Source organism: Anastrepha obliqua, chromosome 5 (assembly GCF_027943255.1).
Source record: "Anastrepha obliqua isolate idAnaObli1 chromosome 5, idAnaObli1_1.0, whole genome shotgun sequence".
NCBI lineage: Eukaryota > Metazoa > Arthropoda > Insecta > Diptera > Tephritidae > Anastrepha > Anastrepha obliqua.
Genome location: NC_072896.1, coordinates 124363259 through 124651616, shown reverse-complemented (window position 1 = coordinate 124651616; position 288358 = coordinate 124363259). Strand labels below are relative to the sequence as shown.

The 288358-nt window shown below is 38.1% G+C and overlaps 6 protein-coding genes and 1 long non-coding RNA gene across 12 annotated transcripts; 4 read left to right on the top strand and 3 right to left on the bottom strand.

Annotated features, from left to right (window-relative positions):
* Positions 1–139441: 139441 nt before the first annotated feature.
* On the bottom strand, positions 139442–221080 carry LOC129249002 (serine/threonine-protein phosphatase 6 regulatory ankyrin repeat subunit A). Of its 5 annotated transcripts, none has more exons than XM_054888608.1 (17): positions 220691–221080; positions 214271–214372; positions 182041–182142; positions 167988–168104; positions 155612–155704; positions 154250–154463; positions 153871–154166; positions 153493–153795; positions 151999–153426; positions 151403–151939; positions 151094–151300; positions 150344–151037; positions 149857–149955; positions 144660–144871; positions 142120–142248; positions 140578–140686; positions 139442–140154 (listed from the first exon to the last, which is right to left on the bottom strand). In XM_054888608.1, exons 1-17 carry the CDS (start codon positions 221078–221080, stop codon positions 139871–139873), a joined length of 5316 nt encoding a protein of 1771 aa, XP_054744583.1. In that variant the 3' UTR covers positions 139442–139870. The 5 variants fall into 5 exon arrangements, with proteins under 5 accessions (XP_054744583.1, XP_054744582.1, XP_054744586.1 ...); XM_054888607.1 differs by lacking the exon at positions 144660–144871 and adding an exon at positions 143752–143981; XM_054888611.1 differs by lacking the exon at positions 149857–149955.
* A 5040-nt stretch (positions 221081–226120) lies between these two features.
* LOC129248146 (medium-chain acyl-CoA ligase ACSF2, mitochondrial-like) lies at positions 226121–234730 on the bottom strand. The gene is made up of 4 exons (XM_054887592.1): positions 234504–234730; positions 228460–229761; positions 228246–228387; positions 226121–226599 (listed from the first exon to the last, which is right to left on the bottom strand). Exons 1-4 carry the CDS (start codon positions 234614–234616, stop codon positions 226345–226347), a joined length of 1812 nt encoding a protein of 603 aa, XP_054743567.1. The 5' UTR covers positions 234617–234730; the 3' UTR covers positions 226121–226344.
* Positions 234731–241420: 6690 nt separating this feature from the next.
* Positions 241421–244626, top strand: LOC129249279 (uncharacterized). 2 transcript variants are annotated; one of them, XM_054888991.1, is made up of 3 exons: positions 241421–241595; positions 241704–242325; positions 242397–244626. In XM_054888991.1, the coding sequence occupies exons 2-3, from the start codon at positions 242309–242311 to the stop codon at positions 242719–242721; spliced, it is 342 nt and encodes a 113-aa protein (XP_054744966.1). In that variant the 5' UTR covers positions 241421–241595; positions 241704–242308; the 3' UTR covers positions 242722–244626. The 2 variants fall into 2 exon arrangements, with proteins under 2 accessions (XP_054744966.1, XP_054744965.1); XM_054888990.1 differs by having other exon boundaries at positions 241421–242325.
* Positions 244627–255840: 11214 nt separating this feature from the next.
* LOC129247613 (medium-chain acyl-CoA ligase ACSF2, mitochondrial-like) lies at positions 255841–259069 on the top strand. The gene is made up of 5 exons (XM_054886799.1): positions 255841–256380; positions 256921–257248; positions 257309–258315; positions 258478–258619; positions 258714–259069. The coding sequence occupies exons 1-5, from the start codon at positions 256286–256288 to the stop codon at positions 258942–258944; spliced, it is 1803 nt and encodes a 600-aa protein (XP_054742774.1). The 5' UTR covers positions 255841–256285; the 3' UTR covers positions 258945–259069.
* A 3673-nt stretch (positions 259070–262742) lies between these two features.
* Positions 262743–277757, top strand: LOC129247612 (medium-chain acyl-CoA ligase ACSF2, mitochondrial-like). The gene is made up of 5 exons (XM_054886798.1): positions 262743–263087; positions 275675–276002; positions 276059–277065; positions 277144–277285; positions 277355–277757. The coding sequence occupies exons 1-5, from the start codon at positions 262996–262998 to the stop codon at positions 277589–277591; spliced, it is 1806 nt and encodes a 601-aa protein (XP_054742773.1). The 5' UTR covers positions 262743–262995; the 3' UTR covers positions 277592–277757.
* Positions 277758–283693: 5936 nt separating this feature from the next.
* LOC129247205 (uncharacterized) lies at positions 283694–283970 on the top strand. Its single transcript, XR_008582542.1, has 3 exons — positions 283694–283773; positions 283826–283863; positions 283953–283970. It is a non-coding gene; the product is annotated as an uncharacterized LOC129247205 (long non-coding RNA).
* Positions 283971–287329: 3359 nt separating this feature from the next.
* On the bottom strand, positions 287330–288142 carry LOC129247942 (uncharacterized). Its single transcript, XM_054887325.1, has 2 exons — positions 288039–288142; positions 287330–287948 (listed from the first exon to the last, which is right to left on the bottom strand). Exons 1-2 carry the CDS (start codon positions 288067–288069, stop codon positions 287428–287430), a joined length of 552 nt encoding a protein of 183 aa, XP_054743300.1. The 5' UTR covers positions 288070–288142; the 3' UTR covers positions 287330–287427.
* Between the last annotated feature and the right edge of the window lie 216 nt (positions 288143–288358).

The following is a 288358-nucleotide window of genomic DNA, read 5'->3' as shown; positions in this document are numbered from 1 at the left end:
TTTCCCATTGTGATGGGAAGTGTGTTTTATTAGTTAGCACTTGTTGGCAAGATAGATTTCCTGTTGGATTTTAAGGCTGACGTTGTTATCGCTGTTCATGCTGGTTGCCAAGTAGACGAAGTCCTCTAGTGTTCCAAATACATAACTGCCAAGAGTGACAGAGATGCTAAAGAACAAATGAGTTGCCTTTTTGTGAGATGAATGATGACATCATCATTTCGCCCTCGTTTACGCCCAGACCACTCAACGTGAGAGAATAGAGCTTGTCATTCTTCAGTTTTAAAATTCTTACAAATAAATGTGTGTGGAAACTATTTTTGAAAGGAATTTAATTAAAATGTAAATTTCAAATGTGTATCGGATGTGCACTTTTGCGCAGATGCAAAAACAAAAATGGTGCGTTGATTAGTCGTTGTAAAATTCTTACGCTACATTAAGCTAATTTAAGTTGAGTTAAGCCACGTTCAGTTAAGTTAAGTTCGGTTAATTTAAGTTAAGTTATGTTGAGCTAAGTTGTGTTCTCTTCTCCTTCTTAATTGGCGCGATAACCGCTTACGCGATTTTGGCCGAGCTTAACAAAGCGCGCCAGTCGTTTCTTTCTTGTGCTAACCGGCGCCAATTGGACACACCAAGTGAAGCCAAGTCCTTCTCCACCTGATCTTTCCAACGCAGAGGAGGCCTTCCTCTTCCTCTGCTACCACCAGCTGGTACCGCAGCTTCCCATGGCAGCCGGTTCTACGTTACCGGAATGACTCAGGTTTTTATTCCCGGCCAAGGGCTGCCGCCCCAGTACACTAGCCCTGTCTAGTGCACCGTATTTTACCCTATTTTTTTACCGCATCGAATACTTTCAAAGCCGGAGCGTTTGTATCCATTCGGACGACATGACCCAGCCAACGTAGCCGCTGGATCTTTATTCGCTGCGCTATGTCTATGCTAAGTTGTGTTACGTTAAGTTAATTTGAGTTAAAGTAATTTAAGTTAAGTTACGTTAAGCTAATTTATGTTAAGTTAAGTTAAGGTATTTTAAGTTAAGTTACATTAGGTTAATTTAAGTTAAAGTAAGTAGTCAATTAAGTCAATTTAAGTTAATAGAAGTTAGGTATATTTAAGTTAAGTTATGTAAAGTTACGTTAAGTTAATTTAAGTTAATTTAAGTTAAGTCAAGTTAATTTAAGTTAAGGTGAATAAAGTTAAGTTAATTTTAGATACGTTAATTTAAGTAGCTGTTACATAGTTTAAGTTAATTTAAGTTAAGTTACATGAAATTAAGTTAAGTTAGCTTAAGCTAAGTTACGTTTAGTTAATTTAAGTTAAGTTTCGTTGAGTTAATTTGCGCTAAGTTACCAAATTCTTATTTATTTATTACTGACGAGTTGGGCTTTTATAAACAAACTCGCTTATGTTCGGTTTAAGAGACCAAAGGTAAAAAAAATTCCTGCAATTATGGAACGTGGATATTTGCATTATTAAATGAAAAAAAAATAACCTAGGCTTGTTCGCCTAAATTACGACCAGAGTCGCCTTTTATTGTTTATGAGAATAAATTTGAGAAAATTTCAAGTAGAAAATGTTTCCTGGCAAATAATTATTAAAGGCAGAGGCGGGTCAAACTTTAGTACTATTAGCGGAAAGGGGTTCCTGTCATCAAATCGCTCTTAAATTGGAAGCAGTAAGCGAGCAACATGAAATTAGCCTAAACTACTAAGATCGGTCTAGAAAAAATCAGAAGTGAGGCCGAAATTAAATTTACGTCTTAAGAAAAACATTATAAAATCAGCAGGAAATTTTATAAAACATTTTAGCGATATTTGAGATTTATTTGATATAAATCTATCGTTGTGTACAATGCACCGGCCGTTCCACGGATCTGCTAACTTTTAATTCGATGACACCAAGCCTCAAACTGAAGCGCGTACGCTTTGCAGAGCAAATTTGCTCATGTCACTGTTTTTACTCCGATTTTTCAGACTTAACTTTAGAGCAGCCAGCCTTCTCGATATCCCAGCTTCGCAGCCGTTAAGTAGCGCACTGACATGCATTTCTCGAAAAGGGTTTAAATGGTAATCGTACGCACCGCGTGGCAGCCAGCTGACAGACAACGCAACTCCCGGCACGCATCATCACAGATGATTATTGAATTAAAAATATTAATCTTGCTCATTTACGAAACATGTCCATAACTTGGCAAAGTCGAACATCAGCCAGAGCGCATTCATCAACTCAGCATGCAGTACGCCTCCTTTCATGCCATTTCAATGCATTTAGTGCGGACACAACAACTAATGTGTGTATGATACACACACACGCATATGCATACATGAACGCAGATTAATTGAAAAATTTCTGAAAAACAATGAATGCAATGCAAAACAGTTGGCATTTGGCTACGTTGCCACCAACTCAGTGATCTGGTGTTGCAGCTACCGCACAAGTCTGCGGCTGTTGTTGCACGAAATCTTTCACTTTAATCGCGTATTAGTCAACAGCATCAACTTCATCCGCGCCAAGCAGCCAACCAGTTAACGCGCTTCGACCGCTAGGCTGCTGTTGGCTGGGGCACTGCTTGTCAGCCACATTCACCACACTGCATACCACACATTGTACAATACATTTATATTCACACACGCGCGCACTCAAGACTGACTGCCATTTAATTTCCGCTTAATCACTGTCCCAAGCATACGCAGTGTGCGCTGCCTCGATATCCTTTTAATATGACAGCCAAAAAGGCTTTAGAATTAATTCTCACGTAAGCGCGTTTACAAATATACACACGCACACTCACACACAGCACACATGAGCACGCCTGTCAAATGAAAATTTCATTAAAAATTCCAACGCTTTTCACATTTTTTCGAACGCCTCGCCAGCGACGGTCATCCATCCTTTAAGCGGTGACCAAAGGAATTAAATACTCATACGGCTGCACAAAATGAACAAAAACAAAGTAAAATAACAACATAAAGCGAATTGTACAAAACGCTGCTTGCAACTAAGCGATTATGAAACACCTTTTGCTCTTTCAAATTGTTAAATACAGTTTCTGTTTCTGTTTCAGTTTTTTTCCAGCAAGTCACATTCCGCGCAAACGTCAATTGACAAATTGGCCTCATTTGTCTGCAAGTCAAAACAACATCAAAACGATAAGTATCGCGAGGTGTGTGCAGCGTGAGTGAACGCACAGTTCCTGCGTGTTGGTAAGCAGCAGGAGCGGAAAGTGTACTTGGCAGGTACACAGGGATGTGTGGGTAAACGTGCGTGCGAGTGAAGGTTAGAGTGCGTGGGTGCTCTGGTAGGCGGGCAGATGTCTATGCGCGGGTGCATACTGGGGCAAGAGGGTAGCAGTGCTACTGTTTACATCTGCCTTAATTTATATAATTTTTTACTTAACAAAATAGAGAAATTATAACATTTGTTTCAATATAATTCCAATAATTGTGGCAATGGAGTTTGCGGCTTAAGTCTTTTGTTTGCTTTGCAGTGCTCCCGATGCGTTTATAAGTTTTAGCAGCGAAAATGTAATGCTTTATTATGGTATTTACCTAAGCTAAGCAAAAGCTGAGATCAAAATTATTTCTAAATATTAGGCAAGCAAAACCCATTCACAGGAACAAATTTCAAATCCAAGCGAGGTATTATGTAGTGAGTGCATCCTTAGTTAGAGGTGGCCGACCAAAGTTCAGTTAGGTAAGGTACAGTGGCTAGGCCAAATAGAGGCTACTTGCGATATCATCGGAACTATCACATCTTTACTCCACTTGGTCCTCTTTAAACCATCCTGTGGACTTTATAAATCTAGTTAGTTAAGCTAATTTTTATGTATGCAACATCGACGAAGCTGTCCAGAAAGACGATTCCGAGGAAATTCAACCTTCTTCTATACAGAGCCAAGCACCTACATAGAAGGTCTTCCTCTTCTGCATCCTGACAGCTTCTGCAAATGCCAAAATATGCTACCCCAATTTAATTGCCGTGCCTTCTTATAAGAGTATTGAATTTAAGTAGACTCTTAGTGCGACCCAAATTCCATTCTCGCCATGTCTGCCTACTAACGCTACAAGTATGTGATTGTCTCCAGCAATTGCTGGCAATATTGAAGGTGCACCCATCTATTTGCAACTTTATCTTTAGTAATTTGGAGTATAGTGCCCAGTCTAATTAACTCATCCGTAACTGTAACCCTCAATGTTACTGTGGCCCGGTACCCAGAGTTCAGTTAAAAACTGTGCAAGTATTTTTATTTGTTCATAAGACTTTACCACTGTTTTCGAAGAGTGTGTTAGCAATTTCACAGCTGCCTGACTATCGGAATAATTGTAGATATTTCTGACTATAATTGCGCCTTTATTTAGCGCGAAAATGCCTTCTTTAATCGCCAAAACTTCAGCTTGGAATACGCTGCTATATGCCTATAGTATCTGAGTAGATACCGTCTCTGCCTTGATAGTTGCGTTCAGAGCAGTCGGTATACTCGTATCTACGGACTCCATTTTCATAAAATACTAAACCATTTTCCCCGGTCCTCTCTAGATCGAAATGCGATCGTAGAAGGCCTGTCAAGGAGTAAATCTAGCAAGTCATTAAAGTCAATGGTAACCGGAATGCAAGAAAAAAGCCTGAGAATACGCGAGTGCCCCTTGTTATTCGTTTAAAGCATTGATGCTTATCTCAATCTTAGAGCCGCATTAACCGCTGATTGTTTACAAAACAGGTCAATCGGTGCTGGATCTGAGAGCCTAATACAAAAACTAGCTGCTAATCGAAGGCTGTTCAAGGTTCTCCTCCGTTTTGAGCAAAGCGCCTTGCTGTCGTACCACAACTGGTTGGACCTGCAACTCTACGACGCATCCGAATGGAGAGAGGTTTTTATCAGAAGCTTTTTCCTGACAGAACCTCCCATGTTTGTCATTGTCTGGATAGCGGTGTCTCCTAAAGGTCTTCCAATAACAGGTGTTATTTCGAATAGGATTGCACCATCGAAAAATGATTAACGATTTTTTACGGCTGGAACTGGATGGTTTTGATCTGGGCAACGTTTATTATCAACAAGACGGCGTTAGGTGCCACACAAGCAACGAAACCATTGATCTTTTACGGGAAAAGTTTCCGGACCGTGTTATCTCTCGAAAAGGTGATCACAAATTACCACCGAGATCTTGTGATTAAACACCTTGTAAAATGTAAAAGAGAGGGCCACGCCAACAGCCAACCCCAAAAATGAAGTTCGTGAGGCTATCGAGGACATAGAGCAACCACTGTGCAATTCGGTTATGGAAAGGATATTGCCCTGTAAGCGTGGTCGTGGTGGTCATTTGCCTGATGTTATTTTCCACTTTAACGGCATACTTTCCTCTTTATAATGAAATAAACATCCGATCATTTATGTTAAAAAATAGCATTTTTCGTTTAATATCAAATCTTATTGAAAAACCCTTTATTAGAAAGCCCCTCGTTTCTGATTTTTTGTACCGAAATTGTAGACACAGCAGTTCCAGTGTCTTGTTGAAGAGACATTAATAGAAAAAAGTAAAAAAAAACTCGGCAGATATTTTATATGCAGAAAAACTTAGTTTTTATTGACAATTCACCAAGAACAAATAAATAAATTCATAATAGTCTTGTATCAATACGAAAAAGCTACAACATTTTTATCTCCCACATTGGGGATTATTCCACAAATTTCGTTTATAACTCCAAGAAAAAACCATTTTTGACCGATTTTAACAATTTTTTTCATAAAATGCTCATAAATGATTTTGGAAAAGATTATCTAGTAATTATTTTTTTTTCTTTTTTATTAAATCAAAACACATCCTTGAATAAATGTATTTTTATTAAAAGTTCAGAAAAATTTTAAAAATCAAAAACTGGATGTATTAAACTTGGTTTGTCATTTTGTTTTTGTATTTCTAATCAACGGCAATACATCCCAGCAAGTACGGAAATTTCCAAAACCCTTAAAGGTGAAATCATCCTCTAACTACCTAAAAACTTAAGAACTATTTTTTTTACAAGGACAAACCTAGAATATTCAAAGGAAAAATTAAAAACAAAAAAATATATATACGCTTCTAGAATTGCAGTTTGTCCTTGTGGGTCAGTTTAAGGTCAAACACAGAATATTGACCAAAAAAATTATTTATGTTTTTGAGGTTGTTGAATCAGAATTCGCTGTGCGCTTGTACTTGCGAGGTCAATTCTAGTTCCATATCCATCTGGCTTTATTCCAAAGTAATTAATAGCCTTGGCATCGGCGAAAACACTCCCCCTCTAAGCGACGCCTAGATCTTTCGACTGAAAAACTGGGGTATGTCTTCAAAAGATCAAGATTCTTGGTAGAATCTATTGAAGGAGGCTAAGGTTCAACACGCCAACAATCATGATGATGATAGTGCCACTTGCAAGATAAAAATACTAATAAGTTGGTATTAAATAACTAATTCTAAAAATATTTTTTTTTTTTTTGCAAAACTAGTACACTTATGTAAGCGAAATTAATGTAAAATTTATTTAGCTTCCTTGCCTTTTTAATGGAAATCCTTTCTTTTTAAGAAGGTCATCGCTTTTTTATTACTTGGTTCGGCCTTAAAAATCAATCATTGATGGTGCTCTATATTATACTCTTGACTTTTTAAAAATCTGTTGCAAGTGAATGCAAATTAGCAAATTAATGGTAAATCGATCGAAAGTAATTTCTCTTTAGAAATTCCCTACATTTTTTTAACGGACTCTCGTGCAACGTTAAAATATTCCCGCATGACGATCCGTTCAAAGGACAATACAGCTGATGATAAAACACGGAGTGTAGCCTGAGGCAACTCCACAGAAACCAATCAACAGAGGAATGAACAAAGCAAGCCGATCAATTAACAGCAATTCAGCCCAAATTAAAAAGCGTAACCTGCGAATAAAACGCGAAGCGCCAAACAGCACACCAAATTAAGTTGTAAAATTTTATGCCACAACGCTAATGGCGGCCAAGAGAAATGGCTAACCAAGCGCACCACTTCATTTGGTGGCAGCAGCAACACCAGCAACAGCAGCGGTTCTTTACATAAATTAACGCCAAGGTGGCCAAGCAAAGAGCTCACCCAGAAACCTCGCAAGCATACACACGGGTAAGAAAAGTATGAAAAAACAGGAAAGAAATTATAAAAATTAAATGCAACAAAAAAGCTGCGCAAAGTGACCAGCTTATCGCTGAAATAGATCCTCTACACATTTGTTGTGAGCGCGCGAGCTTTGTTAGCTGGCGACAAATTGTTGAAACACAACCCAACCGACACTAAGGCATTTGGCGATGCCCGCGGAATATACACACACTCTTGCCACGCCACTCTGCTCACTCCACCGCAGCCGCCTTGAAGGCTAACAAATGAGGCTGTTGCGGTTGTTAGGTGTTTCAAATGGGCAAAGACAAACATGTCCGATTACATACGCATATCGGCTGTGTTGTTGTTTATGAGTGCGCTGGCCTAGGAGTTTGACTGATTACCTTTTAACATGCGTAGCTCAACAAACTAACACCGCCAGCCAACGCTAACATATTTCTTGGGCAATTAATTAAACTTTCAGGGCAGCAGCGACGCGGCTATGAGACGCTTTTACATAAAAATTTGTTATTGATACGGCTGTTAGTGTTAATCTAGTGGTTGCTTGTGGTGTTCTTTGTGATTGCGGCCAGCTATTCCTGTTGGCTATTAAACAAATAAAGGCCAAACATGTTATGTGGCCTGCAATGCGTAAGGGTGTGTAAATGTGTGAGAGGTTACATTTTTGGGCTGGTTTGTAAAAATAAATGTTGGTCAATTAATTTGCCTTTTAACCGTTTCTAATTCTCATCAAACTTCATGAGCATCGATGTTAAAAAGCTTTGTATTTGTTAGTCTTGTCGGTTTCTTATTGAGACTTATGCGTCGAGCTTATAGGTGGTCCTCATTGGAAAAGTTAAAGCCACTTAGTTCAAATTGTAAATAACTGGAAATTTGTTGTTATGCATAATTGAAGTTATTAATTTGAAACGTAAGAGATTGAAAGGAAAAGAAAAGATGAGGAAAGGAAGCAAGCCGCCAAATGCTGAGCACACGGAACAAATTACAAGATCAATGAATTAATTGGAAGTCGACAAAGAGATAGAACAAGAGGAAGAAGAGGTAGCGGGCATGACAGTGATCGAAGGAAAGATGCGGAAGAGCCTAAAAGTCAAGGTGAGTCTAAAAAAGTGGGCGCACTAGAGCAATAACAACATTTACATGCATTTATTTGTTTGCTATTTTGTGTGCTGATTGTTAAAATTTTCGTAAGAATGTAAACAAACAAATATGACAATCCGATCCAAAGAGTAACGCGATTTAAGTACCTAGGATGCTGGTTTATCGAAACATGGACAACTGACAGAGAGGTTTGATGTCGGATTTTTTATTTTCTCCAAAACATAGAGCCTCGACAAGACTCAGTCTTGCGTTGGTTTCGTTAATCTGTTTCGATTTCTGGCAGGGTAGGTGATTAGCCTGCCGCTACTAGTCCTAAGTAGTGGGAATGCCCACCTGTCGTTGCTTAGGAACAACGCTTTTTACTGCTTGGAGCGCCATCTGTGTCTCACATTTTTCTGGCAAAAGGCATCTGTGCGATTGAGGACTTCGCTAAATGTCGTGTATCTGCGCTATTACCGCGGTCCCCCGCTTCAACTTACTGGCGCCACTGATACAAGGTGTGTGTTTTTCTTTGTTTTTGCTTTTTTTAGCAGCCACAATGCAAATTATAATGCTTTTTTTAGCAGCCACAATGCAATATATAAACGCTCTTCAAATAAAAGCTTAAACATAAAATGAAGTCTTCGGCACCTTAAATGTAACGGTTGGTCTGTTTTGTTGTGCTGTGTGGAGGCATGGAAACTAAAGATTTTTTTTATATATTTGTAGATTCCGCTCGGGAGCATAGACTCTTCTATCGGTTTGGTTCTAGGCTATTGTTTTTGCCCCCTCCCATGTAATGTCGGCATCTGCTAGCTCGTGCAATATCGACCTTGACACTAAAGATCACAAGTATGAATAAATTAGAGGCGTTTGAGTTGTGCGCTATCGGTGAATGATGAAAACATCGTAGGCAGACAAAAGTTGGTAATAAAGAAGTCTTAACAAAACCTAAAAAGAATAGAGAGCTGTTACTAATGATAAAGTGGCGCAGAACCGCGTATTTAGGTCATATTATGCTTGGTCCTAAATATAAGTTGCTGCAACTGATTTTGCAAGCTAAAACCCAGAGCAAACGAGGAATCGGTAACATTTTGGTACTAAAATTCATGAAACTTTTTTAGGATCGCTTAAAGTCTGTATTAGGAATTTGCAAATAAGGAAGAAGTAAACAAACAAAATTGAGGAATAAAACACAGCAGCTCACTTTGAGAATCACAACACTAAATCGCATAATTAGTGCCTGAATGTCCACACCCAGTTAACTTCTGCGTTTTATATGAGCAAATATTTCCAATAAAGAGGGCACCTAGTAGCATCTACAATGTAAATCATGCTGTTTTAAGAGCTTGAGAACTTAAAATGATAATACAAAACAGAAATATTGTTGGAACGATTGTTTTTTTAATGTGGTGTATAATTTCATGGCACATATTTTTTGGAAATGATATCCGAAATATGTCGGCTGCGGCTGCGAGTTACATGGCCTATTTTTGACTACTTTTTCCAATAAATCTGTATAATAAATGAATAAATAAATACGATTTTTTCCGTATAAATAAATCTAAATGAGACCAATCACCCAAAATGCGACACAAACGATGGTCATCTGATGTTCTCGGACCAAGGCAAGGACTGTCACTTCAGCAACATTCTTCGTATATGTATGGAGAATGTTTATGCTGCTACAGCAATAACAACAACATGGTAGTTTGGCTTCAATTCTTACACGACCTGTATTTTATAGGCCCGTAAGCCAAGATCCTGACGTAAAAATGTCCACGTAGTCGAAGGATAAACGACGACGAATCGACATTTTGGCGTCTTCTTCAACACTTCACTCTATGAACTTCGCAAACAGATTCTAAATTTTCACAATTTGAAAGCCTTGTTCTGACGTTAAACGATTCATGATGACTTACTAAACCTTTTTGAAAAAAGCCTTTGAAACAGAATACCAACACAGTTTGCCATTCTCAGCTGTCAAACCATAGTTACGATTTCGATCATTTTCATATAGCTAAAACAACACATGGAATAGTTTGGGTTAAAAGCATTACTATCTATTAAGATGTTGACAGCTAAACTGCATTAAAGCCACTACGAGTAAGATGCAAAGTGGCACTAAATTACCTTAATATCACTCTCGTAGAATTTTCCGGATGGCGCAAAATTAATCACCCTATAATAGACTAACAATTTTTGCCAATTGCTTCGTACGTAAATCATATTGGACCCTTTTGAACTGAACAGCTGCCTTATACAAACAGCCGAGAGAATAGAGCACGTAAAGGTCAAAATAAAGATTTCCATCACTCAAGGCCTCTTCGATTCGCCAAGCGTTAGCGAGTGGTGAATGGATGAGGCAACTGATATAAATGAATGTGAATTTTGGTAGCACCAAAAATTATATTCGTTTGGAAGCACTTAGTGAGAATTATAGGATGGGCCATATAAAATTTGCTTTTTGAATCGGCTATAAAAAAAAACGAATCAATATTTTTTCAAACTTTTTTTTTATCTTGAAGATTGAACGTTGTCATTTATGAATGAAAAATAATATCGTTCAAGTGACTGCCACGACTGGCTTTACAGTAGGCCATTCGATCAACCCAATTTTTAAGCACATTTTCGATTGTTTGGGCTCTAATTTCATGAATGGCAACTTCGATTTCGTGTTTTAAAGCATCAATCGTCTCTTGATGGTTCGCATAGCAAGCCGTTAAGGCTCCCCAAAAAAATAGTCCAACGGGCTTAAATCACAGCTCCGAGGCGGCCAATTGATATTGGAATTCAAAAACGATTCGAGTGGAACTTTGGCAGTGTGACAAGTTGAACCGTCCTGTTGAAACCAAATGTCGTTCATGTCATCCTCTTCAATTTTTGGAAACAAAAACTCATTGAGCATGGCACGGTAACGCTCACCATTTACTGTAACCGCGGAAGAAGAAGAGGACTCACCACTTTGGAAATAGGTTTTCAATATTTCCCAATTTTGTTCAAACCTATAGCGTCCCATTTCGTAAATGTCAAACCTTTAAGTAAATTATGAACACATTTGACAAGTCATTTGTGTTACCATTCTCAAAAATATAGGTGGTTCAAAAAGCAAACGCTATTGGCCCAGCCTGTAGAAACACCGCGTTTATACAGAACAAACATTTCTTGCTTGAACTTATTACTTGTGAATCTCGTACTCTGTCAATACCCAAGAATGATAGAAACAATATTGCGCCCATCAGAGAGTGCGCGACGTCACGTTTGCCGAGTTGTGCAGTGTTGCTAACCTTTGCTCTTCGCAATAAATTTAGTGTTTGTTTCTTTTTTTTAATTCAAAGCTACCGAAACTGTAAGTTAAAAAAAACGGTATTATTAAACAAAAGAACGGTAAAAAGGTCACTCTGAGAAGATTTTAGTGCTAATGAAAATTTGCTGATTATTAAAAAAACCATAGAGGTGTAATCGTTTCTTCCGGTCCTAAATCCTTAGTGGAACATACGGCATAAGAGGTGTATTCATAGTTAAAATAAGCAAGAAAATACTAGAAAATACTAAAGAAACCATAACGACATTTTTACAAAAAGAGTACCTTATCTCGTTACGTAACCTCCAATATAGCAAAAAAGTCGTTCTCTTAACAAAAAACATATAAATTGTATTGTACATGACTATAACACATTTATTTAAAAAAACGCACATTTTAAAGACAATTTGTCAGGCAAACAAAGTTCTTTAAATAATTCAATAAAAATTTGGTATTTTATTTTCTTTAAATGGGCATTTTGGTGCGTTTTTAAAAAGCTAGGCAACACTGCAATAGCGAGAGAGAGATTTGACTGCTGAAAGCAGAAGAACAGCAACAACACCTGCAATCGCGGGCAATGCCACCAGATGTTAAAAAAAATAAAACTAAATAAAACTGAGTGAATTATTGAACTTATTTTAAAAAAATTTATATTTTACAAAAGTATAAACATTACTTTTAATTAGAGCAGGCTAGAAAAATGTCATTAAGAAAGAACTAAAACTCCGAGACTAAATAACAAAAAAAAAAGCTAAATCAAGTTACGAAAATGGTAATCTGGCCATACTGGTGCTAAAACGTAACTCATTGTCAAATTCGCTGAGCGCAAAGTAACGATACCACGATAGGCGCCATCTCATTATTCTTTCCATCATGGTCAATACCCTTATTGCTCTCTTTCTTCCCAATGCTGTTGTTGACTATAGACTAAAATTTAACAATGGCTAGCAGTGTGAACATGATGGGCAACATAAAAAGAGAATTCGCAAAGTTGAAGCAACAAACGTCTCCTTGTATGAATCCGGTCTAATGAAACTCGCTTGAAAGAGAGTAGGCAGCATTGAAAATAGTGATTTATACCAGTTTTATGATGTATAACCATACTCGCTTGTAGGGAATCTTGCTCGACCGCAACACCTTGTAACTCACAGCTGAATGGAAATGACAGTTGAATGGAAATGTCACCTTTTTGCCCAAACTAAACTTAATCTCAACAATATTTCTCGCACCTCAAATTTTGCGAGCACCTTAAATGAGGAAAAGAGAGAATTTCATAGCCCTACTTTTACTTAAGGATTCTTAATAAGTTATTGTAAAAAGATTTTTTAAATGCTCACATCGCATTCTGATTTCTGCTGTAGCCAATTTGATAGATGTCAAATGATGCTGTATGGCTTAGTCAGAATTTTTCAATTTTTCAATTTAATTTTTCATTTTTTTTTTAATTATTATCTAAACACAGAACTTTGCCGATTTTCATTTCTTAAGCCTTTTCTCTGTATAAATCACGCCTAGCTTTGCCCCATTGCTCGTCCAGCTTTCTTACGCATTTCATATAAAACACACCTTGCAACAATTTACGGAGCAGCTGCCAGTCGCCCTTGTGCGACGCGAGACAACACAAGACACTACAAGGACTGCCCACTGCGAAAGGATGTAAGCTGCTCCGCATTACTTTAAACTACTCTCCTTAAATCACAAACAAAAAGACAAACAAACCCGATCCACAAGATATTCGTTTGCTTTTGATTTATTTTCATATTCGTTTATGATTTCCGAAGGCGAGTATTTTTCTATAGCCAAATCAAATGCACTAATTAACTTGACAATTTCAGCATTCTTACCTTGGGTATGAAGGAAAAGTGTAACGAAGCGTAGCCGTGTAATTACGGCGTCTTCTTTCATAGACTAAGAGAGAAGATGAGGAGACGAACGGCGGCGCTAAGATGAGCCTTTGAGACATTAAATCAAAATGAAATGTTTGTGGTATTTATTCAAGGGCGCAACATATAAATTGTATAAAAAATCATAATTTATGTGCAACTGGATATTCCACGAGTTGATGCTGCAGCGCCCTTTGTCACTCCCCTTTTGGTTAGCGTGCGATCGCACCATTAGGTACGAGTACTTGCACTAGGCGCATGCGCATCCCTTCCATTTGTGGCCTGTGCCTCTGCCTGTGACTGTGTGTGTGTGTGTAGTCAGTTTATCCGTCTGTCCGCCCTTAATGTGGAATGATGTATGCTTTGTGGCATGTTGCTTGTCATTTTTTGTTATTCCGCACGCCTCATTGTCATTCGCTCGGCCTTTCATTACGCAGATTGTCACATTCACAGCTTGCGATCACATGGGCGATCACAAATGCAAACATACAAACACTAAATTACGCAAATGTATTTGTGTGTGTAATAACATCAAAATAATAGTTAAAAAGGTGTTGGACATTGGTTGTGTCTGGTTTATGCAACTATGTTAGTTTCAGCTTGCCACTTAGAACTGGGTTTGCTATTTTCACTGCAGTACTCACACGGCTCCTCGCCTTATTGACTTTGTGGATAACTGTCAATTGCATTTTTTTCATATTTTATTCATTCATTTATGTAGTTCATTAGTGTTAATGCAACGCCCTTCTTTTGCTGCCCTACGCCGCAATAAACCATTTTGTTGCTGTATTTGTGTTTTATGTCCACTGTTGTCTGCTTTGGTTTGTGGCCTGCTTTGTTGATATTATTTCACAGAAATACACCTATTTTTTGGAATAGTTTTTGTTGAAAATCTCAGCTGGCAGGCATTGGACACAAAAGGTGTTAAATTGGCAAAAATATTTGGTGAAAAGTCAAATGGTTTTTCGTCTTGCGAAAAGTTCGTTTTTCTTTGTGGCAAAGTGCCCTTTAGTTTTGGCGAATGTTTTGGCTCGAGCTGATTTATTTTGATCGTTAAGTAAATAAGCGGAGAAATTTCACAGCTGTCGCACAGTTGGAATGTTCATTAATAATTCATTTAAATGTTTGTGTCAAAATATTTTCCAAGCAAACATTTTGAGTTAAAGTGAATAATAAATAACGGGATGTGAGGCATATTTCCTGATCACGAATGTGTAGTTGTTGAATTAGCATGAAAACTCGTGTCAAAATGACAAAAGGTCGCCGAAATCCATGTTTCGTTGCTGAAGGAAAAGTTATTTCAACATTCATTAGTTCCTGGATTATGAAACCTGCACACTCAAGAAGACCACCGGAGAGTGGTAAGGTTATGTAAAATTATGGTTATGTAAAATTACAAATAATTGTATGCAAAATACCTGCTTGTTGGCTTAAACTTTAAAGCAATTAAGGCAATTGAGCCGCTTTTTTAAGTATGAATTCTTCCCTTGTATTAATTCATTGTAGCTGAGTAAGGGAATCTAACCAAAATACACGATGTATGAAATTTCTGATTGGGCTAATATAATATAAAAACCTCTACAGAAGTTGTTCTACAATTCATATTTTGATGATTGAATTTTACGTTTAGAAGACCAAAAAGAATGATTTATTTCCATCATCCTGTAGAGTAGTGGTAGTCGAAAAGTGCTTACTACCTTACATTCCTCCAGATAAATTAGCCAGGAAAGGTGCGGTCTCCTCATATATAGGCCCAGAGCCATTTTGTGGCCTAGGGAAGGGTAACTACTCCTCTCTTATTCAGGAAGTAGAGGAAAATAAGGAAGATCATATTGGGACAGTTTGCCTGATATAGCGCAATCTAAATCATTAATAGGGATCTTCAACTTAAATCCATTTAAAAATTGTATGGAATTAAATGAGAACAATTTTAGCATCATCACTGGAACTCTAACAAATCCTTATAGACTGAACCCTCATCTTATTAACCTGGACATATATTCTCATGAAACTTACATGTTCTGTGGAGAGGAAGATGAAGCCACCAAACAAGTGCTGACATCGTGCCCAGTACTGCTGCGTAAGCTGGACAAACATATTTTACTCAATAAAATAGGACAAATACTACAATACATTTTTTAAGGAAGCTGGACTCTGACTTCATGTAGAAGGCAAAAAAGATATTTCAGGTCGGAGGGCTAAATTCCCTGATAATAATAATATGTTAATTTTAGGAACATTTTTAAATATTTGAGAATTACAATTTGAACTAAAACACCTTGAACCAGGCTAACAAATTTTCAAGGGAATATTAACAGATCTTTAAATATACAAATTGGACCGAGATTTTAGTAAGGGCTTGAGACTGAAATGTGATTGCCGACATAATAAAGTTGCCAGTAAAGTTAGCTGTTTATTGAAAAAATGCCCATGAAAGTCAGTAAACATTTAAAGTTTATAATCCGTTTTGAACGAATTATTTTATTGAATTTGTACTTGCAATAAAGCTCATATTTTATAGCTTCGAATATTTGTGCATTGATTATTTAGTTGATTTTAATTATTTACAGCTATAAACACCAAACTTAGCACTCAAAAAAAAAAATAGTTCATTATTAAAGTTTTCAAGAAAAAAGTTCATTAAAAAACCGCAAAAACCTATTTTTAATTTATTTCTTATCGAAAAATATATGACTTAAGGGGGCAGATACCTGTAAACGGCCATATTTTCACTGATTTTCATTAAAATTATTTAAAATGCAGAAGTCAATATATTTTTTTCAAAATTGGCATACAGTTTATTTATACATTAAAATAATATAATTACAATTTTTTTTTCAGTCATTTAAAATGGCGGATGTGCACTCAATTCTTCCAAGAAGGTCGCAGCGGGGCTTCTCAATCGGCGAGCATTGTAGCATCGGCGTCAGTGACCTGAATACAAAAAAACAAAAATTTGTTTGTTTATTAATGTCATAATTTCTATATCAATTAAACAAAAATGAAAAAAACAAAAATGCGGAATAAAATGGTTAAAAAAAATTAATTTTGGGGCGAATTTTTCTACTATTTTTCCTTCGAAAAAATTATTTTTTTACATAGAAAGTAATATCATAAAAAATATGTGTGCAACATTTCAGCGAGATCGGTCAATAACTTTTTGAACTTTCACCCAGCGCTTGAACGCAAAGCATAGAGTCGTCACGGTTGACGATCTATAATATAAGAAATACTTAAATTTGCGTTCTAAAATTTTTTTGACATATTCTTAAAGGATTATATTAACATTTTACTGTAAGCAGCAAAATACGCTCTCTTTAGTGATTTTCGGAAAAAAATTATAAAGGGGAAAAATTAATATAAAATTAAGGATAAGAATATGTTTCAAGCTATGCAAAGCTAGTTTTCCGGCCCTAAGAGGCAATTCGAAACTCTGAGTATTAAGTTTTCTACCTGACACTTACAAACCTGGAAAAAAGTATGTTGGAAGAAATTTTTCGTTGTCTCAAAAGAAACTGTACAGCACATATTGACATGTTTATTTATTACTATACTATATACTATACTACTCCACAATTTTTTATATAGAAGAGCACACCCAACACCGTGAACAGAAAGTTTTTTTTAACCAATTAAAACTTTAACTTTAAATTTAATGAGTTATAAAACTGCATTTCCAAAATTTTTATTAAAATTCAGAGTAAAAAGTTTGAAACTTTGATGAAAACTTGGTGAATTTTTACAAAGTTTATTTAAATTCCGAAACGTTGCTTTATATGGATTTTGTTGTGGTATTAACTTGTTTTATAGTAGAAATTACAAAATTCAATAAATAAATGGTCAAAATCAATATGTGCTATACACTTTCTTCTGTCGCTGACAGTAATACTTACATTTAAAAGACGCGCTGAGATGCTGTTTTAAAATTAAACATGTAAAATTTAAATGCCTTCGGCTTTCAATATCTTTATTCAAAATGCCAATATTTATTTATTGCTGTTCACCAACACTTACGCTACAGCAGCCAGTAGCAATATTTTCAACAGAACTTCCAGTTTTTTATCTATCCTCGACAGAACCAGTTTCTTGTATTTTTTCACCAACTTTTGAGGTGTCAACTCATTCTGATGATCATTTTCACTAGAAAGAATCACGAATTTTGTGGCATATTGTTCCTAAATATCGACCAGGGGGTTAAGTATGTTTTGGTTCTATTATAGAGGTAGGGCACACAGAGGCGACTGGCCTAAAGCCTAAAGACCGACCATTGTGGTAATATTCCACTCCTGCACGAGGTGCCCCTGCTTTCGACCGAAAATGGCGGATCTAGAGAGGTAAACTCGAAAAAACCCGTAATCACAGGTGTTATTCGTACCGTGCCTAAGTGATGAATGGCACTACGTCTGTGTGTCTTTTAACGGTGACCTCCAGATACCGGGCGCCCTCTGGTTGTAATTAGCCTTACCGCAACACCGGGGCACTGTTGCGGCTCGACCTCCATTCCCCTTTACTCGTGGGATTCACTTATGTCTGAAACTAACGATAAAAACGAAAACAAAGAAAAGGCAACAATGCCTTCTACAAACCAGGTCAGCAGTGACCTTTCGGCAGCCACTGTCGAACAACAACAATTGCCGCAGGCAACAAAAGGCAGCGAATGCCCGACCTCTGCCATAGCGCAATTAGAGATTTAAGTAGACGAAATGGACCTAGGGCCCATCGGGAAAACTTCCGCTTTATCACCAGAGGAAGAGGAGAAACTCTTAACTTCTCCCTCAAAAAACACAAGTTCGGCTAAGAATGGAGCGGAAATGGAAGTGAAGCTGCGGCTCAGCGGTGCCGCCAGAAAGCGACTCAGGTACCACCTGGGTAAAGGTCACTCCATTGAAGAAGCGCGACAACTAGCACAGCAGCCAATGAACTTAAAGCGTCAGCGCTCCAGCAGCACCACCCCTAAGCAAAGATCTCCCAAAAGAGCTAACTTAGTCGAAAGGACAACTGACCCATCAGAAGCCGAAAGGGCAAAGGCAGCAGTGCCTAACCTGGAGGTGAAAGAAGGGACGGCTAAAATGTCCTACAAAGATGCTCCATGTAGCACCAAGCTGGGTATCATACCACCTGATTATCCGGCAACGATATGGCCTACGGATAAACTAAAGGCCATTCAACACGCTATCCTGGACAGCATAAGGAAAAAGCAGACTGGTGGTGCCAAGCCAATCTTTAACAGCTGCACCTTCCGCGCAGGATACATAGTTGTCTCATGTGGCAACGATGAAACAACCGACTGGTTAAAGGCAGCAATGCCTAAACTTGAACCATGGAAAGATGCGCAAATTAAGATCGGTTTAGAAAAGGACGTACCAAGGCCTTTGATCTTCACATGCCACTTTCCAGAACTGGACAGCACATCCACAGAGGACATCCTCAACCTCCTGGATGGGCAAAACTCTGGCCTGAACGTTCAGGAATGGCGGGTACTACGTAGAGTACAAAAGGGTAAGGTGACGGAGCTAACCATCGCAATCGACCCCATCTCCGCCATTGTGATCAAAAAACATCACTACTGGTTGAACTATGGGTTTAGCACAATTCAATTTAGAACTAAGGCCAAAACCCCGGAGAAGGATGCTGAACCAGAAGCGCCCAAGCCACCCGCATTGCAGCGGACCGAGGAACAACCCTGCACTTCGGCATCGGCGATCGCAGCAACCGCAGTGAGCGTAACGCAAACTGATGAGCAGCCATGTTGCTCTAAAGATGCGCCACACGCCACCAAGCCTGCACCAATGTCAAGTGCTCAAAGGGTAGAGGAAGGCATAAGAATGCGACCCCCGCTTCGTGCCGACAAGAAAAATAATGGTCCAAAGAGGACCAAAAAAGGCGAGCGTCACTCTGCTGAGGAAGCGGCCTTGCTGGGTAGCAACAGAGGCAAGAAAAAGGCAGCCAGTGCCAGAGGCGATAATGCCACACGCTATCCTAAGCAACAATAGAAGGCAACTCGGATGCCTTCAATTAAACCTCCACCATGCAAAGGCTGCCTCGGCTGAACTAGCAAGGAGGTTTAACAAACTAAACTTGGATATAGCTCTAATCCAAGAACCGTGGGTACGTGACAGAGTCATTGAGGGACTCCAAGATGTTAATGGTAAGTTAATCTATGCCAACAATGATCACCCTAGAGCGGCAATCTTTATTAGCAATAATTTAACTTTCATTCCCATTTCGCAGTTCACTACCACCGATCTCGTTGCGATCTGGACCAAGGTGCCAACAGACAAAGGCGAGCACGAGGTAATCATTGCCTCTGCCTACCTTCCAGGAGATGAGGAAACTGCTCCAACAAGGGAACTTGTAGCCCTAGTCAACTACTGCAAGGAGAACCACCTACGCTGGATAATAGGATGCGATGCGAATGCCCATCATACGATATGGGGCAGCACAAACATCAATGCGAGAGGTGAGTGCCTTCTTGAATTCTTACTTAGATATAATGTATCAATAGTAAACCGAGGCAATGAACCAACATTTAGGAATGCAATAAGGGAGGAAGTACTTGATCTTACCCTATGCAGTCCAAATGTACTATCAGAAGTCTCAAATTGGCATGTGTCCGGGGAAGCATCAATGTCGGACCACAGTCTTATCAGGTTTGACTTAGGTGCTACCTTACCGCACATAACAATTTACAGAAATCCAAGGAATATAAATTGGAATGTCTTTCACTTTAACTTAGAACAAAGTGCTAACTACTCTAAGCATCACCTGGTGCTTAAATCTGAGCTTGAGATGGAGGCAAATGAACTCCACTCAAACATTACGTCTGCATTTCATGAGAGCTGTCAGGAAAAAGTGAAAAAACCACGAAGGGATGTCCCCTGGTGGAATAGTACGCTTTCAAGACTACGCCATGAAACCAGAGTATTATGGAATAGAGCTAAACAAACAGGGGACTGGGTCTCCTACTCAAGAGCTCTAACCAACTTCAACAAAGAATTGAGGAAATCTAAGAGAGCTTCCTGGAGGGATCACTGTGATAAGATTTCAAATCTTCCTAATGCTATCCGCCTCCAGAAAGCCTTATCAAAGGATCACTCAAACGGCATATGTACCCTGAAAAAGCCAGATGGTAGCTACACTAAAAACCCAGAAGAAACTAGCCAACTTCTACTGGACACCCATTTCCCGGGATGCCATGCTTTACATGAGTCCACAATGTTGGTAGAACCTACCACTTATGCTGACAGGGAGGACCTAAAGCTGGCAAATAAGCTATTCCATGAAAATCGGGTACAATGGGCTATATCTACATTTAGCCCATACAAATCTCCTGGACCTGATGGGATATTCCCTTGCCTTCTGCAAAAGGGAAGCCAATACATTGTCCCTACTTTGTCCAGACTATATAAAGCAAGCCTATTGCTAGGTTATATTCCTACGAAATGGGCTGAGGTAAAGGTCGTATTCATTCCAAAGGTAGGGAAAAAACCCGAACAATTGCCTAAGTCATACAGACCGATTAGCCTTAGCTCATTTTTCCTAAAAACAATGGAAAAAAATATTGGATCAGCACATACGGGAGAATAACTTGGTTAATTTCCCACTGCACCAACTTCAATTTGCCTACCAACAAGGTAAATCTACTGAGACTGCAATACACAGTCTGGTAACCATTATTGAAAAAGCTATTGAGTCAAAACAAATCGCACTTTGCGCTTTTATTGACATAACAGGAGCTTTCGATAATACGTCCTATGAGGCAATCAACAATGCCCTATCTCAAAAGGACGTACCTAAACCCATCAGACGAATGACTATATCGATGCTGAAATCCAGAACGATCAGTACAGAATTAGGAGGAAGAATAAAGTCTATCAAGGCCACAAGAGGTTGCCCGCAAGGGGGAGTACTCTCTCCTCTTCTGTGGACACTAGTAATAGATGAACTTCTCCACAAACTGAACAACCTAGGATTCCACACCCAGGGCTATGCTGATGACCTGGTAGTATATATAGTGGGCTGGCATGAAGAGACCATTTCTAACCGCATGCAACAAGCCCTCAACATAATAAACAAATGGTGCACTGACAAAGGGCTCTCTATCAACCCATCTAAAACTGCGCTAGTGCCGTTCACCAGGAAAAGGAATATCAACATCAAATGTCCTGTCCTGAATGAATCGACTCTACAACTCTCCACAGAGGCGAACTAATTACCTTGGTATCAACCTTGACAAAGCGCTTACCTGGAACTCGCATCTTGAGAAAGTTACTATAAAAGCCACAAGGGCATTCTATGCCTGCACAAGGCTTTTTGGTAAAACATGGGGGCTCAGCCCCAGAATGGCCTACTGGACATTCACTACAGTTGTTAAGCCTATAGTCACTTATGCTTCCATAGCATGGTGGCCCAAAGTTAAGCAACGAAAGGCGGCAAGCGATCTTAACAAATTGTACCGCCTCATCTGCATCGGTATAACAGGAGCAATGAAAACATGCCCAACTGACGCTTTGGGCGTGCTCCTAGGTATACCACCGCTTCCCATCTTAATTGAAAAAGAAGCAAGATTGAGTGCCTTAAGACTAAAAGGCAACGCCGATCTTAAAAGTGGAGATATGAGAGGACATCTAAAGATCTTAGAAGACTTTCGACACACTCCTATACTACACAGGGTGGATACAATATCTCCCAAACCCATTCTCTACAGAAACTTCCGAATTATTATTAATGAACGAACAACTTGGAGAACTAATTCTATCAATTTCAAGCCTGGATCTCAATTATGGTTCACTGATGGGTCCAAGCTGGAAGATGGTAGAGCAGGGGCAGGAATCAATGGGCCTAAATTTAAAAAATCGATTCCGATGGGACTCTACCCAACAATATTCCAGGCAGAAATACATGCCATTGAAATATGTGTGAGAGAATGCCTTCGCAGGAAAATGAGAGGTACTCACATCTACATACTCTCAGATAGTCAAGCGGCTCTAAAAGCCCTTCTATCAACAACTATCACCTCTAAATTGGTAAATGATTGCCTAAACCTTCTCAACATGTTAGGAAACCTCAACACAGTAACTCTAGTCTGGATTCCGGGACATGAAGGGCATGAGGGGAATGAAATGGCTGATGACCTCGCAAAACAAGGAGCAAATATGCAACTTACTGGTCCTGAGCCTTTCTGTGGACTCACGAAAAGCCACATTAATGAATTCCTCAGGAAATGGGAAGAAAGGAAATTTGCTGCACACTGGCTAAATTGTGCCGGTCAGCGTCAAGCCAAACAATTTCTTAGTCCCAACAAAGGAATATCAGACAAGCTACTCTCACTAAACAGAGTAGATCTGCGTCTTTTAACAGGATACCTCACAGGTCACTGCAGCCTGAGGTATCATTTAAATAACATTGCTCTATCAGAGACCAATGTCTGCCGCTTTTGCGAAATGGATATAGAAAGCTCAGAACATGTGCTTTGTGAATGTCCTGCGCTGGGCAGACAAAGACTTCACCACCTTGGTGGTATCGTAGTATCTCCATGTAATCTTTGGAACAACAAACCCACAATAGTGCTAAAATTTATAAAAAGCCTTAAACTCTAGGGTTACAAAAATAGGTCTTGCACAATAGATCAACTCTGGTCGCAGTGCGTAATGGCCTTCTAATAATAATAATAATATCGACCATTTTCATAATAAGCTTCAATAAATTTAACGCGTTGTTCTATCGTGTCAAATTGTACATCTGTCTACTTGACAAATGCCACAGTGGCCATGAAGAAAAATGCCGTCTAGGAATTATTCACTACTGACTTCAAGGCGTCACTTTTGAAAGATACTTTATTATTTGACTACAAATTTACTGTTAAGATCTCTTTTCAGTTCTTCAAAATATACATAAATATGCGTTATATTTTCTTAAATTACTGTCAATTTATTTATGTACTTATCACATGTTGAAGCAATGAAAATAATACAATTGGATCTTATCTAGGTTTCATGAGCGTTTTTCATTGTTTGAAACTCCACCAAACTTAAGTAACGGTTCAGTGGATTAAAATTGCACTCCTACTCATTGCAAATTTCATGTCGTCGCTATGTTATTGTCCACAACCAATATTTTTTTAGCAAATGATTCACTCATTGCAATTATTTTTGCCCCTGCTACCCTCCAACCACCGCCAGCTAAGCGCACTGCCATTATCGCCAATCAATTGGATGAAAATAAAAATCAAGAAAAATTTATGAAGAAATACACACACACATACATATTTAGTAAATATATAGGAAACAACATGCCACATGCCGTTTACAGTTACAAAAAAAGCACACTAACTACCAACTTGTAGACATACCATAATTTGCGGGCCAAATGAATTGCCAATTGTGCTAACAACTGTTCGAACGGTTGGGCGGTCGCCTGGCAGTGAGGAAGCAAGCACAAAAAAGAAAACAAATTATATCTATGCATGCGTGTATAAGTACAAATATGAGTCAAAAACCAATTGGATTGAATTTGAAATAAAACTACATATTTCTGCATGAAGTCTTCGCATTCAAATGCATAGCCACTGTCCCGTGACTGCGACGAGTGTTTCTACTGTTTTGACTGCAATGACTGGGAATGGTGGTGGATAAATGTGATTATAGGTTATGACTGCAAAAACAAAGAACTGCTTATACTCGTAGACGTTATGAGACGCCAAAGAAACGTGCCACTTCTTGCGCTAATTTCGAAATGGGCTCGAAAACGGTTTGGTTGGTTGTTTGGCCATATTTACATAGAGAAAACTGCAAACGTTGGGAATGATGGCGGTTCAGCACCAATAATTATACACTTCTCATTTCAATTTAGTGCAAATATCCACAGAGTGGCACGTTGAAATGGGCAATTGATAAGTTGCTCATCCCAACTAGTGGTCGTAGTAAATAAACACTCACGTATGTATGTATGTATGTACTTTTACACAGCTGGGTACTCCTGCATGTGTGCACGCGTGTTCATTTAATGGAAAATAAATTTAGCAAGAAATGTAACAATGGCCGTCAACGTTGCAATCGCCAATGTAATTACCCATGCGGCACAATATTGAACGCAACAAATGCATTTATGTTGATTTACAAGTATACTCGTATGTATGAGTGAGCAACCGGGATATAGCTAAGTTGGGTTTGCGTGGGTCTACCATTCGGTTGGCCCCAGGTTCGATGTAAATATATGAGGCCAGTAAGCAAAGAATCGATATCCTTTCTTTCTTTATTCGCGCGATAACCGCTTACGCGATTTTGGCCAAGCTGAACAAAGTGCGCCATTCGTTACTTTCTCGAGTTAACCGGCGCCAGTTGGACACACCAAGTAAAGGCAAGTCCTTCTCCACCTAATATTTCCCACGTAGAGGAGGCCTTCCTTTTCCTCGAATACTTTCAGAACCGGAGCGTTTGTATCCATTCAGACGACATCACCCAGCCAACGGAGCCGCTGGATCTTTGCTCGCTGCACTATGTCTATGTCGTCGTAAAGCTAATACAGCTCATCGCCTGAGATAATCGCCGTTTTTTCTCTCAAACACTTCAAGCGACACCTTATCGGATGTTGTCATCGTTCAAGCTTCCGTGCCATATATAGGCTATATTTAAAAGACTAATGCCGTGGTAATTGGCACTGATTGGATCACACTTGTTGTAGATTAGGCAGAGCACACTTAAATTCCTATCGGCAAGCATGCTTTCATCCGACCCTATTTTGCATAGGAGCTGGTGCCTGAACCTTACCATCTCCTTTGAATAGCTCAGCCGGCAGTCCATTGGCTACCGCGGCTTTGTTGTCCTTTAGCCGCGTTATCGCTATTCTCACCTCGTCATGCCCGGCTAGCGGGACGACAGTTCCGTTTTCAACGATTGGAATATCGGATCTTCACATTTTCTGTGACATGCGCGGTTGTCACTATTTAACAAGTTCGAGTACTCGCTCCATAATTTAAGTTCTTTCCGTATGTCAGTCACCATATCGCCGTCTTTGTTCTTACAGGAAGACGCCCCGGTCTTAAAACCTTCTATAAGTCGCCGAGCTTTCCGGGAGAATTTTCGGGCGTTGTTCATATTGGCCAGCATCTCAAGCTCCTCGCACTCACGTTTTTCGTCTTCTCGTTTTTTCTTTCTGATAAAACGTCTCTCTTCCTTTCTTAACTCTCGGTAGCGATCCCACATGGCTCGCGTTGCGCCCGATTGCAGCGTGGGAGCATCTTTTCTTTCTGTGGCACCTTGACATTCCTCGTCTAAATTGCTTTTTCAGACTCGCCGGAACCCGATTTCTTCTTCGGCGGCGGTACGTAGGGAACGAAAAATGTTGCACCATTGCTTGAACATACCGGATTTTTGGGCAGTACTCTCTGGGAGTTGGAGTGAGAGCCAAGTGATACATCTTCTGGCTGTCTGTTGCGATTGAAGCTTTCCGATGTTTTTTGTGTAGGTAGATGTACGTTTTTTACTGTACAGAGGTGTGTTACGCACAAGGTAATCGATGTTGGCCCATCGGATTCTGCGTGCATCTAAAACACCAGAAGCGTGTCTTCCATCTATCACAACATGAACGATCTGGTTTTGCGTTTTTCGATCAGGAGACAGCCGCATTGCTTGTGTATTTTTTATGCTGGAGTTAGGTGCTGCAGGCTACCGTGTTTCGGGCCCGACGAAGTCGATCAGCCTCTGTACGTTACCGGACGCTTCGATGTTCAGGCTGAATTTTTCGACTGTGGGACCGAAAATTCCCTCCTTGCCCACGCTGGCGCTGAAGTCGCCAAGCACGATTTTTATGTCGTAGCGGGGGCAGCGTTCATACGAATGTTCCAGGCGCTCATAGGAGGAATCTTTGGTCGTGTCGTCCTTCCCTTCCGGGCATAGCTCTGTATCGCATCAAATATAATAACGAGCTGGAGGAATTCCTAAAAGGCGAAAATGTCGTGGGGTTTGTTAAGCTGCAGCGCATCCGATGGCTGGGACTCGTTTCCAGAATGCCAGATGAAAGAATACCTCGCAAAGTTTTGGATGCACGTATGCATGGTGAAAAGCGAAGTATGCGACTGACGATCTAAGAAGCATAGGAGCGATCAACTGCCATAGTATGGCTATGGGTCGAGATGTATGGTGAAAAATGGTGGAAGAAGCTCAAGCTCCCACCAAGCTGTGGTGGTATGCATGATGATGATGATATGGTGACAGGCAATCTTACTAGTCAATATCTTGTACCGAATTCAAAGTTATACTTGTGGTTCCTGGTTTTCTAAACCCTTTGTAATTAAGTACACTTTTCACGTTAGGATATGTCTTTTTTCCTAATGCATAGTGGCCGCACCCCATTCAGCAGTGAAATTTCTCCGAATATATTTGCCCCACGAAAAGCTTCTTATAAAAGCAGCTTCTGTCATTCGGGGGTTGCAAATCAAGACATATTCCACAAATTCAAGGAAAAGTTCGGCCTAAGCCCCTGTAAGTGGTTGTTAGCGCCATATTCTCGCCACTATTCAACGTATTCGCCTATTTCCGCTTTTTTCTTGAGGTTAACTGAGGCTAAGTGCAACTAATTATAAGTTTACAAATTCTAATTGCAAATAATTAAACGTCTTCGAGTTCAGCTGTCATTACCATAATGGAGTGTTTACCTTTTCGAGTGCATGCGAATAAAAATGGCAGAAGCATACAAGCACACATGCTCACATAAAAAAGTATGTGATTATACGTAAATGTGCGGCGCATGTGGACATAACTCTCACATTTTAGCTGCTTGAAAAACTTTTACTGACGTCATACAAATGCAAGCGAACTGCAGCAAGAAAGAATTCAATAAATTTGCAAAGTAATTCAACTCCACTTAGTATCGCATATTGTATTATATGTAGAAGAAATGAACCCCATTTCCCCTTTCTGCCGCCATTTTGTGCGTATGTGCATGTAGTCATGTAGGTATTGTTTTTCATTCGTCCGTGTGAGCAAAGTGAAAATGAAACAAAAGCGCCAAATTGAACGTAATTTTTATTAACAACTCTGCGAGCCGTGCAACACCTGAGATCAGCCACCTTCAAAGCCATTGCTGCTACTGCAACAACCAGCACCACTCAACCGCTAGCGAATTGTGCTGCGCGTAGCGGTAATCCAGTTGAAGCGCTTCCTGCATCGCACCTAAGTAAAAAATAAAAAAAAAGTTCGTTTGTCAGTTTAGCAGCCATTTTGCGGTTCACATTGCCAGCGACATTTGTGGCTCTGCCATCCATACCTCCACTTCTGTTCGCTCGCTTGCTGCTCTGCGCTAATAAATGGCTTTTTTTGCGACTTTTTCTGCGCTTATCCGCAATTTTTTCCAAGACATAAAAAGTTTTTATGACACTCCGAAGTATATCCTTGTGATAAATCTCCTTCAATTTGTTTACTCACTGCTGCCGTCGCTTTTATTTCGTTGATATTGTTGTTGCATGCCATACAGGCTTGCTGATGTGCATAAACGTGGGGTAAGCGCTGATCACGGGGTCGTTGCGTGGGTGTGCGTGTGTGTGCTTTATACATGGAATTATTTTGTGGCTATTTGTGGTTATTTAGTGATTTTCTTGTTATCTTTTCTTTTTTGATTTTCCTTTTTTTTAATTTACCCCCTCAATTTATCTACTTTCCCTGCACTTCACTTTGTTTCCCTTAAGTTTCTGCTGCTAACACGTCACAAGGACCTAACCTGATATTGTGAGTGGTTTAAACGCTTTAGCGATGCTGCAGCTCATTAAACTCCCTCATCAAGTTATGTAGTGGACACAACAGCCACAGTGCGCACAGTGTTCAAAAAGAGTTTGAAGCTGAGGAGATGGATAAATTATCTAACGAAAGTAGGAAATATAATATTATATAGGGTTTTTTAAATAGAGATGTTATTTTGATATTCAAAGAAAAATGTTATTTTTCAATATAAATGATCGGATGTTTATTTCATTATAAAGAGGAAGATATGCGTTAATGGTGGAAAATAACTTCAGGCAAATGACCACCACGACCACGCTTACAGGTTAATATCCTTTTCATGAAATTTTCCATAATGGAATTGCAAAGTGGCTGCCCTATGTCCTCGATATATATATATATTAGGGCGGGTAGATTTGTGGGGAGGCAAAAAATCGCCCATTGCTCTGTGAAAATCATATTCTAGGTATCAAAATAAGAAACTTTGCCGAAGGAACCATACCTCTAAAACGAATTCTGATGTCCCCCAATTTGGGTTGAACTTTTTAGTTTCTTTTCTCATGTAAAGGCCAAAAATGGTGATATTTTGAAATGATTGTATGGGGAACCCCCCAGGGGAGTTCCAGGGGGTGTGCCACTGGCATGGGTGGATCGGCCGTCCAAAGTTAGTGGGGTCGGTCATACATTTGCACTCGATTGGAGCATTCTAAATGGGGCAAAGTGAGATTTTTCGTTCGACCCGAATTGGGGGACATCAGAATTCGTTTTAGAGGTATGGTTCCTTCGGCAAAGTTTCTTATTTTGATCCCTAGAATACGATTTTCACAGAGCAATGAGCGATTTTTAAATCGACCCGCCCTAATATATATACATATATATATATATATATATATATATATATATATATATATATATAATTGGCGTGTACACCCTTTTTGGGAGTTTGGACGAGCTCCTCCTCCTTTTTGTGGTGTGCGTCTTGATGTTGTTCCACAAATGGAGGGACCTACAGTTTCAAGCCGACTCCGAACGGCAGATATTTTTATGAGGAGCTTTTTCATGGCAGAAATACACTCGGTGGTTTGCCATTGCCTGCCGAGGGGCGACCGCTATTAGAAAAATGTTTTTCTTAATTTTGGTGTTTCACCGAGATTCGAACCAACGTTTTATCTGTGAATTTCGAATGCTAATCATGCACCAACACATTCGGCTTCGGCGACCACCAATAGCCTCGATAGCCTCACGAATTCCATCTTTGAGGTCTTGAATCGACCCTAGGCCGTTGGCGTAAACCTTCTCTTTCACGTGGCCCCAAAGAAAAAAGTCACAAGGTGTTAAATCACAAGACCTCGGTGGTCAATTGTGATCACCTCTTCAAGAGATAACACGGTCGGAACCTTTTCCCGTAAAATATCAATGGTTTCGTTGCTTGTGTGGCACGTAGCGCCGTCTTATTGAAAATAAACGTTGTTCAGATAAATAGCATCCAATTCCGGCCATAAAAAAATCGTTAATCATCTCTCGATAGCGCAATCCATTCACACCTGAAAATGTTTAAAATTATTTTATGGTATTTTGCTCCTGTGGATGCTACGACTACTAACATGTCGGTCAACTGTGACTATTTCTGTTATTTTATAGACTTTTTCGCCATTATCGACATTTTCCTTAGCATCAAAACTGCCTCAACGGAATCTATAAAACCAAAATTGGATAAATGAACTGTTACAGTATCGGCTCCACCAAACATCATTCACAATTTCAGCGGTCTGGCTTGCATTTTCGCCTTTATCCTTTGTTGACTTCCATCCTAAACACGCTGCAACTCACAACTGAATGGAACAAACAAAAACCAAAAAAAAATTCATTTAGTGTGAAATGTCACCTTGAAAACGAACATAAACTTTAAATTCTTTGATGGATACTTCACGAGTCATCGATTACTACAGCCATCTACCGCGAAAATAATGGTACGGCAAGCAGCATGAAGAGTAGCCATTATTAGCTGTTGTAATTTTAGATCGATAAAAGATATAAAATTTTACTCCTTTTTCTTTCATCATCATCAATGTTTCCTTGATAGGACACCAACAACACCTATGCGCTATCTCGTCCGATTACTGCGTAACGCTTTCAACTGCTTCCAGTCTAACCAGAGTTGAGCCGTCTCGCGACCCACATTTCTTTTCCAGGCCTGCTTCCCCCCGCTGTGAATGAGTTTCCTTCCGTTGCCTTCTCTGCTATGTTACCGTCTTCTTTGAGTAAGTCGCACTAATCCACTTCTATTTCTGTCTTCTACTCCAAATGTCTAGCAGCTCCATGTTTGCTTTTTCGAGCAATCCCTTGTTTGGCATTATTTTTGGCTAGAAAGTTTGGAATATAATACTTAGACAGCGGTTGACAAAAACTTGTAAGCGGCTGGTTATAGAGGTGGAGATTTTCCAGGTAGAGTTACTAAACCGATAGCACATTTGACTTGAAAGGCCTAACCTTTAAACTGGAACTCAGGTTGTTATTTCATCACACAGAGTACAACGTCCCGAATGCCCCTCTGACTTTTTTAACTGGGAGCATATGTCTACATCCATGCCACCGCCCCAGACAACTTTGATGCCGAGATAAGTAAATTCCTTCACTGTTTGGATAAGGTTACCTACAAACTCCACACACCCATCCACCCTTATTTGCCAAACTCATCACCTTCCTGTTGTCAAAATTGATTTTAATGGCGGCAGACCTAGCTTTCCTATGAAGCGCGGAACCCATTTCCTTAAATTCGGATAGACTATGTGCCAGGATGCATAGGCCGTCAGCATAATCGAAGGGCTTAAATCACAGCTCCGAGGCGGCCAATTGATATCGGAATTCAAAAACGGTAGCCAAAAGTTCGGGTGTAACTGTGGCAGTATGACAAGTTGCACCGTCCTGTTGAAACCAAATGTCGTCTATGTCATCCTCTTCAATTTTTGGAAACAAAAACTCATTGAGCATGGCACGGTAACGCTCACCATTTACTGTAACCGCGGAAGAAGAAGAAGACTCACCACTTTGGAAATAGGTTTTCAATATTTCCCAATTTGGTTCAAGCGTATAGCGTCCCAAAAAGCAAACGCTATACGGCCCACCCTGTACTTCGTAAAAATAAACTGATTGCCAAAATAATTAATTCAGACGCCACTACTGCGTTCAACGGTGAAATCATGGGAAAGTTTGAAAATTAAAGCGCGGTTCGGCGTTTAGATGGAAGATGGCGGTCTAGAGTTAAATAGGCCAGTTTCCAGCGTATTTCGTACCTTAATTTCATTTGATTCTTAAACATGGAATTATCCAAAAGTGACAGCTTTACCGAAGAAACAGTTCGGTTCAAATGAGTACTCACATTTTCAGATTGGAACACTGTTTCCAATTCCGCTGTAAGCCCCACACAGCTGTATTTGTGTGTACGTGCGTGTACTCGCATCATTTAAGGATTCTGCTTTATTACAGTTTAATTAATTTTTTTCCACAACTCGTGCGGCATACCGTCACGCGGCGGAGCCACTCCAAGCGTTCTCACCCTCACGGTAATCTCTCCAGCGCCCTTTGCATAGCCGCCACATGCGCTGCATTAAACCAATTACGTTGAGTTAATCGTAAAAAAATCCTTGCACTGATTTGTTGCAGATGAAGCCGAAGCGTAGCAAAATGTTAAGAAAGCAGACGATATGCTACCGGCTTGCTTGGCTCATAAAAATTGCTACCTTCCCCCGTTCTCCACTCCTGGTATTGGCTATACGCGTACGAGCGATTGTTTATTAACCGAATGCAATTGTGTTTCCTGCGCGCTACGCATACCTGTGGGGTTGTCCGTGAATACGAGTCTATGTGAGCACGCGTGGGTGCGGTTGTGCGTGAACATCCTTCATTCATTCACTTGTTAGCTTAATTTGCTTGGCTGGGATTGTCTCAGGTGTGCGCGTTGGCGAGTTGATCCATTTATGGCTTTCGTTTCATTTTTATATACTTTTTTCGCCTTATAGCCTTTCATCCTGCGCTGCCTTTGTCAGCAGTGGTTGTTGCATTTGCCCGCCATTTATAGCCATATATGTACGTGTGTGTGTGTGTGTAGGAAACGTTCAAGCGCTGCTGGAACATGACCACAAATGGGCGAGAGTGTATTAATTTGCCCGAGTTGTGCACAAAATGAACAACAGCTATTGCAACAATAACAGCGGGAAGTGTATAAATAATAACAAGAAGTGCTGGCGCATAAAGCACTTTAATTACCGACGGATTTATGACCCAAATGGTATCATCCGCTTTGGCTAAATCACCACTCGATGTGTCTATTTTTATTATCGACGTATCCTTTTTGAAATCTGTTGCGCGCGTGAAAATGTTTGCAGTTTCTTAGAATTTTTTCATAGCCGAAAGGAGAAAATTCACAAAACAACAAAAAAAACCTTTCAATTAATTTCTTTTCTAGTTGTTATCTTGCGCTCAGCTGCATTAGTTACACATTTTTCAGCCTTTGCTATTTACTGGCAATTTGATGGAGTTGGCGGAAAAAGCAATCAGCTACTTAATTCATTATACAACAACGGCGCGATTGTAAAAGTAGCAAAAACATAATTGAAAGGCTCAACCAGAGCGTACAAAATCGCACCAAATATTTGACAATGAATTCAATTCGCCTTTTAATAATAATAATAATGAAATAGCAAACCGACTCTTATTTGTGAATGCTCTACTGAGAATTGAGCAATCAGAGAATTGATGTAGGCGAAATAAGCAAAGTGATGATGAATTTCCCAGGTGTCATATTGCAAATCTTCCGATAATAAGTCACGTAGTAGGTCTCAGTGTAGCTATAAAATGTGCTGCTTAAAAAACTAAGCGGCGGTAGCTATCAGATACGTCTATTGGCCGATCTAGCGAATTTGAATTATTTTAGCTGTTTTCATACTTTAGGGAAATATTGTAATTTTATGCAAGAATTTGTCAAAAAAGTGAAAAAAGTGACCTCTTTAAGTAGCTGTCTGAGCATAATATTTTGTATGTCATCATGTCCTGCAGATTCCCTCAGTGATGGGACATGCCGAATATCTTGAACATAAAGAAGATCCTGAATCCACATCAATTTATGCTGCATCAACTAAATTTGAGACGAGTGTAGTTTCTAGTTGATTGGACACGTTGTGATTTTCTAAAAAGCCATATGCAAACAAATTTGCTTTTTCGTTATTTAGAATTAAAGTCTTATTTGACTCACGTAGAGGTAGGCTTTCCGTATGTTTTCTTCGCATTATTTCACATATGTTCGAGAATGGCTTGCCCCCCTTTTCAATTGAACTAAGTTTCTTATTCCAGTTGGCATTTCTATACTGAAAGATCTGTTTGTGGATTTGCTAGACTTTTTCTCCCATATGAAATAATTCGAGCTTATGCCTCCTATGGAAGAAAATAACAACTCGGCGAAAAAAATGCCAAAAATCAACAGTATTTTGTAGTCAGTTGAAGCTTACTCTTTGTTATACTAAAATTCAATGGGTCATTAAACTGCATACCTAGAAAAGTTCTACATATTTTTTATTTTGAAAAATTTGAAATTTGAAAATCTGAAAAGTTTGAAACTTTGCGTTATAAAAATTTTTTGTTGAAGTATAACCTATATTTTTGAAAAAAAAAATAATACAATTTTTCCACGGCGGGTATGTGAGAAGAAAACTAATTAATAGAAGTGACAGCAAGTGGAGTTGTTCGTAATTAAAGCAAAGTAAATCATGGAACTCGGAGTTCGATAGCTTTTGTTTTTCCATTGTAAGACCGCAGATTAATTTTTTTATTGGGTATGCGTTGGGAATAAGTTTCTGCCCTTTTTAGCCAAAGTTATGAATTATTTAAACAATTAAATAATACATAATATTATGTGAAGTATTTGCCATTGGAAGCTACCACTTTACTCCATCTTTCAGGCAGCAGAAGGATTACCCTGACGAAAAATTCCAGTGACTTATTTTAACTTGATCCATTCATTGCGCCAGTTTGCGATGCTCTCGTAAGAAGTGAAACGTTCTCCAATAAGGGCTGACTGCATTGATCGGAAAAGATGATAATCCGAAGGTGCCATGCCTGGGGAATACGGTGGGTTGGGCCAGATTTAACAATTCAGTAGTTCTAAATATTTCTGGACCGATTTAGTAACGTGTGGGCTGGCGTTGTCATGCAGCAAAATCCGTTTTTCATATCTACCGTCCCATTTCGATTGCTTTTCTTTGAGAGCTCGTTTCAAACGCATTAGCTGCAGTCGGTAACGATCTTCAGTGATGGTGTCAGATGGCTTAAGGAGTTCATAATATTATATATGAAACTCTTCTGATCCCACCAAATGCACAATATCACCTTTGAAACATGAATATTTTTTTCGCTGTCGATAGACCTGGTTCATCAGGCAGGCTCCAATATATTCGACGCTTAGAAACATTTTTTTTCTGCCGTTCAAGAAGCATCTCACACGTCACCAAACGTCTCTCGATATCCCTCTCCTTCAATTAATGTGGCACCCAGTTATCTGCTTTCTGGACCATTAGGATCTTTACGCTTCAAATGAATGTCAACTACTGCGATTTAGGCCTCACAAAAATAGTATCAGCAGCGACACCTCTTCTACGAGGGCGGAAACTTATTCCTATATATAATAAATAAAACTCAACAAAGCTTGTCGAAATGATTTTTTTTTTAATTTATCATACTTTTTAATCTATGACATTTGATATGAATCAAACACAATATCCGTGAAGTGCCCATCACGGCTTCTCTGCCAACACACGATGAGTATATCAAAATTTAACATAACTTTTTGCATTGTTCGGGTTGTATATCTGTTATAATGCGCATGACTTCACTGTTCCGCTCTCGAACTGAGTCCCGCTGACCATGGCATGGACCACACTTTTCTGGGGATTAAAGAGAAAGAAGTCCATTGTGTTAACTCGCAAGACTTCGGCGGCAAAATACGTCAGTTTGTTAGCTAAATTTTTCTGTAAAGAAGGCTCGAAGACGGCAGAAGGCACAGGCGCCGAAATATGTGTCCCCAGAACAAAGTGATGGGTAGTTTTCCAAGCATCTTCCCAGCGGAAGAGTCTGCTATCTGTGCAGAGATAAACTTAGACAAAAACCTCCATTCTGAGCGACAGTCAGGCGGAATTTAAGGTACAGTTTTCATGTGAGGTTAAGTCTTCACTGTAACTTGAGTATATCGAGAAACTGATTTTGTTAGGAGCGCACAATCGCATCAGGCTCATTTGGGTCACAGGACACATGGGGTATAACTGGGAACGAAGTAGCGGTGAGACTGCAGCCTCTTTACCAAAAACAGCCGCGTCCTTCCTTGCTATGGGACAATACACCATCGGCCAATTGCAGCCAGAAAAAAGGCATATACGCTCAGTCCAACCTAGCTCTATCTTAAGAGAACTAAGTTTGGATGAGGTCCTATGATGAGTAGAGGGCACAAAAGGCCATGAACTTGAAGTGCAAACTTCAAAGCAAATATATTTATCTATATCGTGAAGTCTTCTACGTCGGTGTTTCACTGACCAAATTATTTACTAGCTCGAAAAAGTTAATTTTTAACGTCTGCTTTGTCTGTTCCGTCTTATTTCCAGTCGCAGCTTTATTCACCTGAATCGTAACAAATGCGTCTAACAAACAAATAAACAAAAGTAGCGAAAAAATCTCCACCAGGCTAGAGTAATCCGTGACATTCATAACACAATCGCACGTACCCACAAATTTATGTGTGAGAGCAGCAAAACGCAAAGTTCTCGGCACGTGAAACCGGAAATTGGAATTTTGTGGTGTGTGATTTGAGCCTCATGGATAATTGAGGGATTATGACATGAAATGATATTACGTTAAATGGGACTAAATGGGCTAAGCGTTTCTAATTTATTTTCGTATTTACTCGCAATCGTACACTGATGAAAGAGGCGTATTCACACGCAAGCCACAGCCACACAAACTGTGTAAGCCACAATTGCATGATAGTTCTCAAATTGATTTCATTATTGTATTAGAGCGTCTCTCCCCGAGGATGATAACTCACCTTTCCGAAAGAGGGTACATTTGGAAACAATTCTTAATTCATTTATGCAAATTTCGTCAATGTTTACTTTTCGGCATATGCGAGTTTACGAGTGAAGCCATCCTTTTGCTTTGTAAGCGTTCGAATGTATGTGTGTGAGTGTCTGTGTTGTGAGTGTCTGTTTGTTTATGTAAATGAGCTGTGAAAGTCATTTCTGACTGCTGCGCTCACAACTTCCAGAGTTTGTCTGTTAATCCTTTTGTTTATACTTGACATTTGTTCAAAGTCCTTACGATACCTTCGCTTCAACTCAACTGCTGCTAAATGAAGTTTTGCCAATGTGTCGCATTTTAAATGAAATTTTGTGCAGCAAACCAGTGGTTATTGACAGACTGACGCGTGCAAGTGCGGGCAGTTATAGTTTGGAATTAATCTAAGTATTTCGAAAGTAATTTACATAGTTCACAGCTCCTTCTATACTTCGTCACTTTTAGTGCATCTTTCAGCTGTACGACTACGGCATCAGCTGGCAGACGGTAATGATTTTTTCTAGAATAAAATTACTGCGTTAGACAATATTTGATTTTTCTTACTATTTTTTGCTATTATTTAGCCAACCAACTTGTTCATATTTGTTGTTATAGTGAATTCTGGTACGAGGCTACGGATTCTCAAAAAAGTATCTACATTGCTTACCAGTAAAGTGTAGCCACCTCTTAAAGGTCTTTTGGTTGTCTATGCCCTTTTGAGACATGCGTTCACATCCAGACTGGATGCAAAGACGGGAGTCATCTCTACTGCACCTACACCACCAATCCAAGGCCGACGAGTTTAGAACATACTCCGAGGTCTGCCAGGATTTTAACGCGACGGAGGCAGTCACGGCACTAGCCCACCAGCCGTTTCTGCTATTTTTCACATCAGCATACTCCTAACCTCCTTGGCGGCCGCCGTAGCAGAATGGGTTGGTGCGTGATTACCATTCGGAATTCACAGAGAGAACGTAGGTTCGAATCTCAGTGAAACACCAAAATTAAGAAAAACATTTTTCTAATATCGGTCGCCCCTCGGCAGGCAATGGCAAACCTCCGAGTGTATTTCTGCATTGAAAAAGCTCCTCATAAAAATATCTGCCGTTCGGAGTCGGCTTGAAACTGTAGGTCCCTCCATTTGTGGAACAACATCAAGACGCACACCACAAAAAGGAGGAGGAGCTCGGCCAAGCACCCAAAAAGGGTGTACGCCCCAATTATATACAGCGCCGTCGAGGTAAATCCGGAAAACATTTCGAAAGCTCTGGAGCAGTAGCGTTAAGTCTAAAACCGCTGATAAAGGGACATATTTTTAGTGTATTGTTTCCTTATTGACATTGGAGTACCGGAGTAAGTGCTAGTGAAACGATGAGACGGGAGCAGGACAGAAGAGCTGCTATACTAGAGTCATTTCGCGTCGGAAAAAGCTCTAAAGAGATAATAGAGTGGTTTGGCTACAAAAAAACGCAACCCTGGATGGACCGCGTGGCTGCTTGAAGAGAATATGTGTTTCAGCAGGACTCCGCACCTGCTCACAAGGCAAAGAAGACTCAGGCTTGGCTCCAGAACAACCTACCCTACCACTGGTCACCAGATTTTTGGCCACCTTCAGGCCCAGACTGCAATCCTCTTGATTATTACGTGTGGGGCACAGTTGAAGCAAAAGTTAACGCGAAGCCTCATAACACTGAAGACAACCATCGAGGAAGTGATGACCACAATGAACAAAGAGGAGGTAACTCGCGCATGTGGGCGCTTCAGGTCCCGGCTGGAGCAGGTAATTGCACGAGATGGAGGTAACATTGAATAGTTTTCAACTATGATATGCGTACTCACATTATACAAAGTTAAGTGCAAATAAAATTATTTTTGAGTAAATATTCAATAGTTTTGTTTTTAAGTTCGACATTCCAGATTTACCTCGACCGCCCTAACCTACTCCTAACCTAACCTAAACACTTTGTGATTTCACCTAGCTCAAACAGCAGAGGTTGTGAGGTTGCGCCAGTGATTCCAAGTGAATAAATGCGTTACTGAACTTACTGTGTTCACGCAATGCATAGATGTCCGTTTATAGAGACACATCAAGCAACTGTGCAGTAGATAAGTTGACAAAACCAAGTACCAGAATAAGGTAAAGACAACAACATCTCGCATACATATATCGGCGTACCGACGACACGAGTTTAATCTTGGCTTAAAAAACTTCACGGAAAAGGTATACAAAAGACGGGTTTCAGACTCCAAATATGGGATAGTATGCCACATCTTTAAGTGGTTACTTTACAGTCTACCGTAGCCTGAAATATAACTTACACAAAATTGGTCTCTCTGAGACTATCAGCTGTCGATTCTGTCAGATGGACACTGAAAATTCAGAGCACATTCTTAGTGAATGTCCTGCACCCTGCAAAAAAAGCTACACCGCCTTTATGGTACTGCCGTGCATTCATATAAATTATGGAACAATAAACTATAGAATGTGTAACAATTTTTAAGCAGATTTAAAATATAGAATACTAAAGCAGGCTTTGCACAACATCTCTCTATTAGTCGCAGTGGCAGTAGTCTAATAATAATAAAAATAATAAGAAACGGAGGTTACTGACAAGTTTTGACTATCTTTTTTTTCATTTAATTTTAATAATTTTTTTAGGAAAATATAGTTCATTCTTCTACAAAATTCAATAAATAAAAGTTTTGAAACAGAAAAGTTGGAAAATTTTAAATTTTTCAGCAGAGTTTTTAGAAAAATTTCAAATATCCCCATTGAATCTTGAAAAGTGTAAATATGAAGTGGAGTAAACATCGCGTTGATTTTTAACAATTTTTGAAGTAAAACTTCTTAGGCGTCGATGGACGAGCGAGAATGGAGAGTAAAATTTCAAGACCATGCAACGTTTTGGGCATTTTCGTTCCGCGAGAGAGAAAGAAGATGTAACGTAGAGGAAAAGGAGAGAGAGAGCTATACCTTATATATATCTTAGATTCACTTTAAGTTATTTTTCCTGAGTTTTTCCTTGTGGTTGCTAATTTCTAGTGAGAAATGACACTGAATACTTTTTGGAGCTTGTTTGTTGGTGCAAACTTGTAGAAAATATATTTTGGCGTTGGTGCCTACTGTTTCGGGGCGTTTATTTTTATCCTACTTTTTGGCTAGTGCTTGTGCGTACTATAAAGTGCTATCCATTCCGGCGTCGGATTTATTGGTATTGCCTTGCGGTAATTTGTGCCGTTGCTACGTCCTGGAATCGCTGCATTTGTGCGGGTGATAAACGCTCGGAGTAGTGCGCGGTGTTGCCACGTTTACCTACACCGGTCGACCCGGTTCTCCGTTTTTTGTAAATTTTCTCTATTTGTATTCTCTGCAAATGTTTACTGACGATGCTGGGTGTTTTCGCCCATATAAAAAAATTTCGAGTATTCATTAAAAAAAGATAAAAAATAATACAAAATTGTTAACTGAAATAAATAAATAATTGATAAAAAATAGCAATAATTAGAATAACTCAAATTAAATTCAAAGAAATTATTTATCAAAAGTTGTTAATAAGTCCTTGTGTTGTAGTAATTTAACGCAGTATATGTGAAATGGAATTAAACATGAAGTGCCCAAAAAACGTCTAAACAATTATCTATTCTTATCTGTTGTAAGGCCAATGTACGCGTGACTTCTATAAAGATAAATACCCGTCTTATGGCATCATTTTTGTGCAATCCACAGCAGACCCAATTTCACCCCCTTTGATGTGACAAATTAGCGGGAAAGGGCACTACCACTCGCCTCCCTCTTAGTATGGAAATTGTCACTTCAGCCGGTTGTCACGAGATCGGTTGATAGTCTGACAAGCAAAACGAAAAACGTCTCTATGTTATTTGTTTTGATCAGAGGCCACTGTCTCCTAGGTCGATATACTCAAAGATTGAATGTATCCTATCTCGACTGTTGCAGAAACTGCAAAAATGAGGAGGAGGAAGAGTCAGGCAGACATCTACTCTGTTACTGTCTTGTTGGCATGCCACTAGGTTTAGACACTTTGGCTCATAGTTCTTGAATGATACTGGTAGCCTTAGAGATATAAGTGTCAGCCTGATCAATGGGTTTGCACTTAAAACATGTAACAGGCTAATAGTAAACCACGCTGGAAGGCTGGAAGTTCCATACTACGATTATTGTTGAAGCCGTTATAATACGGAAGAGGAGGAAACTGTTAGACACCCCCCTGTGAGTGTAAGGAGGGCGTTCCAGTGGTATAACAACGGACTTATTACAGGTCTTAGTGTGACAAATTGACAGCTACTAGATCTGCCTACCTACCTTGGCTTTCTATACTTTTACTTATATTCCTTGGAATTTTATCTATACTTACGAGGAGAGAGACTGCTACTGTGGTATCACAATGGATCGGCAACGGTCTAAATCAGTTGGGTTAGAGACCGATTGCCACTTCTCTCTGCCTACCTACCTGATAACGCATATCCTCAATTCTTAACTAAGATTTTCTATTTGGATCTACACCAATTCCATAATTGCTGTGGCCAAAAGGTCAAATTGTTCGCCGTACACTTAGTTATTTATTTTTTCTTCGGTTCAAACTCACTCAGCCGTAACAAAACTGACTTGCCAGTACTTCATACTTAGTTTTGTTTCCAATTTTTCTTCCCTCTGGAATCATAGACACTTGCAAACACCAATTCCGAAGTGCGATATCTCGCATAAAAGTTAAACTAAAACTGCTTTTCGATTCTTCTGCCATTTAAATCATCACACCGCCATTGCCACGCCTACTGCGCTCATACACGCTCGACTGCTTGTCCTCTGCGCTCAGTATATTGTCAGAATCCTGCCAGCCAATATGAGCACTTCACACCTTATTTATTGAGTACTTTTCGCGCTTTCGGCGTTTGATATGACAAGCCTGATAAAGCCCAGCATTGGACTGCACTGGCCCAGAGTCGTTCTATTAGCCACAACCGACAGAAGAGTTACAAAGTATTCGTAAATAAAGTCTGGAGCGTTTACAGTGTCGATGCTGTTTTGGCGCATTGAGATTTTCACCAGTTGATAAGCTCTGTGGAGAACACAGCTCGCCTGCTCAGCTAAAGGCAGTTTGTGAGGCGATCAGCAGCGGAGTAGCTGCTGTACTCGTAGCAACTGTTGCAATCCACTTTTGCGCGCTTTATGCTGCATGCTGCACGCTGGAGGCCCTCAGGATTTGAAAGCGTTAATGTGAATTATTAATAAGACAAAAGGATGCGCCGCTTTGAAGCTGTCCGCCGGTGGTGGTGGTGGTGGTGCAGACATTGGTGTGCATTCAAGTGCCGCTGCTGCAACTGCCTGCGATATAATTGCTTGGTGCGCTATTAGCGCTTTTGTTGTTGCTGCAATTGTATTAACGCCAATCGCGATCGTCTGGACGGCGTTTTGGTTGCTTTTCAGCTTTTGAAACTAATCAGGCGGTGAGATTTAAAAATGTTTTTCACTACGGCGGCTGTTGCATGTTGGCGTTGTTGCGAGCCACAAACGAGCTTTGTGTTGCACGGCATTTGCGTTGATTTAGGCGCTTCAAAGATAAGCAACACATTAAAAATACATAAATCAAGGCGATAAACATGATTTGCCACAATGTTTTATTGACTATTGTTTCTGTGGCCAATTGGGAATGGCGATGGCGATGGCGATGTATGTAGCTGCATACATACATACATACATAGTGAAGGCATATTCCACATGTAACTGCATTTGCCACAGACTCTGAAAATGTGCCAGAGTGCCATAATGCGGATGAAAGCGGGGAATGCCTGTAAAGGAACATTTGAAACACGTAAGCGACTTTCGCAAAACAAATTTTAGTTTTCTATTACAATTCACAAAAAAAACTTGCTATTTTAATTGTTCAAACTTAATTGATACATAAATTTGACGAGCGCTACTAAAAAATTCACATTCCCCTTTGCAGAGACATAGCTCGAAATTGTGAAAGTAAGTGCATTGAAAACTATTAATGAATTTCGTTTATCATAACAAATTAAAAGCTAAAACAGCACGCAAATAAAAATTTAATAATGTTTTTGTTTTTCTTCTCAATTTTTTTTTTTTCCTGATAAATGTGCGCGTATTTTCCGCGCCGAGCCGCTTATGGTGGCGTCGATTTGTTTGAAAGTCACAGCAAAAGATAGATCTGATCAACCGCGCGCACATCGGGGGAGGGGTGGGTAACGGTAAGGCCGCAAATAGATCAAAGCAAAAATGCGCATTTTCAATTTGTAAGATTTTCATATTTCTGCTTTGCCACATAGCGCAAAGTTGGCTGACCAATCACCAATCTCCTCCAACCGCCCAGATATGTATCGGGCCCCTCGCTTGGGCTAGAAAAGTGCGGATAAAATTAATTAAAAGTTAAGTCACTATTCGCGCACATCAAGGCGAACGAAATGAGTTTCCAGATAAATCGGTGAGATACGCGCTTCTCAAAGGCGATCGCTGATGGCCGTTGGTGCTGTTGATGGAGCTGATGACTGTGCTGCAGGTGGCCTGCTTAAGCAGTCGAGAGCTAAATGAGTTGCTATGAGTTGTTGGGGGTGGAAGTTGGGAAAAGCTAATTGTGCTTTTGCATTGTTGTACAAACGCTTTGGTTTCATTCAAATTTTCACGATTAAAACGCCATAAAATAGTAATTTAAAAAGTATACGAAAAACGATTTCATTATCGCGTGGAGTCATCTACCGACTCAAACGCTGGGGCCTCCATGAATCAGGTATGCGGAATGGCGTTGATTTTCGACATGGCTAGAAACCAGAACACCCTTTTAAGTGTTGCATGCAATGGCGCATTGGCGGTGGATTGGTGATTTTTGTTTGTCGGCTACCGCATTCCAATCAGCTCGCAGCGCGGCCAGTAGCTTGCCGCACACTTAGTGAGTCATTAAGATACGCATTTGCTGGTTGATATACGCAGGCCAGACGTGGCGGGAAAGATGGTGGGCAACATCGATTGGTAGCTGTGTGCTTCAAGTGCCACATGTTTTGATGTGCTTGCGGATTATGGATTTTTAACGAGTTTTCAATTTATTTTCAACTCAATGTGCACTTGAAGCTTCTGCCGCTACTTGAAGACTTCGCATGATCACACTGGGATGTAAATATGTGTGTGTATATGTGCAGTACTCATTTATACTTATGGTGGTATTCGTAGCAAATAAGTCAAGTGCCCATATGCGTCATGTGGCAGCATCGTAAAAGCGCTCGAACGCGTTGAGTGGCGTCTGCTGGTCGCAAGTCATCGTTATTCTACGGATTTGTATTTTTAAATAAAAAGAGCTCCATCCCCACAGCACGGCAGCCAAATCGGTCATTTTCAATGGGATCAATGCGCCGCGAAGGGGTTGTGGCGGAAGTGAGTTTAAATCCAAATTGATTTTTCTATGGCATGCAACAGCCAGTGCATGAGCCTTATCGTTGGCCGGAAGTTTTGCCACTCAAGTATTCGATGAAGTAAAACATGCGCTTCATGCGGCTCGTGATAAGGAATGCCAAAAATCGAACTGAGAGCTGAAGGGGGAAAAATCTTTTTTAAAGTTACATATCCAAATTAAGAATTAGGCTACACATTAAAGCCAACGGATAGCAGCAACGCCTTAAATTTCTATGCAGCTCCTAAATGTTGCTGCATTGATGCAGATGGGAGCATCTACAGTCAGCGTCAAAAGAAATCGAACGTCACATATTGACAACTTTTTATTATTTATTTGTTTATTTCGTAATTTCAATAATTAAAAAAAACACAGTTCATACTACAACAAAAACTATATAATGAAAAGACTCGAGCTTTGCATAAAATTAAAAAAAATCGGCAAATTTTAACAACACTTCAAACTTTTTGCTCATAAATTTTTAATAAATATTTTTTTAGAAAACTTTCCGGCATACAGTTATATAGGCCATTGAATTTTGGTCTAATAAAGTGCAAGTTTTAAGTCGCGCGTTGATTTTTTGAGAATTTTTTCTGCTGACGGTGTTGTGTGTTTAATTTCGTATAAGAAAAATTGGAGTAGGCGTTAAATGGAGAAAATGCACAAGACCCCGACCGAAAGAATCTCAAAAATCAGAGTGATTTTGAAACTTGCACTGCACCAAACTTTATTTATCTATAAAACTGCATGCCCAGAAATTTTCTAAAAACACTATGTAACTTTTGATGACAATTTGCCGAATTTTTATAAATTTTGCACAAAGCTTGGAACTTTTCATTATATTGTTTTTGTAGTAGTGTGGACTATATTCGCGTATAAGAGTAATGAAAATTAAAATTATGGATCATTTCTACTTGTGCAACTCTTCATTGGGGAGGAACAAAACCAATTAATATTCAGGCATTGACGCGTGAGGAAAGATATTCCTTCTGCTGGAAGTTGCTTGAGTACTTCTCCAGCCATGGGATCATATCCGGGGCTTTCTGGGTTTTGAGCTTCATTATCGCTTCTTTCACTTCGTTTTTTGAAATGTTTTTATCAATGAGTCCATCTGGTGGATGAGCTGCAGGGTGTCTTTCACTTTATGAGCAGTACTTAGCGAGCAATATAAGTTGGTAAAGGTAATTGCTGCTAAAATTCCACTAGATCTATTCGGAGAGCACTTAGACTTAGTATCCTCTAGTCTACTAAACACTATGTTTTGTGACCTTCCTGCTTGGTTCGGTGCCTGGCTTCATTATTCCTCCTCCATTATCCTTCCAAGGGAACTTTGAGCATAAAATCGTGGAACGCAACCTCATCATCGAAGCTATGAAAGTATTTACTTAACTGTATCTTATTATCCAGCAAATATGCCAAATGGAACTTTACCTCAGCAATACGTACAAGCAACAACTCGCCTATGTTTATTCCCAAACACCGATATTTTCTTTCAATTTGCTCTTTGCAATGCAATTACGATTCTTTATTCTTATTAACTACCTTTGGCTGCCGCTTCAACCAAGAAAATTCAGTAGCCACAGAAATATGCCCTAGAGAGCATTTCGAGCACAGCAGGCGATTATAATAAAAATGCTTCCGTCTTACCATAATTTCTTTAACCTAAGTACTTGGCCTTAAACGAAACCGTTAGTTCCGATAATTTAGCGGCAGCATCAAAACCGCAACAAACAATACTCTGCGCGTTAAGGAAGGATAGAACTACTGGTGCGCGTACACACAAACGAACGAAGCCGCCACATTCTCTAGGCAACACTCTCCTGAGATTTATGAAAAACATAGATTTACATTGTGGCGCGCAGCAAACGAGAAGTCCGTGAGCGGCAAGAAAAAATGTGAATGTGTAGAGGTGGCGATAGTGGCAGAAGAAAAGAAATCTGTGGGTGCAGTAAAAATCATTAATAATTGCAATGGTCAACAAACGAAACACCACAAATAACAGTTAAGAGAAGAATGGAACGCACAGCCACACGTGCACACTCACATACACACATACACACATACATAGGCCATGGAAGCGAAGCTGAAGTCAAGTCCCTTAAGTGCGAAAACGCAGACGCAGCGGCAACAATTCGGCTCTTAAATATTGCCTCGGCATTCGAACGCACATACACACGCACACACATACGTGGAAGACAATAAATTGGAAATTTTTATGGTAAACGGAAAACACAAAAATATTTGTAAATATTTCCAATAATAATATTGTGTCGAAGAGACAAAACGGCGACTGTGCGCAACAAAAATTCCAGCCATTCAGCGCAGCGCAATGATAATGCGACATTTCATAAAGTCCAACTCAATCCGTTAGTGTGTGCCTGTGTGCGTGCTGTTGTTGCAGTTATGTTGCACGGCAGGGGGCCACATGTGTTGCAGGACCTCATGTTGACAATTATCGGTCGCTTACAGACCGGCCGCCTGGGTGTGCGGATGCACAATAGCAGGGCCGGGGCTCAAAAAATAAGTTTATTAATAATTTCTGACCACTTTCCAGCCGTGTGTAGGCGTGTGTAGCTGCAGTAAGCGTCGGAGCCGAGGGCATGCATAGGTTTATATATATGTGTGTGCGTACTCATACATTCGCACGTGTATGTGGGCATGTGCATGGAGACCAACAGGTGTGAAATATGCAAAAAATGGATTTGAATTCCTTTTCAATGGTTTTATGGCTGTTTAAAAAAATAATAATTCGTAAAAATTTGTATGCCGATCTGCGGTCATTTCTCACCTTAAAGATTTCAACGAATCATAATGTGCAGTGTCATTTCTGAGCTATTAATTAAGCACGGGACAGAAAGAGTACTGAAAAGTGGTTAAAATTGATTTTTTTTATTTATAAAAAAAAACAAAACTAAAAAATATATAGAAGTGCTTGACTTCAAATTGCAGTTTGCTTAAAAATGTATCGCATTGAAAGGAAGCGTTAATTTCTGCATCGGATTATTTATAAATATTTCCCGATTCATTAACTTCCACTTCAACTTCTTTTCACTAAACCTTTTCTTAATTCAACTTCCTTCTAGCCACTGAAAGGTCCTACCGTTTAAAGGTATGGAATTTTCGTATTTTCTGAGGCAAGTCGTTTACCACTGACGTTCAAAAGAGGCAATTATTGAGCCCTAAAAAATTCGCTAAGTTGCGACGGCGATTATCGCAGGCGATGGAACGAAGAGCTGTATGAGCTTTGCGACGACATAGACATAGCGCAGCAAATAAAGATGCAGCGGCTCCGTTGGCTGGGTCATGTCGTGTGAATGGATACAAACGCTCAAACTATGAAAGTTTCGATTTGTCGTTACAAAGTGACGCCATTACACCTTGCTATTACAAAAATAACTGCTTTCAAATTGAAACTAGTTTAATGAATAATCAATCTGGGTTTAATGACCTCCGGCTTAACTGCATTTCTCGATCACCTTAAACAAAAAGTTTCCGGAACATATTAGAAAATTTTTAAATACAAGTTTATTCCTCAAAGATGCTATTATCGGCTTCAAACTACGACCCATCGACTGTAACGCCCTTATGGTAGCGTTTGATCCAGCTCACGAAACATTTATGCAACTCTTTTTTCAGCATAGCCATCAGAGCCGTCTTTGATTTTTATATTTCTTCCTTTCGGCTGTTTCTGCTTTCGCGTTCCCCGTAGTAGTTTTTTGACTCAATCAAACAAAAAAATCGGAATGAGACATATCAGGAAAATTTGAATTAGATGATTCTTGTTTCGTTCTTGGTCAAAAATTCACGGATATTAATGGCGCTGTGCGACGTTGCGTTATATTGGTGCAAAATCCGCGAGTTGATTTCCCACAAATACTTTCTTTTTTAGATAATTGCTTCATGTAAATGCCTCATAACGCCCAAATAGTAGTCCTTAATAACTGTTGCTTCTGGCAAAAACTCATGGTGTAGAGTACCACTGTAATCCATAAAATTCATAAAAACCGTAAGCATTGCTTTTTTTTACTGAAAATGACGTGGTTTTTTTGGTCTTGTTTCTTTCGGAGCCCTCCACTCACTCGCCTGATGTCTCGATTCCGTGTCGTATGCATAAACTTACGCCTCGTCTCCAGTAGTGCGTTTGATGATCGTTCGATCGGGTTCAGCCTTGGAAATCATGTCTTTGGCGATATCAACGCGGTTCCTTTATTGCATGAAATTCAACTTTGTAGCAACATCGACAAATGTCCTGAATGGACCCATAAGCAACGTTCAAGTCTTCTGCCAGCTCTCTGATGGTTAATTTGCTGTTATTGATCAACTTTTTCTTCATTTTGTTCATGTTTCCATCAGTTTCCGATTTGTATGACTTACCGCTACGTTCTTCATCCTCGATGGACTGACGATCTCTTCTGAAGCGTTCTTGACACACGTAAACTACTGTTTTCTTTAGAATATCATTGCCGAAACACCGAAACAGTTACCCATCATTTCTAAGATTTTCGCACCATTGAATCTGTTTTTAGCGCAAAATTTAATACAAACTCGTTGGTGTAAATTCAGATCTCCTTTCAAAACTTGGGTCCAGCATTAGATTTACTTAAGACGGCGTAACTTTTACAAATGACAAGCAATGTCGATACAATTTGATAAAAATATTAGTCACACATGTGGCAACCTAAAAGAAAAACAGAACGTTGACTTAAAGCGTCACCTAGCGGTTATTCTGAAAACTTTGCTACGGTGCTGAGACTTGGACAATAAATCAATAATCCATTCGAGTAAAAAATTTAGAGACTATTCTTTGGTGCAGTCAAAGACAACGGCGAGTCGCGTATAAGATGGAACCATGAACTGGACCTACTTATAAGAGTTCCCTCTTCTTTTGCGATTCATCAAAGCTCAAAGACTACAATGACGAGGTCATACCTTAAGAATGGATCCCATGAGTGCTCAACGAACAATAATTGAAGCAGAAACACCAACATAACGAAAGCAAGAGGCAGACCAAGATCAAGATGGATTGACGAACTAGAAGACGACATGAGGAAACTTAAGATCAGCAACTGGAAGGAATCAACCAAGGAGCAAGGCAAATGGAAACATTTTGTGCAACAGGCCAAAGCTCACACAGAGCTGTAGCGCCAAATGTTAATGACGATTGCCTCTTCTGAAAAGTTCTTAACACGTCAGCTGTAGGCGGTATTCATTTTAAGGCCTAAGGACGTAATATCAAGCTTTCTCAGAATTCTGATGGAATGGAAATGTCTAATTGTTTCTTATAATTTTTTTCTCATTTTATGAAAAAGTCAAAAAATAAAGCAGCCACGAGAAATAGCACTCTTTGTGATTTGATACAGAAAACTATGACTTATTAAACACCAAAAAACTACCAAAACGCTCCGTGACTGTGGTGAAAGACTTTCGCCAGCCGACACATTCTTTTCAGCACAACTTAGAATAGCCTCGGGATACTTTTAAAATACCGCTAATTGTTAATTTGTTCCAAGTGACAAATGGACCACCCACACCCACACTAATTCCTCAGCATGAAGTAGTGATCGCGCGGATACGATAAGATTTCTCTTTGAAGTAATGCGTGGAGGCATAAAAGTCAAAACGATCAATTAATGTGCGAACAATAAAATCACATTTGCTTGAAAATGCTAATCAAAGTGCCAAAACTGATGGTGGCCATAGACAGCAATAAACAAAGTGACCTCCAGCATTTTCGCCATTCTCGCTTGCCGGCAAACAATAGAGAATTCCCAAATATATTTTCTACAAACCATATTTAATCTGGAATTTATATGAATTTGCGCCGATATTGACAAACTCACACATGGACATGTCCGCTTGTCAATCACTTGCGATTAATGCGCCGGCTGGGCGCTCAATTAATGCGTAAGCAACATGGAAAGTGCCGATAATTGTAAAAAATCGTTTGATTCCTTGAATGGTGAGTGTGTTCGTGGCGAATAGGAGTGAGGTGAAATAATTGCAAATGACCCGTTCGGTGGTCAGTGGCTAAATTAATTGAGTTATATGCGATTTGGGTCAAACTAAATGCCCATTTCGACAGAATTTTATGGGCGCGTGTAGACATTTAGAAAATTGTGTGTGCAACTACGCGTATAATGGAATAATCGATGCAAAATTTGTATTAAAAGTATTGAGAGTTTTATATTTATACGAATGGTTGATATTCGCTAAAAGGCTGAATTTACTCTCGGCAAATTGGTCAATTTTTTGGTAAACTGTGACATTTTTATACTTTATTGCTCATATTTTTTACACAATATTCAAATTAACTACGCGGTGGGCAATTTTTGTTCATTTAGCATTTGTTTTTGTTTTTAGTCATGTTTTTTTTTCGTTCACCTCTGCTAAGGCTCACATGAAATGTCAAAATAATTAAAGCATTTTGCTGACACAGGTGAAGCGCGGGTTTCACTAACTTTAAACGAACATAATTCGTGTTTTTGTAATTGTTGTTATGTAAATTAACATAATTATTGAAGTTAAATGCCGCGAAAGCATGATTACGGTGAAATTGTGAACTGAAGCGGTCGTCAACCAACCAAACCCTAATGACAGCCAACGAGGTGTGTGATTCAAAAATGGCGGCTGTGGTGAAACGTTGACATTGCAACGCTGACTTGTCATAATGACAAATACCATGTTGGTTATTTCTTGGTTTTTTATTTAATCATTTTTTTTCTCGATTTTTTTTTATTTGAGCGCAACGCCATTGCCCAAATGTTGCTATTCCTCACAAGGCAGAATTATGTAAAAATGTTTATATACAAAAAAATACCTGCTAAATGTATATAAGGCGCATGAGAGCAGAAAAATACAATAAAAAAAGTCTCATCAGATAAATTTTGACAGGTTTCAGCTGAAAAATTTCATCAAGATTAACAACAGTGACACCAAAAATTACATACAACGGCCGAAAAAAACAATTGTATTTTTGAATGCTGATGAGGGTGGCTTTAGTGTCTACCAATAGCAGTCGCTTTGTGCTACATGTAAGCGTAATAAATATTTATTTGTTACATCTAAATATTTACTACCTCTTAGCAGCGGTGTTAGTCTACTTTCCTGTTACCAACAAATCCATCGAAAACTACCAAATTACTTTAATGATTGTTTCCCCTTTTGTGGGCACTTGCACGTATCTGCTGCTCTTTTACGTTTTGTTTTAGCTGATTTTAATCTTTTCATTTAATATCTTTTAAGTGGTGGTTAGACGTCAGCGCCACGTAAATTTGAACAATTTTGTACACTGTTTGAATTTTAATATTTTCATCATTAAGCCAGTTTTACCCATGAAAATCGCAACTAAATTCCTTCTTAAATACCATAATGGTGTTGTCGGCGAAGGGGGTAAATGGTAATGTAAAATAATTAGTTTTGGCACCTTTACGATAATACATACTTACCTTTTTCAATTGAAAAATATAAATGTATACGTACTATAAGTTAGGTTAGGTTGAAGCGGTTGTCCACTATGGGACACACTCAGGCTCATATCCCATTTAGATTCCGCAATTCCTAATTTCCAAAAAATGTAGGAGATCCCTGATTTCCTCAGTACTGGGGTCTCCTATATATATATAATTGGCGCGTACACCCTTTTTGGGTGTTTGGACGAGCTCCTCCTCCTATTTGTGATGTGCGTCTTGATGTTGTTCCACAAATGGAGGGACCTACAGTTTCAAGCCGACTCCGAACGGCAGATATTTTTTACGAGGAGCTTTTTCATGGCAGAAATACACTCGGAGGTTTGTTATTTCCTTGCCGAGGGGAAAATGTTTTTCTTAATGTTATTGTTTCACCGAGATTCGAACCTACGATCTCTCTGTGAATTCCGAATGGTAGTCACGCATCAACCCATTCGGGTACGACGGGGTCTCCTACTTCATTAAAAAAATGTCCACCTAAAATGGTTAATCTTCTTCTTCTTGATTGGGGCGTTAACCACTACGCGATTTTGCCCGAGTTTGTGAAATCGCGCCAGTCGTTTCTTTCTCGAGTTAATCGGCGCCATTTGAAAATAGTAAGTGAAACCAAGTCCTTCTCCACCTGAATACTTTCAGGGCCGGATTATTTGTATCCATTCAGACGACACGATCTAGCCAACGTAACCCCTTGATCTTTATTCTCTCGCGTTATTGCTATTCTCACCTCGTCATAGTCGGGTACCGGAACGACAGTCCGTCAACGATTGAGGTATCGGGATCTTCACATTCTCTATGTATGACATGCGCAGGTTTGAGAAATGTTCCCTCCATAATTCAAGCACACTCTGCAGTACCAACCAGATCGCCGTCTTTGTACTTAACGAACTTTCTAGTAGAATTTTCGAGCGTCTTTCCTGTTGGCCAACATCCCAAGCTCCTCCCTCTCACGTAGTTCGGGCTCTTGTTTCCGCATTCTGATAATACGTCTCTCTTCCTTTCTTAACTCTCGGTAGCGATTCCATATGGCTCAGAATACCAGAATACCGAGAAAGGTCTCTAGAAGGAGCATAAGGTCTCTACAAGGCCCCTCGAGCCTACGTGATTAAATGCTATCATCTTAGCATTGTTCTGGTGTTTATGGTAATTATGAAAGGTAAGTCATGCAGGATGGATCTTTTCCGGGTGTTCTTCGGCCGGACGCAGCTTCTATTCCCCTGAGGATTCCAATCTCGGGACATTCTTGTGATGCTGTGGGGCGGTTTTTTAATAACGTTGCCTATCCCATTCCATTACCCGCATGTTAGCTGGCGTAAGATGGGCTCCTCACTCGTTTGCCTCATGAGATCTCCATTAATGAAAGATATTAATTTGTTGTTATTGCCTTCGTCATAGTAATGAAGAATCATATTTTGATAGGTTGTTTAGTAAGGGATCATCTTGTCAGCAATTCTTTTAGCTGGTGTCCATTTGTGCGGAAGAAAATACTAACTATTTAAATATATAGGGGGTTCAACTAGAATGCGAAAGTTGAACTATTGATTTATTTTTACTTTTACAGCTAAACTAACAAAGAATATGGACTGTACAACGCTTGATGGAAGATAATAATTCTTACCTAAAAATCATGTTTTCAGATGAAGCACATTTTCATCTCATCGGCAACGTTAATAAACAGAATTGTCGCATTTGACTGTCGTAAAACCCACACTTTGTCATATAGAACCCGATGCTTTGGAGATATGTAAACAATATTGGAATCGGGGATCTCGTTTTTTTTAAGTTTCAAACACCCCGGGATTTTCGAGATTTCTAATTCGTTAAGAAGTTTATGAATTGACGACAGAATAGGGCTTTGCTCATTAAACTCTTTTACCGTAGAAATCAGCAGGGTTTTTTGTGTTTAATGCTCAAATACTATTCAAATTACTGAAATATTAGCATTCGCATTACATCAATTAATATTAAAATAATATGAGTGAATGGCTATCCACTTCATTCCTATAAATAATACAACTGAGTTCAGACTTTATTATTTCAACCTCAAACCATGGGTCTGTTCGAGTAGCAATCGCAGCTGCTATCTTACATGATATTTAAATTGTCACTTTTGAGGTGAATTTTTGGCAACTTTAGCAAGAGTATAGCATTCTACCTATCAAAAATTTATTCACTGTTGCACGCAAAAGTCTTTTACATCGGTATGTACTATACAAATTTTGCTTACACGATGTCTTCATTTTTTCTTTGCTCCTTACAATTACAAGCAGATTTGATTTTCTTTCCGAAAATGTTAACCAATTTTTTCCCTAGACATTGTAGAGGATTATATAATGGCTCAAAATTATGACGCTATTTGCCACACGTTCAAGCATATATTTGATCTTGGCGCACATATATAAAAAACTGCTTAATTGTTTGGAGTAGATTTTTGTATATTTTTATATAGCCTCCTTTAAGACTTATGCCCTTCTTCTGATGCTGTTCTAGATTGTTTATCCCTTCCGAATAATTGATTTGTCCAAGTCTGAAAAATATCCATTCGTTTCTAGGAAAAATTTTTTCCCGCCAGCCATTTCTTCAAATTGAGTAACAAGTAGTAGTCCGAATGATCCGAGGAAGCCTAGTCTGGAGAATATGGGGGATGTGAGCCAAATTGGTACACTATTTCCATTAAACTTCCGATCACAACTGCTGAAGCTGGTCCGTTGTCGTGATGAAAAAGGAAAATCACTCGACTTTCTCGATTCAAACGAATGCCAAAGAAATATATCGATCTGACTGAAACAACGTGGGTGTTTTTCAAAGAGAAGCTACTAACTACACATAATTTCAATAAGCGCTGATAGTGCCATCTCTCTGACTTAGCACGGACTTTTCAAATGATCCTCGTAATTAGTTGAAATGGTGCTGTCTATTAGCCAGCTGGGAACTGCGCTTTTGCCTTATTACAAAATGTGTCTTAGGGGGCAATTAAGGATAAATGTTACACCAACCATCTAGAGACAATCCAAGAGCTGAAACATTAAGTCGAAGTTGCCTATGGTGAGCTAAGTGGCGAAACTGAGAATTTGGTTGACAGCCAGCGGGGAAGTCACTTGCATAAAATTGTGTTTCAAGCAAGGTTTACACTTTCTAATAAAAAATGTATTCAAAAATATGCTTGCACCTTTTATTTACAGAAATTTGATACACTAGGTGGGCAACCCTGTAGTAAAGATAGTAGTGCTGTCAATGTGGCAGCACTGGCGAAGTTTAATAAAGCAAATAACTGACAGCATCAAGACAGATGACAGCTGGTGCCTTTGCCGCAGCATCAAAACAAAACAGAAGCAAAACCAACGTAACTCTGCCCCTTTAACAAAATGAAAGGGCCAAGAGTGCTGATGAACTGTACGGATATGTGAGCGATATGTTGCAAGCCACCGAAGAGTTTAAACAAAAACTATATCACACATTTTTGTATGTAAATTTACTATATATTTATGTACATATAAGGGTAAAAACATTTATGTGTGTGTATGGGTGCGTGCAGCATTAGTGGGTGGGTGGGTGCAGTTTCCTTGGGTGTGTTGCCACTTACAGGCAACAGGCAGAATGCCAGTGAGCGCCCCAAACAGCGGTTGAGTGGCAGACTGATGAATTTATATGATTTCCGCAAGCAACAACAACTTTTACAACAACAAAATGTGTATATATGTACGAATCACAATGCAAGCAAATAACAAATTTGTGACAGCAGCCAATGGTTTATAGAAAAAGTATTCATAAGAGTAAGAGTAAACAACAAAATTTCAATTAAAACACGCAGGCATGTAACAGCCGTCGAAACAACAACAGCAAGAACAGAAATGCAAAAAAAAATAAATAAATTCAAGACGCTTTATCAGCAGCCGAAGGCGCGGGTATTTCAGTAGTTCAGTTGATTTGTCGAAACATCGACGGCAGCAACATGAAATTCTATGCCTTAACAAAAGTTTCGATAAAATTCACTAAAGCCTTGTAAAAACAACAACAAACTGTCAAACAGTTTTTATCAGCAATTAATCGTGTTAATCAAATGTCTTGTCAGCGTCACTTAACGGCGGAAGAGCAAAAAAAAACCAAAAAAACAAACCGATTAAATGTTAAAAAATAAATAAATAGAAATTTTGAAACATGCCAAAAAACAATAACAAAAACAACAAGGAATCTTAAAATGAAATCTGTGTGCTTGATTTTGTTGTTTTTTTTTTATTTCGCTTCACTTTACTTAAAAAACGTGAACACGATTTTTTGAGTCTTGTTGCGCCACTGATACAAAAGCTAACGGCGCAACAGCAAAAGTCGCATCAACAACATCTTCAAGATGTTGACTTATCGATAAACCCGCAATTCGACTGCTTTGCCACCTACTACTTGTGGCAATGCGGCTTACAAAGCAAATCGAATAAAAAACAAAATACCAAAATATTTTATATAGTAAAATAAATTCATTTACAAAACAACAACAACAAGCGCAAAGCCAATACAATATTTCCTCCATGTGTTGGCATTACGCGCTTGAAAGGCCCATCAATCAATGACACCGTCGACGACGATCGTCGTCGCAGCAGCGCCGCAGCGCAGCTTCCAACGAAATAACAGCAATAAAAACAATAAAAACAACAAGCATAACCTCTTACAAAAGCGCTTTTAACGCGTGAGCTCATGAAGCTTGCATAGCTACACACATACATACACATCCGTACTTCAGCGATCGTAGTTTTCATTGCATGCAGGCGGCCACTTTGGGTCAAAGTTGACGCTTGAACCCTTTTACAGCTCGAATTTGAACAAATCATAGGAAAAGTGTTGTTGCTTTCTATAATATGTTGGCTTTGTTGCATCACTGTCGGTTGTCAAATAATGAAAATTTGTTAAAAAGGCTAATGGCGTAAAAACAGCAATTTCGTTGTTTTCGAAATCGGAATTTTTACATTGATTGGCTTGCAGCGCAAGGTTCGATTGATTGGTGGCACTTTCAAGTACTCGTGGCACAAGCGATGTTGCTGTCAAATGGTGGTGTCATTGTTTTCAAAGACTTTCTTTAAAGTGATGAGGAAAACGTGATTAGACCACTTTAAAATTCTTAGAAAAAACACACTTTTTTCAACTCAGAAAACGTCTGACACCCACGATTGCGGGCGTGTCAGTCGATGTTGCCACTTCTTGTGTTTTTTTTTTGTATTTAAAACTTGCCCATGTTTTGTTTTACTTGAGAACCTAATCAATACTACACGAATGGCTATCAAAATGCGTGAAATGCAGTTGGCATGTCAACGCTTTTGATTTTATCTCACATAAAAGCGGTAAGCCAAAATATGGTAAGTACCTGAAAAAATCGTGAGCCGCAGCGTTTGAAAAGGTTTGAGTGAGTGAGTCATATCGCAAGGAATATATGAGAAGGCGGAATACATGCAGACAAGCACTTAGGTTTTGCGGGTTATGATTAACATTTAAGAGAGTTGGTGCAGTGACTAATAAATAAATAATAACAACAATAATAATACACACAAAAACTGAAAAACATTATACAAATATTTCGCACATTCTTTATATGGAAAAAATGCAATACACCATCAGCAAACAAAAAATAAGTTAAAAATCAGCGTGAATTAGCAATGTTCTACCAAAAATCAATGAGCTACGAAATTGCATACTCAGAATTTTTGTAAGACCTCTGACTAAAAAATTTGAAATCTGAATGAAAATTAAAAATTATTTAAAATTTGGTACAAAATTTAAAACTTTGAGTTATGTGGTTTTTGTAGTAGTATGAACTATGCATATTTTTATAAAAAGATAAAAGCTTAAATAAAAAATAAATAAATAGTCAAAACTTTACAATATGTCCCGTATCCAATCCGCGTGGCAAGCATGTTCAGGGCTAACGAGAGGGGAAGCTTACCGAGAACTACTTTGACATATACAATTTAAAGGCCTCCCGAAGTTCGCAGCGTCTTTCTCGAACCGAGCAGGCGTCTGTTCTTTAGGTTAGAAGTGGCCTTTCGCTATTGAGTAACTGGTCATCTTACTCGCGAGGAACACAGCCTCCAAGTGGTACCCACAGAAATGTGGAAAATCCACCTGCTACGGCAGCATATATGTACGTCGGATTTGAAAGTGCTGCATTTGCGTGTATACAAAAAAAGTTCTATACAAAAGTATTCCATTCGGGACGAATGCTGACATATTCTTTTATAGGTGCTTGGCTGAGCATTTTTATATTATTATACATATAGAGGCTTGGCCTTTAGAAAATCGATTCTCATAAAACAAATCTACCCGAAGATTTGCCATTATCTGCTGAGATTAATTAAGACTATGGTAAAAATATAGTAACTATGTTAGAGGAGCAAACATCAAATCAATTTTTCCAATCCTGATTTAATAAGAAATTCTGACATTTTTGATATATTTTCTGAGGAAGTAGTTCTTAACAGTGTAGAAGGTCCTTGATTTCGGAAGATACTTTTCCTGATTTGTTCAAAATGTGGGCAGTCGTCGAGTAGGTGGCAGACCGTTAAAGATCGTGAGTGACAGTATTGGCAGCATGGGTGCGTGCGGAAGGTGTTCCTAAAATTTGCCTTACGTTTATTGGGTTTCTCGGATCCTTTGTAAAGTGCACGTTTAGTACTGCTCAATTTGAAATCGCTAGAAATAGCTTGGTCAATATTATCTGCAACTTTTGCATTATCAAAGGAGTTTATGACTGTCAGTCACTTTTGGGAAAGAATAAATTTTAATGTTCCGCGGATGTCTCTGCATGCTTCGTTGCTCTTCTATGCAGATAATGCCAGAACGAAATATGCCCGTAATACACCTTTCGGAAGAGCCATTTGCGAATTGAACCAAATCTCAACACCTGTCTATCTTGATTTTTCCTTGTTTAAATCAATTTTTTCTAATATTCTTACTTCGTTGCCCTAAGTTAGGTATAATTGTTAATTAGTCTTTAAGAAATTATTTTTTCATAGACTAAATATAATATTTCGGACTTATTATTTGTAGCTAATATCAATGGTTAGTAAGGTTATGTTTCTCTGCTAGTACAATGCCACGAGTGTATCAAGGAAATAAGATCTGAGTAAGCAAACGCACGTTTTGAAGTTCAGTTGCGAATATTTCATATAATTTTTAATTAGAATTCATATTTTTCTTATTGGTAAAATTTTATATTTTTTCACAATACAAGGTGGCCCAAAACTAATCAACCAATTTTGTTTTTAAATCAATTTTTTTACTAAATATGTAACAAAAAAATATTTTGAGTGACGGAAATATTTATTTGCACCTTTACGCGCTTCATTGCTTGTATATGTATGTATATTATATACTGCAATTTTCAAATATGATTTGTCTATGACGCCATTAACAAAAATTATAAAACTTCCCTGTTTATTAATTTTATTAGTTGTGTGAAAAAATACTAAATTTTGGCGATTTAAATTTTTTATTTTTGACTGTTTTCAATTAGAAATTAATGAAGCTTCAAACAAATTAATAAAATGATGCCAGAGCCAGTAAGAAAAAGTTGCTGATACAGCATAATTTGAAGCAACTATGGTACTATAGGGCAGGTTCAAGTATACGCTGGACTATCGCTTTTACAATATATTTTCATAAAGGGAAACATCTTAATGGAAATTCTTCAGTATTGATATTGTTTTGAGGACTAGAATAAGTTTGTTAACTTTAATTTTTAGCATCTTTTCCACCTGGTTATTTGGGATCTGTTGCTCAACAACATTTCACTTATCACTTTGAAATTTTTGAAAAGTTAAGTTGAGAAATATTAAGTGTAACTGATCAAAAAAACGTATCATCTTATAAAAAATTACTAATTTCATGTAGTAAATTACTAGTAAATGCTTCTGAACACAATAAATGTATGGGCTCAAGAGTTTGGTCCAGCTTCTGGGTTATTCTCTAATTCTAACTTGATTAACTCTGATTAAAACATGGAAATATTGTAACATTCATACGTTGTACGAGTATCCACTTCATGCTGATTGATGTGCAATGCACAGAGGGATGCTGTCAACTATTTATCTGACACATTTGTACATAGAAATGTAAATTTGGCTCTCCTCTTAAGCACCAACGAACAAACATAAGTAAAACTACTTCGGTGGTGACTCCCCCGCCACCTCTACGACAAGTATCTCACACCAGAGTAATCTCTTCAGCTACCTTCTTCCTTAGCGCTTGATTAATTCACAGGGTTTATGAAATTTTTTCTTCACACATGCCTACATACATACATACACAAATACATACACACATACATACACACATACATATCCATACATCACTTTGGTTCAAACCTAATGTACGCTGTGTATTTGTGGCATTGTGCCTTCGTTTAATAAGTCTGTGTTAAGCGCAGATTAAGCTAATGACCGCAGTCTCAACATAGGGGGGGAAATATTTGTTTATTTACAAGTTGAATTTTTTCCATTGTTTCTTTTTTTCTTGTTATTTGTTGAAAAATATCGGTTGAAATATTTAGCTTGAAAAAATGTTTTGGTATTTTGATTTAATGCTTGTCTTGCTAATACGACATGATTTAAGATGCTATTAGTGGTGTTGCAGTGCATGAAAGGATAAAACGGCGGTTACTCGCTTATTGCCACCAAACCACGACAGCTCATCAGCCACAATAGTCAAGACAACAGCTGATCATGAAAGACAGCTAATCTTATTTCGAAGCGATTTTACAAGAGATTTAAATTTAAATTTTAATTTATTTTACCTTCCTAAAAAATCAAGGCCTAAGACATTGAACTAAATAGCTTCCTCATTATAACTGGAGTACAACCTCGAAAGTGGTGAGAAGTGTAATTTGTGATTAAATATATTTGGCTTAGTAAGATCAAATCTCGAAAACTGTTCAAAGTGATAGGATTAACTCGTTTGCACATGGCATTCATTAGAACCCTGTGGGCGTTTTAAGTTGGTATATATTGCGGTAGTCGAAGCAAATTGCACAATATTTTTGCGCATTGATCGGAAAACAGTTAAGGTCCAGTAGGATACTTCGCGGCTTCGATAGTCTAGCGTAAGTGCACTAGCCTGCCATCCCAGAAGTTGTGGGTTCGAATCCCACGTAAAGCACGGTCCACGCACTTTTCCAAAATTTACCTACTTTCCCTGTTTCTAAAAAAACAAAAAAAAACTCATTCCTCAACCCCAAAAACTTATCCTTTCCATCCTTACTCCCACACAATAGTCAGCGCATTATTTGCATTGTGGCTGCTAAAACAAGCAAAAACAAAGAAAAACACACAATTAAACATTGCATCAGTGGCGCCAGCAAGAGGAAGCGGTCAGCCGCGGTAATAGCGCAGACACACCAAATTTAGCGAAGTCCTCAAACATCTGTGCGATCCTTATGGTAGAAAAATGTGAAACACAGATGGCGCTTCAAGCAGTAAGAAGACGTTGTTCCAAAGCAACGACAGGTGGGCATTCCCACTACTTAGGACTGGTAGCGGCAGGCTAATCCCCTACCCTGTCAGAAATCAGAGTCTTGTCGAGGTCCTATGCTCCCGAGAGGAGTGAATAAAGGAAGCAAACAAACAAACAAAAACGGATGCTTCGCCCAAGTTTGTTCTGCTCATGAATCGATTATCAAGAAGATTATCAAGCTGGAAAAGTCGATACTGTAGGCAAGGGGTAGGGATGCGTGAGAAACCATGAAATATGAGTCATTGTTTGGAATTTCCAATTACTCGTACATAGTTCTAAGTGGCCCTCTAATTATTCTTTTAAAGCATTACCGTTCCTTTTGGCGGTGGTGGCTGAGGTGTTGTCTGAGTAATACAGCCCAGACCCAATTAGCACAAAAGGCTCCATTTTGAAATATAATACAACTTGTAGAACCACTACTTTTTATTAGTCCAACCATCTTGATTTGGCTATGAATCTGCTGTGTCGTCTATTTTCTTTTCTGTAATTTTTTTCAAGTTGCCCATCGAGAATTCCCCCAGTATTCTATGTTGTAGAGCAACGATACTTGGGCACTCACTAAGATAGTGAAAGACTGTTTTCTTAGATTCATCTTAGTTCCTTTCCCGTTATCCCGTTTTTATCGTCACTCTTTTATCCAATATATTAGTTCGTACTGTAGTTCTTCATAAGCCTAAATGTGACCCTAAGTCACCAGCCACCAGGGTAATATTATCGGCAGCTCTCGAAACATTTCTGGAACTGTAATAGCCAATATCGCAGGGAGCCATATCTGGTGAATTCGATGGCTGTAGGATGGTATTCGTTTCGTTAATTTCGATAATAATGACACTCGGCGCCAATAGTGATGGGTTTGATAAATGTTGGGTGGGATTTAGCCTTAGAAATCATGTCTTTGGCGATATAAATAGGGTCCATTTTTGAATGAAATTCTGGTCGTTCAGGACAATTGACCAACTTTGCACCAAGACGGCGCTTTTCAGTTTTCGGTATTGACGTGCTGCCCGTACTTTCGTCAACCTCAATGGGCTTACGATCTCTTCTGAAGCGCTCATGTCACTCGCAAACGGCTATTTTCTTCAGAGCATCATTACCAAAACAGTTTCTCAACATTTCGAAAGTTTTCCCACCATTAAATCCATTTTTAACGCAAAATTTATTTAAAAAACGCTGTTGCAAATTCAAGTCCACCTGGCGATTGTTCCGAGAAGTTTTTGATCAAGGAGGATGGGCCATGTAAAATTTGCTTTTTGAATCGGCTATAAAAAAACTAATCAATATTTTTTCAAACTTTTTTTTTTATTTTGAAGATTGAACATTATCATTTACGAATAAAAAATAATATTGTTCAAATGACTGCCATGACTGGCTTTACAGTAGGCCATTCGATCAACCCAATTTTTAAGCACATTTTCGATTGTTTGGGCTCCAATTTCATGAATGGCAACTTCGATTTCGTGTTTTAAAGCATCAATCGTCTCTGGATGGTTCGAATAGCAATTGTCCTTAACGGCTCTTCACAAAAAATAGTCCAATGGGCTTAAATCACAGCTCCGAGGCGGCCAGTTGATATCGGAATTTCGGCTGATTATTCGGTTTTCAAAAACGGTAGCCAAAAGTTCGAGTGTAACTTTGGCAGTGTGACAAGTTGCACCGTCCTGTTGAAACCAAATGTCGTCCATGTCATTCTCTTCAATTTTTGGAAACAACTCGTTGAGCATGTCACGGTAACGCTCGCCATTTGCTGTAACCGCGGCTCCTCGCTCATTTTCGAAAAAAAATGGCCCGATGAAGCGGCCAGACCAAAAACCGCACCAAACAGTGACTCGTTGTGGATGCATTTGCTTCTCTACAGTAACGTGTGGATTTTCTGAGCCCCAAATCCGACAAGTTTGCTTATTGACGTAGCCTCCGATGTGAAAATCAGAAAAGAAAAAGAAGACTCACCACTTTGGAAATAGGTTTTCAATATTTCCCAATTTTGTTTGACGCGTATAGCGTCCCATTTCGTAAATGTCAAACCCTTAAGTAAATCATGAACACATTTGACATGTCATTTGTGTTACCATTCTCAAAAAAATAGGTGGTTCAAAAAGCAAACGCTATATGGCCCACCCTATATATGCAAGTATTTCGCATATTTCATCCTTTCCATTAAGGTTTTTAGCAGATATGTATTGTACTTGCAATTTCACTTTTCTTCGCGCCAATATTAAATAAATATTAAATCTATACAATTGTTTTTGTAATAATTGCAAACACCGAAAACAATGCACCGCACAATACCCCAAAACGAGGGATGAGAAATCATTTAAAAATTAAGTGAAAACCGTGTAAAACATAAAGTAAACCGAGAAGAAGAAAATGAAAATTTTTGAAAAGCAAGGAAAATCGTAGAAATGACAAGTTGTGTCGAAAGTCGCCACAAACCAAGGCGCAGATTACACAACACGCCTACAAAAGGGCAGCGGGCACACACACATAAGTGTGCATGTCAATGCTTATGTATTCTAACGCGCATATGCACAGATTTGTGTAACCAAATTCAGAAAAAATGCTGCTTTGTAATTTGAGCAACAAAGGCACTAATAAAAAATGAAAGAAAATCTCAACACAAACTCATGCGCCGAATTGCTCACGCAGGAAATAGTAGTAAAATTAATTACAACCTAAAAGGCGTGAAGTTTTCCAGGCAAGTGTGTAATATTTAAGCCTGCTAATCCACATCGTTTACAAGATAAAAAATCATCACCGACACACACCGACACCGTAACAGATCATTCCGTCTTGAGCATAAATCCGTTTGCAACCAAAATAATATGAATAACTAAACAAATTCTGAACGTATGGACGACTCGGCACAGGCAAATGTATGCTGAAATGCTATTTGAGTTCCATTTTGATGATAGCATATGGGAAGATCAAAAAGGAAGACACAAGCAGCGCTAGGGTAAAAGGATATGCGGAATTATGAAGACTGCGAACATCCAACTCAAGCGGCACTTGTGCGCTCAGGATGCAGCTAATGGCGCATCTGTGCGAAGAACTCACAAGCCATCTCAAAGCAACCATGCAAACGGGATTAACTTTATTTAAAGTTTCTTCCATGCAACGCTCGCAGAGATCAGCGGTTTTGTTTACGCCATTAAAGACCGATCAATTTCACAGGTTAGAGTTACAATTTTTTTTTTCTTTCAACCAAATGTCCTGTTCGTTGACGCCTTTGCGCAGAAAAGAATTTACAAACTAAAAAGCAGCAGCCATTTTTTCAACAACTCTTCAAGCCACACCAAATGCGAGCGAAGAGAAGCCTTTGAAGTAAAGACAGAGGAAAGCTTCAAGCACTTAAATGGGCGTTACCCGTATAAATAAATCGTGTCGCTCCACCAACAAGAAAAGAGCAGATAACAAAAACTGAACTGATTCGTCTGCACACACTTCTTTGCATCCACATCCAACATCCAACATCCAACACCTTGACAACTACACACATGAAACTGCAAATGTGTGTGTATGTACATACGGGCGCTTGTAGAGCCAAATCAGACATCTCACACCGAGTTGTGGCAAAGATGCGCAAAGTTGTTAACTTCTACAACTTGAGCAAACTGGTTTAACCACTGACGAACTGACGATCGCCTTGCGCAACCAGTTAACTACATCTTCAGCACCTCGCCACCATTCCACGCCCCAGCCTAAGCAGCGCCCCACGTTCGTTTCAACGCACACCTCGACATGTACGAGTACATATCGGGGTTTGTTGTTGTAATGCTGGTGATGCTACTTCGATTTGAGTGCACATGAATACTTCGATGGGTGTACATAACTGATACTACAAATATCTATATACATATATAAATAGTTGTTTGCCCTTTTTTTGTGTTTTTTGCTCTACTCTTTTAATTTGGCAGCCGAGGCGGCTTGACAGGTTTTTGACTCAAGTTGGAGTGAAAATGTGAGATCCACTGCTGGTAAATGTCTACGCATGAAAGCGAGTAAAGCGCTGATAAACTGCCGTCGGCAAATTAGAAAGGTTTCAAGTAGTTGTTAAGCACTAACATTTGATTTTTTAAATATTTGATATTTTCCTAAGTAGTTTCTGCTTTTTCTTCTTCTTGATTGGCGCGATAGGTTAGGTTAGGTTAGGTTGACCTGGCTGGCTGAAAGCCATAACATAGACATACTGGTCCTTAGTTGGACCATATGGAGCTTGACCCTTACGTTTCTTCGTAGTAGACTTCTTGTAGCAAGTCTGCATCCTTTGCGAATCTAAGTAAGAACTGAAGCTCAAACCCTAAGATACATTCCAACCCCTCATATTGTGAAGCATTATATTCGGGTTCTAGCTAATACAGGGCAAGAACATAAAAGGTGGTCTAGAATTTTCCTCTGTTCCAGTTCATAGAAAAATCTGCAGTTAACTTATTTGCGATTCCTATTTTGTATGCGTGTGCCACTAGCAAATTGTGGCCTGTCAGTTTACCTACGATAGTTCTGCTTTCCTTTCTAGACAGAGCTAGTGCGAATCTGACGTATTTCTCTGCATTCTGTGTACATGTGATTTCCGCGGTTTTACAAGTGGTTACACTCCCTGTTTATCCGTATGTTCATGCCCGCCACGATCGCATTGCATGTCGTATTTAAAGGCGTCAGTTTGTCATTTTCTTGTCCAAATAGCATGCAAACAGCGCTTTTGGCAATCTCATCTACAATTTCGTTTCCTGCAATGCCTTTATGTCCGAGTACCCAATAGATGTGCAGCCGTCTGTCTGCGGCTAGTCCCTCTGTGGCTTCATTACTCTTAAGAACGTTTTGAGATGAAACTTCATATGAGTTCATTGACTTTATCGATGCTATTTCTGCAGCCTTTCTACAGCAAAGACTTCTGTTTGAAAGATACTTCGGAGGTCAGAGAGCTTAAATGGCCGCTTGATGCTTAGCTCTGTGCAATAAATCCGTGCATCTACTCCATCCAACATTTTCGAGCCGTCGGTAAATATATGAAGCGGGTTGAAGCTAAATTTCATGCCTCTTTTCCTACCTTATTCTTCTATTGTTGTTCGGAACACCCAGTTGCATTTCGCAGGCAAATTCACCCGTTGCATTAAGTTTTAAGGCAGATTCATCTGCTAGAGTTACGTTTAATAAAGTTTTCGAGCATCTCAAAATAATCGCAATTCTGTTACTCTATTACTTTAAGCTATGCTCTTTGTTTGTAAATTTTTACATTCTAGGTAACAAAAGCAAAAACAAAAAATTGTTTTCACTCTGTCGCTACTATCTTGAGCCTTGGATACATTTACAGTAGAACCTCCATTCTTGCACGTAATAAAAACCGGGCTCGGTGCAAGTTTCGAGGTTGTCGCAAGTACTGAGGTTTTTTTCCATATCCAATTCAAATATATTTGCTTTTTAATTTATTAATTAAATACACTTTTAGGCGATAGGTTTTATTTGAAATTGAAGACATTTTCGATCTTGGTTTGTTTTTTACACACTCGCTTGTTCAGTACCACACTGTGTCTGAGCCTCTGAAGCGTCATAACATCGTTTTGCTATGCCCATCCAGGCTTATATTGCCTCCCCCGATGTAATTTTATTCGTATTTAGCATCACGTCGTCAGTTCCTTCACAGACTATTTCGACGTCTTAATTACAGTATTCTTCATTTAAAGCTGTGGGTTCCGAATGAGGTTCGATTTCAGATTAGCAGGCTTGCTGCAATGGTTCTACTTCCCGAAGAAAAGTTGCAGTGAAAGGAATATTGGATGTATCATCAGCTATTACTAATCGTTAGTCCGAAAGAGGAATGATATCGTCGCAATCCCAGTCAGACTATTTTTCAAACAGTTTTTGAAACGATGACTGAATTGAAGTTGCAGTAAAAGCATCCCAAGCACTAGCTAAAAGCATATTGCATTTTTCGGGTCGATATTTCGCAGTGACTCATCGATAGTTACTCCACGAGCAACAATGTGCCTTAAGGGGAATTTTTTGTAGTTCAATTTAGTGAGTCTTATTACGTTTTGATCCCTAAGCTGTATTAGAGCCGTACAGTTTGGAGGAAAGCACATTAACGATATTTTGCCGTCGTAGCTCTTTAACTCACCTTCTTTGGGATGGCATGGAGCTTTATCAATAGGTTAGGTAAGGTTATGGTGGTAGTCGGTCTGTACGATCAACTCACTTAGACGTTACAGGTCCGTTGTGATATCACTGTGGGGCTCTTACGTAGCGCAGGTTTGGTCCAATCCTCACGCCGACCAGTTCTGTAAGAGAAGCAGGTCTTTCCCCGCAAGATTTTGTGCGCAAAGGAACTATTTTACCTGTTTATTAAAGCAATTTTTGATTACGACAGAATTCCTGGAACAACTGTTCTGTGAAACCATTCTCCACATAAGTCTAAAGGCGTCCAAGCACTTTTATTTCCTTTGTAGACAACAGACATATCAGTTAAATTTTTGTATGAACGCAGATTCGGAGATTTCTCAATAAAAATTGTTGTTGTTGTTTTTGAAGTGGATACCATTACTGAAATAATCCTAATTAGCGACCAGCATGGCTTTACTTTCACTGTCCTCGTGAGATGATGTCTTGCTTTTTTGTTTTTTTCTTTTTGTTTGCTTCTAAGTCAGATCCATTTAGTGAGGTCCAAGTATAGCAGCAAATTCTTTATCTCGATGTGTGAGATCTCATAAATTTGCTGTAAGAAAGGCTTACCGAAAGAGCGAAGTCGTGCCCTAACTAACCCTGGACATTCCACTCAATAACCATTACTTTTACTTTAGGATAACTAGCAGCATTTGTACAAGCATTTAACGGTCTTCTCTTCTTACTGATCCTTTGCCCCCGAGCCGAGGTTTCTTTTGAGAGTACAAGGGTTTTGTCGGGTAAGAGCTTCCAAAATAAGCCATTGTACTTTTATATTTGCTGTTTGGTCTATATTTGTTTTGTTAAATGTGTGTAAAAATGGGTTGATGGACGGGTTGGTGGTCGCTCTTATTTATTAATTTTTCTGCTTTGCTTCCACTTTTAGCTTTTCGCTTGTAATTTGTAAGTTTTTGACACTTTGATCCGCAAAACAAATGAATAACGCCCTTTACATTTTTGGAAACTCAGAAATCTTAAGAGTGTTCCTTTTACTTGGACCTCATTCACTTCAGCTTTTTCTTTTATCGTAAGCAGCGTAAATTTTCTCTTTGCCATTATGAGACCACACCACGCAAAAGTTAATGCGAAACTGTCATTTCGTCAGCAAATTATTGTATTAGATGGCAGCCGCCGTAGCCGAATGGGTTAGAGCGTGACTGCCATTCGAAATTCACAGAGAGAACCTACGGTGAAACACCAAAATTAAGAAAAACATTTTTCTAATAGCGGTCGCCCCTCGGCAGGCAATGGCAAATCTCCGAGTGTATTTCTGCCATGAAAAAGCTCCACACAAAAATATCTGCCATTCGGAGTCGGCTTGAAACTGTAGGTCCGTCCATGCCAAACACCCAAAAACGGTGTACGCGCCAATTATATATATATATATATAAATATATATATATTTATACACATTGTATTTCCCCTAAATTCATTCAGATGATTCAATTCAAAAAATGTCATTCTCAGAATGCCTTGGACGGTGCTTTCCCGAGCTTTATTATCAAAAATATAACGTAAAAAGAGCAAAAGAGAAAGACAAAACGCAAAATGTTGCAAAAATCGAGGCAAACATTTTCTAATGTCGTAAGTACTAAGTGCGCAATGAAAAAAAATGTGTTGCAAGTATCGAAGTGTGCAAGAATCGAGCTTCTACTGTACTTCCACTTGACATCCGCATATTGTTGAGAGATGATTAACGATTTTTTATGGCCGGAATCGGATAGTATTGATCTGGACAACGTTCATTTTCAACAAGACGCTACGTGCCATACAAGCAACGAAACCATTGACGGGAAAAGTTTCCGGACCGTGTTATCTCTCGAAGAGGTGATCAGAATTGGCCACCGAGATCTTGTGATTTAACACCTTGTGACTTTTTTCTTTGGGGCCACGTGAAAGAGAAGGTCTACGCCAACAGCCCAGGGTCGATTTAAGACCTCAAAGATGGAATTCGTGAGGCTATCGAGGACATAGGGCAGCCACTTTGCAATTCGGTTATGGAAAATTTCAAGAAAAGGATATTGTCCCGTAAGCGTGGTCGTGGTGGCCATTTGCCTGATGTTATTTTCCACTATTAACGGCATACCTTCCTCTTTATAATGAAATAAACATCCGATCATTTATACTAAAAAGTAGTATTTTTCTTTGAATATCAAAATAACACCTCTTATTGGAAAACCCTATATTTTCGTAGTTCCTGGCTTTATAGCACAAAAAAGGAACTCAGCCTGCACGCTAGTTGAAAAAATGTGAAGGTAAATAACTAAATATATATATATATAAATAAATAACTAAGTACATAGGTAAAAACATATAAGTGGTTACATATATATTAAAAATGTGAAGTTGGTGCTTTGTGGTCGCAAACCACCATTTCCAACAATCCATCAAATTTAATATTTAGTGCCAATCGAGCGCCCACCCACAACGTATGACCACATCCCCACCTCCAATAAGCCACTTCAGCCCCGCACGACACGAATTCAATGAATTTGCGCCGCCATAACGGCACTACGCAATCACAACTATGCAGAGGAGGAAGAGTTCGAGGAAGTGCTCAATTACTTGCATTATATTGAAAGTGGATAAATCACCTATTTATGCCGCCACACCAGGTAATTGCATTTGTGGCAGAAAATTTTTGACTTTATCGTTTCACGCCACAGCAACGTTGCTCGCCAAATACTTATTGCAGGGTGTTGTCAACATTCATTATTGTGATTATTATGTGGTGCAGTGAATTACGAGGCAAGCAAATACGCCAGCTGGCAGACGGCCAACGAGGTCTCTTTGTCAGAGTTGGGAAAAAAGGAGGCAGGAGAGCCCATTTAGTGGCACATGCTGGAGTAACTTTAAACGCCAAACGTCTACTTTCCACGGCAATGAAAATGTCAATGAATTGCTCCTACGCAACCGTCAAAGTACGGCTAGCAGCCAACAAGCAGGCGAGGCATCGCATGCCGCAGAAATCGGGCGTACAAAATATACACTTACACATACCCACATTATTGTTGTACCATATGTGTATGTATATACTCGCAAAGCCGTCATAATACTAATGTACATTCACCAAAACTTACGACAAAGGTGAAAATCATTAACGGTGATGGGTACCCACCAAAATTGGGAAATTGACGAAAATCCAAAAATGTTTAATAAACTCAAACCAATATTACTTTTCCACAAACTTACATACATACAAACATATGTGCATGTATATGTGAACATTCTTGTTTTTGCATTAAGTAAGTTTGTGTAAGTTTATAGCTGTGTCAGCGATTTGCTGGCAATGCTTGATGGTGTTGGTGATGGCGATGGCGATCGCTTTGGCTTAGCTGCCGCCGACGTCAATTGGCAACGTTAATGGCAATGGTGATGGCATCGATGATGGCATTGCAGCTGTAGTGGTTTGGCGTTGGTCGTTGGGACGACGACGATGATGATGACGACAATTGAAGCCTACGAGCGGTGCCTAATAATAACAGATAATTTACGAGTTTTCAACAAAGTTCCTAAATATCAAAATAATGACAGTTCGCTGGAGCGCGACAATAATGAGTTGTGGTGTGAGGAAGTATGGGAAGAGTGGAGCATTTAAAGGTGTGTGCGCACACAATTTAGGGAAAATCGAACACGACAAGCGATTACTGAAACTTTTTACTTAACGATTCAGTACGAATTTGGGAAACTCGATTCTGGCAGAAAGTGTAGAATGTGCCAGAACGATTTACTTACTATGGTCATTAGGAAAAAACTTCTTCTGGTTAAAAGAATCGCACTATTTAGAATAAAGGTATATAGGTACGCTTTTTTTCTTATATCCAATATTTTCCTAATTATGGACTTAAATGGATCTAATGAGTTTCTAACATTTTATTTTATTTATTTATTTTATTTTATTTTTTAATTATTATTATTTTTTTTTTTTTAGGTTTAAGTTTTAATTCATTTTTTTTTTTTTTCATTTTTAATACTAATAATAATACACAGTGCTGTTCAGGTTGCACAGACTGCATGACTCCGTACTTTAATTGGAAGAGAAGGTTTCGTACTACAATTGAAGAGGACGGATGGCACAAAAGGCATGAAGCCTGGCCATAGGACTATTCACAACTACACAGACGGCTCTAAAACTTTAGACGGAGTGTTGGCGCGCATTTACTGCTCAAAACTAAGGATAAGGCAGCCTATCAAGCTGCCAGACCACAGCAGTATTTTCCAAGCGGAAGTTTTTGCTGTGGGGAAAGCCGCGGAGCTAGCCTACACAAGAACAAGAAAGAAAACAATAATTAATATATACGTGGACAGTCAAGCAGCAATAAGCTCATATAGTATTAAGTCCAAAAATGTTCAACGGAGCAGGGAGGCCATAGAAGGGCTAGCCCCAACAGTGGGCTGCATATCTACTGGGCACCTGGTCACAAAGGCATTGTGGGGAACGAAATAGTATATGAGATAGCAAAAAGTGCTGTTAACTACCATTTGAACAAGAGACATACCAAAATCGCTAAATACAATATACAATGAAATGGACAACTTCATGAAAAGGCGAGTGGAAGCTAGGTGGACTAATCTGACCACATGCAAAACAGCAAAAGTTATGTGTAGAACTAACGACAAAAAACTGACTCAATTCGTGATTACGCTCTCGCGAAAGGACTGCAGAGCTATCATAGATATGCTTACAGGTCATAATCTACTGGCTACACATGCGTAAAAGATAGGAATTGCTAACACGGACAAATGCAGCAAATGCAGAGAAGATGTTGAAGAAACTTTAGAACACCTTCTGTGCGTCTGTCCGGCATTATTAGGTAAAAACGCGTTTAACATGCCTGGGCGCCACATTGTTTGAGGGTCTGGAGGAAGTCTCAAAAGCGGATCTTCCAGCTCTACTTAGATTCGCCAAAAGCGCTGACATCCTACATGATGTCTACTTTCAGTATTCATAGAGGTCTGTCTCCATCTGGTATCGCTGGAGACCAAAAGGTCTATGCGTGGCTTATTCCTAACCAGACTAACCTAACCTAACCTAATTTTTTTTTTATATTATTGTTTATATATTTATTTATTTTTAAATGTTTTATTGATTTTTTTATTTATTTATTTCTGTTTTTTATTTTTTTATATATTTTTTAATTTTTATTTTATTTTTTATTTATTTATTAGAAAAATAATTATGAATAATTATATTACATTATGAATGGCACTACATTTTGTCCCAAAATTATGCTAAGGACTTGGGATACGAAAACTACAAACTTTATTTTGTCACTCTTTAGAAGAAACTGCAAAATATTTGTTGGATTATTGACGGAACACTGCCTCACCGCATGTCACGCAGCCAAAATGGGATTAGTCCAAAGCAACGAAACGAATCCTAGGAGTACTTTGGAGCAACTACTTTGCCAGGTGCCCGCTATTTGTAGGGCTCGACAAATGTGCCTACGATCAATATATTTTTCATCATTGCAGGATATTGCTGACACAAAGCTGACCGACTTGCTAAAACTCGCTAGAAGGTGCATCACAAATTACATAATAAATTACGGTAATATCTTCAACTCCAAATACAGTAGATTCTGTTTTTATGCGGTTTTCTTCTTATGCGGGTTTGAAATAGTGCGGTTTTTAAAAAAATTAAAGAATGCATGTCGACCTATCGAAAATTGTATAAACAAGATTCTAAACCAGCTAAGCAAAAACTCATCACAGATTACATCAAAAATGCTAACCCTACAAGTATGGAACCGCCTGCATAACCATCCAGATCAGGCGTGTACATTTCCTCAAGTGACGGAAGTGATTTTACGCCAAATCCTAAACGAATGCGCAACATGCGGGTATTGTCTGATTCTATTTCTGACGATGTAAATTTATTTTTGGTTTCTGACGTTTCTTAAATAAAGATATAATTTTCAAAAATACAATTTTTTGTTTATGCGATTTTATTTAATTATTTCAGATTCATGCGGTCTATGGAACGTATCTATAGTTATAATATGGGCTAGTACCCCTTTTTTATGCGATTTTATTACATTATTTCAGATTAATGCGGTTCTTAGCACTTTTGAAACGTATCTATAGTTTTACTATAGAACTGGTAGCTTTTTTTATGCTGTTTCTTTTATGCTGTTTCTTGCGGAACGTACATATCTTCTTCTTCTTAATTGGCGCTATAACCGCTTACGCGATTTTGGCCGAGTTTAACAAAGCGCGCCAGTCGTTTCTTTCTCGTGCTAACCGGCGCCAGTTGGACACACCAAGTGAAGCCAAGTCCTTCTCCACCTGATCTTTCCAACGCAGTGGAGGCCGCCCTCTTCCTCTGCTACCACCAGCTGGTACCGCATCGAATACTTTCAAAGCCGGAGCGTTTGTATCCATTCGGACGACATGACCCAGCCAACGTAGCCGCTGGATCTTTATTCGCTACGCTATGTCTATGTCGTCGTAAAGCTCATACAGCTCATCGTTCCATCGTCAGCGATATTCGCCGTTGCCAACGTGCAAAGGTCCAAAAATCTTACGCAGAATCTTTCTCTCGAACACTCCAAGCGTCGCTTCATCGGATGTTGTCATCGTCCAAGCTTCTGCGCCATACGTTAGGACGGGCATGATGAGAGTCTTGTAGAGTGTTAGTTTTGTTCGTCGAGAGAGGACTTTACTACTCAATTGCCTACTTAGTCCAAAGTAGCACTTGTTGGCAAGAGAGATTCTACGTTGGATTTCAAGGCTGACATTGTTATCGGTGTTAGTGCTGGTCCCTAAATAGACGAAGTCTTTTACAACCTCGAAATTATAACTGTCTACAGTGACGTGGGTGCCGATACGCGAGTGCGCTGGCTGTTTGTTTGAAGACAGGAGGTACTTCGTTTTGTCCTCGTTCACCACCAGACCCATTCACTTTGCCTCTTTATCCAGTTTGGAGAAGGCAGAACTAACAGTGCGGTTGTTAAGGCTGATGATGTCAATATCATCGGCATACGCCAGCAATTGTACGCTCTTATAAAAAATTGTGCCTGAGCGATTAAGTTCTGCGGCTCGTACGATCCTCTCCAACATCAGGTTAAAGAAGTCACACGACAGCGAGTCACCCTGTCTGAAACCTCGTTTGGTATCAAACGGCTCGGAGAGGTCCTTCCCAATTCTGACGGCGCTGCTGGTGTTGGGCAACATCATCTTGCATAGCCAGCCGTATTAGTTTTGCGGGGATACCAAATTCAGACATCGCGGCATACAGGTAACTCCTTTCCGTACTGTCGAATGCAGCTTTGAAGTCGACGAAAAGATGGTGTGTGTCGATTCTCCTTTCATGGGTCTTTTCCAAGATTTGGCGTATTGAGAATATTTGGTCGATGGTAGACTTTCCAGGTCTGAAACCACACTGATAAGGTCCAATCAGTTGGTTGACGGTGGGCTTCAGCCTTTCACACAATACGCTCGCTAGAACCTTATAGGCGATATTTAGAAGACTAATGCCGCGGTAATTGGCACAAATTGCAGGATCGCCCTTCTTATGGATTGGGCAGAGCACACTTAAATTCCAATCGGCAGGCATGCTTTCATCCGACCATATTTTGCATAGAAGCTGATGCATGCACCTTACCAGCTCCTCACCGCCATGTTTGAATAGCTCACCCGGCAGTCCGTCGGCGCCCGCGGCTTTGTTGTTCTTTAGCCGTGATATTGCTATTCTCACCTCGTCATGATCGGGTAGCGGAACGACAATTCCGTCGTCAACGATTGGGGTATCGGGATCTTCACTTTCTCGGTGACATGCGCAGCTGTCACTATTTAATAGGTTCGAGAAGTGTTCCCTCCATAATTTAAGATTTCTGTACGTCAGTCACCAGTTCGCCGTCTTTGTTCTTACAGGAAAACGCCCCGGTCTTGAAACCTTCTCTAAGCCGCCGAACTTTCTGGTAGAATTTTCGGGCGTTGTTCCTGTTGGCCAGCATCTCAAGCTCTTCGCACTCACGTATTTCGGTCTCTCGTTTCTTCTTTCGGATAATACGTCTCTCTTCCTTTTTCAGCTCTCTGTAGCGATCCCACATGGCTCGCGTTGCGCCCGATCGCAGCGTGGTTCTATAGGCGGCTTCCTTTCTTTCTGCGGCAGCATGACATTCCTCGTCGTACCAATTGTTTTTTCGGGCTCGCCGGATTCCGATTTCTTCTTCGGCGGCGGTACGTAGAGAACGAGAAATGTTGCTCCATTGTTCGTGGATGCCGGTTTGTTGGGCAGAACTCTCTGAGAGCATTAGTGAGAGTCGAGTGGCGAATCTTCTGGCTGTCTGTTGTGATTGCAGCTTTTCGATGTCGAACATTCTTTGCGTAGGTAGATGCACGTTTTTCGCTGCACAGAGAGGTGTGCGCAGTTTGGCTGCAACAAGGAACGTACATATATACCGCATAAAAACAGAATCTACTGTACATAGCACTGGTAACACAGTGGGCCCTAAGTGAGATCTTTTTATAGATCAGCCAGCACTTTCTAACATAAGTGGATAGGGGTAGTCAGAATTAAAAAAAAAAAATTGGATTTTTTTTTGCAGTTTCTTAAAGTATAATATCTTACACCCTAGCCCCATAACCTAACCTACGAATGGCACTAGTAGATAAACAAACAAAATTAAGAAACATAAACCAGTCTAATTTTATAAATAAAATCGTAAATGTTGTCATATTTTTTAGAGAAATCTCCTTTATCTCAAGGTTTCCTGTCTTCAAATATGTTGCTTCTAGTGTTATTGTACATGGAGCAGTAGTCTATTATGTGAATAATGGACAGTGGATAGTAGGCGCTGAGTGAATTGGGGCGCATATTCCTTTTAGAAGGTCTGGTGAGTGATATTTGCGTAGCTTGAATTCTCCATGCATGAAACATCAAAATTAATAAAAAGTGGCCGGGGGGGACAAGCAATGGCAAACTGTATTTCTGCCATTAAAAAGGACCTCATAAAAAATAGCTGCCGTTCGGAGTCGTCTTAATACTGCAGGTCCCTCCATTTGTGGCACAACATCTAGACGCACACCACAAATATAAGGAGGAGCTCAGCCAAACACCAAAAAAGGATGTAAGCGTCAATTTTAAGTTTCTTTTATGCTTTTAGTCGGAGCCGGTTTTTTAGTCTGCTGCAGTGCGGCTCCTATTGGAATAATTAGTTGGTATGTAATCCCTTTCTTTCTTACAGTAATACTATAGATAACAGATACCATCTTCTCAGCTGCCCTACTCTCGTCGCGCAAAGATTTAGACCTCTGGGCTCTCACTATTTTGCCACATCTGCGGCTATTGCGGATTTAAATATAATATTACACACCTGGTGAAATTCATAAGTAGATTGAAGCGATTAATACGCACTTAATTAGCCACTGTCGATCGTCAACCTCTAATCCAAAGCCACTTCTTCCTTTTCCTTCTGTTTACCCGTTGTTCGGTTACAATGTCAAATTTACTGCCCGTGCAGATTATATAATATATTTTCCCTTAGTAGAGGAGGTGTAGTCAATAGCAATCGTCTAGCTGGTAACAATCGATTTGTATGGGAATAGAAGATCAGTGCCAAGTAATGTTTCCTTATCAGATACCAGAACAAATGTAGTTGAATCGTTTTGCTTAAAGCCGTCAGCGTAAATAAAATTCCAGTCTTTGGAATACTTGATGTCTGAGCATAGCATTTGGTAAACAGGCTTAGAGGTGTTTTGTTTTGGGATACATGAGGAGGCTGGTGATGAAATTGGATGGAGGAAATTCCCAGGGTGGGAATCTCGAAGGTAAAGTTAACAAAGGTATTATGGAAAAGTTGAATCTCGCGGTTTTTCTCACCGCTCTTTACATAGCTGATGCACGCTTCAATCTTGTGGTTCTTCTGACGACAATTTTTAAGTCATTGGGTTAATAATTAGGTTACTGGAATTTATTTATTATCCACTTTATAATTTCTATATCATTAACCTCTTTTTCTGAGCGATTTTAAGTGCTTTCGGCTAAGTTTTAGTAGAGCACGCCAGTTGCTTTTGATTTCTCGTGTGAGCTGACGCTAATTAGAAGTCAAACTCTTCTCCGTTTTGAATGTAAATCTTCCAATTCACGCCATCGCGGTTGCTCATTGTCCGTGCTCATGCGCCATGCAAAACGATTGGCATAATGAGAGGCGTATGGAATGTGGTTGCGTTCCGATGCTTATCCTGTCTGCTTAGTCCAGAGAAGCATTTATATTACCTTGGAATATTGTTTACTACTTTTAATAGTAGGTTTTTTAGATATGATAAAAAGCATGATCCAGAGAATCTCTAAAAAAGTTGTTCCAATTAAAAAAGTTAGTCTTAAGATATCATTTGTTGGACTTATTTCATCCGTCACTCTCTATTAAGTTTAACATATTTTTTACTTTGGCGTATCAGATGTGCCATGTGGCTTTTACGTTCACTTCTACTGGAGGTGTACGCAAATGAGTTGGTGTCTGTTGTATGAAAATATGGAGCGCCCTTTTTTGGCATTTCTAACGGAACAATAGACAAATTGTCACTTAATTGCCGACCACCTATCGAGCGCTTTTATTGAACATTTTACGAGTATACACATTTTTTTATGAAAGCTACGACAAATTTAGACGCTCGATTTGCTTGACGCTTCAACGGTTGAGCGGTTAGAATGTTGGCTGATAGCTGATGGCTGTTGGCTGTTGGCGATTTGCCTGCGTTCGAGCAACTGCCAATGGGGCGCCCAAGCGTGACATTTTGATTATTGCATATTTGTTGATTATTTATTTATTGAAAAACGTAAATGGTATTTTGTAGTTATAAAGAAGTCCATTAAATTTGTCTGTGGCATGCAAAAAACGTATAGGAGGGGCACTGTGGTGCTGTGTTAGTTAAAACTATTCGTGCAGTTCGATCTACATACATAATTACATACTTTTACAGTAAAGCTTTATAAAAATTTAACGCTTCAAAATAGCGACCGTAAAAAACTTGAGCTTGCCTTTTTATGAGCAGCGAAAACGAGTTTCAGCCAGTCGAGCGCAAAAATGCTAATTATGCGCAAATTGTTTCGTAAATTTGCATGTAAATCAGTTTAACTTGCAACAGCAGCAGCAGCAGCAGTTGCATGCAATTACAGGCCGCATCCACAGCACCACACGGCACTTGGCTCTCAGACATTTTTCTGGCTGTTGGCGGCGTTTCAACACTGCCAATCAATAATTTGCCCAACCCTACGGCCCCCTTCGACCACCACACAGGCATACACACATATTTCATTTGCAGCAAACATTAGCGAATTCACATTATCAATTATCTACTCAAAAAAAATAAAGCAACAATAAAACAAAGATAATTTCAACTTCATTATTGAGTACAACAAAGGCCACGCATAACATAATAAGAAAATAATAAACCATAAAAAATATACGAAATGTTGTTGGAAATGTGCAAGTACGCAGTGTGTTTGTGTGTGTGTGTGTGTGTGTGTGAGGCTATTCGCAGCAATTGGCCAATAACGCTTTGCCACATAAGTTCAACACATTGTCTGCGAAGTGTTTGCCGCATGCAACATCAAAGTTAAATTAAATGCGCTATAATTTGGCGGAGTGGCCACAGGATAATAGAGCGATGAACAGACGTTCAACGCATTGAAAAATGCCGGTTAAGTGGTCAAGCGCCATGTTGCAGTCGGAGTTGATTGCTTTGAGCCGTGAGGCGTCGACTACAGTAAGCGATTGAGTCGACTACAAATAAATATATGTATGTAAGTACGTATGTATGTATGCATAAGTGCATGTTCACATATATGATTACATGCAAGTTCGATTTGCATTGACTGCTGCCGAAATAATTAAGTCACGCATTTCGAGGGCAGCTGCGGTGAGGCGAGATGCCACTCTCGAATGTGAAGCTCACTAGCATTTAATTTAAACTGCTTGCGAGCTTTCATTTACAGCCCTTTGATTTGTAAAAGATTTTAAGATACAGGCCCATGCATTTGAAATCACTTTTGAACACATAAAATTAAAGGGAGGCTCTTAATACACTGACACAGGTTATTCCGATTAAATTAGTTGCTAATAGAACAAAATGGTAGCCAAATTCTTCTTAAATAGTTGAACAAAAATTTGCGAAAAAAGCGTATACAATTTTTTTTTCTAGGATGTCGCCCGTGAAGAGGAAACTCTCATGAGTACTGCTATACTGTCATGGCAGTATGTACCGCTCCACTATCTACCACTCTCGCCGCGGCACTGCCAAAAAGGTATTACCTCACGGAGTTGGTTTACTCAAAGGCTCCTAATTACTGCTGACGCCTGTGAAATTCTGCGCGTCTTAAATTGTGTTGCATGCGCGCAGATTCTCTTCCAGTTATTAGCATAAATCCATTTTCCATTTTCTCCGTTTCAAAATTTGGAGGTTTTGGAAGCATAGCGTGGGCATTGGAACAAGACGTGGTCAACATCTTCTTCCCTCTCCGTACAGAATGGGCAGTTGGGTGAGCCATCATGGCCGAATCTGTGGAAGTATAAGTTATCGATGTTTTTTTATTTTTTTTTATTTTATTTTTTTATTATTTTACATTGCGACTAGTTACAAAGAAAAATCTTATTAACAAAAGAGCAATTTGTTTAGAATTTAGAAAATAAGGTATATACAACAATTAACGCTAAGATGTGGTTAGTACATTAAGTCTTTGGGCTTTCTGCGTTTCAGTCTTCTTCTCCAATTAGCTGGATTAGCGAGAATAGTGGCCTCCCTCTCCTGCCACCGAATCAATATTTAGGTCGCGTTCAAGATTGGAGCTACGGATATACCACGGAGCACCGACTGCACATTTAATAATTTTATTTTGGGGCCTTTGTATAGATTGAATGTTACTTTGGCTGGAGCAGCCCCATAACTGTGCGCCGTAGGACCATACAGGCTTCAGAATTTGTTTGTATGCAATCATTTTATTATTGGTGGATAGTGCTGATTCCTTTCCTATAAGCCAATACATATTTCTGTATTTTAATTCCTTTTCTTCTTTCTTTTTCTTTACATTGGCTTTCCATCTTAGCTTGCGTCTAGAGTCATGCCCAGATACTTTGCAGTATTTGAGTATGGAACCTGTCTACCATTTAAGTATATTGGAACATATTTGATTTTGTTTTGGGTGAAATTTATATGCACAGACTTGCTTTCATTTATTTTAATATGCCATTTATTGGTCTAGTCATATATTTCATTTATGGCTAATTGTAATTGTGATGTCGATGTGTTTTCCGTGTTTCCTATCGAAAGAATAGCTGTATCGTCGGCAAAAGTAGCTGTTACGCAGTTTGAATTGCATGGTAGATCGCATGTAAAGAGCAAATACAATAAAGGGCCAAGTACGTTTCCCTGGGGAACCCCTGCTTCGATTGGTTTGAGACATGAATATGAATCTTCTTGTTTTACTCTGAAGTAACGGTCGGATAAATACGAATGTAGGATGGTGGAGTACTGCTTGGGTAGCAGCGCATTTATTTTCTTCTGTAGCCCATAATGGCATACTTTGTCGAACGCCTTGGATATATCAAGGAATACCGCAGAGCAGGTTTTTCTTTCTTCAAAAGCAGTTTCTATTATTCGCACTATCCTATGTACTTGATCGATAGTCGAATGCTTCGTGCGGAATCCAAATTGGTGCGTGGGTATAATTTTTTTGTTTTCTATTATTATTTTGATCTTTTTGATTAACAATTTTTCCACCATTTTCGATAGTATTGGAAGAATCGAGATAGGCCTGTATGATGTTACATCGTGAGTATCTTTACCTGGCTTATTGAACATAACGACTTCCGCTGTTTTCCAATATATTGGAAAATATTTTTGCTTAAATGTGGTGTTGACGATATTCATCAATACAGCAATAATATCGGGAGCTGTTTCAATATTTCAGCATGGCGATTTTTTTTATCTTTAGATATGAAATTTCTTCCATTATTTCGTCTTGTGAAGCCGGAGGGATCTCATTTATAGCAATGCTATCGCCGTCGTGATCCATATCATCAGCCATTACCGATCCATATGGTGTGAATGTCTCCTCCAGGTAGTTTGTTTTTTTTGATAAAAATACAACTTTATTCTGAAAAAATGGTTACAAGTGAATCATTGAAAGTATTTCCCATCGCTGGCTCGCTGGGAAAAAGTCCATCTTTCTGATAGATCTCGTAAACCGTCGTAGTAAAACTGTTCATCTTTTGAGGCTATCCACGGATCAATCCATTTTTTGTCTTCATATGAATGGAACTGCTGGTTAGCTAGATCATCGGAACAGGTGATAATCGGACGGCGCAATATCTGGAGAACATGGCGGGTGGGGGAGGATTTCCCATTTCAGTGTTTCCAGGTAGGTTTTAACGGGTTTGGCAACGTGAGGTCGAGTGTTGCCATGCTGTAGAATCACATTTTCATGCCTCTCCGCATATTGCAGCCGCTTCTAGCGCAGTGCTCGGCTCAATCGCATCAATTGAAGTCGATACCGATCCCCAGTGATGGTTTCGATTGGTTTTAACAGTTCATAATAAATAAAACCAACTTGGTCCCACCAAATACCTTCGCAGCGTGAATACTCGGCCGAGGCGACGACGTAGAAGCATGACCGGGCAGTCCCCATGACTTTCTTTTCTTTGGATTGCTGTAATGAATCTATTTTTTATCACCCGTCAAGATGCAATGAAGAAAACCATTCCTTTTTTGCCGCTGGAGCAGTTGTGCACAGGCGAAAAAACGACGTTCAACATCCCTTGGTTTCTTCTCATAAGGAACCCAAGTCCCCTGTTTCTGAATCATTCCCAAAGCATGCAATCGCTTGGAAATGGATTGGCGGGTAACTCCTAACACTGAAGCAAGGTCTTCTTACTTTTGACGCGGATGCTCATTGAGCAATCGCTCCAATTCAGCGTCTTCGAAGGTTTTTGGTCTTCCTTCACGCGGACGGTCGTCAACATTAAAATCACCGTCTTTGAAGCGACAGAACCAATCTCGGCACGTTGTCTCACTTAAAGCAGCATCTCCATAAACTAGCTTTCGATGCGCTTCAGCCGCCGTGTTTTTCGCATGAAAGAGGAAAATCAACACTTCCCACAAATGACGATTATTCGGCACAAAATCAGACATTTTCACAAAATCAAAAGTATATGATACCAAAACCAAATCACTAATGTGTCGGGCAGTTTGCTTACCATATGTCTAAGCTTTGTTTATGACGTTTAGGTTATGTTAGAATCGACTAGCACACACTGCTGGCGGCATCTATTGACAAACAGCGGGAACTTAGTCTGTGATAGTCTGTTCCCCCGTGGTTCAGGCTCATGCGTCCATCTACCCTTGGATGACCTGACCCACCGGTCCTGCCTGTGGGCGATGGAGCGACGCCTTTCTTTTTCAGCGATTTCTTTACGCATTGCTCTTTCGTCGAGTTCCGATAGCCTTATAAATATTCTCTGCATTTCTTTAGCCAGAATGCCCACTGTCCTGCAATAACGAACGATGTGTCGTCAGACATTGTGCGGACACAAAGCGCTTAACCGATAGACTGGTATTAGTTTTTTTGAGAAGCTGTTGATGCTCATTGCTTCAGCCCAGATCGGTGCCGCATACAAAAGCATTGTACTATTGCTATTGTACTATACAGTATTCTTTTGCTATGACGTGTCAGACTGGACTGCACACTCGAAGCCTTATCCACGGCGTTTTCTAGGTGCGTTTTAAAATTAACGACTATTAACTTTAAATAACTATCAATCATCACCCCTAGGCATTTAATAGCGGGCTTTCAATTGAGAGTTGCAGTCGCAATTTTTACCTTCTCTTATTCTACTGCCTTCCTGCTGCTCATCAGAACCATATCAGTATTGTGCTCAGCTAATTCCAGATTCAGGGACGTCAACTAAGACTTGATGCCACTTACGGATTCGCTGGATTACGTTCCGAAAAACAGCCCCGAATTATTTTAGTAATATAACTAGTGTTAAAACCATTTCTAAGTCGCAGTACTTTTTTCCCCGCCGCGCCATCTCTTGCCCTGAGTGGCTTCTGTTGCTAAAGCCGAACTGGTACGTGGACACAATACTTTATTTTCTGCGAAAGATGATAGCCTGTCGCAGATAATTCTATCCAGATTTTTTCCCAGGTATATACCTATGAAATGAGACTTTCAGCTATTAGTCCATATATGTTGCTAGGATTATTTTTAAACCTTCCCAAATGTCTTGTTTTTTTCGTCTGTCATCTGTCAACAATATTCCATTTGTAACCATTTTTTGTTAATAAACGTTTGAAATTGAAAAAAGTCTCATTTCATACACATATGTATACACCTGATAGTAAGGGTTGCCCTAATTCCGTTAGAGGTGGGCTCGCCAGAATTTTTGTTTCCCTTAGGTAAAAGCACACCTTCCGCCGCCTTGGCAGTGTGGCAATATGTTTTCGCATATTTCAGGAAAAAGAATCGTAAAAATTTTGCGCAACCTTTCTGGGCGAGTTATTTGGGGGTTTGTGTGCTTTTGTTTTGGATAAAACCACCTGATACGCAGCGCCTCAGCGATTGATATCAGCTTCTTCGCAAAGTTTCTTGAAACTTTCTTGTTTGCTAATGTTAATAGCTGTTTTTAATGACTGCCTTGCTGGTCTGAAATCACGAACATTGTCAGCGAAATCGGGTCTCCCTCTACTGCGCTGCATCTTGCGTGTAGTGCGCAGGCAATTTGATCTCAGGAGCTTGGGAGATATGTGTTTACACATTACTCACCTGTGCGTAGAAGCGTCGCAAGATTCTCGTAGTTCTGCCAATAGGAGCTGAGTTCTATTCTCGGCGGAACTAACTATGGGTTGAAATTGCGCGATCATATATTGAAATACTTCGCTATGCAGCTCTATTAGTTTGAGCGCGACTTTGGGCCTCCTTACGCTAGCCTCCACTATAATAGCCTGATGATCGCTGTGGGTGTAGCTCTGACTCACCCTCTAATCGATCTTTCTAGCAAGCGAATCATTTGCCAAGGTAATGTCTATGACTGACCCCAATCTTCTCTTCCTATATGTATGCGTTGGCCCGATACTTAAAACAGTAATGTGGAGTTGCGTGAATGCTTCAAGAAGAAATTTTGCGCTTTTATAAATATTTGGCGTCTATGAAAAGGCATTTGCTTCATTGTTTTTTACTTACATACATATGTATGTATGTACATACATACTAACATTGGATGGCTCTAGAATTTCAGTGTGATAATATTTTTGTTTCTTTTGAATTTCTTATTCCGTTTGCCTGGGAAGTTAGCAGCTGAGTTCAATTAATTGCAAACAATAGCGTGCAATCAATTTACAAATATGCTATTAATAATAATTTAAAAAAAAATATTTAGATAAAATTGTGTCAATAAGAAAGAGAGGCTTAAAGCAAAAGTCGCCATGCCAAATGGAAATTTTCTTCACGGCATCTCATCTCCACCTACCATAATTACAAGCATATGCGCTTTCACACACACACACACACACACGCGTGCATTGTTTTCATGCTGCGCTTTAATTAAATTATTTCAAAATTGCATTTGACTAATTAACACTCGTTTTAGCTGATGTGTTCAGTGTTCCGGTATTGTTGGTATTTGCTAATTGTTATTACCCAGTAACAACACTCCGTGCCTGAGTTGTTGCCAAAGCTTTAGTATTGTTACTGTTGTTGTTGCTGTTTACTTTTTGTAAATGTAACAGTTTATCAGTCAAATCTGTGTAAAAATATAATTTCATCATGCAATTTTCACATTTTCCACAAATCATTTTCCATCTTCGTAGGCCAGCCAGCGAATGCACCCAAGTGGCGATCATAAAGCGAAAACCAAGCTGCATATGCGGGCTGTGGGCGAGGGTGGGCGGTGGTGCTTAGGCGATAGTGCAATGCGTTGAACAATGAGGGCATGAAAGTGAGAAAATATGCCCGCTGAGCGGTTAAGTTGTGGAAGTCATTGCACTGATGGGCGCATCGTGGCAACTCTGCTGTTAATAATTGCATAAACATGTCAGTGTACATAGATGTTGTTGTTGTTGGGTGTTGTTTAGTTCAGCAATGTTGTCAAAATGTTAACAAAATAGATTTGTCTTTTTGAGTTGTGAAAAATAATTCTATTTTACGCGCTTAAAGTGCAAAGATGGCATGAATGCGAAGAAACTATCAGAGCGAAATGAATAATCTACCACGTACACACATGCTTACAAACATACTTACACACACATATGCATTATCAGGAGTATTTATACCTAAAACATGTGGATGCGCATGCGCAAATCTTGCTTTGCTAATTATGTGGCTCCAGCACGCAATGCTGATTACGAATTAGGTTTTTGCTCGATAAATTTATTTTCAATTTTAATTTTATTTATTTTCTTGTAAAAATATGAATGTAGCAAAATTCCATAGACATACTACAAAGTTCGCCTTTTACGTGAAGTGGCTGTCAAAATCCATACAAATTGCATAGCCGGGAAATATGCGAGACATTTCATATGTATCTCATTGCAAATTAGTACTGAGAAACACCGCGCAACATGCTAGCAATATGTTGCCAGCAACATTTCTTCACACTTTTTTAAAATGCACAAGCCCTTTAAAATTGAGCAAAAACGGTCAATTCGTTTTCGAGTGAAATGTCTTAATTTGAGTACCCCGGATATGGCATTTTTAAGCGAAACGGCTTGCAAAGCGATTAAATCTTCTTTATATATTTTGTGCCAATATACATATGTAAGTAAAGAGTCATCAATTTAGAGGTACCGGATTTTAAATTGAAACAAAACAATGAAAATTCAAAATGATTAGGCAATCTTTATTATTTTTGACATTTATTTTTTATATCTTTAATCCCTTTCAAATCATGACCGCAACTGCACCGTAATTCGGCCACCCGTAAAGACCAATTTTGAATGACTCGCATCGCGTTGGACTTCGGTCGCGAGGACTTCGGTCGGTATCTCGTGAATAACTTTAGTAACGTTAGCTTCCAATGCCTCAATCGAAGCTGATTTATCCACAAAGCATTTAGACTTTACATAGCCCCACAAATGAAATTCCAAAGGTGTGATATCACACGATCTTGATGGGAATTCACTGGTCGAAGACGAGAGTCAAATTTCTCACCGAAACGACGACGCAGTAAATCCATTGCACCATTGTTTCACGGGCTGTATGGCAACTAGCGCCAGTTGCGTCTTGTTGAAACCAAATGTTGTGGAGATCACGGGCTTCAATTTCCGGTATCAAAAAGGCGTTTATCATGTCGCAATGAAGTTCGCCATTTAAAGTCACATTTGCGCAGCCTCGTCTTTGAAAAAATATGGCCCGATGATTCCTCCAGCCAGCAGCAAACAGTAGTTTTAAATGGATGTAATGGCTGTTCTTGAATGGCAATTTTGCTTAATACCTTAGCCATTAAGCCAAAAATGGGCCCCCCTAAACACCATAAGTTGCCCTGAGCGCCCGATAAACACTTTTCACAGAGCGTCGATATTCGCAACAAAATTTTACGATTTGCAAACGTTGATGAGGCGTAAGTCTTTTCATGATGAAATATCAATGAATACTGAAAAAAATTATGTATTTAGTTTGACAGTAGTCACGCGTGATCTGTCAAAAAACTGCCTTGGAAAAAGTACCTCCAATCTGATCACCCTTTATATGTGTATTAATTTCATTAATAACACTTTTCTTATCAAAATTTGCCAATAGCTTCGAGGACGATGCTCATAAATTTGACGATTCTTCTCATTCAGTGCTGCTGGCGAAATTTCACGGCTGTGAAGTAAGTGCTAGCCTTAAAAAATAAAAAAACATATTGTATAATTGTTGCAAGGAACCGAAGGTATTTAATCTAAAAGAAACCTTACGCCCACATTTTCAATATTCAATAAGTCTCACAATTTCTAAATTTTTTTGAAACTTTTTTAGTCTATTTATTATTCAAACATACAAATAAACTAATATAATTATCATAAAAATGTAAGGCATGTCCACAATATTTGTATCATTTCACATAGAATCGCTCATTTGCTAAACCTAATTATGGCTGGTGCAAAATTAATCGTTCTATTAGAATTCGCATGTAAGACAGGGCGAGTCTATCCATGAATACACAGATGGCTCGAAGCTCGAGGGCAGGGTGGCCGGAGGTGTATACTCTGGGGATCTCCTTCAGTTTTCAGCTTTCTGACTACTGTAGTGTCTTTCAGGCTGAACTGATGGCAATAATGAAAGCTGCGACACTGCTAAAGTGTGATGCAATATCTGGAAGTTACATCTACATTTTCGCTGACAGCCAGGTGGCGATAAAATCCCTCACAAAACAGTCGACAACCTCCAAGGTATCCATGAAATGCCGCACATCTCTTAACGAGATGGCCGAGTCATTTCGCCTAAGGCTAATATGGGTTCCTGGCCATCGCGACATTGAGGGGAACTGCAGAGCCGATGAACTAGCGACTTGGCACCAAATTGACCGATGAATACATAAACAACGGCATAGGCATAACCTTACAAATATATAAGCTACTTATCCTTGAAGAAATCGTAAGGAAAGCAAACGAAAGATGGCATAATGAAGTCACCTGCAAAATTGCCCGTCAACTGTGGCCGACTCTCAATGCTAAACGCACAGAATCTTTGCTAAGCCAAAATAAGCACAGCCTTAGCACACTGGTTTCAGTCATAACGGAACATTGTCTAATAGGTAGGCACGCCTAAGGATGGGTGTGTAGGCACATGCCTTCTGTAGCAGTTGTCTTGCTGAGGAAGGGGAAAAGACAATCTTGCACCTTCTGTGCCATTGTCCTGCTCTATCCAGACGGAGATTTGCTATTCTAGGCAGACAATTTTTTAAGAATTGGAAGATCTCAGTTCTGCAGAAATCAGAGGTATTCTAAAATTTTTGAAAAGCACACACTGGTTTTAGGAGAAATAGGGAAAGCTCCCCACGCGGCATCCCAATGGGCTATGAGTCTGAGTGTGTCCCACAGGACAGCCGCTTCAACCTAACCTAACCTAACCTATTAGAATTCGCCGTAGCCGAATGGATTGATGCGTAACTACCATTCGGTAGTGACAAGGTTAAAAACTCGCTGTGGGCATGAAACACCAAAATGACAGAACAGGATTTTTCTAATAGCGATAGCCCCTCGGCAGGCGATGCAAACATCCAAGTGTTTTAGAGTAGATTTAGCAGGATTGAATTCATGTTTTTGTGATGTAAGGAATTTTTTTCTTTCATAAAAAACTATTGGCGCCAGTTTTCTTGTGATAAAAGAATCTTGTAATTTATAAATTTGCCTGTTGGTTGCACTTACCCACCAAATATCTACTTTGCAGTATTTTCTGCTAAATTATTTATGACGTTTTGCCATGTTACACGACTGTGAGTGTGACAGCTTACGACTCCCCGAGGTGTGAAACTGTCATGTCAAACATGAACCAGCAAATGCTTTGCCCCTTTTGGCGCAACTTAAAGTGAAGAAGAAGCAGCTAAAGAACAACCCAACAGCCTCGAGCGTTAGTCAGTAGGTGAGCTGCGGAGCATAAAATGAGTATAAACAAATGCAACAAGAACTTTCGTCCAACTATTTGACTAAACTTAAAGTTTATTTGGCACACATTTTTTTTTTATAAATTTCATGCGTTTATGCGCCAAATGTACTTGGTATTTATGTCTAAGTCAGGGCATTAGCAGTAGCGCAAGTAGTGAGAGGGGCACAAACGAGGTGTGAGCCAGATTTTTTGTCAATGTTGGCTGTGAAAGTCCTACTTGTCCCTTTTGGACCCTTTCAAATTAAGTAATTCCAATGCTGCGTGCACAAATAAAATCACGTGACATATCCGCTATCATTCATGCCAACCACTTGGCGCAGGTACGCCCTCAAGGCGTGTTAGCTCATCTTTGAGTAGCCGTAGCGTATGCACAGAACTGCATATTTACATATGTGTATGTATACATATGTGTGTATGTAGGTGGACCTTTCTTTCCTTCAGTCAATTTTGCCAATTGACAACGCTTGCGGTTGAACATTCAATGTCGTAGATATTTTATGACAAAAACAAAAGTGTGGCTGAAGCTAAAAGAATTAAATAAATTGAAGTTGTTGGGCTTCACACTTAACGGCACCGCCTGCTGCGTCCTCAATTCACGACAAGTTGCTGGTGCGCTGGATTTGCGTGCCTTCGCCAGGGGTTTAGTTGGCGGTGTGACATATTCCGCTGAAAAAAGTGTCAGTGCTATTAATTTGACACGCTTTGTGCGAGGATGAGACAATTTGCGTGTCATTCAGAAATCGGCGGGTGGTGCAGATACATATTTTATAGGGGCATACGGATGGTGCATGGGTTTGTAAAATGTATGTATGTAAGTGCGGCTTGCAGTCAACTTAGGAGAGCCACCTACTATTTGTTTTACATATTTTAAATAGGTATATATGTATGCATGTATGTACGCAGATATATATAAGTACCCCAAACGCACTTATACAAATCCAAAGTAAATAAATCACTGCTGTTACATGGCAAAATTAATTTTTTTTAATTTTCAATTAAAAATAATTAAATCGAGATTTCATCATTCTAAACCTCCTAAACTGCAAAACGAGCCACAAAAAAATATACAAAAATACAACAAATTCAATATAGCAGTGAACCAACCAACTGCCCGCGATAAAAATCTCGACTTTAGGCAATTCTAGTAAATGGCAGCTGGACAATCGTTGCCAGTTTATGCGAACGCGAAAACAATTAAAAACCCCCATTTCGGAAGTTTTTCGACAATTTTGTTAATTTCAACAATTGTTGACAAATTTCGAAAATGAGTTTATATGCAGCAGTTTTATGGTCAATTGTCTCATAAATTATAGCAGGAAATCGCGATAAAAATACAATTATTTGCTCCAAAATAGCAAAAACAATTGAAACCTGTATTCGACTGAAATGCGAGCAGTGTAGTTGTGCTTGTGAGTGTAAAAAAATGGGCGCAAATTAAAAAACTACTAAACATTTATTTTAATAATGAAAGGGAAAATCAACTTTTTTCAAAACTGGCTTCTTATGAACCTTACAATTAAAATTTAAGAATTTTTTTAAAATGAGGGCCAGTCTTTAATGAAAATGCTAGGTTATGTGGCTATGTTGTTAAAGAGTAATTGAATGTAAGTATGGATATCGGGCATACATTTTAGTAGCTGAATTATATTCAACTCACAATTAAAAGCTGAAATATAGTTAAAGAACTCCTGCAATGTTCTAAGGCAACTTTCTGGTCTAGAGACGTGAAAATTGAAGGCGTTGAAAATTGAAGAAAAACAATCGGTATCAATTGAAAATCATTTTTATTCATTAGATCAATTCTTTATTTACAAAAAAAAAATATTTTTTTAAATGACAATAATAAAAAAGTTCCTTCCCCTGACGTGACACATGCCACTGGCGTAACTGATTGCGCTGCTGAGGTAGATCTGAAAAAAAAAATTCGGTCGATTATTCATCAGGAGATATGCCGCTATGGTGGGTAGCAGATTTACAAAAAAAATTGTTTCTTACTATTTTATCTGTTCATTGGAAAAACAAAAAAAAGGATTTCTTTTCACGTTCTCCTTCTTAAAAAAATAGAAAAAGAGCAAGAGCCACAAGTTTACTCAATAACATATTAAAAATTTAAATCAATCGGTTAAGCACTTTTTCAGAAATTATCAACGCCAACTCGGAAAAAATAGTTTCGAAAAAAAATACGGTTAACGCGCTTATACCTGGGTATGGTACTCCAAACCGGTCACGTTTTAAAGGAGTGTAACGTCTAAACTACAACGAATTTCAATATAAAAATTTGCAAGTATATTTTTGAAAGTATAAACTATCATAACATGAAAAAAAAATCGATTTTTTCGAAATTCTAGACCAGAAAGGTACCCTAAATAAAGGTGCTTTCGAGGCGTAAAAAATTCTAATAAATCATTACTCCTAAGATTTTTGAGAGGTATGTGAAAAGAATACGCTCTAGGAGTGAAAGCGAGTCAACTGTCCCATAGCGCTCCTTGCATTTTATGAACACATCGGATCAGTGAAGTTAGAAGATCTGAGTGCAAAACGAAGAAATTTCTTTTGGATGCATCCAAGTCTGCTAATGTGGCACTGATGATATGGCCGTCAAATAAAGACGGCGTACTCCAGCTTGGATTGTACGAGTGAACTATATAGTGACTTCAAAGTGTAAGGATCCGTAAAATCGGAAGCAAACCGCCGAATGAAGGCAAGTGTAGAATACTATTTGGCGATGACAAAATTCAAATGACTAACAAACTTGGAGGAGGAGTTCGGCCAAACACCCAAACAGGGTGTACGCGCCAAATATATATATATATGTAGGTATATATAACAAACTGAAAAGTGGAGTCAAGGATTACTCATAAATCAGTAATTTTATTAAGACGCGAGTGCTTTATAAAATATGAGATAAAGATTAAATGCTTTGACTTAGAAAATAACACATGAGAACATTTCTTAATATTTAACTCAAGTGGATTTCTATCACTCTATGTCACGAGGTTGTTGAGGTCTGATTAAAAATTGTATGGTTCAGACGAACTTAGCACAGTTTTAAAAAAATATAAGTCATCTGTATATTGTATAAAAGAAACTCAGAGATATGGAAACATTCAGATATGTCATTTAAAAAAAATTACAAAGAACAAAGGGCCCAGAGGCTTGCCCTGAGGCACACCGGAAGAGGCAGTGGAAGAATAAGGAGATACATCATCGACAATAACTACTCATTCACTATTGAAGTGGTACCGCTTTATTCATTTAAGGAAAATCAGCCAAAACATATTAGTTTTGAGATTAATGCTGAGTGGCAAACTTTAACGAAAACCTTGGAAAAATCCATATAAACAGCATCAACTTGAAGGCGTACAAAAATCTGAAAAAAAACAGCAAGATTAGTGACGGTTAACCTACCACCCATAAATCCATTGCGAAACCTGATTTTACAGCGTTAATTTTTTTTATAATATACGCAATGAGCTCTAAAACCGTTGAATGTTTGGAAATAGGCCTGTAGTTCGTCTAGGTCTAGGTCAGTATTTGAGGTCTCGAAATTATTATTTTTCTTTTAGCCCTTTTTCAGATAAGACATGGAGAACTACAACTTAACTCAAGAAATGAAGAGACATGCAGCTATCGTCATTTTGTCGTTAAATGTGCAATTTAGAAATCTCTAAGCTTTTGAAGAGCGCCTGTTCGTTCGTTCATAAAGTACGCCGCGAATTGGAAGCATCAAGTGGCTCCCGCAGAATCTGTTTTAAAACCCAAAAAGGACGCGAAACGTTGTAACGCTCTCCGATCTGAAAAATTTATTCAAAAATTGTTAGCGATCATTGGCGAAGAACTTCAAAACCAATGAGAGCCCTTGCGAGGGAGCTTAATGTTTCTGAGGCTTATACGTCGAGTTGTCCATGAAGATTTTTGGTATAAATCCAGAAGGCAATTTATGTCGGAGCAAACACGAGAATAGCGAGTTATCTGACCAAAACGTCTTCTAAGCCAAACTAAACACTCTGAAACGCCCAAGATGTTTTAGTTTTTTTCTGACGAATAAAATTTTAACTAAGACCAAAAAACCAGTCTTGGCCCCTTTGTTCGTCCATGGAAACATAGGAAATAATAATGAGAAAAGATCAACCCCAGAGATGTCAGAGAGCTATGTTCCGATCCCACAGAGGTTCCTGTTGCCATGCACACGATGCACAGTTTCCATCGACTGTTACGGTTTTAGGTGTTGTGAGTAACAAAGAACATGTCATGCATCTACACTTCTTTAGTCAAGGATTTCGAGTAAATTCTGCTGCACATATCAAGGTTCGAGAGGCAGTAGTAAAACCCTGGATTTATGGTGTACGCGGTGGCAGCCCATACATCTCTCAGCAAGACTCTGCTCCTTCACACAAAGCGACGGCGACAAAATTTGGAAAATTTCCATTATCACATAACACGGAACTTACGGCCCCTAACAAACCGGACCTTCATCCCCGATATTACTTTCTATGAGATGTAGTTGAGCATGGAACCAATAAGCATCCACATAATATAATTTCTTCTCTGAAGGCCGCAATTACTCGTAATACCGAGTCATTTTTATCAGTACGACGTAAAATTTTGTTATAAATTATTTATAAATATACGAAGTTCGTTTGAAAAGCTCGTGCAAAATCAGAGAGATGGTAATGTTGGGGCATATCGAGGTTATCTTTGATTAGTAGCAACTCTTTCGAAAGATCACACGCAAAGAGTTAATTTCTATGTGTTTGGCACTGGTTTGAATCGAGGAAGTCGAATGAGTTTCGTTTTCCATCTTTTTCCATCACGACAACGCGCCAGCTCACGCCTCAGCAGTTGTGGTCGCAAAATTAATGGAAATAGGGTTCCAAATCGTTTCACATCCCGCCTATTCTATAGACTCGTCTCCCACGGATCCCTTGGACTACTACTTGCTCCACAATTTGAAGAATTTGCTGGCGTGAAAAAGATTTTATTCAATCGAGGAGTTGGTTGCAGAAACGAATAGTTATTTTTCAGACTTGGTAAAATTCTGTTATTCGGAAGGCATCAACAACCAGAACAGCGTTGGGTGAAGTGTATAAGGCTAAAAATGAACTACAAAGCTATGTCGAAAAATAAAAATAATTTATCAGAAACAATAAAGTAATTTTTAATTGTGCAGACTTTTCGAACTAGCCTCGAATTATAAGTTATTTAGAATATTAGTTTCCGGTTTTTGTCAGTGTGTCCCTGTGTCTGAATTATTTATTAACTCTGTCATATAATACCTATAATCATTTGTTTCTTCTAATGCAAATTTCTAATGAAAAATATATATTATTAACCTATAATTGCGAATATGCAGCGATTTTTATACATACAAACGCACGTAGAAAATTGAGTCTGGTTAAAGCTCACCTTTACGCAAAAATTCCACTGTATAATCTATCGATATTCTGTTTTATTTCCCAATAAGAAAAAGTGAGACAAACCATGATTTCTGATAAACAATTTACTTTGCAGCTGCCACGCAATTCAGTCACCGGTGCAGGTGTTTAAACCTGCGGCCAGCAAATTACAACCTGACACTTCTATCTCAAATATTAATCTAAAAGAAGTATTAAACAATCAAAATGTTGAGGCACTAATTCAATCAAATAGAGGAAAGATACACCCAATCTGCAGTTGAAAACATCTTTAATAGAGAAACACTTAAGGGGGGCATAATTAGCCTCGTTCCATTGTGAAGCCAAGCAAGAAGTATACAATCATTCAAAAAAGAGAACACCAAAAAACAAATATTATAATATTTTCATTTTCAAACTACTTCCCCAACTTCCTGCTAGGTCGCTAATCAACCACTTTAGCGCGCAGGCGGTAAACCAGCGCCGATGAACGTCGCTGCTGGCTTCGCTAACCACAACGGCAGCATCAGCGACCTCAATCGCAGCCAGTGCAGGGAAATCCTTTTGTTCTTTGCCGTCAACACTAAATACTCACGTCAGCTAATAAATCCACTTCAACTGTATGGCTGAGCAGTTGATCGCGCGCCATGCTGATCCCTTAACTCATTCATCCACTACTAAGAGTCCAGTCAAGCAGTCAGTCAGCCAGCCAGCCAACAGGCAGAAAGCAAGTATGGAATGTTGCAGACGTTACCAGGCAGACTAGTTGGCTTTGTGGTTGACTGGCTGGCTGGCTTATAATATCACGGAGGCTGCCCAATCTGAACTTCTGATCTGCCCCATTCGCTCACCGCATCGTGCGGCACACAACCCCTCGCTCAAATGAACTAGAAGCCGAGCAGCGCCAGCCAGATCCATTGCAGATCCATGACAGACCAATTGTCGATTGCCAACCACAATAGCCGCCAAGCAACAGCAGCAAAGAGGCTGGTACACAATCTCACTTAAGTGTTGGAGTTGACGATGGCGTACCGGCTGCGGATTGCGGGTTGCGGGATGTGTCGCGCTCTAGACCCTTTAGGTGTCAAGCGCAATAAAGTGCCGACCTGTAATCAACGCAATCCTAAATAGGTGTACAAATTACACCCAGGTCCTTAATTATAGCAAAACCGCCGACACAGCAGCAGCCAAAGTCATCACAGCCCGTGTGTACCGCCTTTGTGGCAGCGACGTCTGCAGGGAGCCTGCAACACGAAGGATTAATGAAAAAGGGAATAAATACAAAAATACTGGGTGCATGAATAAACGAGTAGAGCGAGAAGTGTAAACGCGTTGAGCGATGGGCCACGAACGTCACGTGTTCAGTCGGCGTTGTGGTACACAGATGAACTGTCTATGTGTGTGTAGGTAAATGGCAAAGTGGCAAACGAGAGCGGAGGAACCATTCTGCCCATTCTGCAACTATTAAGAATTTGCCATGCAGCCGGCAATGAGAAAATTAAACAACTACGATAACAACAACAATGGCAAAGACACTTTGCAACGCCTGTCAGTGTACGTTGAATATTTGTTTGGTGATGCTGGTTGGTGTTGTCGATTCGATCACTCGATTGATCGGCGCAATTGGTGTAAATGTACGCGTATTTGCCAACATTCAAACTTGTGTGTGTGTGTGTGTGCGTATTCCTGCTTTGCCACACTTGAGCACTCGAATGCCGCTTGTTGCAGAAGAGGCCACAGAAATTGCTTTTGATCGATTTGATCGAACGCGCTGCAAGATCAAAGGAATTATGTTTGGCAAACGCCAGCACGATCATGCGAATATGCTGACGGCTTTTCCTGTTCTTTGTTTTTATTTTACTTTTTTTGTATGTTTTCTCAAAGGCAATAAACGTTGCGGTGTCGGGGTGCGAGGGACGAGCTAAGAAACTGTTGTAAGTGGTTTCATTAGCAATTTACTCTGTTTTTTACATTTTTGCTATTAATCTGTGGTACTAGGAGCTAAAGTGTGACGGTGTTCGGTGTGTCGGTGTTCTAAGGTCTCAAGTGCAAAACATTCCTGGCTATGAGCAAAGATCAAAGAAAGCAAGTAAATGCTTTATCGCAATGAATTATTTTCTAGATGTAATTAAATAATTCTGCATTACTAGGAATGTTGACTAATCCAAATACTTATCCAAATAGTGTTGTTGGTATTCCGTGTCACAGAAGTGTCATATGGTCGCGCGAGGGCACAAAGGGTCACAACAAGCTTCCTCCATTCGACATCATATCTGACCTTGTCTCCTACATAGCGATCATCTGCTCTACCGGCCAATTCATTCTTAGCTATTTGAGCAGCGACTCAGAGGATTTTTTTTTCTTTTTGCACCCCTAGAGGTCGCCGGAGAAGAGGATTTCGTTCGTTGAGTTATTGGGTGTAAATAGCTGGGTTCCAGCAGGAGAGTGCTATGGTAAGGTCAGACAGTTAATAAGGGCTATTGTTTGGGCGTTGTGAGACGTTTACATGAAGCAATTCGCCAAAACGAAAGGATTTGTAGGGAAACAACTCGAGGATTTCCCATCAGAATAACCACCGTCTCGCTGTGTCATTATTGTCCATGAATTTTTGACCAAGAACGAAACGAATACCATCTACCAGCGATTTGTTTCTGTTTGAGCGAGTCAAAAGCCAATACAAGGAACCACTTCGGCGTTTTAATAGCCGAGAGGAAGTAATGGAAAAATTGAGGACGACTCTGATGGCTGTACAAACAATGGCTGCGAATGAATTTTGTGTTAAACGTGGTGAATCTTTTACGGATCGATGCTGATATGCTTAAGACTGATTAATACGGGACCACATTCACAAGTGGCAGAAGCGATCTCAGTCAAGTAGAAAGACGCCTAGTGACGATGACATACCAGGCCATCCACAGAGTGGGTTATATCCAGAAAAGATCGAAAGAGTGCTTAATTTTATTAATGAATTGAAAGTGAATGAATTTCTTACAAACAGGCAAATTATTTCGTTCCACAATTCGTCGTATTTACTCTACGACTATTATCTATTCCAGAAACCGCATTTGGCGATGAAAGAAAGCATCTTAGATCGATTGGAGAGATTCAAGTTGAAGTGACCACCATTCTAAACTACTTTCCCGAAGAGGGTATAGATAACATTTGATGACTTGGAGAAGCGTGCAAAATTGTATGACGAAACAGAAGACAAATTCATTGTTCAATTAAAGATTATTTTCACAAACTACACATCGGATTCTATTGCTAATAGTTGTTTTTTTTTAATGCAGAGCCTATTTATAAAGATGTTTGTATATTTGTGTTGCACTGTGGGACTAATAAATCAATTTGATGTACGATAAACTTAAATTACATTTCTCTCATAAATTTCGCAGCATTTCAACAAAAACCGGCGTAAGCCAGTAACTTAAAATCGGAAAACAAAAATAGCAACAAAACCAGAAAATGCACGCATGCTCAAGTTCCCACCTACTTCTCTAAGTTGTCGGTGGTTATCATTGGTGATCATTAGGCGGCGAAATGCCAAGAATACCGACTTTATAATTAAATTGAATGCCGCTGACCAGTTCAGGCGTTGCGGTGTGTGGCAAATTCACATGAGAACCTGTGAAGCGCAAGGACAGACAAACTGTTGCCACAACGGCTGTTGCAAATAATACCGCACAACTTCCAACGCCCGTAGCTAAGCGCACATTCACACATACATATGAACATATACGACTCGTCGATTGCCGGTGTGAAATCATTTTGTTCTTTCGCAAGGCGACGATTATTACTAAAATTAGATAAATTTTAGTGCATCTTCAACTCGTCATAAAATTCTTCATCAAAATAAAAGCGAGTTTAGTGGCAGGCCACCAAACGGCATGGCATTGCATTGGCTTGCCCCGTCTCTTAGTAAAAATGCTTTGGAAGCACGCATTCACAGGCAAGCTCTTGGCGTTTACTTTATGTTATGCAACATGTGATTTGTGCATTTGGAGACAGTTAGGCAGCAAAGGTGCTGGCGGCAATATTCACAGGGTTATTAGACACTCTCCATGACAAGGGCTTGAATTAGCTAAGTGCGACACCTGCGAATATCTTCATACACATATACAATTTAGGGATATTTCCCGTAACGAGAAAAATTACTTTTGAGATAATGGAAAATTCAAGAAAGTTTAATTATGTTAAATTGCAAATATCTACAAATCAAACGTTTCATAAAGCTATGGAGAGTTAACATTTTAAGGCCTCCCTGCCATATTTGCTCTATAGCCGGCTGCCCTCGATGCCATTGAGCTAACGCACCAGTGGATAAGCTCGAAACGCAAATTCATCCCTCCGTATTTTGTATCTACGAAGGAGTTTTAGAAATTCGTTTAGTGCAGAAGTGGGATAATATTATCAGGTTGTATTTTGTAATGCCCGGAAACAGAACTACCAATCATAAATGTAAGGTCACGGAGGGGCCCTAATTATGACTCAGATAACTACTCGTCGCTTGTGTTTTGTGATAACGAATATCGAATGTTATATCGCGTAACAATCACAAGACAAATAAATGAATTTAGACGGCTTCGACAACCGACAGTTGGTTGAGAGATACCAGAACATGGTCGCGGAAGAACTACAGCGGAATAACACCAACGTTCAATTGGCATTGATGACACGTCGTCCACAATTAAAGATTCTGTTAAAGAAAGTGCTGCTGCTGCCGTGGCCACAGAGCGTAGCCGCATAAATGACGAATGATTCGATGAGGAAAAAACCGAATGGAGTACCACCAGAAAAGAAAAATAGCAAAACAACTTATTAGAAAGAAGAAACGAAAGACGCTTAAAAAACAAATACAGCAAATGGAGATAAGTGGCCTAGATAGGTTAAGTTAGGTTGAAGCGGTTGTCTTATGGGACACACTCAGGCTCATAGCCCATTGTGATGCCGCGTGGGGGAGCTTTCCCTATTTCTCCTAAAACCATTGTGCGCTTTTCAAAAATTTTAGAAGATCTCCTATTTCTGTGGAACTGAGATCTTCCAATTCGTTAAAAAATTGTTTGCCTAAAATAGCAAATCTCCGTCTGGATAGAGCAGGACAATGGCACAGAAGGTGCAAGATTGTCTCCTCCTCTTCCTCATCGAGACAACTTCTACAGAAGTCGTGTGTTTGCACACCCATCCTTTGGGCGTGCCTACCTATTAGGCAATGTCCCGTTATGACTGAAATCAGTGTGCTAAGATTGTGTTTGTTTTGGCTTAGCAAAGATTCTGTGCGTTTAGCACTAAGAGTCGGCCACAGTTGACGGGCGATTTTGCAGGTGGCTTCATTGCGCCATCTCACGTTTGCTTTCCTTACGATTCCTTCGAGGATAAGTAGCTTACAAGTTTGTAAGGGAATGCCTATGTCGTTGTCTATGCACTCATCGGTCAACTTGGTGCCGAGTCTCGCTAGTTCATCGGCTCTACAGTTACCCTCAATGTCGCGATGGCCAGGAACCCATATTATCCTTAGGCGAAATGACTCAGCCATCTCGTTAAGAGATGTGCGGCATTTCATGGCTACCTTGGAGGTTGTCGACTGTTTTGTGAGGGATTTTATCGCCGCCTGGCTGTCAGTGAAAATGTGGATGTCCTTTCCAGATATCGCATCACACTGTACCAGTGTCGCGGCTTTCGTTATTGCCATCAGTTCGGCCTGAAAGACACTACAGTAGTCGGGGAGCCGAAAACTGAAGGAGATCCCCAGATGCTCGGAGTATACACCTCCGCCCACCTTTCCCTCGAGCTTTGAGCCATCTGTGTATACATGGATAGACTCGCCCTGTCTTACATCGTCCCGTTCCCACTCTTCCCTTGAGGGTAGGAGGGTCGTGAACGATGTAATGGCAAGTGTGGGCGGGAGTGCATAGTCCACCAACCCGGGAATCTCCGAAGTGCCAGCCAGGATTTTGCCGTGACCGTAGCTCTTATTTGACCACTTGCTTAGAGTGTTCAGCCTTATTGCCGTGCTGCGCGCGATATATTTTGCCTGCAAATCTACTGGCAGGAAGTTTAATGTCGCATATAATGCTTTCGATGGTGTGGTTGACATCGCGCCAGTTATGAGAACAGATGCTAGTCTTTGAACCTTGTCAAGTTTTTTGATGTTCACCCCCTTCTCAAGGGCATTCCACCATATTACAATGCCATAGTAGAGAATAGGCCTAACCACTGCTGTGTACAGCCAATGTACCATTCTGGGTTCCAATCCCCATCTCTTCCCAATTAGCCTTCCGCAGGAGTACAACGCCATCATGGATTTGCGTACTCTATCTGCGACTGTGAGCCCAAAATTTAGCTTTCTATCCAGTATAAGTCCTAGATATTTCGCCTTTTGAGATTATGAGATTATTTTCCCTCCCATTTTTTCAAGTTCTTGAAGAAGATTATTGACAGTTAAGTTCCACAGAAGTGGAGATATTACCCCACCTTGGGGTGTACCCCTGATCGGGAATTTCTTGGCGGATGTGTCACCCAACTTTGCGATTATTGTTCGCCCAGTTAGCATTCGTTCTATAAACGAGACTAGTGCCCTGTTTACACCCATTTCCGTTAGCGAAGTTGTAATAGCCTCCGGATGAATGTTATTGAAGGCACCCTCGATGTCCAGAAAGGCAGCGAGGGTGTATTCCTTATAGTGAAGTGAGTTCTCAATCGTGTCGACTAGCGCGTGGAGCGCTGTTTCCACTGATTTGCCTTTGCTGTATGCGTGTTGGGACGGTGATAGCTTATTGCCAATTTCTCCTTTGATATGCATATCTAGTAAACGCTCTAGGGCTTTTAACAGAAAGGATGATAAGCTAATCGGCCTGGAGTCCTTCGGTTTCGTGTGTGTGGTTTTCCCTCCCTTGGGAATGAATACCACTTTTACTTCCGCCCATTTTTTGGGGATATAATTGAGTTGTATCGCCGCCTTGAAGATTAAGGCGAGTATAGGTGCGATCATATCTCTTGTATGTTGCAGATCAGCGGGGATGATTCCGTCTGGACCTGGCGATTTGTAAGGTCTGAAGCTGCCAATGGCAAAGTTTATGTTATCCTCCGTTATGAAATCTGTTGGGGGATTCCCGTTGTGAACTGTGGTTTGAGTTCTACTGTCTTTGTTGCAGAGACAACCCGGAAAGTGTGTCTGCATTAGTAATTCTAGTGTTTCTGCACTGCTAGTTGTCCAGTTGCCGTTCTCTTTTATGAGGTAGCTAGGGTCGCTTGGGCTCGTTGATAGGACTTTCCGGAGCCTGCTGGTCTCCGAAACACTTTCTATCTTTTGACAGAAATCTCTCCAAGACGCTGTTTTTGCTGCCCTTATGGCATACTTAAATCTACGTTGACATTCTTTGTATCTATCCCACGAGTTAGTTCTCTTCGCTTCGTTATACATAGTTCTACACTCCCTTCTAAGGTCTGCTATGTCAGTGGACCACCAAGGGGGTTTCGGTTTGCCTCTTCTTGTTCTCTGAGGACATGCTGCTTTCGCAGCTTGTTGAAATGCTGAGGTTATCTCGTCAACCGCTGTGTCGAGCTGTAGCTCGGAGTCAATTTGGTATGTCGCGCCAGAAAGTTTGCTGGCCAGTGTGGTTTCAAACACGCCCCAGTTTGTGCGTCTGCGGTTTATGACCGGCTTGCACTTCTTAGTTGGTAATGAAATATTGTACATTAGGTACCTATGATCTGAGAAGGAGTTGTCTTTAGACACTCTCCATTCTTGTAAGATTTGCGCCCCTTGTTCATTGACACAAGTGATGTCTAGAACTTCCCTTCTTGTAGTAGTTACAAAGGTAGGGGTATTGCCTATATTGCTGATATAGAGATTGTTGCACATAATGAATTCAAAAATGTACTCACCGCGTGCATTTGTGTCTGAACTACCCCAGACATGATGATGTGCGTTTGCATCTGCTCCCAGTATGAATGGGGTACCGCATCTTGATGCTTGCTCAGTTGCACTTCTTATGAGCGGTGATGGAGGTGGTTGTTCCGCGTCATGTGCCATGTATGAGGAGGCAAGCCATATCGTCCTTCCGCAGGACTCCACCGATATGATGACGTTATCCGCATCGCTAAGTTGTATTAGTAAATAAACATTAATACATTTCTTTGCTAGTATACACGACCTGGGTTTACCTTTGTCAGTGACATAGATCAATTTGTATTCTTTATTGCTCAAACCGCAAACCTGATCTTTTATGACCCATGGTTCTTAGATGAGCACTATATCCTCTTCTCTTTCTGCGAGACGGAGGATGAGTGCGGCCGAGGCCGCCTTACTGTGGTGAAGATTGATTTGAACAACCTTCACCATCGCTTGTATGCGTTATTGAAGGGCAGCCAACCACGGTTTGGTCGGCGTTCTCTTCATCGGATGTAGGGGGGAGAGACTCCTCATCCTCCATAGCGGAGAAGTCAGAGTACTCCCCCATATCCTCTAAGGTAACCCTTTCAAAGAGTTCACCAACCATGCCGGAGTTGGATGCCACCTCATCGTTGTCTGTGACTTCGTTCGCCTCTGCAGATGTGGTCGTATTTCCTGTGGAGGTGTTCTTATTAGCTACATCCTGTCTGTAGACATGGAGAGTTAGTGATTGGAAGCCATAGTTTATCTTCCAGTTTTTTTTTTGTGAGTGGGTCTAGTGATTCCTCGTTTAGGATTATCACTGCTAGTCTTCTTTTGCCGTCCACTTCGCCAATCTTTGCTACCTTCCAGTCGCTGGTAGGTAGCTCAGGGTTGTCTAGTTTAATGTGTTCCAGTACTTCCTCTGTGTCAGTATGGAAGTCTGGTATCCAGGCTCTCGATCTTGGCCGGTTGGGAATGTCTTCTCGAGGAACGACATCAAGACGAGCCCCCGGCCAAGGTACCCCTATGCGATTTATCGCCAGGGTGTAGAGGTCTACGGATCGCTGATCAGCGCACCTTATTAGTTTGACGCGGGATTGAAACCATCCCGCATCCGAGCAGCTGGGTGGAGGTCCTGGATTCTCTTTCAGGATGTCCCTGTACACCTTCCAAAGACTCCTGTTTATCAGGTCCCAGTTTTCTTGAGAGATCGCACCATCATGGGAACTGCGATCAATCACCGCCCGTATGTAGCTTTCTTTCGCTATATCCGCGAAGGACTTCTTTGCCGTAACATTTATCGTCTGAGTGGCGAGCATCTTGGTTCTTTTGGCTACAGCCGATGCCCCTTCACTCGATCGTTTGCGTTTGCCTTGCGCAGAGTCTATTTTGGCCTTCTCCCGGTGTTCGGTGATGAAAGCTTCAGCCCACGCCTTGGAGTTTGACTGTTCCTCAGTCAGGTCCTCTAGTTTGATGTCCTTCAGTCTCTCCAGGATTCTGAAGGCTGATCGCCTGGTACGATAGTACCTTTCTGAGGCACTTATTTGCTTCCGGGGGTGGGTACTACCCGGGGCAGTGATAGTGTCAGAAGGGCCGGCACCAGGAGCCATTGGCTGAGCCATGTGGTCCGGTGCTGCCGACGTTGCTGTGGGTGTTACTCCTCCCGGAGCTCCCGTGTCACCTGGAGTGACAGGGACAGCAAGATCCGCTTGTCTTTTGACAGGGCAGATTTTGGATGGAGTGTTATCCCCAACTTGTCTTATGACAGGATTGGGGTTGTTGGTATGGAGGCCAGCAGGAGTCCCAGGTAACGCGGGAATATTTTACTCTAAAATGAAACACCAAAAATCAGAGCACATACCTAGATTAAACACTTATCAGGATGCGCAGGATAATCTGATTTCAGATGAAGAAAAAGTTCTCACAAGATGGAAAAGCTACTTACAATACCTACGAAATAATAAAAACGATGGCATTGAGAGCAGTAGCATTCCGTCTAACGCAATTCAATCAGCAAAAATTTTGATTGAACCACCCACAATTGATGAAATCAGCTTTGCGATAAAAAAGCAAAAATTGGCAAAGCAAGTGGGAAGATGGCATAATTGCCGAGCTCATCAAAAAAGGATCAGCGGGACTACAAAATGCCTTGTAATGTCTTACAAAAGATTATTACAATAGATGGGAATCTGAGATTATACCAAAAGAATGCTAGACTAGCATAATTCTGACAATCTATAAAAAAGGTGACAGACGCGACTGCAACAATTGGCACGGAGTTTTGTTGTTGAACACAGCGCGTAAAGTCTTCCCGACACAGATTGACGACGAACAAATATTAGGCGAGTGCCAGAGTGTTTTATATAGGAGTGGAAGGTCGACGAGCGACCAAAGCTTTGTAGTTTGCCAAATATTTAAAAAGCTTCTTGAGTATAAAACCAACATCAATGCCCTCTTTATAGATTTTCTGAAGGCGGTCGGTAGTATTGAAAGAGGCAGAAGTGAATACGTGCCACGCATGCTAGAAATACCGCAAAAATTGCCTGTACTAGTAAGTTTAATCCTCGCTGAGACCTATTCCAAAGTGCTCTTACAAGTCAAAGCTTCTGATTTATTCAAAGTTGAATCAGAAGTAAAGCAGGGAGATGCGCTGTATACGCTTATGTTCACTCTGATTCTAGACTATATATATTAATTAAAGAGGTTGATCCATCAGAAACTATATTCAACAAAGCTTCGCAAATATGTGGCTTTCCTGAAGACCTGATCATCTTGGCGAGAAATTTAAATGTTCTCAGAGAAGTATTGCAAGCACTCCGATTAAAAGCAAAATTCCTTGGATTAAAAATCAATGGAAACAAAACGAAGTATCTCGCAAGACTTAACATAAGACTTAACATAAATTTGAAAGCATGGATGAAATTAAATACCTTGGACTACTTCTCAGTAGAACAGATGATGCAATTATTGCTATCCAATGCTATCCAAAAAAATAGTTTACCCACATTAAACTGCTAAAAAGCAAACTCTTGAGTAGCAAAACGAAAATCAAAATATATAAAACACTGGTTCGACCAGGGACAACGCATGAATGTAAAACGTGGACATTGAAAGCGGATACAATTAAACATATTGGAAAGGGGAATTCTGGGTCCAGTGCGAGAAGAAAATGGTCTAGAGAATACGCCAAAGGGTGATTTTTTTGCTATTATCTTTTTAAACAGTTGGTTTAAACAGCTGACGCACGTTTCGAGTTTTGTTTCACTGTCAAACATCTTCAGTTTGGACTATAAATTAACCATAAATCGTCTTACAAACGAACAACGCTTGCAAATCATTGAATTTTATTATAAAAATTCGTGTTCTGTTAAGAAAGTTTATCGCGCGCTTCTTCCATTTTATGGTCTGTTTAATCGACCCACTGAAGCGGCTATTCGAGCTATTGTGACTAAATTTAGAACCAAATTTACATTATTGGACATCAAACCCCCAACACGCTTACGTAGAGTGCGAACTGAAGAAAATATCGCAGCTGTATCGGCCAGTGTTAATGATGACCACCAATTAGCGATTCGTCGCCGTTCGCAGCAATTGGGCCTCAGTTACTTAACAACGTGGAAAATTTTGCGAAAGGATTTAGCCTTTCAAAATACAGCTGATGCAAGAATTGAAGCCGAACACCCTACCGCAACACAGAATTTTTGGTGAATGGGCTCTTGGAAAGTTAGCCGTTAGTTTAACGGAAAACTGTGCTCAGCGACGAAGCTCATTTTTAGATCAACGGGTACGTAAATAAGCAGAATTGTCGATTTTGGAGTGAAGATCAGCCAGAAGAATTGCAGGAGCTACCAATGTATCCAGAAAAGGTCACAGTTTGGTGCGGTTTATGGGCTAGAGGTATCATTGGACTGTACTTCTTCAAAGATGCTGCGAATCGTAACGTAACTGTGAGTGGTGAGCGCTACCGTGAAATGATATCCAACTTTTTTTTGCCCAAAATGCAAGAGCTTGACTTGCATGACATGTGGTTTCAGCAAGACGGTGCCACATGCCACACAGCACGCGTAACAATGGACTTGTTGAGAGGCGAGTTCGGTGAACATTTTATTTCACGTTCCGGACCTGTCAATTGGCCGTCTGTGTGGATTAGATTATTTTTCGTGGGGCTATGTTAAAGCTCTTAAACTTAATGAATGCTAGAAAATAATAAATGTGCAAAGGGGTTAAATTGTTGTTATATTGTTGTACAATTGTAATTGTGTAGAGTAAAACTTGTATTGAATATTATTTAATTGTATATTATTTCGTTTATTTTAATTTCTATCGCTTTGGCACTGGTCATTAAGCGATGTATATAAATCCTGCCCAAATTGTTAAACAACGTACTTAATGTCAATGGACCGATGTATAAAATAAAGGGGAACAAAACAAAAAAGGTTAAAGCTCATGTCTATTCAGACAAGCCTGATTCAATTAACGCATTGGAAAACAACATTAAAGCATTTATATGTGAGATACCAGCCGGAACATTGGAAAGAGTATGCCAAAATTGGACTAAGCTGATGGACCATTTGAACGCAGTCGCGGTCAACATTTGCATGGAATAATCTTCAAACATTAAATTATATGGGCTGTACTATCGATTTAAATAAAAATTTCATGCATTTTTCTGAATTTTACGTGTGTGTTTTTTTTGAAAAACTTTCCTATAGCTCTTAAAAAGTCACCTTTTAGAGGAATTCCTACTAGAGGAAAACGTCGTGCGGTTTATTAAACTGCAACGCATCCGATGGCTGAGACACGTTTGCAGGATACCGCAAAGTGTTTGATGCATGCATGCTTGGGGAAAAGCGAAGAGGCCGGCCGCGGAAGCGAGGAAGTTGTTTAGTGAATAATTCATTAAACTGATTAATTTGTATTCCTTACATTTTTTGGCGTTTGATTTCTTTGAAAGAGTTATGAAAATTGATTTAATACAATCTAATAGATTTTAAGTAATACAATTTTTGACAAATGTTTTCTTTTTCACAATTAACGTAGGATAAGAGAATTTATATATATATATATATATATAAGAGCTCCTGACTAGGGAAGGCTGTAAATTTCAAACAATAAACATTCTGCCTTCTTAAGTTAAGCCACTTATTTAATGATTTTCTGATTTCAAAACGGCTCCTGTACTTGTCTGCTTTCAGATATTCCTAATTTAGCCACACACAAAGCACTCCGGCTATTTTGACACAGAAACTCAATTATTATTGCATTAGTAACGCAGCAAAAAAGAAGAAACAGGCTAATAAATATTTCCAAGCAAACATAATTGAGTGCAACAACAAACGGAATAAGCGTAAGGCATTTCTAACGGTAAGGAGAAAATGCGCAAGCAACATTAAAGAAATTTTATTGTCTGCAACTTCGTTAATCAGCTCTGGAGTTCGGTCTTCACCGAAAAAGCGCGTCTGCGCGTTGCAAATTTCTGGCTGAAGCCAAAGCAAATATTTAATTCGGCTAGTCAATAAAATCACGTGCATAAATTCCCAGCTAGCCAGCCGGTCAGCCCCACCGATTACGAAGGTAGCAATTGCAGTGGTGGTGGCAGTGGCGTTGGTGGCAAATGGTCATTTGATACGCAAGACAAACAATCCAATGAGCAGCTAACGATCGCGCGCAAGCAGGTGATGGGTGATGGGTGATGGTAGCGCAATTGTGACCGTGTCGTATGCGAAAATTACTGGGAAATTTATATTGCCGACTACGGCCCACACCAACACCACTCACTGCAGAAGCTGTGAAAGTAGCAACTGGTTGCCACTGCAGCGCCGACGACAGCTACCAGCAACAGTAGTGGACATTATGACCGGCCAGGTGCGAACAATTTCGTCAATTTGTTTTGCTGAGCACTTTTGTGGGTGCAACTCGGTGTGGAAAGCCGATGAAGCCGCTGTGCGGTAACAAGAAAGTCTTGGAAATGCTGGGAAAAATAACTTCGCAGTCAAGTGATATTTGCAGTTGAAGAGGTGCTATTGACAAGGGGTTGTGGGAAGCGTGTGGACATGGATTGGTCGCTTCTGCAACAAAGTAACTAAATAATTGCCAAATCACATTGAATCTTAATTGATTTTCTCATGCCCCACTTACATCGCCCATATGTATGTGTTATGTACATACATACATATATACATATATGTATATCTACATGAAATATTCCCGACTGTGCAGCGCTTAGAACACTTGTGGCGATCACCTAATGATGCCACGCAATGTAGCAATGATCGTAAATTTTGAAATTTTTGTGCAACTTGTTGCTTTACTTCGGCGTTGCACTTACAAATGACAGCGCAACATGCACATGTTGCACAATCGCATGCCACATTGTGCAGTTCACCAAGCGGTGGCAAATGGGTGCATAGACGATGGTGGAGATCTGCTTGTGGCGAGAGCTCATGAGTCATTTGGGAATGCGTGAAATTCACAATCACTGAAAATGCGTTGTCGTTATGAATTATTTAATACTTCGATTAATATTTGCTGCATTCCTTTGAGTTGGCCAAACATTTCAAGAAACGAAATTTTTTAGAGAAAATTAAGAAAAGGGTTCCGGGTATGAATTGAAGTGATAGGAAATGAAACTTCAAATGCAAAAATAAGAAAATTCCGATTAAATAAACTCGATGAATTTCTTTCATTTTACATAGTGATATATGTAGATTTTCTTTGAAGCCAAATTCGAAAGAGAAACAGAATAAAGGTCAATGAAACCGCCAGTATTGAACACTATTTAATTTAGAATTTTATTATAATCAAAGCGGCGAAAGCTTCTATGGTGCTAACCGATCTACTTTGTAAGCATAGAAAAGATCAAACGCATATGACTTTTCCGGCTCATTTCCTTAGAAGGTTCATTCCCAAATAGCTTAAGATACTGAACGATCCTTCATGAATTTACCTGAGTAAATGTTTAGACAAGACTAAAAACTAAAAGATACAACAAAATTTTAAATGTGTAAGTTACCACGTTTCAAAACGCATAACTAAATGAATTTGTAACGCAAACCACCAATCTCATTCCTTGCAACTTTTTGGAAAACTTGGCATACTGCCTGTACTTGTCTCCTTTGGAATATTTCTGATTTAGCCAGTTCGTCATGCTTCCTTTCCGGAATTTATACTGTTTTAAAGTTCTAAAACCCTTTTTCATTAAATCTGCCTACCTGCAAAGGTTTCTGTGAGAAATCTACTACTTGCGCAAATATTTACTTCGATCTGTATATGTTTTGCCTGCTTTTACATCTCACCTTAGACGTTTTTTTATATACTTATGTTTTGTGCAATTTGTTCAATTCTTTTCCTGCTCCTGTCCAAGCCATTAGAAATCTTAGCTTATTACATAAAAATGCTAAAATAAATCTCCTTACTTTAAGCCACTGTGAATTAGAAGCCTTGCTAACGTTGATATTGCTAAACGAAATATTTTTTCTTAATTTTTCATTTATTTTTTTCTTATATTTACTTTTAATTTTTTCTTTGTTTATTATTTTATTTATTTATTTTTTTTTTTTTTTAGTTTATTTATTTATTCTCTGTCAGGTAGGGAGGAGACTTGAATAATGTAAGTTTGCACATAAATATGCAATTTCTAGCAGACAAATAACAGTTAAGGCAACAGCCCAGTAACCTTGATCGGAAGGCAGAGATATGGTCATATCTGTCAATCCCATATACATACCGCGTGGCATTATTAAATGCCACATTAAGTTTATGGCAGGATGTGGAGTCAAGTTTGCTGTATACCACCGCAGAGTAGGTAATGAGGGCCATAATTAGCTGGAGAACTAATTTGCGCCTAGTTTCCTCTGGCAGAATGATGCAGAGACTCTCAGCTTACGCAATGTAGCATAAATATTCCCCACAACCCTATTTATATGGTCATCACAGATACGTTTTGTGTTAAGAATAAAGCCCAAATCTTTTACCTTGGCCAGAAAGGTAAGGGACTAGCTCTCACAGTTTAGGGATATTGTCAACATGCACCACACTATTACATATAGGTAAGACATATGACTTTGACGCGTTCAAACATAAAGCGTTTTCGTTAACCCAAACAGAAATAGCAGACAAATCACTGTTCATTTTGAAACATAGATCTTCAACGAGACCAATACGACTGGAAAATTACAATTGTATATCATCAACATACGCGTGGACATTCACATACTGACTGAATAAAAGTGGGCCAAGGATAGACCCTTGCGGAACACCAGTGTGTACGTATCTAGACTGAGATGTTAATTTCCTGGTCTTGACCTTCTGCGTTCTGCCACCAAGGTAGCTGGCCATGAGCTTCACTGCACTGTCTTTGAAATAGTGCTTAAGCTTCAAACATAACAATTTGTGATTCAGTGATCAAATGCTTTAGAAAAGTCAAGTAAACAAAGTAGAGTCAAGTCTCTGTTATCAAAAGTAATTCTAATATCGTCCATTATTTTAACCATTGCTGTCGAGCAACTGTGACTTAGTTTGAAGCCAGATTGTAGTGAAGAGAGTAGACGTCCTGTACAAATGATCAGATTTGCGTGGACATCAAGTTTTCGCCAACTTTGGAGAAAGTGGGCACTATGCTGATGAGTCTACAGTCACCAGCATAAATAGCATTTGTCTTTTTAGCGACTGGGAAAACTATAGCCTTTTTCCATACTGCTGGGAAACATGAACTAGTCAAGCAATAGTTTATTATGTGGATGAGGGGTCCTATTATATATTGGATAACTATACGGACGAGTTTTAGCGAGATGCCATCATCGCCTACAGCATTATACTTTATTTTGGATAAAGCTTTCAGGACATCTACCTCACTAACTGTCATAAATTGAAACTGTTCTTTTAGATTAGCACAAGATGAGGACTCTTTTAAGATAGGAGCACAATTTGTTTTCTTACCAACACTAATAAAGTAGTCATTAAGTTCATCAAAGCCAATCTCACATTCGGGACTTTCCTTGCCATGAATTTTACTTTAATTTTTTTCTTATTTTTTATTTTGCTTACCTTTTTCCATTAATTTTTTTAAATTCTTTTTTCTTATAATACATTACTAGCGTACCCTCGCCCGCTTCGCTAGACGATAAATTCAATGATTTGCTGAAAGAGAATAAAATTCATACGAAACAAAGCAAATTCTTTGATACAATTTCATTCGAACTTTATTGTAACACTTTTTGGTAGACAACGTTTTTGGTTTTTTCAGCTTTCGCGGGAATAATGACGATGGTTTGCCAACTCGTGAGCAAGCTACATACAATTGTCCATGAGAAAAAATTGGGTATTCTAAATTAATACCGCACATTTGTAGAGACTGTCCTTGCGCCTTATTAATTCTCATAGCGAAGGCAAGGCGAAGAAGGAACTGCAAACGTTTGAAATCGAATGGTAAATCCGCCGGAATCAGTGGAATTCAGGGTATCAAAATGTCTTCTCCTTTGTACTTCCCTTTCAAAATTGTTGCTTCGATAACGTTACCCATTAGCTTCTTCACAGCGAGTCTGGTACCGTTGCAAAGTCGGGGCACATTACTATTGCGCAGCATAATAATCGGCGCTCCAATTTTTAATCGTAAATTATGAGGTGGTAAGCCTGGCAAATCGAGTGAGTTTAAGAATTCAGTTGGATAACTTACGACCTCATCTTGATCAGTAATAGTGTCCATTGACTTATACGCGACATAGTTGAGGTATTTGATCTAAAATAGCTGAATTTATATCATTGACGTCCTTAATTTTCCCAGCTAAAATTGCTCTTTCACTGAGTCAATCATGGTTTTTGTAATGTTGAACTATGTTTGGAAATACACTCTGTATCAATACCTCTTTAGACTGTGCAAAAGTGCAGAAATTGTTAGGCAATGTTATCATTCCTGTTGTTTTTGAAAAAAGGTTTATTTTTTTTTGGTTAAAAAGTATTTTTTGAAGTTTTGAAAAACACTTCGCCCTAACTAATTTCTTCTCAGTTAATTGCTGAAAATTAAATATTTTGAAAAAACTATTTTTTTTTTAATTTAACGTTTTTGAGAAAATTTTGTTCTTGAAAAAATTTCATACTTTTGTAAAAGTTTAAATTGATTTGTTAAAAAAGATTTGAAAAACACCCGCTTTGAAAAACACCCCCTCGAAAAAATGTATTCTCTATTAATAGTGGAATATGAAATGCTTTGAAAACACCATTTTTTTTTTTAATTTTGTTTGGTTTTCAGAAAATTTTGTTTTGAAAAAATTTCATACCCTTGAAAAAGCTTTATTTTATTTTATTTGTTTAAAATTTTTGAAATTTTTTTTTGTAATTTTAGAAAAACACCTCTTCGAAGAAATTTCTTTTATCTTTTTGAGGAAAATTTGGTTTTGAAAAAATTTCATGCTTTCGAAATTTTTTTATTTTACTTTATTTCTTCAAAATTTTTGAAAACAATTTTTTTTATAATTTTCGAAAAACACCCCTTTGAAAAAATGTTTTCTATGTGTCATAGTGGTATTCCATTAACTTTTAGGATTATAGTCAAATACTTACAAATATCTACGCTTTCACAAATAGCAACAATAAACAAATTTCCTCAAAACCAAAAAATTTACTTTTTTTCTAAAAAAATTCTAAACAAACAACGTAATAAATTTAGAATTTTGTGTTCACGAAAAAACAGTATTGTTTTTATTGTATTAACTGAAAACCAAAATGTTGCAAAAAATCAAAACAAAACTAAATTATTTTTTTGTGTTCATTTGGTCCATATGTTCTATAAAAAGTTGATATGGTAAATAATATGCAGGGTCTGATACACGCAAATTTCCATTGACCATTATAGTGACAAAATTATCGATCACCAATTCCAATAGGATTTCAAAATCAGAGTTGGAATGAGTTGTTGTGTGGTGTACTTCTGAAAAAATGAGAAATAAACAAAATAAATCTAAAAATTCGAATTCTAACTTTATCTTGTGTATGTTCTTATTACCTTTGAATTTTTCCAATGAAGCACCATTCATTTTAAATTTTTCAAGAATTTTTTTTATTATTTCGCGTTTCTTTCCTTTTTCATTCGATTCCAACATTTGTTCATAGCCGAAAACATCGTTTGCAAACGCATTCATTTCCATATAGAATTGGTCAAAGAAAGCATTGCTCAATTGAATTGAAACATTATTTTCATAAATACTTAGGACCTTAACTAATGCACCTTGGTACATACCTAACGCATATATTCATCGCGACCTTGACATCGATACTATTGATGAAACAATACAAAGCGCTAGCAGAAGACACATAAATAGACTATTAACGCATACAAATCCTATGATGAGAAGACTACCAAATAAAGAAAAATCTACCCAAAGTCGGCTTAACCGTCAAACACCAACAGATCTTGCAAAATCCATGTAATCAATTGTCAACTAATCGTATATGTCATTGTTTGTTAACCACTTGTTTTTAAATAATATGTATTGTATATATTTCTTTTAAATGAGCTTGGGGGCATTGGCCCTTCAATATCACTCTCATTCCATCTTTTTGTAAATCAAATTACTTATTTTCTAACGACATATGTAATATTTTATGGAAGAAATAAAAAAAAAAAAATTTTTCATTCGAATCATTTGAAATTTCTGTATACAATAACGAAAAATTCAAAAAAAGTTGTACACATAAAATGAATGTCGATTCGAAACTTACTTTAATCTAAGAATCGAGCAAGTTTTGTTTTGTACAATATTTTGATTTTTTCTTTTTTTTATATGAAGAAAATATTTAAAAGAAATTTTTTTTTGCTAAAAACCTTCCCCTAGTGGATCCCTATAATATGAAAAAAGAACGAATAAAATTGGCCTCGTATCGGCCCAAAAAAATGCGTACATCATCATTTCATTTTTATATATATAGATTATTTTATTTTATTTTCTTCTTATATTTATCTTTTGTATTTTTATTTTTTTTTTCATTTTTCTTATTTTGTTTATTTTTATTTTCTCTTATTTCTTTAAATTTTTTTCATATATTTTTCATTTATCTTTCTATATTTTTTTATTTCTTAGTATTTTTTCATATATTTTTCTGTTATATTTTTTTCTCATATATTTCCTTTACCTTATCTTATTTTTTATTTTTTTCCTGTATTATTCTTTCATTTTGTATTATATTTTGGTTTTTTTTATATTTTCCTTTACTCATTTATTTTTTTTTCGTACATCTTTCTTTTTTTTCATATTTTTTGTGTGTTTTCATTCTTTTATATATATATATATTGTATTTTTCTCCATTATTTGTTTCGCATTCTTTTTTTTTCTTATATTCTTCTTTTATATTTTATCTCACATTTTTTCTTAAACTTTTTGTTTATTTTTTATTAATTTTTATTTTTATTGTTTCTTTCTTTTATTTTTTACTATCATATTCTTATATTTTCCTTTTATATTTTTTCCTTATACTTCATATTTTTATTATTATTTATTTTTATTTTATCTTCTTCTTTTTTCTTCTTTTTTTCTTATATTTGATATTTTTTCTTTAGTATTTTTAATTTTATTTTTGTTTATGTATTTTTCTTTCATCTTTTTTTCTTATTTTTCTTACTTTTTTCGTATATTTCCATCTCTTATAAATTTTTTTCTTATATTTTTCCTTAATTTTTTTGCTATTTTTTTATATGTTTCTTTTTTCACGTATGTTTTTCTTGTTTTTTTTTTTAATTTTTTGATTCTTGTGTTACATTTTTCTTTCACCTTTTTTCTTACATTTTTCTTTTATTTTTCTTTTATTTTGTTACTATTTTTCTTGTATTACGCTTTTATTTTTGGTCTTAATTTTTTCTTATACTGTTTTTAATTTTTTATTACGATTTTTTTTTCTTTTCTTTTATTTTTTTTTTTTTTTTTGTTTTCTTATTGTTTCCTTTTTTTCGAGAACTTGGCTTTGTACTTTAAATCAATATTTTTATATTACTCAAATTTATCAATCTCTAATGCTTTTCGTAATGTCCTTAGTGCAATTCTTAATTTTGAATATGAAACTTTTCATGTGCAATATTTTGGATGAATTAAACGCAATCATATGTTTTAATTAAAAAAAATCAATATAACGTAAAAAATAATCTTTATTAGATTCGTTTTGATTTCACATCAGCCGTTCAGAGTCGGCTTAAAACTGTTGGTCCCTATATTTGTGGAACCACATCCAGAGGCATACCAAAAAGCTGTAAACGCCAATTATATATAAGTATTCTTTTTAATCCATTTATAACAACCTCTGTTTAAATTTGATTTGTGTTTGGTATTATCCTTCGATAGAAGAGTTCGGGCTAGCAAAGTTATAACTCGAAATGAGAAACACAACACCACAAATCTATAAATACCAGTATTGGAATAAAATATAGAAATAAAAAATGCATTACCATTTACTGTCCGAAAAGAAATGCGAAGTAATAAAATACAGATAACCACATAAATAAATTCACCCTCAAAGAAGAAGCGAGCGAAGTTATCAGCGGAATTTCAATTTAAATTAAGCGTCAACAACTGAAATTGTGTCGACTGAAAAATGTTATCGCTTTGAATTAAGCACGCAATTATCATGAAGGTTTCGCCGCGTTCGCTGTTGACTGCGAAATGAAAGGACACTCGTTAACATATCGGAAAAGCATAACAGAGAGAAGGCGGAGAGCACGCAGCGCAGGCGATTATGACAAGTTCAAGTGTGAGTTGCGTGAATGCATGTAAATGCGCGTGCATCTGTATATGTGTGTGTGTGTGTGTATGTATGTGTGCGTGGTACGTATTAATCGATGTAAATTTGTGACGCTGTTGGCGTTAAAAAATTATGCGCAGCTGCTGAAAGGAGTTCTGTGGATTAACCAAACCGCTGAGCAGGCAGAAATATCCTCGTAATAAGGACACAAGCAAAAGGATACGCATTGTCAACTCGTTGAGCCAATTTAAATGAGTTCGCACATTTCGCGAAACACACCAAGAAAGCAAGCAATTGCGCATGATAAAAGTGGAAGGCGCGGGGAGGGTGCCGGTGGAAGATGAGAGTTAAAAAGCAAGAATAAGTAAGTATTAATATTGTGGCTTTATTTGTAGCTTATCCACGCCGTTGATCTATTTCAGGGGTGAGTGTAAAGGAATATTCCAAGGAAATGCCAGGATGCAAGTGTTTTGGAGTCGCATTTGCGTTGCTCGATAAGCGAAATGAAGCCAAATTACAAGCAGAATTTCCTGCATAATAAGGTGACGCGATATGCACCCGGCGTGTACTAATGCAATTGCAACAACAACAGCAATAACCACGTCACCACCCTTCCTCATTTTTCGTAATTACTTTTGACACTTGACACTGACAAATATCAACAAGTTTAAGTGTTAAATTTCAAATAGTGGTTTCTTATAAGCGCTGGCTCTTGGCTGGTCCAACAGTTGAGTGGCTCGTTAATTTTACCGCTTGGGGCAGGTGTAGCTTTGTGAAAAATTCCAACATAATCAAAACAAAAAAAAAAAAAAAACAAAAACAAGAAAAAATTAAAAATAACAAATGAAGCATTAAAAATATGAATTCCATCAAAGGCATCTGCGCTGTTGCAAGTTCCCAGGCCAAAGGCCGCAAACCACAACTGCAGAAAGCGAATATTTTCAATTTGGGTTAATTTCGACATTAAAAATCAATTTGAGATTTACTTTTGTGTGCCGCTTGCCGCATGTTGTCCGTTCACTATTTAGCCGGCCACACAGTCAGCGCGATGAATGTTTGGCCCGCTTGGCACCGCCCACTTGCCGCCGCACTGACGTTTGCAGATTTGCGAATGTCAAATTTGTGTGAAAAATCGTAGGCACATTTACGCCATAATTGGCAGCGATAAATGATACACACACATAACGAACATGCACACACACACACACATTCGTCGCGGCTCGTCGCCGTAGTGGCTGCTGAAGTCAGCACTAGGCTTGAAGCGCTCAACGCCTGCAAAAGCGCTTAGCACTCAGTAAAGCTGCGAGGCATGTTGTCCGGCCTAAATGGGATTTAAACGGGCGACTGGAGACCCGACTGGCATGAGCCACACACACACACTCACACAACTACACCTAAATGATTTCACAGTCTATTAATTTGTATTTGACGCGTCAGCAGGATCGCGTCAGCGAGATCACTCATTTGTCAGCGGTTGTAGTCCGTCCTTCAGACGGGAGTACGCCGTGTACGCGTGAGCCATTTGAAGAGATCTCTGCCTCCATGCCTAGTGTGCCAGTCAGTCGACCCGTCGCCCAAAACATGTCCCGTGCCCGTCTCGCAGTTCATTTGTCTAATGTGTTTGCCATTTTTCAAGTGATTTTCCTGCGATGCGCGGTCTCGGCTCAACTTTCATTGTCATTGCACTGGCTTGGTGCGTCTGCACCAACAATGACACAGCACCAGCAATGACCCAAAGTTATGGCCACGGCTACGACTTCGGCTTTGACTGCGGTGTTGATGTCAGTGTCCACGATGGCAATGGTTTCACCTTCAATGACCTCAAGGGTTGGCAAAAGGTGGTTTCGCTGATTGTTTATGCCTGCGCGCGCAAAAATGTGAGGCTCATAAAATTTCAATTAATCTTGCATGCAGTTGCCAGTTGCCGGTGCTATTGCCACTCCATACCAGGGTATCAACTTCTTCTTCTCTTATTGTGGGGAAAGTCATTTTTGACGGTTATGGCATGGTTTTGGAGTGAAGTAAAATTATGCTTGGACAGGAGTTTAAAATTCAATTAAACGAAAATATGTGTAAACATAAGTCACCTTGAATGCTGGCAGTTGGCATGAGGTGGAGACTGAAGGAAGCAAATGTTTGGTAAAACAATTATTAGGTACCATTTGATCGTACTACGGGCCTGTAGACTTTGTTTAATTTTTCATCTTATCATCAAAGCTTTTTCATTGCTTATTTTCGTTGGATTGGTCCTGGTATACTGTGGCTTCAAAGCCGTAGTGTTGAACTACTTAGTTCAAGGTTGGTTTAGACAGCAATGGGGGCGCCGAGGTACCACCCTAGTAAGTCAATTGGGAATTTATGCAAAGAAAATATTGCTTTTTTATCGCTTAGTTAAATTTTAAGTTTGCTCCTCCCAGAATAGTTTCTTGGCCAACCAAGCAAAAAACTGGCGAGCGCTGGCGTCCTTGCGTGGAAGACGAATAACTCTTGTAAACATTCAAAAGATCGTTTTATGAAAATTATAATTCCTACAAGCATATATTTCTTTTCTAAAAGAACTTATGGACGCCTTGCTTATAAAGAGAATGAAAACTGTAGCGCACACTTTCAACAATAGTTTTACCGCCGTGAGCTTCAATTATCTCGAAAATGATATGTAGAACAGAATTATATAGACTCGGTAAGTACTGGAAGGATATTTCAGGCCAAGCAGATTTTTTCGCAGAAATCAACGCTTCTCGTCATCGAGGTCCAGACTTGTAAACTTTTCTGGTGTCCATTATATTCAAGTACGGTGAGCTCGGTAGACATTGCAGTAGTTTTAGTTTTAACCACCTTTGCTCTGTAAATAGAAACATTATCCTGCCGGAAAGGCCTAAATAAGTCACTAAATTTCCACTTAAACTTCACTATCGGAATTGGCTGTCGTTTTAGTGACTTCAAATTCCAAATCATATGGCACCCCAAAGCATAACACCACCTTCTCAACTGTGTGACAATCTATAGTAAGTACAACTGCACATTTTTCTCAAATGAACGTATTCCTATATAAACGTTTTCTGTACAGTGTTTCCCAAAATTCTACTTTTAATCTGTATTGTATGAGTAAATGCTAGTGAACGACTTTTTTTCATACTGGCAAATTCTTAAAAGTAAAAATTTATCTAGTAAAAACTTGCAACTTCCTCTCAAAATTAACTGCCAGTTCTTTGCACGATTAGAAGGAGCTTACAATTATTAACTAGAAAAACGTTCCAGTTTCTTAAAAGATTTTTTCAAAGGCAAAACTACTATGAAATACCTACGCTTCAGATTTCACAAACCAGAGTTAATCTTTACGCCTTTAAGTACCGCTGCTTAATTGAACACTACGAAAGAAAGTTCAAATACTAGCAGGTTATTCGAAAAATTACAACCTTTCTGTAAAATTTTGTATTTGATCTAAGACAATTTTAGTTTTTGACTCGCCATGAAGCTTTCTGGTGCAGAAATCCCATGGGAGTCGTAGCATCATTTGAAGTTTCCTATTTTGACAGATTTGCAGTTTTTTCACATGCGACTTCGTACTCTATGTGGGCAGACATATAATATTATTTATATATATAATTGGCGCGTACACCCTTTTTTGGGTGTTTGGCCGAGCTCCTCCTCCTATTTGTGGTGTGCGTCTTGATGTTGTTCCACAAATGGAGGGACCTATAGGTTCAAGCCGACTCCGAACGGCAGATATTTTTATGAGGAAAAGCAGAAATACACTCGGAGGTTTGCCATTGCCTGCCAAGGTTCGACCCAAGGCATATCTATACAAGGTAGTATCATTAGAAGAGCTAATTAATTCGCCTTGAGCGAATTGGCATTTCTGTCAAAAATTTGTGCCAAGGCGAATTTGCTTTGTTTACATATTTCTTTGTTTCTACATTGTTACTCAAAGTATTTGTAGCAGTTATATTGAAACACAAAAAATAAAGATTATCCGTACATAATATCATAGTAAATATTATTGCATTGTTGAATGCAAATATGGTGAAATGTGTATTGTGCGCAAAACGATGGTAAGCAAAATGGGTTCTTTTTTCCTTTCCTTTCTTTTTGTCTTATGTGTTTCAATTTATGTTTCAGATCTCAGTGATGGTTATGGATTTCATTAGTCCCAATACGTTTGAATAAAACGCAAGTCCTTTGGTGTGTAGTGGCTTCAATTGGGGGTTACATTACAAATGAGTCAACGGAATGAAGATGAACAATTTAAATGTCAATTTAAAACACTAATAATGGCTGGTTGCTTATTTGCGGTAAATGGACACTGTTTCAAATAGATTGGTGCTTACGATGACGGAATGGATATATTTGATGGTAAAAATATTGAAATATTTTTTCGCAATGTTATGGCACTAAAGAACATATCCGCAATTGCGAGTAGGACACATTTTCTGCAAAAGACGGCCCCATTCAGTGCCCGATTGTAAGGATAGCATGAAGCGCAAATCATTACATCCAAAATCCAAATAGTTATTAGTTTGAAATAAACTAATTTTTTATATGCGAACAAATCCACTTTTAATTCGTAAATTAGCAAACAGTTTTCCCCTGCATGCAAACCAACTTATACATATGTGTTCTCCTCATACCCACGTGTCTATTTGGTACATATATATATGTATATGTATATGTACATGTAGTTATATTATTATAACGCTAGCTTTGTGTAGTACAGAACGAATGTAATTCATAAAGTTATCATAGTATAGTTCATCATAGTCAACATCAATTCTATAAGTTAAGTAAAGAAATTGTAATAAAAAAGGCAAAAGTAGTTTGTAAACCTTTAAGCTTAAATAAAATATGGCTAATTCGAAAAATTGTTCAGAAATAAATTATGTGCTTCTTTTGTATTTTAAGAATACCATTTTATTTTCCTTTGTATATACACAGTCTGTAATAATTATTAGTTTAACGATATTTTATAACGTAATAAAGAATTTCACAACTGATATAGAAAAAAATCGATTTAGTTTTTCATCTTTAATTTATTCAAATAACATTTGCCGATAATTTTTATAGTATCCCTTTATTCACTAGCTTTTCGGCAGCTTTTTCAATTTGGAGTTATGAAATCCTCATAGCAGGTGCTGCATATAGGAAGTATTTCCTTGCTTACTTGCATTTACATGCACATCACCCCAACGCAGACCCACAAATGTTGATGATGATTCACATGTATAATTTCTGTCTGCAAGATATTAATAATATTCAAAATGTACTTTTACACTTATCTCTCCGCAAATTTCTTTTTATCTGCTCTGCTTATTCATTTAATAACAAAATCGAACACTTTGTTATCATGAAAAAAGTTGTTTGCGTTTATTTACTATTCACAATCCAATTCGCCTTGGAAATAACTATTTTGACACTTGTGCCAAAAAAGCAAGAACAAAATACATGTAACTTTTTGTTTTTGTACAACTGCTATTACCTTGTATAGATATGCCTTGGTTCGACCGCTATTAGGAAAATCTTTTTCTTAATTTTGATCTTTCATCGAGATTCTAACCGACGTTCTTTCTGTGAATTCCGAATAGTAGTGCACCAACCCATTCGGCTAGGGAAGCCGCCGCATTTAAGTACCGTCGCTTAATTTAACACTGCAAAAGAAATCCTCAGATACTAGCAGGTTGTCTGAAAAACTGCAATGAATTTTAAATTTTTCAGGCAAAGTTTATATTTGATCTAAGACAATTTTAGTTTTTGACTCGCCATGAAGCTTTCTGGTGCAGATCATCATTTGAAGTTTCCTATTTTGACAGATTTGCAGTTTTTTGACATGCGACTTTGTAATATTACTCCAGGCTGGGCAGGAATATATTATTATTGGCTAAAATACAATATAGACAACGCTTAATCTTGACAGTCTATTTATTAAGGGATACAACATTTTAATTGCCAGATTTGCTTGCTCTTGTTTGTACTTTACGTGATGGATTGGTCATACTTTGCGAAACTTTGCGACTGACATCAGCAGAATCTTCTTAGACTGGAATCCATAAGGCCCACGCGGTAGAGATCGATCCAAGGAATCTTTGAGCCGAAACCTGTACGATTAATTCATAGCAGCTGACGATTCGCTGACATGGCCGCAAATAAAGCTTAAAGCCTGGAATTGATCCTAATGGAATTTATTTGTTGTGGTACTTTGCGGCCCCAGCCGGCGAAAATAATAATAACAAACCAAATACCGAAACTTGGGGAACTCCAGCGGATAATTCGATCATATAAGAATATTCGCCGTTCAGGCAAACACAAAAGTAACAGTCTTTTAAAAAACTATTTATGATTTTTGCTAGAGGTAACAGATATTTCAAATTTACTAATTTGTAAATAAGTCCTTCAAGCTTTCTCAACGTGAAGAAGCTTTAAACTGGTTGATTTCTTATGATAAAAATCAGACTTGACGTGATTACAGATTCATTTAATCTGATGAGTCGTGCTGTTGTTTTGTGTGTAGCGGCCGCCGTAACCGAATGGGCTGATGCGTGAATACCATTTGGTAATCTCCGTAGACGAACATCAAATAATACAAAAATTTGTTTCTAATAGCGGCCCCCCTTCGCAGGCAATGGCAAACCTCCGAGTGTATTTCTGCCACGAAAAAGCTCCTCATAAAAACCATTTGCCGTTCGGAGTCGGCTTGAAACTGTTGGTCCCTTCATTTGTGCGACAACATTAAGACGCACACCACAAATAAGAGGAGGAGCTCAGCTAAATACCTAACAGAAATGTACGCGCCAATTATTTTTATAATTTTTTTTTTATAACTTTGTGAGTGTCTAAGAACAGAGATATTTTATTTTTAATGCTTTTATTAAAAATCCTGCTTAAGCTGTTTAAAAGAATAGTAAGGCGGTAGCTATCAGCTATGTTTGCCTCGCGCTACCGAGGAAAATAAAAAATATTGTGCTCGCACACCTACCTAAAGAGGGCGTGATATATTTTACTTTTCCAATAAAATCTTTCATCAAATTAAAATATTTCTCGAATGCATAAAAAGCAGCTAAAACGCAAGAATTTTGCAAATTTTTGCCTACGAAAACACAAAAACGTGACGGTGAGTAAGAGTTTGTAAGAATTGTTGTTTAGTTTAGTTTTTCATGTCCATTTGATGAGTCACACTTACAAAGTCCGCGTCTGGGAGTTGGTGGACCGGACAGTATATAAACAGCAATCAAGCGACATCCATCGGGAAACTCTTAACACTTTCCTAAACTCCCAACCCCCGAATGCCGTTATCGGAAGCCAAACACCACCTGTTACAAACTAAATGCATCAGCAGCCTCGCGAAACCCGCATAACTTTGGCTCAATTACGATCTGAATACTTTAGTAGGCTGAACTCCTAGATAGGTAGGTAGGTAAAATGGCAAGAGTGCCGCAGGCACACTTCAAGTAGCACTTACGTGCCGTTTTGATACCATAATGTGGACCATTACCTGTGAAAAGAAAATTTTTAGGAAGAGAAAACCTTCTACAACCATCCAGTGCTGTTGATGTAGTGGAGAGAGAAAAGGGATCTAGGCTGGAGAATTTCTTCAAGTCATTCCCAAAGGTCATGCTAAGGAATCTCAAGTGCCTAGCCGCCAGAGCCGGACATTTGCAGTCTCTTTCTCTGCAGGATCCCCACAGCATTGTACGGTTGTACGGAATTCCAAGCTTGATTTACCCAGTGACCAGTGAGCACCGCAATGAGTTTGGAAATTGAAAGGCGGGGGATTCCCATCACCTTAAGCGTTGAACTCCTACTTTCGTAAAATCGATCCCGACATATTCAATATAAGACCAACATGTGAAGGCACGCCGCACGATACTAACCACCTATTCACATACTCACCTAACAGCTCTCCCCATCTGGACCCAACCAGTCGAAATAGCACATTTCCTGGGCCTACCTTTGGATGAGTTGGACGATGACGATCGGTGGCTACACCGCACTGGCAGGGCTTAGTAAACTGCTATAACAACAACAACAAAGTTCGCGCTGTGTAACGAATAACTTCAGTAGGAATTTAGAAATCTTAAAGAGACTTGATTGTCAAAAGCTATGTTGCTATACGAATTGTTAAAATACGTTGGGTTTAAAAGTTTAGCAAAGTACCGAAGTGCCTGCCAGCAACTTTTTAATATATCGCACACCCTATTCAAAATGGGCGTAATTCGAAAGTGTTTTCCAATAAGCAACGTTTTATTCTTCGACAATATTTTAATATATTTCATTTATTAAAAACAGTTTTTTGAGTTTTCTAAATGGCAAATTTTTAGTTGTTAAAGGGGTGCAATTGTGAGAAGAAGATTGGGTGCCCAATATGCATTTAGTTCAATAATTTCTATCTCAAACTATTTGGAAGCTTTTGTTTTCGGTTTTATCTCATTACGATTTAATAATTTATGAAATTCGAAAGCAACTATGCTCAACTTCCATACTTAACAAACTTTCATTTCCATCTGTTGTTCAGCTACTTCTTGGATGGAAATTCGTATTCATTTCATTAAAACGAGGCCCAGTTGTATGAAGTTCTGACTCTACTTGGTACTATAAATCTTCTACTCAACTCAGTCCTATCTTCCATGGCTTTTCCTGGTATTTGCAATCCCAATCAAAGGAAACAATCTTGTACTCTCATACAGTGACATGTGTAGTTACATTTGTAGATGATTTTTCTTACAAGTAAATTATTAATCTTCTTCAAATTAGCATCTTGATTGCATTTGTATTTGCATTTGGTGCATTCATTTCAACATTGGGCATTCGACATACTCCAAATGATCACATTCACATGATCATTGATCACCACATCCACCACCACCACCACCACCAGCACCACCAGCAGCAGCTGCAGCAGGTCTCGCTCACGAATGCGAATGTAATTACACATCAGTCCCACAGAGCAAACAACAACCGTGTGTTGATATGATTACCACAATTAATCTTTTAAAATGAACGGAAAAATCGTTTTCCGAAAACATGCAGACAGACACACACTCACACACACCCACCTGTGTGAGCCGCTGGTGTGTGCATTTGCTGCAATTGCTGTACGTGTGTGAGTGTGCATATCTCACTGTGCGTCTGACCGGTGACGACTGCGCAGTCATAACAAACAGCAAACAAATCGACGGCAAAGCGATCGTACCAAATGTATCTCACGCCTTTTTGGAGGCACCAAAGTGTTGAGCTTCAAGTGCCTACCAGCTTGTCAGCCAGACATTCTGATGCCTGGTGACTCTTGGCTGACGGCTGTTAGCAGTAGGCAGTGCGCAGTAAGCTATTGCTCACCCGCTTGATGGTTGTTGGCTGTCGCTGATGGTTGCCAAAGTCTGGTCTGTTGTCCTATGGCTGGTGGCTGGTGGCGTGCAGGCGCCTGCGCCTCTGTCAAATTAAGTGTTTGTGTCGCTGGCCATTAATCAAAACAAATCAAAATTATACGAAAATATAGCAGAAGATGAAAAAGTAAAACAAACACCTGAGATGTTGGCCTCGAAGTGTGTGATTGCCATTTCGCCCTGTTCCACTGACACTGCTTGCATGCCACAGCTCCACAGTTCCACGGCTACGTATACTTGTAGAAAACACGCGAACAGTAGAGGATCAACGTCAAAGTTAAGCATCATCTGAAGATGTCACCTGCTGCGCGAACACACACAGCCGGCATACATTATTGCCGTCGCTGCTGCGGCCATTCTTGTTGCTGTTGCTGTTACTGCTTGTTGTTGTTGATAGTGATATTATGAGTGTTGCATATTAGGTATTCAACATGCAACACATATGTTTGTATGTATTCGTATGGCTGTACATTTGATGAATGATAGACAACTGTTGTTTAGTTGTTGTTCGATGCGTCTGCTCTTCAATTTAACCGTAAATCGTTGGCCATTCGTCTGCTGGATTTTGATGTTCAACGAATGACTGGGAAGGAGCCAAGTTTGATGCTGCTCATTTGGGTGAAATTCAGGCTAAATGGGGAAGCAACGCATTTTCATATCCGCACCAATAATTAATCGAAGTTGTGGCCGTGGGAATTTTGCTACGACTCCGAGTGGTTAATTGCATAAACTAAAATTAATCTAAAAATATTATTATTATTAATATTAGTTGCTATCGCACCGGCATTTGATGCATATTGCCGAAATCTGGACGTGTCCACTAAATTGTACACAAAAGCAAGCTGAATGGAAAAAATGTGCCATACTTTTATACCCAAGCAATAGTGGAGCAAAGAAGTGTAATAAATTTTGTAATCGAAATATACAAGCTTGATCAAGAAGTTCTCGGAATATATTCCGAAAACTCTAAATATAAGTTTATTCCTCAAAAGTGACATTATCGCCTGATATTATCCTTCAATTGCAACGCACTTATGCCAGCGTTTGATCCAGCTCACCTTTCTCGAACTCTTCGGTATGGCCATCAGAGCCGTCTTCAGCTGTTAAAACGCGTTCCCGGTAGTGTTTTTTTTTTTATTCGATCCCAAGGAGCCACATGAAGTGAATTCGATGGCTGTGGATGGCATTCGTTTCGTTATTGGTCAAAAATTTCACGGATATTAATGGCGCCGCGCGACGTTACTTAACGTAAACGTCTCATAACGCCCAAATGATACTCCTTATTAACTCTCTGGACTTCTCGAAAAAATTCGTAATGTGAAATATCGTTGTAACCCATAAAACCCCTGAGCTTTGCTTTCTTTATTTTTACCAAGTGCTTCTTCTTGGTCTTGGTTCATTCGGAGCTCTCCACCCACTCGCCTGATGTTAGGATTGCGTGCCCTAATCATAAACTCACGCCTTGTCTCCAGTAATGATGCATTTGAGCGTTTGATGAATGTTGGGTCAGATTCAGCCTTAGAAATTATGTCTTTGGCGATATCAACGCAGGTCCCTTTTTTGCAAGAAATCCATGTCCAACTTCGGGAACAACTTTGTGGCAGCATTGCGCAAACCCAAATCATTAACTCCAATGCCCTGAATGGACCCATAAGCAACGTTCAAGTCTTCTGCCAGCTCTCTGATGGTTAATTTTCGGTTCTTGGTCAACTTTTCCGTTCGTTCATGCCACTCGCAAATGGTTGTTTTCTTCAGCGTATCACTAATGAGAAACTGTTTCCCAACATTTCTAGGGTTTTCCCACTATTGAATCCATTTTTAATGCAAAAGTTGCTGTTGCAAATTCAAATCCATTTCTAAAACTGTAAAAATCGAAAACACATCAGAGGTAGATTTACTCACGGCAACGTAACTTTTGCAAATGTTAAGCAATGCACTATGGGGTTTTTTTAATTTTTTTTGGCATAAATCACAAATTTAAAGATAATGACTTAAATTTTTGCAGGTGAATCACGTAGATTAAAGCAGAATCTCGGTTTTTGTTTATTTTTTCTTTCGATTACGCCTACACCTCCGCCCTGAACATGATCTTTAAAATAATGTGACAATTTATAGTAAATTTGTGTTTCCATATATTTCATTTATTTCGCGAATTTGTGCATTCTGAAACAATAAGTATTTATTTAAAATTAATTAAATTATTTCTTTGTTTTTATATTAAATTTGTCTGGGTGGATAATTCCCTTCCAAAATGGCTTAGGTACATTTGTAAACTGCATATAGGTATGTGTTCTAAGAAGAAAGAAAAATATTACGTAACTTACAAACAGCTTATTGAGACTACTTACTACCAATATGAACTTAGTTTTCTTCTATTTTAATGTATTCTTCGTCAGAAGTAATCACATCAAGTTCAATGTCTTCGTCATATTCTTCATCTTCGTCCTGATCTACATGATCTTCTTCCTGGTAATCTTTGTCATTATTTGTTAAAATATTTAAAGATGGCGATTGAAGCAGCGCGAAAACTTCTTTCGGTATGTCTTTCTTTTTATTTTTGTTTTGTCGTTCTTTTAAAAAGATAGTGGACAAAAATGGGTCCGAAGTATCTAAGGCTCTGTTAAAAACATCTGTCATATTATCCAGCCGACTGCATTTTCTTGCATGCCCCCTTCTATCGCTCTTATAAAACGTATTTCGGGATTCGGATGCATGTTCCCCAAGACAGCCAACAGGAACCAAGGAGTTTTTTTTATTTGATGACCATGTACTAGTACCTTGTGAACAGTAGGAGACATAGGATACCAAGGATAATTATAATGGTACAGTTCAAAACCACAAAAGGTTTCAAACTTGCTTGATCTAATTTCATGCTCACAGGAAATGCTTACTAAATTATATAGAAGTTTTTCAGTAATTGTTCTTCAACATTTAAAATTGAGGCTAATAAGGCTGCGTCAGAAAATGCCCTCCTTGCTGTGTTGCCATCATTGGAGTTTCCGCTGCCGTTTGGAATAGGCTTGTCTACATTGAGGCCCATTTCCTTTAAAAGTGTCCTTTGTATTAATTGTTTTCGAGCTATTAATTGAGGTTTATCGCAATCTTTAACGTGCCACTTTTTCATCTCGACTCTATATGAAAGTTTCAACACAAACTCGAAAAAGCGGATCCAAGCATGCAAAGGGCTGATTCCATATTGAAGGGCATGTGTTTTGACCTTGAAAACTTCTGAATTAATATCTTTAATATTAAGTAATTGTGTTGGCTTTGCTCCGCAGATGGGGCAAGACTGGCATGAGTTGCATCCCGACAATATATTTAAAACTTTCCCATCAATTAGGGTCATTTGTCCTAAATATTCCACAAATATCTTTTTACCATTATACCCGTACATATATGATTTCAGATTTCGAATCTCAGTATCCAAGTACTCTTTTTCTGTTAGAATGAAAGCATGACTTTCCTTGATGAATTCAATCTTCAATGACCGACAAAATCGAACTGAATGGGGTGCTTTATTGACCCAAATAATTTGATCGGTCTCATTAATCAGTTTTAAAGGAATATTTGTTGTTACGAACAATGAATAACCAGACACATTACCATGGTCTTGAAAACGTTTGGAAGTATACCTAGGACCTCATGTTGCATTTCAAGGATGCATGTAGTTGTATGGTCCAAAAGTTGTTGTAAAGGATCTTATGCCTTATCTTCAAAATATTGAATGCCGTCTGGTCTTAGCTTTAATTTGGAACTAGACAAATCCTTATAGGGCGGATATATATCATAACCATGTATTTTTACATTTTGTTTTATATTATTATATTGCTCTTTTGTAAATCCGTTTTCTAACAAAAATGCTAAAGCACTGTCAGCTGACATTTGTTGGGGCTCAGACGAAAAAAGTTTCCTTTTCATTTTACAAATATCTTTGCTTTTTGCAGCAGCTTTTAAAACAGCAACCATATCTTTCCCTTCTTATTTTTTAGCTGAAACTGTAGCAGCATGTAAAAGCAAGGTCAACGAGTTTTCGTGTTCTTGCGAAAGCTCTTATGCAAACTTCCGTTTTAGTCGGGAGCTAGCATTCTCGTAGTGCACTTTTGGACGACCAACTTTATTTTCGGATACACGATTAATTTCGGTGTTGATTACTAGGCTTTTATCAAGCCATTCTGGATGTTTTTTCTAAATCTTGACATAACTCGATGACAATGTGGCCAGTGTTTTTCAAAATATTTGGCAAAAGCTCGTGCTTTTTTATTAATTTGGGCTACCTTAGATTCATTCAGACTTTCACCAATTTTTTTTAATATATGCTGCTTAACTGCGACCTCTGCCCGATTATTTTTGATATAAATATCTAGCAGCTCTACATTTCCGAACGTATATCCCTCTGTAAAAGGCGATTTTATCAAAAAGGGGCAAATTTGTGCAAACAAAGTTAGTTACATTTTATTGTGGACGTTTTAGTAAGTAACTCTGCATTTAAAACTTTGTGCACTTCTGTGCGCCTTGGAAGTTCTATTATACGAAACGCACCTATACTTGTTAAGACTAATTTAAATAATACATATGAATAAAACACGATATACAAAATCGAAACCACACATAATTGAAAAAATGTTACTAAACTATAATCTTATACACCTGGACTATGACCTTCCATCATTTAAATTTGGATTCTTTGTTTTATTTGGATAACTCGAGCAATCAAACTTTTTTCAATGTATTCCACCAAACTGTGCACAAAGCGGACACGATAACACTAGTCTACAAGGAAAAGTATCCGAAATAATTTAAACTAATATCTGCTTCTCTGTCCATGCAAAATTCGGATTGATAACTAAAATTAATTTATTAGTTTGAGTTTTTACGATAATCGTATCTTTCGTGTTTAATGGAACTAGGCCGACAAAATTTAACCAACATTCAGACCCAGAAACCAGACGCTGAATCCAAATCTGGCCTCAGAATTGCTCTATCAGCTGGTTTTCGAGATATCCTAACCTAAATGTGCAAAAAATACAAAAAAAACATGAAAATTTCAAAATGCGATATCTCTGCGAAAAAAAATGATATTTGAGCAAACAAAACGCCATTTGAAAAAAGAAGGATTGTATTTAAAGATGCCATCCTTTAATTTTGGTGAAAGAAAACATCTGCAAGGCTACATAACCTCAAATATGGGCAAAAATGGGGTTTTTTGCACTTTTAGGTTAGGATATCTCGAAAACCAGCTGATAGAGCAATTCTGAGGCCAGATTTGGATTCAGCGCATCATAAACCTTCGGAAATATATAGTCTGGTTTCTGGGTCTGAATGTTGGTTAAATTTTGTCGGCCTGTGTAATCAGCTGACTTTGAAGGGGTACCGTTCGTGTGACTGTAAAAAATTTTAACGACTAATTTCTCAAATAATTAGGGTATGGTAAAAACAAACATAAAGCTTATTTTAAAATACAGGATACGTTTTTGTTTTTTAATATATGCCAAAAAAATCGCCAAAACCCCCATAGTGCAATGGCGATAAAATTTTGGTAGGAATGTTAATCACAGATGTTCAGGGTGTAATCAGTTGATTTAGACGGCTGTTCCAACAACTTTTTAATCAAGGTGGTATATAGATACTTCTGCTTATGCATTAGGCTGCCTCACCAAAAAAGTTGCGATTTTACCACAGAAACTATGAAATGTATTATATTTTAGGGCTTCCGCTAAAATATTTCGGAAAAAATTTAAGATTTACGTGAACGGAACAGACTTGAAAATGCCTCCGAAAAACGAGCTTTAATAAAATTTGTTTTTAAAAATGTTTTGTTTTTATACAAACTAGTCTCAAATAATACACCGAAGAGTTTGAGCTTAGAAGGTATACACAAAATATTAAAAATTGTGTCTCAAAATAATGAGATTTTGCGTACTACTTTTAACTTTTTTTGGAAGATAGATTTAAGGAAACTTGAATAACTCAGCCAAGTCTTGACGGATTTAGACTTTTTCAGCTAGCAACTATGTGAGCCAAACAATGGTTTTATTAGGACACTGAATAAACAAATCTCTGCTTTTTTCGTAGGTTACTTCTAATAGCATTTGCGTTGCTCCAACCCCTATTAATTCCAAAAATAAGAGATTACGTAAACAATTTTCCAAAGTTTCATCAAAACTTTTAACTTTTTTACCAAGCTAGGTTTTGTCTTCCAAATAAAAAAAAAATAGGCTTATCTGTTTCCTATGGAATAAAAGACGTACCCTTTCAGCGAAAAAAGAAATTAAAAAAATCAGCGGTATTTTGTAGCCACTTGAAACTTACCTACAATTCGTTATACTAAAATTCAATCGGCTATAAAATTGCTTGCCCAGAATGACCTTAAAAATACTAGTTAAAAAGTTCTTATAATTTTGAAAAACGTTTAATTTTTTTTTTAATTTCTAAACTTAGCGTTAAATGGTTTTTGATGTATGAATTAAACTTTGCGGCCGCCGTAGCCCAATGAGTTGGCGCACGACTATCATTCGGAAGTGCGTAGGCTCAAATCTCCGTGCATAAAACACCAAAATAATGGAAAAAGGCAGGCAATGGAAACTTCCGAGAGTATTTCTGCCATAAAAAGGCTTCTCATTAAAAAGCATTTGCCGTTCGGAGCCGTCTTAAAACTGTATACCCCTCCATTTGCCGAATAACATCAAGACGCGCACCGAAATAGGAGGACAAGCTTGGCCAGACGCCCAAAAAGGGTGTAAGCGCCAATTATATAAATATATATGTATGTATATAACTTAATAAAAGACTTATTAATTCCTTTTTTTTTGTAAAGAGAGGACTATGTCCTCTATGTCTTTTATTATAATTTTTTATTTTTTTGCCGGAAGGCTATGTCTTCTTAGTCGGACTGTTGTTGATTTATTAATAATTTTGTTTCTTACTAGCTACTTAATATTAAATGTCGAACAGCAATCATCACATTGAATGCAACGTGAGCTGTTTGAGGTGCATTCAATGCAAACATGTCGTCAGCACTTTAAGTAAATATTGTGAGAAAGGTAAATTATTAAATTTGGAATAAACGGAAATGTGTCAGCAATTAAATTGCGACAAGGTGAATTGAACTTTATTATAATAAATATGTTAATTATTAACTTATTAACGAAATTAAAAAAAAAAAAATTGTTGAAAGTTTGAAAGTTTTCATTACCTGGTTTTTTAGGTAATATTAGATTAATTTTTAAGCAAAAATAGTTTTGGGTTCATAATTTTGCAACAGGGTTTATAACAGAAGAAATCGTAGGAGTACGAATTAGTAGTTGCTAGCGCAATATTAACTGTTGTTTCATGCAAAAAGGACACAAATATAATTTTCCATTTTTCGAGGCTTTCAACTGAATTTAAGAGATATCAAATCAATATTTTTAGCAGGTATAGAGGGGGGACTGTTCTATTGAGTCACTTCTCGCGCAAAGGGCACCTCTCGCCTGTGCCCTTATTAAATTTACACCTACTTTTCAACAAAAATCTATTCGCTGCCATTAAGCGTAAAAATTTCGTATAAATAAAAATATAGCAGTCAAACTATCAAAGTGACCGTTCATCGCATGCTATAAACCTCTATCCATAAGCTCAACGATTTATTGCATGAGATCTGCCATGAGTGGTCTTCATTTGCAATATATTAGTATGTACGTAATTAAATCATTAGCTCACTTTTCGAAAAGAAAAACAAAATTCAAATCGTAAACTGTTATACACATTAACGCATCCTGTGCTTCCTAATTGTTTTTTCACCTATTGCGCTGTCTGACGACAATTACACCAATAATTACTGCAGTGCAGAACAGAACCTGCGCATAAACCATTCTTCGGACATCAGATGGCGCCCAGCGTTAAATACACAACATTTGGTAACGGTAGATGTCGCAGGCGCAGAGTACACAACAGACGTTCCCTGAGCAGCAAGCGCAACGCGAAGGCCTCTTTAGCACCACGCATTCCAAAATGTTCTAGAACACAACAAAAACACATGCCTCAACATGCGTATGTCGTTCAAAGCCAAAATCTTATCCTAGCGACTACAAAAACAAAATACATTCGTATACGCAGTCGCAGCGGCCACGATTCTTTTAGTCGCGACGGCGCTGGACAGTCCCAAATATTGCATATCAAAACGAAAGTAAATTCATTCATAAGTTCGAGCTCATATTTCTAGGAGCAAAGTACTTTCATTCATAAAACGAGACGCCCATTTGCCAATTTTCTCGACCATCCGAAAATAGTCAATATTGGAATATTTCGCGTGGAATTATTTGCCAATATTTGATAAATCTTGAATTTTTGTCATGTCGAGAGGCCGCGGCTCCGTATGTATGTGTGCACCCTTATATGTATGTAAATATGTCTTCTAACTGTTCCACAGTCGCGAGTTGAATGCGAGTTAGATTTCTTGAACAATTCCAGCCAGTGTTGCCAGTCTATTACAATTGTAATAGATCTATTACATTTGTTCTCAGTTTATTACGCTATTACACTTCATATGAAATCTATTACAATTTCCAATTCTAAGAGGAAACAGGAAAAAAATTGTTCATGTTTTGGATTACAATTTCAGCCAAATTTTGAAAAAAATGTTTTATAAAAGACGTATTGGGAAACTTTCTTTATCCATCGCTGCTTATGTAAGTCCCATTGTTAACGAGAGAGGGCGAGCAGCAGCCATAAAAGTAAACATGATGTATACTAAAAAAACATATGTATGGAGATATTTTTGTTTCATTCGCCCTTTTGACAATAATTTCTCTGCTACTGCACAACGTCAATTTTGAATATGTATAACAACACGATACAACACGTTGCAGCTTGCAACGTGCGCATTGGCCATAAAGGCTTAAAATATTAAACCCACTAATGTTGGAAGAATATATGTTAATTAGTGATATCCTGTGTTACTGACTGTGTTATGACGTTTATTTGACTCTGCCTTTCTGAATGAGCTTTACTGCTTTGTTAGAAGTTTATTCAGTTCGAGAACTGTCACTGTGATGAGCATGTCAGTGTGATAGTGAGTGTTTTGTTTTCGTTTTAGTCAATTAAAACCTGTTGATGCATCAGTATGGAAAGGTGAGTGTTTCTGAACATTTTCTCACGTGAAATAATTGCGGACTATTTTTCTATTACTATCTATTACTTTTTTGATCATCGCTTTAGTACGCTGCTGCGATTGGTTCTGGCAACACTGATTCCAGCGAATCACATTTTTCTGTCCGCAAAGCCGCATATGTGTACCCTATGATCAAAAAGTATCGGCAATGAATAAATAAAACCATTAACATTCTCTGGTTAAAGTATATAAATATCGTTTTTTAAATTTATTTTAATTGTTTTATGTATGCTTTTGGTCTCTAGAATTTAAAAATCGATAAACAAACTGCGACAATTTTACCAAATAAATAGAAGAAAATTAATGTTGATACTCTGCTGTTGCAACTGGTTTACATGGGAATGATGCAGAATTTATTGCATAAAAGAAAGGTAAACATAAACAACGTACAACACCATAATCAGTTGTATGTCGCCAGCACTCGACTAAGGGGGCGTCCATAAATTACGTGAGGTGTTTTTTTTAATTTTCTATACCTCCCTCCCCCCCTGGTGAGATGTTGTGAGATTTTATTCAGCCCCCTCCCCCATCCCCCAATCTCACGTGAGATTTTTCAAAATGTGGGTTTCTTATGTAAACGCGTTGGATTGTTATTGTAAAAAGAGAAAAAAAAATGTGCCTCGTGCTTTTATTTACAATTAGTTAAGACTATTAATCAATATTGCTGAGAGTTATAAGAGTAATAAAAATTTAACAATAGAAGATTTAAATCATAACTACGGCGATTAAAAAAAGAATATTTACTCTAATTTAGTCCATGGAGAATCATGCGCGGTTTCAAGAGAGACTATTGGGACCAACATGTCCGTATGATTTTCAGTAAAATAATCTGCTCCTTAAACTTCGTTCTGATCTAGCCACTCTAAGCCGTTGACGCTTACGCACAGTAACTCATTAGCTCGTCTTGTGACAATACGTGAGGGTCGCACTTTGCGGAACATACGCGCTTGCTTAACTGGTGCAATGTGAGCTGCTCGCCTGTGCTCTGCAGCTCTTGTGATAGATGCGAAGCAAATACCGCATGTAGTGCAGCATCTTTTCTCTAAATTATCACGTATACTTGGGCAATAGAGATCATAAGTCGTGCTGATGAAGTCATTCAGCGGTTGAATCGGTAGGCGTATTCGAAATGGAGCGAATGACTTTCCGTCATTTAAAGTCCGAAATTGTCAAACGTCCATCCACCTGAGTGATAGGGTATGGAGGTGGCAGAAAACGGTCGTGAAGAATCATTTGCAGATCACTCCGGCGTGCGCTGCAGCACTTAGGTCAAGCTCCATATGCAGCTTAGCAATCTGTTTCTTCATAGTATCTTGTGCTGGAGTGGGACGTACGTTAGATGGTGTAGTGTTCGACATAGCTTCATCCTGATCATCGCTGATCATAAGAAACTGATTTTGAATTATGTGAAAACAGAGAAGGAAATGACCGCGCTAATATTTTGTAGTTATGATTTTAGCATATGTTATCAAGAATTTCACTGTTTCAGTATTTTTTATGCTATTAATTGTAGCAATAAACTTTATATAAAAAAGTATTATCTTAAAAAAATATATATTTAACCTACCTTTTGAAGGAATGGAAGAGTGGATTCCCTGAGAAGCCGTTCAATCTCATGTTTAATGCGATGTATTAACTTTTCTTTCTTCGGGAATTTTTGCTTTGCAGTATTCCATAATTTTATCACATCGTCGTGGCAGGACTTCTTCGCCTTATAGACTTGTCTTTTGAGGTATGCGTTATAAAAATCTTGATAGCTCATTTTAAATTAGTGAGAGCATGAACTGAGTCGAGTAAAACATTTACAAGAATAAACAAAGAAGGTTGGAACCTGTCCGTGTGTCGCTGCCACTCAGCTCGTACGCTCTTCTTAATCGAGTCGCGCGTTCGGCTGATAGTGGCGCGAAAACAAACGACGGGCTACACTGTACCGTAAATTCAGATTAAATTGAGCTATTTGGTATAAAACAAATATGGTGGTTTGACAGTAGTAATGTACATATAACGTCGAAATATGAATGAAATTATTTTCTTTCGAACGAATTAGTGAATGATCTTAATCATACTACGATTACGCTTAAGATTAAATCTTAAGCATGTACAATCTGGATAATGGACCAAAATAGTATACTTTTTTTTGTTTCAATCAGAAAAAAAATTGCGTGATATTTGCCGAGACCGCCCCTCTCTCCAACGTAAGATTAGATGAGATTTGACTCGACCCCCTCCCCCCTTAAACATCTCACGTAATTTATGGACGCCCCCTAAGAAGATCAGAAAATTTACTCATATTTTTACAGAAGATTGGGAAACAAAAAATTTAGTGTATCCTAAGGCGTTAGAATAAAGTACTTTACCTTAATTGCCGATTTTATAGATGCCGAAACGACAACTACAGAGCAAGATGAGTGGAAGAGTGAGAAAGCTTTCCCCAAGCGGATCCGTACAAGGTGATATCAATAGTACAAAAACTAAATTTACATGCATTTTGTTATTGCATTTGGTGGTTTGCAAGCCAAAATTTGTATGGATAGGCCTTGACTTCCACACTCGCCGGTATGCCAAGTCTCGTGCCGTTACCGGGCAGCAGTCACTCGGCTGATATCGTCGACGGTCTTCTACAGTTCTTATTTAATTTTTTGAGTTTTGCGAAATACTTTATTGAACATTAAAAGGACGTATGGAAATTTATGTTACTTGAATAGAATTAATTGAGTCAAAGTCTTGGAATTGAAATGAAAACATCAAATACAATATAATACGCCATAAAAATTGACAAGAAATATTTGCATTTTTGTAAGCAATATAAGCGATAATCTCAAGTGGAAAAGAAACAGGCAAGTAAACGCTTTTATTATAAAATTTATTTTATTATAAACTTAAATTTTTGATAACTGCTACGGCAGCCAAAATAATTTACACAAAAGTGCGTGCATACGTGCTCATTAGTTGATTGCGTTTTAATAGAGGATACGTTTTGTAACCTGAAATCAGAAGAAATTATGAAGTCTTCCGTGCGGTATTCACCTTTCTTCGTACGATGCTAAGCAATTAATCTGAGTTTATAATAATTTTTTTTTTGTAAAAGGCTTGGAAACATTACTATACATTTAACATTACTCTTTGGATACTTTGCCTACTTACTTCCATTTTCATATAACTTTTTTGCTCATTTCTTTTTTCTTCCCTTACATCTGCTTGAACGACGCACGACTAGTTGGTGTGGTGCCGCCAATCTGAATTTATTCTGCAAATGCCGACGTGCAGGTGCTGTGATGATGTGTGTCGATATGGTCCATCGTGCCGAATATTTGCTAGTGTTAAAATAAATTGTCTAACTTCGTACCAAAACAAAAATTTATGCAGTTAAGTAAAAGGGCAGACTTTTCTTCATACAGTTACATACTTAATGTATTTATTTCAATAAAATTTTAAATGATTATAATAGTACAAAAACTGAATTTGGATACACGTTTGCTTTAAATAGTGTTAGGCTTAAAAATTACATATTAACAAATATTTTTACATGCAGTTCTTTAAATAATTCAAAACCTTAATATTACATGGCTTAATTGCTTATGGTAGTTGATATATGTATGTACATATTCATGTGTATATTACATACTAATATTTTATTTAAAAATTTGTGCTTGACACACAATTCCAAAATCTTAATTAAATATTACTAAACTAAATTAAGTGCAATAGGCTTACAGCCAGGATAATAATAATTAAAACTTCCAAAAATAAATTTTCACTTAATTGGCCATCGTGAAACCGCCCGCAAGTAAAACAAAACTTACGTGGCAGTTTAAAATGAGGAATTGCATAGAGAAGGTAACTGGCCTGAACTTCGTAGAGAAGATATGTATATAAGAACAAAGTATAAAATTTGAGGAAATTTCTGATTAAACATGTAACCATTCTTTCTTTAGACGGTTAGTTGCAACTACCTTTCTTCGTTCACTTGAACTTGTAATATTTATAATGAGGTCACTATAGGAAGTAAAAATAGCTTTAGCTAAAGAAAAAAGCTGTCTCTACATATAGGTAAATTCTATGCAGTCGCTTTATAAGTGACGCAATTCGTTTTGTGGCTCCCTCTTGTGACAAGCGCATTTTATGCAATCTTCATCTTCACTTTTTGCCGACAAGCGCGCGATATTTCTTAGCAATCGCCTCCCAATCGGCCACATTTTCAATCCGAGTCTGATTGGCAACAGTAAAGTTGCTTTTGTTCGCTGGTAGACCTAATGCATCATTTGAATAATTCTATGATATGAAGTTTTCGTCATGACTCGGCCACGGTGGGGCACATTTGCATTACTATTCTGATTGGCAACGGTAAAGCTCGTTTGTGGGCCAAGCGGTGAAAGATGTACGACAGACCGAGCCACCGAGTTATCTTTGACGTAGCCGCTCTCTACCTCTGAGACTTTAATGGCACCTCCACACTCTTCGCGGACAAGCGCACGATATTTCTTAGCGATCGCCTCCCAATCGGTCACATTTTCAATCCGATTCTGATTGACAAAGGAAAAGTTCGTCTGCGATCCAAGCGGTGAAAGGTGTACGACGGACAAAGCCACCGAGTCTACTGACAATCCGGCAGTTGTAGACCAACATATTTTTCCATTTCATAAACGCAGGATGAAAAATTGTAATGAGTTTAATTGCTTATTTGAGTTGTGGCGAGTTGCGAAATGTTGAGGTAGCGTAACATAGAGAGCCAAATTGTGAAGTGGGTCTGACTTTCGTAACGTGGATTAAAAACGAAACAGCATTGCACCAACACTTAAATTTCCTATCTTTCTTGATTTTCGACAGCCACTTGGTTCCAGCTTTTGTTCGCGAGTAGGCCTAACACATAATTTAAACCAGTCTATGATGTTGCTGCTGAACAAATATTTTTCCAATTATGGCAGTGGCGCTGGCATACCCGCACCGCCATCACTACCTTCGACAGAGCCGCTCTCAGCCTTTGAACCCTTAATCCTTTTGCTCAGTCATATATGAGCTGTCACGAACATACATACATATATGAATGAAAAGGCTCAAATGGTCTTGTTTACGTTCGTAATACGAAAAGTCTGAAGCTGAGGGTTCGGGGTGAGAAAAAGAACCACAAACATCAAAACCACAATCTCGATATTAGATGCATTAGTAAGAAATCAGAGATTCTTTCTTAATCCTTTTGCTCAGTCATATATGAGCTGTCACGAACATACATACATATATGAATGAAAAGGCTCAAATGGTCTTGTTTACGTTCGTAATACGAAAAGTCTGAAGCTGAGGGTTCGGGGTGAGAAAAAGAACCACAAACATCAAAACCACAATCTCGATATTAGATGCATTAGTAAGAAATCAGAGATTCTTTTTGCCATTGGTGGCACCTGCGAAGTGTCGAGTTACCGAGTTTAAAACAAATTCTATTGCTTAAGTTTAGAAAGTTATGCAACGCGTGGAAGTGTAAATGAAATTTTCATGATTAAATTTTAATTAAAAGTAAATTTCTTATCTGCAAAACCTTTAATACAGCGTTATTTTTAATCTTATACTCAACTGGAAAACATTTTTGCTTTGTTGTTTATTAAATCTTATTACATAATACTTTATTTTGCTGGCTTACAATACATTACATACAATTAATTTACAGTTTGTGTAGTTTTTTAGAATTTCATAACGGCAATAAAGTTTTTTTGTGACACTTTATTTGCATATTCTATCTAAGGTAGACGAATTAGGAAGTGTTTAAGGCTTTTAACTACAATTAAATTTCTCTATTATTTGATTTACTTTTTTCTATCTAAAACTTATTGTTAAATTTTTTTGATTAACACTAAAACCCATTCCTTCTTAAAACAGTTAGTTACAACTATATTTTCTTGTTGACTTAAACCTGAAATATAATTTATGATTAGTTTGCTAGTGACTTTCGTAAGCTTGTGTGGCTCAACGTTCTACTCGATGGAAATGTAGCCATGGGATGTGCTTCAAACGCTCAATGAATGCAGTTGTTTAAATGATAAAAGCTTTTTCTATTCTCTAAATGAGGAAATAGCTCTCTCTACACGTGCAACAATTGTTCTTGTGGTTGCGCTGCTGCAACATTATTTCCCACCTGTGCCGGCGGCGGTGGCGCACCCGTACCGCCACCGCTACCTTCGACGGAGCCGCTCTCTGCTTCGGAATCCTTAATCGATCCGCCCTCCTCGTCACCGACAAGCGCACGATATTTTTTAGCAATCGCCTCCCAATCGGCCACATTTTCAATCCGGTTCTGATTGGCAGCGGTGAAACTCGTCTGCGATCCAAGCGGTGAAAGGTGTACGACGGACAAAGCCACCGAGTCTACTGGCAATCCGGAAGTTGAAGAGTAACATATTTTTTCCATTTCATAAAAGCGGGACGAAAAAGTTTAATGAGTTTGATTGCTTTTTGTGGTGTTAAGAGTGGCGAAATTTTGAGCTAGCGTAAGCTAGAGAGCCAATTATCTGTGTCATAGTTAAAGTGGAAAAAAGCTTTCCTCCTTCACTTTTTAATTTATTATAGTGAAAATCTGCGCAACTATTTACATGTGAGCTTTCCATGAGCTCAACCCGTTTTTAAGCTCCTTGGATCACTTCGCTACGCGTAGCTGCAAAACTCGCTCAAAGCGTACGCTCACTTCACGAGCTTCACAGTTAAATCACATTACTTGTGAAGTGGGCGTGGCACTTGGTATGGTGAACTAAAATTGGAAAGCAGCGTTGCAGCGACACATACATTTCCTACCTTTCTTGATTTTCGATAACCACTTGGCACCAGCCTTTGTGCGCGGGCTGGCCTGACGTATTCCCATCATCTGAACCAGACTTGGACGCTTCTTTTTCTTCATACGAGCCTATGCGATAAGGTTGGCGTATAGAGCATATATGGAGGGATACGGTGGATTGTGGTTGATGATCGGCAGTGTACAAACGCAAACGCAGTGGCGTTGGCAGTTGGCAGGCAGTTGTTAGTGGAGGCGAGGACAAGAGACAACAACAACAATAACAAACACATATGAGTATGAGTGGTGGCAATAGACAAACATCTACTAAAAATCGTGCTCAACATAGTGCCGGGTATAGTGTATTTAAATAGGGATAGGCACACATAAAGGGCATTGCATACTGTTAGGCGTAAACATTTTTCTTCTCCACCAAATAATTTATGTGGCTTTCCGCAAATGTAAAGTTTTATATGAAAAACCAAAAATACTTAATATAGTCACTGGCATTAAAATTTTAATTTTATGAGAATTTCATTATGAAGTGAAAGTGAATGTGGAATTCACGTATAAAATATTAAAATATAGATTTACATACATATGTATTCAAAGGGTGTCAACCGGTTTTGTAACAAAAAGAAAAACAATGTCTGCCTTGAAATTCAACGGAGAATCACTCTTGCACACAAGTCCTCTCTCGACGATCAAAACTATCACTTTATAAAGCTTTAATTACGCCCGTATGGCGCAGAAGCTTGAACGATGATAATATTCCATGAGGCGTCCCTTGGACTGTTTGAAAGAAAGATTCTCCGGAAGATTTTTGTAGCTATCCATAGTGGAGTGAATAAATATCCAGCAGTTTCGTTGGCTGGGTCATATCTTCCGAATGGATCCAAACGCTCCGACTCTGAAAGTATTCCATGTGGTACCAGCTGGTGGTAACGGAGAAAGGAAAATGCCTCTTCTGCGCTGGAAAGATCAGGTGGAGAAGGACTTGGTTTTACTTGGTGTGTCCAATAGGCGTCGGTTAGCACGCGAAAGAAACGACTGGCGCGCTTTGTTAAACTGGTTATCGCGCCAATCAAGAAGAAGAAGCCTCTAAGGTTATTGTAATCATAGACTTAAATTAATAAATAAATACTTGAATGAACAAAATTGTTTCTGAATGCGCTATCGAAGTATTTTTTTCTCATTTTTGAATTTGCTCATATGAGCGCCTTTGTATATGCAACGCCCTCTGCTGCCCGCCCCTATATTAGAGAGTGACATCGAGTGCATGTGGGTGAGTACAACAGGCAGATTGGCTGGGACCAATGCGAGCTGACAAAGTTAAATACAAAAACAAAGGTGTTTAATAGAAGTTTAAAATAAAATGTGTACGTAAAGGTATTAAACGAGCTAAAATAAATGAGTTGTTGCCATTTCGTTTTAAATGGGTTGGGGAAAAGGTCAACTATTTCTGTGTGTTAGGTAAAATTGGTGTTGCAAGTAATTTTTTTTTTTTGTTTTTTCGTGAGGGATAGACCCGCTAGAACAGCTGTTATTACACTCTTGTTGTTTACCTTGACCTTCTCGACGATCCATATAAACCACGTGGTAACTAAATTAAGCGGAGATGGCGCAGTTGTGGTGCGATGCATATTGCGTATAAGCTTGGACAGTCCGAATTTCCATTCAATATCCGATTGAGCCTATATTTCTCGAAGCAGCCATTAGGCATTTTTAGTTTTGTTTTTTTCAAAAACACAATGCATTCCAAAAAGTGAGCATATATTTTTGCATGATTGGATGATGTTTTTGGAATGATGAGTTGCAATCCGTTAGATGTGCACAATAATTCATGTGTTGTGAATGTTGATGAAGAGATGGGAGAAATAAAGAACAAATATGCAATATTTCATTTTTAAAGCAGTACAAAATTTCATAAGTTTTATAAAAATGCTGAAAAATTAAAATTTATTATAATACATATAAAGGCCTGCAAGCGTTGAACATAATTTAAACCATTTCTAATATTGCTATGCTACCAAATTTTTCTCCATTATTAAATGGTATTGCCTATTAGCCACAGAATTGAAATGTTATTGCCAGCTGCCGTTCACAATATTGATTTTCATCTGCTTAGAAATATATTTCTGCACTTTCATATGCATATACTGTGTAACGCAATAAGATTTCAATCCAGCACGAACGCTTTCGAAGAGCTATGTCATCGATAGTTTTCGTTCATTGAAAGTAAATCAATATTAGAAATTCACAGTTTACAAGAAACGAATTGAACACAAAATTTGTTTCCATGCAATCAAACATGCAGAAGTTATACAGCAATACACTTAACTGAACCGCTAGCTCTAAGACAAAGCCTCACATTGAAAGCTCACAGCCGCTGTACGGTTTGGCAAGCCTAAAAGCTCGACGTTTATTTTTAAAAGCAAAATTTTCTATGTCATTACTTTTCACTAGACTAACACATAGAGGCATTTTCACATAAAATAACTTCTATTCTAATAAAATAGAACAACAGCTTAACACAGCACTAAACTAAGAAAAGCTAAGCTTTTGAAATAGCACTTCATCATCGTAAAGAAACAACCGCACGTTAATTGTATCTTTAAGACCCCTTTGCAAACACTCTTAACACTGATTTTTCGTGAACTGAAGTTGCAAGTCTGGGCAAATGATGGAGTTACTTTAAACTGCATATGCACTCGTATTTGGTAACTGGAAATAAGCTTTATAATTAATTTGATTTGCATTGGGCATTACTAGGCCACAAGCTTATTTATATGTACACGCCTGGAAGCTGCTAGAGCTTAAAAGCTTTAAGTATCTCAACATTTTCGCACAAAGCTTCCGCATTTTCTAATCTAAAAACTTTGATATGCTTGTGCACTTTTATATTCGTTATTTTTAGGCACATTAATATTTACAGCTAATGCTTTAGAAATACAGGTTTGCAAGCGAAAGGTTTTCTTAGAAAAAATAAAAATTTTGCTTCAAAATATGCAAAAGCATACAAATACGAGTATGTCATCCATATCCCCGGAAGCTTTCGTTCTCTGACTTGATGAAAATTACTTTAGCAGAAATTTTATTTACTTTTACCACACTTTCTCAAACCGTTAGTTAACATAAACGAATAGTTAGATATGTTTGTATGTATGTACCGAGTCGGCAAAGAAAGGGAATACTACCTGGATCCGCTGGTAGGTGTCAGACATCATAGCAATCAACAGGTTGATCAGCACAACCACCGACACCAACATGTAAATGCCGAAGACTATTTTGAACAGATACTCCACCCAGTACGGCTGAGTGGGCTCGGCCACGTTTTGTATTTTGTCTACTTGCGTTTGTTCGGTTGTCGTCTGACCGAATACGGCGAAGAAGAGTAATTCAAAGGAGGTAATCGGATGCATGCGCACTACGTTCCGCGCAAACACAAGCAAGCACATTAACGAAGAGCCAATAGGCAGGACGTGGCGCACAAGAGGTGAATAATGATAAATAATATGACAAAAAAATCAACACCAATGCGCAAATTACAGCATTGATGGCGTCCATATTGGTTTTTTATTGCATGTAAGTTTTTATTTTATTTTAATTTTATTTATTATTTTTTTTATTATTTAATTTTTTATTTTTAATTATTATTTTTTTTCATTAATTTTATTACATATTTTTTTTTTAATTTTTTGTTTTTTAATTATTATTTTTTCATTTATTTAATTATTTTTAATTTTTGTATATAATTTTTTTTTTTATTATTAAATTTTTTGGTTTTTTAATCATTATTTTTTTTATTAATTTAATTATTTTTAATTTTTTTATATCATTTTTTTATAATTTTTTTATACATTTTTTTTATAAAATTATTTTTATAAATTTGTTTTTATAAAGTTTTTTTAAATATTTTTTATAAAATGTTTTTTTTTGTTTGTTTTTAATTTTTTTTATATAATTTTCCAGTTGGCATTACAATCACATTTATTTCATATATTGTAAAGCATTTGTTATTTTCCAAATTAAAACGTGGTAAAATGTAGGAAGAGAGAACAGAAACAAAAAAACTTACAGTTAATAAATTGCATGCGATACCAACCTGTATGCGTTGATAAGTATCCGACATCATAGCAATGAGCAAATTAATGAGAACAACCACAGACACAAGCAAATAGATGCCAAATACGAACTTGAACAGCACCTCGGTCCATTCGGGACGCAGGTGGCGCATTGGATTGATGTCCACGGTCGTTGTTTGTCCAAACACGGCGAAGAAGAGACGCTCGAACGCCAAAAATGGCGTCATGGGTCCTTTCGAGATTTGCGTTCATTTTTATATGTTTTGTTTTCAGTTTTTGGCAGGGTTCATCATATTTTTGTGTGTGTTTGGTTTAAGAAGGAATCGAAATAAATGCCAAGAGGCAGATTAATTAGTAGAACTTCATTAAGTTTATGCAAAGATTGGCAACACGATAGCGATATTTGCGCATTTGGACACCGAGTGATTGTGAAGTGTGGCAGCGTTTGTTTTTTTATTTTTATTTTTTATAACAGTTGAATTTTGTTGAGGCTGTGCTCCACTCACACTTAAAGCAACACAATTTTGAGGTACGAGTAACTAACATCGACTTTGCTTTGTGCAGAAGCTGTAGGCAAAACCCCCTGGAATGGGTGATACGTACGCCATATAGCTTAGGATAAACATCAACATGCGCCAAACGAATAAGTTTTGTATTTGTTAACATATGTATAAAAGAAAGTACAGCATATAAAGCAAACGAATGTACGCAAATACCAACAAAAATCGAATGGAAATAAATGCAAAAGAAATTGTTTCAAGTATTCGTAGCCCTACCATCTGTATGTCTGTAATGTCTACTCCATTGTCCTAAGAGTTCTCAATTGTCAATTGAAATTTGGACATCATAATATACAATCTCGACAAAAAAGGGGCCACAGCATTTTCTTAAAATCAAAATTATTATATTTAAAAACTCGATTTAACTTAATTCAAAATACTAGATAACGCGAAAGACTTTTTAACGAAAGGAAGTTCATAAAAATAGCTTTCAGCTTTTTTGGATTTTTTAACTTTTTCTTAAAATCTCATTTACATTACCACAAAAATTAAATAAAAAAATATCAAATCGCCGTTGTCAATAATGAGTTCACCAGAAAATGCAATTTCATTGCTTTTAAAATTTACACAAAATACTAGAATTCAACTTAAATGTAAAATTTTCTACTTAAAATGAAAAAACGTATAATTCCTAAGGTACACCACAAATTTCACGTACAAAAAAAATTTTTCGGTTAACCTTATAGCACTGTCTGTCAGTGGCGTTAATCGGGATTACCAGCGTAGTTAGTTCTGATTAAAATTGTAGTGTGATCTCATTTGAAGTTTGTAACCTTTCTTTGACACAAAGCAATTAACTACAAGTTTAGGGCAGGTTATTCGTCTTCTAAAAAATAATTAAATTTATTGTGTCTAAGGGTCGTTGCCAAACGAGAGCAACAAATGAAAGTGATATTTTTGGTTTTTCCAAATCCCAGTTCTTGGACAAAAGCACGTGTGGACAGTGCTCACTTTCCTCATCTTTTGCCTGCACTTGTGCTTGGAATGCAGTGAATTGCTCGTGGGCAAAATCTTGATATTCGACTAGAAAGGCTTTTTCTTTTACCAACTCGGAGCGATGAAAGCGTTTTTGATCAAGCAGTTGACTCTGTAGCTGGTTGCATTTGGATGTTTCGTCCTTAAGTAGCTTCAGTGTTGTGGATAAAAATTCATAATTTTTGTTGCCTTCGGCTCTTACTTCCGGAGATACGATTGCACCCGATGATGTACTGATATTATAGCAAAGACGGCTTCTTTTCCTATTTCTATTCATACTGGAATCTGCATCTTCCTGATCGCATTGTCTTTTTTTACTCCAACATAATATCCGCACACCATTCCCATGTTTTTTCTCTTTTAAATATTGTATAAAAACACTGTTTGCAAAATTATTTTGGACGGTTCGTCTAACATATGGTACTTCAAATCTCCAATGTAAACTGACTCGTTGCTTGAATGCCCCCGGGTTTATATAAGCAAACTCGCGTTCTGCAGATAAGGCAAAGTTCTTATCAGCATCCCATGAATCCGCGTAAGATTATGGCAATAGCACAACAACAATATATGGTGCTAAAAATTCGAAATAGGATATAAAAAGCCCACAAACGAACAACAAAAGAACATATCACTTGCGCATTTAAAATAGAACTTCTCAAGAAAAAGGCAATAGATCAGTTGTTTTAGTGATGAGACCCTTTATAGTTGCACCTTTGCCTCAATAAAAGGTTTTTCGATAGTCACCACGTACCCTTAACAGCCCAGTTGTTAAGCTATTAAGCCGAAAGGGGCAGTAAGGACAATTGAGCCACGAATATTTTGCCCAGCCACTAGCACAGCTATTGAGTGAATTAGTTAAATACCACTTGGCGCGAAGCACTTGCCCTTGGGGTTTTTTGAATTCGAGTATCCGCTACATACAAACACACAATGCCTGTTCAACTATGACCCAAATGCAAAGTTCAAAAACGGTTTGAGATAGAAAATTAATAAAAATAATTTTGCTTGATATTTTTCTGATTGGTTGTTTTGATTTTATTCAGCGCGGCATAGCAACGGATGCCGGGTATTGTAATATTATGATTATTAATAACAAATTATTTTCTATGAAATTATTGTTTGTAATTCTTTTATATACATATCCTAAATCCCTCAAAACTACTCCTACGCAAGCGGGGACGTGGGTTAAAGCTAGTAATATATAAGAAGAAAAGTTTAAAAAAATCACGACCCAAGTATTTTAGACATTAACGTCAATTTTTTTGAAAACTGGTTTATTTGTAGTATTGAAGGTAGGAAGTAAACTGAAAAAATTAAAAAAAAAAAAATTAATAATTTTGAGATTTATTTTAAGTTGAAAATTTTGATATGGAGTTTTTAAAGTGATTGCATTAGCATTGGAGGAACTAGATGTCGATACGAAAAGCTCCATTTATTATTGCGTTGGCTGTACCGAAACGATTTTTAGCTTAACGAAAAGTTTATTTAAAAAAATATAAATCTAGACACAGCGGAACACATATTTGGTGAAACTAATTAAATGAAAAGAAAAAAACATTTTTTAAAACCACCCTCGAAAAAATTGTTGTCTGCCTTCTTCTCTGGCGGCAAAGCTATACGATTCGGTTTTCTGAAGTCACAATCGGCTGATGCCTTCAAAGTCAACATAAAGTAGGCTATTGTTCAAATTCAGCCGGATCACGCAAAATATTTTCGTTAATTTTATATAAAAATATATGTGGCATATTGTATCACAGAAACCTTATCAAAGTTCAAGACTTTGTGAAAAATAATTTTTTTAAATTTTTAAAACTTAAATTAAATTAAATGTACAACGTTTTAATCAAAATTTTTAGAAAACTTCAGTGCATGCAGTTTTATAGCTGATTACATTTTAGTATTGATTTCTGACAAAATAAATTCGTCTTTCGAATAAAAAAAATTGTTAATCGATCCGCCTTTGTTGTGAAATCCTCTGTATACATATATAGATAGTATATATATCGTACGCCAATCATACCGAACTAGTCAGCTGCAGTATACAAACAGACAAGTAATGGAGCGCGAAAAAGTCAAAATAAGGATTTCCACCACTCAGAAAAATTTTTTTTGCTTATTTAGCAAAAACACTTATCAAAAAGAAAAAAAATAGGTTATTAATTTTGCGCCATCTTGCAAAACCAAATAGGATAATTATATTTTCGAGGCCTTGCAAAAAAAAAAAAACAAAAGTATTTTTTGCGCCACCTAGCAGAAAAATTGGATGATTAATTTTTTGCCCCTTGCAAAATCAAAAAAAAAGGATGATTATTTTTGCACCACCATCAAAAAACTTGAATGATTATTTTTCCACCACCAGCAAAAAACTTGAATGATTATTTTTTTCACCACCTAGGAAAAAAAATTTGATGATTAATTTTGTGCCACTTTCCAAAAACAAAAAAATGGATGATTATTTTTTGCAAAACCAAAAAAGGGTGATTATTTTTGCGCCACCTTCCAAAACAAAAACAAAAATTGGATGATTATTTTTTCGCCACCTTGCAAAACCAAAAAAGGGTGATTATTTTTGCGCCACCTAGCAAAAAAAGTATATGATTATTTTTGCTTCTTATATCTTTCCTTTGTATGCTGTGACTCCCACGTAAGCCTGTACTGGAGTGTTTAATCATTTTTTTAAAGATTAGAAAAGAAAGTCTCTATTTGCGACTTGGGCAACTGATACTGTTTCAAGTACTCATAATCTACTCTACTTCTTGTCTGATTATACGACATCTATTTCGATTTTTCTTGAAATTTTCTTCATGGAACGTATCAAGGCGAACCTATTAAAGATGGTAGCGGTAAGCCAGCTGATTTGTTTTTTCTTTCAGATGCCAGCATAAAATGAAATGACGAAAAGCCGTTCCATTTGCACAACATATTTGTCCTTTTCTTTTTTTCCTGCTTTCTTTTGTCGTGATATTTCTATGTACAAAATGTATTTGTTGGTCTAACGCAAACAACTTTAATGAATACGCCTGGGTACATTGAACGTTTGCAAGAACTTTCTTAGGATTTCTCCAATCCAAAGTCGATAATGTCAAATTACACTGTAGGTAAAGGCGTTACGACTAGTCGAGTTAACTGTGTTTGTCACTGGGTTGGAGTTTCTCTGCATTGCAAATATTACTTAAAAAACACTCAACATAGCTTCATAAAGGAAAGTGGAAGTGTTACGTGTATTTGTGTTAAATTTGATAGATTTTGTAGAGAAAAGTGGTGCAAAGCATTCAAATAAAAAGTACCACAAAGAACACAATAGTAAAAATAAGTGTGCCGAAGTAAAATAATATTAGTTCGGAAGCATGCGAATAGAAAGAGGAAATATAACGTAAATTTAAAAACAAAAAAACTAAAAAGCATTCCATTAGAAAACTATTTGTATAGAAAACCTGAGCAAACATTTATACACAACATCAAGGATGCACATCTGTGGGTGTGGTGGACCACTCAAGCTATCATGCCCTTTAAGTTTCGGAGCGAAAAAGTGCGACGGTTTGGAACAAGTAACGCTAATTAGGTACCGCAGCACAACAATCCAATAAGAGTGTTCAAACAGTGAAGACACAACATCGAAGGCAGCACACAAATACAAATAAAGGCGTTCACATTTACTATGCGACACCGGCAATGGACTTACGATCATTTTTATGCTTGCGTCGAAACTCGCTAGATAAGCTTCGACTATCGATATAACGCTCGGCGGAGCTGGGGGGAGGACGTGGTGTTGGCATGTCATCTGTGCGAATTGCGATTCATAAGAGAAATATAAAGATACAATGTAAGATCACATTTAGAAATCAAGTCAAGCAACAGTCGCGGCAAGTTTTTTGTTCTTTTTTCTTTTTCAAAGGACATCTAATACGAGTGGTCTGTAATTGTTCGGCATGCAAGCTATATTCGAGACTTTCAACTTGAAGGCAACCTGTTGCAGTGCTTTCAAGCCAGATACTTATCCATACAGTTTTATTTAATTTCTTCTTGTAATATTAATATTTAAATAAACAAAAAGACAAACGAGTAAAGAGAAAAGCGACTCCTAATGGACACTTTTCTCTATATAAAACTAAAAATCCATGTAACAAAAACTAGGACAAACACGAAACACCAAAGAACACAGTACTCACCGTCACTGAAGTAGCCCCGGTTGCGGTTACGCTTTTCGAATCCTCGCAAATCCTCTGGCTTCAAATTCGCAAACGACTGGTTCAATGCCACGATATGCATGGAGAAACCGAACACGAAAATCGCCAGCACCGCCAAAAAGCGCGCCAGATCCTTGAGTAGATCGCCGATGATAATGGCCCATGGTCCGAAGAGGTGATGAAATGAGAGAAAGTCCAGTATTTGCACGCAGGCGAGTAGAAAGGCCAATGCGAAACACTGATTGCGGCAGTAGATCAGTGTCGGCCAGTACAATTTAGAGACGAAGACGAACGCAGCCACATGCACGCCCACGCCGGCCATGCCCAGAAGTAGCACCAACAGTTTAATCGATCCCAATCCAGACTTGTCAGATGGATTTGTCAGCTCGAACAAAAGTAAACCACTCAACCAAATGAGCAGTCCAATTTCGTACCAGTAGGGGACCAAACTTAGCCGTAGCACTGGATAGATGGGCGTAATGCCCACGATGCTTAGGTGGATCATCAGATAGATGTGTGAAGTGAGATAGGACATGAATTTGATAATGGGCACTTTGTTGAATTTATGGCCCATTGGAAAGGTGAAACCGATCCAGACGGGCGGGCATACAATAAAGGCGACTAGGAGGAGTAGTATTTTCCAGGAGGCCCAGGTAAGTGAGCCGCGCCAGAGTTCCTGCACGGAAGTAAGAACATAAGCAGTTAGGGTTTTTGAGTGTACGGAAGACTTACCTGCAGATAGCGTTGGACTACGGTGTGCGCAATGACTTCCTTTTGTTCATTTTCAATAAGCACGTCGAGGAACTCGACATTTCTGCGATCGGTGGCTTGCAGTATTTTTCCAGCCGAATCGGAGCCTGCAGCTAGTGCGAGCAGCTCGGTAGCCATGGCCTCGCACTGTTTGCCAGCAGCCACTAAATCTTTGGCGCGTTCTTTTTCCTGTTGGTGAAAATGATGCCATTAATATTTTTTTAATTTACTTAGAATTTTAAATTCCACGCCTTAATTTATGCCCATCTCTTGTCCCCACACCGAACCCACCTTTGTCGATAAGTTTATGTAGATATTTGACAGTTTGGCTGCGGTATCTACTGGAGCCGGCGATACGAGCACGAATTCCTGTATGGGTTTGTTGTTGTGGTTTTTCGAGACTACCATCAAGTTGTACACAAACCGTTTATCCTCCATCAGACTATAGGTGTCGTGTTCTTTGTTCATCAGATACCGCAGCACGTCGTTGTGGCCTTCGGAGGCGGCGAACCATATCGCCGCACAGCCGTAGTTCGTCTCCGACTTGGGTGAAGCACCGGCCTCGCATAGCAACTTCACAACTTCCAAGTGGCCGGCTTTGGCAGCACAATGCAGTGATGTCCAACCGTTTTTGTCGGTGGCATTTATTTCTGCGCCCTGACCCAACAGAATCTCCACCATCTGTATGTGGCCGTGCATGGCGGCGATGTGTAAACCCGTCCTGCCATGACGATCCGTCGATTGGAGCAGTTCTGCTGAGCGACTCAGAAGCAAGCCAACCACTGACATGTGACCACCGAAGCAAGCCAAATGGAGTGGATTGTAGCCCTGCATAATTAAATGAATTGGATTTATCACAAAACACGTGGAAATTGCATTCGCCTCACGTTCTCTGTCGTTGCCGCTTCCACTTGCACTCCCGCCGAGTTCAAAAGTAATCGCACAACATTTTCGTTGCCTGAGAACGCTGCTAAGTGTAACGGTGTCATGCCCGATTCTGCGCCCAATTCACCAAACAGACTTTGACCTGTCGGTGGTTCGGATTTCACCGTCGCCGGCACGCTCGTCAGTAGCTCGCGCACAGTGTCCGCTTGTCCGTAGTAGGCTGCCACATGCAACGGCGTCAGTCCCAATTTCTTGCTGGTTATCCTCAAAGAGTTGGTACTTTTCAACGCATCCAATACCTGGCCATGCCCGTTCTGTGCCGCTAAATGCACCGCTGTGAAGCCGGCTTTGTTCTCGTCCGTGCATGAGGCGCCCGCACGTACCAACGCCTTCACCACGTCCGCATGTCCACCCTCGGCCGCCAGCTGTAGCGGTGTGGCATCAGTCAATTTGTTTCTAGCCGAGATCACGCCAGAACGATCGAACTTCATTAGCTCCTCGATCACTTTCACCGAACCCTGCATGGCAGCGATATGCGCGCAGGTGTTGCCATCCTTGCTGGTGGCATTCACCAGCGACGGATGTTGTTGCAGAAATAATTTGGCCACTTCAGAGTAGTTGTTCTGCGCGGCGACATGTATGGGCTTCTGGCCCAAATCATCGGTCGCGTCTATGTTAGCTCCAAGCTCGAGCAGAAGCTGACATACCTCCATCTGTCCACTAGCCGCGGCTAGATGGAGAGGCGTTTGCTTACGCAGTGTCAATATATCGATAACAGCATTATGATCCTTGATGAGAAACTTCACCAGATGCGTGAAGCCATTCATCGCAGCCAAATGTAGCGCCGTACGACCGACTCGCGATTTCGAATTGATAAATGCCTTGTTGGTGAGCAGCGCGTCGCAGACGTGCAGATACCCTCGTTCGGCAGCCAAATGGAGAGCGGATCGGCCCTCAGTGTCGAACACATCCACTCTGGCATGATTCGCTAAAAGGTTGTTGACCAGCTCCATGTGCCCGCGGTGACAGGCGATAAGCAACGGCGTCCAGCCCACCGACGTCTGTCGGTTCATGGCTTTCTGGATATCTGTGGGATTCATGTGTGCGATCATCTCCATGAGGACGTCATTGTTGCCAGCCACGGCACAATAATGAAAAGCAGTCTCTAGCACAGTTTTCGTTTGCAGCGTCACATCAGCGCCATTCTCTAATAGCATGCGGACAATTTCCTTATCGGACTCGGGAATCTTCACCTCTTCCTTGGTGATTTGGCATGTGTAGTGTAGTGCGGTGGCGCCATCATCGTTGACTGAATTAATGTAGGTGGTAGCCTTGTCGGGGCCATGCTTCTCCTTGACCATCTCAATGAGATGGCGCACGATTTCCGGGTGGCATGAACGGCAGGCCATATGCAGCGAAGTTTCGCCGGTCTGCAAAAACAAAAAGGGAATCTTATGTGTGAAAGAGTGCATGTTTGAGACGCGCATAGGACTTACATTGGATTTGTATAGCGGATCGCCGCCGTCTTCGAGGAGTTGTATCAGCGTTGCCAGATTACCGTTTCGCGCGGCCACATGCACCGGCGTCAGGCCATCATCGGTAGTTAAATTGGGACTAGCTCCGGACTTAAGGAGCATTAAGGCGCAACGATCGCCATCCTTAACTCGTGCGGCAATATGCAGGGGCGTTTCGTGAATCGCGCCGCCACGGACATGGACATCAGCGCCAAAGCCAAGCAATGTTTCGACGACGGCCGGCTTCGCAGACTCCACGGCGATATGGAGTGCGGTGTAGTTCTCCTGCAAATACAAGCAGTATGGAAATTTTTTAAAAATATTTTTCTTTCTTCCTATGCGTATGCAAGCGATACCCACATTCGTCGTCACATCGACCTTCTCGCCTTTCTGCAAGAGCGTATTGATGATGCCGGTGTGACCATAAGCGGCCGCGGTGTGAATGCTGCGCGCGCCATTCTTATTTGGCATATGTAGATAGACGCCCTTCTTGAAGAGCATCGTCGCGCACTCAGCATGGCCATTCAGCGAGGCGATATGCATCAGCGTGCTGCCATCCTTTGTGCGTTCGAAGATGCTCGCCTTGAATTTGTCCGCCAAAATTTCAATGATGTGCGCATGGCCATTCTCAGCTGCTAAATGCATCGGTGTACGATCTGCACGTCAGCAGCGCATACAAAACACAAGAAAAAAATACTAATTCACTAATGCAACAAACGATAACCTGAACGTGACCCACCTTGATTGTCCGCAATGGACGCGGAAGCGCGCACGCCATAGAAGTACTTGAGTAACGCCTCGTCACCTTCGGCGGCCGCTATATGCAATGGCGTTTGACCCTCGCCATTTTGGGTGTCGACATTGGTGCCGTAATCGACCAGTATGCGTACCATATCGACATCCCGTCGTCTGGCGGCCAAATGCAGGGCCGTGTCTCCATTAGCCGTTGTTGCCTGCACGTGGAAGGTGAAGGAGAATATGCAGATTAGTGCTACGAAGTGATAAATCGGAGGAAGCAATTATTGGTGGTGTTAATTGGTGGGTGTCATTGATTGTTCATTGGTATTCGGGGTCGCATATTTTGCAAATCGCGCGGCGCTCAAGTTGAATGTGAAGGTAAAGGGCTCAGATTGCAAGGTTGTGGGCTTAAGCACTTCTGAGCGTGGCCTGAGTGACGTTGGTCACAATTTAAGCAATTTTATGAAATTGTATTTTAAAGAAAAACTACATTTCACCACACAACCTTTCATGTAATAAAAAAAAACAAAAAAACAACAACAAAAAGGATTGCAATACAAAAGCAGCAAACTACGTGGCACTTCGAAACCTTTATGTACACCAAACATCTTTAACGGCTTTTGCGTGACTCCTTAGCACACTGAGTAAATTGAATCTAGCGAAAAAAGCAAGAAAAAAGTTTCGCATAAAATTAGTTCATGGGGAATTCCGCACATGAGCAGTAATTTGCCTGCTTCGTGGAGCGCTGCGACCGCCAGTCGAACTGCCATGACCCACTAACTGCACGTCGTTGGCAATTTAATCAACGCATTTGCAGGTGCAAAATTTAATTTTCAACACCACAGCTTTTATAAAGTTTGAGTGCTGCCGTCTAAGAGGTGCATACTTTCTGGCGCAATGGCTTAATAAAGTGCCTGCCAGACTATGTAACTGCATGTCTGACTTCTAGCCGCTAGTCATTTCGTGTTTGTGGCGTGCAACGGCCGTCAATGTCACTGGCGGCACTGCGTGTGTGTTGCTTCGCTTTTTTGCTGGGGCAATGCTTCATGGGCCGTTGCAATAAATACCATAAGGCGGGCGGTCATATTTATTTGTGCGTTGATTCGACTTGCCATTCTTAGAACCAAGCGCAGTCTTTTTTGCGAAGTTATGAGAGCTCTCTTACAGTGATTGATTTATGGACATTTGTGTATAGTAGAAGCAAAGTCGTAAATCTATGCGCAATTTGACATTTCAAGGTTGACATAGTGACTTATAAGCACTGATAAAAGCTCTGTTGTTTTTGCTCTTCCTTAGGCGTGCATTTATGAATATAAAGACTTCTTTGCATTAAAAAAAGTAAAAAACAAATATTCTTATGTACCTTCAGTTGGTCCGACGTTTGAGCTGAAAGCAGCTCTCTAACCATAGACTGATTACCAGATTCTACTGCAAGCAGCAGTGGAATTTTACCTCTCTGTAAAAAAGAAAAACAAAGAAAAATTGATTAGGAAAATATGTGAAATATTCATTGCATTAAAAGACGGAAACATATTATAAGCGGCCTTTCAAAAGGCGCACCGAGATGCTACTCTAAAATGAAATACGTAAAAATTTAGATTATTTCAGGTTTCACTATTTTTTTTATTCCAAATACGGTCCTGACAATAGCATAAATTTCCACCATGAACTTCTACAAGTCTACTTGTTCAGAACGTGCAGATATCCACGTTGAAGCCTGATCAGCAATTCTTTGCGCTACAGTAGTAATATTCCCAATACAACGCCTACTTTTTGGCCAGTCCTTCTTCCATTCATCGGCTGAGCCAGTTTCTTGAAATTGTTTCACCAACCTTCGAATTGTCGACTCATTTGGATGATCGGTTCACCAAAAAAATCACGAACTTTGCGAAGTGTGCTCTTAACCCTTTCGCTACTGCTGGGACATTGATATCCCACAGCATGTTCACTTCACCCTGAAATTTGCAATTTTCATAGGAAACTCAACAAAAATGTTCCAATCAGTAGCTGCGAATAATACTTATAATTTACCGTTATCCGCATTCCACACTGTTTCAATCGTGTTTAGTTTTGATCAGTTATTTGTGAGCAGTCGCTAATATTGCATCAAATTTACGCGTAATTTTGGTGAAATAATACGTATTTTTATAAGAAGTGTTGATTTTTCTAAAGAAAAGTATTGCCCTTTTACTGGTAACTACAAATATATATTTTAATAAGAGTTTTGTGAAAAATATTCAGCGAAAATTAATTTTGGGATGCATGTGTCCCAGCAGGGCTTTATATAGGGAAATATATGTCCCAGCAGTACATTGTACACAATGTATCACACAGCTAATTTTTTTATTTTTGCAACCTCGTAGACAGCAAAAATGTCGAAATTAAATCGCGATCAAATTAGTGCATTACTTCAAGAAGATGATGATGAATCCATGGAATCAGGAACTGATTTTAGTGACGAAAGTGATGATATTTATAGTCCTGAGTTAGATAAAACCACTGGCAATGACGATTCTTGCAGCGATTCAGAGGAGACCGGATTGAGTGACGAGAATGGTGGCATAGACGATCAACCTGCACGAGGTGAGGAAGACTCAGGCAAGGTTATTTGGAGCACACCGAATGAGTCATTTGTTTCAAGAAAATCGGTTAGTAACCACCGCGAATGCAAAGTTGCAGTAAATACAGAGAACGTAAATTGACGCCACTCAACCCCCTACGAAATTTTTTGCAAATTGTTTCCAAGAAGCATGCCTTTGTACATTGTCCAATGTACTAATGAGAGGTTCAGGAAAATACCCATAACGGAGCGAAACAAAAAAAAACTTCTTCAGACGGTCTCCGGTGAAATTGATATATTACGAGTACATGGATGCATGTTTGTCATGTCGTATAAGCATGAGGCAGAGTTTCCATGCCCTGACATCGTAAAGACATACCGCGCTATAATGGGCGGTGTGGACTTGGCAGATCAAATGTCGGGATTGCATGATATAAACAGAAAATCAAATAAATGGTGGAAAAAAGTATTTTATCGTGGCATGATGATGGCTGCTGTAAACACTTGGGTTATATATTCGGAGCTGAATAGGAAGAAACCTGCCTTCTTACCAGTGCTGGTCGAGATTGCTGAGTCGCTAATTGAAAAAGGAAAGGAAAGGAAAAACGATCCCGTCGGTCTGGAAGATCATCGAATACGTACAAATCAATAACAAATGTGGGGGATCATTTACCCATAGAGCAGTCTAAAAGACGTCGGTGCGTAGCATGCGCCAATCGAAAAGTCGCGAAAAAAACAAAAATTATATTATTTGCCGGGCTTGCAATTTGCCATTCTGTATACAATGTTTCGCTTCATCACATTCATAAAATGTTGGGATATATATGTCCCACCTCAAAATACCGTTATCTACATAAGTTACAAGCTTCATCTAGTTTCTACGCGCATAAAGTACCAATGGGTATCCAAAAACTCAAAAATCAAGTTTGAGCAAATCCCCTGCAAAAGTCGGAGCGAAAGGGTTAAAGATCGACAATTTTCATAGTAAGTCTCAATAATTTGAACGCGTTGTTCTATCTTGTAAAATTGTACATCTGCCTACTTGCCCTCACTTGATCTCCCCAACGTAGAATAGATTTTCATCTTCCTCGTCGTCCACCAGTGGGTTCCCTCTGAAAGGACTGCCGTGCCGTAGCACTTTCGTTCATACTCGAGCTATGGGCAAGCCAGCACAGCCGCTGTATTTTAATACGCTTTACTATGTCCACATCTCTGTACAGCTCATATAGCTCGCTGTTGCATCGGATACGAAAGTCTTTCTCGCCTACGAGAAGATTACTAAAGACTTTTCGGAGAATTTTTCTCTCGAATGCTCCCAGTGCTCTCTCATCAGTTGTTGTCATCATCCAAGCTTCTGCGTCATATACAAGGACGGAGATAGTTAGGCTTTTGTGCAGCGTCGTTTTCGTTTTTCGAGAGAGAGCAGATAGGGATCCACTTCTCAATTGCCTACTGAGCCCAAAGTAACACCTATTGGCAAGAATTATCCTTCGTTTCATCTCTAGGCTGACGTCGTTCTGGCTGTTTACACTGGTTCCTAAATAAACAAAGTCCCTCACCGCTTCAAATTCGCGGTTGCCAACAGTTACATGTTGTCCAGGACGCGAGGACTCTTTGTGTTTTAGCAGCAAGTACTTTGTTTTATTCTCGTTCACCGCAAGAACCACTCTTTCTGCTTCCTACTACAGACTGGAGTACGCTGAACATACGGCGCCATTCTTCAGACCGATAATATCAATATCGTCAGTCAAAGCGGTTCAACTCAGTAGCAGTGAAGATCTGATCAGTAGTAGACTTACCAGGCCTGAAGCCGCACTGTTAAGGTCCATCAGTTCTTTGACGACGGGCTTCAGTCTCTCACGAATACACTCAATAAGCCCTTGTACGCGACGTTAATAAGACTAATACCACCGTAACTTGCGCACTTTGTAGGAACACCCTTCTTGAGGATTGGTTCGTTCGGAATGCTTTCGTCCGACTATATAACGACAGGTGTAATATTTTATTATTTCCCGGACTTCTTCTCTCAACTCCGTTTCACGCTCCTCAGCTACGCAGATTTCTTGTTTTTTCAGCGCGATTTCCTCATCTTCTGCCTTCAATTGGGCTTGGAATGCAGTGAATTGCTCGTGAGTTTACACTGTAGCTGGTTGCATTTGGATTTTGCTTCCTCAAGTAGCTTCAGTCTTACTTCGGCTGTTACTTCCGGACATGCAATTGCATCCGATGATGTACTGATATTATAGCAAAGACAGCTTCTCTTCCTATCTCTATTCATACTGGAATCTGCGTCATGCTGATCGCATCGCCTTTTTTTACTCCAACAGAATTTCCGAACACTATTTCCATGTTTTTTCTCTTAAAAATATTGTATAATACACTTTGCAAAATTATTTTGGACGGCTCGTCTCTCACACTTCAAAACTTCAATGTAAACTGACTCGTTGCTTGAAAGTCTTCGGGTTTATATAAGCAAACTCGCGTCCTGCAGGTAATGCGAAGTTCTTATCAGCGTCCCGTGAATCCGCGTAAGATTATGGCAATAGCACAACAACAATATATGGTGGTAAAAACTCGAAATACACAAAAACAACAACAAAGGAACAGATCACTTGTACAATTAAAATAGAACTTCCCAAGAAATAAACAAAAAATCAGTTGTTCTACTGATAAGACTTTTTTAGTAGTCACCACGTAAACAATGCAATTGTTAAGCTATTAAGCCGAAAGTAGGGCAGTAAGGACAATTGAGGCGCGAATATATTGCCTGAGCACTAGCACAGCTAATGAGCGAATTAGAATAAGCTAAAATACCAACAACCATCCATCATTGGATCTACCAAAAGAGACTGCAGACGGCAGTAACAGTAGCAGGGAGCTAGTAAAAAACTCCTTTCAAAGGAGCTCCAGATTGGCTCATTCGCCTCCGTTTATTGGAAAAACCAGATCTGCGTCACCATGCATGCAGTACAGCAGTTTCGCAAAGGAAGTCACAACAGAAGAGCTTAATCGGCGGCATCAGTGCTAAGATTAAAGAACTAACGGAGATGATGGAACTGCCAAAGCGAAATATTAACCAGCCAATGCGTGATCTGGTTTCGAGCATTTCTGTGCTCCATAAGAAGTTAGAAAGGTCGATTCGGACTTCTAGAATAAGGATGCTAATAGGCACAACAAGTGTTGTACTCGAAGCAAAAAACGAATGCACGCAAACATCGCCTCTTATAAAGCGCGTCACGACGGCGCACCAAAGAGAACTATACACACCGTCGCTGCACGGAAAAGCCCTGCGAAAAAGAGCAAAAACGACTACGATGGAACTCTGAGGGCAACACCGGTATCAACGAAAGAGCAATCCCGTTCCGAAGGATGGAACACTGTAATTGCTAAGAAAAACCGTGAAGGAGCCACAAATAAAACTCCAAAACCTGACGGGAAACAAACAGGCGATGGAAATACGAGAGGAAATCGCAGGCGACAGAGACCGCCCCGTTAAGACGCGGTAGTTGTAAAAGCGTTGGCAATGTCTCATATGGAGACTTTCTGAAACGCGTGAAAAGCTATAACCAAACAATTCAAGGAATTAAATGTGCCTTCGTCTGCAGTTGTCAATTTGCGAAAAGCGTATGGTGGAACGCAAACGACAACCCTAAGAGTTACACCGGAGACTGCTACTGAGCTTACAGCAACAGGTAAAATACGGATTGGCCTGGTTATCTGCCGTATTAGAGACAAACGGCAGTAAAGATCACCAGGCGAAGTGTTGTACCCAAACAACAAATTGCGTAATCTGCTAAAAGAACAAAATAAGCGACACCGCACAGGCGATGACTAGCAGCAAGTATTAAAGATCATAGCCTGGTTATCGTAGCAGGTTATTTTAACGCTTGGGCAGTGAATTGGGAATGCCCCCGAACCACCCCTAGAGGAAAAGCCCTCTTAGAAGCGTTCGCTATGCTTGACATAGCGCTTATGAATTCAGGAAATCAGCAAACATTTCGAAGAGCTGGGAAAGGGTCAATAAACGACCTGACATGTGTTAGCTCTGGCGTCGTGAGTAGCACGAGATGGTCCCTTAGCCAGTATTGCACTGGTAGTGATAATTTCGCAATACATTGCATCATAGGCAAACAAGATAGTTCTAAGTCACCTAACTCCTATGATGTGAGATACGGAGCTGGAACTTTGGACCCTGAGGTACATATTAGAGATAATGATGACAAATTTTACGCCTACAAGAAATGCGGCTGAAAAGTCTAATAAAGTCATGAAGCAACTCACTAAAGCATGTGACGCAGCTATGAGTAAAACAAGGCCTAGTAAATATCACAGAGAGCCCGTTTACTGGTGGACGGAGCTCGCGCAGAATGCAATAGAGCAAGACGAACATACAGCGGTCAAGAGGTACGACCAGTTTTGAAAGAAACAGACTCTTTTTCAAACAAAAAATTAAAACACTTAAAAATGCAATTAAGACCAGCAAGCGTCTACAACAATGATTCTTCTTCTTATTCTCTTCTTCTTTCTTCTTTCTTCTTCCTATTCTTTTATATGTTTTTTTTCTTCTTATCCTACTTGGGCAGCAGAAATCGCGCTGGTCCACTAAGTAGGTGGGCAGCTGACGTGCAAGACAACCCCCGTAGCAGGAACGCACAAATATGATAATGAGTTTCAAAGGCAACTCTTACGTAATCGATACAAGGGGGCCATTGCTGAATTGGAAAACCTAAACCCGGATGACACAGCTGACCTAGTTGATAAAAACAACGATTGTTTTCCCGTAATTATGTACCAATTCTCAATACTTCTTTGCCATTCAAATATTTTCTGAAGATTTTTTCGAATATATGTATTTTGAGCCCTACGGTTCCAATTACTGTTAAGAGTCATTGCCACAAGTGCAAATCGGTCAACACATCTATTGCGAGCACACTGGAATTTTATTAGTACATAAAAAGTCATAGGAAAAATGCAAGTTTGATTGACCACTGTCGCAAGGCATCTGATTTGTTTTTCCGCCAGTTAATAACGCCAAAATTTTGAACTAATATTATTTTGGGAAAATATCCCTACTTAGGCATCGAACTCGTATATCAAAAGAGGTGAAGCAAAGTAAATTAAGCAACAAAATCCTTATTGCAATTGTTCGCTTTAATTCCTTAAATATTTTTTTCCATTTCTCCCCAATGGTTTCGCCATCGATTTATGCCACCCGCTTTGCATTTCCGGCTGCGATTGATTCGGTTTTCCCCTGCTGTATTTGTTTGCAGCCTTAAGGTATACTACAATTTCAACGCATTACGATGGCGTCTACGGAAATGCTGAAAGGTGCGTGTTTATGTCACTGTTACTTGGAAACTATAATACTTTTTCAAACATTTTTATTGTTGCCGAAGACAGACTTGTATTCTGGTGATATTTACAGAACCATATACTTACATACACATACACATGCATGAACATAGTCGAACAATTAGCATACGCGCACTTACCTACTAAGCAGAAGCAAGTAGTCAGTCTCTGTTGATTTGTGCTCGTATGTATGTCGCGAACTATGTCGGTTTTGCTGCATTCATAAAGAGTTCAACTTGCAAACTTCTCCGACGCGAAGTTGCTGTCTCAGACACTTTCATATTCGCTTACAAAGAAAAAAAATCAAAACATTTTGCGTGCCAAGGAGAAATTGAAGAACGGGCAAAGCTGCTACAAACACATAAACTCATGGTGCAGCCACACATACAAGCCTACTATGCACAGTGTGTCTGCTTTTATGAGCTTATTTGGTGAAATAGAGCCAAGTTTACTGCTAAGTGGATGGGCGTCAAAACAAAAAGTAGCGTACGTACATATGCACGTTTGTTTGTGTGTAAAGACGGACAACCTTAAGAATAGTTTACATTTACAGTTGCAGTAAAAAAAGAGCACAATTAAACAAGTCGACGCTTTTATTCGTAGAAAATTGAAATTTACATTAATTTATTCGATTTAGTGGGCAACTTGGTGTTATTTGGACGTTATGCAGAGTTCGAGAAAGCGAACTTGTCGAGAGAAGCCAGAGTTGTGGAAAATTTTTGCACCTGGATCATTCGGCCGATTGATAGAATATTTTTCACATAGTGAAAAGTTTTAAATACCTGGATGTAAACCTTATCAGACCAGTAGCAACATATGGATGCGAAACAAGGGTACTGACATATAGCATAAAGAACTACCTTCTCCGCTTTGAGCGTAAACTCCTAAGAAGGATAGACCAGTAAGGGGATAATCTAGAGGAGATGGAGCGGAAAACATATTGGAGTTTTCAGTGATAGTCAGGTTGCACTGAAGGCCCTGAGAACACGAAGCAAACCTCGAAGATTGTTCAAGAATGTAAGAAGTAACTTAATTCTGTCGCAAGGCAAAACAGGTTTGTACTTATATGGGTTCCAGGACACTCCGGTGTTGAAGGAAACGAAATTGCCGATGAATTGGCCAACCGTGGATCAGCGGCTCCTCCCAAGGGACTAGAGCCAATAATCGAAATCAAGATTTGGAATTCATGGAATCATGAACTGGATCAGCGATTATAAATGCAATTTACATAAAGCGCGATGGTCCGGTCTAGAACGCTGCAGAACTGCAAAGTGTTTTGTGACAAGTCCGAACAGAAAACTGTCAAACTTTCCACTAAAACTTGGAAGGAAAGACGTTCGGTTGATGGTCGGTATTATTACAGGACACAGCCCATGGGGTCAGCATATGACCACCATTGGAATCATTGAGGATCCGGTGTGCCTGTCGTGCTGGGAGGAGGCGGATAGCACTGAGCACTTTCCCTGTGACTGTTCTGTCTTTGCTAGGGATGTCGTGAGAATGACAAATATTTATTATCTAAAACTGGAGGATATTCACAGATTTGCCAAAGAATCTAGAAAATTCTCACAGGACTAACTATTTCAATCTATGTCTCTATTCTTTTGCTCTGATACTTTTCTCCTTCCCTCCTTGACTATCTACCCCCTTCCAAGAGCTCTAAATACAATGGGCGTTTTAGCCTGAGTGTTTTAGAAGTCACCAAATCTCCTGGTGCTCCTTGGCTCGACCTTTTCAAATTTCAATTTCAAGGGGTAGCAGAAAAAGAAACAATGATGAAATCAAACAGCTAATATCAGGTCAAAACAATGTGCGTTTCGCTAATTAGTTCGATTTTTCTCGGGAACTTTAAAAAGATAACTAAAACCCATAGTGAAAGGAATGTGGTACCAAGATCAGACCGTTTCTAAGCGAATTTGAAAGAATCAGCTAATCGGCTAACGTCACTGCGGTCATGACAACGATTTGTTTACGAAAAAATGGAGATTCGTTGCCGTCTGAAGAACGATTGAGTGGACGAGTGTGTGAATACGTGTGAAATGAGCGTGAATAATTCTGCTGCCAAGTACCTGATGACGTGGCACCCGAAGTTACTCGCCCAATTTCATTTTTCACTGTAGCTGACAGTCAAACTTGGTAATCTATCATCCTTGACTAAAATCCACTACGAAAATGGTGGAAATGCGAATAATGATGGAAATATAATAAGTGAAATTTTTTTTTCCATATAAGTTTGCTGTCGAGGTACATACCAAGCTATTTCGTAACATTGTTTTGGGGTGCGATTACATTATTGAGTTTCACGTGAGGGCAAATGCTTCGTTTGAGTAAAAAAAAAATTCTTTGTTGTAGTTTAAGTGAAGTCTTCTGGGAGTTATAGTCAATTGCGAAAACAGCGGTGTCATCTGCAAAAGTTCCGACGATAGTCTTCCTGGTGACTGATGAATTGTGGATGTAGAGCAAGCATAGGCTTGGACCAATTGTACTGTCCTACGGCATACCAGCTAAACTTTCGCATAGCTAAGATTCTTCTCATTTTGTTTTACAAAAAAGTGTCGATTTTTTGGTTGATAAATATATAATAATGTAGTTATAATAGTGTTTTTTAAGAAAGTAAACCGTAATGCCAGACACGGTCTGGCAGATTTGAGATATATCTAGAAATGCGGCTATGCGATCATTCTTCTACTCAAATGCTTTTTGAATAATATTTACTAGTCTGTGTACTTGTTCGAAGCCGAATTGGTGTTTTGGTATTAATTTTCGGTCTTTAATATGGGAAATAGAAACTTGAGAAATAGTGACTCCGAAATTTTTGACGTAATAAGCCTCAGTGCTTAATATTCCACTTTTTCGGAGCTGTTTTCACTTTTATTTGTGCAACTTTCCATTGGGGCGAAGAAAGCCAGTTAATATAATAGAATTGTACTTTATAAGCCTTGATCTCCGAGCTTAGCATAGAAGTGGCCACCCATTAAAATCGGTTTTTGTGGCTGTTAATTAATTGGTCATATTGATCGCGTTTAATTTGATGTCGAGAAGGGCTATATATGGCAGTTAGCGATATTTTGTTCTTAGCATCGATGGTAATGGTAGTTGCTTGGAACTCGTCTGTGCATTTCTTCACACTGTTTTATACTACCTTTCATAATAATCGCGCTAATTACATTGAAACGCACATAAGCTACACTAAGCTGCACTTTTATCCAACTCAAATGTACATTCATTTGTCTATGTCCCTATCTGTATGCAATGATTTACATTTGAATTTTAATTTATTGCAATGCAATTCATGCCATTCCTAAATTCTTGTCACTGCCTGTGCATGTGTGTGTGCGGGTGTTTTCTTTGGCTTTTAGAAGCACAAAGCTTTGCTTATCGTTTTTTTTTTCTTCGTTAAATTCTCTGCATCGATTTAGTTGCCTGAATCCCTCACTATTACCGTTTGTTATGGTTGCTGCCACTTTTATGCCCTTCCGCTGCTTAGTATTTTGAAGCTCTCACCTTTACGCTGTTTGGTTTCTCAACTGTTCCAACTTTTTTGTTTGCATTTTGCATTCTCTCTTTCGCATTTATTATTTTGGGTATCCCAAATTTTCCTCCACCTCCCCAATGACTTTGTTGTGATATGGCCATTGTTGGTGTAACTCGTTTATTAGCTTAAGCTAGCGCTGCTATTTCCGTTACTGCCACGTTTACAACATTTTTGTTTACGTTGACACGGAGTGACACGGCTTGCAGATGGTTACAAAAGCAATGGCAATAATGACGACTGTAAAAGTGGGGGAATATATTGAATGGAGCGGAATGGAATGGTGTGGGCTGAAAGACCAAAAATTTCCTCGTCCTTTCGCTGTGGATTTTGGCCCAACTAAAATGCATTCCTTTGTTGCCAGCGAGGTTTTGTACTAATTTTCTTGCTTTAAGGGTTCACTGCTAAAAGGTGGGCACTCAGTGCTAAGACGCATTAGTGTCCTAGCAATGAATGCTGGGATTTTTTTTTTTATTATTTGTATGGAAGCAAATGCACAACTCATTAAAAAAAAACGAAAAAAAATTGCTAAAAATCAATAGGAATGTTTGGCGACTTTAAACTTCCACAATATTGAAGCAAAATTCAATGGGCTACCAAACTGCGTATGCAGCATTTTTCAAATAACTCTGACTAAAAAGTTTGAAGTTTTATTCAAAATGCTTAGAATTTTTTTAAATTTTGTACAAAGTTTTAAACTTTGATTTTTTGAAGTAAAATTTAAAGGGCTAAAAAAAATTGTTACTAAAAAGTTTGAGGAAATGATTTGAATTTTTTTTAATTTTATACAATGTTTTAAATTTTCATTTTTATGATTTTTTATGCAGTATCAACCAAGAATAATAGAAAGAAGATTGCGCCCATCAAGAGTGCGTGAAGTCACGTTTTTCCGAGTTGTGCAGTGTTGCCAACCATTTGCTCTTCACAATAAATTTAGTGCTTTTTTATACCCAAAATGCGAAAATTTTGAAGTTTCGTGTTTGTTTCTTTTTTTTAATTTAAAGCTACCGAAACTTTAAGTAAAAAAAACTATATTATTAAACAAAAAAAGGTTAAAAAGGTCACTCTGAGAAGATTTTAGTGCTAATGAAAAATTTTTAATTTTTTTTTTAAGGTTATGCAAGAATATTAAATGTCCCTCTCTCAACTCTTCTTAAGATAGGAAACCTTTTTACATATTTTAAAAAGCGTTTGAATTTACTGAATGCGGATTAAAACCATAGAGGTGTAATCGTTTCTCCCGGCCATCAATCCTTAGTGGGACACAGGGCATCAAGTGGTGTATTCATTGTGAAAATAAACCACCAAATATCAGAAAATACTAAAGAAACCATTCTGACATTTTTACAAAAAGAGTACCTTATCTAGTTACATAACCTCAAATATAGCAAAAAAGTCGTTCCCTTAACAAAAGAGTCTCGCTTAACGAAAAAACTCATAAATTAAATCCTACATAAGCATAACACATTTATTTAAAAAAACGCACATTCTAAAGACAATTTGTCATGCATACAAAGTCTTTTAAGTAATTCAATAAAAATTTTGTGTTTTATTTTCTTTAAATGGACATTTTAGTGCGTTTTTATACCCAAAGCTAGGCAACACTGCAATAGCGAGAGAGAGATTTTACTGCTGAAAGCAGAAGAACAGTAACAACACCTGCAATCGCGGGCAATGCCACCAGATGTTAAAAAAAATAAAGATAAATAAAATTGAGTGAATTATTTAACTAATTATTAAAAAATGTATATTTTACAAAATTATAAAAGTTACATTTTAATTAGAACAGGCTAGAAAAATGTCATGAAGAAAGAACTAAAACTCCGAGACTAAATAACAAAAAAAATGCTAAATCAAGTTACGAAAATGTTAATCTGACCATACTGGAGCTAAAATCACGTAACTCATTGTCAAATTCGCTGAGTGCAAAGTAACGACACCACGAAAGCCGCCATCTCATTATCCTTTCCATCATGAGTATCAACTATATTTTCATAATTTTTTTTTATGAAATAGATTGTCAAAACTTGTTAATATGTCACGCTGCTTTTATATCGACCGCCACTGTATAGACATACGTATAATTTATCTACACCCACTTGTGAATATTTTTAAAAACATATTTTCTATTATATTCTATACATTTTTTTATAATATTTTATATATTTTCTGTTATAAATATATTTTCTAGTGCTTTATTGTATAGGCTCTTTATAATTATTACGCTTGCAAATAAATAAAAAAATAAGTGAAAAATTAAATAAATATTTTGTACCCATCAAATTGTTTACTTACACCGTCTACTTTCAGTCGAATTTCTTTCCCAGCCGCTGCCAATAAAGCTCGCAAAATATTCGTTGCCGTTCCCGTTTGCCGACTTGAGACCAAATGCACGGCAGTTTGTGTGCGAGACTGCAAGTAGTAAAAGAATATTTCAAATTTTAAAATCCATATTCAAACACTTCAATACTCTGAGTAAGCCATACAATGATAAAAATGAACACTGGCAGATGAACCTTTAAAAAAATTTACAATTTTGCATGCTTGCATGAGCAGGTCGATAGCCTCTGTTGCTAGTTGCCTTAGTTGTGTGAAATAATTATTTAAAATTATATTTCATGCAGGCAAATAAGTAAAAAATTTATTAAATAAATAAATAAATACGTAGAAAATGACCAGCACTCCTCTCTTGCAATGCTTTGCATCAAAATGTAATAAATTTCGTGCAAGACTTCTATGCAGTGAGGCTTCGAAAGTATTTAGTAGCGCCTACCCACAAATTTCAAATGTACAGTCGCAGTTTGCTATCAACTTTTTAACTCCACGCTGACTTCAATGAAATATTTTAAACTGCATATATAAACACCTTACAGACATGTACGCGCCAATTATTTATTTATCTTTATTTTTTATGCAGAATTTTTTAACTTGAAAAAACTTCACTTTTTCATTTTTTATTTTATTATTTTTTTAAATATAATAAAATTCAACCAAACGCCCATCTTTTATATAGATTCAAATTTCCCAAATGTAGTTCAAATATTTCTTCCAAGCGTTGCAACCTCTCCGACTAACGGTCTCGACTACAACTACTTGCCACATTAAAACACTCACCGAAAGGAAATTCAAGTGCCTTCAAATTTACTTGAATATCTTCGATTACGGGTGTAAAAATTGATGGTGAATAAAGTGCAAAATTAAATAGAAAAACAATAAAAGCAAAAAGCGGGAAGGAAACGGAAATCGTAGTAGTTTGGTGTGCCGTTAGAAGTTAGACATGTCATTCAATATAATTTACGACAACCAAATCGACTTACAGTATTACCTCGTTCAATAAAATGTGAGTGAGTGGAATGTTTGTCTGCTTAGGAAATGCTTAACCCTCTTAACTGAATAATTAAATTCATATATATAAACTTTTTCAAGTGCCAGAATTTAGCTTTTTCACCAATTTGTGGTGTGCGTCCAGATTTTTTCCACAAATAGGGAAAACCTAAATTTATTGTCAGATGCTTTTTTTTTGCAGCTGTTTCATATCAGCATAAAAGCACGCGGAGGTTTGCTGTTGCCTGCCGTAGAGCGGCTGCTATTAGAAAAAAAAGATTTTTATAATAATTTTATGTTTCATGTTTCCCACGGGTCTTTGAGTCCGGATCGCGCCGAATGGTAGTCACGCAACTGTGTCGCTCGGTCTGACGACCACTGAACTGTGGCATAAAACTCAACTTGTTTTGTTATCTAGAAAATGTTGTATGTACGAAAAAATAGAAATTTCATATAATAAACCTGCATACTCAGTTTTTCAATTTCCCATTAATTAAACTTTTTAAAGGACTTTAAAGTTTCAAAGTACTAAATTTTCAAAGAATTTTCTTCAATATCATGAAGAAATGAAGGTAATACAGTTGCACAAGATATGCTCGGTGGTTTCATCATCCTCCAGACACAGTCTATATTCTGTTTCATTCCCAATTTTTGGTGAATTTTCGAGGAATGGTAATTTAAGTAAAAGTGACCTGTCAGTGCCTAACTCCTTAGCTAGGATGGGCTCTGGGCCAAAGAAGTTGGCCTCCCTTCTGCAGCCATCAAAGCCACGGTTAGCAAATGGATTACTACAACCCAAAGCAAGCTTGGCAGGCTGAGAGAGGCTGCAGAAGGACTAAACTGATGTAACCTGTCATGTCCGATCGACTGCCATTAAGCAGAAGGGAGTGCAGACGGCTGGTTGGTCTGATGACGGGCCACTTTCTGTGGGCGAAGCACATGGAAAAGGTAGGAATCTCAGACAGCGTACTCTACCCAGCTTCTGAAGAGGAGGATGAGACGGCGGACCACTTCCTGTCCATCTGCGCCGCCTTCGTTTGAATCAGGTTTGAGGTCTTTGGCACTGATGTCTTAAGAAGCTACCACCTTGGCTCCTTGGCACCACAAGATCTACTCAGATCTCTTCGGAGATGGAGTAGATTTAAAGAAAACTAAACGGGAATCCAAGTGTAGTCCAATGGACTTAATTAATCTCTGAGTGCTGCACTTGCTAGTTGTCCCGACAAAAAAAACCTCTCGGAAAAACTATTATTTTCCTGATGTCTACTGATGCCTTTCCTGGTGTAGATAAAAAGTCGTATAAGCATTTTCGCTTTGAGTAACCATCAGAGATCCACCGCCGACATTTCTTTTGGAAAAATATCTTGGTTCTGAACGCAAATCTCTCCAATACTTACTACACCCATCCGAACCATCTAAGTTAAATTTCTTTTCATCAGAAGAGATAATCTTAAAAATAAAATTTGTATACTTTAGAAATCGTATACATTTTTGAAAAGCTGTTTTATTTCTTTTAGACTACCAGATTCCACGATCCATATTAAAACGAGCGAAGATTTTCCGTCTCATTTTGTGGTCACTGGAGAATTTAATAGCAGGCTTCATTTTAGAGAACTTAATACTCCTCGAATGCTTTAAAACTCAACTTCGAGTAGCCCGAGGAACAGTGAGTTCACATTCAGTCTGTTAGGAAAATGCAAAAAACTGGATATGCAGCATAACTACTTAAGATCTATAGTTTTACGTACATTCTTCTTTAATTTCATAATCATATTTTTCCTCCATAAATTTTACTATCGCATGATGATATTCAATAAGCCGCGCGTTAGTAATATTTAAAGACGAAAGTCCAAGTTACCATAGGCCATTGATTTAGGTAGCGCTCATTCGAATCATATTGAACTTTTTTCACTTTTTAGGAATTAAAACTCCCTCAAGCCAAAAAAATATATTGGTTTTTAAAGCAGAATCGTTCGATCGACGATTTGTGAAAAATCTTGACCATAATTTCCATCCCATCGATTTCCTTAGTATGGCTTCAGCTTATTTATTTTCTTTGCACATCTCAAATTGTGGTGGCCTCCGGTTTCAGTAGTTAAAAGCTATTAAAGACGGCACCACCACGAAAATGATGGATCTCCTCAAACCATAAAAAAATTGCTCTAGCAAGCAGCGCGTGCGTGATTTTACAACATGTGCCGACGTTCCCTACTATAAAGTGATTACTGTACCTTCACTCAGGTATTCAAACGCTAACAACTTTTAATATTCTCACTTGAAAAACTAACACTAAAAAATCAACATATACAAAGTTTTATAGGAGATATTTGGTATTAGCCCAGTTGGAATTTAAACTACGGAGAAAAGTTTCTGCCACATTAAATGTTAGTTCAAGAAAATGATCAAAAAGTAAAGTGAAAGTTTGCAACTTTCTCGACTATTGGAGCGAAAAGTAATAATTTGAACTTCCTTGAAAATATGCAACTCGAATAGAAATTTCCTGTTCTCTGCTAAACTTTTATAAGCCCATTAAAGGTGCCGGTGAAGGTTGTGAATACGCGAGATTCTTGTGGTAAGTGAATTTTTATTGAAACGTAATAAATATTTAAATACATTTCATTCTATTACACCTAGTTCACAACTATCAAGTAATATTATTTTATTAAATTCGACAGTATTTACAGGAAATACGTATATAACTGGAAGACAGCTGACAGAAATTTACATATATTTGTCAGTCCTCAAAAATTCTGGAACAAGATCATTTGGTTTTTTTCGTTTAAGTCTCCGGCATTGGTCATCTAAATTGGCAAGTCGCCGAGCCTCCGGGCTAGTATGTTTTTCGAGCCTTTCGGCATGAGCTACAGCGTAATGTTTGACAACTTCTGATACTAATGACATCTTGACGTCACGATGTAAATCAGTGTTCCTCACATACCATGGTGCGCTTACTGCGTTCTTTAGAAACTTGTTTTGAAATCGTTGTATTTTTTCGATATGAGTTTGTTTGGCACAGCCCCATAGCTGTATACCATAAGCCCACCCAGATTTAAATACTTGTTTATAAATGAAAAGTTTGTTTGGTATGGAAAGAGGAGACCTCCTTCCAGTAAGCCAGTTTAATTTTTGCATTTTGAGGTTTAATTCCACGTGTTTTATTTTAACGTGCTCTTTCCAGCATAGTTTGGCATCAAGCGTCATCTCTAAGTACTTCGCCGTATTGGAGTAAGGAATTTTCGTGCCAGAAATATATACAGGATGATATTGAATTTTTTTGTTTGTAAAATCCACATGAAGAGACTTGGCTTCATTAAGTTTTATACACCACTTTGTAGTCCATTCGGTGATTTTGTTAACATCTTCCTGAAGTTGCGAGAGGACTGTGTCTCATCGTCTCCAATTGCTAAAATGCACGTATCGTCAGCAAAGGTAGCTATAGTGGTAGTCTCAGAGACCGGTAGGTCAGATGTGAAAAGCACGTAAAGTATAGGGCCAAGGATACTGCCCTGTAGAACCCCGGCTTTAATTCGCTTTAGGCTTGAATAAGAGCTATCGCACTAAAATATCTGTTATTTAGATACGAAGTAAATAGGTCCGAAAACTCCCTTGGAAGCAAGTTTTAATTTTATGGAGTAGTCCATCATGCCATACTTTGTGGAAGGCCTGAGCAACATCGAGAAATATGGAAGAGCACACTTTTTTCTTTTCGATTGCTTCTTCTATCACATTTGTGATCCTATGCACTTGTTCGATTGTTGAGTGCTTTGCTCGAAATCCGAACTGGTGCGTAGGAATAAGGCGTTTGTTTTCAATCAAAGGCTTTAACCGCTGCAGAATTATTTTTTCGAGTAGTTTGGACATTATAGGTAGCAAGGAGATCGGACGGTATGATGACACTTCGTGAGAACTTTTGCCAGGTTTTGGTATCATTATTACCTCTGAAATGTTCCAGTACTTTGGCACATATTTTACCTTAAGGCATGCATTTATAATTTTTGTTAGCTTAATCAATGTTTTTTTAGGAATATTATTTAAGGTTTCAGCGGTGATAAGATCGAAGCCGGGTGCTTTTTTAGATTTCAGGAGACTTATTTCACGCTTTATCTCTGCAGGCGAAGACAAACAGAACTGGTTTCCAGCTTGATGAATATCTGTAAGCAATGGTGCATGATGTGCTTCATGAGGCTTAAATGTTTTTTCTAAGTGATCAGCAAAGACTTCGGTCTTTTCAATATCGCTCTTAGCCCTTAGGTTTTTTAATTGGAGGGTTTTGTATAGTTGGTCATTTCAGGTATTTTTTAGATTTCCATAGGGAGTAGTCAGTACTTTTTTCCGCTGTTAGTTCCTGTATATAGTGATTGAAGGATACATTTTTCAGTTTATTCATTTCATCTCTTAAATGATGAGTCATTTTATTTAACAAAGTTTTTAGCGATGGTTGTCGGGCTCGTTGCCACTTTTTCACCTTAAACTTTCTTTTTTCGGCGATAAGGGAAAATATTTCATTTGGATAACGAAGTCCAGCTTGTTTTGCTGTTTGAGTTGGTGTGCTATACCATGGGGCATTTTGGATTTGTTGGGTAAGCAATAATATTTCTTCATCAATTTCATTATGTGACGAGAGTGTATTTTGTTTTTGAACGTTTTGATTAAGCGTTTATTTGAAATACTCCCAATCAGTAAACTTGTTGGTCAGAGTAGGCGCTTGTTGTTTAAGTTCAATGCCTTCACTGAGTTTTAAATATGCGGGTGAATGATCTGAATTAAGGTCTGTTCCTTCATATACTGGCAAGGATTTTTTGCAAATTTTTCTTACAATGAAGAAGTCAATTAGATCTGGAGTTTTATTTTGGTCTGTTGGCCAATAAGTAGGGTTGCCGGTGGAGATAAATTCACAGCCAGTTTCTCTTGCAGCTTTATAGAGTTCACGACCTTTAATTGTTGTGTGTCTCGAGCCCCAATGAACGTGTTTTGCATTGAAGTCTCCTCCTATTATGAGTCTCCCCATATGCTTTTGAAGTAGTTGTTTATACTGCTCTGATTTGATATTATGTCGTGGAGGACTATATACCGCAGTTAAGCATATTTCGTTCGTTTTGACATTTATTGCTATGCTAGTGGATTGAAATTCTTCAAGGCAAACTCTTTATTTTTTAATATGTCGTATACTAGTTTTAACCAGAATTGCACTTCCTCCTCTGGCGTTGTTTAAAGGGTGAATTGTATAATAAGTGCTGTAATTTTTCATCTTTGCATATGTGTGGGTTGTTAAGTGAGTTTCTGATATAAGACACAAATCTACTTTTTCTATTTGAAGAACTAGTTCTAATTCGTTCAAATGTTTTGCTAATCCGTTCGCATTCCATGTCATAATTCGAAGTGATTTCTCCATTCTTATAAATTTTTATTTGCGAGCTTTTCGAGTCGATCCAGACGTTTTTCCAGAGATTTATAAAAAGTTTCTTACGAAAGAATTTGGGAAAGTGTATCACTACTATTGTTTCCATTGTTTCGAGATTTGGGTATATTTTCTCTTGCAATATCTGCATATGTTTGTTTGTGCTGTTTGGACTTCAGAGCTGCGTCTATTTTCAGTGTAGTTAACAAAATCATTTCCACGGTTAGCTGAATTAGTTGGAGCTATTTTTGTCTTACTGTCTCATATCTTTTGTAGTTCCTTTGCTACCAGGCATCCTCTGTAGTTATCCGGATGTTCCTCCCCACAATTACAGCACTTGGGCATTTGTGTATCTGGTTTCGTGCAACTAACAGTAGCATGTTTGCCTGCACATTTTACACATCGAGTTGGCTTGCAACAATAGTTCTTTGTGTGGCCGTAAGATTGGCAAGTTTTGCATGGGGGTATCATTCTAGATGGCTTAAGAGGCTCAATTTTGACAATCGAACCCAAGATTTTTATAATTTCGTAAATTTTTTTAATATCCTCCTCACATTTAAAGGATAGTATAAACATGTTTAATGGCTCTTTGGTTTTCCACTTTAGTTTATTTATTGTATTTGTTATTTCAAACCCCTGTTCTTTAAGATCTGATATTATAGATACTGGGTCACATGAGTGATTTAAGTTCTTTACTATAACTTTAATTTCTCTTGTTTGTTTATTTTCATAGGAGTGCCACGGCATATTTGCCGTAGTTAAAAACGACGTTACTTTTCGATAATCCAAGCTGTTATATTGAGTTTGTGAACGTTATCGTTTTCAAGTTTGGTAGAAAAATCATTTTCCACTTGGTTTTTAATATCATTATACAATTTTTGATAATTGACCACACCTGTTATCATTGTTGGTGGTGGTCGACGTTCCTTCGGTGCCGAATTTATATGCAAAGATTTTATTTCGTTTTGATGTGCGGTTTCGGAGATTGGTAAAGATGGCAGAATTTCGGGTAATGTGTCTGCTTTGCGCTTCTTGCTTGGGCGCCTTTTCTTAAGAATCCAATCAGTTTCACGTGCTAATTCTTCTTCGTCGGTATGAAATTCTTTAATTATTTTTGGATGCACTTGAGCTGGCTCTTGACGTTTACATAATTTAATATTTTCATTTTGTAATTGCAAATTTTCTTGCAGCTGCCTATTTATTATTTTTTGGTCAGATACATTTTCGATTTCTGCGCCTCCTCCCGGAGGCGGTGAATGAAACATCCCTCAATTTGTTGATATGATGATGATTATTGCTGTTTTTTTATTTTTTATTTTTTAATTTTATTATAAACCGAGCAACCCTTAACGTTAAGTGTTATTGAAGAGGGTTTGTGTTCAGGATAGTTGGGTTATTGCACGTTTACGTTCCTGCAGTTGGTCTGTGTATTGGGAACTGACAACTTTTGGCGCAAACAGCTGATTTGCAGTAAATTTATTGTCCTATCAGCAATTGAGTGATTTTGTGTTGAAGATAGCGCAATAGCGAATAAAAAGTTTTCAAAAGTTTTCGTTTCACTATTAAGTGTTGAAAACCCGATTGCAGCAATTAAATTTTTTTTCGAGGCGATAGCACTCGCGAAAGCGGCACGCTTGGGGCGAACCTTACTTGACTTGCGCGCTTATAGACCGAACTTTTCGTGATTCCGACCGGGGTCTTTTTCTAACACGTCCACTCGGCAAGAAATTTGATTTTCAATCGCGAGATTCTTGTGGTAAGTGAATAAATAAATTTACTGCTTTAATTTAGCGCCATTTTCAGTGCACAAAACAAAAAACTATGAAGTTTTTAAAATGAAGTGGAAAAAGAGTTGGACAATTTTCATGATATTTATTTTTTTATTTATATTTTCACTGTTAAAAATTAAAAATATTTGAAATGGACATTCTAGAAATTTAAAGAAAATATAAAATTCAAAAGAATATAAAATATAAAAAAATATTACATATAAAAAATGAAATAAAAATATGAAATATAAAAAATATTAGACATAAAAATATATAAAGTATTAAAAAATATGATATATAAAAAAATGTAAAATTTAAAAAATATTAAACATAAAAAAATTTAAAATATAAAAAAATAGAAAATATAAAATATAAAAAAAAATTAAATATAAAAAAAGTAAAAGATAAAAAACTATCAAATGTAAAAAAATATAAATAAAATATAAAGAAAATAAATTATTCTTTCTTCAGACTAAAACTCAGTTTCGAAATTTTTTCCACCAACAAATATCGATTTCTTACTGGTTAGCAATCAACACCGCAGAAGTGGTTGGAAAAGGTGAAAATCGTACAGGCGTATTTTTGAATGACATATTACCGATATTTCATGACGTTCAACCCATTTTCAAATGCATAGCTCAAGCTTACATATTTCTACCTTTATGTAGTTGTTGTTGTACAGGCATTGTTTGAAGCAACAGACAATGCACTATGCCCATTACTTTACAAATCTGTATAAGCATTTCGTACTTCGCTGAAATTACTGCACCCCAAAGCAATCGCTGGTGGTTGCCCACAAGAATTTTTGCTTAGTTACCAAAAATTTGTTTATTTTCTGAAATTTTTTTGTCTTATTTTTTTTTGCTTCTACATTCAGAGGCAAGTAATATCCGACGCAAACGATAATTGTGGGCGTTAACGCTAATCCAAGTAAATATCTCACGATTCGTAACAACTTGCAACGACTCTTAAGTGTGGTAGTGACAAGCGCTGATAGCTAAGAATATATATCCATTCGATTTATGCCCGATAAAGTATCACATTTGGCAAGTTTAATTGATAGACGGCGCTACATGCGCCTTAAAATATAGAATAAAAAAAATAAAAAAATTAAAAATATAAAATAAAATCATTTTCGCAACAGCATTAAAGCATGTAAACACACTTAAATACTTAAACATTTATTCGTGTTCCATTTACGCGAAATTCGTCCTTCAATTCCGCCCTACGCTTGCGCCCATCAACGTTCGGCATTGCGTATAAGTAACAAATCAATCATCCTAATAAAAGGCCTGCCTATTTTCTAATTTTTTTGTTCTTTCTTCAAAGTGCAAAATCCGTGCCAATATTTAGGTAATCACAATCAGTTGACCTTCACCATTGCTGCTGCAATTAGGCAATTGCGAGAGTGGCGGTCAAGTAAGTGAAAGTTGCACGCCACTTTAGTATTAGAAGGCGCTGGAAAGCGCAGCAGAGAACGGCAGGCGCGCAACAGGAAATTTCATGTAGTCACATATTGGTCTCATATGCATGTGCATATGTAGGTGTGTAAGTGCACGTGTGAGTGCCGAGTGGTCTTGCATGCAGCTGTGTGCCTTCTTGAGCAAAGTTGCTTTTGTTTGCTGCGCCACCTGTCAGCTGCTGCTGTTCCACTTCGCATGTGCAGCAATGCGACTTGACCTTTACGGTTGTGAGCATGCAGGAATTTCTAACGTGATTACTTGCATGTATGTATATATGTATGTGGATCCAATATTTTAATTAAGATTGGCTAAGTTTTCTTCACATCCGCACTGTTTTAGATAAGCATTTGAAGGGTCGTGAAAATTGTTGCAATTTCAGTGATTTTTTAGCACGCCATAACTTTACTTTTTTTATGTATTTTATATGAAAACTAAATGCGCTTTGCTGGATATTATGTATCGGGTGTTTTTTTAGTTGCATGAGAACTAACGACATCTCTAACTTTGGTTTGACAGTTGAGAATGGCGAACTGTGCTGATGTTTTTATTCAGGTTTGCCAAGTCGTCACGAATCGTTTAATACCAGAACAAGGCTTCGAAATTGTGAAAATTTACTTTGAAAAAAAAAAAAAAAATCTCTTCGCGATTCTCATAGTGCGTTTTACACGCTTCAAGGCATCATCGTCCTTATTTCTTCCGACTGAGAAAGGAGCTGCCATTACGGTGAATGGTATCGAGTCGCGCTGACTAAATTTTTCTTTCCAAAAATTAATCAGCTTAACACCGACGACATTTGGTTCCAACAAGAACAGTTTATTGCAATATGCAAGCCACCATTGACACCATACGGCCAGATTTATTGGAAAAAGTTGTACGGCGGATATATGCCGCTCATTTTATATTTCCATGAAATTATCTACCAGGTTGTAATAAAAGAAATTCATTCCATTAATATTTTTGTGCTGTATTATCGTTTTAATTTCTCGAGCTCTTGGAAAATATCCGGTATTATCATTTTAAGTTAAGGCAGTGGCGTATGCGGATGACATAGTGGGCATGGCGTCAGGAATGTTTCCAGCAATAATCAGTGAGATCATGGATGAAGCTCTGAGACTGCTCAGCAGTTAGGCCACAGACTGTGGTTTAATTGTTAACCCGAGTAGAACTGAACTGAGGCTATTCACTGAGAAAACAAAGATATCAAGCGTTAATCTCATAAGATTAAAGTCTTACGCTAGTCCAACAAGCACAATTGTTAAACTTTCTAAACTCAGCTGGAGGTTCAATTTACATAGAACACAGAGTGAAGAAAGCTAATATAGCACATTACATGTGTAAGAGATTGTTGGATAAGAAATGGGATCTTCAACCAAACCTATCTAATTCGTCCTACACAACCTAACGGCACTAGGCAGGTGGCCCGCTATAGAAAAGAAATGCATGCAAACCAAGCTAAACAAGTAACAAAGATCAGCGTGTATTCCAATCACAGGAGCTTTTAGCATCAGTCCTACAGAAGCGCTTAACGTACTAACACAATCTCCACATGCAGCGTTGTCAGGATATAGATAGCTGGACAACAAAATCGTATGATCACAGCAAGACTCTCCTATAGGGGCCCTCACTGTTCAAAAACAAAATCAGACTTCACAATCCCCGACCTTAATTTCAAGAAAGACTGAATGGCACGTGCGGAGTTGGAGCTGCTCAACTTATCCAAATCCAGTCGAATGCCTGACTATGCCAGTGTGTTTCAGGCAGAACTATTAGCAATCAGGGAAGTTTACAAATCACTCAAATACTACAAAAAAATTGGTACAAAAGTAGCTATCTTTTCAGACAGTCAAGCAGCTATCAAGGCCTTAGATTCAAATTCTATTTCATCCAAACTAGTTTTACAGTGTAGAGGGGAACCAGAATTGCTGGGTAATTGGCTTTAAATTACTCTGACATGGGTCCCCGGTCATAGCTTATGAGCGATAGATGGTACTGAGATAGTGGATAAGCTATCAAGAAACGGTTCAGCAGTAGACATAACTGAGGCGGTGGCAGTTGCTACCCCATTCAACACAATAGAAACATCCATTATATATATATATATATACAATTGGCGCGTACACCCTTTTTGGGTGTTTGGCCGCTCTCCTCCTCCTATTAGTGGTGTGCGTCTTGATGTTGTTCCATTGCTTCACACTAATATGCTTTGTGCACCACAATAAGAAAAACATGGCCGTCGTACAATATTCAGAGTACGAATTTTCTGTTAGGATGCTCTCGCCCAAGTATTTCACGTATCACTGCAACCTTTATAGGTCATTGGATTGTAGGGATCTTGCAGTCAGACTTAATCTTCCTATTAATCCCATCTGTAGAAGCTGTCAGAAGGGGTGAAAGAAAGTCCTTTTCACTACCCTTTACAAACTAAAGCAAGACTTCGCTCTTTCGGTAAGGCTTTTCTACAGCAATTTATTGAAATCTCAAGCGTAGCGATACAAAGATTGCTGCTATAGTTGGAACTCACGAAATGGACCTGGCTCAAACAAAAAAAGCAAACATCACACGAGAACAGTGGTAGTAAAACGGCGCTAGTCACTAATTAAGATTATTTTAATAGAAATACTCCACCACTTCAACAACAAGCTTTTCAAGCTATTGAAAAAAATACCCTTTACATGACCATGCAAATTTTGGGTTTTTATGCTTCAGTATTTTGTTTGATATAAAAAAATTTTAAAGCTTTTTATAAAAAAAAAATTTTTAAGTTTTTTTTTAATTTTTTTAAATAAAAAAAATTTTTTAAGTTTTTTTGTAAAAAAAACATTTTTTAAAGTTTTTTTAATTTTTTTTTGCTTTTTTACGCTTCGGCATATTATTTGATATAAAAAAAATTTAATATTTTTTTACTTTTTTTTATGCAAGAAGAAACACTTTTTAATATATTTGTTATTTTTTTATGCAAGAAAAAACATTTTTTTCTCATTTTTTAAAATAAAAAGAAAATTGCCCGTTTCACCAGCAGCGCTTTGAAAATTACCACTGAATTTGCTTAGCAAAAATGCACTTTTCCGTATATTTTGTAGAAAATATTTACATATCGTCAGACATCATTTAATATCTCTCCACAAACGTGTAAAAACCCAAATTATAAAAATAAATTAATAGGCAAGTTTTTTTTTAGCCATTCTAATATACATATACATATATGTACTTACATTAGGGCGATTAAATTTTTTTCGACATAGTTTCTGGTAGATTCGGATTCTACAGAAAGTTATAAGAAAAAATTCCATTAGAGCATATCTCTAAAGTCAATTTCGAGCTCTCCAAACTTGTAAAGAAGCTATGTTTAGTGAATACGAAGAATTAATCCTCAAGTTGGCGCTACAAAGAAAATTATTTTAATTGTAATAGGAAAAGTAATTGTGTAAGTGTTTTTGTATATAAATAATACAAAAATTTGTATCTTTACTTTAATTCAGAAAACAGTGAACGTCAACGTCATTGAGTCTTTGAATTCTCTACAATAAAATATTTTGCTCAACAAAAGCGGTAACAGACAGACAAACAAACAGAGCAAGTTAGTAAGTGAGCGTACCCGCTCAGAGCTTAAAAGGCGTACGCGCTCAAAGATAAACGGGGCCGATCCCCTTAGCAGCAACAGGTGTCTATTATCTGGACACGCCGATTTTCAAAAACAAAAAAAATCGACCATTTGACTTTTCTCTGCTCCCAGAGTTCCTCTATAATGGTGACCATGTCCCAGGTTTTCTAGTATTTACCTCTATTTCTAACTCTGTAGACCTATTGATTCCTACAATGTGTTCCAAATTGAGAAAGGACTCGAAGCGATGGCATGCGACTTTACAGAAGTAATCCCTTTAAAATCCGGTGATCTGCTGCTTAAGGTAAACAACCGAAAAGTTGTTCAGACCTTTCTCAAAGCTACGCGCGTCGACACTCTTCCAGTAAATATCACAAACCACGTCGGTTTGAACGTCACTCAAGGCAGAATATACTCAAGAAATATCAATGACATTACTGAAGAAGAGCCCTCAAAGGAATTTGTATCTGAGGTAGAAATCAATATAAGGAAAATTGTGAAGAAAACCGACGACAAGTTAACAGCAACTGCGATTGTAACATTTGATCGCATACGGCGACCAGAATACTTAAAGATAGGCTGGGAGGCGTCAAAGTATAGCAGTACATCCCAAATTCCATGAGGTGTAATAGCCTGCCCCAGGTAGCTCCTGCAAACGAGTTGTATTATATTTGTGGAATATTTATTTCATTGTACAAATAATTTTGAAATAATAAATATTTAACATTTTCTCTAATCATAGTTGTTCACAAATAACAAACCATTTTTTTTTTAGTTTCTTAAGAATACTTACGCCACCCGTGGAGTACGGATCCACTCCACGTTTATTCAGCAACAGCTTGACGACATCCTCACGTGAGTACATCGACGCGATATGCAACACATTGTAATTGTCCTGTAATTAAGAGTGAAAGGAAGGTGAATGACTATACATGCGTTTGACATTCAAAACAAAAAAAAAGAAACAAGCATAGCGATTTCAATTTCATTTTCAATCAGCTAATAGTTAATAAAATACCTTTGCTAAATGTGCAGTAAAGAAAAGGGTGAAAAAAAAAACATTTTAATTTCATCATTACCACTCACAAATTGATTGTCCATTGAAGACGTTTTGCCAGTTATTGAAAACTCAAAAGGGGTTTGTTTGTATTTCATTATTTCTCTGGTGTAAACAATCTTCACGCTCACTCACACACACTCACACATGTTTGCGTTGACTACTTTTAAGGGCGCACCAATAACCCACACCTTCGTATTTTCTTAATGTTGTTTGGCCAATGTTTGCTGCATGCAATGAATGCATAAAATTTGACCCTGACTTTCTTTATTTCCTTTTACTCTCAAATTTACTACCGGATATTTAGTGCCGCAATTTTAACAACAAAAACTAATAGTTTGACATCCATTTGGGTTTCTAGGTTTTAGTTCGTAGAATTTTAAACTTTTTTCCATGTGAAGGTGTAAATATTTGACTTTCTTGGCACTTGTGGCGTATGAGTGACATGTAATTCGCGCAGAGACAGGCGTTGCTGTTGCGCCTAAAAAGCAGTTAAATGGCTATTACAAAAATAACACTGGGGATGCATAAAATTAGAGTACAAATAGCCAATTCCATTAGGCTTTGCATGCAAAATTGGTAATTTGGTAAATTTGGATAATTAAAATTCAATTGCACTTCTTGTTACTAGAAGTGGAGGAATCGGATGCGTTTAAGCTAGTTTTGCACTTCCTTTCGTCGATGCCTTCTCAATTGTTAAGTTACATTTTATTTTCAATCAAAGTTGAAGGCATTAAATTTGTGATTTAATGAAATATAAAGAAAATTAGGGAATTTTTTGGCTGATTTATAGCAATAAATATATAATAATTTTTCATAGCACAAAATCTTAGAATTGGAAACGACTTGACACATTGCTTTATTTAAAATTTTCAGAACTTAATTTTTAGTAAATAATTTTTTATGAATTTTTTTAGATTACTGCGATTGGTCCTGAGCTTTGCTTCTTGTAATTAAGTCAGGAAAACGCAGACGAAAAGGTCTGTTATTTATCCCAAACTACTCTCTTTTCTCGAATCAACGTTCAGAATGCTTGTGATTGCTTCGATAATATTAAGCAACAGCTCGAGTCTACTACCAATTTATTATACATACATACAGCGTGCGCCATCTTTTATGTCGGTATGAAAACATTGAATAACTTTGAAAAACAAAACAACTGATTTGTATAAGTGAGGTATTTTTATTTGGTTTGGTTATTTACAATTTATAAAAACTATTTTTTGAATACAATATCAATCAAGGGGCCACCTTCATTAGCAATCACAAACTGCGATCTTTTTTCTGCATTTTTCATCACCGTCGAACGTTTTTATTTAATTTAATTCAATTAATAGTCTAAAAAATACAGAAATTCTTACAGACTATGAAAAAAGATTAATGCTCAATCATTAATCAAAGTAAAATTAAACTTATAATTAACTAGCTTCAATTGTAATGAGTAAAAGAAAAATATAAACTTTCTTATAACTTAAAGAGGAGGATTATTCATTTTAGTAAGACAAGAAAATACAAAGTTTCTTACAGACTACATAGAACTAAGAGTATTTATATTATATATAAATAGAAATAATTAACAAAATCAAAGCTTAGAAAACTAAATAAACAAAATATACTTGGTAATTATTTAGAATTCTTACAAAGGAAAAAAAATTTAATTGGGATTTAAATACATGTTTCGCCCTGGAGAAGTCTAGATCCAAAAGGGAGGCGAGATAGTTAATGTCAGACAGCGTTCTAACAAGAGGCGCTTTGGAACTATATAATGTCCTCCTAACGCCAACATGAAAAATTTTGACACGGCGAAAGTTCCTGCAAGGAACATTAAAATGTATTCTTTCTAGAAGAAACGGGCAGTCAATTAGTCCATTAACGAGATCGAAGATAAAAGAAACTGCCTGGAATGTACCTCTGTCACTTAATGGACAGGGACTAATCAAACGACAGCGTGAGACGTAAGACGGTTTGGGGTCTGAGAAATTGAGTGAATGTAGCGCGAAACGCACAAACATTTTTTGAACCCTCTCCACTCGATTTACATGAACTGCATGATAAGGTCTCCAAATAAAAGAGGCATAATCTAATTTGGACCGCACAAACGCAGAGTATAAAATCTTAAGAGTATATGGATCAGTGAAGTGCGATGAGTGACGTCTAACAAATGCGAGCATAGCAAGAGAATTGGAAACGGCATAATTTAGGTGCGTGATAAAATTAAGCTTTGAATCAAAGAAGACCCCTAAGTCTTTTATCACATCAGACGAAGCAAGATATGTATGATTGATATTATAAGAGGTGCTGAGGGGATTTTGAAGCTTAGAAAATGTGATTTTATGACATTTTTCAATGTTAAGAAATAGACGATTAATAAGGCACCAGGAAAATAAATTATTCAACTCAGACTGTAGGGCGGCTGAATCACTAGAATTTCTTATTTCAGTGTACATTTTTAGATCATCAGCATAGAGAAGAAAATTAGCGAAGGAAAAACACGAATAAATATCATTAATAAACAAAATAAATAACAAAGGTCCTAAAATACTACCCTGAGGTACCCCAGAGGTGGCAGTGTAGTGTTTCGAAGAAACATCGTTTTTTTCATCGTTTGGTACGAATGTTTGCCTTAAGCTGTCTGCGGCTTGTTGGTGTAAACCTTACTGTTCAGATAACCCCACAAAAAGAAGTCCAAGGGGCTTAAGTCAGGCGATCTAGGGGGCCAGTCGATGTCACCTCGTTTTGACACTAGACGTCCCGGGAACTTTCGTTGCAGAAATTCAATTGTGGCATTCGCAGTGTGGCATGGTGCACCGTCTTGTTGAAACCAGTAGACGGGCAGACATAATGAGCCAACATCCATCGATATCGGTTTCCATCGACCGTTTCGTTTTCTCGGTAAAAATATGGTCCAATGATGGTTTTGGTGCAAAAGCCGGCCCAAACAGTAACTTTCCGGTCATGCAATGGCGTTTCATGAATCTCGTGTGGATTTTCAGTTCCCAAAATGCGGCAATTTAGATTATTCACGTTGCCAGAGAGGTTAATATGAACCCAGTCATTAAAATTTGCTTCCAAAAATTGGGTTCAGTGTCAACCATTTGAGCGACTGTTTGGCCGTATTCCAAGCGACGTGAATGGTCTGTCGGCAATATTCTTTGTGCCAAATGCAGTTTTTACAGAAGCAAATTTAAATCATCCTTTAAAATGCGCCGCATTGTGGTTTCACTGACGCCAAGATGCTGAGCACGACGACGATACGACACTGTTGGTTCCTGGGCAACGCTCTTCCTCACTGCTTCAACAAGTTCATTAGAACGTCGTGGTCGTTGATGACCGGCATGTTGACGATCTCTTACTGTCCCGTGCTCAAACAAATTCGACACCAAACGACGAATAGTATTGTCAGACGGTGACTGTTTGCCGCGATACTTTTTGCAACATGCGCGTTCAGTTAGAACAAAAGAATGACTTTTTTCAATGCAGAGCGTCACTATTTCAGCGCGTTGTTTCGGTGTAAAGCGATCCATGGCTGAAATTGTACTGAATTGACGTATCGAAAACATGCATGTTGAAGTCGATCGGCTGGTAAATGACAAAGTTATTCAGCTTTTACATACCGACATAAAAGATGGCACACCCTGTATATACATATACGGGGCGAATTTATGGTACGGAGAAGATTCAAGGACGTAACAAAATAGAGTGAGGGCATATGATTAGGCATTGTTGGTAAGTCTAATAAGTCTAAAATTTGCACTTTCCAATGATTTAAGCAATCTTCGCTCACTTAGATTTTATTATAATTTTAACTCCTCTTTACACTTGCCAAAGGGTTATCAGAAGAAGCTGGAGTTTAAAGTCACACTTTGGATGCATACTGCCATAGTAAGACCGATTATGTCATACGGAGTATTAGTTGGCATTAGGCGGCTAACGAGCGTACAACAAGCAGCCTGCGCAGAAGTAGCTGGAGCTATGAAATCGTGTCCAGCAGAGGCACTTAATGTCAACTACGACTAACTTTAGAATAAAAGAAGGTGATTTTTGAAATGCCAGGATGTTTGGTCATAGTGTTATTTTAGACAGTCAAAGACTTACTAGCAACTCATCTGTTTTTATTACCGCTATCCTAGACTTTAGAATAAAGTTTAAGGTAAAGTTCCCGCATAAGGAATGGGATTTGAATTCAATAGTCAAAGAGAATATAAATACACCGCACACTGGCGGATCTAAGATGACTGTGTGTATTCGAAAGACTTCGTATCCTTTCAAGCAGAAGTTCTCGGGATAAGGAAAGCTTCCAGGATAATTGAAAACCATATACCAAACCTACAGAAAGTATGTATTTTTTCAGATAGTCAAACAGCAATCTTAGCTTTAAAGTCACCTATAACAAAATCAAATATCATCAGACAATGCACAGAAGAAAATTGGTGGCTCCTAAAACACTCAGGCTAAAAATCCCCCGCTGTATTTAGAGCTCTGGAAAGAGGGTAAATAGTGAAGGAGAAAAGTATCATAGAAAGAGAGAGAATTTTCCAGGTTCTTTGGCAAACCTGTAAGCATCCTCCAGTTTCAGAGAACGAATATTACTCATTCTCACGACATCGTAGTCGTGGAATTGTCACAAAACACTTTGCAGTTCTGCAACATTCTAGACCGGACCATAGCTCTTTATGTAGATTACATACATAATCGCTGATCTCATTCATGGTTCCTGCGGAACTGATTCCGATTATTGGCACTGGTCCCTGTGGGAGAACCGCCAATCCACAGTTGGCCAATTCATCGGCAATCTCGTTTCCTTGCACACCGGAATGACCTGAAATCCATATAAGTACAAATTGTACAGAACAATTTTCGAGGTTTGCTTCGCGTTCTCCAGGGCCTTCAGTGGAGCCTGATGAGACATCACTCTCATCTGGGTACTTGGCCGTAAGAGCGTAGAAGGAAATGGGAAGGTTGATAAACTGGCAAAACGGGAGACATCCTATAACAAATCCGAAGCAGTAGAAATAGGCTGTTCACAAGGAGTGCGCAAATGGCCAGAAGCAGGGCGTTGGCGAAGGGCCAATACGGATAGCTCCAAAATAACTAAGCAAACGTGGTCCAACTGAAGAGTCGTTAACAAAGCCACAAGCAGACATATTCAGAATTACGTCAACAAAAACCAGTCACTTGTCTTGGGGAGACCCTGCCAGGTATGTAGATGGGGTGGTCATATAACGACATATGCAGAAACTGCAATCAAGAAGAATCGAAGGAAATAATCCTACATGTCTGTGCGAGTACATAAGTCGCTTCACGACAATAGAACGCTGGGTTGATTCTCAATGAATAACTTGAAAGAAATTGCAGACGTCATAGGCAGATTCATAGTCAAAGAAAGATGGTTCGCCTAATGAAAAGAGGCGGTTCTACAAGTGATGTATCAACATAGCATTCTTGTGTTAATTGGGTTGGGCTGTGCCACTCAAACTACCCCTCCACCACAACCACCACCCTCTTCCGAGTGCCACTTTTAAAATATGTTTGTACTTTTTGATTACATGTATAGGTACATAGACATATCTCTAATTTTTTGCAGCACTTACATTATTCATTATCAATTTATTTGCTCTACAGACCTTTTATTTTACAATATAAGAATCCATCTGGATATATGAAGCCTCGCTGCTAAACATTCTATGCCTTCAAACGTGCACACACAAATATATTCTGTCACAAGAATATACGAAATTTATCAGGAATACTTCAATGCGTGCTTGGCAGGTCACTGAACCTTTTGGCACCTCGCGTAAATTTCGATACTCGTTTGTCTTAACTACCCAGAGTGCTTGGGTCCTCACGTTGGCGTTGTGACAACAAAACATATACTTTATTCTTCTACTGCTACCAACAACGCCACGCTTCACTTTGCTGCGCCTAAAAGTAGGTCAAAGCAATGCAAATGTTTCGCACCCTCTGCAATAAGTTGGAGAATTTTGCGCTTCCGCTGATTTCTTTCCACTTATTTTTCACCTCTAAGCCAGTTTGTGTCTGTGAAGGCGTGCATGTGTTTGGCCCCAACTTGTGCATATGAAATACCTACTAGTTGTTGTTGGCGGCAAGCCAGAACGACCTTTCGTTTACGCTTTTCTTTAGCGCAGATTTTTCAAAGCTGAATAAAAGCTATTCCATTATTGGCCTATTAACGTAGAGTAACGTTCAGAAATGTAGCAGGTAGTTGCGAATATATATATTCGACTTTAAGTTGGAATGTCAGAAGTGAAATATTATCTGTCTGCTAATGAAAACATTTGCATAGATTCTTACATGGCATTCGCAATTTACGTACATAAATCGCAAGATAGAAAAAATTTTAGTTGAAATGTGTAAGTACTTTTGCTCTTTCCACAAAGTGGATCACTCAGGGTAGGGGTTTCATGCATGTTAAGACGTTCTTTTAAAGAAAAAATTAAGTTCAATATACAGGGTCCGACACTCGAAGTGTAATCAACTTTAGACCACTTGCACATGCATCAGCTGTCTGTTAGTTGGTTAAATGACAGTCCAGAGTGTTGTTTACAAGCGCGCGGAAGCATTTTGCCGAGAGTAAACGCGATAAAAGAAAATCAGTAATGCATCTCAGACGTAATAGTGTGATTGCATTATATTTGGCTGGAAAATCACAACCAGCTATTGTTCGTGAGCTCGAGCACCTAAAAGTAAAGAAAGTTTTTTTTTTGTGGCACCATTACTCGTTAGAAATGATACTGGTAGTATGGCGAAACGACATGGAGGTGGTCATCAAAAGACTGCAACGTCACGTGAAATGGTTTACAACGTGAAGAAGCGACTTGAGCGAAATCTCCGACGAAGTGCCAAACAAATGACGAAAGAACTGAAAATATCTGACCGTAGCATCCGCCGCATACTGAAAAATTATCTCAAGGTCAAGCCTTACAAGATCCACAAGACGCATGATCTCACACCAAAGTAGCAACAAGTCAAACTGGAGATAGTGAAGTAGTTGCTTCGCTTGCCCGAAAGCGGTCAAATACCGAACATTGTGTTTTCTGACGAGAAAATTTTTCAAATTGAGCAATTCATAAACTCCCAAAACAATAGAGTTTATTTGATCTACAGTTCATAAAGAATTGGAGTCATAGATTGGCCACCAGGAGGCAGCACCCGCCACAGATAATGGTTTGGGCCGCTATAACCACAGATGGGCGCTCTCCAATCATTTCCATCGAGCCTGGCGTTAAGGTAAATGCAAAATATTATCGGGAAGGTATTCTGGAGTTCGCTTTGAAGCCGTGGGCAGACAAACCTTTCGGTGGTAGACCATGGGCTTTTCAACAGGTCTCGGCACCGTCTCACAAAGCTCGAGTGAACCAAGAATGGCTAAAAACAGCGTTCCGAACTTCATAACTTCCACACAATGGCTCTCAAATTCACCAGAAGCGAATCCAATGGATTATTCTCTTTGGGCCATTTGGGAGAGCAAGGTCTGAACTAAAAGATTCACCAGTCTCGAGGCGCTGAGAAAAGCCATTGCCCGCGAGCGGAACAAAATACCTGCAAGTCACATTCGGGCAGCTCGCGACTCGTTTCTGGACCGTTTCAGGGCCATAGTCAACAGATAGTCGATAGTTGCAGAAGTCAAATGCTTCGGCAATTTGTTTATCTTGAAAAACCATCAATAAGTGGCTGTAGAATGGTTAAATAATATCAACGGAAATATAATATATAATAATATAAATATAATATCAATAAAAATGCTCGAAAAAGTGATGCAAACTTCATTAAAATTTATTTTAAAACGATCAATTGGGTGTCGCCATCTCACCAGCAATACTCCGACTGCACTTTTCGATTACTGATTACTGAAGGGTATGCAAAAGAGTTTGGTTCGTGGTCGTTTCCTTTATTTTATTACAGAAAATTTTTATATTGGATCAATTCCTGGATAACCTCAAAAAGTAAATAACTTTTACAGTGTGAAATCCAACAATTGCCTGAATGATGAACGAAAGTAGTAGCTAGCGATTCTTTGTCAGTAAATACTCAAAACTTGAAAAAAAGGGCAAGTTTTAAATTGCAATCCCAATGTGGAAGCAAATAAATCGATAGTACAGCCCATATAAATTAATGTTTGAAGAATATTTCATGTAAATGTTGACCGCGACTGCGCTTCAAATGGTCCATCCGTTCAGTCCAATTTTGGCATACTCTTTCCAATGTTTCGGCCGGTATCTCACATATAAATGCTTTAATGTTGTCTTCCAATGCGTTAATTGAAGCAGGCTTGTCTGAATAGACATGAGCTTTAACATAGCCCCACAAAAAATAATCTAAAGCCGTTATATCGCACGATCTGGTTCACCGAACTCGCCTCCCAAAAAGTCCATTGTTACGCGTGCTGTGCGGCATGTGGCACCGTCTTGCTGAAACCACAAGTCATGCAAGTCAAGCTCTTGCATTTTGGGCAAAAAAAAGTTGGATATCATTTCACGGTAGCGCTCACCATTCACAGTTACGTTACGATTCGCAGGATCTTTGAAGAAGTACAGTCCAATGATACCTCCAGCCCATAAACCGCACCAAACTGTGACCTTTTTTGGATACATTGGTAGCTCTTGCAATTCTTCTGGCTGATCTTCACTCCAAAATCGACAATTCTGCTTATTTACGTACCCGTTGATCTAAAAATGAGCTTCGTCGCTGAACACAATTTTTCGACTTTAAATTTTCTTAACGGAACACGCATTTTTATAATAAAATTCAATGATTTGCAAGCATTGTTCGTTTGTAAGACGATTCATGGTTATATATATAAACAGAAGATGTTTGACAGTGAAACAAAACACTAAACGTGCGTCAGCTTTTGAAACCAACTGTTTAAAAAGATAGAAGCTAAAAAATCACCCGTTATTTATATGACGAGCTTCAACCAACTAAGTCACTGAGAGATCCGGTTGATTCTCAATATAATTCTTCTAGATCTGAATTCTTGTGGATTCTGGTGAATTCGGTGGATGCTCCAACAATTCGAACTTGAATTCATGGATTTTTTTCCTTCAGTCTAAATTTTTTTTACAAGATTACAATAATATTCAGAACTTTTTGTTTCACCAGTTTGCAAGTAATCCACAAGCAAAGTTCCTTTCGCATCCCAAAAAAACTGATGCTAACACCTTCTTGACCGATTTCTAAAAATCAACTCGTTTCAGCGCCGAGAACCGAGATTCGCACTACTCCTTAGCCTCTTGTTTTGATGTATTAACATGGTGATATACCCACGCCTCATCCATAGTTCTGAATCGGCGCACAAAAGCCAGTTTTCCTTTCGTAAAGGCTCTAAATGTTGCTGAGAAAGTCGCATTCGAATTCGTGGTTTTGTTCCATTGTTAACGAATACCAAACAACCAAAAAGGGTGTACGCCCCATACGCTCCTCCTCCTATTTGTGGTGTGCGTCTTGATGTTGTTCCACAAATGGAGGGACCTACAGTTTCAAGCCGACTCCGAACGGCAGATATTTTTATAAGGAGCTTTTTAATAGCAGAAATACACTCGGAGGTTTGCCATTGCCTGGTGTTTCATCGAGTTTCGAACCTACGTTCTCTCTGTAAATTCCGAATGGTAGTCACGCACAAACCCATACGGCTACGGCGGCCGCCATGAAACCCAATACTTCAGGCAAAATATTGCTTACACTGTTCAATGAGATGACGCAGCAAAGTCAATTTCAAAATATATTTACAAAGCGGGTTGGCAACTAATGACAGAAGTTTTATGAACGTAGGATTATGATGTTGTCTGAAAGATGGCAAAAGGTCATTGATCAAAATGGGCAATACATTACAGAATAAAGTTATTTAGTTCCATGAAAAAAATGTCTTCGATTTTCTAAAGAAATCCGCAGTTACTTAGTTGCCAACCCAATAGTATTGAATTCTATCAGAGCTCTGACGATAGGAGGAATACTTGCCTACAGAGTTCTTGTAAAGCCAATATGGAAACAGTCCAAATTGAAAAGCGCTGGGGTACTAAAATAGGTTCGCTTCCGAAGGGAGAGGCAATCCACAACACCTTTAATAATATCAAGGACAATGGTTATGTTAGGTTAGGTTAGCCAGGTTGCTTGTCTGAGGCAAGACACTCGGTGGCCCTAAGATTCTTTGAGGTACTGCATGTGATTTAGGTCCCCTAACTAATTTCCGTGAACCACTCAGATCTTTTTAAGCAGGTAATTAGTCCCGCCAGTGAGGCATTTTACAGACATTTTGTCTTTAGTAAAATGTATTAGGGTCAAATTTTAAGTAATAGTTGATGTGCATATAAAACACTATGGTGACTTAGTTGCACAAAATATGTAATAATGAATTCAATTGAAATATATTTCGAAAAACCAAAAAAATTTTGGCCTCGTAGTAAGAGGGAAATTTCCCAATACACTTAGAGAAGTCATGCAAGATTTACTAAACATGGCTGAAAACTGGTCAAAAGCAAATGGGCTAAGCGTCAACCCCAATAAAACTGAACTCATTCTATTTACCAGGAAGCATAAAATTCCAAATATAGCTCCCCCGACTCTAGGTGGAACGGCACTGTCATTTAGTGATGAGGCCCGCTACTTAGGTCTAATATTAGACAGAAAACTAAGTTGGAAAGCAAATGTCGAAGATAGAGTAAAAAGAGCGACAACAGCACTCTACTCTTGTAAACAGCTGATAGGACTAAGTTGGGGCTTTCCCATCTATCGTATATTGGCTTTACACAGCAATTGCCAGACCATTCCTAACATACGGCATACAAGTATGGTGGCCAGCTTTATTTATTTATTCATTCATTTTAGTAAGTCAAGAAATACAAGTTTGTTACAGACTACATAGAACTAAGAGTATTTATATAGAAGTAATTAACAAAATGAAAGCTTAGGAAACTAAATTAACAAAATATTTTAGGTAATTATTTAGATTTCTTACAAAGGAAGAAATTTTGTAATTGGGTATTAAATACATGTTTCGCCCTGGAGAAGTCTAGATCCAAAAGAGAGGCTTTCTAACAAGAGGCGCATTGGCCCTATATAATGTCCTCCTAACGCCAACATGAACAATTTTGACACGGCGAAAATTCCTGCAAGGAACATTAAAATGTATTCTTTCTAGAAGAAACGGGCAGTCAATCAGTCCATTAACGAGATCGAAAATAAAAGAAACTGCCTGAAACGTACCTACCGCTGTCACTTAATGGACAGAGACTAATCAAACGACAGCGTGAGTCGTATGATGGTTTGGGGTCTGAGAAATTGAGTGAATGTAGTGTGAAACGCACAAACATTTTTTTAACTCTCTCCACTCAAATAAAAGAGGCATAATCTAATATGGACCGCACAAACGCAGAGTATAAAATCTTAAGAGTATATGGATCAGTGAAGTGCGATGAGTGACGTCTAACAAAAGCGAGCATAGTAAGAGAATTGGAAACGGCATAATTTGGTGCGCGATAAAATTAAGTTTAGAATCAAAGAAAACCCCTAAATCTTTTATCACATCAGACGAAGCAAGATATGTATAATTGATATGATAAGAGGTGTTGAGGGGGTTTTGAAGCTTAGAAAATGTGATTTTATGACATTTTTCAATATTAAGAAATAGACGATTTATAAGGCACCAGGAAAATAAATTATTCAACTCGGACTGTAGGGCGGCAGCGTACACTTTTAGGTCATCAGCATAGAGAAGAAAATTAGCGAAGGAAAAGCACGAACAAATATCATTAATAAACAAAACAAATAACAAAGGTCCTAAAATACTACCCTGAGGTACACCAGAGGTGGCAGTGTACTGTTTCGAAGAAACTCCATCGATAACTACAGTACATCATCTCTTTATTAAATAGGATCGAATCTAATCAAGGGACAAAGAATGAAAACCGAGATAAGTCAATTTAGTTACTAAAATCGTATGGGAAATTTTATCAAAGGCTTTAGAGAAGTCCGTGTAAATCGCGTCAGTTTGGAAACCATTCTGGAAGCCTGTGTGGCAATCATTAGTAAAAACGGATAAGTTAGATAACGTAGATCTTCAGCAACAAAACCATGCTGTCGAGGACTAATTAGATGTTTAACGCTAAAATATAACTTGTCTTTAACAATGCATTCAAAAAGTTTAGATACAGCAGATAATTTGGAAATTGGTCTATAAATTGTAATATCGGTTTTATTACTGCTTTTGAAAATAGGAGTGACTGAAGTCAGCTTCCAATCATCAATAAATATTCCTTCGGCCAAAGATTTGTTAAAAATTAACTTAAGAGGTTGTACCAAAGAGCGAAGTTACCGAAAGCCCATCAACATCCGAATGAGCAGAGTTTTTAATCTTTAACAATCCCTCAATGACATCATCATCTGATACAACAAGTGTTCCGAAGTCTACTGAAGAACACACTTTCCCCAAGAAATTATGGCGAATGGCTGCCAAATGTTCTTCCCGAATATCTTCATCAGACACAAAGATTGATGAAAAGAAATCGGCAAATAAATTCGCTGCCTCACTGACAGAGCCGGCAGTAACGTCCCTATAAAAAGCAGAATTAGGAATAGAAGAGGCCTTTTTAATCGATTTAATATATCGCCAAAAATTCTTCGGATTACTTTTTATATTAAGCTCAAATTTGTGAATGTATTCCTTATACAAAGACTTATTTAAAGTACGAAATTTATTCCTGTGGAGGATAAAAGACTCATAATAGCGGGTTTCGTTAGTTAACTTGAACTTTTTAAAAAACTTATTTCTCAAATTTTTATGATGTTTAAGCTCTTTCGTGCACCACGGAAACTTATAATTTACACGCTTAAAAATTGGAACATGTTGAGAACATATATCTAGGACTAAAGTTATAAATATCTTAAAGCATTCACCAACTTCAATATTGCCTAGAGATACTTCCCAATCAATTTCACGTAAGGCATTATCAAGAGTTTGGAAATCACACCCAACAAAATTAAAGGAAGAATGAGCACTATCAGGACTGAATTCAAAAAATTCTAAAAATTCCAAGTCTATCTTTAAAGGAATATGGTGAACGTTGATCGGCGATATAGAAGAAAAAGGCTGCGATACGACAGAATTAATGTGGTCACTTACAAAAATCAAATCTAGTAAACGACACATACTATTTGTTATCCTATTGATCTGAGTTAGACCCATGGAAAGTAAATTATCAATAAAGTAAGATTCTGTAGGACTATTGACGTTTGAGGGCGTTAGATATACGTTATTATCTAAATATGACCAATTTATATTGCTTAAGTTAAAATCCCCTAAGACACATAATTGGTTATTCCCAATAACTTCCTGAAGGGCTAACACGTTGTTCACATGCAACTTATACAAGCACTCATTACTACATTTACTTATGGCCGAAATGGAAAAACGGTCGATCGAAAATCTTGTTAAAATTTAACAGAGAAGTTATGAGAAAAATGATAGGGGTATTAACTGGTCATTGTTTAATAGGCAGCCACGCTAGAAGGTTAGGACTCCCGTACTTCGATTTTTGTAGAAGCTGTCTTAATACAGAAGAAGGGGAAACAGTCAGACACATTTTGTGTCTGCTCGTTTATTAAAGTTACCGCATGGTTTGAAAAGGAACACGTAGGGTAAGGATAAGCTCCAATGGTATCACAATGGACCTGCGAAAGGTCTAAGTGTATCATTGCGACAACCACCCAACCTACCTACTTATTTAAAAAACCCAGGTTCTTCAAATGACACGTCAAAATTTTGCTGCGTCAGAGGAAATTAATTAAAGGCTGTGTTACGTAATGTTTCCTTGCACTATACGGATATGTGTGCGTGTATGTGTGTATGAATACACATTTGCACACATTTTTTGCGTAATCACCGCAATAAGCCGTAATTTATGCAACACTTTAATTAAAGGTCCATTATGTTAGCCGCAAATTACAAGGTGTGACTTAAGAAAAGTACATTAACGACAAAAACCATAATATTCTTAAGTGTCAGCACCGTGGCTCCGCGCAATGATGACATCTCAACAAATATCATTTCGCATTTTGCAACTGTCATCAACCGCACCAACCGCAATTGAATTGTGAATTAAACAGCAGAGTCGCTTTAGCATTTCGAGAGGGTTGGAAGAACACACCTAAGCCAGTTTGATAAATCGTCATTTCTAAAAATTGAAGTCAGCACTAAGTTTAGCTTTGAATGACTCGCGACGCTAACTTTTGTCACGAGATAAAAGAACAAAAACCAAAAACACTTTAAATCATTACAATTCATGTAAGTCCCTACTCGTGTACACATCCCTCTGTATGTATGTATTTCGCAATAAGGTCTGACATGTGTGCTGCCTGCCTGTGATAGACGAAGTAGTGGTCTCGGCCGCGTTGCTGAACAAATGTTCTTCTAATGATATTTAACTGTACGGCTTCCGGTGGCTGCAAAGCAAAGCAACTTAGATTCGCACTTAGCTTCGTACTTATAAGCGCATATGTAGGACAATACACAAGTCACAGCGCGAAGAAAAATTACTCTAAAAAATCAAGGAGTTTGAGCAGGAAAGGGTGTGCATGAGTTTGAGTATGTGTGCGTGTGGGCTTGTGTGCGTGTGGTCAGTTATAATTAAAATTGCATATTAATGGTGCGTCAAAGTCAATGATGTACAAGCACATATGCAAAATAAGGCACTCTCACTCCCATACACACACCAATACGCACTCCTTCTTGCCTTACCCACCTTGTATGTATGTATGGATGTGTGCATGTATGGAGCGTGACTTGAGTGGGTGTTAGCACTTGATAATTGAGTACTCTTCGCAAAGGTTTCGTTAAGGTTAGCGCATCAAGCAGTGAGTCAGGGGAAAGTTCATTGCCAAATTGGAGAGGTGACTTTCCCCGCACAAGGCGTTGATTAATGGGGAATTTGGTGCAATTTGGTGGCCTTGCCTCCTTTTAAAAACACAGCGAATAATGGTGGTCAGAAGAAAATTGTTATAATTGGAATTCAAAGTATTAAAATTAGGCGTCACGTATGTATGTACGCGTGAGTGTGTATTCTATAATTTACCAAATAATAAGCAATTACGCGGTCAATTACACGGTTGCCAAATTTCACTTAATGAGAATTGATTTTGTTTGTATTTACAAGCGTGGAGTAGCAGTTGCACTTAAGTTGTTACGAAATAAGATTGTGCTGCGTTAGAGTTAAAAAGTAATAGTTTATAGGTGTGTGACACTTTTACTTGGCAATCAGTTGAATTTTAATTACTTTTATTATTTCAACCTGCACATTTTAAGATTTGACGCTGTTGGGTTTTTCAATAATTTTTTGGAAAATTTTTAAAAATGTTTTTAGAGCACAAAAGATTTGAGATTTAAATTTATTGAAGGTTTGCACTTCGACCTCGTGTCACTAAGTCTCTGTACTAGAGTTATTTAACGCAGTGTATATTTTTGGGCAATACCTGGTTTGCCTTATGCTTTCTTCTCCTCAAAAAGTACTTTAAAAAATGTGCCACGAAATACCTTTAGATCGTAGCGCAAACCCGCAATTAATCCAATCCTAGTATTTTTGTCAAAAAACCAAAATTTATTCAGATCCTCAGAAACTCGAAAACAGCCTATAAAAAGAAGGCTTAGGGGACAGTCACCTGTAGGATTTCGAATTTTTTTTTTTTCATAAAATTTTAATGTAACCCTTTAACAATATGTCAAACAAATTTTAGAAACTTCAAAACTATATTTTTCGAATTGGCGTACACGATAACTCGAAAAGTTATTGACCGATCTCCGTGAAATTTTGCACACATCTTTTTTATGATATAACTTTCTATGTGAATAAAAGTTTTCGAAAATATTATGTTTTCGAAGCAAAAGTAGTAGGAAAAATTTTTGAAGCATTTTATTCCGTAATTTTTTTCCATTTTTTTTTAATTCATATAGAAATTGTGATATTAATAAACAAAAAAAATTTTTGTTTTTTGTATTCAGGTCACTGACGCCGATGCTACAATGGCCGCCGATGGAGATACCCCGCTGCGACCTTCCTGGAAGAATTAAGAATCCGCCATTTTAAATGATTAAAATAAAAAAAAAATGTTTTATATTATTTTAATGTATAAATAAACTGTATACCAAGTTCGAAAAAAATATATTGACTTCTTCATTTTAAATAATTTTAATGAATATCAGGGAGTATATGGCCGTTTAAAGGTATCTGCCCCCTTAAATTCCTTACCTAAATGCTAAAGAAAAATATCTGGTGTCAAAGTTTTTTATGCAGTACCTAGTTCTTAACGGCTTTACTACATTTATTGCTATTATTTTCTAAAGAGCTTTTTGAGAAAAGGGCATACGGCGATCCAGGTGTCGCACAGAAATATAAACTGCGTTAAATAACTGTAGCACAGAGACTTACTGACAATTCGTTTATTTTCCACTTAATTTTAATAACTTTTAACGGAAATATAGTCCATTCTTCCACCAAAACCTTATAAATCCAAGTTTCAAACTTCGAGTAAATTAAAAAAAAATTCTAAAAATTTTCATCAAAAATTCACATTTTTTAATCGGAATTTTTAGAAATTTTTTGGGCGTACAGTTTCATAGCTCATTAAATATTGGTGTAATAAAGGGCGAGGTTCAGAAGGAAAAGAGCTAAACAGATGAAAAAAAGAAGAAGGGGATGTGGATTAGAGGATGAATACCAGCATTCGAATTAACCGCTTCAAGCTACTGATGAAATTCGTGACGTGTGTGATATATAAACCCACAATATCCGCAGTTGTATTAACAAAAAGGTAGCGCCCAGATGTTTAAATCTTTGTCCGATGAGGGATGGGCAACTGAGAAGAAGATGCTGACGTGTTTCCACCTCATCCTCCAGATAGATTCTACCGAAAAGACTTGAAGCAATGCCAAGCCTCAACGCATGGACACCTAACGGACAGTGTCCGGTAAGGGTAGCTTCGAGAGAGCTGCGGCTTTATTAGCCTTAGAAGTGCCCTCGAGCGCCCCCGATCTATACGTGGGCAGAAGGATGTTGCGACTTTGCACGTTTGAGCATTAGACCAGCACTTGCTGAGTTGACGCGAGGCCCATCTTTTCAGGAATAATACACAGATTCTCAAAGAAACCCCAAATCTTCTCAGTTTGCTATGAAACCATCTCCAGGGTGTCCTGTCTACCAAGCTCGTCATCCGAGCATTTTCCTGCTAAGCCAGTTTCCCTACCGCGAACCAAAATGAGCCCAATATCGAAGTATTCGAATGCAGTCGAGTGAGAGAAGTCAGGCATTCCTCGACCACTTTCGAACGCACAAACAACGAGCCCAAGGCCCTAGTTGTCGCTTAACTGATGGAGCAGGTATTTACGTTCTTTACAGTAATTACCGGAGAGAGCAATCGATCCACTGCTTTCTTAATTGCGGCTACCTCCATTTGGAGGATGTAGACCAGACGTGATGAAAAAAAATTATTTTTTACGCATGAAATTATTTGACCCCAAGCTTGATGCGAATATCTTTCGTGGACAAGTTTTGAAAAATGCCATACTAAGTTATTTAGCACCAACTAACAATGCAAGAGAAAAACGTTCAACACTTTCTTGATATTGATAGTGAACTGAGGTCAAGGTTAACACTAAAAATGTCTAGGAAATGATTAAGGAAGTGTAGAGAAAATACGCTGGTACACATTTATGTCGCCTTTTATTCATTTCTCGAGCGGCACAGTTGGCCCAAAGGCGAAACATTTTTCCAACATTTCCAAATTTTGTGACAAAAAATTCTTTTCCAAATTTAATGAAAAAAACATCATTCTAAAAAGTTTCAGTTCAGTTGTGGCACCCTTTATAATTGGTCAAAAAAAAAAAAAAAAATTATCTCAGATTGAATGGGCAAATTAAGCTACAGTAAAATCACTAAAAGGTATTTAGACTCAAATTTACTCATTAAGCGAACGAATGTAAATACGCACACACATTCACACATATTTACAATCAAACTAAAGCAATTTGTTATATAATCACTGAGCTTTGGGAACGCCACACCGGCACGTTTAAGGGGGAGCACCACTGGTATATTTCAAAAAAATCGATTTTGTTTTTGCATTTTCTTAAAGTAGATACATTTATTCAAAAATATGTAAACAAATTTTAGCTTAAAATCTTGAAAATTGACGAAGTTATACCCAGTACAATAAGTGCAGGTAGTGAGTTACAACGGACAATGAAAACTTTAAACGCGTTTTTCTCAAAACGACTTTTCTGAACACGGTGGCCTCGATTTCTCGAAGGCCTATGAACCGATTTTCATTTTTTTAGTATAGTTGAATATATGTTAAATAAATTATAATTTTTCCAATCCTCAAATAATCATCCCTACTTATAAAAAAAAATTAATGAAAATCACTTAATTTTCACGCGTTCACAGTGGTGTTCCCCCTCAAGCGATAAGCAATGCAAATCGGGCAGCAACAACCTTTCGCGCGAGAAGAAAAAGCATGACCGCATTTACTGTTAGGAACGAGGCAAGTTGCTTTTTTCATAGATTTCACGTTTTACCAACATTGAGATAGATGACAAATAGGCAGAGGTGCTCAAAGTTTTTTTAGAAATGAATTGGAATAAATATAAGATGGTACGCAGCAATTGTACCCGCCGCTTCAACTATTTATGAATGTGCGTACTATACAAATTTTATGAATTGTGAGTGTAATGCAAAAAAACTCTGTTCAAAAAGTTCCCGATTTAATCATTTAAGGTACCTTTCTGGTCTAGAATTTCGAAAAAATCGATTTTTTTATGTTATGGTAGTTTATACTTTCAAAAATATACTTGCAAATTTTTATATTGAAATTCGTTGTAGTTTAGACGTTACACTCCTTTAAAACGAGACCGGTTTGGAGTACCACACCCAGGTATAAGCGCGTTAACCGTGTTTTGTTTTTCGAAACTATTTTTTCCGAGTTGGCGTTGGTAATTTCTGAAAAAGTGCTTAACCGATTGATTTGAATTTTTAATATGTTATTGAGTATACTTGTGGCTCTTGCGGGTAGCAGAATTATAATTTTATAATCAATTTTTCTATTTTGTTAAGAGCGTGAAAAGAATTCTTTTTTTTTTGTTTTTCCAATGAACAGATAAAATATTTAGGAATTTTTTTTTTTTTTTTTTGTAAATCTGCTGCCCACCATAGCAACATATCTCCTGATAAATAATCGACTGACTTTTATTTTTTCAGACGTACCTCAGCCCAATCACTTACGCCAGTGGCATATGTTCGGTCAGATTCAGTTCAGATTTGTAAAATACATTACGAGGATCGTAAGGCATACATTACGAGGATCGTTTGACAAGACCGTGCAACGTCGGAGAGATGACACTACTGGCGGGTTTAGAGGTTATGTTTAGTTAGTAGTATCTCTTGGAAGAACACACTGGATGGCTGTAGAAAGTTTTCTCTTCCTAAACATTTTTCTTTGCACAGGTAATGGTCCACATTATGGTATCAAAACGACACGTAAGTGCTACTTGAAGTGTGCCTGTGGCACTTTAGCCATTTTACCTACGTACCTATCTAGGGTTCCAACTCGTTTCACTTCCACCCTATTCTCCAGACCTGGCTCCTTTGTACTCCTTTACATACTTTTTCTTTCCTAATTTGAAGAATATACTGACGTCAAAAAAATCTTATTCCCACGAGAAGTTGATTGCAGAAACGAGTGACTATTTTTCAGACTTCGACAAATTCTATTATTCGGAAGGGATTATTATTATATTACTCAATTATTTCCACAATCACCGTATTCACCTGATTTGGTGGCAGCTGAATGCTTTCTTTTTTAACAAACTGAAATTTTCACTTCCAAGCATCCGCTTTCAGTCGATAGAAAACATGAAAAGGACTCGACTCGATTTTGTGAAAATGAGTTTCAAATATTTTTTATTGATTGGATTACCGAGAATTCTTTGACATTTAGTTATTCTATAAACTGCATTTAGAGGCTCCATTTCAATTCAAAGTTTTCGATAAATCTTTCCATATTTTAACCCACTGTACGGGTTTCTTTAGCAAGGTTTTGCGGAAGTCTCTCATTTGGCAGAGAAAAACACTGCAAGTATAAGTGCATACATTTTGTCAAAAAAGTGCTGGGAATTGTTCAATAAAACGCAAAATAATTGTTTAATCGTCAAAATTTATTTTGTCGCCTTCAAAATAGTTTCCATTCGAAGTAATACACATATGCCAACAATTAGTCCAGTCTTCAAAGCATCTTTTAAACGCGAAGATGGCCTCTATCAACTCAAAGCGGCGTCCGCGGAGTGACAATTTAAGTTTTGGGAAAAGAAAAAAGTCAGAGGGGGCTAAATCTGGTGAATACGGTGGTTGTTCCATGATATTTGTCGAGTTTTTGGTCAAAAAAGAGTTCACAATGTGAGCCTTGTGAGACGGTGCGTTATCATGGTGCAAGATCCATGAGTTTGCTTTCCACAAATTGGGCCGTTTCTTACGCACATTCTCTCTAAAATGTCGCATAACTTCTAAATAATATTTTTTTTTACCATAGAATCATTTGGAATGAATTCAGAGTTCACAAAACCATGATAATCAAAGAAAACGAGTAGCCTGGCATTCACTTTTGACCAACTTCGACGTGGGTTTTTGGGTTTCGGCTCATGTGGATGGCGCCATTAAGCCGCCTGTTGATTGGTTTGCATGTGAAACTCATATACCCACGTCTCATCACCTGTTATGATGCGCTGGATAAAGTTGCGTCCACATTCACTTGCTCAAGCATGTCTTCAGCCACCTTCTTCCGATGAATTTGTTGAAAGAAATTCAACTCTCTTGGAATGAGTCGAGCAGCCACGCGTCTCATGCCCAATTGATGGTGTAAGGTCACGAGCTACCTCCCTCAAACTTAAATGATGGTTTTCCAAAACCACTTGCTTGACTTTGTCGACGTTTTCATCCGTTGAAGACGTTGATGGGCGACCAGATCGTGGCAAATCTTCCAAGACTTCTCGACCCTCTGCAAAAGTCGTATACCACTCGTAGACTCGTGTTTTTCATGTTTTTGATAAAGCACATTTGCCATAGGCTTTCTGCAACATTTTCAACGATTCGGCACACGAAAACCTGTGCATAGTAAAACATAATCGATCTTGATCACCTATCAAAGACTTTTTGTATTTTAGAAATGGAAATCTGAGGGTTATTTTTATAGTACTATATTAACCATGCAGCTTCAGTTTGCAGTTAATCAATACGCCAAGATATTTATATTCGTTGACAGTCTCTATATCTTCATCCTCAGACTTCCAACGGTATGAGGCAGGAATTCTTATGCACCCCCCAAAACACCATAAAAAATTCGCATTGCATTGTAATGTTTCATTTTTAAAGCCAATTGTTCCCTAGTTTTAATTAATATTCTTGAATGATGTATTTTTTTAAGAAAAACCTTTCTGGTGGTAAATTAAGCAAACAAACAAAAAAGCACTTTAAGTACCTGCCAGTATACCCAGGCAACCAAACTTATGTAAATTACATTCTCATGCACGTGAACTATACTTACAAAACACACATCCATACATAGTGCATGAGTAATATGAGAATTATACACCTAGCAGCATTTTTGTTGCTCTAAGAAATATTGACCAGCCACAAGCGGCCGGCCATTCTTAAAAGTGGCTTTCGTGTGCCATTAGTTGGGGTTGAAGTTGTTTCAGTTGGCGGTGGTAATGACGTGTGGGTCGCCGCTGGTTGCCTAAGTGGCTTTGATATTTTTACATTTTATTGTTTTTGGCAATTTCTGCTGTGATTTAGGTCAAGGATTTTTTTATTTTATTCCGCAATTCGAATGTTACTTTAATATCAAAGAAAATAAGTAAATTTTCAGTAAAGCAAACTCTCCGTGAAGCGACTGGTGGAAGTTTAGTGCTTGCTTTTTATTCAAAATTAGGTCTGTTGTACTTAGGGAGCGTCGGTTGCTGGGTTATAAAGAGAAGAGAGCAGGGATAAATATGGGATTTGGGGCGTGAGTGATTATACAGCCTGTGTCAAAGGAACCGCGATTATTCATAAAGTATAAAAGATATAATTAAAAAATTTTTACGTGAAAGTATGTACAACACTACGAGTCGCAATTGCTCAATAAGCCGTGTAGTCTCCATCGTTGTCGAGTATAGCCTGGCATCTTCTTCATGCTTTGAACCAGCTTTTCTCCGTGGCTCGTCGACAAACAGGACTAGATTTTCCGAACTTGACGCACGAGTGGGCGCTTTGGTGACTCTTGTTGACGGTTAAACTAATAGTTAAACTACTGCTTGTGAATCTCTTAAAGCTAGCGGAGATCATGCAGATTTGCATAGCCATATACAAGGTGGCGGGCGGGCGCCGTAGCCGAATGGGTTAGTGCGTGACTACCATTTGGGAATACGAGATTCGAATCTCCGTCCATGAAAGAACAAATGATAGAAAAAAAATTGTTTCCAATAGCGTTCGCCCCTCGTCAGGCAATGCCAAGCCTCCGAGTGTATTTCTGCCACGAAAAAGCTCCTCATAAAAATATCTGCCGTTCAGAGTCGGCTTAAAACTGTAGGTCCCCTCATTTGTGGAACAACATCAAGACGCACACCACAAATAGGAGAAGGAGCTAGGCCAAACACCTAATAGAAGTGTACGCTCCAATTATTTATTTAATTTTTTTATACAAGTTGGTGCAAAATTAGTCACCTTAACGGAGGATTTATAATTTTTGCATTAGACAAACAGACAAGCAGTGGAGCGCGTAAGGGTCTATATAAAAGTTTGCATCACTCAAAATTATTTTTTTTATTTAATAAAAAAGTTACTCAAAAACAAATTCGCTGATTGAATTTGCACCACCTCGTAGCTGTAAGAAAGTTTTAAGCGCCTGATGTGAATTGCAGCATTTACATAGAGAGGCGAATGGAGTATTGCATCTGCGGAAGGCAGTCATCATGCGTCATCTATGCATCATGCCACTAATCTATGACTTTGAAATTTCAAGGGGTAAGAACCTTTTACCCCAAAATGATAGAAACCAGTGTGCGTGACGTCACATTCGTGTAGTTGTGCAGTGTTGCCAACCCTTTGCTCTATGTAATATTTTAGTGTTTTTACCCAAGTAGCGAAAACTTTTAGTTTCTTTTTTTTCTTTTTTAATTTAAAGCTACCAAAATTGTAAGTTAAAAAAAATAATTTAAATGAAAAAAGGCAGGAAATGGCCACTCTTGCATTTTAAGCTTAAGCTGAGATTTCAGAAGATTTCAGTGCTATTTAAAATTTGTTGATTCTTATAAAATTTAATGTTTTGAAAGTGCAAATCCAATTTTTGTTCCGTTTGAGGTTACGCAGGCATTTTTGATTTTATTCTCTCAACTCTTCTTAATACTTAAAGCGTTTTTATAAATTTTAAAAAGTCTTTGAATTGACTGAGCTATATTCATAGTAAAAATCAACACAAAAAATCAGATAATGAATACCTGATTATGTTACATAAACTCAAATACACCAAAAAAGTGTTTTTTAGCCCTTTTTTAAAGATTTTCTCTTAAGGGGACATATACCTGTACATTTCGAAAAAAAAATTTTTTTTTCACAAAATGTTAATATAATCCTTTAAGAATATGTAAAAAATAAATTTTAGAACGTAAATTTATGTATTTCTTATATTATATTGTTAATTCATATAGAAATCAATAAACAAAAAAATGTTTGGTTTTTTGTATTAAGTGTGCATCCGCCATTTTAAATGATTAGAATAAAAAAAAATGTATGAAAATCAGGAAAAATATGACCGGTTACAGGTATCTGGCCCCTTAGCATAAATTTTAAATACGAAGAGGGATTTCGAAACTATGTTTTTTCAATACAGGCTATTCCACGTAGCCATAACACATATATTTAAAAAAAACAGTAAAGACAATTTGTCACGCATATAAAACTCTTTAGGTAAAAAAAAAAATAAGTAAATAATTGGCGCGTACACTTCTCTTAGGTGTTTGGCCGAGCTCCTCCTCCTATTTGTGGTGTGCGTCTTGATGTTGTTCCACAAATGGAGGGACCTACAGTTTCAAGCCGACTCCGAGCGGCAGATATTTTTATGAGGAGCTTTTTCATGGCAGAAATACACTCGGGGATTTGCCATTGCCTGCCGAGGGGCGACCGCTATTAGAAAAATGTTTTTATTAATTTTGCTTTCACCGAGATTCGAACCAACCACCTCTCAGTGAATTCCGAATGGTGATCACGCACCAACCCATTCGGCTACGGCGGCCGCCAAACTCTTTAGGTAATTCCATAAAAATTCGGTATTATCTTTTCTTTAAATGGGCATTTTAGTGATTTTTTTTTATGTCCAAAAACTAGGCAACACTGCAGTTGCAAGAGAGAGATTTGACTGCTGGAAGGAGAAGAATAAACTAAAAACGAAATGTAAATAAAGCGAAGAAATATTACACGCGACAATATCGCACCCACTGTGCCACTGTCCTGCTCTATCCAGACGTAGGTTTACTATTCTGGGTGAACAATTTTTTGATGAGTTGGAAGATCTCAGTTCTGCAGAAATCAGAGATATTTTAAAATTTTTGAAAAGCACAGACTGGTTTTAGGAGAAATAGGGAAAGCTCCCCACGCGGCATCACAATGGGCTATGAGCCTGAGTGTGTCCCACAGGACAACCGCTTCAACCTATTATCAGGAAATTACAGACACACACACAAATAATCCACGAATAATCACAAACAATAACGATAATCGCAAACGCCGACAATGTGACCAGATGATCAAAAAAGTAAAAGAAAAAAACAAATAGAACTTGTCAGGCCCTATGATCCACAAGGAGGTCAGGCCAGCAGTAAGTAAGTAAAGTAAATAGAACTGAGTGCCTTTTTGAAGAATTTTTTTTTTAATTATAACAGGTGGCGCAAAAGTAACTTTGCGATGTTTTTTGGCTGTAATTAAAAAAAAATGAAAAACTTTGATTCTTCTTGTGGATTATTTTTATTTGATCTTTAAATTTTTTTACATCAAGTCGAGAATATGATGTCATGTAAATGGCCGCCGCCACAGTTTATTGCCATTTGAGCCCTTTTTATCGCATTTTCCATCACTTTGGCCAAAACTGCCGGCGATAGGTCCTCACATTCTTGACGGATATTGTCTTTAAGTGCTGTTTGAATCACATGTTTTCCAATCCCAATTCATCAAGTTGCGGCAAAAAGAACTCATTAATCATTGCTCTGTAGCGCTCACCATGCACAGTAACCGTTTGGCCCGCGACGTCTTCGAAGAAAAAAGGTCCGATGACTCCTCCAGCGAAAACAGCACACCATACAGTGACTTTGAGCGGGTGTAATGGCTCTTCGTGGGTTACACGCGGATTTTTAGTGCCCCAGAAGCGTAAAATTTGCTTATTTACCTACCCGCTAAGATGGATTATGATTATTTTTGATGAAAAATCATCTTCCTCTTGGTGGTGATTAAGGATGGCTTGAGCGTATGTTAGACGCGATTGGCGGTCAGCAGCTAACAGCTGATGCAGCGTCTGGACTTTGTACGGAAACATCTTCAAATCGTGTACCAAAATTCGCTGTAAAGACCGTCGACTGATACCCATTTGCGTGGCACGTCGTCTGGTCGATGTCGACGGCGCTTCCATGACATCCTCGGCTACAGCAGCAATATTCTCTGCAGAACGGATACTCCGGGGTCTGCCACGCCTGCCAGCATCTCGTGTTGTGCCAGTATCTTCGAGGCGAGCGGCTAAACGTCGCAGTGTTTCACCAGTAGAGAAATTTTAGGAATAAGGAATTTTACTTTTAGTCCGAAGCTAGAGAACAAGAAAAAAAAAAACAACACGGTACCACGATAGACGCCATCTTATTATTTCTCCATCATCCCTTTTAACAATTTCCCGGATATTTATAATATCGCCTTATTTTGTAATAAGTGCGCAACTGAGTTATCGCTGTTTGTCAATAGATGCTGCCAACAGTGTGTGCTAGTATATTCTAACATAACCTAAACGTCATAAACCAAGCTTAGACATATGGTAAACAAACTGCTTCGACACATTAGTGATTTTGTTTTGGTATCATATACTTTTGGTTTTGTGAAAATTTCTGATTTTGTGCCGAATAATCGTCATTTGCGGGAAGTGTTGATTTTCCTCTTTAATTCGAAAAAACGGCGGCTGAAGTGCATCGAGAACTACAAAAAGTTTATGGAGATGCTGCTTTAAGTGAGACAACGTGCCGAGATTGGTTCCGTCGCTTCAAAGACGGTGATTTTAATGTTGACGACCGTCGGCGTGAAGGAAGACCAAAAACCTTCGCAGACGCTGAATTGGATGCACTGATCAATGATGGGAAAAAGTAGTAGCCAACGATGGGCAATACTTTCAATGATTCACTTGTAACCATTTTTTCAGAATAAATATGTATTCTCATCAAAATAAAAAGCGAGAACTTAGTTGTGCACCTAATACATTCTGGAAACCTTAATTTCCATTGGCTTTGGTTTGCGCCAAAAACGAGGAGAAGTTGGAGACTTCTCATAAAACAGCAATAGCTGACTTTGAATTTCTTAGCCGTTCAGCACTCAAGACAAAAACTAAAATGTAAACTATTTCGAACTGCAGTTTATAGGCCTTCTACGACTAGGTTATTATTTCTACTTTGTCCACTTATATGTCGTGTGGGAGTCTCAATTTTCTTCATGTAAAAATGTTGCGGTTTACAAGTGCCATTATTTTATTGTTCAAAAATCTGCTTCAATTATTATGAAATTTAGTAATTATAATATTTAACAAGGTGCAAGCATTTCTGGGTCATCTTGATTAAAAGCATTGAGGTGTAGGCACACTCATCCGCACTATTAATAAGTAACAACAAAAAGAGAGGTTGAACAATGGCTCAGTGTGTGTGTATGACAAGTATTACATTACAAACATCGAAAGTATCAGTTTCAATAAAGCAAAAACATACAAAACAAATGTACTTCCACATTTTCCCTCAAAGTAAGAGAGAAAAGTCGGCGGCCGCCGTAGCCGAATGGGTTGGTGCGTGATCACCATTCGGAATTCACTGAGAGGTGGTTGGTTCGAATCTCGGTGAAAGCAAAATTAATAAAAACATTTTTCTAATAGCGGTCGCCCCTCGGCAGGCAATGGCAAACCTCCGAGTGTATTTCTGCCATGAAAAAGCTCCTCATAAAAATAGGCGGCCGCCGTAGCCGAATGGGTTGGTGCGTGATCACCATTCGGTGAAAGCAAAATTAATAAAAACATTTTTCTAATAGCGGTCGCCCCTCGGCAGGCAATGGCAAACCTCCGAGTGTATTTCTGCCATGAAAAAGCTCCTCATAAAAATAGGCGGCCGCCATAGCCGAATGGGTTGGTACGTGATCACCATTCGGAATTCACTGAGAGGTCGTTGGTTCGAATCTCGGTGAAAGCAAAATTAATAAAAACATTTTTCTAATAGCGGTCGCCCCTCGGCAGGCAATAGCAAACCTCCGAGTGTATTTCTGCCATGAAAAAGCTCCTCATAAAAATAGGCGGCCGCCATAGCCGAATGGGTTGGTACGTGATCACCATTCGGAATTCACTGAGAGGTCGTTGGTTCGAATCTCGGTGAAAGCAAAATTAATAAAAACATTTTTCTAATAGCGGTCGCCCCTCGGCAGGCAATGGCAAACCTCCGAGTGTATTTCTGCCATGAAAAAGCTCCTCATAAAAATATCTGCCGTTCGGAGTCGGCTTGAAACTGTAGGTCCCTCCATTTGTGGAACAACATCAAGACGCACACCACAAATAGGAGGAGGAGCTCGGCCAAACACCTAACAGAGGTGTACGCGCCAATTATTTATTTTTTATTTTTAAGAGAGAAAAGTCAGAAATAAAGAAGGACGAAAGCAAGCAAAGAAATGTGTAAATTCGCGCGAAACTAAATTTGTGTTATATACATGCACATTTTGGTGAAATGGCCTTAATCGCGATAAAGAGAATAATGAGATGGCTCCCGTTACTTTGCTCTCAGCAAATTTTACAAAATCAGCTGATTTTCGTGGCGTGAACGTTGTAAAATTTGTGATCAGTGTGACCAGATTTAGCATTTTTTTGTTATCTAGCCTAAGACTAGAAAAAAGTGCGTGTAGCGTAGTACATATAACAGAAGTGAAACTTTCAACGCAGACAAAGAAAGAGAGAGAGAGAGAGAAAGAATATATATCTAAATAAATTCACAACATTTTCAGAGAATACAAATAGATAAAATTTACAGATAAATTACTCTTCATCGCTCGACATATTGACAACTCGTACTTTTACGATAGATAGTTGAAATAAAATTTGCTTCGGCATAAGTGTCTTGCTTTTACCTAATAGCAGTGCTTACATACTATTCACAGTAGAGCAAGCGCATCCAACTTTGCACTAAACATCAATCGGCTTTTTTTTACAGACGTTCACGGGGACAAATTTGTTTCTTTTTCGTAATATTTGAAGTTAAATTAGTTAAAAAATTCTTAATTTACCAATTATCGAAGAAAAAAAGAAATACGGTATGCAACGACTATCGATCTGAGCTTGGACGAAATAATTAAAACCAAAAAGGTTGATCGACCATCAGCAGTTAAGAAATTGCAAGTATGTCGGAATATATTTCTCTGTGTTCAAGTCTGAGCAATCTGAAATCTTTTGGTTAACGCTTTTCATTCATTGCAGCAACAATTCGGAAACCCCACATAAAGGATTAACATTGCGAAAAACCTTAAATAAGCCGATATTTAAACAGAGCGTTGTGACTGATGCCCGTAATAAAATAATACAAAATATAAACTGTCAAATATCAGACGGTCAACAGCAAATAATCAACCGAAAATAGATGGATGTATGATGGTAAATTATGGTCTATCGATAAGTTCGTGCGGTTTTACAACAGATGGCGTAACTTGATTATTATTCCATCGATCCACATTTCCAAACATTCATTGGAGAGCTACTGTCGTAAGGCACAAACGTCAGTATAAGTTTTTTATTTGAAGCGTAAACAACAATATTTTTACCACACTTGAAAATGTCGAATTTCGTGCCAAATAATGTGTTTTTGCGGGGAATTTTTTAATATGAAGAAAAAAGCAGCCGAAAGTCATCGTATCTTGGTGGAAGTTTATGGTGAGCATGCTCTAGCTGAGCGAACGTGCCAGAAGTGGTTTGCACGCTTTAAAAGTGGTGATTTTGGCTTGGAAGACGAAGAACGCGAGGGTGCGCCGCCAAAGTTCATGGATACCGAATTGGAGGAATTGCTCGATCAAGATCCGGCTCAAACGCAAGAAGAGGTTGCAAAAACTTTGGGAGTTGATCAATCAACCATTTCCAAACGTTTAAAAGCCATGGGAATGATCCGAAAGGTAGGCCATTGGGTGCGGTATGAATTGAAGCCAAGAGACGTTGAACGCCGTTTTATGGCATGCGAACAACTGCTTCAACGGCACAAAAGAAAGGGTTTTTTTGCATCGAATTGTGACTGGCGATGAAAAGTGGGTCCATTACGACAATCCAAAACGTCGGGCAACGTATGGATACCCTGGCCATGCTTCAACATCGACGTCGGCGCAGAATATTCATGGCCTGAAGGTTATGCTGTGTATCTGGTGGGACCAGCTGGGCGTTGTGTATTATGAGCTACTGAAACCGAATGAAACGATTACGGGGGATGTCTACCGACGACAATTGATGCGTTTGAGCCGAGCACTGCGAGAAAAACGGCCGCAATACGCCGATAGACACGACAAAGTTATTTTGCAACAGGACAATGCTCGGCCACATGTAGCACAAGTGGTCAAAACATACTTAGAAACGCTCAAATGGGATGTCCTACCCCACCCGCCGTATAGTCCAGACCTTGCGCCATCCGATTACTATCTCTTCCGATCGATGCAACATGGCCTGGCTGACCAGCACTTCCGTAATTACGATGAAGTCAAAAAATGGATCGATTCGTGGATTGCGGCAAAACCGACCGAATTTTTCACAAAGGGAATCCGTGAATTGCCAGAAAGATGGGAAAAAGTAGTAGTAAGCGATGGACAATACTTTGAATATTAAATTTGTAACCATTTTACGTCAATAAAGTTTCAAATTTCGAAAAAAAACCGCACGAACTTAAACATAGTCCTATATAAAATATATAAGGTATAGCTCTCTCTCTCCTTTTTCTCTACGTTATATCTTTTTTCTCTCTCGCGGAACGAAAATGCCCAAAACGTTGCATGGCCTTGAAATTTTACTCTCCATTCTTGCTCGTCCATCGACGCCTAAGAAGTTTCACTTCAAAAATTCTTTCTTCCTAACCTTTTTCTAGCCTCTTCTAATTGAAATGTGGTTTTTATAATTAGGTAAAATATAAATTTTATAAATTAGTTCAATAATTAACTCAGTTCTATCTAGCTTTACTTTTTTTTATCATCTAGTCACACTATCGACGATTGGTAATTATTGTTGGTGTTGGTGATCATTCGTGTGCTATTTATGATGACATTTCTTCGCTTTATTTAAATTATTTTCCAAGTTTGTTCTTCTTCTAATCCTTCGACCAGTCAAATCTCTCTCTCGCAACTGCAGTGTTGTATAGGTTTGGATATACAACAGCCCTAAAACACCCATTTAAATAAAATAAAATACCAAATTTCTATTAAAGTTCTTAAAGGACTTTGTATGCGTGACAAATTGCTTTTACTCTTGGCTGTGATATCTCAATTTTCACTCGAGTTAACCATAGAGTTAACGGCAGTCACCGTTGCTGAATGGGTTGGTGCGTGACTACCATTCGCAATTCACAGAGAGAACGTCGGGTCGCATCTCAGTGAAACACATTGAGAAAAACATTTTTCTAATAGCGGTCGCCCCTCGGCAGGCAATGGCAAACCCCTCCGAGTGTATTTCTGCCATAAAAAGGCTCCTCCTAAAACATATCAGCCGTTCGGAGTCGGCTTGAAACTGTAGGTCCTTCCATTTGTATAACAAACACCCAAAAATACACCCCAATTATATATATATTTCGAAGATACAGATACATTCGGATGAACGGATGGACGAACAAACAGGAACATTTTTGTATGTTTCTTTGTATATTTCCACATCTGGCATCCGTTGTGTTGCTACAAACAACCATTGCAGGGACAGCTATGGCGCACCCTAGTAATCCAATGCGCGCTGGTTTTAAAATATGCAGAATTTTTTGATTTAACTTCTATTTCGTCTATGTCAAATTTGTGGTTAAATGCTTTGCAGGTCGCGGCCCTTTTGGAGAACCTGGAAAAATGACACCTACACTAAAGTAGGGGAACTTCTCAATGGAGAGAGCTTGCGATTCATTACGCATTGTGCCGTTTGTAAGATGTAAATATGTAAATATGTATGTATTGCGTGTGCTTTATGTGTGCGTAAGCATTTATGTGCGTTTGTATGAGTTTGCGGTTTGTTGAACTAATTCTTATTAGCCAGATTCTAAAGGCACTAAAGCCGCTAGGAGCACAAACCACTTAGACATGCCCATGCACATTGAGTTAAGGGTAAAGCAAGCAGGGGGTGGGGCGCTTTGGTGGCGGAAGTACTATGAACGGCGACCGCATTTAGCTACCCAATTTAATTTATGCGATTTGGTACGCATTTGAAGATTTATTTATCGATTTGACACAAATTCGCTTTTCTTAGCGTTTTTTGTGCTTTTGCTTTGTTTTTATTTTATTTATTTATTTTTCTTGTTTTTTCTTTCTTTTTCTTGTTAAACAGGGAAGTGCTGTTAAGCCGTTTAAGAGTGAACTGATTTTGAAATATTTTGGTTATTTTTATTTTTTGTTTTTTGATACCAGCTTTTTAAATAGCTTCAAAATTGCTAAACAAAAGTTTAACTTACATTATTTCGTGCTCCGACATCTGCGCCCAACTCAATCATTCGATCCATAATGGAAGTTTTATTGTCCTTGGTGGCGTACATTAGCGGAGTCATGCCGGTGTTCTACAAAATAATAATATTATTAGTTTAAACTTGAACAAATAAATACAATATTTTCTATAAATAAATAAAACTCTTAGGCTCCAATAGGTCACTTTTTTCAGATTCCGTGGTCAATGTACTTTATTTATTAGTCCGTAAGTTGGGCATTACTGCCGCAAATATTTATTTAAATGTTATCCACGCTCTCTGAAAATTGTACTCAAAATGTCTTCCATAGTCACAGAACCCCAACCTTTAGGAAGTTAAAAGAAAAGCTATCGCGAGATTTTTCTTCACTCCTTTAAAAATATCAATAGCGGGCTTTTTTTAAACAAAGAGAGAAACGTCTCTCTCATGAGAATCCACCACTGTTAGTAAAATTAATATATAAAATTAGAAGTGTGAAAAAGTGAAAAATTTGGCTACTTTTCAGTTGTACTTCCTTTTTTGACTCGCCAGTTTCCGGCAACCGTAGCCAAATAGGTGGGAGCGTGAATACCATTCGAAAGCGCCCAGGATACAAGTTTTCCCTCTGTCATCCCTCGGCAGGAATTAGCAAGCCTCCGAGTCTATTTCTGCCATGTAAAAGCTCTTCACAAAAACACCATTTGCCGTTCGGAGGCGGTCCCCTGCTATAAGTCCCTCCATTTGTGCAAAATATTACGACGCACACTACGAATAGGGGGAGGAGCTCGGTCAAATACATTTGTAAAAGTCACGCAGTCTTTAGTAAATCTACCTCAACACGTGTTTTCGAATTTCTACAGATTTAAAAATGGATTTGAATTTGTAACAACGAGTTAGTATTAAATTTTGCATTAAAAAGGCGATGCAGACTCGATAGTGCGAAAACCTTAGAAATATTGGGAAACCCTTTCAGTAGTGATACTCTGAAGAAGACGTTCGTTTACGAGCGGCATGAACGCTTCAGAAGAGATCGTGGGTCCAACGAGGATGACAAAGGTAGTGGCAGTCCGTCGTCATCGAAAACTAATGAAAACATCAATAAAGTTAGAGAAAAGTTGATCAGTAACCGAAAATTAACCATCAGAGAGCTGGCGCAAGACTTGAACGTTGCTTATGGACCGTTCAAGGCATTGCAAGTAATGATTTGGGTTTGCGCCGTGTTGCTACAAAGTTGGTCCCAAAGGATCTGAATTTCATGCAAAATAGTAACCGCGTTGATATCGCCAAATACATACTATCCAAGGCTGAAACCGACTCAACAATCAACAAACTTATCTTTACTGGAGACGAGACGTAGGTTTATGAGTACGATACGCAATTCAGACATCAAGCGAGTGAGTGGAGAGCTCCAAATCAAGACAACCAGACAAAAAAACAGAAAACCATGCTCATGTTTTGCCAGAAGGTCAGACTATTATTTGGAATTTCTGAGACTTTACGTGAAGCAATTCGCCAAAGAAAAAAAAAGAAAGGATTTGTTGGAAAACAACTCATCAGCTACGTCACAGTGCCATCATTAACCGTGTATTTTTGGCCAGAACGAATCGAATACCATCCAGCCAACAAAAACCAAAGAAAAACTCATGCAATTCTGCTTGTATGGCTACCTGCGAGTTTTTTATGTACTGACTCTGATCGAGTCAAAAACCACTACGGCGAACCATTTCGGTGTTTTGACAGCCGAAAGGTAATAATGGAAAATCGAAGACTGTTCTGATGGCTATACCGAAAATATGATTCCAGAAATGTTTCGAAAGCTGAATCAAACTGTAGAAGAACATGGAATATCAGCACCTCAGATTCGCTTCTATCATTAAAACTTATTGCGTGCGCAACTAAGTTATCGCTGTTTGTCAATAGGTGCCGCCAGCAGTGTCTGCTAGTATATTCTAACATAACCTAAACGTCATAAACCAAGCTTAGACATACGGTAAATAAACTGCTTCGACACATTAGTGATTTTGTTTTGGTATCACACACTTTTGGTTTTGTGAAAATGTCTGATTTTGTGCCGAATAATCGTCATTTGCGAGAAGTGTTGATTTTCCTCTTTAATGCGAAAAAAATGGCGGCTGAAGCGCGTCGAGAACTACAAAAAGTTTATGGAGATGCTGCTTTAAGTGAAACAACGTGCCGAGATTGGTTCTGTCGCTTCAAAGGCGGTGATTTTAATGTTGACGACCGTCCGCGTGAAGGAAGGCCACAAACCTTCGAGGACGCTGAATTGGAGGCATTGCTCATTGAGGATCCGTGTCAAACGCAAGAAGCTTGCTTCAGTATTAGGAGTTACACGCCAATCCATTTCCAAGCGATTGCATGCTTTGAGAATGATTCAGAAACAGGGAACTTGGGTTCCTTATGAGTTAAAACCAAGGGATATTGAACGTCGTCCAGCGGCAAAAAAGGAATGGTTTTCTTCATCGCATCATGACGGGTGATGAAAAATGGATTCATTACAGCAATCCACAAAAAAGGAAGTCATGGGGACTGTCCGGTCATGTTTCTATGTCGTCGCCTCGTCCGAATATTCACGCTGCGAAAGCTATGCTATGTATTTGGTGGGACCAAGTTGGTGTTATTTATTATGAACTGTTAAAACCAAGCGAAACCATCACTGGGGATCGGTACCGACTTCGATTGATGCGATTGCGCTGAGCACTGCGCGAGAAACGGTCGCAATATGCCGAGAGGTATGAAACAGTGATTCTACAGCATGACAACGCTCGGCCTCACGTTGCCAAACCCGTTAAAACCTACCTGGAAACACTGAAATGGGAAATCTTATCCCACCCGCCATATTCTCCAGATGTTGCGCCGTCCGATTATCACCTGTTTCGATCGATGGCACATGGTCTAGCTGAGCAGCAGTTCCATTCATATGAAGACATCAAAAAATTACTTGATCCGTGGATAGTATCAAATGACGAACAGTTTTACGCGACGGTATACGAAATCTACCAGATAGATGGGAAAAAGTAATAGCCAGCGATGGGCAATACTTTCAATGATTCACTTGTAACTATTTTTTCAGAATAAAGTTGTATTTTTATCAAAAAAACTGCGATAACTTAGTTGCGCACAAAAATATTGAACTCATGAAGCAATAATTAAAGGTGATGTGATATCTAATTTTCGCCCTCAGTCAGCCATCTTAAGCTACTTAGTAAATCAGTGATGTTCTTTTGGAAAAGCTGCTTTTTATTTCAAAGCAAATTCTAAAGAAAAAATACTCTAGAGAATAAAAAATGAAACTTTTGCTAAAAAAGTGAGTAAGCAAAACTGTTTTCTGTGCCAAAAAATGTGAGCAAAAGAGGACGTTGAGTTTGTTCATGTCCCAAAACACCAAATGAAAAGAAAAGATTGAGTGAGGCAGGCAGGTGAAATGCTCCAAGTGCCGGTCTGGGACTCCTCAAGTAGCACTAAAGCGCCCTTTTGATACCATTATGGGACCTCCAACAGGCAGATATCTACAGCCAGCCAGAGCTGTTGATATAATGGAGGAGATTGATTGGATTTAGTTCCCCTTGAACAACTTTCAGGGTGATGACCGGTTAGGAGGTCTCTGAGGCCAATTCGGTCCTCTTCCTGGGAAGCTCATCAGCAATTTCATTTCACTCTATGTTCCTATGTCCTGGAACCCAGATCAGACAAATGTTGCATGCACAGCCAAGAGATTTGTTGAGCAAAATCGAGCGGCACTTCATTGAAAACAAGCAACAGAATTCGAGAACGGGACAGATCGTAAGAGAGCGAAGTTGTCTAGTGATTCTCTTCGGATGCCTATCGAAATTTGGCTTTGCTGGAATGAGCCCGATAAGGGTTCATACATGCTTCGGTTGTGCTTCTACGCCAGCAGCGTAAATTATTTGTTATTTAAAAAGTGGTGTTTTATTTAAAAGAATTTTGATTTATATCATAAAGTATGGTAGTGCGTTTCACCTGGAAAAATAATTGAAACATTTTAACGCACGATTCCTGAAACTGGAAATATTCAAATCCTACGTTAGTCAAACACTTTCAGAGTGACAGATTAAAAAGTTGAAAGACGCAATCAAAACAATTCATCGATCTTGGGACGATGTGGCGGACAAGCAATATCAAAAACTTCTACATCGATTAGCAAAGGTCTTCTGGGAAGGGTAAACTAATAGCTTTTCAGGCATAGGCTGTCAAGCCTACTATATAATGAAACGTACCAACAATTAAATTTAAAGTATTTTTATTAGGTTAGGCTAGGTTTGGCAGCCACATCGCACATAGAGACAACGATGCCACTTAGACTACGAAATGGGTCCTTGTGAGCCGCGGGGGCTGGGCTACATTTCCCTTTCCATATTGAACCATCCTGAGCTTTTGACAAAGCATAAAAGGTTGTTGAGACCTAAAGTGTATATATTATCCATATTCATTAAGAAGTAAGATCTTAAATATGGGTTGCTACTTCTGGCTAGAGCTGGGCATGTGCAAAAATGGTGTTGAATTGTTTCCAACTCCTCCTCATTTCTGCAGCTACCACAGAAATCATGCGTGTAAACGCCTAATCTCCTTGCATGATTTCCTATGAGACAATGTCCTGTGAGAGCCCCTACTAAGGTCCTGATTTGAAGTCTATTCAGTTTTATAATGCTCTTGGACAGACGTAGATTTAGCCTTGGCCATGTTTGCCTAGCAATTTTACAGGTGTTAACGCTAACTGATTAGTGCGTCCTTAATGAGAAGCTTACAAGTTGCGAGAGGTATCTCGATAAAATTACTTATGCGTGGCATACAGGTACCTTCTCTTGCAAGTTGGTCTGCCCTACAGTTTCCTGGTATAGCTCTGTGGTCTGGAACCCAACACAAGTTTATACGATATTATCTGGCCATCTCATTAAGAGATTGGCGCCAACGTAAGACACTCCTTGATGTTGTTTGGAATGCATCCAGGGCCCGTGGGGCAGTTTGGCTGCCTCGTAGAATGCAGATATCTGCTTATGATATTCTGTTTATCTCTAACCATTTTAAGGCTTCATGAATAGCATTTATTTCCGCTTGAAAAACACTACAGAAAAGCTCTTCGCAATATAACCCCGATCCTACGCCGGTGTCCATTTTAGATCCGTCCTTGTAGATCTCAACGGGTGTGTTGGGTGTTGGCTCTTCTTCAAACCATTTCCGTCTAGAAGGGATTTTCTTTAGGAAATTCTTTTCGAAGCAGAGAATGGGAGGGTGATAGTCACAATCACTAAGTATATCCGTACAGGAGTCTAAGATGGTTGAATGTCCATGTGTGACAGTCTTCCATTGGGAGCTTTGAGCCTTAAAGCGGAACAGGCCGCTGAGTATTTGCAGAAGGGATCTAGGGGTGGCAGATATACATAATTTGATATCCAAAGCCGTGGATGGCGTATTTTCAGTAAGTTTTATTTTATATCTGTTTGATTTTGGTTGTCACAACTGTTTGTCAAAATACGAGCCTTGCGCGCGGTTTGCTTTGTTGCTTGGACACTGTGATTGCTCAAAAACACTATTTGGAGAAATTCCAAAAGCTGTGAGACACCTACATAAATTGTTGTTATACTTTCGTATAATGCACAAGATTCGAGAATATTTGATATTAAATAAAATTTATTAATATCTATGATAGCAATGAATATTTTTTTTTTTATTTGGTTTGTGTTTTTTTTTTGCGCTGTGCTTGACTGGATTCCTTTTTGCAGCGCCCTCAATTAAATTTATAAAAAATAGAAAATAGATAAAAACCGTTGGAGAGCCCTCAGCGTGAATTGTGTGGATATCACCAAGGAAGCATTTTAACAGGTTGCGGTGCTGCCGTGCCATACAACTATTTGCGACAACAACTTCCTTTTTATGTGACTGTTACCTACGCGACAACCGCCCCTCCATTGAGAAATCATAAAAAATAATCACGACTTGTCGGCAGCTTTAACCCAAAGACAATAAATTTTAGCACGACACAACCCTTTTTAGTAAATTTATTGATATTTTATTCGAAAATTTTATGACTACGATTGGTTGTTGTTGCTGCATATTACAAAAAAACTGCAGCCTTCCCCATTTTTTATGGCCCCAAACAATGCGGTTATGTGTCTGTATATCTGTTACTAAGATGGTGAACTTCAGAATGTCTCGGTGTCATAATTTGCATAGCTACTTTTCCACCGTCAGGGAATGCCAGTGCCCCCAACTGTCGCTGCAGTTACAAAGGTTGGATGAATCTGTCGATTTGTCGTTATTTTGTCACCTAAACAACACGCCTTGTTGACAATGGATACGAAAATCGTACGGGGGGTATATGAACATAAACCAGAAATATCAGCGCAAAACTTATTCAGTTTTCGAGCAATGCAGTGCGAATATTTTAAAACTCACCGGGTCGTGTATGCCCGCCAACGGTATGTGATTGCCATCCTCACCCGAATTCGCTACATATTTCTCCAGTTTCTTTAGCTCCTGTTCGATCGGCGTCCATTCGCTTTTCATCGCCAATGCGAGTATCTTATTTGAGGTGTCACGGATGGAAGCGCCAGCGCTTGGTGGCTTCGGTGTCACAAAGCTGTCCACCTCTTTCTTATCGCCATTACTGGAACTGTCGTCCTTCTGATCTGAGTCGGCCTTACTGGCTGGCGTGGCGCGTTCACTGGCCGCATTCGATTCATCAGGTGTGTTGGCACCGATTGCGCCAGCAACGTTCGAGGGCGTACGGCGTCCAATGCCACCGCCGGCGCCGCCACGCCCGCCGCGTTTCCCCGGTTGCGACATATTTTTTCTTTTTTTTTTTTGTTATTATTTGTGCCTATGCCGCTTTATCAATAGCGCAAGAAAGCCACATTTTTCGATAACGCCATACTGTGTTGCATATTTCACGGCAAAAACATTAGAGCACTAACACATTTGCATGTGCATACAAATGTATGAGAAATTTTACTGTATTTGTGAATTCGTTGTTTGTGATCCAATTTGATGGGAACGTTTGAACTGGCTTTGGTGCGATTACACAACAAACTTTTCGATTTTTTCACAAACCTCGAGAATGGGTATTATTCTTTTATGGAAAATTATATGATTTGATTTTCTACGAAAATTATTTAGGAAATGGTTTCAGGCGGTGTTAGGCACTTTAATATGTTTTTTTTTGTTGTCGGTAAAAAGGATTCTAGTTTTCTTTAACTTTTCGTTATTTATTTTAATTTCCAACTCATGCAGTCTTACAAAACATTTTATTTATCACAAATTATTATAAAATTCTTAAAAACACTTTACAACTTCACTTAAAATTTTCTACTCGTCACACTTAATAAGTAGGAGCGCTTATATGTATGTACTATTAAATATTCAAATAAGTATGTATGTATGTATGTATATATGTTCTTTCTCAACACTTTTGTATGCCTTGCGAATAGTTTTCAAAACCAACCGTTTGCAATGAGCGACTCCGACTTTCTGATTTTTCACGCTAAATCCTGCCTCAGCTAAACCTCAGCAAACTTCGCTTTCCAGCGTTTAAGCCATGTGACCGGAAGCTACCTTAGCAACATGACGAACACTTGCGCAGTGACGGAGGACGCCATGGAAGTGCGGACTCCTTGCGCTTGTTTAGAGTTATTTCAACTTGTTTGATTTCTCTCCATGCCCCTGCATTCCAACTCAAGTTTTCCACTGATGTGCATATGATTGTTTACATTTGTTGATTGTTTACCAGCAAGAAGAGCGAAAGGCGTTTAACGCTCCATAAACACACACACTTGATTCGGCAAACAGCTACTCTCTTGGCATACACCAGTTGATATTACACTTCTACATATGCACATACGAATAACTCAGAACTCATTATGAGGTTGGTCTCAGTCGCCGTTATATATTATATTTTATTATCCTAAAGTAAGTTTAATATCACGAATAAATATACAATAAAATACAAAGTATGAGATATTTCTGCATAATCCATAGCTGTGCATTAATTAATAAAATAAGAACAAATTGAATCAGCTGATTGCACTGACGCTACATATGTATTTATACATAACAAACAAAGAGATCGCATAAAATATGAGAGAAATCAAACATAATCTCACAGTAAAAAGTAGAGTGGCTACTTTGAGAACAAATACATTTAAGATTTTGGGTGGCATACACATGCATACACAACATGCTCGTATATGTCGCTGAGAGGATAGAGAAGTAAAAATCAACGTAAACAAATTGGTTATCAATCATACTTTGCTCTCCATAGAGATGGTTGTATTGTATTTGTGTATCAAAATTTTGCCATATGCCCAATTGAAAGCAATGAGAGGCGATAAGCTTATGTCTCAGCATAAAAGTGCAAAGTCCTGATGATAAACAAGGTTCTGATGATAATTTATTTATTTTTATTTTAAAAAGCTTAAATTATATTCAAATTATGAGGTAAACTGAAGCAAACGCGGCGCTAGCAACAGAGGCTTTCGGCTGCTGATGATAATTAAATTCTTTGCGTTGAAGATTTTTTTTGTTTTGTTTTCCTCCATTGTATACGGTTCTGTGCTGTTGTTTTTGCACTGTAACATGAGATGTCGGCATCTGCTAGTTTGCGCAGCATCGACCTTCTCCAAGTGTTTTTTGGTCGATCGCGGCCTCTAATCCTTGTCCCAGGTCAATTTTCCCTTAATTTTATCATTATTAAATTGAGCGAAATTCCAAAAATGGCAATACCTTTTTAATTATTATTTGCAACTTATTTATTTACCATTAAACTGCAGAAAAAAATGTAGATGTATAGAATTCGATGGATGAAAAAATTAAAAAATAAATACTTTGAACCAATTCCTTGCCGAAAAAGTAAAAATTTTTCTCAACAAATGTAAAGTTTGTTTTTAACAATAAAAACATTAAAAAATCTTTATAATTATTATATTAAGTACTCGATTTGATGCAAAGACGTTGGTTATTCATTCTAACAAAATATTTATAAGAGTGTATATTTATTTATAAAATATTTATTAATCTTACCTGTTAACTGCGATTAAAAAAAGATGTGCTCAACTTTTTTTAAAATAGTATTTCCAATCCAATTATTGAAAAAAAAATTATAAATGCGTAGGAGGTGGGTAAGTAGGTAGGTAGGGTGACTGTCGCAATGACGGGCAATGACATCGATGACCTGTGCTGCAAAGTGAACAACTACCTCACCGATTTTCTCGCTTTTCCACTGCGAGGAGTCTCCAACTTTCCCCCACTAACTCCACGGCGACCCTCTTTACCACAAAGGAGGTCAACTGCCCCTCAAGGTAAAAGTCGATGACACAAAAATTTCGACTGTAAGCAATCCGAAAATTTTTGGTGTAACCTCGACAGTTTGCTCTCCTTCCCTGCGCACACAACCGCAATTGCCACTAAAGTCGAAAATCGCAACAAGGTCCTCAAATCGCTTGCCGGCAGCACTTGGGGCAAAGGCAAAGAATTGTTGCTATTGACATTTAAGACAGTTATTCGGCCGGTTCTCAACTATGCTGCGCCTGTCTGATCGCCTGAAATCAGTGACTTGCAGTGGTTAAAGCTTCAGACATGCCAAAACACTGCTATTCGGACAGCGAGGGGTTGTCTCCTGATGTCCGCCATTCAACACCTTTACAATGCGGTACAGATGCTCCCTGTACAGATGCTACCGCAGGTTTCCCCCTTGCAAACATCTGCTTGAGCCAGAGCCGCCTCCAAGGCACGTCAGGAGACACCTAATAAACTACGCCGACGAGATCCAGGACAAAACTAGCAGACATCTACTGGACCAAACAGTGTTTAGACAGACATTAAACGACATTCACCGGGAGACTGTTACCACATTCTTAAGCTCCCGTCCACCGAATACCATAATTGGAGTCCAATCGCCACCTTCAGCAGATGAAAAGCTCCAGCTTTCCCGTGAAACCCGCGTAACACTGGCACAATTACGTTCTAGATATTATAGCAGGTTAAGCTCCTACTTATTCAAAATTGACCCCGACATACCAAACATATGTATGCCCGGCATGTGAAGGTACCCCGCGCGACACTAACCACCTTTTCACATGCCCTTTCCAACCTACTAATCTAACACCCCTCTCCCTTTTGACCCAACCTGTCGAAGCAGCATGTTTCCTGGGCCTACATTTAGATGAGTCACACGAAGACGACAGGTGATATACCCTACAATGATGGGGGTTTTATTACTGCTATAACAAAAACAACTGTCGCAATGACACCCGTCCTAGATCCATTAAGATATCGCTTGAACTTATTCGTACACTATGGGTGCCTTTTTAAACCATCCTGCAGCTTTTATAAACGAGCAAGGAAGGCTTCGTTAATTTTAGATGCCCGATTTCCGCTACATCTGTTAAGAATGCAGTACCAAGAGTGTGAAGCCTCCTTCCGGTGAAGCCTTCACACTCACATAGGAGGTGTCTGATTGCTTCCTCTTTTGGCCTCACTTGGTGTGTCCAAGTACGAAAACGAAACCACTGGCGCGCTTTGTTAAACTCGGTTATTGTGCCAATCAAGAAGAAGAAGTTTTGTTCCGAAAATTCTTATTTCCGTCTTTCATCAAATATTCAAAACTCATTGGGGCCTAAAGTCTATTGAGATGCATAGTTACCCGTTACAAAGTGCTTCCATATGCAGATGCTTATAATTTAAGTTCCCATAAAATATTCAACCCTTTAGCTATTTTTAAAAAAGTTCAAAGTATTTTTGAAAAAAGTACCTTTTACAAAAAATATTTATTATAGTACAGGGTTGCCCATATTCGACGCACCCATCTGGCAATCCTGTATCTTTTGACAGAGACGTCAGATCGCTTAATGACATACCGCGTTGGAAGCGTCAGTCCAAGCAGATTTTTACCATGGAACAGTACACGCCACGCGATCGCTCCCAAATTGTTCAAATTTACATTCAACAAAAAGAAGAAGTCAAAGAAGAAGTCAATTGTTCAAATTTACATTCAGTCAAAAGAAGAAGAAGAACAAAATCATCATGTCCGATGAGGGTCATTTCTTATTGAATGGGACGGTAAACAACCGAAATTAACGTATTTACGCCACTGAAAATCCTCACAAAATTAAAGAGGTACCTCTTTACGACGAAAAAGTCACTGTTTGGTGCAACGTTATTGGGCCGTTTTTCTTTGAACATGAAAATGGTCAAGCTGTTACCGTCAATGAGGAGCGTTATCGCTCTTTTTGATGCCAATTATTCGTCGAAGCGTATGAGGCAGTTCTGGTTTCAACAAGACGGTGCTCCACCACACACAGCTCGCACCACAATCGATTTTTTGAGGAAATTGGTTCCTCGTTGTTTGATGTCGAAAATCGGCGATTTTGACTGCCCACCGAGTTCGCCCGCCACCTGACTTCTTCTTGTGGGTATATTTAAAATCAAAGGTTTATATTAATAAGCCAAAGACCATAAAAGAGCTCAAGAACAACTTCCGTGAGGAAATAGCCGCTATTCCAGCCGAAATGTTAGCTAAAACTATGGAAAATGCTGCAAAACGGACACCACACGCCGTACAGTCTCAAGGCGGCCATTTGAGAGATATCATATTCAAAAAGTAATGTCGACAAATCTACTTGAACCAAATAAAATGATTATTATCGGCAACATCAAAAAAGTAGTGTTTTTCTTTGATTTAAAAAAAACACATGGGTCCGTCGAATATGGGCAACCCAGTAAGTAATCTAATTTGAATATCCATTTACATTAATTTCGCTCACTTCTAATAACTTATAAATATTGCACAGCAGAGCTTATTGAACGTATAAGTTGAAGTTTTTTGCTACTTGGTTAAATTTTGGAAATGATTTATTCACGAACACGCAGAATTTCCTGGAATACCCATATTTGAGCTGACAAGTTCAAATCTACTCAGATTGAAAACTTCTTTTAAAAATAAAAAATTAAATAAAAATGTTATAAAATCAACAAAAAAATGTTCTTAAACACATCTTGAAATTAATCGTAAAAGTAAACAGCTACATAAAAAATGCACTTCGATTGTGTTTAATGCATCATCGCCCTTCTCTATCCTCGCCATTTTTTAATTCGTTTTCAAACAATTTCAACAACTCGAACTTTTTTATCTTTCCAGATGCAGTTTTTGGATATTCCTCGACGAAACGAATATAACGGGGCACTTTAAAGTGGGCTATTTTTCCTTTGAAAAATTCCTTTATTTCCTCAAGTGCCAGCTGTTTAGCGCCAGGACGTAGACGTAAATAGGCGCAAACCTCCTCGCCCATACGCTGATCAGGAACACCAATCACCTGCAAACAGAAACAAAAAAAAACGAAAATTTTAATTTTAAATTCGTGCTTTGGAAGCTCTTCAGAAGGGCTATAGTATCACTAAACTCAGAAGGGTGCAAAGCATTGGATGTGAAACTTGTCTCAGTGCTGTCCTGAATGTCGTTTTGCACTTACTTCCTATCGACTTTTCCGTCATGCCCATCGCTGCTCAAAGTGAAATCAGGTTAAAGGAGGTTGGCCTCTGGAGCTAGTCTCTCAAGGGACATGGTAGCATTTTTGGGCAGTTAACGCCGTATGTCTCTGAACTTCAAACATATCTCTCTATCCGCAAACCGGAGTTCGGCGAGAGTCATTCCAGGGCAATCTTTCCAAGTAGACAGGATTGGTGTGAGTGGAAAATCTGTACCGAACTGCCTCTGTCTGCATGAGCTGTTCTAAGATGGAATCGGAGATCAGCCAATTTATTTAATTCCTTTAAATTACCGAATACTGCTAGTGTTTTTCAGGCAGAAGTCTTTGCGTTCCAGCAGGCATGCAAAATGCTTAGGGAACGTGAAAGCGATGGACATATTAACATTTTTTCCGATAACCAAGTCGGAATCTAGGCTCTGACGACGCCATGGTGCAGATCCAAATTAGTCAACTCCTGCCAGGCGGAGTTTGCAGGGTTGCCAGTAAGCGGACTGAATTGGTCTCAGCGACCTCCTACCCGATCTTCGGCATCCCCCTGACTGTTCTTAAAGAGAAGCACAGATCAGACTGAGATTCATTACTTCATGGGCACCCAGAGCAATAAACGCAGGGCGCAGCAATTTCTAGAGACTATTCGCTCTTCTATTTGCAAACTCGTAGCTATGTTTCCCGGCCATGGGACGATCGGCTCACGTGCGGAAAAGCGAGTTCACCGTTTAACCGCCATTGCAGAAGCTGTGCGGACTTTCCAGTGAAGGAGACTGTTGATCACGCTTCTCTGTAAATGTCCGGGTTTGGCAGCTAGACTATTAAGATCACTGGGTGCTCCTTTCTTCGACAGCTTGGGGCTGTGCGCCAACCTAAATCACATCAATCTCCTCCAACACATCAACAGCTGTCGCTGGCTCTAGATATCTGCCTGTTGGAGTCCTCATAATGGTATCAAAACGGCGCTTTAGTACTATTTGAGGAGTGCACGAGAGGTAATTCAACTTTTTTATATCCTTGTTCACTCCGCTTGGGAGCATAGCGCTTCGACAAGACTCTTTCATCGTGCACGGTTCTGGGCTATTCTTTTTGCGCCCTCCCATGTGATGTTGTCATCTGTAAGTTCGCTCACATCAACCTTCGTCAAGTGAACTTTGGCCGACCGCCACCTCTGCTCCCTTGTGGGTGCCAGTCCAGTGTCATTTTCGTGGTGCTATCTGCTGGTTTTCTAAGCGTGTGGCCTATCTATCGCCGCTTTCGGCGTTTAATTTGCCATAGAATGGGCTCCCCAATCGTTGATCTCCACAGCGCGTCGTTGCTAATGGTGTTCGAGCAGAATATTCTACAGAAGATGCGGGGGCATTCGTTGACGAAAGATTGTAGCCTCTGTGCGATGAGGTTGGAGACCAGCCATCTTTCACTTTCGTGCAACAACAACTTACCAACCTACCTAGTAGCAAATATATATTCACGGAAATACATACCTGTGATTCTATTATGTCTTCATGTGCGTCCAGTTGATCTTCAATCTCTTTCGGAAATATGTTTTCACCGCCACGTATAATGATATCTTTTTTGCGCCCAACAATACGCCCCACACCATTGGAGTCCAACGAAAATTTGTCACTATAAAATCAAAAAACTTAACATTGCACAAAAGAAGGATAGCTGGTAAAGTAAAATTTGCCACAAACTTACCCAGTCTTGAACCAGCCATGTTTATCCAACACTTCTTTGGTTTTTTCCACATCGTCCATATATTCGGTCATGATCAAGTATCCGCGCAGACACAACTCTCCAGCTTCCCCAAATCGCACTATCTTGCCTTGATCATCGATAACTTTTGCCTCAAGATGTTCAAATATTCCTCCAACTGTTTGTGCTGGTTCGTCGTCATTGTCTGCACCAGTTTGAAAAAAGCATGCACCACACGATTCTGACAATCCATATCCAATAAGAAAATGTTTTAAGTTCAGTAACTTCTTCGTTTGGTAGTAGACCTCTGGCGAGCATGCCGCGCCGCCAACTACGCCAGATTCCAGTGATGGTAATGGTTTTTGCAATCGCCGTTGCTTCTCCAACATGTCCACGTACATGGTGGGTGTGCCTAGTATGATATGGCAGTCTTCTTTTGATATACTTTCCAGCGTGGCAATTGAATCGAACCTTGGATTGGGAAGCACCAGTGTCGATCCATATGTAAAGCTGGCGAACATTACACTTAAGCCGAAAATGTGGAATAAGGGCACTGCCAAACACAGGTGTTTAGGAGTTTTCTGTAACTGAATTATCCGCCCAAATATGCGAGCTTGATTCACGCAGGCAAAGTGGCTAAGCAACGCCACTTTGGGTAGGCCAGTGGTACCTGATGTGAATTGTATATTGTAGACCTGCTCCGGTGAGATTTGTTCGACTTTTTGATTCAGTTCATTTATATCTGATGGTAGAGCAGAGTTGCGTCGTAGCTCATCCCAGCTTAGGAACTCACTCAACGGAGCCTCACTTTGCATGACAACATAACGTAAATCGGGAAATTGTGGGTCATCAATAGGGCCGGCTCCATTTATGCTCGCACTCGACAATATTTCTTTCAAAATTCCATAGAAATTTTGCTTGCCGCACTCGGCCATTGTGATGAGTGTTTTGACGCGTGCTTTCCTCAGCGCATACGCGATTTCTTGTGGCTGGAACGCGGGATTTATGCAAACGACTGTGTATCCAGCTAATGCAGCTGCCATGTAACTAATGTACCACTGGGAATTATTCGTAATCCAAATTCCCAAATGATCGCCGCGTTGCATGCCGAGCTCGTTAAGTTTTACGGCAAGATTTTCTGCTTCCTGTTTGATTTCCGCAAAGGAATAACGCTTGCCTTCGTGGTACGAAATGAGCGCAGGTCGGGCGCTGTACTTCGAAGCGGATATTTGGAGCTGCTCTCCAAAGGTGCGATAAAGTAGAGGCTCCTTGCCCACATGATGGAAATAAGCGCTATCAGAAAAGCTGAAAAGATTTTACTGTTGTAGTAAGCTTCATTCCACTGGCATCACAAAGATATACAGTTCATAAAATATGTACACTTGCGCTCACATAATTAAGTCACTAAATCTCTTTTTACAATATTCGCCATATTTTTCATGTTTTATTTTTTTTGTTGCTAATTTTTATAAAAATGTTTAAGAACATACAGCGAGCTTGCAAATATCATGTGAAAGCAAAGCATCTAAATCAGTGGGACATTGCAGGAAAGCCTCCTTTGGATCTGGATATGAGCCGACTGTACAGCACGCAGAGGGCTCGGCCTACGTTGAATCAAAAAGCCCTAGAACGGGCAATGGCAATTAGACGATGGCAGCAGCGTTTGGAGCTGTATCGAAACAAGCGCTGGACATATGAACTAATACCGTGCATCGATGAATGGCTTACAAGAAAACACGGGGATGTAGACTACTACCTCACCGACATCTGAGCGGTCATGGTTGTTTCCAAGATTACCTGCATTGGTTAAAGCTGGCACAGACACATTTCTGCCCCAACACAGTTGAGTGTGCGGAACTTGCAATTTTGTACTGTGACCGCTTTAAAGAAGAAAGAGAATCACTAGAAAATGTTTTGGAGCATCCAATAGCCTTAAACACCCTCACGGGAGGTATGTGTTCAACCAGCTTGAAATGGACACCAAACCGTGACTGTGAGACTCTGAAACGGTTGTTGATTTTAGATTTAATGATGGATGCTGTCCTTTAGGTTTATCTGCACTTCCATTTAACTGAAAATGGGCTTTATCACTCCGAAAGATAGAGTTTGCCGTACGAATTCGCTCGAAGATTGACTCGCAGAAACTTTTACGCAAATTGTAATCGTTAAGCTTAACGCCTGAAGGCTTGCACGATTTGAATTTTGAAAGTGTGAAGTCTAAGATTCTTCCAGAATATTTGACTCACAAAAGTTTATGGAAGTTCCAGGGCAGCCGGGACCTGTGAACGGCAAATGTAGGATTTTTATGAGGAGCTTTTTCATGGCAGAAAACACGCGGAGGCTTAGCATTGCCTGCCGAGGGGCGACCGACATTAGAAACAACTTTTTCTGTCATTTCACTGTTTCGTGCACGCAGGTTTGAACGTTCGCACCCCCGAATGGTAGTCACGCACTAACCCGTTTGGCTACGGCGGAAATTATTTACCAGATTATAATAAAAAAATACATTTCAACATTATTTCTGTTTTGTATTAAAATTTTAAGACTTTAAGCTCTTAAAAAACACCCTATTCGGGTAATGTAAAATACAGATATTGACATTTTTTATAATAACGAACATGCACTAGAAAGATTGCTTATGAACTTCAAAATTCATATAACGGATGTTTTACGCTGCTCGCCTTTTGAATTGGACTCTTTATTGATGAGCAATTGATCAACATATTTTGTGAAGTGCGGTCGATTTGTTTTTCAGTGGCGTGTAATATTAATGGTATTTTTTAGCAAGTGATTATTTTTAGAGTGTGAAAGTTCAAAGAGAATTATTAAACTATTCTGTGCTATTTTTTAATGTGGTAAGAAACTCTTTTTAAATTATTCAAACAAAAGTTTGTAATACTTTTTTCTTGTAAGTGGTACAGTGGCTAATGTGGGCTAGTAGCGTCGGGTATTGTGAACTAGTAGCCCACATTACTCCCTTAGTATTTTTCTAATTCTCGTTAATTTTCCTGTTTTGTATTTCCCAATTATACATATTTAGACATGCCAAAAATGGAGAAATAAGAAAATGAGACCCCAGTATGATGAAAAAAGCCATTGTAGCTGTTAGGAATGAGGAGATGGGCACCTTTTTTTCAAAGACTTTTGATGTGCCGCGTTTTACATGGCAAGGAGTAATGCATCCCCTAGCCTGCTTTTAAAAACCGCACTTGGACGTAAGCCAATACTGGACGAAGCCACAGAAAAAGATCTTCTTAAATATACATTAGAAACGGAAGCAAGACTTTGCGCCCTCACAAGACACGATATTCGTTCCCTGGCGTTTCAATTGATGGAATTGCCAAAGTGCCAAACAAATTTGCGGTCCTTAAGCAATTTGCAGGGAAAGGTTGGCTGCATGGATTCCTGAGCAGGCACAAAAAATTAGCTTAGTTTTCGCTCTCCAACGGAAACGTCTTTTAATAGAGCAATGGGTTCACAAAAGAAAATTAAAGATGTTTTTCGATTTACTTGAGCAAGAGTACGAGGAACATTTCCACCATCTGCTATACAGAAAGTGGATTTATATTTACCTAAGTTTAATCTTTTTTTTTTTCAAATAGTCAACCAATAAGGTAATTAATTAAAATTAAAAAGAGGTTGTCTGTAAAGTCGGTTTACTGACGATAGTTTAACGTGATAACGTCATAAGAAAATACTGATTGAATGGTTGCATTTTTCAAAAGAAAATTTTAATTTTATTTGTTTGATAGATATTTTGTATGGATATAGAGAATGAGTTAACATTAACATAACATAACATAACATAACATAACATAACATAACATAACATAACATAACATAACATAACATAACATAACATAACATAACATAACATAACATAACATAACATAACATAACATAACATAACATAACATAACATAACATAACATAACATAACATAACATAACATAACATAACATAACATAACATAACATAACATAACATAACATAACATAACATAACATAACATAACATAACATAACATAACATAGCATAACATAACATAGCATAACATAACATAACATAACATAACATAACATAACATAAAATAACATAACATAACATAACATAACATAACATAACATAACATAACATAACATAACATAACATAACATAACATAACATAACATAACATAACATAACATAACATAACATAACATAACATAACATAACATAACATAACATAACATAACATAACATAACATAACATAACATAACATAACATAACATAACACAACACAACACAACACAACACAACATAACATAACATAACATAACATAACATAATATAACATAACATAACATAACATAGCATAACATAACATAACATAACATAACATAACATAACATAACATAACATAAAATATCATAACATAACATAATCACGTCAAAAAATAATAATAACATTAAAACAACAGGTATTATTAACAAACTTGGTTTTATTTTAAATTCTTCAAGTAAATCAAATTAATAATAATCAATAAGAAGGCATATGCAAATACAAATACGTGAATTTATATATAATATGTACATATATACGCTCACTTAAGTAGGAGAGAGCAAGATGTCGAACATTGCCGTTCGTTTGCTTTGTTTGTTTTGTCGTTCGATCCGCGCTTTCGCTTGCAGTTCATTCAAGGTAACGACAAATGAGCAAAGTAACGACAAATGAGCAAGGTAACGACAAATGAGCAAGGTAACGACACATTTTTTCGTGCGTGCAGCCGGCTAAATCGAATTATAAGACGTTATCACGTCAAAAATTAATAATAATAACATTAAAACAACAGGTATTATTAACAAACTTGGTTTTATTTTAAATTCTTCAAGTGAATCAAATTAATAATAATCAATAAGAAGGCATATGCAAATACAAATATGTGAATTTATATATGTACATATGCGCATATACATACATATATACGCTCACTTAAGTAGGAGAGAGCAAGATGTCGAACGTTGCCGTTCGTTTGCTCTGTTTGCTTTGTCGTTCGTTCCGCGCTTTCGCTTGCAGTTCATTCAATGCAATGAGCAAGGTAACGACAAATGAGCAAGGTAACGGCACTGAGCAAGGTAACGACATATGAGTAAGGTAACACTAATGAGCAAGGTAACACTAATGAGCAAGGTAACGACACATTTTTTCGTGCGTGCAGCCTGTTAAATCGAATTATAAGACGTTATCACGTCAAAAAAATATATGAATAAATTCATTGGCTTATTATTAACTCTTACAATTGTTTTTGGTGATTTTATCTAGTGGCCCACTTTACCCGAATACCCTGGGCCACATTATCCACCATTTTTCTTTTCATCAACTTTTAAGGTGGTTTCGGTTTTTCTATATTATCAGACGAAAACGATTATATTAGGTTATATTTTGCAGTAAAATGTAAAGATAATTCAATATCTGTAAGAAAGAAAAGAAGATCGCTTTTTAATTACGATTATTTTGGCAGAAATTAATATCAAGGTAAAATGGTGGTATTGTGGGCACCGACTTTACTCTACAATATATGAAATTTTATCATCTCATAGTCCATGTAAATGCATACATTTTCCTTAGTCCCACTTTATTACATATATTTAAAAATTTATTAAGATTTTAATTTTACATAAATATTTTCAGTCAGGAACTTCTGGCGCCTACAAAAATTTCTTAACTGCACTTCTTGGTTGAGCTTAAGCGGCGTTGATATTTCTTTAAATTCTTCTCCCACAAACCAAAACATAATTAACAAAAATTTACCAAATTTCCAAAAATTGCCAAGAAAATTTTTCACTTTTTATTCATTCTCCCTATAAAATTTCAGTTTCAGGTATGCAGTTTTATGGACTATTCAAATTTAAAATTCAGAAAAAGTAAGTTGAAAGTGCACAAAGGCCGTAGTAATTTTTGACATTTTTGTGTTTAGAATTTTTTTCCACGAACATGCCCTTGAAACGATTAAGTGTCTTAATTATGTGAGCACAGGTGTACATAAAACGCATTATTCTTCACTGACCATCTTCGATTGTTTAGTTGAACTTTGCAGGCGGTTAATTTAAAAACTTTGTAATTCACATTCACGTATTTGCTATGCACTACTGCATTAAGCACAGCCGAGCGTATTAGCATATTGAATAGCAATTAAATGTCACCCCGGCCGCGAACGATCGAACTCAAGTACACAGCTGCTTTTGATAGCAATACGAAGAAGAGGTTTTCAAGTGTACGTGCTAGCACATCTATGCCCGTTTACAGACTGATTTAGCTAAGCGGTGTGCGAGATACTCGCATGCGATCCAATTCAAATGTTTCAAACGGAGATACAGGCTGCTCCATAGGCGCTAATGAACGCTCTCAGGCACTTCACTGGGCGTAGAAATTATTCGGTTGGTGGTATATGAGACTAATTCTACGACCAACGAATTCCATAAATCTTATGAAATAAAACCACTCCAAACCAACTCAGCGAAGACTTAATCGATTTTGTTCTGAAAACTTGAAAAAGGAAAAAATAAAAATCATCTATCTAACTCTTTTTGTTTTGTTTAAGGTAACATTAGTGCTGAAAAAAATTGAAAAAGGTTAAATTCTGGTCAAACTGAACTTTATATACCCGCACAAGAGTTAGTAAATTTTAATTCAGGCTCTCTGTTTGTGGAATCGAACCCCCTCATGCAAAATGCGAGTTTTAGCTTCTAACATCAGACGGTCATTCGAAAATTAAGTCTTATTAAAGCGCTAAAAGACAAACACTTTTTTTTGAATTTTTTACAGAAATATGGCTTAAGATACTTTAATAAAATCAGTTGCATGTTATTGTACATCTTTTCAATAAGTTTTTAACAAATATTAATAATAAAATATTGACAAATAAGCCCATGACAGAGTTTTTTTGGAGATATGTTTTTCGAGAGGTGCTCTGCGGTGCCAATCGGCATTCGTCGTAGAATCATCTGAAACTAAAAAAGTCGAATTTTTCAGTTAAAGTATGACGTAATGCTCCCCCCTACATTAATAAAATTTTTTTTTTTCATTTTTGTAGTTTTGGTGGCAAAAAAACGTAAAACGAGCATTTTTGGCCATATTTGTAAGTGAAAAACAACCTTAAAAAAAAAAATAAAAAAAAAACAGTGTAGGGGGGAGGTATTTTTGATTTAGAAAACGTGTGCCAAATTTGAAAAGAATCGGTTGAATAGTTTCGGATTTGTGATTGGTACCGACTTTTAAGAAGTCGTTTCGGGAAAAACGCGTTTGAAAAAATGACTCTGAGAAATTATCGATGCTCCGCATTCGAGGTAGAGTGCCTACAAAGGCTATAACTTTGAGAGTTCTGCTCCGATCCACTTAAAATTTTGACACAACATTCTTGAAATGATTTACTATAAGATGAGTGAAGAAAAAAAATTTCGATTTTGTGACCCTACCCCCCCCTTAACTCAAAGTGCTGACGACCTCAAATAAGCTCACGTTGCATTCAACGTGATGATTGCTGTTCGATAGTTAAGATAAAGTAGCTGGTAAAAAAACAATGAAAGTAGTAATTATGCAAAAGTCTTCCGGCAATAGTTTATTTTAGGGACGGGCAGCAGAGCGTGCTAGCAAAGTGCTAGATGAGGGGGCGACAAACTTACATCAGAAGGGTGAGCAATAGGCGTGTACGTATATTAATCAGTTCTGAGCAACGCATATGTGTTTATAAAAAAAGAGAGTGAAGCTTTCCCAAAAAGTTACCAGATAAGGGGACTTCATTCCATGTTAGGTGATTTTGAAGTGTTGGGATTTGCTAGATCGTTCATATTAAATATTAAAATGCTTTTGGTTTTTTTTTATTGGAAACGCTTCATTGAATATTAACATCATCTTTGCAAATTTCTATTTTATGTACTTTTATAATTTTTGTAATCAAGAAGTTTGAACTTTCGCATGTCAAAGTTTCGTAGTCGCTAAACTATGCGGAGAAAAATTTGTACTGACAAATCAGAGTATATTTTTCTGAATGAAAAAGTTGTCTTCGTTTACATATAAATATGTATGTATATCGTATGTTTTTATGTTAGTGCATTTTTTTTTTAAGAATTCTGGTCACAACAGCGAACAGTAATCTCAACCAGCCATGTTTTATTAAACATTTTATGTTGTTAAAAAGGACAATTTAGTTACCTGACATTGGTGGAAAAACATGTTTCCATTAAAAAAATAGAGGATTTTTTCAAAAAGCATTGGTGAGTACTTGGTTGCTCTCAAATTCAAATCACACGTATATGGCAATGCGCACAGTATGACAAAGTACACAAATATTATTAGAGAAATTTGTTTGCATCCGCTCATGGATTTCGCACCATCGGTGGCAACGCAAACCACTTTTCGCCATGATACACCCATGCGCTCAGTACATTCATTAACACATTGAAATAAATCTTCACCTTTAGTCGTCCCTTTCATTGGAATAATGTCCAAAAGTTCTTCACATATATTTAGGTGAGTATCAATTCCTCGGATAAAAATCGCTAATTGGGCTATGTCGGATATATCTGTACTTTTGCCAATTGCCAATGAAATCGCTCTGAATGATTTTATACGCTCTTTTAACTGCGATTCTGTAATTTCCGCCATTTCATCTACTCGTCTGCTTATAGTTCTACGAGATAAGGGGACAAAATTCCTATTGCTTTTAATATACATACAAGACTTCACCAATTCGCCATCCGAAAATGCACGATTCTCACGAACAAGGTTTAACGCGATTTCATAAGTTGCACGCTTTGCATCTACAACGTAATCTTCGCTTTCCTAAGAAATTAAAACAATTTTAATAAATTGAATTTTTCCGACCCTCTGTAATTTGGCAAATGGCTTACTGCTATCGAATCGGGCTCTTCGTTTAGACTTAAGGATTTGTATAAGCTAACGCAATACTTCACACACCTCAACCAAAAAGTCATTGTAACCCAACATTCCACACGCGCAACGCTTTTGAGGAAATACCAGAGCAGCGATTGGCGTTCCCGTGGGAAACGCCTACTCAGCAAAGTACTGGTCACGTTGTAAGCACACGGGCTTAGCTTTTAGTCTTAGTATTAGAATTAAAATATTTTTAAGTTCAGTTGTAAAGAGATTATCAACCAATAAATACCTGTCTCATCCGTAACAATTTTTTTATAAACCACCACGACCGGGTAGTTTAACTTATATACTTTTCCTTTCTTCTCCTATATATTCATCATATTCACTTCTATGCGGCTCATATTGTCTCTTTATGTTAAAAACCTTACACACCACACGTTTTTCACATACAAGGCATTGTGATTCTCCGACTACATATTTGCATAAAAAAGTTACACTCCACTTCGGATTCAAATTTAACAATGTTCTTTTATTTGAGGTCATGCTGAACCAAATGTTTTATATTTAATATTTTATTTTATTTTAATATATTTAATTTTAATTAAAAGTTAAATCAGAGTAATATATTACACATTAGAAATAAATTTATGTTTTTGTCGGCAGTTGAACACTGTGCACTTTGTTTTGACGTTCGCCGTTTCAAATTTTTAAATAGAATTTTCAGCACTTTCACTGCATCCACACCATACAAATACATTTAATATTAGTGGTTTTTTATGCGACAATTATATGTAACTTACGGTCTCAAAAAATATCGTCGAAAAATGAAGAAATCACGAAAAAACTGATTTTATTTATGAAATGTCAAAACTTATGAGTAAGAGTTGCCGCAGTTCTTAAATGTGGGAATCAATTTTGGGCATTGTTTATTTTATTATTCATGATTTATATACATAAGTATATACTCTTGGTTGTTTATTTTTATTTGCAGTTGTACATATCAGAGTGTATTGGATTTAGATGGGCGAAATTAGTTGTCAATCACGTCCACTTTTTATAAAAAATAAAAAAAAATGGTATCATTCAGTAGCTAAAAATTCTGAAACATTTGACAAACTGCGGTAGCTGAAGAGAGTTTGCAGTTTTATAAAGTAATTTGCTAAAACATTTGATTTTCTGGATTTCTTAGCTCAATATAAAAAACATCAATTTAAAAAAATATATCCGATCTCAAAAACCATTTAAGTAATCATAAGATAAGTGTGCATAATTTACAGATTCGTCAGTATATGCAGTGGTCAATATTATTGAAGATTTAACTGTCATTGCTTTCCAATATGTAAGATTTTAATTTAGTCTCAAATGAAATATTTTCAGAGGGCTTAATCTTTTTTACATCTAGCAATTAAAAAACAGTATTACGCGAACTTTTGAAATGTTTTATTGCATGTCTATTGTCGTTTATTATCTTAATTCATTATTATAATAGAAAGTGTAATATGTATTGTATTTAATTTAGTTGTTGAAGAAAAATCTACCAAAAAACCAAATTTTTTAGAAATTTTTTGATATGAAGTTAAAAGTTGTCATCCCTGGTAAGAATTCATGAATAATTGCTCTCTCATTCAGGATACAAACACAGACATAACTCACTCAATTTTTCTGTTTCTTTCCTGTGCTTTGTTATCCCCCTTCACCTAGCACTTTTAGCTCGCAGAAGCACACGTTGCTGCACAGTGCAAATGTGCTGAGTTTGCCCATCATAAACTTTATTTAATAATAAAAAAATATGTAATAAAAGATATAGTGGACATAAGGACATTAAACTAAAATAAAAAGTATTTTATTAATTTATATAAAACATGTTTATGGTTATTTGGTTTTGATTTCTTACACAAGAATTTTTAAACAAACTGACAGGCCTGCGCTCGTCTAATTTCTGCAAGTCTACCAAAAGCGATTAGAAAACTTGACTCCACCTTAATGTACACATACACGCATATGCATGTCTAAGCTTTTGTTCTAGCTAAACAATAGCCCTTGTGAACTTTTTCACTTTTTCACAAATCATGGCCCTACCTAAGTAGTTCACATAAAAATACCGTTACAAATATTCCAATTAACTGGAAAATATACTAAAGATCTTCTCTAACCAACCGCCAAAGTAACGAAGTTGGTCTGAGTACCGGGTTTGTTATAGAAGCTCAGGGATAACAATTTTCGTCCAACTAAATTATCCCTCAATTCAGTGAAAAGAAAAAACCTGAAGCAACCTAAATGTAGTACAGATACTTAGAAAGCAGCCTCTAACTGTATTTGCAAAACATCGCAAAGTAACTGCGCTAGTGCCTATACAAAATCTAGAGCTCGAAAATGTAGGGTATTTTCAGGTTTTTTTTTTTCCAACAAAAAAATGAAAAACGATACTTAAATTTTTTAGGTTTTTTATTTAACTTCTTTTACATACGAAAATTACATTTTTTTTTAATTTTAATAATTTTGAAAGTGACGCTTAAGTTGACCCTCCCGAAAACTTACACCTGGACGGTGTTGTCCATTTTTTGCTCTTTTATTTATCTGAAACACAAAAACCAAAAAAATTATTAATATATTAATAATGGCTGTACCTATGCCTCGTACTAGAATAAAAAAGAAAAAAAAATCGCAAAATGGCGTGGTTTTGAATTTGACATTCTAAAAATCGAGTTTTTTCTTGAGTTTTTTAATAGAAAAAAAAAGAAATAATTGAAATAATAATATGATTCTAGTACGGGGGCTAGCCATTGATGTTGTGAACGATTCGGCTTAATATTTTTTTTAATTTTATTTCTTTTTTGATAACATCAGGCCGAAAAACGTCGGTTCGCGACAACTGAGTTTAAAGTTTGAGGTAGGTACAGGAGCGCGCGGACCGCTCTCTACCTAGTTAATGGGATGTAGAAGCTGTAATATTGGGAATTTTCGCATGAAAATTTCACAGTATATTCTTAAGATGCTATACTTTTGAAATATTGAAACAACAAAACACCATTTTTTTTTAATTTCTAGACCACCGGGTCCCCTTAACAATTTCGTTGTAAACGGAGTCGCTGGGCGGCTGGATGCGCCGGAGCTGCAGCGTTTGAAATATTTGAATTGACATTCGTCCAACGGTCGACTGGACTATGAAGCTATCGAGTGGCACCTGGAGCACAAAGGCATCGAGGCTGTGGGCGATTTCCCGCAGTACGCGGTGGTTGCTGTCGCGGTGTCACGCATCTCATTTGTAAAAACAACCATACACATGTATGTATGCGTATGCATGAGTGTATTTTGAAAAAGCTAGAAAGAAGTTTGACTCGGACAAATTAACTATGAATTTGGGACGGGTTTTTCGTCTTCTTAAGAATAATTAAATTTATTGTGTCTAAGGATCGTTGCCCAAACGAGAGCAACAAATTAAAGTGATATTTTTGGTTTTTCCAAACCTTTTTTTTGGACAAAAGCACGTGCCATCATCTGCTTCTACACACAACTACAACTGCAAAATACGGCAAATATTTTCGACACTTCAGCTAATACTTTTCAAAGACACAGGCAAATGGCATTGTTTGTATGTAGCGAATACGCGAATCCAAAAAGCCCCAAGGACAAGTGCTTCGCGGGCCAAGTGCTATTTAACGAATTCGCTCAATAGCTGTGCTAGTGGCTAGGCAAAATATTCGCGATTCAATAGTCCTTACTGCCCCTTTCGGCATAATAGCTTAACAACTGGGCTGTTTACGTGGTGACTACCACAAAACCCTTTTTTTTAGGTAAAGGTGCAACTATAAAAGGTCTTATCACTAGAACAACTGATGTTTTGTTTATTTCCTAGTAAGTTCTATTTTAAATGTACAAGTGATCTGTTTCTTTGTTGTTGTTTTATGTGTTTGTTTACCTTCTGTTTGCAACGGTAGTCATAATTTTGTTGTTGTACTATTGCCATAATCTTACGCGGATTCATGGGATGCTGATAAGAACTTTGCCTTATCTGCAGAACGCGAGTTTGCTTATATATATAAACCCGACGGTATTCAAGCAACGAGTCAGTACACTTTGAAGATTTGGAGTGTGAAAGACGAGTCCTCCAAAATTATTTTACAAAGTGTTTAATCAAATTTAAAACTAAAAAGAAATGGATATGACGTTTGGAAACAGTGTTGGTGGGAATGATAGTTCGGGCAGAAGTAAGAAGAAAAGCCGATCTAGCTGCGAAATGGAAGATGGCATCAGAACATCATCGGTATGCCTTGGTTTCCTTTCTTTCAGAAATTATGATGATCAATTAATTTATTTATTTCATATTGATAACATTTTCAACATCTCCCGCAATCGCATGTTCGGGAGTAAGAGCTGAGGAAAACAAACCTACAGAACTCCTTAAAACAGCGCTGAAGCTACTGAATGAAGCAGACAATGATTATGTCGAGCTAAACAATTATTTTTATAACAACGAAGGCTACCGTTTAGAAATCCAAGAACATATTCATTCGCCGCCAAGTGGGGAAAAAGGAAAAACCGAATCTGAAGATTTTGCTCCTGAGCAGTTCACTGGATTCGAAGCACAATAAGAGGCAAAAGTTGAGGAAATCACGCAGAAGAACCAAGCACTTAATGCTGCCGAGAACCGCGAAAGGGCTTTGAGAGAAGATGTCAGAGTGTTGGAAAGCCTTGAAAATTCCCATGCAGCTCATTTAAGTGATGCCGTACAAAGTCAGGAAACGTATATGGTTCGTATCAATACGGAGGAAGTCGAGTCGCTACGAGCCGCGAATTAAAATTGGGAACGTGCACTGTGTGAACAGTTGAGTTTAGTGCAGAATGAAATTTCGCTTTTACGAACGTCTGTGAGGCATTTTATGAAGAGGTTGATGGGTGAAGAAGGTACCGAGCTAACATACATAACATCAAAGCTCGAATGAAACGAAGAGCTGCTTAGCTGCAAGGCTTCAGCTGATGTCGGAGAAGAAAAAGTAAGAAAACGAAACACACATATTTTTTATATTATATTTTAAATTGTTTAAATTGCCTTCCTCCCTCCCAGGAACCTCCTTCGCCAAATAGATGATTTGGAAAAGGCTTATAACTACCAAAAAGCAGAATGTCAACGCCTTAGCTACAACAACCAGACATTGCAATGGCAGCTCAAGCAGTGCTCAGAACAGTTGTATTTCGTAGAAACCAAATTACGCGAGATCTCTGGTAGGGAGTCGTACAACGAAAGTGTTCCGCCTAGTATTCGCTCACTGAAACGTTCTCAGTTGATGAATGGTTCATCGTTGACCAACATACAAATTAACGGTTTCTCTTCACCCACATTACCTGCGATCGAAGATGTCATTAAAACAGAAGATGACGTTTCAACATAGACGAAGATAGATCGGAAGCAGCGACATCAGAAATGGTAGATTGCGCTGGTTCTTGTCAGTCAAGTGAGCGCAGTCCTTCGACACATCATGAGTTGTCTGGTGACGCTAGCGCCATGCATACATCACTTAGATGTGTGCTAATATCGAGATTGCGTTCACAAATAGATGAAGTGCCTGCAGTGGCTCCAATCCTCAGCACAGGCCGCCGAGTGCTCATTGAAGACATCATCTGGGATATATCGAGATTAAATTGGAGTGAGCAATTCGATATGCCACCTATACCCCCACACATGAACCTGCAGGGAAAGCTTTGGCATCGAGCACAAACCCATGAGTCGCCGTTTTTGGTCTCCCACGGTTCCTAACACCTTGCAGATTCCACCATAGAGCAGCTCTCCTGTTTTGATTTAGGCTCATGGCGATAGATCCAAGTCTCATCCTTAGTGATGAATCGACGCACAATATCCACTTCATCCTTACGAAAACGCTCTAAATGCTGCTGAGAAAGTCCCATTCGAAGGTGTTTTTGTTCCATTGTTAGCGAATGTGGAATGCGGCACCCATTGTGCTCACAGTTTTCTGAAACCCATTACTTCAGTCAAAATATTGCTTAGACTGCCCAGTGAGGTGCCTAGGACTTCTATCAAATCTCTTTGAGTCACTTGACGATTTTTCAATACGATGTTCTCTAGTTTTTTTTAAGATTTCTGCTGTTGTAGCTGTTTTTGAAAGTCCTTGACGTGGATCGTCTTCAAGGCGTGTACGGCCACGTTTAAATTCAGCAATCCACCTTTGAACTGTACTAATTGGCGGCGGAAAGTCCTTATTCACCTTCAACATTCGTTCATAAAAAAATTTTTTCAAGCTTTATCGCCAATTGTTTTTCGGCTCAAAATCGATTTTTTTAATTATACAATATAAGAAATTTTTTTTTTAAATGCTCATAACTTAGTCAAAAATGAACCGATTTTAATAATTTTGGATTCAAAATGATCGTCATTACTTACACGAGTGACTTCATGTAGAAACAATTGCAAACCAGTAGTTGAAATTTTTTTATTTTGCAAACAAAAAAAAATTGACATTTTTTCGAAATTCAATATTTTAAAAAGTGTATGTTTTTTTTCTTTGCAATAAAGCTTGAACAAATTTTTTTTCGGGCGAACAAAAAAATACGTGTCTCATTATTTTGACCAGAGAGCGAATAGCCCGGTTGAAGTGAAATGGAAAGCACCAGTAACGGTTAAGTACGAGTATTGGGCTTTCCCAAAAGCTGGCGAAAAATAATTGACAAAGAGAGTAAATTTGTCTATTGCGGGAAGTTCTCATAAGAGAAGAGAATGCTTGAACAACTTTTCTCCGTGGAATTTCTCACTTTCTTTTATGTGTGGGTAGATACCAAGGCGAATTTATTACAGGTGACAGCAAACACATATAAGTAAAACCCTACATGTATTTGTTGTTGCGTTTGGTCTAACCATCACGTCAAAATCAGCAAGCAAATGTAAACATACGAATGTAAACATACCAATACATACAAACAAAGCATATCATTTTGACGTAAGCCATACCTACGGTGAAAAATTCAGCTGGGTGAATGCTGTCACCTTAATAAATCCACCTTGGTAGATACAAAATTTGTATGCACTCAATCCCGATCGAAATGGTAATAGTTCGTTTTTGGAGCGCAGATATTTTTGTCTAACTTGAATACCAATTAGTGGGCTAATTTTCTATGGGTCTGCAACCCAAATCTTGATTTAAATGGGACGTAGAACATGATTTTTAGGAATATATCTATTCCTTCGCCACCTAGCGGGATTATTTTTTGCAAAAATACTAATTTCTTATTTTAAGGGGGAACGCCACTGTGGGAGGTCAAAAAATAGTCGATTTTTGGGAATTTTTTTTTTTGTGAGTAGGAATGATTATTCGAGGATCGGACAAAAGGATTATATATGTATTAAACTAATATATGTTGATGTAATTTGTATTAAAAAATATTGAAAATTAACAAATTTATGTAAATAAACGTAACGCGTTAAAAAAAATGACATCATCTGGTGGCAACGATACACCAATGAATAATCATCTGAAATTAAAATAAAAAAACTTTTATTAATCTACATAATACTGGCTATCGTTGTACGTAGCGGTTTTTTTTTTGACAAAATGGTGCTGATTTCTAATTTTGATGTGTGTTTTCCCCCATTTTTTTGATTTTCACCAGGCTTAAAAAAATAGTTATTTTCAAAATTTTCAAAATCGGCTACGTACAACGATAGCCAACGCGATGAAAAAAAGAAAACTAAAATCGGTTCATTAGTCTTCAAGTAATCGTTGCCACCGTATCAAAAAAAATTGTTTCTAGAAAAACGCGCTTGAAATAAAGCAAGGTATCGTAAGCGCTACGGGGCCGAACTGACGGGCGCTCACTTAAGTGCACATAGAATCGGGAATAAAGGGAATTGCGCTTTAAAATTGTTACCACATTTTCTTGAGTAGTTATACTAACCATTTATGCAAAAAAAGTCGATCTTTTTTAATTTTCACAGTGGCGTTCCCCCTTACAAACTCTGAAACAAATCGGACCCTAAATACGATTTTCACAAATATCTCGACACCAGCACCAGGTAGCGAGACCAAATGTCATGGTTTTCCAAAGTTATTTGCGACACTGCATTTACACTTACTTCTCTAAGGCATTTGACAAAGTATCGCAGGAGATTTAAGTAAAAAAAGTTAGCTTGCTCGCGCTTTCACTCCACATTTCTGCAACGGCTTGAACCATATTTGACGGGCAGACGGAGTGTGGTAAAAATCAATGAAGTTTTATCAAACGACTTTGTTGCTACGTCAGGTGCCCCGCAAGGAGAATCTTAGGGCCACTTCTTTTTGGCATCATCAATTACTTAAGCAAGTTCTTGCTCTTCACGGATGATTTGAAAAATGTTCCATCTGTTAAGCAGTCAGTGGTTGGCAAAAGCTTCAACTCGACTTAAACCATCTTCATCGTTGGTGCAAGAGGTCGCGTCTGTGTTTGATTATGAAAAAAATATTTCGCTCAACATTTTGCGCCATCAGTTTCTGCCTAAAGCTACCTCCTTCCACCGCCGCTCGTTTAAGCATTTCAAGGCCTTCGAGCTACCTCTTTCTGGGGTGTCCCCTTCTTCGGCCTCCAACAGGGCATAATTCAACTGTCTTTCGAGTTGTTCTCTCCTTGGGCATTCTCGCACGCTTCCGAACCATCTTATCCTCTGAGATTTTATAAATCTTATCACATTTTCGGTTTTGGCTAATACTTCTGGCTCATGATTAAATCTTAATCGTCTTGCCGTCTTGCAGGCTCATATATTTTTCGCAATTTTTTCTTCTTTCAAATACCATTAGCTGATTGATGTCAGTAGTTTTTAGCGTCCATAGTTCGCAACCATAGGTTAGCACATCCTACAACATTTCTAGCACGGCAACAAAGTGCATCTAACAGAGTTCGAGGCTCTTGGAGCTTTATTCAGTGGCCACATTAATTTTATTCTCTCAAATTCGACTTGGTTCTAGGTTTCATTCATCGCAATACATCCGAGTTTTCTGATCCCTATACCTGTAAACTGCTGTATACGGCTCTTGTTCGGCCCGTAGCTGTTATCACTTGGAGACCTTACCACCAACTTTTGGTAAATATACTTGAGCACGTTCAAAAAATATTTCTTAAACAGGCATTACGTTCCCTACGATTTGATGGTATTGGCGACTGTCCAGTTCTACTTGAGCGGATAGCTTAAATGTTCCACAAAGAAGATTTTGCAATTTTTACCTATTTTATGGTGAAAACTTTAAGACTAAGTTTGCGCGTACTGCGCCCATTGCTCGCGCACTTCGAGGCTATAATTCGTTATCTAATACCAGTTTGCTTGATTTCGCCTCATCCATATCTAATTTTGTTAATATTTAAAATTTAGTTACTTAATATTGAATTTATTTTGATTGCTAATAGTTTAGTTGCCGAGTTTGGCTTGATTTTCTTTACACTTTGGTCTAGTCTGTAAAGTACTTTTACTTTGTACTGTAGATTCTTAATATTAATAAATTTACACCAACCAATAATACATCCAAATTATCGCAAATCAAATTTTGCCCTTTTCAATCATATTTTAAACAAATGTGCATATATTCAGAGTAAGATTTTTATAAAGATTTGCTATCTTATCTAAACTTAACTACCAGATTTGTAGAATGAATGATTAGTTAAATGAAGTTTCAGTTTTGATTGGCACCGTCTACCACATCGGCCTTATATTTAAGAAGACATAAAGTGACATTAACTAATATTTGATATCATTATTACTCCACTTGTTGTATGAGTCCAAAGAGTGCAATTGAATTTGAATTATAAAATTTCTCAATATTTCTCTCGCTGAAACTAATCGGACACATATACTTTTTTGTTGTAGATGCGTTTTTAGTAATTGTGTGCGTGTTGCTTTGTATAAATACCCAGCAGGGAAAAGCCTAACCAGTATGCAAACATTCAATATAGTTTAGATACCGGCATTCAAAACATAAGAAAGTTTAAGACTCGTCTATAGACTCACTAATGCATCGGGATAATTAGAGGATATTGGTTCGATAAGATTCTACGACTGAGTCGAACTCTACAAACGGCTTAAATAGGATTATTGAAAAGCTGGTACCGGAAAGCCGTGCTCAAATGGTGGAAATCACCTTCGATCACAAAAAATATTAAGCTTACTTCAAAAAGGTATCTGTTTCAGAGTTCTATCATCAAGAATCCTAAAAGTGTATAGGGTTTTTTAATGAGAGGTGTTATTTTCATATTTAAAGAAAAATGCTACTTTTTAATATAAATGATCGGATGTTTATTTCATTATAAAGAGGAAGGAATGCCGTTAATAGTGGAAAATAACATCATGTAAATGACGTCCTCGATAGTATCACGAATTCCATCTCTGAGGTCTTGAATCGACCCTGGGATGTTGGCGTAGATCTTCTCTATCACGTGGACCCAAAGAAAAAAGTCACCAGGTGTTAAATCATAAGATCTCAGTGCCCAATTGTGATCACATCTTCGAGAGATAATACGGTCCGGAAGCTTTTTCCGTAAAAGATCAATGGTTTCGTTGCTTTTGTGGCACGTAGCGCCGTCTTGTTGAAAATAAACGCTGTCCAGATCAATACAGTACAACATAGACTAGATGCACAGAAAAAGAACCCAAGGAACTAAAAATGTTTATGAAGTTTGTTTTGGTTAATGAAATTTCACAAAATATTCAGATAAACGTACATATGTATTGGAATGAATATATTTTATTTCAGAATCCGTAGTAAGCTTTATCAGAATATAAGTTTAATAATAAGAAAAAAATTTCATTGAATAAAAAATAGGGTTTTCCAAAACAGGGCCATCGCAGATAAATCATACATATGAAATTTAGCATGAATTTTATTTATGCTCCTAAAGTGAGCACCTTAAATTTTATTTCTTTATTAGTTTTGGGGAGCTACAATTTTAGGCCGCCTTGGAACCAGATCGTTTTTTATGAGGAACCTTTCTTAAAAACTAATCAAATTTTAGGTATTGACTTTAGAAGCATAAATAAAAGTAATGTTAACTAAATTTCGTATTCATATTTTATCTAGGGGGTTTTCTGCGATGCCCCTGTTTTAGAAAACCCGATTTTTATTCAGTTGTGCATCACGATTCCCAATATTCGCGTCGGTTTCTACAAAGAGATCAAAAGAAATCAAAATCAGATCAGAATTCACCCCTAAAACGAATAGGTAGGGTGAAATTTTCACACTGACACCAAACATATGGATATACTACTTTGATGAGCGTCTCAATGGAAACAACGAATCTGAGGATGTATTTGAATTCTCAATTCCAGCACGCTACCCAGACTTAGACAAATTATATTTTGATGAATTCGAAAGAGCTATAAGCCGCCTTAAGAATCACCAGGCTCCAGATGAATTACCTCCAGATGTTTTTAAGTCTATGTACCAAACATCGCTGACCGAACTATTCAGCGTATTTAAAAAAGCTTGGAAGTATGAGCCTTTGGCAGAACAACGGGAAAATAATCTGCTCATACCACAAGAATATAGACAAATTCAAATGTGAAAACTATAAACCGATGGCACTCCTTAATATTTGCTATAAAATATTCTTTAACATATTGTGTGTCCATTATTAGGCTGATTTTAAATTAGGAAGGCCCACTATAACCTAAATTTGTTCCTTAAGATAAATCCTTGGGAACCTCCAGGGAAACAACGTAACCACATTTGAATTGTTTATTGACTTCAAAACTGCATATGACAGTATTATACGGACCCATCTTAGTCGTAATTCGACTAACAAAAACAACACTAGCAAATGTTGGAAGCGCCGTCAAAATTGTAAATTCACTGTCATTCGAATTCATAACAGGGGATAGGCTCAGACAAGGGCTCAAATAAAGCCTCAAAGCCTTGAAAAAGTTATAAGAGAAGCTGGCGTAACCATAGACGCAACTACATATATTCTTCAAATCGGAAGAAATTCTAGCATATATAGATGACTTGGACATTACAGCGACATCCCTTGATGACCATAAAGAAATCTGTATAAAAACTGAGTGGCAAGAAGAATAGGATTATTCCTTAATGCAGACAAGACGAAGGTATCATCACCACGAGGACAAGCAATGCAGAACATCGGTTAAAATCGTGAAGTAAGTCGCTACATTTTCGAGATTGTTCAGAAATCGAAAAAAACAACATGACAACCGAAATTTATCAAAGAATATTTGCCGCGAACCGATGCCACTTTGCGTTACAAATATACTTAAATCGTCAAATTTTTGAAAGATCAGCGAAAATGACAATTTATCGTACCAGTACTTATATACGCTAGTGAAACTTGGACATTAACAAGGCCGATGAGCAAAAAATCACGTTTTTGAGCGCAAACTCCTACGAAAAATATTTGGTGCTGTTTGCGAAAACGGAAGTCTTTCTTGGTAATATTCAGCAGGGTACGCTTGGTGGATTGCTGAATAACTAAAGAGTTTTTCAATAAGGGCGGGTAGATGTTGAAATGGAATAAAATGCGTTTGCTGTGTGGCACGTAGCGCCGTGCTGCTGGAACCACATGTCGTCTAGGTCCATATGGTTCAATATGGGCCATAAGAAATTGGAAGGGCCCCACGTCTACCGAAAAATGGGCGTAATGCGCGCAACGTTTGCGTTAATGAACACTCATTTTGATAATAAAGTTTTATCATTTGAACGTGCTGTTCAATCGTGTAACTTGCCTTGATAATTTGGCATAAACAACTGAATAATAAACAAAAGATTTGACAGATGTCACCAAAAATAAATGGCTGCCACAGCGCGCCAAAATCGACCCGCGCCAATTGAAAAACCCTTTATGTGAAGCGGTGTCAGCTCAAGCCTCATCTCCATCGCAGCTGTAGGGCAGGCCCGCATCGCCCCCGTGATGCACACGCATGCTAAGCACTGAAGCTTAGTCAGCGCTACTCGGACTGTCGAGAGAGCGGCACTCGATGTCCAAGCAGCCGCTCTATATCGGTCTTATTATCCTGATTTACATCCATCTACCGGGCTGTTGAGCTAACAATAATGATGGCGAGTGTTTTGCTATTATTTTGTTTAACTATAAGTAGTACAGGTATTTTGCCCGACAATTGACGTTGCGTAAGACATCGCCGTGCTAAAAGTACGAACTGTTTGTGCTAAAAAGTGAACTGGTTTTATTTTACTGCGCAACTAGTAATTTTCCCTACAGGGTACGTACTTATATAACTATATAGGTATGGATACGTAATAACTCTCATAATTGGGTAACTTTATCTTACTTAATTCGCTTACTTACCTTCAACTTAATCTCTCAGTTGGGTTAGGTTAGGTCTATCAACTAACTACTTTTACTTTCTGCTGTAATTTTCTTTTCTTTGCATTGTTGCATTGTTGTGGAGCTGGTCCTAGGTAGATATCATTCGATACCAATTTGGTATCGATACTTTTACTTGTTTCTGGTATCGGAGCAAAGCATCGAGTACTGAATAAATAACGGTAAAAAGTAGCGCGAATATTCAGATTAAAATTGAAACTATAAAAAAATTAGAAAAATCTAAATTTTATTTTATTGAAGGGAATTTCTTTGCTTATGTTTTGTCAAATTTTGCAAAGAGAAATGCATTGAAATTATCAGTATCATAGCATTTTAATCAAAAAAGTTGTCCCACTAACTGAAGTAAAGGGGTTTCCAATAAGAGGTGTTATTACCGTAAAATATCAATTATTTCGTTGCTTGTGTGGAACGTAGCACCATCTTGTTGAAAATATACATCGCCCAGATCAATACCATCCAATTCCGGCCATAAAAAATCGTTAATCATCTCTCGATAGCGCAATCTATTCACCGTAACTGTTCCTTCAGCTTCATTTTAGAAAAAGTAAGGTCCACTGACTCCGCCGGACCGTAAACCGCGTCGAACAGTCACACGTTGAGGGTAGAAAGGATTTTCAACAATAACTTTTGGATTTTCTGAGCCCAGATCCAACAATTTTGCTTGTTGACGAAGCCACCGAAGTGGAAATGGACCTCATCACTCAAGATGATTTTTCGATGGAATTCCGGATCATTTTCATGCATTTCAACGAGCCAATCAGCAAAGACACGACGTTGTTGATGATCGGCCGGCTTGAGTTCTTGTGTTAACTGGACTTTATAAGCCTTAAGACCCAAATCTTTATGCAAAATACGGTGTAATGATGTTTGTGGAATGTCTAATTCCAAAGAACGAGGAGGAATGGACAAACTGGGTTTTCTTCAACACTTTCGGCTACAACAGCAATATTCTTGAGCGACGTGCACGGGTTTTATTCTTCACATCACTAACTTGCCCGAACAGATCGAATTATTTCACCAATTTCTGTATTGCGGTCCGGCAAGGTGTTTCATGATGACCCAAAAATGTTCGAGTTTTACGAACCGTCTATGCCAAATTTTCACAATTTTTATAGTGAATTTCAATAATTTCAATGCCTTGTTCAAGCGTGTATCGTTCCATTTTTATGGCGTAGTTTTTACTTGTCAAATATCAAAAAATGACATCTACCGATATATCGGGCTATGCAAAATAACACCTGTTATTGAAAAATCCTTTACAACAAATGGATTTATCAAATGTAATCAAAATATTTCGGTTTCATTCTGTTCAATTATATTTCTTGCATGCGCGAAAGTCTTTCGGAAGCACAGAATACTTCACCCCTTTATTTCGTACATATTTTGCGCGCTGCACGTCTATTGGATTACATTTTTTCCAAGTTTCTCTAAGCGTAATATATTGGAGGCATTGCAAAAGCTCAGCTGTCCAAAAATATTTATTCGCAGAAGTTTAAAAAAAAGTAACCACGAAAAAAAATGGCAATTAGACATATGCAGGCCTTGAATTTATGATGAATTATAATTATAGCGTTAACATACGACAAATACTGCCGAGAAAAATCGACAGAAAAAAGCATCGAGCAACAAAAGTACCTGCTTTGGCAGAAAACCATCGAATATTTACTTGAAGGTACAGGCATCGATCAGTCACTAGCCTTAGATAGATATTCAAGGTCACTTTTTTCAACAACGATTAAGTCAACATCGCCGTTCTCTACATCCATGCACAAGAAAGTGGTTTCTAGATAGTAAAGTTGTTTCACTGTAGGTGTCGGTGCTTATATGCATATATTTGTACTTATTTATACTCTTTTATCGTTGTATTGTAAATATTGCTAATAGAGAACAAACAAAACTAATTATCATTCAGATTTTTTTTTATTCGTGGGCTTGATATGTTTTTTTCTTATGTTGTGAATGTACGTGCGAAGAAAAACAAAAATAGGTCTCATTCATATATTTTTATTCACTGATATCACATACGTGCTTAAGCCTTAGTGTGCAGGTGCATATAGAGCCTCTTGCAGGGGTGGGAAGATAAAATTTTATCACTTTCCCCATTTGAGCAGATGCGAAATTTTTTTTTGACGAAAGAAATGCAATTCAAAAGTTTTGCTAATTAGTCGTAGTGCCTTGAATTTTTTTATTTAATTGGTTATGTAATTCTCACCGAAGCTGGGAGTTTGCACAGAAGCCCGCTCAGTACTCATGCTTGGCCTGAGGATAGCCCACTTGGATGTTAAAGCATTTTTGGTGCCCAGTTGTCTTGCATTTCCCTTCCATGAGTTTGTCGCCTTACGAGTCTTAGTTTCTGTCAGCGCGAATCCAAATTTATCAGGCACTTTGATATCTTTGCCCTTCGTCAGTTTTGCTACTCCCCGTTTAGAAGTTGATACCTAGTCATACTGCAGATGTAACTCAACTAGGTTAGGTTAGGTTGACTTGGCTCGCTGAAAGCTATCACATGGACCTATTAGTTCTTAGTGGTACCAAATGGGGCGAGACCTTTACGTTTCTCTGTAGTATATGTACATCTTGTAATAAGTCTGCGGCTTTTGCGAATCTAAGTAAACTCTGAAGCTCTAATCCTCTGATACATTCCAACTTCTCATATTGTGAAGCTCCTAAGCATTTCATTCGGGTTCTAGCTAATGCAGGGCACGAACATGGAGGTGTTCTAAAGTTTCCCTCTCTTCGAGTTCATTGCGAAATCTGCAATTATCGTTGTTTGTAATTCCTTTCTTGTGAAATTTAAAATCAGCTATGACTTTAGACCTACAAGGCATATCGCATTTGCATTTAAAGACGAGTTGCTGCTATAGCCAATTCTGAGCCTTGTGACATTTCTGCCAGCTAGCAGTAATATAGGGCTATCTAATAAGGGGTGTTATTTTGATATTCAAAGAAAAATGCAATTTTTTATTATAATGATGATCGGATGTTTATTTCATTATAAAGAGGAAGGTAAATGACCACCACGACCACGCTTACAGGACGTTATCCTTTTCATGAAATTTTCCATAACCGAATTGCAAAGTGACTGCCCTATGTCCTCGATAGCGAATTCCATCTTTGAGGTCTTGAATCGAATGCCAATTGTTTTCACCTCTTCGAGAGATAACACGGTCCGGAAACTTTTCCCGTAAAAGATCAATGGCTTCGTTGCTTGTGTGGCACGTAGCGCTGTCTTGTTGAAGATAAACGTTGTTCAGATCAATACCACCCAATTGCGACCATAAAAAATCGTTAATAATCTCTAATCTAATCTAAATAACATCTGTTATTGAAAAACGCTTTACAAATTTCAAAAATGAGCCATTGTATTCAGCGATTTTTTCGTACGTTCGGTCACCTTAACCCATAAGTACCTACCTACACACATGCACATATGCAGGGCCGTGGAGAGAGTATTCGGGCCCCGGGGGACTTGAGATGCGGGTCCCTTCAAATTGTTTTTTATTTATCAAAATGCGTATTATATTATAGTGATATAACATTTAAACATTGAAAAACTCATTGATACAATTTTTGATAGAATTAATTATGAAATATTGATTAAAATGAATTTTAGAAAACTCTTCAGCAGATCTGAAATGAAAAACGCAGCTGAAAAAAGTTAAAATTTTTTATTCATTTTGTGAGCCGTATAAATATTTGAAAATGACTGCCACGATGCTTAGAATTTTGCTTTTCTTGCTTTAGCTGAGGCAAAAGCTCTTATAATATCATCGAAGTCGAGTTTCCTTGCTAACTCAGATTCCAAATACAAAGTTGCCAATCCTGTTACTCGACTCTGAGTTGAACAAGAACGATGGTAGTCTTTGATCTTTGATAAAGCGCTGAACGATCTTTCGGCGCCGGCAACCGATACTGGCAGGGTGCAGAATATTCGCAAAGCAATGCAGATGTTCGGGAACAGAGTATCCAAGTTTTTAGCTGTGATGGCAGTCAACAAGTCGAACGAAGGCATACAACATTCCGAATTTCCAGTAAAATTCGCCTTGTACACACTCTTCAAGTGACACATCTCAATTGAGATTTCTTCCGGCACATCAAAAGGGTATTTTTTAGCAAAATTAAGAACTGCTGTCTGAAGTTCTGCTTTTTCAATTTTAGGAAATAGCCACAGGAATGAGAAAATGTTGTTTATGTTTTTAATTGCAGTAAACCGATTTTCAATAGCAGTGATAACTGAGTCCATGATGACGAGAAATATGTTCCTCTTGAAATCAATTTCTTCGGTGGTCATATTTTCCGCTGAATTCTGAGGTTCTTCATCATTACGTTTCTTCTTTCGGCTTGCTGGCAATGTTGACTAAGTGTTTGGCAAACCTTTTGCAACAGTTTGACATTCTTTTAAAATCGATCCCCATTGGCTGCGTAACAATTGTAGATCTGGTACTAGGCATTCAAGATTCTTTACCTCGACGTCAATCTTTGCTTCTTTTCTTTGTAAAATCAAACTGACGTAGTTTATTGCTGTGAGAATCTTGAACCATATGGAAGACATTAAGACACATTCAAATTTACTTATGTACTTAATAATTCCATCGACATCGCGTTTCGTTTCTACGGTGAGATTAAGTCCTGTCACTTTTGTAAGAGCTTTCTTCAGTCCAGGTAGATTTTGAGCAAACGCTTTGACTGTATCTGCTTGAATTGATGTATCCGATGTATCTTGTATCCGATAAGCGGTGAAGTGAAGTTGGTACACATTCTTTCAAAATATCCCATCGTCTCGTACTACTACTGAATATGTTGAAACATTTTTGAACGTAAGGACAAATTGCTTCAAAGAATAACTACGTTTCAAAATTGGTGTTCATTTAAAAAACAACTATCTAAATTTAATCTAATCATCACTATAATTATTAATTACCTTATAAATCAGTAGCATAAAATGTTCCATTTTAATAAGAGCTCAATAATATGCACTTTTGTATCACCATATTATATTTATTCTTCGTAATCGTGATCATAACATTCGATATGGTGACACCAAAAAAAGTCTGTGACGGAACTCTGGTAGAAGTATTATTTACTATATTTTTTCAAGCAGGAAATTTCTTGGAATTACCCTCGAGTCCGGGCCCTTCTGAAAACTCCGGGCCCGGGGAAAAAAGTACCCGATCCCCCCCTCTCGTCGGGCCTGCACATATGTGCATACATATTTTTATAAACTTAAAAAGTGTGTTGATATTTAAACAAAATCACACTAACACACCTTTCAGCATGGCAAATTCAGTGCTCTCTGCTTTGTATTTTGGTACAATCCAATTTAGTTGTGCTTTAGCCATTCAAAAGTAAAAAGCGTTGCGAGCAAATTACAAAACAACTGGCATAGCCGATCGCAATCAGCAGAGAGTAAAAATTTCAACCTGACAAAAATATTCGTATTCATTCATAACAAAAACAAGAACAGCTGCCAGTGATTATTTTATATGCAGATATTTATCATATCATCGCATAACAACACAGAGTGGCTTGCTCACTGGAGATCGCACTCAGTTGCTCAGTGACCCTAGTGTATAGTATACTCAAGTAGCATTTGACTTTGAAAGGTATGTAAATTGTACAATACGAAAAATGATGAGCAAGAAACTGCAAACGGCTACTCAGCTCTTCTACAAAAATATGCTCAGAGCGGGTAGCAAACAACACTCTCATTGTGTGATGCGTTGGTGAGTATGAAATCATAAGAATAGTAAATTATATTATGGAGAGGCTAAGAAAAGAAAAGCTTAAGAAAAGTATTACAATTTTCGTAAGATTTGTAAAATATTCTCTTAATAACTAAGTGTGAATAGATTTTATAAGTCAACTTAAATTTTATTTTGGGAATGCAATTTATTTATTTATTAGAATTAATATACAATACGAGAACTAGTACTATGTAGCTGCCAGTGCCTACAATGAGAATGAAATTATAAGTACTTTCATTATAATATTGAGTGAGAGAATTTGTTATTATGTTAGTTTTGTGTTGATTTGTATTATTTTTTCTTGTAATATTTCTCTAAAAGCTTTAACAGGCTGCCTAAATTTACTTTCGTATTGTTGCATTTAAGAATGGAGAATTTGTAAAATACTAACCACACTAGAAGGAAATATTAAATAATATTCACTAGAACTAAATCGTAATCAAAGTGCATAATGTAAATAAGATCATAGCTACTTTATCCATTTCATATGCACCTTTTCTAATAATATCAACTTTTCAGCTTATCTGCGCAAATCCCAGCGAATGTCAAAGCGCACAACTTTAACCCGGCGCATCTGCATCACATCGGCAAAAGTGCGTTAGTCTATCGAAATGTTGGACAAGAACTAGAAAGAACCGCGGCTGAGTATGGCAGTACGGAATCTATTGTTTCATGCCACGAACAAAAGCGCTACACATACCAAAGCCTCCTTGAAGAAGTCGATCGTGTGGCTGCTGGTTTACTGAAACTTGGTTTGGAACAAGGAGATCATGTGGGCATTTGGGCACCCAACCACATGCACTGGTATCTGACGATGTTAGGTGCTGCACGCGCTGGTTTGGTATCGGTAGGTGACGATCGCTTCACAATTCAAAATTATTTTAAATTAATTTTAACTTTTGCTTAGGTCGGCATAAATCCGGCTTTTCAAGAGCCCGAAGTTGAGTATTGCCTGAAGAAGGTTAAAGTGAAAGCGCTCATAATGCCGGAAACATATAAGACGCAAAATTATTATGAAATTATAAAATGCATTTGTCCAGAGATTTCAAACAGTTCTGATGGGTGCATAAAAAGCACCAACTTGCCTAACTTAAAGCACGTCATTATCGACTCACCGAATAAGCTGAAAGGCGCACTCAGTTTTGATGATTTGCTTGGACTGAGCAACCCAGCCGAGCGTGAGGATATCTCAAAAATGCAGCGCCATATAGTGCCAGACAGTGGCTGTAATGTGCAATTTACCTCCGGCACCACCGGACAACCGAAAGCCGCTGTGCTGTCGCATTACAATTTCGTAAACAATGGCATACACATCGGCAATCGTAATCAGCTGGACAGTAATTCACGCATTTGCGTGCAAGTGCCCCTATTTCATGTTTATGGTGTAGTCATCACGGTTATGGCCGCCATGACACATGGCAGCACTTTGGTTTTGCCAGCAGCTGGATTTAGTCCCGCCGACTCGTTACGCGCCATTGTGGATGAGAAATGCACTGTCATACATGGCACGCCCACAATGTACGTTGATCTCATCAAGAAGCAGCGAGAGTTGCAACTGCCCTTGAAAACGGCAAACATGGCTATTACTGGTGGAGCGCCGTGTTCGCCACAACTCTTTCTGGATATCAAGAATGTGCTGGGATTGGATCACGTGCGCACCGTTTATGGTTTAACCGAAACAACGGCGGTCATCTTTCAGTCGCGTCCCGGTGATAGTATGGAGCAAATTTTGAATACTGTCGGCCATTTGCAAGATCATGTTGAGGTGAAAGTGGTCGACGCCCAAGGGCATACCGTGCAGTTTGGCGAACCAGGTGAACTGTATGTGCGTGGTTATGCCACAATGTTGGAATACTATGATGACGAGCAGAAAACAAAGGAAACCATCGGAAATAATAGATGGCTGAAAACTGGGTGAGTTTTCAAATAAGCTAATATATTTTGAGCTTAACTCTTTGCATTTGCAATTATTTGTAAGCCTTTGTTTGTGAGCAGCTGTTAAGATTATTTATATGTATTTAAGTTCACAACTAAAATAAATCCATTTATGTAATAACTCAATTTTTTTCCACTTAGCGATCAATTTATTTTAGAAGCAGACGGCTACGGACGTATTGTTGGACGCCTGAAGGAGATGATCATTCGGGGAGGCGAGAATATATTCCCCAAAGAAATTGAAGATTTCCTCAACTCTCACCCGAAAATCATAGAAACTCACGTATGTGTATACATACATACATACATAGATTCCAGTAACAAGTTCCTATATTTCCTACACTCTCTCTATTTCTCTATTTCTCACTCTCTTGCAGGTGATCGGTGTGCCGGATGAGCGTATGGGTGAGGAGTGTTGCGCTTTTGTGCGTTTAGCAGATGGCGTTGAGAGCATCACACGTGAAGAAGTGAAAGAATTTGCCAAAGGAAAGTTGGCACACTTTAAAATACCGCGCTTTGTTATACCCATAAATGAGTTTCCTAGAACTACTTCAGGCAAAATACAAAAATTCAAACTCGCCGAAGAATACAACAAAATGTATAAATAGTAACGTGCAAATACTTGAGTTTATAGCATAACTTCATACAAGTATAAACATACGCATGTACGCATACTTACATATGGACATTTATATCTGATATTCAATAAATAAAATACTCAATTGTATTTCGATAAACACTTAAATCTCCGCTCATTATTCTACCAAGTTAATCAGTAAATCTTCTTTCGATAGGCCATCAACACATTGATATGCCTTGATAAGTCGTTGTTTTTGTAATTTCAGCAGCATAAGCATTATCCATACATTGGGGAACCTTCTAACAGTGCGGTTGTCAACGAACGTAACCGCAGTGCGCAGAAAGCAAATGTGACGAAACTGATTGCTTGCTCTGAACGGTTCATTGCTGGTTACTTCTTAGGGTCAAATATCTATAAAAGCGCCCTCTTTTTGCTTTGCTTAAAGTTAATTTTATTAAAGGGTGGTTAAGTTTCAAGGTCCGGTGTTGATTTCGAATCAATTACGTATGAAACAAAATATCGGCCAAATGGCCGCCGCGCCCTCGGCGGCACACCTCCATCCGATGGTCCAAATTTTCGATGACGCTGAGGCATAATTGAGGTTCTATGCCGTTAATGTGCCGAATTATCTCATCCTTTAGCTTGAATTGTTGCTGACTTATCGACGTACACCTTTTCTTTCAAATAACCCCAAAGAAAGATGTCCAACGGTGTCATTGACGTTTAGGTGTGGTTCACATTCTACATCGGCCCTTGAAATTTAACCGCCCTTTACCAACCACTTTAATCTCATTTTAAGTTTATTTAAAAGGTTAAGCTGCCGCCATAGCCGAGTGGGTGTTGCGTGACTGCCATTTGGAATTTCCATGCATGAAACACCAAAAATATAAAATAAAGTTTCTCATAAAAAATATCTGGTATCTACAAATTACGTTTTACTTTTAAAATTTCCAGTTTTCAGACTGTGTTTTTGTTTTTTTAATAATAGTTTTATTTTTATCAGTTTTAGTACTTTAAAATAAACTAAATTTAAATTTATTGAAGAAACGCCGAGCCATGCCGTTTCAGATGTCTCGTAATCTAGCCATTGCATCGAATGCATTGCTGACGCATTACTCTTCAATAATTACTTTTTAGTTCACATTTTTATAAAGCGTTATTTTAGTCTTCTAGAGTATAATTTGAAATTCTTTTATTTTTTTTTATAGATCAATTTTATCTTTTTTGAATTCTTACTAAATGCTTTCACTGCACCAACATTCCCCGTATGTAAGTATGGGAAATGTGTATGCTGCTACAACAACAATTTCTACTCATACATTCATTACAAGGATGATATAATACCAGGTTCCGCCTTCCGAATTCCCTGCATCCATGTCCATGAATAAACAAACAAAAGGAAGGGGAATTAGTTGTGTGTGAAGAAGAATAATAGGCGAACGGAAGAGAAATAACCAAGCACATGAAATTCTACGCGCACACACTTTCTTGTCACGGCGTTTTCCGCTTAAAAACGCAAAAAAAACTGCATATTAAACATATTAATTTGAGCTTTCACAATTTAACACGCGGCACTTCGTCTTCACGGCACCCGCCGTAGCCGAATGGGTTCGTGCGTGACTACCATTCGGAATTCACAGAGAGAACGTTGGTTCGAATCTCGGTGAAACACCAAATTAAGAAAAATATTTTTCTAATAGCGGTCGCCCTCGGCCGGCAATGGCAAACCTCCGAGTTTATTTCTGCCATGAAAAAGCTCCTCATAAAAATATCTGCCGTTCGGAGTCGGCTTGAAACTGTAGGTCCCTCCAATTGTGAAACAACATCAAAACGCCCACCACAAATAGGAGGAGGAGCTCGGGCAAACTCCCAAAAAGGGTGTACGCGCCAATTATATATATATTACATATACTTCGTCTTCATTCGTTTGTTTAGTTTAAATCTCACAAATCACAAAGTGTTTCCTCATGAAGTAACTGTTTTGAGAAGACGCCACCTCCAGTACTTGATTCGCCTTGCATGTCTTTTTTATAAGTTAAATCAATAAAAGCGAGGTATAATTGTGTAAATTTTACAAACCCTTTTAATATATGTATGTATATACCTATTTTCAAAAAGTGTAAACTGGCAGCCTTATCTATCATATCAAGACGAATTTATACAAGGCACTAGACCAACAAAAACAGTTTGTACATTAAAATGTCGCGACGAAAAAAAGTGGAGTAAGAGTAAAGCGGAACAGCCTCTTGTCATTTTATTTTGTGGTTACATTCTAATTTTTAAGGCGGAGAGGAAACACTTCAGCTGCCCTACTGATGATACTTGGTGTACTAGGTTTGTTTTGTCTGCTGCTGATTTTGCATTAAAAATAGATAAATAAATAAATGACTTAATGAGCCATAACAGATGAACAGAAGTAAGAATGTTCCCCTGATGACAAAATCATTCAGTTTAATACATTTCGTTGAAGTATTTATCTTTAAAAATTTAATTAAAATTCTGCAAAAAGTATCAGATTTCTAACAAATTGCTTTAATTTTACTTTGGTGATTAGGGAATTCCATGCTGGCTCTGGATTGTAAAAAATTAGCTGGTAGATCGTTTTTTGAATGTCTGTGGGCAAACCAGAACATTACATTCGTGAATCTGTCTTTCTTCCTAAATTTATTCTCAGTCAAAAATGTCACTTCTTCTATCAAGTTCTCGCAAATTGCGAATGTTTTTGATTTTCTATTTCAATTCAAAAATCAGCTGAGGCGCAACAAATGCTTTTAAGTACTTACGGAGAGACTGCATTTTGGGAAATAATGCTTCGTGAGTGGCATGAACGCTTCAAGTACGGTGGTTTTGTTGTCGAAAACCGGCATAGGATGAAAAAAATAAAGTTTTCGTCTAAGATTTAGATTTAGAGACAAGACTTGATAAATTTTCAAAACTATCAAAACTAAATGAAACCATCCCTCGACCGGACAATATATAGACCGGCATCAAACGACGTTCATCGGGAGACAACTACTATTTGTACTACAACAACAACAACTACTATTTGAACCGCATACGTTTAATTTTTCATTTACATGATACTCTCATAAGATATGTAGATCGCTTCAGCTAAAAAAACTACTGTGTCGTTTTAATTACATATTTACACAATAAATCGGTTTGTGCTTGGTTGTATCGACACAATGTTCCCATTGATATTTTTGCATACATACTTTTTCACACATCCGCGTTGTCAGTTACAATTTTTCATTGTTTAATAAACTAAAACCAAAAACCACAAAATGTAAATAGTTTATTTATCTATAATTAACATTATTCAACATTGTTTTTAAGTTATTTTAACAAAAATTAAAATTTTTCAAAGTTTATTTTGTAAGCGATTTCGAAATGGACTGTTTGGCAACACTGTGTTATGAGAGAGCAATCAGCTGGTACGATTCTAAGGAATTTTCCAAAATCGTACGATAAAATCTACGATACTACGGAACGGAAGGGTGGTGATTTTTCATTTACATAGGGCTCTCATTAGTTTCATCGTATCAGCTGACACGGGCCTGCGTTTACGTTGGTAGGTGTGAGCACCATAACAAATTCCACGCGCTTACGTTGGTGAATAATCACACAGTTAAGTGTTTACGTCGGTCTCGCTAACTGCACCTTAAAGACGACGCTCAGTTGTGAGCATACGAGTACTAAAAAATCACACTCATATTGATAAGCCCAGCAGTTGGAGAGTACGATTATTATCGTCTCCAGAAGAGAACGTTCTCCATTATTTCGTTCGATAAACGCACGTATGATTCAGTTGCTCTCGCATCGTCAACAAGATTTGTTAATAGCCGATCATTTGCTACACAAAAGCTTAACGCTTAACGTGGACAGCGAGCTGGAACCTTTGGCAGATTGCTGTGATTAAATGCTAAAGACTTTATTAAAATTAAATTATCATTTATCAGTCCACTTATCTGTGCAATTTTTACTAGTATAAATAGTTTCGTGCTTTGCGTGTAGCGTGTTTTTATAGATATTTTTTTTATTAACGTTTTTATCTGCTCAAAGTGAGGATAGTGCACGAAATGCTAAAGGAGAAATTGCAAACTATTTCGCGACATTTTTTCAAACGCGTCCTTGAAACGAATGGGTATCCTTCAGCAGTTCTTTTACGTTAGTAAGTATTAAAGTGAAAACTATAATTTTTTTAGCTGTGCAGACAGAATTTTTTTTTTCGCCTTTTGCAAGTATTGTGTGATGATATTTTAGTTGGTGATGATTTAAAAAAATTGTTTTGGAATTCATATCGCTTACGTAATGCCGAGCGGCATATGGATACGCTATGGAAAAATACTCGGCAGCTGAAACTATGTACTGAAATGGATATGTGAATATTTGCATGTTTTTTATCAAACATCGTCCAACTATTTCGCATACAAATACCTGTTACACATGGTTTGAGTTGGAATATGAAACGTATGAAAATGTTATCAGAAAAAAAAAATGATTGTGAGCTATGTGAGAAGTGTAAAATAATATAATATGACTATTGTTTTGATTCGCTTGTTTAAAATTCAGAACGTTTGGCTACTCAGCTACGCCAGATGATTACAAGCACTAAAATGTTGCCCTGGTGTTAGTTATAGTGCGTTGGTATGCAGGTATGCCGTGGTGGCTATTCAAAATGTAATTACTGTGATATGAAGAAAATGGCTTGCCAGCACTATAAGTAGAAGGCGAAAGCATCAGTAGAGAGTACGCAGTGGCAACAAGTTTCAATCCAGCAGAACTTGCTGAAGTCCAGCAAAAAATGAGAAGCAAAACCTAGCACGTCTTCTAAAATTTGAGTATTTGTGGTTTTTTCCTGAAAAGTAAAATAAAAAAATTCAAAGCTGAATAGATTTTGTGAAAGAAACTCTTTCAATATCATTAGAACCACACAACCTATGAAAAGTTGAAAAATATCATCAAGAATACATTTAACTCGCTATTTAAATAAGGAAATCTTCTGCAAATACTCAGCGGCCTGCTCCGCGAGCTCACAATGGAAGACTGTCACACTTAGACATTTAACCATCTTGGACTCCTATACGGATATACTATACTTAGTGATTGTGACTATCATCCTCCCATTCTCTACCTCGAAAGGAATTTCCTACTGAAAATCCCTTCTAGACTGAAATGGCTTGAAGAAGATCCAACACCCAATACACCCGTTGAGATCTACACGGACGGATCTAAAATCAACACCGGTGTAGAATCAGGGTTATATCGCGAGGAGCTTTCTATCAGTGAATCCTTTAAACTAGCGGAAATTAACGCTATTCATGAAGCTTTAAAATGGTTAGAGATAAACAGAATACCATCAACAGATAACTGCATTCTATCATACAGCCAAGCTGCTCCACGGGGTATGGATGCATTCCAAACTGCATCAAGGAGTGGCTTACATTGTCGCCAATCTCTAAATGAAATGGCCAAACAATATCGTATTATCTTATGCTGGGTTCCAGACCACAGAGATATAGCAGGGAACTGTAGGACCAAACATAAGTAATTTTATGGGGGTAGCTCTCGCAACTTCTAAGCTTCTTATTAAAGTCGCACTAATCTGCTCTGTGATTCAAAGTTGAATTAGTGCCAATACCTGTGAAATTGCTAGGCAAACATGGCCAAGGCAAATCTACGTCTGTCCAAGAATACTATAAAATTGAATAGACTTCAAATTAGGACCTTAGTAGGAGCCTTCACAAGACGTTGTCTCATAGGAAATCACGCAAGAAGATGTAGCCCAGCCCCTGCGGCTCACAACGGACCCATTTCGTGGTCTAAGTGGTATCGCAGACTCTATGTACGATGCGGCTGCCAAATCTAACCTAACCTAACCTAAATAAGGAATTTGGTAAATGGTTCCCATTGGTTTAGCCTATAGCGCAAAAATGGGATACACAGTCGCTCACATTTTATTTGCTACAGATACGATTTTTTGCAAAGCGTCCTATATTTCATAATATTTTGCGAAAATGGAAAAACAGAGTATGCAGATATTTTATTAATTTTCTTTTATTTCATTTTCCAACTTAAAATACAAAATGTGTCCACTAATTTCACTGAGAACTCACAGAGAATTCACGCCGCAGCGTAAATGTTACAGTTAAATGTATCGCTATTCCCGGCGCAAGTTTCAAGAAACGCAATTGTACTTTCAGTATGCGAGAGTTTGTAGAGTGAATTTGACATAAAGCAACATTAAATTTTACGTGCGCTTGCTTTTTTAGCCATGGGACCGCGTTTTCGATAGATTTTCGTGAGTTAGTTTTGGAGCATTTAAAAAAATGAATGTCGTAAAGTAACTGAAATTGTACATTAAGTTCGTCAACAGCTCAGCACATTATTAAACGCCTTATGCATGAAAATCGTGTGGTAAATAAGGGACGACAGGCTCCAAGTCTGCGCATTTTGCAAACTTCATTCCACTTAATGTTTTCCGCAAATTATTATCGACTGGTCCGTTGTCAATATATCTGACTATCGAACTATCATCGATATTATCCCGACGGCCTATCGTTAACATTTTATAATAGAATTCAACTAATGTTACACCTTCATTTATTTTAGTGTTCATCATTCGAATGTGAGTGTCTGCCAAATTTCTCACATTCGGAAAGTCCGTCAAAGAAGCTACCACAAATGCATTGCATTTCCGGAATGCTAGTTGAGCATCAGCCCATCGCTTAGCAACCCGCCACAGCGTACTGAGAACAGCAGAAAGTACAAATATATCTTCCCACTGATACATTGCTCTCAACTGTTCAACTCTCTCGATGAATTGCATTGATGAATATGTATTGTCAATAGAGTTGTACTCTGGCAAGATGGCTGCTATTTCTCTCGGCTTATGCGTGTGTATGTTTGTCGTTGTAGACAAAGATCCCTTTCCGGCTCTAAAAAATGCTGAATCAGACAAAGGCGCTGATCGGTTTGAATATCCTAACGGCAGTGCCTAGGTACTTTAGAACCTTTTTCGTGGTTAGCGTATTTGAGCAAGTTTGCATGTTTGGTTAGAAGTATTAGCTCTGTTTTCTCTGTATCTAATTTGAGTCCACGTGAATCTAGCCACGTTTGTGTCCGTATCATAACTTGGTTAAGTTTCCTACGATCTCCTTCAAAGTGCTGTGATGACAGCTGCGATATTGTCTGCGTATGCGTTTAGAAAGGCCATATCAGGCATTTCTAATATTGAATATCTCGCCATAATTAATGTTCCACAGGTCGGGACCGAGAATTGGTCTTTGTGCTGCTCCGTATATGACGTACATACAACGAGAACCCTCTGGGATTTGATAGAAGAGACTATGCTCAGTAATCCCTGAAAGTTTCATTGTGGAATTCACATAACTTTTCGCGTTACGGTACATTCTAATACGCACAGCAAACCAGTTTCAAGTCAGTGGAAATGCTGCTCTAGCAAAGCGCTGCGTACCTGCATATGTTAAGTTTCTACATACATACATACCTTCATTTTCATATACATCGAAGCGTCGCTGCGTACTTCCATAAGCAGATGCGCAGTATTTTTACTGGATATTATTTACTGGTTTTACTATTCAATTTCTATCGCCCGCAAATTTAGATCCTTATGTGCCGAAAGCGCAATTAAAAGTTAAAATATTTTACTGTAATAAATATTCGATTCTGTCGCTTGCCCATCTAATCAACTCTATTATTTTATGGCCTTTATGATCTATCATAATGGTAACAGTTTATTCAGTTATTCAGCTTCATATAGAAGCACACACATACGCACACACACACGTTTACTCATTAGCAGATTCTTGACAATTTGTGTACGTTTTTATTTAATTACGTGAATTACAGAAAACAAACGATTAATTAAGTGAAAAAAAAAAAACGAATAAAAATAAGAGGCTTATCTGTGCTGAGTGAATCTCGCAATCAACTATTGTTTTTTACACAGTAGAAAAGAAAATTAGCACAAGTGAAAGTGCAAGTGCGCCTCATTGCACAACTTTCCTGACGCGAGTTGTAAATTAATGCAGGTTAGAAAATGAAAATTTTGCATGCGGGAATAGTTTAAATGTGCAAATATTTTAACATGCACTCCTATGCGTACATATATTTAATGAAATTACCACTAATTGTATATATATATATTTTTTTCAAATCTAAAACTATAATAAAAAACAGGTTTCATATTGAAATTAATCTTTTACACACGAAAAGCAAAAAGGGTTAATAATCAGAAATAAAGCAATTGAGTTAATCTGCGAACAACAGCTATGCAATTAAATAAAAAAATTTAGTTTTTTTGTTTGTAAATAACAAGAGATGTATTTTCACATTCTTGCGCAAAAGATTAGATCAAGTGAAAATTTGAAAAACTCATTTTTTTTTCTTAATGATGTTTATCTATTCTAAAATTAATATACACAAAGGATTAAGGGAAAAATGATGATTTTCAATATTTTTTGTTTGCTAGTCAATTGCTTTATTTTATAAAAATAAAAACATAGCATGAATACATCATGTTTCGACTTGACTTTAGCAAAATTTCAAAACAAAAGTGCGTGTAGCGTAGTACAAATAACAGAAGTGAAACTTTCAAGGCATACAAAGAAAGAGGGTGAGACCCGAGAGAGAATGAGAGAGAAAGAATATATATCTTAATAAATACACAACATTTGCAGAGAATACAAATAGACAAAATGTACAAAAAACGGAGAAGAGTCGACCGGTATAGGTAAACGCCGGACACAAACCGTGGTAACAACGCGCACTACTCCTAGCGCACTCCGCACAAACGCTGCGATTCCAGGACCGCTGCAACGGCATAAATTACCGTCTGGCAATACCAATAAATCAGACGCCGGAATGGATAGCACTTTATATAGGGTTATTCAATAGGTGCGCTTCAACTTTTTTCCGATATCGAGGGCGAACGACGCAATATTTTTTATTTTTCGCTTGTCATCTGTAAACTTCATTAGTATACATTTCATCATGGAATGCTACACACTTGAGCAACGATTGCAAATCGTGCAAATTTTTTATGAAAATAATCGTTCTTTTGCTGCTACTTTAAGAGCATTACGGCCATTTTACGGTCCATTTAACAAGCCGTCCCGTTTTGGGGTTATGTGAAGTCATTGGTCTACAGTAACAAGCCGGCGACGATTTGTGAGCTCAGAGCCAATATTGAACGCGAAATTGCTGGAATTTCGGCCGATTTATGCAAAAGAGTGGTCGAAAATTGGGTTCAACGATTGGACTTCGTAAAACGTGCACGCGGTGGTCATGCAAAAGAAATCGAATTTCATACTTAAATGTATATGTTCAAACTCGATAATAAAAAAAAAGTTAGTTAAAAAAGTCAAACCGTTTGTGTTTTATTCAAAAAACTTCAAAAGTTGAAGCGCTCTTACTGAAAACCCCTATAGTACACACAAGCAGTAGCCAGGAAACAGAAATAAGCGTCAAAAAGTAAGCACCAAAAATAACGCCAAAAAAATTGGGACCAAAAAACGACCCAAACAGTAGGCACCAAGGAAATATAGAGTCAAAAAGTAGGCATCAAAAATATATTTCCTAAAAGTTTGCACCAGCAAACAAGCGCCAAAAAGTAGGCAGTGTTATTTCTCACTAGAAATTAGCAACCACATTCAAAAACTCATGAAAAATAGCCCAAAGTGTATCTAAGATATATATAAGGCATAGCTCTCTCTCTCCTTTTCCTCTACGTTATCTCTTTTTTCTCTCTCGCGGAACGAAAATGCCAAAAACTTTGTATGGCCTTGAAATTTTACTCTCCTTTCTCGCTCGTCCATCGACGCCTAAGAAGTTTCACTTCAAAAAAAAAAATTAATAATTTTAAAAGTAATCGCTGTTTGTGCGGAGCCCCTTTCGCCAGAAGTCCCTTGCCTGAGATTCATCTAAAATCAGTCGGACAAGAGAAATTACTTTTATTAATAGATAATCTTATGCCTGATCAAAATTAATAACATGGCGGCCTCAGGAAATATTTTCCAGATTTTCGAGAAAAAATCGACAAACCGAAATTTTTGAAAAAAAATCCTTCGATCAGGCACGAGCTTTTTATGTTTTTCAAAAGCAGTATAAATTTTATTGAAATCTACCAAGCGGTTTTTAAGTTACAGCGATCACCAGTTCAAGAAACATAGTTTTGAGAAAAACGCATTCAAAGTTTTGCTCTCGATTTTTGTAGAGTTGTACGAATTATTTAATTACTTTCACTGTTCGCTGTTGCCTCGGTAGCATTCTACCTTCTCGAGTGTTATCGTTAGCGCGTCGGTTGCATGCAGCTGCTGCTAGCTACTTGCTCTCGACGGCTCCGGAGCGCCCAAGCGCCTTTGTTAGTTGTTGAATAACTCGAAAAGTATTTGTCGGACTCACTTCAAATTCTCATACAATATTTTTAAGATATTATACTTTAAGAAAATGCAAAAAAATTCCATTTTTTGAAAATTCTGACTACCCCTAACCCCTTTAGGTGCAAAAAATATTTCAAGGTATTTGGTACATTGTGGAAGATCGATATTGCGCGAACTAACAGATGCCGACATTACATGTGACGGCGCAAAAGCACAGTTCAGAACCGTGTACGAGGGAAGAGTCTTGACGAGGCCCTATTTTCCCGAGCGGAGAGCAAGGATATAAAAAAACGTACATGGTTTGCTTTATCATCTATTACAGCTTGAAGTCTACGTGGCATATAGCCAACCAATTTTTTTGTGTATTCTGGTCTAATTTGTTTGCATTCGTTCAAGTATTCCCTTTTTAAGATCAGATTTCTTATGGATGTCATATTCTCTTTTATTTCTCTTCAAAACCAGCCACAAATTAAACTTTTATTTAGAACTTAATCGCAGGCCCCTTCAGACCGATGCGCACCTCAACGAAAACTTAAAACAACTTGCCCTCGAAACTAGATTTTTGAAGACGGCCTATTGTCTGGACATTTTAACTACATGGCAGTACGCGCACATTTTTTGCGTTTGCATACAAGGTGCTAAGTTTAAGCGCTTAAAATTTACCTAAAACATGTTAGCCAAAACGAAAAAAATTCTTTTCATTTTTATGGGAATTTTATTTTTTCAACGTGCATTAGATCATATCTTTTGATAAAAATACTCGTATGTACATACAGGGTCCGGCACTCGAAGTGTAACCAACTTTAGACCACTTGCGCAGCTCATATAGGGGCATCCGCTGCCTGTAAATGCGATAAAAGAAAAGCAGTAGTGGATTGAGTAATAGTGTGATTGCATTAAATTTGGCTGGAAAGTCACAACCAGCGATTGTTCGTGAGCTCGAGCACCTTAAAGTAAATAAAGTTTTTACTTATCGCACCTTTACTGGTTACAATGATACTGGTAGCCTGGCGAAACGTCATGGAGGTGGTCATCAAAAGACAGCAACGTCACGCGAAATGGTTTTGAACCAGTGAAGAAGCGAATTGGGCGAAATCCCCGACGAAGTGCCAATCAAATGGCGAAAGAACTGAAAATATGTAAGCATACGGTGCATACAGAAAAATGATCTACAAGTCAAGGCTCCAAAAGGTGCATGATCTCACACCAAAGCAGCAACAGGTCAGACTTCAGAGAGCGAAGGAGTTGCTTCGCTTGGCCGAAACCGGTCAAATTCCGAACATTATGTTTTCTGACGAGAAAAATTTCTCAAATTGAGCAATTCGTAAACTCCCAAAACGATAAGGTTTATTTGACCGACCGTTTGTACGAGAATTTGGGTCAACGATTGGCCACCAGGAGGCAGCACCCGCTACAGGAAATGGTTTGAGCCGCTGCAACCACAGATGGGCGCTCTCCAATCGTTATCATTGAGCCTGGCGTCAAGGTAAATGCGAAGTATTATCGAGAAAGACAAATACTTCGGCAGACCGTGGACGTTTCAACAGGACTCGGCACCGTCTCACAAAACTCGATGCACCAAGAATGGCTAAAAAAGAACGTTCCGAACTTCATAACGTCTACACAATGGCTGTCAAATTCACCAAACGCAAATCCGATGGTTTATTCTCTTTGGACCATTTTCGAGAGCAAGGTCCAATCTAAAAGATTTACCAGTCTCGAGGCACTGATTGTCCGCGAGTGGTCCAAAATACCTACAAGTCACATTCGGGCAGCGTGCGATTCGTTTCAGGACCGTCTCAGGCCCATAGTCAAGACAAAAGGTGGTCATATCGAACAAAAGTAAAATAATTCTTATATTTGTATTATTTTCACATATTTTTTACTTTAAAGTGAATAAAGGCAATTTTCCAAACGAAATTTATGACCTTTTTAATTGGCTACATTTCTAGTGCTGGACCCTGTATGTCCTATATTCATAGAGATTAGTGCATTTAAAAGCGTTATCTGGCAGTTAACAGACAATATTTTTGTTGTATCATTTATCAACACTTGAAAAACGGGAGCAAATTATAAGAATTTGCAAAGTCTGGTCCAATTGAACAGCATGAAATTTTAAATTTTATGTTTAACTAGCGTACCCTCGCCCGCTTCGCTAGACGATAAATTCAATGATTTGCTGAAAGAGAATAAAATTAATACGAAACAAAGCAAATTCTTTGATACAATTTCATTCGAACTTTATTGTAACGCTTTTTGGTAGACAACGTTTTTGGTTTTTTCATCTTTCGCGTGAATAATGACAATGGCTTGCCAACTCGTGAGCAAGCTACATACAATTGTCCATGAGAAAAATTGGGTATTCTAAATTAATACCGCACATTTGTAGAGACTGTCCTTGCGCCTTATTAATTCTCATAGCGAAGGCAAGGCGAATAGGGAACTGCAAACGTTTGAAATCGAATGGTAAATCCGCCGGAATCAGTGGAATTCAGGGTATCAAAATGTCTTCTCCTTTGTACTTCTCTTTCAAAATTGTTGCTTCGATAACGTTACCCATTAGCTTCTTCACAGCGAGTCTGGTACCGTTGCAAAGTCGGGGCACATTACTATTGCGCAGCATAATAATCGGTGCTCCAATTTTTAATCGTAAATTATGAGGTGGTAAGCCTGCCAAATCGAGTGAGTTTAAGAATTCAGTTGGATAATTTACGACCTTATCTTGATCAGTAATAGTGTCCATTGACTTATACGCAACATAACAACTATGTCATCAGGTATTTGATCTAAAATAGCTGAATTTATATCATTGACGTCCTTATTTTTCCCAGCTAAAATTGCTCTTTCGCTGAGTCCATCATGGTTTTTGTAATGTTGAACTATGTTTGGAAATACACTCTGTATCAATGCCTCTTTAGACTGTGCAAAAGTGCAGAAATTGTTAGGCAATGTTATCATTAATGTTGTTTTTGAAAAAAGGTTTATTTTTTTTTGGTTAAAAAGTGTTTTTTGAAGTTTTGAAAAACACTTCGCTCTAACAAATTTCTTCTCAGTTAATTGCTGAAAATTAAATATTTTGAAAAAACTATTTTTTTTTAACTTAAAGTTGATGAGAAAATTTTGTTCTTGAAAAAATTTCATACTTTTGTAAAAGTTTAAATTGATTTGTTAAAAAAGATTTTTTCCGCTTTGAAAAACACCCCCTCGAAAAAATGTATTCTCTATTAATAGTGGAATATGAAATGCTTTGAAAACACCATTTTTTTTTTAATTTTGTTTGGTTTTCAGAAAATTTTGTTTTGAAAAAATTTCATACCCTTGAAAAAGTTTTATTTTATTTTATTTGTTTAAAATTTTTGAAATTTTTTTTTTTGTAATTTTAGAAAAACACCTCTTCGAAGAAATTTCTTTTATCTTTTTGAGGAAAATTTGGTTTTGAAAAAATTTCATGCTTTCGAAATTTTTTTATTTTACTTTATTTCTTCAAAATTTTTGAAATTTTTTTTTTGTAATTTTCGAAAAACACCCCTTTGAAAAAATGTTTTCTATGTGTCATAGTGGTATTCCATTAACTTTTAGGATTATAGTCAAATACTTACAAATATCTACGCTTTCACAAATAGCAACAATAAACAAATTTCCTCAAAACCAAAAAATTTATTTTTTTCTAAAAAAATTCTAAACAACGTAATAAATTTAGAATTTTGTGTTCACGAAAAAACAGTATTGTTTTTATTGTATTAACTGAAAACCAAAATGTTGCAAAAAATCAAAACAAAACTAAATTATTTTTTTGTGTTCATTTGGTCCATATGTTCCATAAAAAGTTGATATGGTAAATAATATGCAGGGTCTGATACACGCAAATTTCCATTGACCATTATAGTGACAAAATTATCGATCACCAATTCCAACAGGATTTCAAAATCAGAGTTGGAATGATTTGTTGTGTGGTGTACTTCTGAAAAAATGAGAAATAAACAAAATAAATCTAAAAATTCGAATTTTTACTTTATCTTGTGTATTTTCCAAGAATTTTTTTTATCATTTCGCGTTTCTTTCCTTTTTCATTCGATTCCAACATTTGTTCATAGCCGAAAACATCGTTTGCAAACGCATTCATTTCCATATAGAATTGGTCAAAGAAAGCATTGCTCAATTGAATTGAAACATTATTTTCATAAATACTTAGGACCTTAACTAATGCACCTTGGTACATACCTAACGCAGATATTCATCGCGACCTTGACATCGATACTATTGATGAAACAATACAAAGCGCCAGCAGAAGACACATAAATAGACTATTAAGGCATACAAATCCTATGATGAGAAGACTACCAAACAAAGAAAAATCTACCCAAAGTCGGCTTAACCGTCAAACACCAACAGATCTTGCAAAATCCTTGTAATCAATTGTCAACTAATCGTATATATGTATCATTGTTTGTTAACCACTTGTTTTTAAATAATATGTATATATTTCTTCTAAATGAGCTTGGGGTCATTGGCCCTTCAATATCACTCTCATTCCATCTTTTTGTAAATCAAATTACTTATTGTCTAACGACAGGTGTAATATTTTATGGAAGAAATAAAAAAAAAAAAAAAAATTTTCATTCGAATCATTTGAAATTTCTGTATACAATACATTTCTGTATCACAATACAAATACAAAAAATTCAAAAAAAGTTGTACACATAAAATTACACATAAAATGAATGTCGATTCGAAACTTACTTTAATCTAACAATCGAGCAAGTTTTGTTTTGGACAATATTTTGATTTTTTCTTTTTTTTATATGAAGAAAATATTTAAAAGAAATTTTTTTTTGCTAAAAACCTTCCCCTAGTGAATCCCTATAATATGAAAAAAGAACGAATAAAATTGGCCTCGTATCGGCCCAAAAAAATGCGGACAAACGAACATCATTTCATTTTTATATATATAGATGTTTACTATTTTTTTTTTAGTTTACTATTTTGTTATGAGCTTGTTGCTGGAGCATTGCTATTTTCTATTGTGTGCCTTCCAGTAAAGTGTTTTCAAGTAAGTGGCGCACGTTTTGAGCAAATCTCGTAAAAAAGTTCGTGCAAGATTCGTGAATAAAGCGTTTTTGAAGGTGTTATTATCGTGATTTAATTTATTTTTAACCCTAGCAGAAAAAATCTGTGTTGTAGGCGCAAGTTCAAATAATAAGAATAGACATCGAATTTAAAATTTATTTTTGTCACCTATTTTTTTTTTTGTTTTTTTATTAAACTGATGATGATTATTGGACTGATAGAGACATGTCTTACAGACTAATGCAATTAGTTAAATTTTACAGAAAGAATAGGTGTAAATAATATACTTAATCTTTTTTTTATAATTGCAATTTATCACGGACAATCAGGTATTGCTGAAATAGTTGTGTAATAAAATTGGTGCCATAGACTGCACAATAGATAAAGCAGTAAATTTTTATACTTTACAAACAACCACTTTGTTCTCTAATACTAGATAATATTGTTTACTGTTAATCGCAGGCATTTTCATGGGTAATCTCACTAAACTACACTTGCGCGCCTTCTAAAGTAAAAGCGTGCAGCTATTCGTAGGCGCTTGCATTTGACCACCCAACCTTCAAGTTGCTTTCGTGTGAACATCCAGACCACTGCTGATAACGTTTTGTTAATCTTCTGTGCATAGATGAGTGTTTAATCCTTCGAAAGACAACGAGAGAAAATTTTTAATTCAAAATTATTCAACAACAGACGTCGACAAAATTGGCTCTGTGACTGTGTTGATGATTATTTTTATTATTTAAAAAAGGAAACAAATTACACATTTAAATTTAATTTCTAACACAAGCAGCTGAAGGCCTTTGGCTAGTTCCTGTTTGTCTTATACTTCTGTTTAAATAAATAAGTAGCTATTACAAAGAAAATATTAGTTTATATTTCATAGAAAACATGGCTTCTTTTTACAAATTTGGAAACAAATTTTTTGCTTGTTTCATTGCCAGTACTGAGTAGATCTTGTAAATTGAAGATCCCTATCGAATTTGTCGTGGCTCGGTATCTGTAAACGGTGGTGTAATTATTCCAATTTTGTGTGCTGTTGTTGGCTACTATCGAGTTGGCAGCTCTTTTGGTGTCTTTACTGTTGTAGAATGGTGCAGTGATGAGTGGAGCTTTGGTGGCAAGCTTGTCAAAATGACTTGGTATCCATTTAAGCGTCTTGTTGTTGCTAAGGATATCTCTAATTTTATTCACTGTATGTTATGTGTTGTTTTGATAATAAAAAAAAACTTTAAGTTAAGCTTGTTTGTATTTATAAATATTTAATTTGTATTTTTATGTTCCATTTCAGCTTTTCTGCTCAAGCCCCCGCTGTTGTGAAATCACACAACTATCACCCGGCGCACCTGCATCACATCGGCAAAAGTCCGTTAGTTTATCGGAATGTTGGACAGCAACTGGAAAGAGCAGCGGCCAAATATGGCAGTGCGGAATGTATTGTTTCATGCCACGAACAAAAGCGCTACACATATCAAAGCCTCCTGGAGGAAGTCGATCGTGCGGCTGCTGGTTTACTGAAACTTGGTTTGAAGCCCGGAGATCATGTGGGTATTTGGGCGCCCAACAACATGCACTGGTACCTGACGATGATGGGTGCTGCACGCGCTGGTTTGGTATCGGTAGGTGACGATCGCATCACAATTGAAAACCATTTTGAATTAATTTCAACTTTTAGGTCGGCATAAATCCGGCTTTTCAAGGACCCGAAATTGAGTATTGCCTGAAGAAGGTTAAAGTGAAAGCGCTCATAATGCCGGAAACATATAAGACGCAAAATTATTATGAAATTATAAAACGCATTTGTCCAGAGATTTCAAACAGTTCTGATGGGTGCATAAAAAGCACCAACTTGCCTCACTTAAAACACGTCATTATCGACTCACGGAATAAGCTGAAAGGCGCACTCAGTTTTGATGATTTGCTTGGACTGAGCAGCCCAGCCGAGCGTGAGGATATCTCTAAGTTGCAGCGCCATATAGTGCCAGACAGTGGCTGTAATGTGCAATTTACCTCCGGCACCACCGGACAACCGAAAGCCGCCGTGCTGTCGCATTACAATTTCGTGAACAATGGCATACACGTCGGCAATCGTAATCAGCTGGACAGCAATTCACGCATTTGCGTGCAAGTGCCGCTATTCCATGCCTATGGTGTGGTTATTACGATTATGGCCGCCATGTCACAAGGAAGCGCACTAGTTCTGCCAGCAGCTGGATTTAGTCCCGCCGACTCGTTACACGCCATTGTGGATGAGAAATGCACTGTCATACATGGCACGCCCACAATGTACGTTGATCTCATCAAGAAGCAGCGAGAGTTGCAACTGCCCTTGAAAACGGCAAACATGGCTATTACTGGTGGGGCCGCGTGTTCACCACAACTTTTCCTAGATATCAAAAATGTGCTTGGATTGGATCACGTGCGTACGGTGTTCGGCATGACTGAAACCACTGCATGTATATTTCAGTCGCGTCCCGGTGATAGTATGGAGCAAATTTTGAATACCGTTGGTCATCTGCAGGATCATGTGGAAGCCAAAGTGATCGATGCTCAGGGTAAAACCGTGTCTTTCGGCGAGTGTGGCGAACTGTGCGTGCGTGGTTATGCCACAATGTTGGAATACTATGACGACGAGGCGAAAACAAAAGAGACCATTGGACGTGACAAGTGGCTTAGGACTGGGTATGTAATTCATGTTTGAGGCAAGCGAAGTTTCATTACTAATAAAATTTTTCGAATTTGAATGTTTGTCGAACACAGCGATCAATTCATTCTGCAAGAAGATGGCTATGGACGTGTTGTGGGGCGCCTAAAGGAGATGATCATACGGGGTGGCGAGAATATATTCCCCAAAGAAATTGAAGATTTCCTCAACACACATCCGCAAATTTGCGAAACTCATGTAAGTGTAAATATTTTAACTTATTTTTCTTTACATTCGCAAGTTAATTTAAATTTATTTCACATCCAGGTGATTGGCGTACCTTGTGAGCGTATGGGTGAGGAAGTGTGCGCTTTCGTACGTTTGCATGATAGTGCCACGAAGTTGACGCGCGACGAGATCAAGGAATTCGCCAAAGGAAAGTTGGCGCACTTTAAGATACCCCGTTATGTGGTACCCATTAAAGAATTTCCCAAGACCACGTCGGGTAAAATACAGAAATTCAAACTCCTCGAAACATATAACAAAGAGCACAAGGCAAAATGAGTGACACGAAATTCTAATTTTAATAAAAAAATAATGCATTTTTTAGCTATAAGCAGAATTTTATACTAACTTTGTAAGATCGTTTTAGAAATCCTTTTGTATTGTACTGAACTAACTTTTAATTCAACGGCAATAATTACAAGAAAAAAATACATCACTACCGAAATGGCATCACAACAACCAGCTTTAACTTTCGTCTGTCGGAACCACAGTTGTATGGGTACTTTAAGTTATACGGGGTTAAGGATCCTTCTTCTTTCAGAGAAAATGCATATACCACCTTGATCAAAAAGTGTTCGGAACAACCGGCAGGTGACGCTCGCTTACATCCTGGACATCTTTGATTAACATTCCTACCAAAATCGCTATTTATCGCCATTATTTGACATTTGAGTAAATGTACCGCTGCAGGTATTCTCGATTTTGTACAATTTTAAAATCTCAATTTGCAACGAGTACTTGCGTCAAAGAAGGTTTCAATGACACGAAAACCTTAGAAATGTTTTTTATGGGCGCGTCCATTTCGTGAATGAGTTCCAGGGTGTCTTTGACTTTCTGAGCAATGTCTAACGAGGGTTTGATATGAAAGATAGCTTGTAATTTGGAGTTCGAAAATAGTGTTTAACTGTAAAATGGTTTTCGGATGGTAGAAGAACATCTATGTCGTGAGATTTGGGTACCTTTTTTATTTCCAGTATAAGCTTTGAGAGCGCATTGGCATTTCAAAGGCAATCGCTTCTCGGCCTTATGCCTAAGGTCAAAGTGTGGTGTCTGTTCCAAATGTGAATAGGAAGCTTTTAAACGGAGGCCCATCCAATCATGCAATCCACATAAACCGATACGAAAAAGCCCAGTGCATATATTTCCGTTGTACTCCATTACGATCACGTTACCGATTAATTAGCTCATTAACATTAAGAGATAGGAAAACTCTCGTCAATTTTGTTACTTTTTGTACTAAGTTCCCACAAGATTGGTAGCTTTTTTTCTGCAGTCGAAGAAAATTCCATCATGCAAAAATTTCCGTCATTGTGAAGTTTTTCATGTTGGTTTTAAACGGACAGTCTGTGGTGCTAATGCGATAAATATTATAGAGCAATATTTTAGTTCAGCTTTTTCCCAAATTTTTTTGGGCTTGCACCAAATGATGGAACAATTTTTTTTTAATAGCGAGAGGCAATGTCAAACCTCCGAATATATTTCTGCCATGGAAAAGCTCCTCATAAAAAAACCATTTGCCGTTCGGAGTTGGCTTAAAACTATAGGTCCCCCATTTGTGGAACGAAATCAAGACTCACGCCAAAATTAGGAGAACAACAAAACAGGCAAATGCCAACTATATATATATAGGTATATATATAGTACAAGGTGGCGCAAAATTGTTCACTCTATTGCAAGATTTATAATTTTTGCAAATGGCTCGTACGTAGATAAGCAGTGGAGCTAAAGGTCAAAATAAAGAGTTCTATGAGAAATATACTTTTAATTCTTTTAATTTTGGTTGCAATTTAGCAAAAAAATGTAACAGACAACTGTACATACATATGAACACTTATTTGGCGGTTACACTACACTTTAGTCTAAACTTCGGTCTATTTCGTTTTATATTCGTTCTCCACCACACTCCTTCGCTTTGCTTCTTTATCCAGTTTGGAATCGCGCGGTTAGGCGGTTGTTAGGGCCAAAACATACAAAAAAACATAGACTCCTGAAATATTTTGTGACGCATTGAAAAGAGCAAGCGATGGATAAAGTAGGAGTTGGTGGGGCTATTACCATCCCGCCACTTAATTTCGAAAGCAGCTGTTTGAAACCATCAATAAACGCCTTATCAAATGCAGCAGATGGTCTTACAAAAGCTCTGTAAACTACACGCGTGCGAATAAAATATGCCAGGTCATCATTTAAAATCGTCTGACTACTCGCCAAAAACCGCAAATTCATTGCCAAAAGTAAACAAACAAACAAACAAACAGCTAAAGCTAAAGCTAAAACTATTTATGGGCTCATCGACCGCGTCGCAATTCATTTGCGTGTGAATAGGCATCAGTATATATGTATGTATTTATGTATGTAAATACATATATACATACATATAATATATTATAAATAATTCAACACATCATGTGGAGCTGATAATTATGCTTAGACACACTTCTGATTCCAAATGCCGCGAGATAAAAGCTGCAAATAAAAAAATATACTTAAAATTGCTCTGCGTGCCTCCTCCTCCCTCCATACAAACAAGTTTTAGACTTAATGTAGATAATGACGTTGAAGCGTTCAACGTCGATCTCCCTTTTTGATGGTATAGAACTAGGAAGAAATTGGACATATTAGGTCTAGTTCCATATGCCCTCCGTTTATGACAGTTTCGGTCTAGTTCAACCCTGGAACAACCTTAAATTTTATTACAAAGAAAGGCATCTTTAAGAATTTTGAATATATTCTTCTTCTTAATTGGCGCGATAACCGCTTACGCGATTTTGGCCGAGATTAACAAAGCGCGCCAGTCGTTTCTTTCTCGTGCTAACCGGCGCCAATTGGACACACCAAGTGAAGCCAAGTCCTTCTCCACCTGATCTTTCCAACGCAGAGGAGGCCTTCCTCTTCCTCTGCTACCACCAGCTGGTACCGCATCGAATACTTTCAAAGCCGGAGCGTTTGTATCCATTCGGACGACATGACCCAGCCAACGAAGCCGCTGGATCTTTATTCGCTGCGCTATGCCTATGTCGTCGTAAAGCGGAGGAGGATGGTTCCATGTGTAGAAGTCCACGCAAGTGGGGAAAGTTACTGATCGCCATTCACTTGGGAGTGGCCAGGACGATTCTTCTACATATGGTTCAAGCAGCTCACAACGTCCGGGATTAGCCCACGTATCCTCTGGTTAGCTTCCGAACACCCGTTCGGGAGTGAGCTAAAGTGAGAAGGCGAAGCATCCCAGCATAGCTGGTTGTGCGCTGGGTTTGGGACCCGCCACTTAAAAAGCCCCCCCAATGAAAACAGCAACAAAGCCTTTTGAATATATTGCTATGATGTTATATGTATTGCCTATTTTTTTATTTTTTTTTTCTATGTGTAAAACAACATGAAATTTACATACATATCTGGTAGCTGGCTAGTTTCTACTCAGTGCGTATTGAAATGAGTAGAGCGGGAGTATTTTTATTATTATTATTTGCTTTTATTTTTGGCCTTTTCTGCTGACATTTCCAATTATATACAATAAGTATAGTCTATAGTGTAGTAACAGCAACAACGGTTTGCTGTACTGACTGATAGTTCGGACAAACACTGAAGGAAACTGCTACAGGGACCGGCACTCGAAGTGTAACCAATTAAAAAAGGCATACATTTAGTTCGAAAAATTACTTTTCTTCAATTCAAAGTAAAACATGTGTGAAAATAATACAAAATTAAGAATCATTTTACTTTTGCTCGATATGACCACTTTTTGCCTTGACTATGGCCCTGAGATGGTCCTGAAACGAATCGCTAGCTACCCGAATGTGACTTGTAGGTATTTTGGACCACTCGCGGCCAACGGCTTTTTTCAGGGCCTTGAGACTGGGGAATCTCGTCAAAGAGAATAATCCACCGTCTGGTGAATTTGAGAGCCATTGTCTGGACGTTATGAAGTTCGAAACGTTCTTTTTTAGCCATTATTGGTTCCCTCGAGCCTTGTGAGTCGGTGCCGAGCCCTGTTGAAACGTCCATGGTCTGAGACTGAAATGTTTGAATACTTTCCCGATAATATTTCGCATTTACTCGATGAAAGAGATTGGAGAGCGCCCATCTGCCGTTACAGCGGCTCAAACCATTACCTGTGGCGGGTACGTATGAACGGTCGGTCAAATAAACCCTATCGTTTTGAGAGTTTACGAATTGCTCAATTTGAAAAAGTTTCTCGTCAGAAAACACAATGCTCAGAAATTTACCGCTTTCGGCCAAGCGAAGTTACTCCTTCGCTCTCTCAAGTTTGACTTGTTACTGCTTTGATGTGAGATCACGCGCCTTTTGGATCTTGTAAGGCTTGACTTTGAGATCACTTTTCAGTATGCGGCAGATGCTACGGTGAGATATTTTCACTTCGTCGGGGATTCCGCTTAAGTCGCTTCATCACTTTTTGAACCATTTCACGTGACTTTGCAGTCGTTTGATGACCACCTCCATGACGTTTCGCGATGCTACCAGTATCATTTCTAACGAGTAATGGTGCGATAAACAAAAACTTTCTTTACTTTGAGGTGATCGATCTCACGAACAATCGCTGGTTGTGATTTTCCAGCCAAATATAATGCAATCACACTATTACGTTTGAGATCCATTACTGATTTTCTTTTTTCGCGTTTACTCTCGGCAAAATGCTTATTTCGTTAGATATGCTCCACAAAGTGTTAATCTTACTACAGAGAACATGGAATGTACTTGAAAATGAACCAAAGTTGCTTTAGAGGGCGTGAAAGAGCGTTCCTTAAAAAATTGGAAAAGTTGTAGACTGACTTGAAGTCTATTTTTTATTACGATTCTTTCATTCAAAGTACATATTTACTTCGCTTACGACTCAAAACAGCCATTTCGAGGGTCTACAGCCTTGTCGAATGAGTATTTTAGGTCACAGTCCAGAATGTCGTTCAAGCCTATTGGATCGATTTTAAGTTCTCAAATCAATAATTCATCAGCTATCGTAAAGGTTGCATGATTGCATTGAAGTGCGAAATAGCGTAATTACAAATTTTTATGTAGTCCAAATATTGAAAAATATTAATAAAGATTTTGGCTGAACTTGGCAATGAAATCAAATGAAGTGAATAAGGATTTCGTCATCTATTAAACCCCACACATGAGAAAATCGATACATGCCTGTTACTATTACTTAGTGGTAGTAAATCTCGGTTTTTAAATTTTCACAATCGCGTTTGGATTTTTCTTAAAGGTTGTTGAAAATTTCAATTTTCCTGCGTAAAAAAATGTTATTAATTTTATAAAATTATATGACTAAGGAACAGCTAAAAGAAGAATATCAGACAAGTATTGAAATATTTTTGGTTCTAATAATTCTTCAAAACAAAAAATTAAAAAAAAAAAACTAAAATATATATATAAAATGTATATTATTAAAAAATATTTCTCTTCTATCTTCGAAATTACAAAAAAATTTTTTTAATTAACTACAAACAATTTAAAAAAAATGTGAAAAGAACAAGATTCCAGAAAAAAAACCATTTGTTTTTAATTTTGGTCGTATACATTAGGTATCAAATGAAAATATGTTAAAAAAGTTAAAAAGCTTGAGATTTTGAAATTTTCGTCTCTCAATATTCTTCAGATTTTCGAGAGATTTCAAGAGAGGTCCCAATAAAAAAAAAAAAATTGTTTGAAATAATTTTTTGTTTTATTTTATGATTTATGGTATCAACTAAAAAAGGAATATTGAAACAGTATCGAACATTTTTTTCTAAGAGATTGTAAGAGAGATTCCAAAAACACAAAAAAACCAAAAAAAAATTTTTTTATATAATACAATAATTTTTTGTTGTTTTTGTGTTTTAAAACAAAAAAAAATTTTTTATAATTTTTTGTTGTTTTTGTGTTTTAACTAAAAAAATAATATCGAAACATTATTGAAAATTTGTTTTTTTTTCTATAATCCTTGGGAATTTTTTTTTTCGTCGTAGTCATTAGGTATCAAATGAAAATATGTAAAAAGAAATTGAAACGTGATAGTTTTCGGACTTTCATGAGAATTATTCAGAAAAAAGAACAATATTTTTAAATTTTTTGTTGCTTATGCTGTTTCCTTTTTTTTTGGAAATTTGATTGTATCCGTAAGTCTAAGTCTTTTATAGCACTTCAAAATTTAAAATCAAGTTCTTAAATCTACCGATAAATTTAAATCTAATTCGTTAGTTTAAATGTAAAAATAACAATTGGAAAATTTTTTTTAATGTTTTTTGAAATTTTCGTAAGAACATTTGTGAATTTATAATTAAAAAATATGGTAAAGAAAATTCAAAAATATGAGAAAAAATGTAAAAATAAGTTTTTGAATTTTTCGTCTTTCAATTTTCTTCAAGATTTTCATGGACTTTATTTCAAAAACAATTGTCAAAAGTAGTTAGAGATTTTTTTTAATATTTTTTTAAAATTCCTTCATTAGCATATGTATATCAACTTCAGTAAGAATTAAAAAAAAATTGAAAAATAATTTTTGAAATTTTCGTCTTTCAGTATTCTTGAAAATGTTCATGGGGCTTATTCCAAAAAAAGTAATTGTAATGAAGGCCATTTAAATCGTTTTTACAGTCATAAGTTAACTAATATTATTAACCGCAACTAACCACTTTTTATTTCATAGTATCAATTGGACTAAGGGAATCAGCGCTGAAATTTTGTTTATTCCATGTGTTTTGCTCTTATGTCATCTAATTTTGTTGTTCATTTGTGTTTATAAAATTGCTGTACACGGTAATGGATTCATCTGATGAAGAGTATTTTGCTTCTCCTAGTGTGATTAATGCAATTATTAACACAAAAGAGTTTGGAAAACATCCAATTACACTAAAAAGGAATGAATTTGGTGAATTTCATCATTTATATAATGATTTATCTTATATTTATTTCGTGGAGGGAGCCTGAGAAACGGCTACCCCACTCCATTGGCCAGTTTTTTTTCGATTTTCGTGGTGTGGTGCACTATGGATTCCTTCCACCTGGCCAAACTGTTAATAAGGAATATTGTTTAAGCGTTATACGTCGTTTACGTGAAGCAATTCATCTAAAAAGACCAGAATTATGGGCCAACAACTCTTGGTTTTTGCATCACGATAATGCACCGTCTCACACTGCACTCGTTCTTCGTGACCATTTCGCCAAAAATTCCACGCATATCGTTCCGCAACCACCGTATTCGCCTGATTTGGCTCCGTGTGACTTCTGGCTATTCCCAAAACTCAAGAGGCCACTCCGGGGAACGCGTTTCGAGTCGATTGAGGAGATAGATGCTGAATCGAAGAAGGTGCTGATGGCTATACCGGAAATGGACTATTTGGCATGTTTCGGGGATTGGAAAAATCGTTGGCATAGGTGTATTTTATCGAGAGGGGATTATTTTGAAGGGGATGAAATTGATTTACAAGAATAAATAAAGATTTTTCATTTTACAACCAAATTCACCTTACTTTTTGCCCACAGGTAAAAAAAGAAAATATTAATCCTGGCAATCCTAATAAGGATAATGGAAAACTTTTATCAAATTATTGCATTGTCATCGGTCCTTGATAGGTGTGCAAAATTTCAAGTCGATCAGATTTTTAGAAGCCAGTGAAAATTAAGCTCAAAGATTCCGTTACATACATACATACATACATACATACATACATACATACATACATACATACATACATACATACATACATACATACATACATACATACATACATACATACATACATACATACATACATACATACAACCCGACCTAATGAAAGTGTGTTAAAAACACAACTGCACTCTAAAAAGTAAACATCAACAATCCAAAAAAGCGAGCAAAACGCTTTGAAACTGTTTTCTCGCACTCATCGGCTTTGCTCTCTGCTCTTGTCGGCGCTTACTTTGTTATACACAAGCTTATTTGTATTGACTTGTATGTAACCAGTTTTATCGCACTGACAATCTCGGCTCGGCTTTCAGCGTTCACTCTGGCCGCACCCTAATGGTTGACTGGATATTGATAGTCGAAAAATAAAAAAAACATTTTCACATTTTTTGGATAGAATTGTTAAAAAAAATGTTTTTTTTTTTGTGAACTCTCTTGATATTCTTATTTTTCTTGATTGAAGCGAGCAGTTTTAAGCGATTTTAATCGAGTTTAACAAAGCACGCCAGTCGTTTCTTTCCCGTATTAACCAGTGCCAGTTGGATACACCCAGTGAAGTCAAGCTCTTCGCCACCTGATCTTTCAAACGTAAATTTGACCCTTTGCTTTCTGTGCAACCACTAGTTGGTACCGCATCGAGTTATTATTATTATTAGAAGGGCATTACGAACTGCGACCAGAGTTGATCTATTTTGGAAGGCCTATTTTTGTTACCTTCGAGTTTTAGGCAATTTAGATTTTAGCACAATTTTGGGTTTGTTGTTCCAAATATTGCATAAAGATACTACGGTACAACCAAAGTGGTGAAGTCTTTGTCTGCCTAATGTAGGACATTCACAAAGCACCTGTTCTGACCTTTCTATCTCCATTTCGCAAAAGCTGCCGACATTGGTCTCAGATAGACTAAGATTGTTTAAATGATACCTCAGGCTGCAGTGACCTGTAAGATATCCTGTTAAAAGACGCAGATCTACTCTGCTTAGTGAGAGTAGCTTGTCAGATATTCCTTTGCTGGGAAATTGTTTGGCTTGACGCTGAGTGGCACACTTAGGCCAGTGTGCAGCAAATTTCCTTTCCTCCTATTTTCTAAGAAATTCATTTATGTGGCTTTTTGTGAGTCCACCGAAAGATTCAGGAGTTGCATATTTGCTCCTCAGCCATTTCATTTCCCTCATGCCCTACATGTCCTGGAATCCAGCCTAGTATTACTATGTTGAAATTCCCTAATGTGTTGAGAAGGTTTAGACAATCATTTGCCAATTTAAAGGATAGAGGCTTTTAGAGCCGCTTAGTTATCTGAAGGTATATAAATGTGAGTACTTCTCATTTTCCTGAGAACTCTCTCACACATATTTCATGGAATATTGGTGGGTAGAGTCCCGTTGGAATCGATTTTTTGAATTAGGGCCCATTGATTCTTGCCCCTGCTCTACCATTTTCCAATTTGGACCCATCAGTTCTCCAACCTGTACGTTCGTTAATAATAACTTGGAAGTTTCTGTAGAGTATTGGTTTGGGCGACAACATGTCATCCCAATGAAGAATGGGTTTATTCAGGAAGTCGTCTAGGATCTTTAAATGTCCTTCCCGCATCGAATGCTTTCATGGCCATAGCGTTTTCATACGTTCGGAAGACATGACCTAGCCAGCGGAGCCGCTGGATCTTTATTCAATACATGACTACTTATTTATTACCGTGAAGCTCATACTGCTCATTGTCCCATCGTCTGCGATACTCGCCGTCACCAACGTGCAAAGATCTAAAACTCCTCCGTAGAATCTTTCTCTCAAATACTCCATGCGACCATTTGCATAAGGACAATTCAGCATTATCATCTCCTTTGGCACTACAGCTCTTTATGAGCTTTGGTCTGCTACACGTGGCACCCCAATACAACTCTATCGCTTGGGACTTTTTTCCAATGCTTATGCCTTTATTTTTCCATGTTCCTTATGGCCTACTCTAGTTCGTCGGCCCTTCTTGTTCGCAGTATTTCCCTTGCTTTAGTGTTGAACGCACTGGCTTCTTCTTTAAGTTTCTTCTGCGCCCTCATACCGTCCATTATTCTTATATGACCGAGCCATCTTAACCGGTGAGCTTTGATGAAACGTATAACAAATTCGCTATTTATAAGCTGGTCAGCTCATCTTCCCACCTTGAACGTCACTCGCCCTGATCTTTGATTGCTCCAAAATTTTTCTGAGTGTTTTTCGTTCGAAGGTTTGCAGTTTTGCTTTATTTGGACATGAAGGAACATTTATAACTAAGCTAATCTTTTTATTTTATTTTTCAATGTAGAGCAAAAAAGAGAAGTTTTGAAAACTGTTTACTTCACCTAGGATATTGCAAAGAGTCCTTTTATATCATTTTGAAAAATTTCTTTAATTTTAGTAATGTGTTTTTATGCACTGACAAATATAGTATTGATCACTACATGCACAATCACGAATTTGCTTACGCCATTAAGTCTTCCATTTCTTCCGCCATGGCAGCTTCGCTCACAACTTGCGCTTCCTCCGGAGCATTGCCAGTAATATCACCTGCGGTATTTCCATTACCATTGGCAGGCGCATTGCCTTGCTCACTTCCACCTCCATTTGCGGGTGGGTTTTTATTACCGGCTTCTGGAGGATTTCCATTACCGACTTCTGGAAGATTTCCATTACCGACTTCTGGCGGATTTCCATTACCCACTTCTGGAAGATTTCCATTACCGACTTCTGGATGATTTCCATTACCACTTTGAGGATTTGAGGCAGTAGGGGCCTGAGATGGTTCCACTTTGTTGGGAGATAATAAGATAACAACGAGAGGTGGTTGTGCTGTTGGTCGAATACCAGAAATTCCGCCAAACAGTGGATTCATACCCAGTTCAGATAATTTTTGGATGATAAAGTTATGGAAAAATTTTGGCCTTCTTGCTATTAGTTCTGATGAATCTGCGACAGCCAAAGAAAAGGTCGCCCAAGTTATCGCTGAAAGCAAAACAAAAAATAAGATTTTGTACAAATACAAATACTAAATTTTGTTAAATTACCAACTTTAGGGCCTGCCTAAACACTTACCCACAACGCAGAGAAAATACTTAACAGCCATGGTTCAGAAGTTCAGGTAAAGCGAAGTGTTTACTGACTAGATGCCTAACATCACTGTTGGCGCTTATATAGTCTATTGTGCGCATAATCCACTAAACTTCCACTACTGCACTAAATACTCCAGTTTTGCTGCTATTAAATCTTTCATTAAAACTTTACGACTTTGACAGCTTTTTCATTCAAATTTTTTAATTATCAGCAACAAAAGCGAATCTCGTGGAAATTCTGCTTGAAAAAGGTATTGTGTTCTATTGTGTCATCTTATGTATGAGTATGCATGTCCACGTCAC

What these genes read in the sequence shown, in the direction of transcription:
- LOC129249002 (XM_054888607.1), bottom strand. Translation starts at nt 221,080, where the DNA reads ATGTCGCAACCGGGGAAACGCGGCGGGCGTGGCGGCGCCGGCGGTGGC. An exon ending in AGGTCGATGTGACGACGAAT is followed by an intron (nt 153,796 to 153,870) that starts GTGGGTATCGCT and finishes TTGTATTTGCAG; the next exon opens with GAGAACTACACCGCACTCCA. An exon ending in CCGGGGCTACTTCAGTGACG is followed by an intron (nt 149,956 to 150,343) that starts GTGAGTACTGTG and finishes CAATTCGCACAG; the next exon opens with ATGACATGCCAACACCACGT.
- LOC129248146 (XM_054887592.1), bottom strand. Translation starts at nt 234,616, where the DNA reads ATGCTAATACGCTCGGCTGTGCTTAATGCAGTAGTGCATAGCAAATAC. An exon ending in CATGGCTGGTTCAAGACTGG is followed by an intron (nt 228,388 to 228,459) that starts GTAAGTTTGTGG and finishes TTGATTTTATAG; the next exon opens with TGACAAATTTTCGTTGGACT. An exon ending in AAGACATAATAGAATCACAG is followed by an intron (nt 226,600 to 228,245) that starts GTATGTATTTCC and finishes TTCTGTTTGCAG; the next exon opens with GTGATTGGTGTTCCTGATCA.
- LOC129247613 (XM_054886799.1), top strand. Translation starts at nt 256,286, where the DNA reads ATGATGAGCAAGAAACTGCAAACGGCTACTCAGCTCTTCTACAAAAAT. An exon ending in AATAGATGGCTGAAAACTGG is followed by an intron (nt 258,316 to 258,477) that starts GTGAGTTTTCAA and finishes TTTTCCACTTAG; the next exon opens with CGATCAATTTATTTTAGAAG. An exon ending in CGAAAATCATAGAAACTCAC is followed by an intron (nt 258,620 to 258,713) that starts GTATGTGTATAC and finishes ACTCTCTTGCAG; the next exon opens with GTGATCGGTGTGCCGGATGA.
- LOC129247612 (XM_054886798.1), top strand. Translation starts at nt 262,996, where the DNA reads ATGCTAAAGGAGAAATTGCAAACTATTTCGCGACATTTTTTCAAACGC. An exon ending in CACGCGCTGGTTTGGTATCG is followed by an intron (nt 276,003 to 276,058) that starts GTAGGTGACGAT and finishes TTCAACTTTTAG; the next exon opens with GTCGGCATAAATCCGGCTTT. An exon ending in CGCAAATTTGCGAAACTCAT is followed by an intron (nt 277,286 to 277,354) that starts GTAAGTGTAAAT and finishes TTTCACATCCAG; the next exon opens with GTGATTGGCGTACCTTGTGA.
- LOC129247942 (XM_054887325.1), bottom strand. Translation starts at nt 288,069, where the DNA reads ATGGCTGTTAAGTATTTTCTCTGCGTTGTGG. An exon ending in GTATTTTCTCTGCGTTGTGG is followed by an intron (nt 287,949 to 288,038) that starts GTAAGTGTTTAG and finishes TTTTGCTTTCAG; the next exon opens with CGATAACTTGGGCGACCTTT.